Source organism: Nymphalis io, chromosome 20, assembly GCF_905147045.1.
Source record: "Nymphalis io chromosome 20, ilAglIoxx1.1, whole genome shotgun sequence".
In the NCBI taxonomy this organism is placed as follows: Eukaryota; Metazoa; Arthropoda; class Insecta; order Lepidoptera; family Nymphalidae; genus Nymphalis; species Nymphalis io.
This window is the reverse complement of record NC_065907.1, coordinates 4,456,585-4,743,953: the sequence shown is the minus strand read 5'-3', so window position 1 is coordinate 4,743,953 and position 287,369 is coordinate 4,456,585. Positions and strand designations below refer to the sequence as shown.

Sequence of the window (287,369 nt, the reverse complement as noted above, 5' to 3'; positions counted from 1 at the left end):
AGAGAGAACCAATTTAATACCTTTGCGTTACTGTTAGTCCAAAAGGTCGTATGTGAAAATTGTTCTAAATTCAAACTTTAAAAATGTATATAATGTTCCTTTTTTTAATTCTATAGAAGTAATATTATTCATTACTCACTAAATATATTTACTTGGTTATAGGGGTTTGTGCCGGTATGGGTGGATACAACCCACCCGTCGTATATTCTACCGCCAAACAACAATAAATAGTCTTGTTGTGTTGAGTAAGTCAATGAAATGACAGTCACAATAAACATTTATCGTGTAGGCTAATCTTGAGATACTGTGGCGTATATTATTCAGAGACGGATCCAGGTATGTGAGGCTAGCCAATACTCAAAGACCGAAAAAATGATATATTTTTTTTTAAGAAACGTCACAATTATTTGAGTACCCTGTACTGACTGATCAATACATTATAATAATCTAATAAAAAATTGTTATGATTTCGTCATCATGCCAAATATGTAATACAACTAAAAAGGCGATGTGTTGACGGCACAAACATAACTGAATTTCCACTTTTCAGGCTCAGTCAAGCTGAAACTAAAAAAAAAACATAAATAATACGTAACTAAATAAGCAGCTACTATATGACCTTTTGTACTAACAGTTACGTTTGTTGTATATGTAATAAGGTAAGGATATAAAAGGACAATTTGTTTTATAAATTTAATTTTCAGAAAAAATGTTTATCGTTATATCATTAATAATGATATATTTTTTTACACCTTAACATATTGAAAGTAGCTTATAATCATTAAAATGGGTTCGTAGTCTACATGAGAAATATTTAGGAAAATAAACATGATATATAAAATTATTTTCTTTCCCACAAATAAACTGGAGTATTATTAATATAGTATTTACAGCAGTAGTTTCAGGTAACAGTTCTCATAATCTTCATTTTTAGGTTTGATTTATATCCGTCATTTACAGGTCTTTGAACTCCTGAAGTTCAACATCGACCGAACCTTGGCCGTCTGCCAAACAAGTCATATAGAATAAAATAATACGCAAAGTTCATAGTTTTCAGTCTAGCTTAATTCCGCGCCGCCTTAAAATTATATTTAATTGTAGTTCCAAATATATTGTCCTAAAGTTCATTGTTCCTTTATGTGCCTCCATATATTTCACAAACACGTCTAAAATTTTGGGATAATACTATTATACTGCTGGCTATATTATAATGTATAATTATTATTATTTTTTACAATTACATAAATTATTTATTCTTTATTTTATTATAATAGCTGACTTGCAATGCTATGCTTCTTTTAATAAAATATCTTAGTATAATTTATTCAAGTAAACGCTTACGAGCACTTTTGAATCATTTTACAAGATAACGTTAAATTTAACATCGCTTCGGAATGTTGATTCTACCGAAAAGAACCGGTAAGAAAGTCATTAATTATCCAGAGATTAAATTAAATAGATATATGTTAATTGAATACAATGGAATTATTAATTATCTTGTTTATAATTAAACAAATTATATGATATGATTTGTGAGCCATCTTTGTCAGCAACTTTCATGCACATGTCAAAAACAACGGTACAAAATTTCAACTCAATGGGATAAAAGAATGCCGCTAACGCATAAAAAATCTGATCTTAATATTCGACGTAAAATACAAGCAAAAATAAATATTCATTTTTATAAATAAGATTAATCCAAATTCTTAGGAAATATACATGTAAAATTTTTAATATATACTTTAACATATAATTTCATATATTATATAATTGAATATATTGTTAAAGTTAACCGTGCATGAATCTAATTTCAAATTTGTGGCCACTATTTATCCGTTGTCGAATCTAACCGACCTTAAGTATCGTAAAACCGAACTGTTTTTTAAGTTTATAAAAATGTTAATAACTTTAGAATTAATAATATAAATTACTTTAAACTTGCATAGAAATAAAAACTTTCCGTAAAAAATAGAACAAAAACACTTATTTATCTATATTAAATAATCTTATATTTAATTTATCTATAAAACAATATTTATATAAAATATTACACGTTTTCGTATTCCCCTTTAATTTTTATTTTATCCATAAATATCTAATACAAATATAATAATATTCTACTTATGTAATGGTTGAGGCAAAATGTTCTAAGGAATCCAGGCATACAGGCACTTTGTATTTATTGCCTCATAGCGATATGTCTATTGAAACTAATCGTGCAGAAAGCCGATGTATTTCTTCCTGATGTAAATATCCTATATTATCAATAAAATGTCTGCTCTACATGAAAATAAGATCACGTGACCGAATTTATTACAGGGATTGTTTTTTTTTTATTGCTAGCTTATATTATTATATTCTTTATGAATATTTTCTCGTATTTTATAAATGGCTTAGAGTAATTTGATTATACATATGGATAGTAATGGTTGTATGTATATCTTCCAAACCCTAATATTATAAAAGCGAAAATGAGTTTGTTTGTTTGTTTCTAAGCGTAACAAACGATCTTACGTCTTAACTACTCTATCCAACATTTACCAGTTTTGCATACAATTGCCAGCTAAAAGCTCATCAGATACCTAATACCTGCAACCCCCCTTCACACGCGAAAAAGCTAAGCTAAAGCCAAAACTAGTTGCTTGATAAAGACAACAGAGTTTAACGATTCATCTACCATATTAACTGTTGGAAATTCAGTTGCTAAAGATAACTTTTTGAAATATTTTCTTTAAAACAAAAATTTCCTTATGTCGTTACAATTATTATAATTCTACACAAGTACACTCTCTATTCCCTAACTCTCATAATCCGATGGGAAGGCAATCTGACACGACCGGCAAGAGTTCAGGCGCAGGACCAACGGCTTTACGTGCTTTCCGAGGCACGGGAGTGAACACACTTCCAACTTCCAGAAAAACCCAATAACTTTTTATTGGCCCGACCTGGGAATTGAACCCACGACCTCCGGGTCGGCGGCCTTACATCAAGACACTAGACCAACGAGGCATTCATATTCTATAAAATAAAGGTACATTATCGTTACGAGCGAATTATTTAACTGGAAACGTATATAAACGCGATATTTCCTAATGCAGCATAACATCAGTCGAACGTAGCTATCCGTTGAATGCTTTTCCAATAAAATCATAATGGAACTGTGGTTTTGTATCGCATGCTAAGCGTTGTGCACTGACCATATACCGTTACTACGGTAATATGAATCAGAAGTAACTTTACCGAACGAGTACGATGCGAGGGATACTAGGCGCCTGTATATTATAGTGAACAAGTGTGTGCAAACATAAGTGTACTCTCTATTTCTTTCTCATAATCTCATAATAAAGTTAGGCCAGGCGCCTAGTGTGAGTATAGTCCGAGCTACGAGAGTGTAAACACTTCTAACTTCCAGAGCTGCTACAGGGACATTTTTTATGATAAGATTATTTCATAGCACAACACCACTGTCCTTCACTCTCATAATCCAATGGAACGGCAAGTCCGACACGACCGAAAAGAGTTAAGCCAGGGTATATGCGGTCCGAGACACGAGAGTGTACACACTTCTAATTCCCACAGCTGCTATAGGGACATTTTTGACGATAAGATTATTTCACAGCACAACACCACTGCGGCGTGGTAAACTAAATTATTATTCATGACTTATTGCTAATCGAACGCGGCAATCTGTGATAAATGTGGTTATAATAAATATTCAGTCATGCGTATAGCAAGCGTAGGCGGCATATATAAAAGGAGAATGGCGCATACGCTTTTTAGTTTATTCAAATATTGTGTTAGCTTTGCGGATTAGCCGTCGCCTCGTTTTAACCGCCTTAGACGTCTGTGGCGAAGCCAAGAAACGTAGAAAAATGGTAATGTATGTATTTTGTTATATGATATTTTGGTTGAAGTATGCGGAACTTTTAAGATGATTTCTTATAAAACCAGCATAGTAAATCTATTATTTGATAAAATTCTGGAAATACTAAAGATTAGACAATTGATAAATGTAAATCTAAACAAAGCGTTCATATGACGAGCCGGTTGGCGTGGTTGGTCGATACTTGCCTTTCACGCCGAAGGTTGTGGGTTCGATTCCCACCCAGGACAGACATTTGTGTGCATGAACATGTCTGTTTGTCTTGAGTCTAATTATTTATATAAGTATGTATTTACAAAAGAAAAGTAGTATGTGTAGTATATCAGTTGTCTGGTTTCCATAGCACAAGTTTTGTACAAGCTTAATTTGGGATCAGATGGCCGTGTGTGAAAAATGTCCCAGGATATTATTATAATTATTTCTATTTAACTTTTAAAGTTTCTCTTCTTTCGAAGGGTTTTAACCTAAAACGCGGGCTGCAGCCAAGCGTTAAGGAGTGTTGCTTAAATTAAAAACGTTGATGATAAAGTGGATGATGATATAAACTTTCGGGTGATACGGCAGGTGTTAAAGATTACGGCTTTTTGAATTATATGGAGGACATATGTTGGCATTTGTAAGGTGTTCAAACTTTGTGTCAAGGATTTTGGCACGATACCTGTGGATGATAGTACTATTGGGACTATGTGTACTGTTTGTGCTTTCCATTGCGTTTTAATTTCTATGGCGAGATTTTGATATTTATTTAACTTTTCAGATATTGTGGTTCGTATGTTATGTGAATTAGGAACGGCTATATCGATAAGATAAACGATTCTATTGATTTTATCATGAACGGTAATATCTGCTCTATTATAACAGATAGTTTTGTCAGTTATTATTGTTCTATCCCATTAGATTTTGTGGTTTCTGTTGTCTAATACACTTTCCGGTTTATATTTGTAATACGGATTCATTTCTGTTATAAGTTTATATTTGTATGCTAGATGTTGGTGTATGATTGCAGCCACTTGATCATGGCGATGCTTATAATCGGTCTGTGCGAGAGATTTGCAAGCCCCCGTTATGTGTTGAATAGTTTCAGAGGCTGCGTTACAGTGTCTACTTAAGTCAGTAGGTTGATTATGATCCTTCATTATGTACTTTCTATAGTTACGAGTTGCTATTATTTGGTCTTGAATGGGGAGCATAAAACCTTCGGTCTCAGGGAACAGTTCACCTCGTTTGAGCCATTCGTTCGACTTCTCTTTGTCGACGTGAGGTTGGTTCAAATAGGCTTGGTGCCTCCCATGCAGTGTTTTTTCAGCCCATGCCAACATTTGTTGTTGTGTACTGATGATATGTTCATTTACTTGAGTGTTTTTGTCATGTAGGTTTAATGGTGTAAGCTTTTTGTCTATTTCTGTTGCGTGTCTATATAGAGGTGAGTGTTCGGATTTATCATGGAAGTATACTCTGAGTGAGAGTATCTGCTTATTGTGTAAATTGTGTATGTCTATTAATCCCCTTCCTCCTTCTTTGCGTGGTAGTGTGAGCCTTTGAATACAAGATTTTGGATAACGTTTCCTATATTTAGTGAAGTGAGTGTTTATAGTACGCTGCAATTTTTTTATGTCACTTTTTGACCATTGTATTATTCCGAAAGAGTACGTAAGTAAGGGTATGGCAAATGTGTTAATAGCTTTTATTGTGTTTTTAGAGTTAAGGTGTGTCTTTAATACGAGATTTAATCGGTGCGAGAATTTTGTAAGCAGTTCTTGTTTTGTCGTAGTTTGTAGTATTTGCCTAGATTGTTTAAAACCAAGGTATTTATATGTGCTTTGTTCATCCATTGGTTCAATTTGTTCACCAGTTTCGAGTGTGTAGCTATTATTAAGGATTTTTCCTTTCGAGATTGACAGAATTTTGCACTTGTCAACACCGAATTTCATATGAATATCTTTGGAGAACTGTTCTGTAATGCTTGCTAACTCAAGCAGCGTGTTTTTGTCAGTGGAGTAAAGTTTTATATCGTCCATGTACATGAGGTGTGATAAGTTATATAGGGTGTTATTACCGTAAAGTGTGAATCCAGTATAGGTTTTATTTAACAAGAGTGAAAAAGGATTTAAGGCCAAGCAAAACCAGAGGGGGCTCAGAGCGTCTCCTTGAAAAATTCTTCGTTGGATACGGATTGGTTCAGTAGTTAGAGATTTCATGGACGATTGTTTTATTTTTAATACAGTTTGCCAGTTTTGCATCGAATTTTTAAGAAATGATATGAGGGTAGTGTTTATTTTATACAATTTTAAGACATACAATAACCAGCTATGCGGGACTGAATCAAAGGCTTTTTGATAATCAATAAACATAGTATGGATATCTGTTTTTGATTTTACCGCACTATTTAAAATGATTGCATCAAAAGTAAGCTGCTCCTTACAACCTTGGCTATTTTTTCTACACCCCTTTTGCTGTTCGGCTAATATATTATGTTTAGTTAAATGTTTGTATATTTCTTCACTTATGCAAGCTGATAAAATTTTATATATGGTTTGTAAGCAAGTTATTGGTCGGTATTTATCTGGATTTGTGTTATCCTGTTTATCTTTAGGTACTAAGTATGTGATTCCATGAGTTATATATTTCGGTAGTAAATGTGGTGATTGAATGAATGTATTTAAGTACTTATGTATGTATGAGTGTGTGCTACTAAATTTCTTGTACCAATAGTTGTGAATATTGTCTGAGCCTGTGGATTTCCAATTGTGCATTCGTTTGATGACATCTATAAATGTTTCTATTGGTATGAAGTTGAACTCCATCTCTGGAATATGTGTAGTTATTTCGTTAACCCAGTCTGCATGTTCATTATGTTCTATGGGGTTTTCCCATGTCTTAGCCCAGAATTGTCAAAATATTTCAGGGGGAGGTATTTCTAGATTCTGCTCATTATCTTTGCAGTTAGATAATAAATTTCTATAGAAGATTTTTTCATTGTTAGCAAATGTTTTGTTTTCTATTTTACGGGCAGTACACGTCAAATATCTCTTAACTCTATTAGCTGCTGCATTGAGTTTCTGTTTTAAGGTATCTAAGAAGTGTTCTATATGCGTGTTTGTATTTTCATATTGTGCGTGTGATTGATATTGTGTCTTTATGAGTTCTACTGCAGCTACTACTTTTCGGTTTCTATTTCCTCTAATAAATTGTGTTAACCTGCCTATATTGACTCGCAACTTCCTTATTTTATTTTCTAATCTTCTTTGCCAGCTAGGTTTTCTGTATGATTTGTTTTGGTGGTTGTTTTGTGTTAAGAATGTCATTCTTGCCCCATTACATTTAGCTGCTGTCCATGCTGCACAGTAAATTATTGTCTGTAGAGTGATAAAATCAGTATCAGTATTTACAAATTTTGTCAGTATCATCGTATCTATGTATTTCATTATTAATGAAAACTTTTTAGAAGTCCTTTGTTTAGGAATGTATGGTCTGCTAGTTGGTTCAGTATCACAAAAATGTTCTAGAGCATGAACGAATGTGTTCTCTATTTCAGTGTTTACTTCTAAGGTCATATCATGATCGCGGGTAATACTTTTTACGTTTTGTTCATCGATAGGGGTTGATGTAACGGAATCAGTGCATGTAACTGTAGTGTTTTGCATTTTCCTAGCTTGTGAGTTTGTTTCTGAATTAGATTTGAATGCATCGTAGTGTGTAATATTACTTTGTTCTGTTGTTTGTAAATGTTCATTATCTGTGTCTTCCGTTAGTGTGTGTGTATAATGTAATTCATCTGCTACTTGTTGTTTAATCAGTGTTAATCTATCTTGTTTAATATATTTATTATTTATTATTGCCCTTCGTTGATCCGCTAATCTTTGCTCTGTAATGTGTGTAAACTCTGGGTATAAGTTTATAAACTCTTCATACAAACGTTTTCTATAAGCGGTCTTATTAGTCTCTAATTGTGTTATTTTGAAATAAACCCTAATAATTGCTTCATTGCATTCATTTGTCCATTTCATACGTTTTCCTGTTAGTGTGTTAAGTGATGTTTTAAGATTTGTGGCGTTTTGTTATATCTGAGTTTGGATTACTTGCAATTCTGTTCTAACTTCATCATAAATCTGATCAATGGTTTCTTGTGATAATAATTTCTTTTGTATAATAGCTCTACGTTGGTCACCAATTCTCTGTCTGCTTACTTCCATATGTGGATATTTATCTATAAATTGTATATGTAATGAAGAAAGATATGAATTTGTGTCTGATTCTAAATTTGTAAGATATAGGTAGGTACGTAGGATGAACTTATTCATTTCCATACTCCATTTTTTACGTTTTTTTACACCACTGGTGGTGGGCACAGGTTCACTGACAAAATTTGTCTCCTGTGCAACATCCGCCAGTTGAGCACCGGTTGATGATGAATTTGTTGAAGATGCATACAATATTGGTGATGAAGAGGGTATTGATGGGAATAAAGATTTGGAGGATGAATTAGAAGTCTGCGTGGACTCTTCTTCTAACGATGGCACGTTCGCCTGTTTATATTTTTTAGTTTTAGACCTAGTTATCATATTATTCCCACGAGTAGCTAGGGACATAAAAGTCAATCACAGCAGAGCCCTGCATTCACTGTGATAAGGGTAACTTAAATTAGAGGTCCCCTTGTCTCTAAAGTTCGCATACTAACGACTAAGCACCCCCTTAGCCATGGAGCCCTCGGCGTACGCTGTTCCACCTTGGCTTGGGTTGTATCTCTCTTGGTCTGTCTTCTCATCTTAGGCCAATCCAACATTAGTAGCTCTATTGGCATAGCCCTAAGAATCATTGAAGCGCACAAGCCCCACTACGTCGGCAACGTAAAGATACGTCGGTGGGGTTATTATAATTATTATTATTATATGATGGGCCGGTTGGCGTGGTTGGTAGATACATGCCTTCCACGCCGAAGGTTGTGGATTCGATTCCCACCCAGGACAGATATTTGCGTGCATGAACATGTATGTTTGTCCTGAGTCTGGGTGTAATTATCTATATGAGTATGTATTTATAAAAGAAAAGTAGTATATTTAGTATATCAGTTGTCTGGTTTCCATAGTACAAGCTCTGTACAAGCTTGTACAGAGCTTGTACTATGTATGTAATATTGTAAAATTTGGGATCAGATGGTCGTGTGTGAATAATGTCTCAGGATATTTATATATTTATTTATTTATATTCGATACAACTTTATATAATAATAAAATAGCGTATACTAATTTTTTTTGTCGATTTTTAAATTTCCATTAGTGTACTTACGTTATAAAATTTGTAGAAAAGAATAACAACCATGTTTCTTACCGGTTCTTCTCGGTAGAATCGACGGTAGCCTAAAATTTACCATTAACTTGTGTTTTGATTTTGATTTTAAAATGGAAATATAAAATTTGTGCCACTCATATGATGGATATTAAAATCTGTTTGCGTCAGATTTGGCATACTGAGTATTAACGAAGCATTCAAAAATATTAATTAATTCATTCATTATACAATATTTATATTATAATATACAATATTTTATAAATGCACAATTAGTATAATCTATTTTAATGTATAAAACAAATGAAATAAAATTTAGCATCTTAATGATAACATAACAAAAGCTATCAAGAATGCACGTTTTTCCGTGATTAGTTTACTTTGAAACTTGTACTACCGCAGTGCAACTCATTACCAGAGACATTTATCTATGGTCGTGTCGTGGAAGTAATTAAACTTTTTAACATTTTATTTTACACTTAATAAGACTTGAGGAATTTGATGTGTCTTCTATTTTACCAGGTGGTAATGCTTTGTGAAAGCCACGTTGATATAGTGGCTAGATATAAAACCGCAGAACCCTAGGTCATAGATTCAAACCCCAAAATCGGGCCATTAAAAAAAAGTTAGTGGGTTTTTTCTATCGAAGATTCTCGTAATAGTTTTATATAATTTAATTTTTATAGTCTGACATAAAATTGATTAAATATTATTATTCAAAACAAACACAAATTGTACATGAGTAACTAGGATGCTTAGATTCAAGTGAGTTGGACGATGATACTGAGGAAAGGGTCGTCAAGCTCAAAGTGCATTACAGTGAGGTTGTCGTCGGTACAGCGGCTCCCAGCACACTTGTGCCGCTCTCAAGGGAGCATTCCTTGTAACAAGACTTGCGAGCTTGAGGGAGCACTTCTATGGAGCGTTCAATTCGGTCTCTTTAAAAATTTCACATTGAAAAGAATTTGTACCTCGGTAGAGACAATTCTTTCCAATTTACTTATAAGCAAAATTTTATCTTAATTAGGTGTATAGGTAATTTTATAGTAGTTAATAGCATTACATTAATTCGGTAATTTAATTTGAAGCTGTATTTCTAGATTTTGTCATTAAAATACGTGTTTATATATTCCTAACTAACGCTGACTCACTCAGTTTTATATATTGACTACTGCTGTTGCTAAGGCATCTTCTCCCTTTGAAAAGGTTTGAAGCTTATTCCACCACGTTACTTTTATCCGGGTTGGTGGATAGACGTGGTGCAGATTTACATACGACACATGCAGGCTTCCTCACAAAGTTTTCCATCGCCGCTAAAATCAAGATGAATTATAAAACACAACTCAAGTACATGAAAATTCAGTGGTGCTTGCCCGGGTTTGAACTCGCAAGCTTCGATTACGATTCCTGTGATTTAACCACTTGGCCATCGGCTCACAAATATTCACATATAATAACGTGTTTATTAATAATTATTACATAGAACTTTTTTATAAAAAAGTTGATACATTATAATTAAGATCTTCAAAAAGCAAGCGTTAGCTATTAAGCGAACTGTAAATTGTAATATTTAAACAAAGTAATGAAACATAAAAAAATCATGATTTCGTCAAAGGGAAATGCGGCACCAATTCCAGCGTTTAATAATTCTATTGTGAATTGGTGGAATATTGTGACTTCATTATTTTTCAGGTGCAAAACGTTTTAAAAATGAAAGTGAATTGGTACTTTCTAACAATTTGTTTTTACGTAAATAAAAAAGATAAATAAATAAACATTAAATCTTTCAAGAATTGTCCATCAAATGTGTTAATAAAAATAGTGAAGTTATATGCTATGCTCTACCTTTGTACAAGTTCTTCTAGCTCATTTAATCTACTGCCAAGCATCAATACTTTATAATTCCGTTTTGATTTATGGTGTTAGAAGTTGTTTATATTTCTTTGTATCAGTGTCAAAGGTCAAATGTTACTTACTTCCGAACCGGAAGAAACTTCTAATCAATTACTTATCATAATTCATACTACCAATTTAATTAACATTTTTTATTTTTATTTATAAGACAATACAATTTTTTTTTTTTTTTGGGAATGAATTTGAGTACTTTCGTCCTTCATAATAGAGGAAACGGAATAGAAACATTCCTATTGTTTAGACGCGCTACAACAGCGCCACATGCGTCGAACTATTCTCTTCTCATCGATATCCGAACTGACCGGTCGATATTTTACGCGCTCTCATAATTTTTTTTTTATCTGTGTTATCTGTGAGTGCTATCATGATATACAAAAGTGTGGACGACACTCCTTGGTTCCTTAAGCAATTGGAAACCTATGGAAGACGTATAAATAGGAGGACTGAAGACACGTACTGGGCCCAGTCTTGAAGGCAGGTCCGTACCCGTAAGAGCCTGTGACCCAGTGTCCACACTGTATTCGCGGTGACTAGGGCCTATGGCGGGCGTGAACGCGGGAGCGCGCGGTGGCCACAGTGACGAGCGAGCTACTATAGCGATAAGACTTATTTCAGGTGTTTAAACTATGGACGAGGTTTTGATATTTTTATATGATAGTCCGATCCTATCCTATTAGATATCCGATACGATAGCAGGCATATAATATTAACTTACATACAGTTTCCGGAAATGGTTCTTTTCTTTCGCGCAATAATTTTCTTGTTATACGCGATTACTGTGGTCTGGATGATTACTTTGCCTGTTGGTTTAGATTAAATCGTAATTATAAATATCTTACGTCATTTTACAAAAAAAGGTTAGCAAAAGCGCATACGCCGACAAGACCGACCTGGTTTGATACCACCGCCAACCGCGCGTTAGCTCGCTTTTTCCCTAGGCCCGTACTGTAGCCATAATGCGCCGATAGGAACGTTTGAAAACTACGCGCGCGAACTCGCTCGGACCCATCGCGCTAGGCGCCCGCCTTAGTTAGTAAAATATGGACGCAAACGGCGATTTCATAAGTTTGATAGGTGCTTATATATCTATATATAACTCATGTAATTATCTGCGTTCCTAAAACAAATTAATTAAAATGTAGGTACTCTTATATATTTTTAAAATATATTCGTTTAATAACTGTTTGACTTTAAAGTTGAGTATTGACTCTATATTAGCTACACTTTTATCAAACTTTAAATATTATTCATTGATTTGTACGATTATTTATATTGTCAAATGTTATATGTACTGTCTGTTCGAAAAAGTGTCATTTTTACAAACTTTCAGCTTCTGGGCCAATCAAGACATTCAAGTATCGGATTGAATGTCATGTATCCGATAAGCTGAACGTTGCTTATGGAAACATTCTTATAAATATCGATACTACGGTTACTTGGCTTTATAGCGCCTCGTCTAGACTGAGTAAACTTTCGCATTTATTGCCACTTATATATGTTAAACGTTTGTCGTATACCATTTGGAATAGTTTTATTTAATCTGCAATACTATTTTCATTATATTCAGCAATTCAATAAACTATAATAAGTTTGCTTAAAGTGATTGTAACTGCGTTTATGATAGAAGAAATTATAAAAATATGTATTACTTTAGTGTCGTCTCCGGCTTTCATTTATGTTTGTTTTAGAATAATATGTGTGTGTCTTTGGTTGTATACTTGTAGGCAAAACTTTTTTTAATAACTTATAGTGAAAATATTATAATTTTCATCCACTGAGCTTAAAAACAAACGAATGCATGAGCGAAAATTCTAATTGTGTTTCATAAATGTCTTAAAATAGCCATAGAAATGATGAAAAAACGAAAACAGTGTATACGATTTTCTTTCGCTGGTTTTCTTTTGTCCGGGTGTAGGAACTACCAGTAAGATAGTTTAATAAGTTCCTATTAGATATATTTTAATTTTGAAATACAATGAGAGAGCCGACTGAGACAATGACGTCAGATGGCTATATGTGTGTAGGATGTATGCAGATGTCATTGAACTTACTTACAAAACCGAGAACTTTTTTTTTTTTTTTATAGTATAGGAAGGCGGACGAGCATATGGGCCACCTGATGGTAAGTGGTCACCAACGCTCTTAGACATTAGCATTGTAAGAAATGTCAACCATCGCTTACATATCCAATGCGCCACCAACCTTGGGAACTAAGATTTTATGTCCCTTGTTTTTTTATTACAGGCGTAATTACACTGGCTCACTCACCCTTCAAACCGGAACACAACAATATCAAGTATTGCTGTTTTGCGGTAGAATATCTGATGAGTGGGTGGTACCTACCCAGACGAGCTTGCACAAAGCCCTACCATCAGTAAAACTTAGTGTGGTAATGATATGTGTACAAGAGATATAGTAGAGAGTGTTTGAGCAAACTGAGTTTTATAAACCAAATATCTTCAATAAAGAAACTAAGCTTCTGAAACGGAACCTTTCGCTATAAATGTTTTGAACTCGTAAACAATTTGAGTGGCCCCGTTTTAATCATCAAAGTTTAAATTTTGCGCATTATTATTTTGTGTCACCCGGTTAATTCATATTTCAAGGTTCACTGTGTCGAGATGATGGAAACGTCAAATTGCCTTTTAAATTATTATAAATTCAATCTCGACTCGTATTTTCCTGGATTAAATTTTGACTGAAGTTCTATAAAAACTAATAACATCGTGCTTAAATACGTTCTTTAAAGATCATCTATATTTAAAACAGGTTGCGTATTTACGCCCGTATTATTTATTTACTGTATTTGACTATATGACCGTATGACTGTTAAATACAATGATCACACTATTCAATTTCATTTGGGTACCTACACCTATATACATCTCATGCTTAAGATTATTGTATGAAGAAGATCTGTAGATTTAAGCTTATTGTAGCTTAAGCTCGTCTGGGTAGGTACCACCCACTCAGATATTCTACCGCAAAACAGCAGTGCTTGGTATTGTTGTGTTCCGGTTTGAAGGGTGAGTGAGCCAGTGTAATTACAGGCACAAGGGACATAACATCTTAGTTCCCAAGGTTGGTGGTGCATTGGTGATGTAAGCGATTGAGTTAACATTTCTTACAATGCCAATGTCTATGGGCGTTGGTGACCACTTACCATCAGATGGCCCATATCCATGTTATTTGTAGTCCGCCTTCCTGTTCTATAAAAAAAAACATATATATATATATATATATATATATATAAAGTATTCGTTCATCCGTAACAGCCTGTGAATGTCCCACTGCTGGGCTAAAGGCCTCCTCTCCTCTTTTTTTGAGGAGAAGGTTTGGAGCTTATTCCACCACGCTGCTCCAATGCGGGTTGGTAGAATTCACATGTGGCAGAACTTCAGTGAAATTAGACACATGCAGGTTTCCTCACGATGTTTTCCTTCACCGTAAAGCACGAGATGAATTATAATCACAAATTAAGCACATGAAAATTCAGTGGTGCTTGCCCGGGTTTGAACCCACGATCATCGGTTAAGATTCACGCATTCTTACCACTGGGCCATCATGGTCAGATTTTTTTTATTGATTAATAAAAATATTAAAAAAATACTTTCTCGTTTATAATATTATTGAGATTTTAATATTAATTTTCTCAACTACATTCAAACGATGTTAAAAGTAAAATGTAAAATACAATTATTATTTAAATAGATTTTTATAATATAATAAACAGCTTGTATACAATCCAATTAAGCGTTCTATTTTCAACATTAATAACGAAATACTATTCAATAAAATGAAATAAATTTACGTTGAAATATAAATTTCCCACCTCAAATAGAGTAAGATTAATTATAATAGAAATTAATAATTAAAACATTAATAAAGCCCTTTTTATATAACTAGCATACGCCGACGCGGCTGTGTCACCTGGTACGTAACCATATTTATTTAAGTACAGTACATTTACTTTATAGAATATCGCTTTTAAGAGGTCGATTATAAAGATAAGGATTGGAGGTAGCACCCCCACTGGCGGTTCGGATCTCCGCATAATCGGTTTTTGCGAATCTCAGATCAGTCTCAGAAAATTTAGTCTGTAAATGTAATAGTTATGAAGTCTCGAGATGATATCCGTGTTCCTCCTTATCACCCCTTGGAAGACGATTCCCGAGAAGCAATTATAAGACAGTGCTCCTAAATTTTAGCTTAATAGGTAAAATTAAACACGAGGTTTATTGTCTTGTCGTTTGGCCGGTATAGCTATGTACATAATAATATGTTACCAGATAAAAAAAGGGTAACGACCGTCAGTTTAAATTAAATCTAGCCATGTTAAAATTGCAAATCCTTAAAGATATAATATTAATATTATATTTACAATAAATAAACAATAATATAAATTTAAGATATGATACACCAAAATCGCGAATCTTTCAATATATATTTTTATTATATTTATATATTAATATTTTTATTTCAATATATTTCTATTGAATGTCAATCTATCGTCTGATCGGAAATAAACACCTAATTAAGCTAAGGACTGTTTGTCCGTCTGTGAAAATACAAATAAAAAAAAAGGTAACGGTCCTTACACTTTACGAAGATATATATATAAGCTGGCATACAGCGGCAGCTGTGACGCTGGTCTACAGTCAATATATTGTTTGACATCATTGAGTAAGTTGAGGCTGTTGATAATTCTATCAAGTATTGTCGGGGTGTGTATGGAGGGTTTTAAATAAAAAATATAATGTATGACAGTCTTTATTAAGTAGCTAGCTCATAACCGTGTACAGCGTCGTATAGCGTAGACCGAGAACAAAAACAATAAAGAAATTCATCGAAGTCTTAACAATCACAAGTATTTATCTTATGCTTAGAAAATTTAATCGGTGAGTTTTTGAGAGAAAGCCTCTTAGGAATTACGTAATAAGACAGAAATATAAATCCATTCAGAATATACATGATAAAGCTCTCGTCAGACTGGAGTCACATTCAGATATATTTTTATAATTTGACATGACCTTAAACATATTTTTTTCACGACTAACATAGACATAAAAAATTTAATATACAGATAAAAAAAATGTACACAGAGTATAAAATCGTCATTTCGTACAGTGATGTTAATTTTTAAGTTAAATTACAGTTTTGAATAATTACAAAAATATATTCATGAATAATAATAATACGAGTTATTTTTGAATGTTATTTAAGTATTATTTTTTTCCTAATAGTTAAAGAGAACACTTCAGATACGACGAGAGTATAATAATACTCACTAACGCCATTTTAGAAATGACAAAACATTGCATATAAAAACAATATAAAATTTATCGATGTTTTAGATACATTTATTATAAAAATATGGATTATAACTCCAGCAGAGCTCACCGGGTGCTTTTTTATCATTACCTTTCAAATATACTTCAGTCCAAACCATACACTCAATAACAATTTACCATAGCACAAATCCATTTAAAATATTTTTTAATTACAATTAACAATATAAAAATACAAAATATTTTAAATATACATTATAACAATTACGACTCAACATGAGTCAGGCGACATGTTGAAATTTATTCAACAATATAAAATATAAAATCATTGTATAATTTGTAAGATATTTTTATGTATTTATATAAATATTATGTATACCGCGAAGGCAGCTATTTGTACTGATATAATACATATAAATGATAGAAGCTCTATTTTCTATTCTTAATAATAAACGTGAACATAGTGTCGTCACTTTCTTACTTAAAAAACTTTATAAGTATCTTTCACGCGAGACAAGGACGAACATAGTTAACCTACATCTCGTTTATTATTAAGACGCTTAATAATAATCATTCATTACTTATACACATGGCACATACTTGGCTTTGAATAAAAATTGAATTAAACAATTTTATATTTCTACTTATGTATATAAAAAATTATAATAAAATACAGATATAACCTAACATTTACATTCGTTACCATGGCACTGGAATAATAAACTAATGTATAAATTGCGTTTACAAATCAGACGATTCTAGAATATAATTTCTAATTCGTCAAATCGATTGATAATTGATACGCATCTATCTAGATTCTAGAACATTCGATATTTAAATTCTCAAAACATACCGATCACATTATCACAAATTAAAATACTTTAAAAATAAAATTTATTTTAATATCTAAATAAAAATAAGTAATAGGATATTATAGAAGCTCATTATTTAAATTTTTTTTTTATTTAAATCGAAATAAAATAGAAGATACAAAAGCAATTAGGTCCAAGGAGTTCTTAAGGAGAAATGCACAAAGCATTCTCGCTTTGGTTCTATCGACTTTTTACTTTTTTTTCTAATTAGCAGAGCTGTTGAAAATTCATGAAACACGACTTTCTTGCCAACAAATTGAGAATGTTTGTCGCTTGAAATTGGTGCAATTGTATGGATTGAGATATAAAGGATTTAATAAATTTTACTTACAATGTTTGATTGTGAATCAATTTTCTTTAGTCATTTTTTTTTTCAATTTTCTGTTCAAAGAAATTAATATTATTGCTAAAGGAAACAAAACGATAACCAAATATTCAAGATCAGAAGTGTAGAAGTTATTAAGCTTTCATAATTTGTTTTTTTTTCTCTTGAACAAACGTCCAGTTATTGAAATTATATATAGTTTTTTACATAATATTGCAAATATGCATTTCGAGAAAAATGTACTCATAATTAATAGAAAATTTCCAAATTGACTGTATAAACTTGATTAATATTAAAAAATAGATATTTTCTGATACGGTAGACAAAATGCCATAAATTTAGAGCGTTTTTAAATATAATTATTAGAGTACAATTTCACTGTCTTAGCTTATTACAACAGTACGAATTATTATTTGGGAGTAAAAAACCAAAAAACGAAAAATTAGATACAAATTGATGGCCATGTTTTTGAGTTATTTATGTACATAAATATATATATAACAAGTTCCCATTAGATGTTAAATCTGATACAAAAGGTATATAAAAAAATGATCATGTAAATATTCTTAGTTTATATATAGCTTTGAAGTAATATCCGTAAACTTTATTCTTGTAAAAGTTCTCACTGTAATGTATCGCTATACAGGAATAAAGTAAATCTATTTCCTCAAAGGACCTCGCGGGATTTCTTTGAATACACAACAAAAGAAATTCAATTTTTTTTGTATAAATTTCCATACTATGAATAATATACCGATTATTATTAATAAATTATTTAAATATTGAATCATCCATAAAGTTTATTCAATTATGTTAAACCATTAATTATGTCATACGCCGTTGTATATTTTCTTACATAAATTTGTAAAACACTAATTTCCCGAATTTTTTTTTAAAATATCCAAATTAATTATTTAAATTATAATATGAATAACACGTAATATATTTTAAACGTGTTAAAAATTTACATAAAAAAGTTATTTTACTATTTAAAAAAAAAAAAAACAACCGTCCTTTTAATTGAACAAAGCAAGTTGAATTTTATTTGCACCTTTTGCTTTTAACTTTATCTACAAAACGATATCGTTAAGATAGAGTCTGCTTCGATAATTATGAGTCAAAAGCACATTTAAGCTGACTTCTACAAAAAAGTCTTTGTATAATGAAACTTTTAAGAGAAATTCGAAATGGAATTATCTTTGTCTTTCTCTTAAAATGCCCTTTTCAATGTCAACATATCTATAGAGCTTATATGAGATCCTGTGTTATATATTGTAAGCAACAGTGTTGTAATGTTCAATAGAACTTGTCCTCTTCAACATCAATGTTGGTCTTGTTGTTGGGCTGGTTTGAGTGTCTTCGTAATGTACCCATAGAGTCATATTCATTGGCTATGGCTTTTGGATACAGTTTGGGAGTCGTCATGGGATTGTTGTGGTTTGCGTTGGAAATGTTGTTACTCTTCGAAAGGAGAATACCGCTCGAGTTACCGATGCCCGTAAACGATGGTTGCCGTTTCGCTTTCCGTGGCTAAGAGAAGATTATTAATTACAAACATACGCTTTATGTCCTTATTTAAGTTAAAACTCGGGTCATAAATTTTTTACGCTCGAAAAACTTCGTTTAAGACTCGTTTATATTTTTCTAAGTTACGAGCTTTTTAAATTTGCTCTCACTGCGCACAGTTGGACTAAGAGATAATAAATTCAATAGAAAATGTTACCCCAAACTGTTTAATATTTATTATATCATTAAACAAAAATAGTTAATTTTACACTTATAATGCTACCAAATGAAATATCACTCACCACTTCCTTCAACGGCACAGTCACGTAGCTGTTCTGTTTAGCGGTGATGTAGTGAGGGCTGGAAGGCACTCGTGGTTGTCGGCTCCACGGCAGGCAGCCACGTCGGTGACAGAATACAACTCCAGCCAGGCAAACTAGGCAGCCTATGATTTGAACAATTAAACTATTAATTGACATGATATGATGCAACATTACGGTAACAAAAATTACGGTATGCCCAATGGTGACCATGTAACAACCAAATTGTTTGTTCGTTCCAAAAATCGAGTATTTTTTAGTAAATTGGGTTAATTCAATCTAATTAGTAATTAATTATTTCTTCTTTAATTAATAATCTTATTTTCTATTAGTTATTCATGAGCTATTTTTCTTTTTTAAGTAGAATAATAGCAATGCCCGTTTTAAGAAAATTACTAATATTCCTATTTACCTTTTCAAATAGGCATTAAGCTTGTGTTAGAAGTGGGGAGGACAAAATCACAAGAAGTCAGGATCGTACTGACATCGCTAGACACTCCGTAAAAAATTGCGCTACTAATGCTTCAAAAAAAATTTTTGGCAGCTAGCAGTTTTTACTATAATATAAATATTTTTTCCTTGTTTTTTTTTTAACATACGTGATTACAGGAAATTATCTAAAAATATAAGAATGCTGACGAATTTCAGTCTATATATGATACAAAGTTTTTATGATAGGTAAAGCGTCTGGACGGACCATTTTCCTTGCAACTACATTGTATATTAAGCTGTATCTCGAAAATAAGCAACATTCTAACATACTATGTAACTTATGTCTGTCCTTAAATTATAAACTAAAATAATATGTAAGTTCAATTTCAATCGGATCAGCAGTTTTTGCGTGAAATTGGAAAAATCAAACAAACAAAACTTTTCTCTTTATATTTATAATGAAATTAGAACTTGCCAATATTCCATTCGATGATTTGTACATATGTATGTATATATAATATATACATATTTCATAATTATTTATATTAACAGCCTGTGAATGTCCCATTGCTGGGCTAAGGCCTCCTCTCCCTTTTTGAGGAGAAGGTTTGGAGCTTGTTCCACCACGCTGCTCCAGTGCGGGTTGGTGGAATACACGTGGCAGAATTTCAGTGAAATTGGACACATGCAGGTTTCCTCACGATGTTTTCCTTCACCGTAAAGCACGAGATGAATTATAATCACTAACACACTTGCCCGGGTTTGAACCCACGATCATCGGTTAAGAGTCACGCGTTCTTACCACTGGGCCATCTCGGCTTTTCGGCATAATTATATAGATAAACTAAATATTTTATAGGAGCATACAGCAACCACTTTTTTTGTAAATATTTAAATATGAAAATAAACAGTCTAATTATATATTATATTTATACAAAAATCGTGGCAAAGTTCATAATCTCTGCCTTATTATGTGTTAGAGCCTCAAAGAGGGGAGCAATTAAATCTCTCTTATCAACAAACACAAGTATATATAAAACCATTTTCCTTATATACTTAAAAATTTGAAAATGTTCATAGCGCGATCTAAGATATTTTCACGAGTTTTCTTTTATACCATGAAAATAGTGACTTAATTATCAATTTATACTTATCAAAATTGAAATTTTAATGTAAAAATTATATTTTCGATGGAAATTATTTATTTAAAATGAATATGCACTAATAATTGATTAAAATATACGGAGTGTGGTTATATTATACTTACAACGCCATCTAGCTGACTCTTGTGAAAGCACGTTATAAAGTGTATTATTAGAATTCCATCAAATTCGTATAGATGGCATTGTGATCTAACTTTTAATAAATATTTGAATTAAGAGATAGTCTATTTTAACGACAAGAAAACTAAAGACAGATAAACAACTTTGTCATCGAATTAACGTAATATCATCGACTTGAATAAATTCTATGATTTTCACTACTGTTTCACTAAATGCCGTTTTGAATGTCGCCGAAGTTGTTATCGAATAGTGCGGTTCATAAATCTGTTTCTAATCCGTAATATGGCATAATGTAATCTCGTAGTAAATCGCAAGAACTTGTTGTAAGTCGACACTAGATGGCGCCGCACACAACTTTAATTTCATACAATGATCGCTGTAACAATTACTATATGAGTATATGTAACTCGATAGATGTAAGAACCGTAGTTCCAAACATTACTTTGGACCTCAAGGGCAAACCTATCAAGCGGTTCACATAATGCGATTTGGTTTTTTATTGTTTTAAAAATACCCTTAAATTTGTCAACATGCAAGTTTAAAGAGTGTAAATTATAAACCAATTTGTGTAATTAAATAAACTAGCATTGCATTATGCTAAAAATATTAAGCATTTAAAACATGATTAAATATTATTATAAAATAATTATTTATAGGATGAAATCTCAATATATATAACTTACCCATAACAAATGCAGCGACCACACATCCTATAATGCCGCCGATACTGAGGGACTCGTTGTCCGTCATCGTCACGAAAGATGCCATTTGCACGTTCTGACTGTATGCCGGCATTGCGTATAATTCTGTAATCAATCATTTAGTATTAATATATATTTTTTTGTATATGTAATGAAATTTGAAAAATCGTATGTTATAACAGGAATAGCACAGTAGCACTGACCGTTGCCGAGACGGCCTAGTAGTTAGAACGCGTGAATCTTAACCGACGATCGTGGGTTCAAACCCGGGCAAGCACCACTGAATTTTCATGTGCTTAATTTGTGATTATAATTCATTTCGTGCTTGACGGTGAAGGAAAACATCGTGAGGAAAACTGCATGCGTCTAATTTCATTGAAATTATGCCACATGTGTATTCTACCAACCCGCATTGGAGCAGCGTGGTGGAATAAACTCCACACCTTCTCCTCAAAAGGGAGAGGAGGCCTTAGCCCAGCAGGGGGACATTCACAGGCCGCTACTGTACTGTACCGTACTGACCGTTGTCCAGCTCGTCGCCGGCGCAGCGCGCCACCTGCAGCTGCGCGCCCACGCACGCGCCCGCGTCGCACGCGCGGCGCCGCACGCGCTCGCCGCCCGCGCACGCGCCCCACGCGCCCCACGCGCCCCACCCCGCCTCCGACTCTGCGGACGCCACTCGTGTTACATTCGAAGGTTCATAGCGACAACGGAACACTGACATATACCTATATGCTTGTAATTAATACACTGAAGATTTTGCTAACATTTATTGTAATCATATCATCGATCATTTAAAGAAATTTATAAAAATCTATTGATTTTTTTAATTTCATCCGTTCTATTCAGCACCAAAATGAATATGTGTGCTTACATCCATTTTTCTAATGAGACAGACGTGTGTGTATAAAGACTGGAATAAAGTGCGAGAGAGAGAGAGAGAGAGAGAGAGAGAGAGAGAGAGAGAGAGAGAGAGAGAGAGCGAGCAAGCCACAGGTTATGTTTCAAATATGTATTTTTATACAATCTTTGACATGTCGTTAATGTACATATATTAGCGTTTAGTTTAGACCAACCTGCACAGTTGTTTACGCAGATACGTCTTTCCAACGCAGCGCCCGCGTCTGCGCAACCTTCAGGGGACAAGCACATGCGAGTGCGAGTTCGATGACCTGTGGCACCGCTCTCACAGCCACCGTTACATTCGCTCCACTCGCTCCAGCATGACCATTCACCTAATTGAAACAAAGTAGTTATTTTTAATTGGTAAGCATTAGCATTGATTCAAATCAATATTATTTACCTTTAAAATTATAAAAACGACTGCCTTGAATAAATAAATGTAACGTAACGGTTCTAACGATAATTCAGGCATTTAAAAGTTATGGTATTATAAATAAAGTAAGTTTATGAATTTGAAAAAACGCGAACATTTCGATTGGTTCCATACCGACACACGCATGCGTATTGCAGGCTCGGAGCATGTCTTCCGCGCCAACGCAAGGTGGCTGTCGACAGCGCCTTGTGCGTGCCTGCTGGCCCCCACCGCACGCTGCCGAGCAGGCCCCCCAAGGAGCCCACGCCTCCCACGCCCCGTCCTCCGCGGGGGGACTGCTGCTACACGTGCCTCGCGAGTTGCAATAGCGTTCCTCCTCGCGGGCGAGCGATAACTGTTTAACAAAGGTGTATAAAAGTTTTATCGAAATTTATAAAAAAATGTATTTACACGTTTATAAGATAAATTACGCGTAGGTAAATGAAAGACTACTGTTTAACTCACCCTGATCTGTTCCGGCGTCGGCGCCTTGCACAGAAACTTGAATCTCTTCTCGGTGTAACTTCCGTCAGATGTATTACCTAAAACAAATTTTAACATCTATGGAGCTCAAATACATACTCAATATAAAGAAACAATGTTTATAAGCATTATAATCGACGGCTACTATGTCAAAGGACTTCACTCACTAGGTATCTGCACCCAGGGCGTCCAGGCGGTGGCCTTCCGCAGCTCGCACGGGCGCAGGTCGCAGGCCTGCCGCTCGGCGCGCGCGCCCTCGCAGTCGGCGCCGCCGTGGCGCGGCGCGGGGCTGTCGCACGCGCGCCGCCGCTCGCGCGCGCCCGCGCCCGCGCCGCAGCCCGCGCCCGCGCACGCCGACCACGCGCCCCACGCCGACCACGCGCCGTCCACGGGCGCCAGCGCCGGGTCTGCGGCGGAAGCATCTTTTTAATGTATGTTATGTAATGCAGCTTGTACTGAGCCGATACTCGGCTATGTAAATGATCATATTACGAGTAGGAGCTAACGAGCATCGTATGAAAGCCTGCGAGTCGACAAAAAAAGCATATCTGGAAACTCACCAGGACAGGGAGGTAAATTTGCGCAGTACATATCCTGGGTATCGAGACCGACGCACACCCGACCCCCAAAGCGAGGTTCCGGGGAAGTACAGGAGCGCCGGCGCGACTTCACGGCGATACCGCAGGACGTGGAGCACTCGGACCAGGCGGACCAGGCCGACCAGCCTCCGTGCACGGTGCAGTTGGTCACCTCTATACTAGCTCCTACAACAGAGACGTCGCGATAAAAAGTTATTCGTTTTATGGAAAGAAGGATATTTTCATCTCGGCGTAGATCGCGTGATATTATTAAAGTTCCAATGCTCCTCACCTCGACAGGCGTCCCCGCCGGCCGCGGGGCGCGGGTTGTCGCAGCGCCGCGTGCGGCACGCGCACGTGTCGGGCGCGCCGTCGTACAGCGCGGGCGCCGCGCCGTGCTGCACGCACGCCTCCCACGCCGACCACGCCGACCAGCCGCCGGCCACTGCGCACGAATATTATAAATATAAAATAGTCATATCATTCGAAGCCTCGATGAACCACCTGATGTTGAGGAGTAACCTCCATCTGAGGGCATTTAGCATTTTATAAAATATATTCTACTTATAACGCCGCCAATGCGCCACCGACCATGAAAAGTGAGATGGTAAATCTCTTAGGTGTATAATTATACTGGCTCGGGGAGTAGCATGAAACCGAAAACAGAAACTATTGCTGATCAGCGGTCCCATAACCAAACTCACCGGGCATACTGACGGAGGGGCAGCTGGCGGTGCTCTGCGAAAAGTACGCCTCGTGCAAGTGCGCGTGCGCACGCACGCACAGCTCGCGCGCGTCGTCCCAGCCGCAGTGCGGGTCGGCGGCGCCCACGCAACTCGACCGGGTCTTGTATCGAGAGCAGCGCTCACTAGATATGCGCAGAACGCCTTCGTCGCTTCCTATGTACAGGGACATCTGTGGCCAAAATTAAATACATCAAGTATAAAAGATAATGAAATATGCTATATAGAGAAAGAGATACCGACAAAGAAAATACTTACAGTATCTTTTACGAACTGCATTGACAATATGTCAAATCCACCCTTCTTATCTTTCATCTTCCAAATCTCCACCACACAGGCACCTTCATATTTCGGAAGAATTGCCAGTTTCAAAATATCATTGTTCTGTGTTGCCACAAATACAACTAATTGTTTTGCGACATTTTTCGTATTGGCAACATCAACGGTCACGTGCGTGAATCTCTCTAACGTCGCTTTGTATACTGGCTCGCCGGATATAGGCTGTATTGATTCGTGCATTAAGTGATATTTATGGTACTCAATGGATTGATGGGGTCTGAAAAAAAATATATAGTTGATTACAGATTACAACAAAAAATATACAATTAACATTATATTTTATATTCATCTTTATTTCAAAATAAGTATTTGTAATATCTCAAACGTTGGTCAAAGTCGATGTATTTTTTTTTGTGCTTGTGTGAAATGAAAACGAACCTAGTGTCTGGATTGCATCGGAAATGTTCCCTGGCTTGCCGAGACGGGGTCCGCGGTTCCCACGTGGACATTGGCGAATCCTTTACTTTGTAGGGCCCTTCGAAGGCCAAGTGGATGTCTGACATGTTATAAATACACACAGCACTGCCGGCTATGCTATTACTGTAAAATAAAAAATAAAAAACTAATAACAATAAAGCTTTTCAGAAAGTGTCTCTGATATATTAAAAGACAGACACTATTGAACACGACATTATATATTGATTATAAAATTATAATGGCATATATTTCTACTCGGTAGTAATAGATGGCGTTGATTGAATTTGTCACATTCCTGAATCGCGCTATCTAGATTCACTATTGAGTATACATAATGTGAAAATGATTATTATTATTTAAATTATAGTGTTAACAGAGGAAAGCTTTTCCTTACATTTACAGATTGATCCCCGATATTAGTTCGGCGTAAACAAAAATATTTATTCAAGGTAATGTAGATAACTAAAACTCACTCAGGTGTGGTGAAAACAGCGACGAGTATCTTCTCTTGTGACAAATATTCCACGCTCTGGACTTCATCATAGTAAAACGGTACATCTCCTGGCACAGCGCACTTGAGCCTGGCTTTTAGGAAGGTACTCCAATTATTTTTCATCATCAGGTGACCACCTGAATCGTTTTTGCACACACGAGCGATACGTGAGTATATAATCTGAAATATTACATCATTTTTATAACACTATATCGAGAAGAATGTGATTAAACAAACAAACCTTTCAATATATTTATTCTAATTAAAAAAACTTAAAACTTTTATTATTACTTGTTAAAAAATATTCACTTTAATAAGAGCAGAGGTGACTTTTATGGCGTTTATGCGTTTTCTGTTGGAAAAATTACCTTCCCACAGTTTAAGTATTCCACAGCAACTTCTCTGAAGACGAAGTACACGAATAAGTCATCTTCGAAACTACCCACAAATTGTGGTTCGTTAAGCCAATTGAGATCGTACTGCGTCGTCCGAAGCATAGTTGAGTCTCGTGGGGATGCTCCTTGACTCCTGAAATGTAAATGGATCTATACCATTCTTATTTTACTGTTACATAAATAAATTTTAAAATTGAAATATGGCTTTATCCATATTTAAAAACGTCAGAACCAAACCTAAATTAGGCTACAATATTTGTCTATACAATGAAATTTACATAAACAAATTGCTTTACAGCCTTTCTTGATAGTGTACAGGCGGTCTATTTACAGTAGATCCATAAACATAAGTTTATGAGAAGTTGCCATAAAAGGCAGTCTTCAATTATATCACCATTAACTCGTAACAAGGTTCAAATTCCATTTTCAAGTTCACAATTACCTGCAGATTGCTGTATCAGAGCTCGTGAAGTCTGTCGGTGTCCCGGCGTAGTACTCGCCGCTGCTAGCAAATATCGCGGTCACGTTGGAGTCAGGATTGTACGGGCAGTTCGCGACGCCCGATAGCCATTCTGATACCATGTTCAATGATTCAATCTGTTGAATAACATTTACTGTTTGTATTATGTTACTATGAAAATAAAGTTATTAATTTGCAATTGAGTTTAAAGAAACTTATCTCTCAATAAAAATATTAAATTTTCTTAAAAATGCGGGCACAGTGGTTAGAACGCGTGAATCTTAACCGATGATCATGGGTTCTAACTTGGGCATGTACTTAATTTTTGTTTATAATTCATAGTGAACTTGACGGTGAATGAAAATATCATGAAGAAACCAGCATGTCTAATTTCACAGATTTCTGCCACAAGTGTATTACACCAACCCGCATCGGCGCAGCGCGGTGGAATAAGCTCCAAGCCTTCTCCTCAAAAAAAGGAGAGCAAGTTAAGACTAAGGCTCAGCAGTGAGCCATTAACAGGCTATAACCGCTACCGCTTAAAATAAGGTACATAAGTGTTGTTGCCTGTTTAGCAATTGGCTTAGGCAAGTTATAATGTAATATACAGATGTGATAATTGAACACCTTTATGTTTTCCATATAAAATATCTGACTTCAGTATACTACATCGTTCAAGTGGTATATCAACTATTACCAAATACCAAATTTTCATTACACGTTTTTTTTGGCAATTACAACAAATTAAAAATATACCTTATCAATAAATTTAGCATGCGGTGGGAACCGCATAATTAGGGTTATTAATAATCGTCGGTAAGGCCCCCCTATCGCAGATGGTTGCACATGAATATGCCCGCATTTGTGATAATTTAACGAACGAATCTTTAGTTTTAGAAAGGGTCTAGTTATTTTAAGGATTGTTTTTGATTTTTCAGGCAACACTAATGTCCCAAGCAAGTTTAAAAATTTATAAGAATAAATTGTATAAAAGCCTATAGTACTTTCAAGATCCAACCAGAAAAAAATTACTTCTTCCGAGCCGGAAATTTTTCATTAAATTACCCTTACTAATGAATTTAAAACGAATGGAATAATAACACTACTTGTATATTTTTATATTTATCATAATATAGAACCAAGATTGGCCTGCAATTATTAATTTTGTTTAGGTCTAACAATTTCGGAATGTATTAATATTTTGAACAAAAATATCCATTATATAAAATTTTACAATAAACAAAAACGTTTTTAAAAATATATTTTTTATTGTTCTTTATCATTAAGTTGGAGGTTAATGAGTTAATTACGTTCAAAAATAAGTTGTTCGATTAAGGCTTAAGTGGGTAATGCCGAAACATTTGTCACGCACGATTAACGCACGAAAAGGTTCACGAGTAATTATTGACATCGAAGACCTTGTTCGGAGATAATTAGTCAAAATCTCTTTTTAAGATAAGATAACACATTATTCAAATCTTTGCGGTTATGCAGTTTTTTAAAGATATAAACATAAGTGATAGTGAGATGATCCTTGTTAAAAATAGTCATTAAAAAAACCAGCTTCATACAAATAGTTTTCACTTTTCATTTTGCCAAATTGTTAATAAATAATTCAAATTCCGAATGTCAATTTAAATTTAAAGAACAGGATCTACGTGGTTTCTTAATTGGTTTAATTGAAATACCTCTCTCCAACTGCAAACTGGACTGAACGCGTTGGTCCCACACGCGAACAGCTTGTGGCCGTATGAAAGGAGTACTTTGATGTAATTGTGGCAGTTCTCCTCGGTCTGGCCCTTGTCTTGACATTGCTTCACTTTGTCGCCAGCTGCCGGCCATTCCGCACGCTCCAGCGAACGAAGACCTCGAAGAGAGAGACGATAGAGCGTGTCCCTGGAATATAAATTATTTGATATAATACTTTATTGATATTAAACTACTCTTTATCATTAATTGTAGGCGTTCATTCATCTCTTTCTCTCTAGATTTCTCCCTTGGAAGATCTATGCAAATCGTGACAAAATTAATCTTAATTGTTCATATATCTGCTATCCCTGACCATCCCTATACTTAAACTCTTCTTGGAGTTGAACTAGTCTGGTGTTATAATATGCAAATTGATAAACGTTCTTAGGTCAATAAGAAACTTAATCTATTTGTAGAATAAGGTTGTATGTATATTGATTAACGGAATAATTTATATAATAAATCGTTGATAGTTGTAGAATACATTATACAATAACAGAACGGCAAATTAATCAAAGATCAATTGGTGAGCTCGTCACAAGTAACCAGTAAAATCATTCTCAAGGATTGGCGTAAGGCTGGCGACCTGCTGTAATATTTAATCTAGAACTTCAATATCACATGCAACATTCTAGTAAATTTGCATACAGCCCGTTAGAATATTGTATATCATTCACAAGCCGTAGTCGCCTGTTCTTATTGTAACATAGTAATAACCAGCGTAATAACGACATACTATAACACATAAACAAACACACGCGTACAATTGTCTACATTTGAAAACATAAACAGTCAGGCCACAGCTTATAAATACTAAACAGCTAAATCAGACAACGCGTCGTCAATCTTACTAATAATATAAACGTTTTGTTGTGTTGTTTTGTTTTGTTTCTTGCTAAACAGCGAAAATTGATTAATGAATTTTAAGCTTTTAATATAGATTAAGTATGGAATCACAGTAACAGTCTGTGAATATCCCACTGCTGGGTTAAGGCCTCCTCTCCCTTTTTGAGGAGAAGATATAGAGCTTATTCCACCACGCTGCTCCAATGCGGGTTGGTGGAATACACGTGTGGCAGAATTTCAGTGAAAATCGACATATGCAGGTTTCCTCACGATGTTGAGGAATTATATTAACTAATTAAGCACATGAAAATTCAGTGGTGCTTGCCCGTGTTTGAACCCACGATCATCGATTCACGCGTTCTTACCATTAAGCCATCTCGGCTTAATTCTTAAGTACAAAATATTAAATAATAAATTTGTGTTGTCGGTCATCTCGAAATGACATTTCGAAAGCATTTATTTTGACATAACAAGCTTGTAATATACGGTTTAAAAGTGTTTGGAAAGATCAAGGGATCACGAATATACCATATTTTGTGATATTAATTTCACCCTCGTTTCTTCGTAGCATGTTTTAAGACAAAGGAACGATTATTGCTTTCTCCTAGATTAGGAGTTATTTGTTTGACACGGCATTAACCGTCTGACCTTAACCGTTCATGGATGTTCCAATAACACAATAAATTACAATCTTTCCATTAGCTATGTATATATAGTCAAGTAATAAACTGTTAATGTCCCACTGCTGGACTAACGCCTTTTCTCTCTTTTGAGGAGAAGATTTGGATACACTTGGCAGAACCTCATCCACCATATTCCGGTTACCTTACGATATGTTTTTCTTCACAGCTGAGCACGGTGAAAATTCAGTGGTGATTGCCCTGATTCGAACTCGGAATAATCTGTTACGATTCCCGTTTTCTAACCACTAGGCCACCACGATATTTTTCTATACTAATGTTGAATTATATTGGATATTATATAACTTAGAATATACCTGATTATAACTGTATATTTTTATTCTAGATTATTTATTATTGTACGTGTCAATAACGATTTGTCTCATTTTTTTTCCTCTTGGGTGTGCAGGTAGAAATCTCTTCAATAAGCATGCCATTAATACGTTATAAGTTCTGTGTTAAACGAATTAAGGTCTCTTATTAAATTTAAGCATGTATTTTTTTTCTATTGCTTTTTTAATGTCTAATACGAGGGAAACCGTGCTAAGCAACTAGTTATCCCATAACCATTGACACAATAGGTAGCCTTTTGTGCAAGCCTGTCTAGGACTCCAGGTAGATATCACTTATTATATCAGTTATGCTACGATCAAATATCAGTACTTTGAATTATTGGGCTTCGGTTTGAAGGGTAAGTGGGAGGAACATGGCATCTAAGATGCAACGGTTGGCAGCGATGTTACTATGGAAAGGTAGGTTATTTTTCTTTAAGTACCAATATCTATGAGCATTGTGTTCAAGTGACATCCTTTAGCCCATTTGCCTATCTGTCTTTCATTTTTTTAAATATATATATAATTTAACAAGGCTGACCACGTGTTTATGTCGATGTTAGTGTGCTTATATGAATTTTATAAACAAACAGTGTCAGCTTACTAGCACCTACTAAGATTCGAATAAAACGCGTCTAAACACACAATATACAAGGCAACATTCTGAAACGTGATAATTCTCGTATTACATCCACGGATAGTGATACTGGCAACTTTATCTTATGTATTTTATGGGAGTACCGATAATTTAGTTCCTGCTCTACGTTTTACTTTGAAAATAAATATGGTATTGTAGCTTTCGTTTCAATGAAACACGTTTTGACTTTCTATAGGCAAGATTATTAATTCTCATATATAAGAACTTTCTTATTACAAGGATTGAAACTGTTAATTCTAATGAACTTTTAACCAATTCATACTATGCGCGCACAAATTCAAATTTTGACCGATGACTTAAGTTTACTACTAAAGTAAAGGAATATTTATATTTAATTAATGCGTTCGACAATTTATTTGAGTATTATTTTAATAATTATAGTAGCGACTTACATTTCTAATTAGTGCATATGTTGACTGGTAGGGAATACCTTCAGGTATTAAGTCCGTATAAGTACCAAATACCTACGCCAGTGTACAAGCTTCTTGAATACTCGATCCCTTTACACGTCCAAAAAAATCCAGATGGCCCCCAGGGCCTTGTAAAATTAAGTCAGTGATTTAAAAGATTAAAAATTAAATTGTGTGAACCACGTTTCATAAAATTATTAAAAAATTAAAAAGCATAATCTTATAACTGAACTGACTGACTGTTTTTTATTGTTCTGTAGATCCTACAAGCACTTGCTTTTATATTTGACCTGGAACTCCTCGGGTAAGGTTTAGGTGAACCACCTAGTGTCATCTATAGATAAACCAAAATAATTATATTTATTGGTGTATAATTGTATTATTTATTAAGTACAAGCATTGGTGTAAGTTTATGGCTGCACCGCCTACCCAGATTATGTTTTTAACATCTTTCTCAAATTGGGGTGCCTGGAAGAGAACGCGCCATGCGTTAGCTATAAATCCGCCCATTGTACAACACAAATTTGTAAACACTTTCTGTATTATACATTTGTGGTGTTCAATTAATGATATTAATTTTTTTTTTAAACAATTAATTTTAATTAAGGAAAGTAGAAGTGTCTCAATGATGTTTATATATTGTTTATTTAAAGACTGGTATATACGTGTGTCATCTCTATACATTAACCCTAAGAGTACTCTTCTTTATAAACGATAGTCTCATCTCAAGTATCATTCCCATAAAACTATTCATACAAACATCCTTTTACGTTTCTAACAAGGCACTAAGTACAGTTAGTCATAGTTATGAACTAGATATCCAGTATGGATTATACAAGAGTAAAGGTGTAATAGAAAACATAACCACGCAATGATTTCACATTTTGTGGCTAACCGCGAGCCCTAATGCTTGCAAAAGCCCCCGCTATTCACTAAACTAGCACAGTATGTAATATCATCGTATATCCAACGCCGAGTGATATCACATTTCAGTGCAATACGGAGTAACTGTATAGTCCTAGGAACCTATCAATCCGTAGGGTCACTATTTATCTGATATGCAGCGCTATGAATGGACGTTAATGTTTTGAACATCTATTTATGTGTAAAATTTGTTAAAATTAACTACTCTAAGCAATATACGGAAAGTAATAATTTACATGAAATAAGTTATGGATCATTGTCAACTATAATAAATTGAAAGTATTTTAGATTACTTTTTTAGAAACTTTTCGTTCGATATATGTTTATCGTGTTTGTTTAGTTTTATTTATTTTTCGTTCATAATTAAAGTCTTTTAATAAAAAATAAAGAGTATAGCATTAAATTGAATGTTGATAATTGCTTTACTATTAGTGATAAAAATACTTAAGTTGATTATGTTATATTTAAAAGCTTATTCTAATTATGTTACTTAATCCATACAAAGCCATACAAAACGATGCAGCATAAAGTTAAACAATCTCAAATCTGTGATTATTGTGACGTATGTATAACAACACAGCTTCGCGATAGATGCAGTGGAAAGTCAGCCTCGCTCTATAATCCTGGGAGACTATCAATCCGTTATACGTACGATTGCAAAGGGCCAGAAGGTCACTCTTTGTGTAACTAGTACTGTAAGGTTCATAATACAGGCAAAATTACAATTGTTCAATCGCAACAGTTTTATTAGTTTTAATAAAATTATAATGATATCCTTCAAAATAGATTACAAATATAATCGTAAATTCTGTTTATTCGTAATAATTTTCCCTATATAAGCAGTTTATGACGAAGATTTGTGGCCTATATACACTTACAGATAATAAATTTTTGATACATTCATAATTCACGTTGAAGAAAACTTTAAACAATATATAACTACATATATATAAGATTTAACTTGGACTTGTTTTGATTGTTCTCAAATTCAGTTAAATATATAACCGTTTTCTATTTATAAATTCTTTTTTTTTTTTATAGAATAGGCAGGTGGAGCATATGGGCCACCTGATGGTAAGTGGTCACCAAACGCCCTTAGACATCGGCATTGTAAGAATTGTCAACCATCGCTTATAGCCAATGCGCCACCAACCTTGGGAACTAAGATTTTATGTCTCTTGTGCCTGTTTGTATAATTACACTGGCTCACTCTCCCTACAAACCGGAACACAACAATATCAAGTATTGCTGTTTTGCGGTAAATTCATGTAAAATCTCACTTATAGCGGGAAGGTATATGGTTAGTGCAATAATTATGTATTTTCTATCTCTAATCAATAACGACAGAAATCAATGTTTAACTAAATATCCGCGAGCTAGTCTTTAATTATTTTTTTCTTACAGATAAATAACATTCAATGTTTTTTTTTTATTTGATCATTTATTAATTCATTTGATTGAACATTAAGATATACATAAACTAATTATATAGCTAACTTATAAGTCAAATCCGCAATCTACTCAACTTCGTATTAATGAGAATTATCTGTCACGTTTGCGACCTCGTCTAAGATGAATGCAGCCTAATTAGACGTTAGATTAGCGACATAATTAGCAAAGCAAGTATTATCATAAGGAAAGAATGATTAATGTGTGCACTCTATCAAATAAGTCATAAGCTTGAACTTAAACCGGCGTAACTGGCTTAAATATAACTCCTTATTAAGGTTACTTGATTATAAACTAGAAGATGCAACGTGAAATGTTAATTACTTATTTTATTAACATTAACATAAGTGTTCACGACTGGTTAAGATTTTTATTACGATTTATGTTTTTAATTTTTTTTTTTAGATCTAAAACGCCGTAATGTCAACGATTCGTTCTCTTCTGCTCATAAACATATCTTGGCATTTTAAGGTTTTAAAATAAAATGACTCAATATTCAAGTAGAATTTTACATGCACTTTTGAATCATCGTAACGAAACTAAAGAATAAATGACTGACTGACATATAAACGCACAGTCCAAACCACTGGGGCCAGCATTATGAAAATTTCCATACGGGTCCTCTTTAACACCTAAATAATAAAAGGGATGTTAGTTTGTATGAAAATACTTAATTTTTTAAGAAAGAGCTATGGAATTGGTATTTTTTTTTTATAGAATAGGAAGGTGGACGAGCATATGGGCCACCTGATGGTAAGTGGTCACCAAACGCCCTTAGACATTGGCATTGTAAGAAATGTCAACCATCGCTTACAGCCAATGCGCCACCAACCTTGGGAACTAAGATTTTATGTCCCTTGTGCCTGTAATTACACTGGCTCACTCACCCTTCAAACTGGAACACAACAATATCAAGTATTGCTGTTTTGCGGTAGAATATCTGATGAGTGGGTGGTACCTACCCAGACGAGCTTGCACAAAGCCCTACCACCAGTATTTAGCAATTCAGAATCATGACACGACCGAAGCTGCTGGTAAAGCGCTAGTTACAAATAAAGCTACAATCAGTTTCAAATGATGATTCTACCGAGAACTATCGACAAGAAACTTAGTTAATTTTCATCAATCATATTGATATAAATTTATATAGCCTGCATTTATATAATCGAATAATAATGCCCGTTATCGTGCTCAATCTTGTACAGAATAATATTCCTTATTTATTAAGTAATTTGACATGGGCCTTAACATATAAAATGGTATATGTAAATGAGCCTGTGGGTTTTATTATAAACTGAAGGTTTTCATATGTTTAATACATATTGTGACCGTTAAAGTTGCACGTTAACCCTTCACACCTTTTCATAGAAACTCAAAGCATTGCTATTTGCCATTAATTTGATGAATACTTAGGATAGATTACCGAGTAGTGTGTACAACATACGCCGTTATTGTCACCTCTTAATTACGAACTAAAAGTATATGACAGAGTATTATTCCCTTGGTGGCCGTGCTTTGTGCAAGCCCGTCTAGGTAGCTATGAAGGGTGAGTGAGCCAGTGTAACTACAGGCACAATACTTCCCAAGATTATATATACAATACAACCTATATATATATATATATATATATATATATATATATATATATATATATATATATATATATATATTGTATATATTTGATAAGCCGGTTGGCGTGGTTGGTATATACTTGCCTTTCACGCCGAAGGTTGTGGGTTCGATTCCCACCCAGGACAGACATTTGTGTGCTTGACAGACATGTATGTTTGTCCTGTGTCTGGGTGTAATTATCTATATAAGTACGTATTTACAAAAGAAAAAGTAGTTTATGTAGTATATCAGTTATCGGATTCCATAATACAAGCTCTGCTTAGTTTGGGATCAGATGGCCGTGAGTGAATAATGTCCCAAAATTATTATTATTATACGAATAGATTTAGAATCCATTGTTACGTTAAAGTACAAAATAGTTGAACCTTAAGCATTCAGATATACACGTATACTTACTATTCGTTACACTCTCTACGTAAATACAAAAGACAATTTCAGTGAAATCGACCATTATACCGAATGGCAACACAAAAAACTAAGCGGACTTTGATAACTTTCCTTATGGAACGAATAAAAACTCGCTTTAGACCATCTCCTACCAGCTTCCATGTTTTTGTATAACTTTACATAGAAGTCAATTGAACTTGTTTGAACGCATAAATGATACGACGATGACTTGTAAAACAACTCATTGCATTGATTTGCCGAGATAAAAATAGATCGAGAAACATTAGTTACCGACTTAAGCCGGGAATCGATCAGTTCTAGATTACAAAATTTAATGTCTGATAATAATTTCAGACATTTGCAGGTACAGCTGTATATAACTATATAAAAGGCTATTTATTAATAAAATATGACGTCATTTTCATGTACATCTCGAATAGTTTGCAAGATAGCTAAAATAAATGATTGCGAATAAACTTAAAAAAAAATACGCTTTTGTTATTGCAATGACAAATATAAGAAAAGAGCCAAAACTCAAATAGTTTTCTCTTGCGCTCAATCCTAGATGTATTGCCATCCCAATATACAAATACAATAATAATACGTAGTTTTTTAGACTTTTGCATTCATTCCATTCTCTATGGCAAGCACCAAATTTTGCTATCATGAGTCTATTTGTTAAAATTTTACGTAATAATATTAAAAACTTATAACAATTAATCAGACTTATGCTGCTCGAAAAGGTTAAACAGAATATACAAAGGTTAATAAACTAGTTTCTTTAATATGGAGACGAGAATCAGTTGAACAAACATTCTGTTTTAATAGCCGGTTACACGCAGTACAGGTTACACAGTAAATTGACATGATATAGCAAACACATTTGGTTCCTTTGTAGTACACCGACATTACACAGAGTTCATAAAATTTACACCAATTCGTTAAATCGCATTTTCTTAACTCAACTTTGCCCTTTAATTACATAACTTCTCTCCAAATATAGTCGTTTGATATAGAGTATGTAAATATATAAATAAACACGCTCACTCTAAATACTATGATCTAGGTGTTACACGAACTACAGTACAAACATGTACAGTACTAAAGAGAAAATACAAATATTTGGGATAATCAATGATATAAACACACGATAACATAAACCCACAACCATAATAAAGCCATAATATATTGTTTAATTTATAAACGATTGCACACCAAGCCGAGATGGCACAGTGGTAAGAACGCGTGAATCTTAACCGATGATCGTGGGTTCAAACACGGGAAACACCACTAAATTTTCATGTGCTTAATTTGTGATTATAATTCATCTCGTGCTTGACCGTGAAGGAAAACATCGTGAGGAAACCTGCATGTGTCTAATTTCATTGAAATTCTGCCACATGTGTATTCCACCAACCCGCATTGGAGGAGCGTGGTGGAATAAGCTCCAAAACCTTCTCCTCAAAAACGGGAGAGGAGGATTTAGCCCAGCAGTGGGACATTCACAGGCTGTTACTGGTACTTGTATAGCACACCACCGGGGAACGGTGATGTAGCGTGGCAGTGTTGTACAAGCACAAGGGACGTAACATCTTGCTCACGAGTTTGGTGGGGCAATGGTGATGTGAGAATTGATTAGTATTTCTAGTGGCGCCAATGTCTATATGCGGTGTTGTTACCATCAGATGGCATATGCCTGTCCACATACCTATGTTATAAAAAATAATAATATGTCAATAAAAATTATTACGATTGATATAAAAACAATATAACTAGACCACGTTTCTTATTGTAAAAATGAAACTAATTCCATAAGTGAAGACTAATTTAAATAACCATATAAGAAAAGAAGTGGGCTGAATTTTAACGTACACAATAAACTTTACCTTCACGCCTCCAACATACAACAAAAAAGGTAAAACCACAAATACTTTAAAAATATATAAATATTCAAATCCTAAACACATGGACACATATATTAAGTAAGTTTTCAAATTTTATTATATATTATGCAAACAAGATTATCATATAAAACGGGTTTATGTAATAAATTGTTTTAAACATTACGGTAGGTCAATTCCCATATGCATATGTGTTATTACGTTAATAAACTAAATCCAACATCGGCGTTATAATATCACATTACACGTAATGTTTTCATTAGTTAACCGATCCATTGAAAACAACAATAACAAAGTTTTTCCTCATCAAATATATCGATCAAGTTATAAAACGTATGGCAACATTTGAAAGAGACAAATTTTATTTAACGAACCGGTTTTCAATCAATGCATTACGACAGCGGCCTGTGAACGACTGTTTGGGAGATTCAACTCATAAAACCGAGAACACTGATTTGTTTAGCTATTGTACAGACAGAGACACATCAAACAAAACTAAATGACACTAATAGTAAGTAGTAATCAAACTGTACAGTAACAGTAACAGCCTGTTAATGTCCCACTGCTGGGCTAAGGCCTTCTCTCCCTTTTGAGAAGGTTTGGAGCTTATTCCACCACGCTGCTCCAATGCGGGCTGGTAGAATACACATGTGGCATAATTTCAATAAAATTAGACACATGCAGGTTTTCTCGTGGTGTTTTCCTTCACCGTCAAGCACGGTATGAATTATAAACACATAATAAGCACATGAAAATTCAGTGGCGCTTGCCCGGTTCATCCACGATTACCCACGATCGTCGGTTAAGATTCACGCGTTCTAACCACTAGGCTATCTCGACTCAAACCGACCATCATGAAATTTTGCATACACGTTTCGAGGGCCCAGAAAAGAGAAACAAACCCCCTATCACACGTGTGCAAAAAATACTAGTTTTATATATTATTGAACTTCTTTTAACGCGATGAATTTATCTGGTGGCAAGGTACAATCTGACTGCAACGTTTAACTACGTGAAACATTTCGACGATAACAGGTTTCACTTCTATAAAATACAAAGATAAGCATCGTTATGTAAGAAATTGATGCAGGTGATAAAATACATTGACATTAACAAGAGGTCACGGGTTCAAATTTATATAAGACACAAAAATTTATAAAATGCAACTCATTTAATCTCGTTGAAAATAAAGCATGTGTCAATAGCAATTTTAATTACGTACTATATTCAGTTCTGTATAACGTCACAACAGGAGAGATTTTGGCCCAGCGGTGGGAAATTGACGAGATGATTGAAATCATATTAAATTTGATGTTTACTTATTTGAATAATTAATACACAATTACATTACGATATTGATTAATAATACAGTTTCGAGGCGACTCCGTTCACGTCAATTTTTTTCCTGTAAATTATATAATGTATATATGTCTATATCTTACTCCGGGTCCTAGCGCTACCTCAATATTTAATTTCATTAGGATTGGTTCAGTGGCTGAACCCTGATAAGATAACAGACAGTGACATTTTGATTAATAATATGAACATAGTTTATTAGTTAAATAAATACTTACTCTAATTTATATTTAAATTTAATAAAAGTTTCTTTTTATTTTATGACCTTATTATTTATTATTATTTTTAAAACAAAATGCGATATATTTCATATATACATTATATAACTTACGACAGCAGCTGAGTTAAAGTTACTTTTATTTATTTATTTTTTTTAATAAAAAAGAATAAGAACAATATCTGTTTTTAATTAATTTCTATTATACCTATTTACACCCCTACGATTAAGCGTCAGTTTTCGGGTCAGGATCGAACCTGCGACTTTTTCATCGCTAGGCTATTGATGCTTTAACAATTTTCGCAGGCTGTTTTGCATCTAGTTGGATATAATGAATTATTTTTGTTATTAATTGTATTCATATACCGCGTATTTTATTTTATACTACAATAAACAAGTAAAGTTCACTAATCACTTGGTAATACGTCGTTTAAGATACACGAATATATGTATATGTAGTACACGAACTGCGCACTAATTAGCCAACATTCACACTAGTCTAAGAACACGATAGTAATCGCTGATTTCATTCTAGCAAGTGTTTAGCATGCATTAGCGCCTGATTGTACCGTTAGAGGTTTGTTCCGAACTGTCCCGATATATTAACTAACTTCACTACTTTTAGGTTTAACCAAACATTAATAAAGAGTATCTGAATTCTTGCTAGTAGTATCTTACTAGTAGTATACGAAAATCAAATATTATCTACTGTTTTTTTTGTATCGTGATTTGATAAACTAATCGAATATTTATTGATAAGTGGAAATATTTAGATTCAAATTTTTATATGATGAAGTATTCTTTTATAATTCTAACCAATTTCATTCATCTATATTTGATTTCATTCACGATTCTATGACAGAATCGAATGAGGCAAACCGAATCAGACCCGATCCGTTATGAACCTGTATCTGATAAGAGGTTACGTTTTTATCATTCACTCAACAAACAGGTGAATGACTCAAAAAATTAAATTTAAAATATAATCAGTTAGCGAGCGCAGCGGGACAAACATTATTATCAACATTAAAATAATATTAAGATAGCGTTTTATGAACCATAATTCATGTTTTTAATATATTTGCTTTAGCGTTTAATATATGGTGTATTAAATTTAACATAAAAAAATGTTTAATAACTATTCGCTGGACGTTTATTACAAACGTATGTTTATCGAAGTAAGGTCACGTACTGGTTTTATGTTTAAAGTCTAATAAGCTTTTAGACATTTACATTTGTAAATAAGTGTATAAGTTACGTTGAGTACTAATGAATAAGGAGACGTTTTTTTATTGTAATGCTTAATTGAAAAAACTACGAAATTAATATTCATAAAACTTAAAACGAACGATGCAGTGCGCTTCGGAGGATGTTATAGTATAAAATATAATTACATATTTGCGCTTCGTAGTTTCACCCGCTTTATATTTAGATAATAATTATATACTTTTAGAAATAAATAACAATATTTATAGACGTTTTTTTTAACAATAATTATCCTAAATTATTGTCTATGTTGTATATAACGTTATTTATCGAGGAATGGACGACATATTTCTAGAAAGAATACGATTCACATTCGTCAGCGACCTGATTTTATAAGTGAAAACGCAATAGCTGATCATGTTTTAAGCACTTATGGGTAACTAGTTTCAACCACCGGCTTTGACCACGTCTTGGGTACCCTATTACCTTTTCTGTAGCCCTAACAACATATATGCCAATTTCATGACGATCGGACGAATAGTTAAGACGTGTAATCGTAACAAACAAACCAATAAACAAACTCTCTTTCGCATTTATAATATTAGGATTCAGTAACGCAATTATTGATATATCGATAAATCTGTAAATTATATAGATCATTTCATTGCAAAAACAATATTTTGATTTCTAATTTATAACATACAAAATAAAAGAATTAAGCATTTAGATTTGTATGTCAGATAACACGACATTTTACAAAGCATAATAGAGCATTTTTTTTATCTGCAAAACAGGTTATTTACAATAATGCCGTGAGAATCATCACCGTTGCTCAATGACATGGATTTCAATCGAAATGTTTTCTGAATAATTTCCATATAAGTAAGTTACAGTAAAGAAGTTTACGACTATTTAAATGTGTAACGTAATGGTGAACCCGTGTGGGTTTTAGTTGATATGTTTAATATTTGATCCCACGCGTTATATGTAACATATTTAAGAATACATCAAATATATTATAACATAAATACTAGACATACATAATTGTTTGCTGCTACAAATATTTATAAAGAATAAATATGTATGTACATAACGTATAACATAATAATGTAATGTAATGTGTATGTGCTAAGGTAACATGCAGTTTTTATACATATTTCTATTTCAGTAATTTAGAAAAAGTTATATTAATATATATATATATATATATATATACATATATATATATATATTATTTTAGAACTATTATCATTATCATTAGTCATTTTATAATATATCTCATCATCATCATCATAAGACTCATTTTTGTTTATTTCAATAAATGGAATTAGAATGTCTCCATTGTCAAATAAGATTAAAAAAATAAAAATATTCAAAGTTCTGATTACTAACACATACATTAGAAAACCTATCTTTAATCAGTGTCCTCGTACACGAGGGTCCTGTATAATGTGGCATAAGTAATTGTAGAGATAGTAAATAATAAATATTTAATCGACACTCACCTCGCGCCCACTATCACCTGGTCCCTTGCCACATCGAAAAGCAGTTGCGAAAATGATTTGCCGTCCTTATCTTCAAAGATATCACTATCAGACGCCAGCAAGTCTGGAAATTTTATGATTTGTTCAAATAATGTATGTCGTATATATAATACTAATACTAAAATATAAACTAGAAATCAAGAATAATGCAAAGATATATCACAAACAGCCAACAAAAATTGGCGTCGCTATCTGTTTAAAGTGTTAATTTTATATGTCATCAGTACAGTAACAGTAACAGCCTCTTAATGTCCCACTGCTGGGCTAAGGCCTCCTCTCCCTTTTTGAGGAGAAGGTTTAGAGCTTATTCCACCACGCTGCTCCAATGCGGGTTGGTAGAATACACATGTGACATAATTTTAATGAAATTAGACACATGCAGGTTTCCTCACGATGTTTTCCTTCACCGTCAAGCACGAGATGAATTATAATCACAAATTAAGCACATGAAAATTCAGTGGTGCTTACCCGGGTTTGAAACCCACGATCATCGGTTAAGATTCACGCGTTCTAACCACTAGGCCATCTCGGCTTATATGTCATAAAAATAATTAAATTCATGATACGGAATCATAGAACATTAACTAAGAAATATATACTTGAACACCGACTTTTATCGAAATTTGAATACTTATTTTATAAATAGAATAACCTCGTTTATCTAAAACTTACTCTGCAATAAATGCGAAAAATTGTGCGAAACAAGCGCATGTTTTCTTCAACTAAAAACTATTTTTTTTAGAACTCAGCCGACTTCAGTTATTTCCAACAACTCCGTGTCATTTAAAATTATAAAAACAATTTTTAATTTTAGGGCTATCGTTCTTAATTTTTATTTTAGGGCTATCGTTCTTAATCTTTATTGTTTTTTGTATAGTTATTGTTTTTAGTACTTAATAGTTGGTTTTTTGGTAGTAAAGTCTATCTATTTTCGTTTCTAAATAATCTGTTTAATAAGATTAAGCATTTTTTTCATTTTCTTTTAAGTGGAGCATATATTATGTTGTTATTCTTTTTCTTTTTATATATAAGTTACATATTAAGCCGGTTGGCGTGGTTGGTAGAACACTTGCCTTTCACGCCGAAGGTTGTGGGTTCGATTCCCACCCAGGACAGACATTTGTGTGCATGAACATGTCTGTTTGTCCTGAGTCTGGGTGTAATTATCTATATAAGTATGCATTTACAAAAGAAAAGTAGTATATCAGTTGTCTGGTTTCCATAGCACAAGCTTTGTACAAGCTTAATTTGGGATCAGATGGCCGTGTGTGAAAAATATACCCGGATATTATTATTATTATTATATTATACTAAGTTAATATTGTAAGCAACGTACCAACCTCCTATTAAAAAAAATATTCATGTTATAATTTTTAAAAAATATCAAAATAAAATTTTAAACAACAAATTATCAGAATCATAGCCAATATTGGTTTATTTAATGGTCTTTAAAATAACATTTTTGAACAAATATATAAAAAGACGAAAACGGTGTTTAAAGTCAATATATTAAGAACCTAATGTATAGTAAACATAAGGCCTTTCTGATTTACAAACATTGCTCGGCGACAATTATTTATAATCTACTAAATGATGGAACGGCCTCGATAAAACTTGTAAAGCGTAGTTAGTGATTATGACAAGAATCTAAAGAGCTTTTGAGAAATCTATTGAGTCGTGAATATTATTGAAAATTACGTCTCCATCCCAAGGACCCGCTATGTGGTACCTCATGATGAGGCTATTGCGAAATTATTTCTAATAACATCGCATGTGTTCAAAATTCACCTTTTACTTTGGACCTTACTTATATGTAGTACCTATGGAATTACAAAATAGATATCTACTTATATAGATTAAAAAAACCATGTATTGGTAACAAACATACCAATTCATTCATACAGTATATATATTTTTTTTTATTCTTGAACTATACAGCGAAAAAATTTTAGAAAAATATTTTTGTGAAATGTTTTGATTACATTTATGTCTTATATTGAAAAGCATTTAGGTTAATATATAAATTTTTAATATAACATTCAAAGGTATATATTGAAACGATGCAACTAATTCTAGGCCCAGTATGTAATGTTATGCAATTCCTACAAACATCCTGCGATACATTCGCGAGGTCTGTCAACTTCCTCTCGCAGATATGAGGTCCGCTAATAGCTCTTGCGAATAGAAAATACCGTATCTTTATGTAACTATTTTTTACCAACTACATCCCCGCTAATGGTTATAATGCCTGATCATTTTGACGAATGAGGTGTTGCTAGCTACCTAGAAGCCAAAGGATTTATGACCTCACCATATATCTTTATAATACGGCTACGGTACAACATATTTAAAAACCAGGTCAATAACCCTGTTATATCCATTAGAAATTAAGTTCTCTGAAATCAGGTTTTTAGTTTTTTAAATAAATCTAGTACTAAATTAAAGTGTATTTGACTTATCAATTATTTTTATATTAATTAATAGAAATTGTGGTAAAGCACACATTACATGTCCGATAAAGTAGATAGGATCTACTATTATAATAGAATTATCACAAAAAAGTGCTGGAAACTATTGTTTACTTACTTCAAATGTATACACACCCTTAATTTCGTTTGAAATATATTTTTACTTCTTAAGCAAATTTTAACGTGTTGAAATAATCCTAAGAACTTCAATTACAACTTCAACGAACCGACCAAATCGTTTGGATACGCGATTTCATAATTCTATTTCGTCTGACAAACCTGACTATCTATGCATATTTCAAATTCTATAAATCATAACCGTTTAAAATGATACTGGTTTCAATCTGAACTTTGCAAGGGAATATTTTCAAAATTATTAATAATAATAATAATATCCTGGGACATTTTTCACGCACGGCCATCTGATCCCAAATTAAGCTTATACAGAGCTTGTTCTATGGAAACCAGACAACCGATATACTATTTTTCTTTTGTAAATACATACTTATATAGATAATTACACTCAGGACAAACAGATATGTTCATGCACACAAATATCTGTCCTGGGTGGGAATCGAACCGACAACCTTCGACGTGAAAGGCAAGCATCCACCAACCACGCCAACCGGCTCGAAAAATGTTACAAAATAACTCGTGTCAGATTCAAATTCATTTAATGGCTTTAAATTTGAATCCTGGTTAATTTTTTGTTTATTCTCTTTATTAGAAAAATAAATCCATGTGTTTTTTGATTAAATATATTAGATAAAGATAGAATATGCTTCCATTTTGACGGACTAGCTTTTTAATTTCTGAAGAGCGAATGACATATTAAACGATGTGATGTTACGTTTAAGAAAAAACCGGTTCCGAACTATACATTCGACGAAAAAACTGTTCTAGACGTGCTTCCTTTAAGACAGATTTTTTCTCTTAAGTCGTTCGCGGTTCCGCTTACAAAATAGATTATATATTTAAACGATTTCTTAGAAACGCATATAAAATATAGAACAAAAAGGCAACAACGTATATTTTAAATCTAAAATGGAGGTTGTGCTTTAATAAGCTACCTATAAATTTAGGTATAGTCATAATAAAATCGCAATAAAAGATCAAGCAATCTGTAAAGGGCCTATGAAATTTTTGTCTCGTTTAAAATTCGAACATTTTTTAAAATATAATGTTGGTAGGATAGCTTAGCGAGATTTAATTCAATAGTCGAGACAGAATAGATTATACTACTCTAATTACGAATGAAAAACAATCAATAAATTTAATTTGAATACCACAAGTGATTGTCTAAATACTGTAAAAGGTCTAGTTGATTTTAATTGAAATGCATCATCGTAAAACAAAACAAACATAATCGTAAACAGACAGTCCAAACAACGAAAATAATTTCTATGAATAACATATTTCGCAAAATTAAAACTTAAATGGAATGTAACTAATGTAGCTAATTCGTATTATTGACAGGTTTTTTGTCCCATGCGGATTTGTTGTAACATTTTATTTTACCTTGTCTATTGATTATCCTAAAATCATCTTCGGGAAGTTCGCCCTTACTGAGGGCACCGAAGAAAATTATTGCTGCAACTTTGTATATACCCCACATCTTGATAATATTCTTATTTGTTCTGAAACAAGAGAAATTGAATTGATAAAATGAAATTAAATTGATTAGCGGTAGAATATCTGATGAGCGGATAGTAGTATGAAAATGTCACCACTTACTACTTATTTAAAAAATAATAATGAATTGTACTGTATATAATTAAAATGCTTTCTTATAAATAATGTGTATTAATTAAAAGTTCTTAAATATATATCACAGAAGAAAAAATATTAATTACAGTGACAATTTTTACTAAAATTTTATTTTAAAGAACTATAGCAATGCACGTTATTTTTAAAAAATGATTAATATTACTATACACTCTTCTAATTAAGCGTGCAGCATAGGAGGGGACGACAATAGCCAAATGAAATAAGAATTCTTAAGTAATTATAAGAACGGCGTAGTTATATTAGCGAAAGGTGAACAAGACACGGACGTATTGAAGCACTTCTACTTTATTAAATTAGTGTTTAGTCAAATTGATATAGCTTACATCAGCCTAATTGGGAACAAAATGTGTCAATAAGTGTATTGTCGCTAGTTCATGGAAAAATAGAGCAATGGCAAACCTTATACAAAAAGGCTGATAAGACTAAAATTATTTTAAGATGCACTTCTAAATCTTTTCCGTAACCGTGCCGTAACAGCCTGTGAATGTCCCACTGCTGGGCTAAAGGCCTCCTCTCCCTTTTTGAGGAGAAGGTTTGGAGCTTATTCCACCACGCTGCTCCAGTGCGGATTGGTGGAATACACATGTGGCAGAATTTCAGTGAAATTGTACACATGCAGGTTTCCTCACGATGTTTTCCTTCACCGTAAAGCACGAGATGATTATAATCACAAATTAAGCACATGAAAATTCAGTGGTGCTTGCCCGGGTTGAACCAACGATCATCGGTTAAGATTTACGCGTTCTTACCACTGGGCCATCTCGGCTTTTCTACCTTTTAACGCCAAAGAATTTAAAGTTATCGACAAATGTAACATCATCGATTACGAAAATCAAGTTTGCTGGAACAATGATATTTTTATCATTTGGTATATATGGATTTACTTTAATTTCTCCTCATCTATTTTTATGTAAGAATCCTTGTTAACGAGCGAAAACAAGTTACAGATCATAAAGAGTGAGTAGTACAAAGAAGTTTTTGCGGAGAATAATATTATTAATAGATATTTAAAATAATAGTAGCCATAAAACGCCCCCTTGCGGTACTCCTATCTTAGGGACAAATTAATGTACAAAGTGAAACTTCGTAAAGATTTGATTTCACCGTTGTTTGAATGATATCGGGCTACTGTCAATCTTTACATCCATTCGCTTATCAGTCTGTCACTATTATCTGTGTTACAGCGAAAACGTTTTATTTTAACGCCGATAACATTTCTAACAGCTTTTATCCAGAGGGAACTGATTTCCTTTAATATCAGTATTAACTCGTTCGCGATATAATATTATATCGAACATTTTTTTATCATACTGGTCTAGAAAAGAGAACGTATTTAATAATAGCAAATAAGATATTAGATCAAAGGTGTGCATGATTTTTATTTTATTTTTATAGAATAGGTAGGCGGTTGAACACATGGTAGGGGGTCACCAGCGGCCATAGACATTAGCATTGTAAGAAATGTTGACCATCGCTTATAATTTCTTGACAAACAAAACACGATAACTTTTATTTTCTTAACCCTCGATTCGAACAAGACATAAAACACACAAACAGGATGTATAAGGAAAACTCCATTACATTATATGACAAAATGTATAAAATAATCTACTAACCCTGGTTACAAATTATCTATAACAAAAAATTAATTGCTTTTGCATTACAAAAAAAAACAACATTAAACTCAACATAACACGAGACTTGAAATATATATAATAATATTACCCGAGAAAACCAGTATCTATGAGGATGTATTTTTTGCAGGCTTGTTTCAGGCATCAGTGTGGTCTAATAATATATTTGCGCGTTATGACCGGAATCGCGTTATGGAGCAAAAAACCATACACCTGTTGGTTAGCGGAGCAATCGCAACTGAGGCAATCAGGGTGAATGATTGAATGTTATTACTACGACAAATTAATATGACTTAATCGGTATCTCGACGGAGAAATGTTTTCTTTATAATTTATAGCGTTTATCGCTTGTATCTTCAAGAGCGCTGAGTGCTATTAATTGGTGTTATCGCTTCCTAGCAGCATAGGGTGTTCCTTTATTGATACCACGTCTTATACAACAACGTTATTCAAATTCCTCGAATATTTGAAATCATTGGTAATATTTCTCCCCGTGTACATGATTCAATTGATATAAAATATATACCGACTCCGTGTGGGTAAATTTCGTACTAACTTACTTCTCCCATTTCATAAGCTTAAAATTCAAATTTTCAAAAATACGTTTTAGCAAATGCTTACATTACAAAATAAACCTAAGTATTCAAATTTCAGCTAAACTTTGCAGTTTCAGCTATGCGTTTATAGTCAGTCAGGACAAGCGGTTTTATAAGTATACAATTCAAGTTTGCTAGGTATTGCAATCTAAAATAGTTTCTCTTGTTAACTACTAAGTAAGTCAATAGTATGTTACATGTAACTATATATTGTAGTTAGTTCACTTTGCAATAAGTATTAAAACACTATCTTTTACCGGGTTAATAATGCCCTGAGAAACCTGTATGACTCTTAACGTGATATTATTTACTTAAACGTATTAGTTGCAATTTACAAACAGTTATTTTCACGCCAAGTAATACAAGGAGCCGTCGATAAAATGAAATAGTCATTTTTGCTTGTATTGATAGTAAACTTGGTATATAACGGAGACCTTCGACTGAGGCAAGTCGAGAATAAACGGTACAGTACTCGTACAAATACGCAATGTTATTAATAAAATATATTCTATAATCTAGTGTTATTCCTCTGAGAGTTTTGTTTTTTTTCTTAAAAGAGTATATTTTAAATAATTTTTTGAAGGTGTCTCGTGTCTTATATTTTAAGCAACAAGAATGTATCATATTGAAGAGCTTCTTAGTAAAAATTTAGCGTAGGACGGCTACATACATATGCAAATTGGTCTAATCAATAGCCCACCACCACAGTTATCGCTTAAAGTAAAAATATCCCACACGTCAACATCACAACTAAGTACTTTTTGAATAATTAAAATAAACAGATCATATTCCTGAATAAACATAATAGTCCTCCAGGCCGATTTCGGCCACGGCGGCCAATCTCAAGAGAGATTAGCCAACTGCACAGGACATATTATAGTGCACAAGTGTGTGCGCAAACAGGTGCACTCCCTATTCCCTAACTCTCATAATCCGATGGGACGGCAATCCGACACGACCGGAAAGAGTTTAGGCGCAGGACTGTGCTTTCCAAGGCACGGGAATGTACACACTTCCAACTTCCAGACTCCGGGCTGCTATTGAGAATTTTCGACAGAAAAACTTTTTTATTGGCCCGACCTGGGATTTGAACCCAGGGTCCGCGGGTCTGCGGCCTTGCATCTATCCACTAGACTAACGAGGCAGTTAAAAATATACATACACTTAAAGTGTAAACCAAATTATTCACTTTAATTCAAGTTTCACGTGATTTTCTCTCTCTTGGCCAATCAAATAAATAAGAATCAATTATATAAGAATCATTAAAATCGATTCACAATACGCGAAGATATACCTTTTTTTTAATTAAATTTGAAACATACTCTGTATATGTATACATTATACATAAATATGTATACAGATTAAATAAAATAATAATGATCAAAATTGGGTAACGATATCCAAAGCTATAGGGAAACATACACACAAAAAAGCAATCGCGTTGTAACCGGCCTCCGCGCTGACGACTTCAGTTAGATGGAAGTTCATGAGAAATATTTATAAAGATTAAACGTTTATTTACCGTTTATGTGTTGTATTGTTTTGGTTGTTTCCGGACAAGGCGCAATTAACCGCGAAGGTGGCTGTAGAGTATTTAACTATTACTAATTAATCTAACCTATTATATAAAACACAAGCTGTCCCGCACAACCAGGCCCACATCTGCGTAAAAAGTTCCTGCTCTGCCCCCGTGGGCCATAGCGTAAGGCTATCGTATAGCCCAAAACCTTACTCAAGAATTGGGCAATGCAATTGCAAAATGTAGTTCCATAGATTAACGCGTTCAAACATAAAAAGAAGAAACTCTTCAGCATTATTATATTAGTATTATAATTAAGTTATAATATACTATTTTACAAATTAAATAGAATTTTTGAAGCGTATATTCCACGAAATTATCTTTGTCTATTCCATCTGTTTGGGCGTGATGGTGTGAATCATCCAACTGTACAAACTTTCACATTTAAAACATTAGTAAGATTAGAAAACGCGACCAGATATGCCATCCTAGACTACAATTGTGATTTAGCTTTAGTCGAACGCTTCAAAGCACGTATTACAAAATAACAAGCGCCTTGAAACCGAACAAAAAACCTGTAACCATTCCATTATTATCGCAAAGGCCAAAGCCCTCTTGTACTAGGAAACGACACAAGGCGTGTAATTTACATTAAACTGTGTTATATAAAATCGTCAGTTACGTGCACAATGTTCTTATAAAGTTAATTTTATAAGAAATTAACGACACGCCCCGGATTTAGATTTTTTTAGTATTAAACAGAGTACCATATATACATAAAAGTATGGCTTCGTGTTGGTTAGACTTTCGGAAGCGCTTATACGGTTTCAATTAAACATTAAAGCGAAAATTAAAACCATATTATGAAACTGATAGGAGGTGGAAGCATACAGTCAAACCAGGTTTTATTTATTTTTCTTTTTCTTTCCACAAGACAATACAATCTTTTTTTGAGTTATTTTACTAAAAAGTTTTCACTTTAAATTTGCAACCAAAAGAATAATTATATATAATTTAAAAAAAAAATATTCACACCAATGTAATTACAAATACAATACAATTAGATACATTCGATACGTTCTAAATTTAAACATTGCAACGAAAAGTTAATAAACGAAATGATTGGTTATATAAATTCATCTGCGCATTATATTATGGTTCAAGTACTCTTAATAGTTTTGCCCTATATATTACGCACTCATTGATTATTCCGTCTACACTCTAAGTAATTCTCTAAGCACTGATCATTTAACCGATTTGAATAAAGTATAGGTAATATTAATACCAGAATAAATGTAAGCGTATGAGGTATAATCACAAAAATAAGTAGAAAATCTACTGCAAATTTAAAATTAGTAAAGCAGGCTGAATGTCCCACATGATGATAAGCGGCCACCGCCACCTAATTTAGCGGTAGAATATGAGTTCGGTGAGCTACCTACCTAGACGGATTTAGCACAAAGCTCTACCAAACATGTATGTTTTGTTTTTTTATCAGCATTTTCTTAGATGATAATAATTTATAACTCAGCCCGTAACATTAAACATGTTAATTTATTGTTATAATTAAAAGCAAATATTATATATCCAATTTACTAAAGTTTATAGGTAATTATAATGTGTCAATACTTAAAATCAATTATGTTAAAGGATTTACAGCGTTTAAGATTTACAGTGGATTTACAGTCCCCTAAGGCTGTATGTACTTCGATAATAACTCAATGTTTAGAATATCGTAATTACGTTAATTAAAGAAAACAAAATTCAGTACAGTCTCTATAAATATGTTTTCTTACTGACAAATATCTTATATATTTTCTGTTCTTATAAAAAGAATCTCATTTTCTACTTTTTGTTTATTCATTTGAATTATTTTCGTATGACATACTTATTCATTTTATTTATTTTGACAAGTATCGCATCTGATCAAAAATAACCGCATTTTTAATAGAACTTCGAACGATTAATTTATAACTTCAAAGTTTATTTTTAATTACTCTCCTCGGAAAATAAATACTATGGATATCCTCAAATTTGCCGCTAAGTGCCGCGCGATAGCCGCTGCTGTCGCTGGGTTCGAGCATCTTAGTGATGTATGTTCACTAGTCGATCGATGAACTGATGCGTATCCGCAGCGTGAGTATAGCGCCGCAGTCGCTTGTTTTTTATTTATATGGATTTACAAAGCAGCACGACCACAGCGCAGCAGCCATGGTGCCGCGGCACTGCGGTACATTTGAAGGAGCCCTAAGTGTGATATACATTTTTATTTTTTTCGTTGCGACTCTTGTTCTCGACTCGTTAACCTATGAAACTTGGGATACATAAAATCCACTAATATCTTTATTTAAAGCATCTCCAAATTTTAAGATATTACATACAGTTAGGGTTTACAAAACGAAGTGGTCGGTATTATATTGAAATTTGACTACGAAACCATTAAAAAAACCATAAGCTTGATAATGCAATTTCAACAAACGGTAGCGATGATAATATTGATGTAATATTAATAAGAACATCTTAATATATAGTTCAGGCAAAGACGAGTAGGCAGAAATATTATTTGAATACGCTTCCGCGATTCGATTCCAGTTCAAGTAGCAGGTGTGGCAGGTTCAGAAGCAAATTTATTGATATTACCGATTACCGATAAGGTGATCTATTTCGATACCACTCGTGGGCTGATTGCCTAAGATTATTTACCCATGTAACGATCGTCGAGTGTTTATTGAGATAGTAGTTTTTAACCTAATTGGCGTTTAAAAACCTTTGGAACGGACTACATCCGTGATTTCCTTCGGAGTTAGGGCTACCACATATGTCGCCTTATAATTACTTAATTATATCTACATCTATGTGTGTGTAATAAATATATATATGTATATAAATAATATGTATATAATATATTATAAATTAATATATATCTGTATGTGCGCCCTAATCTCAGGAACTATTGCGGGGATTAAAATATTTTTTTTTGATTTAGATATATGAATAAAATACGATAATTAGCTAAAATTACGATGATATTGTTCGATTAATAATCCATTTAGATGAACTTTCTTTTATAGACTAAAATACGTAGGATTGAATAATTTATCGAAGCCAGTTCTACAGAAACTTCGCGTTACTACTCCTGCGAAGCCGGGGCGGGTTACTAGTAATATTGCAAATTCGAAAGTTTGGTCGTAGGTTTCTCCTTACGCAGCTATGGGGCAACGAACCGAATTTAAAAACGAATTTTTAGCATAGAATTTAGAAGCGAGATATTGTCAAAAATTAAATATCGAATATTATTATAAACGCAGGAATATTATTAAAAAAATTGCGAATATAACCGCAAGATGCAAAAGATACGATATAAGATATAAATCTTCTATCACAAACATATACTTAAGGTGTTTAACGTAACCTTTTATATGTTTTGATTATGTGATAGTCGATAGCCCTGTTGGGTTAATCACGATGTCATTGTCGCCTCGGGAAATGTTACCTAATCGCTTAGATATATCTCGACTACATAAATTATGTGAGTTGCGGTATTTATATAAAACACGGTGTTGTATATTTATTATAATTTATGTACAATCATTTAGTTTCAATAAAAAACTACAACTCGGTGTTTTGATTAATAACAATTAGATATGTGTATTTATTTAAATCAGCTGAAATATAGGTACCAGTAGATGCTAATAAAATTTTCCTTATTTTATTTCTTTCCCTATTAAGTTAAAAACCTCTAAGTCTCTAAGGCTTTCTATGCTTAATAACTATATTTGAAGTGTTCATGTTTAAGAATATTTCACACATTATGTCAACGTAATAGGAGAAAATTGACGCACAAATAACATATTATTTTAAACGTTTTATGTAAATATATATTTCATTTTAGACTTTGCAGTTCGAACCAGTATTGAAGAAATATTACGAGATATTCAAATAAACGCTCACATACATACGAGGATCATGTTATACGATGCAAAGTCGGGACGGGAAACTAGTATATAATATATGTCTAGTTTATCATATATGACTAGTCTGAGCTTGAATGTGTAGACTTTAATATTTAAAGTAAAGATATCAAAATGTCCAGTTTAAAAAGAAATATCAACGAATTCAATCACTTTACATAACGTCAAAACATAAAAACACATCTTATTTGACCTTTATTGTTTGTAATGCGTATAAATTATGCCGTCTACAATAAAAATCGATGTTTTCGTGACTCGTTTTTAAACTCTACTGAAATTTTGTTATTATTATTCACATTAATGTATAGGTATTACAAACTTGCAGAAGATCATTGAATCGTTGAATTATACGGATAACAATAAATGAAATGCATAACATTGTTAGGAAAACCGATATGTCACATGCAAGAACACTCGTATTGTCCAGATGATCGTGAGTTTGAGCCCAAGCAAGTAACACTAAGTTTTCATGTGCTTATGTATAATGTAACCCGTGTTAGACGGGGAAGGTAAATATCGTGTGGCAATCTGCAACCTGCATTGGAAAAGCATGTTGGAAACATCTTCGAACTCAAAGAAGATTCTCTACTCTTAAATCTTATTCCTAGCCTAGCAGTAGAACATTTACCTGCTGATTAACATAACTTTTTCAGAAAAAAATCTTCTCATGACAGAAGGGAATCCTTTTACGTCAGAACTATTTGTTTTAAAAAATTACTTAAAAAACGTGGCTCTTTAAACTTGAAATTGAACTCTCCTCACCTCCGATAGTAGCTCCGATATTTTTTTAACTTTTCGGACGTTTATTGATAATTTTAAATACTTTAAGTATATCATCAATACGATTGACCCGTATTGATAATGACGTGTTTACTCATAAATGGTAGTAAAACACCTCAACAGATAAGCTGATAAATGATAAAGGCACTTATACGTAATTACGCACTACTGTCGAGCAAAAAAATTATTACGACAATTTTTTTATACATTAAAAAATATAGCATATAGAAAATTTAAGTCTTTAAATGTTCGTTGCTATACTTTAAAAACTCACTTCTTTACTCACCCGTGAACTTCTGACAACCGACTTATGGTGATATGCTATCTTGTTATTGAAATGTTATAATTATGCATATAATTATATTATTGTATTCTTGAAATGTTATAATTATTATCGCCTCAATGTCGCATGTCACATCTGACGCCTCCCAACCATTTTATGCGATGAGTTTCGAATTAGTTCTTACAGAATTAGCCCTACTGATGGTAAAATATTGAAAACCGACTGATAATAGCCCTTCAAAGTCAAAATTAAGCTTAAAAAAAATCTTTCTACGTATAACGTTAAAAAAAAACCATCGAAATACACTAGCCGTTATAACACTGAGCCCCACTCTGATAGCCTGTCTCGCTTTCAAAAAGTTAATTAACGAACTACCCACTTATGGCTGTGATCTCACTATTGGCACAATAAAACCGATAAATTATATCGCTTTACAGCCGAAGACCAGGCGATACATATCGTCTGATTGTTTACAAAGAAAAAAAAAAGTTTAATTAGTTGAGAGCGTTTTTGTGCCTAATATTATTTTAAGCATCTTTATTTTACGTTTAACATATACACATATGTATATGAGCCGAGATGGCCCAGTGGATAGAACGTGCGAATCTTAACCGATTGCGGGTTCAAGCCCGCAAAACTCGTCGGCACATATTTTATGATGGTTTTTATACTATCCCCTTTGTTGTAACTTGCCACTTGATGGTGCTGCAGCAAGAACTTCTATACCGTTAAATCAATCTCCATTACAATTGGTATATATTAGCAAGAGTAATAAGAATATTTGACCGCAAATCATTAAAGCAATAGACATTGTAACGCATGGTGGACATTAGTTTATGTGTTAATGATTAATTTATATACTTATGAATTGAATAGATTTATCAACCAATTAACACATTTAAACTATGTCTATATAATAATGGCAGCTTCATATTTTATATCTCTTATTAGAAAAAGTCCGCTACTGTACACTTTTTGTTCTATGTGGTTATAAATATTTTACTCATTTATTTAGATACAACTATATAACTTGCGTGCAATAAAGAGATTTCCAACATCAGCAACTAGCTACCAGCCATCCGTTGCAGGGTCACTTCAAATTTGTTTGTAAACAATTATCCGATACGAGTCGCGCTTGACCTATCATACATTGAAGGTACTGTGACAGAAAGTTACACACAAGTTCCAACAATAACGGTAAAAAGTTTTAACTCAATCCGATTTGTAGTATAGGAACACATACGGGACTAAGGGACACATACTATATTTATATATACGTGTGTATAGAAAGCTTTTCCAAAAAAATATGACATACCATTGAAGAAATGATAAAAAGAGTAACCGTTTTATTTCCGAAAAAAATGCGCAAACGCATACAGGGATGATTATTATAACTTAATATACAAAATAACTTAATAATAAGCAGCTTAATGAAATTGTTTGTATATGTAAATTATGTCTGTCATTTTAACGTTTGTTAAATGAATGATGACTTCTGAAAATAAATAAAGGAAACCCTAACTAACCCTAACCGTTATTGGAATACGTAACATTAATAAAGATCAATCGCTTATTTTTTTGCGTACTAAATACTTTCACACAATTTCTTAACATGTTATAAGGACATAAATAAAGAGAACGTGATGATACAATGCATTTTACTCAAACTAAGTTAGTCTCGTAAAACCTCTCGTAATTCGCTAAGCAAATAAAATTGGCAACTTAAACCAAACACTTCTTTCCTTGACAGTACAAAGCTACGTGCCTGCAAGCATGTCGGTCACAATGAACACATATCGCATAAGTTGGCATTGAGTACCTATAGTATAGAGAACAATAGTCTCTCACAAGAGAACCATCCAAAACAAGGAGCTACTGTTACTCGGAACATGTAGCTAACGATGAACCCTACGACCAAAGCTTGTCTGGTTAAGATCACGGACGCATTCAAGCTTTATTGGGCGGGTAATAAACTACCTTTATAGTACAGTCAGCGCCAGTCGCTCAATAAAAAAACTTCTATTCTCGTTTTACATGCTATAAAAAGTAGGAAACGGGAAAATTTACTTTATTTACTCATATAACAAATGGAAATATGTCCAATCTGTATTTAGAAAGCATTTAAAATTATGATAGACAAGAAGCATGATAGAGGACAGTTCCTTGTCAGTTAATGTAATGCGTAAAAGAAAAAAAATTAAACTGAACATACATCGGTAAACTCGTAGATGATAAATTGCGATAAAATTGATGAACATTAGATAAAATTTATGAAGAGATTATTACAATCACGGTGTAGTGATAAAGCTGAACACATGTCGCTTATATACTAAACTCCAGTAGCAAAAATAAGCCTTATACATTATTGATATGATAAATTACAATCCGAAGTATCGTTCTTCGAAATTTCTTACTTTAAAAAGTTAAAAATGGGTAAAGTAACAGCCTTTAACTGATCCACAGCTGGACTAAGACCTCCTCTCCTCGAGGCGTGAAGAGGCATCTTGCGGACCGGCAAGGCGGGGACGGCTAGTACAGAACATTCTTCCCGACTGTACTGGCCGTCGTCGCGTTTGGACTCTACTACCACTTACCATCAGGTGGAGTAGAGTCATTTGCCATCCCGGCGAATATAAAAAAAAAAGAAGAGAAAGTCTCGAGCTTCTACCACGCTGCTCCGGTGCTGGTTAGTAAACAGGTGACAGTAACAGATTATAACCAAAAATTAAGCACGTGAGAACTCAGCCCGGGTTTGCACCCGATAACTTCGGTTAGGATTCACAAGTTGTAACCACTAGGCCATTTCAATAAATTCGAATAAAACTAAATAGTCGTATGATAACGTGTCGTAGTTAAATAAGTTATTTTAGCTCTCGTCTCCATATGGAGCGTAGACCATAAATGATAGGGTTCCAAAGGTCAAGCTCTTAGCAGAACCGGTATTGGTTCAAGGTGGAGTTCAATGAAACTGGACTTAGGTTAGGAATTATTTATTGCTCGAAACCTAGCACTTAGGTCGTCCTATTTGTTATTACATGCGATGCAACACGGGTGGGATAAGTTGGAAATATTATGCGCTTAATTTATACTATTTGCTTATATAAAGAGTTTATTTTTGTGTTTATTTGTTATCTTTACTTTACACATAACATGAGCCAGTTGCGTATTTATCCTATACCAAGGGGACATGTGCCCGGAGCGGAATGTGTTTTAGGTGGGGGGGCCTCATAATCGTTATTAATTTTTGTTACTTCTTGATTTGAAATACTTACCAAATTGATACGTTTTTTCCTGAATTATTTCGAAATTTAAAATATATTAATATTTAAGAAATAACAGATTTTAAAAATCAATTAAAACCAACTTTTTTCATAGTTGTTATCAAGAAGAAAGTTGTTATCAAAACTATGACACACTTCATTGCAAGTTATTCAAAATGATAACATAAGAAGTTAAGTATTTGAGTTATTTTGATAATTCTATTGTTTGCAAGTTCAGAAAAAAAAGCTAATGAGATGTTTTATTGTTCCGTTATCCATTCGTTGTTTAAATACAGTAAAGGGAAACAAGTACACAGGAAGAAGAAAACATACTTATCAAACTATTTTGATATTATTTCATTACAGTATTTTTAAATAACTATTTTCATTATTAGAAAAGTAGGTATTTGACAATACCGATAATACAGACAAACATTCAGTTCATTATCAGTAAATAATATTATGCTATAAATAGAATAAAAGTATCTATTAATATATATTCCTCATATATTTGAAAAATTGTAAAAATATTCCAACTGAATTAAAATATATAAAACTTTTCTTTAAAACTCACATTGTAAATGTAAATATTATTTTTTTATGTCACCTCTCATTTCTTAATTTGTATTAATTAAAATTAATTAGTAAGATTTTTTAATAATATTAATTAACATATATTATGTTTTCAAAGTTACATAAGCACTCAAATAATTCTAGATAAACTATGTAGCAAGTTTAATACAACTCTAAATTTAAGTCAATTAGAAAGTTGTGAATTGAGTTCCTGGAAAAAGTTGATATTTTAAAACTACATCAAATATTTAATTTAGCAAATTATATTCTTACATTCCAAAGCCATGGTAGTTTTATGGTAGATTCAATTAATTTGTTAATTTAACCTCACAATTCAAGTGCTTTTAAAGAAATATAAAATTTGATTTTTTTAAACATTAGTTTTAATAGATAAAAGTAATATTTAAAAAAAAATTATAAGTCAGTGCTGCAAGTCTCAAGCAATTGAGAGTAATACTTATATACTTATTTAAAAAATGAATTAAGTACTTGACTTTCACACTGCCTATTTACAATCCAAATCATTAGTTTGGCCTCATCTAAATTGCAGCTCGGCCTGCTGTAATGATTTCGTATTGTATTCATTGCAAGCAATTTGCATGCGTTTGAACTGTCTACTTGAGAGATGTTCATAATCTTAACATACTATTGTATTGTTCCGTCAATGAAGACATTACTAATACTGAAGCATCACTTTTATTTTGTATCATTATTTATTTAAATGTGACCTTTTTCTTGTGAAATTTTGTTTGTAGCAACACATCTGTTTTATGTTGCCTCTAAGTATAAATCAATAAATCAAAATATTTTTTAATGTATCACACAAGCACAAAATAATAATTTAAAAAAAGAAAGAAAAATTGCTTACAAGAATAATTATACAAATAACATAAATAATTATATATTTACTATATTATATTTAAATATTAATACTAAAGCTTTAGTGATTATTAATTTAACTTATTATGTGATATAGGTTTTATTAGGTTAGGTTATTATTTTTGTCATAATTTGCTATTTAATTTTATTAAAAAAAAAAACCTATAAAGGGTATGGTAGATAACATTTTTATTTATTAGATTTGTTTGTATTTAAATCGAAAGCATAGAAAATGAAACAAGCATTCATTCTTTATATGTATGAGTAAGATGTCAAATCATGCATACACATACAGTATAGGCATACCCATATTAATATGAGTTTACTATGAGAAAATTTAATTTGTTAGTAAAACATTAATATGATTTTACAACAAGTGAATTTACTTTGTTAGTCAAACAGTTATATTATTGACAAAAGTTTGGATAGAAGTCAAGTCACAGTTGTATGGATAGAAGTCATAAAAATATATATGGTTACTCGAGAATAATTAAATTTTGAATTAAATATTACCTGAAATGTGTTAAAAATATATAAAATATATTCTATCAAATGAACATATACGTAGATACATCCCATTTGTTTTATTTTTACTACCATAATTATTAATGGAATTCTCTGTATTGTACTTGTGGTCGCAAATATTATGTTACTTAAATTTTAAAAGCTATAGAAAATAAAAACAGGAACAGAAAACAAAAATATATCGAGTAACCAAAGTCATAAACGCATGAAAACATGAAAATTTATATAATAGAATAACTAACTCTATTTCTTTTAAAATAATATCGTGTCATTACGTGAAACATAATTATTTAAACTATCACTCCCATAGAAAAGTTTAAGTAACATATTATTTGCGTGGGTTTCTTTTACCTACCGTCATTTCGCAAACTATCACGACCTGTTCGCACAACTTTTAATCGAGCCTATAATAAAATACATGATATAAAAACGGATGCATCTTAAAATAAAACAAAATAAAAAACATGTAACGTCTCGCGAAAAAGTTGGTTGTTACGAAACAAAACATGAAACTTTTTACTTACCATAAATGTTATGTGGGTGAAGCCGCCACTCTCGCTACGAAATTCACGTTCCAATAGCGATGAACGAAGTCCATTCTCGTCCTGGATTTCCAGTTTAGACCATTGTATAATTCATCACAATACTTTTTTGTTTCGAACGCAACTTGTCCCGATCACTGTTTATTTATTTGTTGACATTAAACGAGGCTATTGCCGTTGGTTACAACAGCTGGTCTTTCGGAGTTTTCACTTCGAGTTTTATAACTAAAAAACTTCTATATGCACTATTTAATCGCAACTATTACGTACAAAATGCCTAAAAGTTTACAAATTTTAAGCACACGCAGGTAAAAGACGTCCAAACAAGTGGTTGGCTTGTTGAGAAGTTGAAAAAAAAACAATAAAAGTTGCAGACCGCGCCACACGCTTAACAAACTACGTAGCAGTGTGCGTGAATGAATATGCGCGGCCTGCCTGGCTGCCTCGCAGCGTAATCTTGGACGACAAGATAATGTTGCTAGCATGTGCGCAAACGGATTCCATTCGATAATAAATTGATAATATGATAAAAGTACGAAACCACATTTTTTATTTGAGTCAAATATTAAATTAATATTTAAAATCGTATTTACTGTTGATGATAAGACGGACAGCTGGTTTCCTTAAATGCTAATAAACGGGTATTTTTTTTAAAAAATATGTACTTTCCGCATATTTACGCATGTTTATTACGCAATTATATGTTTAAATAACTATTACTTTTACGAAATTACCAAAATATAAAAAATATACATATATTTTTTATATTTTGGTAACATTACATTTTTATTACCAATAAAATTCTTCTAAATAGTAATAAATACTAATATTTTTTTAATTCAATACAACGTTTCATAATTAATAGAAGTAGGTATGACAGAGATACTGGGAATATAAATACATTTTGAATTCAACTATTATCCAAAATTTTACCACTAATTATGGGACATATTGCACTAATGGCAACATTAAATCACAATGTCTCTCCCCGCTTAACCTCCGAAGGCGTACCGGAGATGCACGCACACATGGTAAGACCGAACGCTCACCGCCCGCGCAGCGACGTCCTTGCGGCCACCGACCGCTATGCTTACCTCCGTCAACTCGTACACCACAAACCAAGCTTAAGAAAACAATATTTTGTGAAGAATACATCGAACATCTTGGTCAAAATTTAGTAACTTTTTAATATGGTAAGCGTCAATGGATTCTACAAAATGGGTTTATGTTTTTATTAGGTAACTTCGCATATGTCAATGTTATCAAACAAAATATTGTCACGTTATTAATTTTCTTAATAAATAAACCACATTGTTTTTTTTATTAAGTTAATACCAATATACCTACGGACTAAATATAAAATAATACCTTATTTTAGACTTATTGTAAGACCTCAAGTTCTCCCTAAAAGACTTAACATACTTAACGGCTAATCACTTTAAACATAGGTTGAATTATAAAAATATGCATGGAATCCACAAAATTATTTCCTGTTGCACATTTAAATTCCAGCAGTATCGATAAGAATGAACATTAGTCTAAATAACTTCTTTTTAGTCATTTTGGTTAATCAAAAAATATGATGAAACATGCAATATGTTTTTATAGCATGTAAAAGGATTAAAAGTTGCATATGCCTTTATAAGTTATTATTATAATATTATATAGTTATTGCATAATTATTTAAATTACAATAGCCTTGTGAATGACCCCTTATATGATATGAAATGAGGGCAAACGTGAAATCATGTGCCTTATTTGGACAAAATGCAAAAACTAGGGGATTTCGCGTTTTTGTTTAAGTACCTACCTATCTGTAGGAAATTAGTTTTTTCCTTGTTTTTTTTTTTTTTTTTATATTCGCCGGGAGGGCAAATGACTCTACTCCACCTGATGGTAAGTGGTAGTAGAGTCCAAACGCGACGACGGCCAGTACAGACGGGAAAAACGTTCTGCACTAGCTGCCTTCGCCTTGCCGGCCCGCAAGATGCCTCTTCACGCCTCGTTTGAAGGAACCCGGGTTGTAAGAGGAGGGGAACACGTGAGCTGGTAAGGAATTCCATTTTTTGGAAGTGCGACAAAGAAAGGAGTTGCCAAATTTCTTTGTTCGCGATGGAATTGATGTCACAGTTAGGCGGTGACATCGAGAACCAGCTCGCGTGGACTTAAGAAGGAAGGGGGAAGCAGGAATTAGAGAGAATAATTCCTCAGAGCACTCGCCGTGATACAGTCGATAGAAATTGTTTAACCGTTTTAAGCTATGCTATATATCATTATATTTCAGTAGCTATGTAGTTCGGTTCTATTATTAATTTTATTAAAACAAACATTACAGACATTTATAGGCTATTATATGTACCACGGCTGGGCCAAGAGCTCCTTTCCTCGTTCGACCACAGTGCTCAAATACGTGTTTGTATCTAAATACATATATACATACATATGATGATTTCATAATGCAGATTTTCACGATATTTTGTCTGGATTTGAATCCGCAATCTTTGGTTAAAATTCACGAGTTCTAGCCCCTGGCTATCTCGGCTCTCAAATTAAATAAAAATAATGTAATATTAATCGCCGAGATGGCCTAGTGGTTAGAACACGTGAATCTTAACCGACGATCGTGGGTTCAAACCCGGGCAAGCACCACTGAATTTTCATGTGCTTAATCTTAATTTGTGATTATAATTCATCTCGTGCTTGACGGTGAAGGAAAACATCGTGAGGAAACCTGCATGTATCTAATTTCATTGAAATTATGTCACATGTGTATTCTACCAACCCGCATTGGAGCAGCGTGGTGGAATAAGCTCCAAACCTTCTCCTCAAAAGGGAGAGAGGAGGCCTTAGCCTAGCAGTGGGACATTAACAGGCTGTTACCAGAATATTAATCGACGACTTTGATATTATCGATACCAATTAAAAGCACATTTTTGCAATCTATTAGTTACTAATTAAAATATTTTTACACAAAAGATCATGTTATAGCACCTACCTACGTAAAATATTGAATTATTAAAGATTAGGTAATCTCATATTTAAAATATATTGACCGTCGTGTTGTGTCAGAAATAAATGTTCTTGCGTTCACGACATATTTTTAAATATTTTAATTAAATCGAAGGACAGTTTCGTGCATATTTAGCAAACAAATTCATTTCATTTTATATGGTTACAATAATATGTTTTATGCAATATATATGGGTGTACGTCAAATATTTTATATATTTATTACTTAATGTAGGTACTTGTTATTTTCATATATTATTGTGGATATGCACCGAAAATAATGTACCAACTACCGTGTAAATCGTACCTACTCGATGCATCACGTATGTAGCAGTACGTCGTAATATAATAATTTATTTATTTATTTATTGACATAGTAACACAATCTACTTATCACTAAACACTTAAAATTAACAACTTAAACAGATCTTACGACGTGATACGTCAGTAAAGGCGTAAACAACATTCACCATTATAACAAAAAATATATATAAACCAAACTAACCTAAATAACAATTTAAAAATCCTAATAAATTTTTTAATTGGATGTCTTGGAATAATACGAGGAACTGCTAGGTCTGCTAGGATATGCTGGAGTAATTCAGGCAATGATATTTCATCGTGAAACAGTTTATATAAAATCAAAATACCATTCATTTTACGGCACTTTTCGAGCGATATTATTTTAAAGTCTGCAAGTCTCGTTTTATAGTCAGCACGATAAGGACAACTGGTATCTTTAGATGCTAAAAAACAAGTAATTTCTTTTAAATAATATACTTTCCGCACCTTTACAAATGTTTTTACGCAATTATATGTTTAAATAACAATAACTTTTACGAATTAATTACCATAATATAAAAAATATATGTATTTACATTTTTTTATGAAATGGATAAGCCCGTTGTATTGGCCCGTTTGCACGTAAGCAAACACCTGATGGTATGCGGTCATCACCGCTCATAGACATTAGAGCTGTAAGAAAACCATTCCTAACATTGCCAATGTGACCTATAAGAACTACGATGTTATGTCCCTTGTGCCTGTAGTTACACTGACTCACTCACCCTTCAAGGCGGAACACAACAATACTTAGTTTTGCTGTTTGGTAGAATAGCTGATGACCGGGTGGTACCTACCCAGACAGGCTTGCAAAAAGCCTTATACCTCATTATCACTGAAATATCGACCTACAAATGTGCAGTGGTATAAGACCTCTTCTCATTTTAAAGAGAACGTTTGTAGCTTCTTCCACCATGCTGCACACTACGGTTTGTATATCAACAACAAAATAATTTTATCCGGCATGTTTCCTCGTGTTGTTTTCCTACACCACAGAACAAATGCCGATTAAAAAACACAAATTAATTATATTAAAACTAACGTTGTGCTTAACCAGATATGAACCCGTGATATTAAAAATCCACACAATATTTCTTCTGAACTATCACTACTCTTGTTAATATCTACAGCGTCGAATATAATACGTCTTAAATTTCAAAGTAAAGCTTGGTAAATACACCGTTGTAAACAAACGCTTTCCAGGTGCAATGCAGTGTCACAGAAATATCATGTTACATAATGAGATACTAATAAGCAGTTGATGAATAATGAATACAATTCGATAATATGTACTCACCTTTATGCATTTATTTTTTTACATTTGTTAATTTTAAGCAATGAAAACATTATTTATTAAAGTAACGACTCTTTTCAATACAGTAGTGCCCTTTTATAAGAACAAACTCGAAAGTCACCGCAGAGTTATAACATTTCAAGAATACACGCAACAAAATAGGACCTAAGTATATTACCATAAGTCGGTTGTCAACATTTCACGGACCAGTAATGAAGTGAGTACTTAAAGAATCGCACTAAAGCGTTTACAACATTTTAAAGTATTCTATATCTCTTCTTCTATAGCATATTAATTTGAAGCTATCTAAATACAATAGATAAATATTTCCTTTTACAGTTTACACAGTAATTTTAATAATATTACGAGATTGTACAAAAAATCGCGGGGCGTGTTGTACGATTAATTAGCACTGTACAGGCAAATAGATCATTCAGCGAATGTTTTTATCTCATTTGATTTTAAATTACCACTTCTTAAAGCACGTGAATTTCAACTAAAGGTCACGAGTTGAAGTCAAAACACTAACAACGGAATTGTCGTGCTCAATTTGTGTTTATAATACATCTCGTGCTCAGCGGTCAAGAACGATATCGTGGGGAAACCTGTAGGCAGTTAAAATTCCGCCATTCACATGGAAAAACGTGGTATTTGCACAGCAACAAGCTTTAATTGAACGTCACTGTTGGTATCTATGGGTCAAATTTACAAATGAATTGTAAACCCGTTCTACTCTTCCGATTTAGAAGAAACTTTGCATACCTTTTAGTGCCGGTGACAAGCACTTATAAAAAAATCAATATTGTCAAATAAATAATATTTTTTATCACCTAACTTAACAGTAAGTATATTCATATATCTTATTCAAATCATTCCTATCATTTTTGAGTGCTCGCCTAATATAAATTGAGTTAAAAAACTAGCAGATAATTTTTATGTTGAACTGTAAGCACTTTGTTATTAATTATAATTTGATTGAAAAGTTAATGCGAAGCGGCTGCTGATAATAAAATACGATGACGTAACACCGTAACACAGTTCAAAATAATTGTGTGTTATTTGAGTGTTATTTTAGTAACTCGTGTAATACAATATATATACATGTGTTGTAGCTCAATTGACCAATAAATGATTAACTGGAAACTACAGTTTTTTAGTCTTTAAAATAATAAATGATAGCGATTGAAACTAATGAACTTGATAGTTGGATAACACAAACCCGAAATTAGGTCAAACGTGATACGATGTTACCAGCGACGTCTTGAAAAGGTTATCGGTATATTAAGCTCTGATTATAAATATTCAGACTAATGTTAATTTTAAATATACTAAAGATATATTAATGCTTATAATTAAATTAACATAATTCTACTACACATTATATATACTAATTTTCAACATTTTTTTTTAATATAAGTATCGTATTTCTTCAATAACTCTTTTGTTAATGTATACGTTTTTACAACAGGAATCCATAAAGCATTCAAAATGTTTTTAAATAAAAAAAAAATGTTACGAAATGTTTGTGTGCAACGGTCATTATACAATTAGTAATATCATGGATGATGCACACTTTGGAAATGAAACTTCCGTCTCCTAGCAATTTTATTGTTTTATTGAAAGTTTAAAAAAAAATACAATACTAGACAAAAAAATCTGCCATGTTTCTTCCGTCGGTTCTTCCCAGATATTTTCTCTTTCGTACCAGTGTTTTGTTTTTACTTTGACTATCAATGATGAATTTTGCATGAAATGCATTGCATCATACATTGAATAAATTAATTTTAATTGCCAAATGCTATCAAATCTTATAGTGGAAAATTCATGAATGTTTTGTTAGACATATTGATCGATAAAAGTAATCCAGTCATCGGTATTGCACAAAACTCTAACCAATCGTAAACGTCCGAATACTGGCGTGAACATAAATCTCCACGGGCGCCGGCTGGCCGAGTCTCACGTCTAGATTATAAATATTAATCAGAAATCGATCTATATGCGCACTGTCAGCTAACAAACCTATAATTATCGTGCCTAACAACACTTTACTTGTAATTGTATAAAATACATAAATACTACAAATATTTAAAATTATAAATAAACACTTCATGTTAGTATAAAAATAGTTTTTCTAGACATGACATTTCTTCTCGTTGTACAACCAACTTGTGTTTGAATAAGTAATGCGGCTATACCTGTCTTGTAAGATATAATTGTAGCAAGAAAATATTTTTTTTCTTGTTACATTATCTCTTACTTCTAACTCTTAGTAAATATTTGAATAAAGCCTAGAATAATGTACTAGAGTATGCCTAGAGTAATGTAGGGTTAATATAACCCTACTGTAAATGTAAAAGGTAATAAAAATTAAATTTGAATTGAAAACAGTAATAATGTTATGATACTTAATGGCAGTAGCGATAGTCATGAGCGCTTCTAGTAAGATTTCAATTTCACTCCCCGATACTTATTTTCTAGAAAGAGAAACGTCACTATTACTTAATTTAAGCTAAGTGTAATTAATTTAAGCATAAAGTACTTCTTACTTATCCTTCTTAAATGCTAGTTTATTTTATTTGTATATGTCTGTGTCCCAACGGACTACAGGTGGATCTGCGCCCCATGCGCCCCAGGTGGTGTGGCTTCAAGCAGCCGCCTGCCTGGCCAGCCTCTAGTTACTTATCAAACTTTTTACTAATTAATTGAATGCTTTAAAAGTAGCGTTGTATATATGTATATACATTTCTTACCGTGAAACCATATCTTGATATTATACTAACAAAACATAAAGACATAATCATTTTTATACTCTGTATATAAAGAACAAACTTGTACACGGGACCCTAATATAAGAAACTATATTTATGCTTTAATACATAGTACATTATTCCGTTTAAATAATTTCAAATTATATAATTTACTTATTGGTTTGAAGATCGTTTAAAATAACAGCTTATTACGTATGTTTGCTTAACCTGTTTACATTAAATTTATTCTAATTTAATTAAGCTAAACAATGATAAACTTACGACGCATGTGTTTGCAAAGAGATTTCGTACATTATTAATTAATACTATGTTTATAGTTTGAATATATTTCAAGATAGTTAAACAGTATTAAACTTTAATGAAGCAAAGGCTTTATCATCATATTGTGATGAACTTGCTACGGTTTTATGGTAATAGCTTTTATGTATGTGATAAACGAAGTACATGGGATGAATAAATACTTTAAACAATTTTCGCAGTCTATAATGCAAAAACTTAAAATTGTATTAAGCATTAAGCAACAGTGACTAGTTAGGTTAAATATTTGGCATACTTAACTGAAATAACACCATTTTAGATCTTTTTTTCCAAATATTAATTGAATTCTAAAATGTACGTCTTGGTCTTTATCGTTAATGTAAAAGACGCCATTAACCATTTAGTTACTTTAATCTATTATTTTAAAATGTTTTTTTTTTAAATATTTATATTTATATCTTGAATAAATGCCCTTTACGTGGAAGCAATACATCTCTTTTTCGTGTTTTCTCCATCTTTAATGAAATTCTTCAAGTAATATTTTCCATCTTGGCGATAAAACGAAATGAGCGCAAAATTAAATGAATAATCTAGACACATATGTAAAAAAATGTAATATACACGTAAGACGTGTGCAAAGTATGCAAAAAATACATTAAAATTTCAATTTAAAAAAATGGATAGACAATAAAGTAACTATTATTTTTTGATAAAATTGCGTAGTTAGTATTCGTTGATTTTCAATAGGATATTAAAATATCATTTGATTGCAACAACGAGGTTTCTTCTTAGTACAATTTACATTAGAATTATTAAAATTTCGTTTTATTTGTTCTTGTAGAATACTATTTAAAAGTGCTGCTTGAACGAATAAAGTATATTTTGACTTCGATTTATAATGGCACCCAAATAATAATACGACAAAATTCTATAATCCCGATATTGATGATATATCCCGAATTTATAAAATAATTTCTCACAAAGGTAGAAGTATTCCTGTTGTATTTTTATTACCTGTTTAGGGTGATTCTTGATGTATTTACGACATGTAACCGTAACGATACACAGCGGTAGATATTTCAACTAAGAGCATTTCTCGTCAATTAGACGAGAAACCTAAATGGTTCTCGTCGCTAACCGCAATTTTGTTTGACTTCATTCAATGTGTTTAACTTAATTAACGTCGCATTTATAAATAAACTTAATGCTTGTATCTGTTTTTCTAAGAGCAAACTCAAATAAAAAACTCCTTCGCATATAAACGCTGAATGCTAAACTTACCCAAGAATTTATGTAGCCTCATTATATAAGTAAATTCTACATTTTACAATAAACTATACCATTTAAAATTTATCTAGGCAGTATCCTTTGCTCCTTTCATAAGCGGTAACCACTTTTCGTTACCTTTTGATTTGACATTTCTAAAGGAACTTAAAGAAGTAGGTTCTAATGAACATCATACAAGGTACATAAAGCTCATTATTAGTTACCTTTCTACTCTTAATTAACCATAATATTGTACTTTTTTTTTATAATTTTATGAGGCGGATTTTTTTTTCTCTGTGCGCCATGTCTTAAAACACGGTATTAACCAAAAATATTTATCCTTTTATGTTTAATGAGTTACTTCTTCACAAAAATCTACGGAGACATGATCATTAATCAAAAGCAATTAACAAAGTAAGTAGAAACATTGCTACAAAATATATGATACCCAAATAATAAAAGTTGTTAAAAATGTAAAAAGCTACAAAGTGATTGCTTTGTTTCTGTCACATGTAATTTTGACAAAGCATTGTTCTGTTTTATTTATGGTTTACGTTAAGTAGAACAACGAGATGAATTTCGACAAATCGGCCAACATCCAACAACTTGTACAAAGTAGCATCCAACATATTTTTAGTTACGTTTATATTAAAATATAAAGATATATATATATATATTTAATCCTACTTAAACAAGTTACGCATAAATCACATTTGTTACTCTTATCATAATATAATTTCGATTACTTACTGGAAAAAGGTGTTAACACAATTTAAAAAAAAATTAATACAATCAGTGTTACTTAAAAATTTTATTTTCATATATAATGTTATATAATGATGTGAAAGTAATGGTGTTATACAATCGAAAACAAAATGCATTATTCCAATCAAATATTACAGTATTTTTACAAGCACCTATTTAACTTGCATCATTGGTTAGTTTATTTAGTTTTTCATTATAGAATAGGTAGGCGGAATGGTGAGTGGTCACCAACGCCCATAAACATTGGTATTGTAAGAAATGTTAACCATCGCTTACATCGCCAATGCATCACCAACCTTGTGAACTAAGATGTTATGTTCTATGTGCCTGTAATTACCTTCAAACCGAAACACAACAATACCAAGTATTGTTGTTTTGCGGTAGAATATCTGATGAGTGGTTTAGGTCATATTTATATTAATGAAAGATTATACTCAATTGTTATTGCTTATATTTTTTTATCTGAAAAAAAAACCACATAGATGCCTTTATCAATGAAACAGTTCCATTTTTTCAAAAAATGTTCCATTGTCATCCTATTCTGCCACGCATCTTCGCTGTACCGACCCGTAACTACACATGTGGGACAGTTCAGTCATATGAAACATGCAGATATCCTCGCGATGTTTTCATTAAATTAATTACGACGAAAACAACAACCTATATAATTTGTTAACAATTCTTCGAAGCGTTATATACTAAACTACTACACTAGAGTGCATGTAATCGCTCTATCTCGTTAGTTATCATACATCGCTTATCATTCTAATCAGTAAACTGACATGCCAGTAAACAACGGTGTTACAGAGTTAACAACTTTGACGTTGATCAACCTTGAGCCTTAAAGACCTAATTTGACATCACGAAGTAATGTACAGAGAATTAAGTGATTAATTTAGGGTGCAGTGTGATAATTTATAAAGTATCGATAGCTTTGTTATATTTTATTACATAACTTTGTCGTTGTACCGAACAAGGCTTTCCTTTCTTTGTTTTAAACAAGTTTGGTATGGTTTTTATTTTATTAAAAAATCCTTAGAAATACTTTCCGAGCTGTAGACGTGAGAAGAAACGCACATACTACCGAAAGTAGTATACCTACACGTCCCGAATTATATATAAGATATTGTTATAAACTTATTGTTTACTGAGCATTTGGAGTGTTATTTTTAATAAAATCATAAACAATACAAATAATAGTTACGAAAACTTTTCGTTTTATTTGTTCACTTTCTCTTTTAAGTAAATAATATAAATGGCAAGATGGTTTGCAGATGCACACGAAACATGACAAATTCACCTATATTTTAACTTTATCGTATACTTTTGAGCCATTATTTCCCTTATACGTCCTAAGTGGTATGTCAAAATGCTGTATAAAATTCAGTATACGTCTTTATTGAATATTACAAATAATGTTTATTATATAATAAGTATGTATAAATTTTTATCGCAGGGCCACACTGAGTGCTTGTGATAAAATATTGCACATAAGGTGTTATTAGATGTATAGTCCATAGGGTTGCCATCTTTTCGAATTTTCCATCTTTTCCAATTTTTTTAATAATATAACGTAAAAATAAAACGATATGATATAGAGATTATTTTAATTTGAAATAGAATATAATTTGATTCATGATGAGTTAATTTTCAACTCGACTTGGGAGTAAAATGAGAGGACACAATATTATTATAAGGAGATAAAATTTCCCTTCAAATTACCCCGATTTAAAAACAAACACTGGGATTTGATAAATTCTCTTTTAGGTTAATTTATTTGAAAATGACAGCCCTCGTGTAATGAGATAAGTGACAGTAAAGTAACGAACCCACGTATGGTTCTGTAATGTAGAACTATCCCGCACACAAACTGACTACTGCAATAAGAATAAATTAGTCACGGAAATATTCAAGAAAATCTATTAAGATTGAACATACTTATTAATGTTATCACCTAGCAACTTTTTATTTTATTTCATTTCAACAATTTACTATACGTTTTTGACAGGCAAAGGTTAGAAAAATAAGATTTGTGAAAAAATATTTATATTAATAAGTCATAACAATTAAACCTATTTTTTTTATTCATAAAGGCGTAATATTTTTTTATTACAAAACATACACAAATCATTTGAAATGAAATCCAGCTGTAATGTGCATAGCAATCTCCATAACAATACTATTTAATCCATGTACAAAATCAATCTACACTAAAATCAGGTTATATTAAATGTTTTTAAATATATGTCAGTTTATATTTTAGTTTATCTTAAGTAAAGTTTCATATATCCAGCCTTTGCTTATACGACATCCCACTGCAAATAAAAAAAAAACATCGCGAGCGCGATCGGAATACTGCATTTTACATTCAACCTTCAATGTAATGAAAGATTTTAATGCAATATTGTTTTTTAAGACATATGGAAAAGTAATTATAGGAAGCAAATGCTTGTCTTAAAAGTTATTGGACTTTTTCTCCTTTTCGGGATTACGTACTACTACGGTTATCTGCTCGATTAATTTACATATTGGAATAAAAATAATATAAAAACCATACTGTTGTCACCAAATAGAACAAAATATGTAACTTTTAAAATACGTTTGTTAATGAACTAAACAGATTAACGACTTAATTTCAGTAATTAGAACTTTCGCACTATGGTAATCCAACTGACCTATTTAAGAAATTCACGCTTTTAGTTGCACAAGTTTCATTCACAGTTTTGAAGTGTAAAGTTTTAATACAAATATAAACATAGCTTACTTCAAAAAATATTAGTAAGTAAACAAAGGTAAGACTAATCATTATTGTAAACTCTGCTTTATAAACAGATTCCTTACTATCATTATAAATGCGAAAGTGAATTTGCTTGTTACGCTTTCACATATTAACTTCTGAGCAGATCATCATGAAGTTTTACATACACAGTATCAAGGGTTGAAAAGGACAGACAAGCAAACCCTCCCCATACCAGTGGGCGAAAACAAAAACGTCCTAGTTTTAAATATTTAATTTTATATATGCGAGTATTGTGCAAATATTTATTCTTAATGTTCATTTCGATTCTCATATCAATTTGTCATTCTTGAAATTTATTCTAATTATTTTATTTATTTATGTGGAGATCAAGATATGAAAAAATATATTTTTTTATTATTAATAAGGTTCCTCCAAACCAGCCACGGCGGCCAATCTCAAGAGAGATTAGCCAACTGCGCAGGTCATATTATAGTCACTATTCCCTTGCTCTCATAAATATAATCCGATGGATGGTAATCCGGCACGATCCGAAAGGGTTTAAGCGCAGGACGTGCGTGACATGGACGTGCAAGGCTGGACGTGCTTTCCGAGGCATGGAAGTACACACACTTTCAACTTCCAGACCCCGGGCTGCTACTGAGAATTTTCTGACGGAAAACCCAATAACTTTTTATTGGCGTGACCTGGTAATTGAACCCAGGTCCTCCGGGTCAGCGGCCCTATATCTAGCCACTAGACCAAAGAGGCAGTCGATTATTATATATATATATAATAAGGGTAATATACAAATTCTAATTAAATTTACTGCGCCATAATCTATCAAACTGAAAACATCGTTTAATTTTTTCAATTACCTACTTATTTTGTTGTTGTTAATCACTTTATTTATTGCACAAAATCCACAGCCATGTTACTAATAAAAATATATGTGGATACATAAGCCAATAAGGATATGTATAATTTATGATTCATAAATTATATAGAGCCATAAATTGTATGTAAAGAACACTCAACGCTTTCGCGATTGATGTTCCAACTCGTATCTATGCAAAAAGCATCAACTGAACAAGTAAAAGTGTATAATGGCGGATTTTCCTAGTAAGATATCTTCTCCGGCCAACCTTAGGTAATGAGAAAAGAATTTACTGTAACAGGTAAGTTTTCTTACTTAGAATTATCCAATATATAACAAACTGTGATCATAGATTACAAGAGTTGTTTTCAATATAAGTTTTTGTTATTTTCTGCTCTTCTAAAATACTTCATATAATAATTAGATAATACACTAAAATAGATTGCTTATAAGGATAATGGCTTATAAGGATAATTATAAAATATTGATATTTAAATATGTACAATACCTATGTAATTGAAACATGTTTATACGTAAAATCGGTAGAATAAATATCTCGAAACACAAAAAAAACCTTCGTTTTTGGATTCGACTAAAAGTAAAGTGATATTCTAGACTCGTTAGAAAATATTTCTCAGAACCAACTTGCGAATATAAGGCATTTCAAACTCAAGTCTAAAGAGAAAAACAATAGTAAATACACCAACGTCCAACACACACTTATAAGAAAACACGTAAAAGGCAACAAGAAGAAAACAAGATAAAAAACATTCGTAATCAAGCTTAAGAAAGAAAATTCTTTCTTGAAATTAAATTTTATGGATAAAATTGTAGATTATTTTATTATAATAAAATTTTAGAATAATTGATCACTACACGATCAAATTACACGATAATATATTAACTACAATAAAATACCTACGTAATAATGAAATCATAAGGATATTGAAGTCATGCCTATAAGGCTATGTATACCATATTCACATATATAATGCTATATTATACCTTTATAGTCTACTAGTTTCCGAAGGCGGCTTTGCTCGTCTGTTGGAGGGAGTTGTTGTTGGTTTAAGATATGAAAATTGCCTATTGAATTAGCCTATGTGCTTTCTTTGGGTCCACTTAATTCATACAAAATTTCATCAAAATCAGTTCACTGGTTTAGCCGTGAAAGTTAAACAGACAGAAGTACTTTAGCAATTATAATATTAGTATTCTTCGGTTTCTCCCGCGTGTTATAGAAAAAGCCTAAAAACGATAAGTTAATCTTTAGTTTACCATGTACGCAGAAGAGTAAAAAATAATAATATTTTTTTTATATAAGTACAAAACATAAAGAAATAATTCGTTGTTTATGCGCTGCTGTAAGCCAGCGCTTAAAGCGCTTACTTTACTTATGACGTTTTGTTATAAAATTACGATGTATACAATAGACTATCACCGCCATTACTGACACAGTAGTCAAACATCAAAATAAATTATTGCCTGTGCGGAAACGAGCAAATAAAATTAAATAATGATTGATATTTAATTAAACGAGATAAGATTTATATCATAAAATGAAAACATTACTAGATTTTAGTAGGCTTTATCTTATGCAACGATATCAACCATATAACGATAATTCGTTACCAAGTTCCTTCATTAAATTGGGTATTCATCTCATATTAATTGATTAATCTTTAAAATTTCATTGTTTGTTTTTAAATTAATATTGAAATCGATTATTTATAGCGTACCTTTATTTTAGTTGATTTATTTGTTAAAACTATGTACAGACATATTCATATCATATCACATACATAATTTAAAAAAAACAATAAAAAAACACAAACTATTTTAGTTATAATATTTTCGGGCTTTCATATTTGTATCTAACACCATACATATAAACTGTATTAATATAACCTAATTTACGTTGTTTTATTTATAACGTAGTGATTTAAAACAAACTTTTATACCCTGGGATTATATTTAACTCTGACGTAAATTTGAGTGCGCAAATGACGTCAACTCACCTTATCAATTGCATGGATCTTTCTATAAATATATATATGCGAAATAAAAACCTATCTTATCTTTATATGAAACACAATATAACTGTTAAAAGTTATCCACATACGAGATATGATTTTCAAAAGGTAAATGGTATTAATTAACTTTTTAGAAATGTTATTACAGTAGAGCCGAATTTTGAGATAAACAATTTCAAAAATCATTCATAAAAAGTATATTACTCAAAACAATTTTTTTTTTTTATATTATAGGTGGACGGGCAAATGGGCCACCTGATGTGAAGTGGTCACCACCGCCCATAGACACAATGGTTAATACTAAATGAATGAAAGAAATGAATAAATATAATAAATATTTTTTTTAATTAAAGTATTGTATCACTTAAAAATACGATTACAAATTTTGTTCTTTAGAGAATTCGTAAGTAAATTTAGTTAAAATAATTCCTATCATTAGAAGCTTCCATGATTTAATTAATCAAAATTCGAATTTCTACAAATACTACATTAAATTTTTAATTATTTATCGTAATGTAAATAAATGATTGTTTCCTCATCGATACTTATAATACCTTTAGTATCTGCAGTCTATAAAATGGTAATCATGTAAATAGCATTAAAGCCGATATAAAGCCTTGGTAAGAACGTATAGATATTAGCTGTTACCGTTCTCGAAAGGTCAACACGATACTATGATACCGCATTTAATAATCCTACATTTAAATATTCCATTTATGTAAGTTAATCTTCACATACACAATAGATGATATATGAAGAATTGTTCATTAAATTAAAAAGCCCTTCGTTTAATTGTTAATTAAACGAAGGGCTTTTTAATTTGTACAACATAATTTAATTAAGAAAATATATTACACACCTCGATCGCAGAGCGTAGTGCTCTATTATCCGTTTGGATTGGATAATACCAATTAAAATTAACTAAAAACCTAAGCATTTTAAAAAATCATTCCAATATTATTGAAAAAACAAACCAAATTTGTATATTTATTAATAAAATACATTCGATAAACAAAATATATATTTAATGTGTTTATAATATGGTAATGAAAACAAAACAATTTCAACTTCGGACAGCTACCTTCTGGAAGTAAAACTCAATAACTTTTATCCCCCAATGAGATTAACCCCTCGGGAACTGTATCTGCATAAGTCTTAATTAAGTTTTTAAAATAGCAAATAAAGAATACTTCACAAAAATTGTAAGTAAAATAAACAAAACATAAAAGGGAGATTGCAGTTACTTCACTTTTAAGGCTTTGACCGCATTCCAAATGAACTTCAAAAACATTTTTTTATTGGTTTTGAGTACGGATGTTCTAATACAAGGCTGTAAAATTAGATTACCGCTGCACATGCTAATGACGAGACTTCGGTACGGTCGCCACACGTTTATAATTTTAGCAGAAATTGGAAGAATAATTTCAATTTCATTTTTTTTAATTTGTGTTAATACAACTTTTATCAAAGCTCTTACACAATATAAAAATCGGAAACATGATTTAGTATAATAAATATTTTTTACAACTACACCGAGAAATATACCGATAAATTATTTGAAAATAACGCATTTTTTTTTGTTGTTTTTAAAATATCATTGACGTTTTATAAAGCAAGCAGAGCTTTATACAACGTATATATTATGATATATATCAAGACTAAATGACCTAAGGTAGCACCGAATGTCTGCCGAGTCTAACATTATCCTGACGCATGGTAACCGTAGGTTCAACGTAACAAAGCCCTCAGTCACGCAAGCTACATATATTAACATAACTTCAATTTAATACGAGCTTGTATTCAAACACAACTAATTCAATATACTACTTAGTTTTTTTACACATCCAAGAGTTAATATTATTTATAGTATGGGTTATTCGAAATTCTTTATTTAAAATACTGGCAACTTATTTTTTTTTAAGTCCTTAAAGATATGTTAATTTGCTATAGTTTATCTGTATTAAGGTAAACAGAACAGAAGTAATAAATTAGATTTTTTATTTTTATGTCTTAATTAACTTCGTTGTTAGGTATATTTTATCAAAATTGCGTTAGTTAATTATGCAAATGTATAACATTTCAACAATCAAAGACAATCTCTATAAGGCTTTTGGCATTGATGTATTCTCTGTTTTAAATAATATCGATACAGAATCGAGAACATTGACCGTATATTGCTCAATGTAATTGCTGTTGTTTCCTGTTATTTTTTTTTAAGAATATTAAACTTAACACTACAAATGATTAATAGTTTTCTTATTATTTAAATTCCATTTCTTCTACTTAATAAATCAAAAGTATTTGTATGTATGTATTTAGATGATGATAATAATCTTATTTTTATAAACGGAAATATTAGGTATGTTCATAGTTAATACTTTTATTTGCCTAACAACCTTTGTGAATATGCATAAACTGAATGAACTTTGTGAATGTGCATGCATGATGCATAAACTTTATTGTATATATATGTACCTAATGTTAGCAATTTGTCTTCTTTCATCGATACAATTCACATATTAAAATTCTGTAATTTTTATTCTATGTTCGCTGCTTCTTTAGTATTTTGTCAACTAAATTGAAAAGTATATATTTTCTAATATTATAAATACCAAAAGTATCAAAACCATCTATATAGAGACATTGATTAATTTATATTTTTAGTTAAAGAGCATATAACTATCGGTCAAAGATAATACAATTGATTTCCGTCTTCTACTCTATTGTACGTGATATCCGGACAGGCAGACGTAAAAAGGTTTTATATTGTTTAAATTTCAACACTGTACTTCTATTGTTCATATTAAAAAAAATATTTGTTTTTTATTTTCTAAAAAAAGTAGACACAGTGTTATTACAACGTACTAATAGAATGCCGCTAACTGGCTACCTATTAGAGGATTTATTAAAATATTATATTCAGAAAGACCACAGTCTGGTCTTGCCTGCCCACTCGATATGGTAAGCTTGCGACTTTCTACACATCATGCCACTATAACTTGACCCGCGATCAATAGCCGAACTACAAAACAACAGTGACTTTAAATACATTTGTAAGCAACTAGCGCTAGCTTGATGGCTCTAATTACGTTGGGGACTCGTTTTCTCTTCACTTCTGTTAGCCGCAGGCGCAGATTTTATTACTCGTAGGTGCTTAACCGAATCGCTCTCTTTGTGCCGTGTCTAGGTGCTAACGTCTTTATTGACGTATGAATCAACACAACACAATAAACATTAGTTGGAATTAATTTACTTAGAGCTTTTATAAAGTTTTGTTCAATATTTTATTGATTAAAATCATAGCAAAATGCATCATATAGTCTTAATATTAAAATTCAAAATCCAACTATGTATGGTGCGCGCAGCTAATTATTTTACTTGATTACTTCTACTAGCACGTTTAACAATAATTATTTTTACTCGCATGCTGAATTCCGGTTTAACATAACAGCTGTTTATAAAAATTTTATGAGTGACCATAAAGCGGGCGCGTATACACGCCTGATAAAGAGAAAAATTTAACTAAAATGTAATAAAGGAAGACACAAATAACAATAATTAGTTTGTACGTGAAAGTTAAGTTGAAATCAAACGAGTTCATGACGTGCATGGTCATACAATTGCCTAATTAGTTGTTACAACGAATATTATAAAGATGGCTTCACTTATTGAGGAATAAAAAAACAAAAAAGATGATTAAAAATAATAAATACCATTTACAACGAATTTAGAATTTTCTATGATATCGACCGCCTTTAAAGCTATTTACCAATTTATTTACATCTAATTAACGAAACGGCGATGCCACTTACAATAGTTAGATGATTTTATTAAATTATAAACTAAAAGAATCACAAAAGAAAACAGATAATAAAAAAAAACAACATAAATGAACATTTTAACTATATGTATAGGAACTGACTGGCTTAAAATTAGATAAAACAACGTTCCGTAAAGTGTCCAGTTCTCTTTTTATTACGCAGAAAGCTTAGACTATAGAGCATATTCTATCACGCTGCTTTGGACTAGAGGCGGGTATATATGTAACAGAATTTCATCCCACACATGAAAGTTTCCTTCGCTGCCGAGTACGAGATGATTTAATCCATAATAAGGCAAGTGAAACTAATGTGGTGCTTTCGAATTAAAACTCCCAACCTTCGGATAGGATACACGATTTGTATCCACTGATTCTCATCATCATCTCGGTTTTATCACTTGCCTATTTACTTGACGGGGCAACTTTTATGATCATATATTTACGAGCGAAACATTATATGACGTGGTTATTTAATATTAACTATACAGCGTAAGAAAATGCTAATAAGTATAATCAACTAGCTAAACGACCCGGCTTCTCACGGTTAGAATAAGGGTCTGTACACAACAGTAGAGTACAATAGTGTTTATCGTAATATATATAAGTATTAGATTAGCGGCGCACGCTAGTAAAACTCCCAGCCGGTTTGATTTTTTCCATCTTTAACTACCATCGTAATACATCATATACTGGTGGTAAAGCTTTGTGCAAGCTCGTCTGGGTAGGTACCACCCACTCATCAGATATTCTACCGCAAAACAGCAGTACTTGGTATTGTTGTGTTCCGGTTTGAAGGTTGAGTGAGCCAGTATAATTACAAGCACAAGTGGCATAACATCTTAGTTCCCAAGGTTGGTGGCGCGTTGGTGATGTAAGCGATGGTAAACAATTCTTACAATGCCAATGTCTATGGGTATTGGTGACCACTTACAATCAGGTGGCCCATATGCTCGTCCTCCTTCCTATTCTATAAGAAAAAGACAATTTACCTACACAAAACCTTAATGTACAATACACCCAGAACTTCCTCATGATACACTATTCCGATCATTGCTGAAAACCGTATGGAAAACCGTTCGGTAGTTAATCGCGTTCTGACAGACAGACAGACGCGGCGGGGTGACTTTGTTTTGTAATATGTGGTGATAAAGCCCAAGCATAAAAGATAAGATAATGCCAAGAGTTACGAGAAGATAATTATTTTAATTAAATTAAATTTTAACCGGTATCCACTAAAGTAAAATCGACGACAGGAGAAAGGTCTACTTTGATGCTCAGCGTAATATGGTAATAACGATAACCTATTGGTTATTTACAAAACATCTGGCTTTTCACCCATCTCTACTTTAGTGGATACCGAACTTAATTGTAATAATCAAATATTTACGAAAACGTTCAGTCGTTAATATATTTAAAAAATAAACACGACTTCTTTTAAACAACGTATTTTTGTTCCAATAAACATAATTTAAAAATTAATGCACTTATACGAAATAAAGTTATAACAATTTAAATTAAAAAAGGGTATATTATAAGAAAACATTTCGTTCCGGGTTATTTTTAATTATTTTTTAACGATTATTTACTCAGCAATTATTGACTTTACGTAATAAATGAAGTTACTCGAATGAGGAAGTGAGGGGTAATGCGTTTGACCGTGATCGCTTACACGTCCGTGGGTTGATGTGTTAATTGCTTGAGGTATTTTAGGATTCCGCTGGTTACGAACCTTATTTGCTTAATTTATCTAATTGTAAGTTCCTTAAGTATATAGACAATACATTTTCTGTAATTGTATTGTATTTTTATAAAAAAATATACGGAAATAAAAATACAGGTTTATTATTCATCATAATTCCTTGTTCTGGCAAAATTTTGAAACGTTTTGATTGAACCAAAAATATAAAGAACTCTTGAAGAAAAACAACGAAGACAATATAAAAAATACTGAAGTAAATGCAATTATGGCCTTATCACATGCAGGAGGTGATTTTAAAAACAATAATTAATCTCTTATCTCAATAAGTAACACTTTTTATAAATCTTTTTATTTTAATTTTTACACATATATTTTGAAAGACACTTCAATTGTTAATAAGTAATAATCTGATCGTTTTCATTTATTATGGCATATATTATACTTGGTTATAGGGCTTTGTGGAAGACAGTCTGGTTAGATATAACCCACTCAATATTCTACCGCCACAAAGTAAGTATTGCTATTACTTAGTATTGATGTGTTTCGGTTTGAAAGGTGAGTGAGCTAGTGTAACTACAGGTACAAGGGACGTAACATGTTAGTTCCCAAGATTAGTGGTGTAATATTTCTTAAAGTGCCACTGTTTTTGTATGTATTGACCACTTATCATCGGCCACAAAATTGGATAATAAAAAAAAAACAGTCAAGTGAATAGATAAATTTTATTAAATATTAGCATGTGATGTTTTGATGGTAAAAGCGTATAGCACCTACAATTGTAAAGCAAATCAAACAATAATTTGACCCCATTGAACGCCAATGTAACTAAAGAAATTAATTGAGTTTTTTTAAACGGTTTATATACTTATGCTACAAACATTTCCGATATCCCATACCAATTATAATAAAAATGACTTTTCCCGAATTTATAAAATCCGTTATACTGTAACAGAAAAATATTATACATGCGACCACGGGTACCCATCACCCACTTAAAAAATAACCTGTATTTTTTAAAAGTTAACAATCACGGCTGATCAAACTATACACCTTAAATAAGCTATCAACGCGAAATACGATTATGCTAATATCGAGAATCCCGTATAAAAGAATCAAATATATCGTCCGACTTAGAATCTGGTTTGACAAGCAATAAATCTTAAGATTAACTCAGCGGCGCCTACATTGGTCATAGTTACATTAACGTGGAAAATAGTAATTAATGATCAACATTACTCACGCCCATAAAACTATAAATTTGTCACAGCTCCAAAACCTGATCACACAATTATTTACATTAAATCCTTAAATATATAAAAATAGATACTGTATGTACAAATAATAACCATGTGGAATGGTGATAATAATGCTATAAGCATTTCCCTGTTGAATCGCAATTCTGATCTTCTGGGCGAAAAATGAACCAGCCCTCCCGTCACCAGTAGAGACAGGATTTGTTATTGGAAAAAACACCTTTTAACACTTACACATTTTTTCTAGAAAAAAAGTACTATAGTACATAAATCATTAGTATATACGCTATATACTCGTACGAATAAGTATGTCTTGCGGCTTCCTTTGCACGGTAAGAGCTTTCCGCTGCGCTGGATATCATTTATACTCAACAACTAGACATACAATTTATTGGTTTAATTAACAATCTGTGTTAATAATATTAACTTATATCAACCCCACAAAATCATAAAGATGAGAAAATAAAAAATAGAGACATTTATCTAATAATAATAAATCTGTAGAAAATATAAACGATAATTAAATAAAAAATATATCGAATTGAGTCTGTATTTTTTTAAGTTTGGTAACGCATAAACTGTCTGCTTTATTTATAATAAATAGTATTATAAGTAATCGAATATTATATAATTAGTTTGTCCAGAGGGTGGATCTACCAGTTATCTGTCCGATAGCTGGTTGGAATCACTACGGGTACGCGACCCCGGACTGCTCTAGCTACTAGTGTCACATTCCTGTATCTTCCGTGATCACAGTATCCTCACCCCTCTCCTTGATACGCTGTTTCCCAAAATTATCCCAGCGTCACGCCAAAGAAGGAGGAAAACTAATATTAAACCCGGAGCGATGCCTCCATTTAGGCGTAAGCCAGTCACCTGCGGCCAAACCAGCACCAATACGTGTGTATTGACTCGTCATTCCTGCGGATCCTGCTGGATCCTGAGGAGAAGAGGGTGGCATGGGTACTGGGCAAGCCCGTGTTGCCATAAAGTCGCCTGGCCCAGGCGTAGCAGCATCCACGGAGAGGACACTTCGCTCACCTGTCTTGCAGGTGGAAAACAACACGGAGAGTGGCAGTAACCGGTTATAAGTCAGCACGAATAGGCGTAAGTGCGGACGCCAGGGGCCACTCTCGACAGTAGGAGGATCCATCGTAGATCCATTGATCAGCTACCGCCTGCTTTAAGTCGGGCAGCCCCCGATCAATAAGATACTGATCCGCCTCAGCGTTAACTTGTTCCGCCTGGGTGAACGGAACACAAGCCTTACAGCTAGACGTTGACGCTGTGACATTAACCACCTGCTCAAAGAAACAAAAATCTCAAAACTCACACCAACGCTGCTTACATGCGCTTTGCGACATGGAATGTCCGAACGATGAGGACAGACTTCCCGAACACCTACGGAAGCTCCGATTGCGCCCAAGAACTGCGCAAAACTTACAGTATCGACGTGGAGCTTAAAAGGCTTAATATCGATATTGTAGCCTTACAAGAGACCAGAACTGAAGACGAAGGGTCTTCGCGTGAAGCTAACTACACTTTTTACTGGAAGGGCAAGAGTTCCTTGGAAACACGAGAGCATGGTGTAGGTTTCTCGGTTCGAAACCATCTCATCAACGCCATAGAGACACCTGCAGGCGTTTCCGAGCGGATTATGGTCTTGCGTCTAAACACAAAAAGCGGCTTTGTCACGCTAATTTCAAGAGTGACGATCTCTTTATAAAGGCAAAGGCGATCGTGATGACTGCAACTGTTACCGCGGAATATCTCTTCTTAGCATCGTCGGTAAACGGTCGCCTTTGCCAGGGCCATTTTAGGCAAATTACAAAGGCTCGCCGACCGCGTATACCCTGAGGCACAATGTGGTTTTAGGTCCCAACGGTCAACTGTCGACATGATATTTTCACTCAGGCAGCTGCAAGAAAAGTGTAGGGAGCAACATACCCCCCTAGTCATTACATTTGTAGACCTAAACAAGGCTTTTGACTCTGTGAGAAGAGAGGGGTTGTACTCGGTTCTTGTCAGAATTGGATGCCCCCCAAAACTCCTAAGGATAGTGCAATCGTTCCACGAAGGTATGGAAGTCACCGTCCTGCACAATGGCAACACATCCACGCCATTCGACGTACGCCGTGGTGTTCGTCAAGGTTGTGCACTGGCCCCCACCTTGTTCGGAATATTCTTCTCGGTGCTTCTGAAGGTTGCTTTTGGAGATGAACAGCAAGGCGTCCACTTACACACGCGAACCGATGGTAGGCTGTACAACATCTCAATGCTCAAGTCCAAACGCCACAGGGAGGACCTATTTGTATATAGTCTCCTCTTCGCTGACGACGCTGCCTTCGTTGCTCATGACCAAGCTCAACTCTAGAGTCTAATGGACAAATTTGCCAGAGCGTGCGACCTCTTTTCAATGTCCATAAACTGCAAGAAGACCGTTATTTTAGCGCAAGGATGTTTAGAGCAACCAGTCATGTTGCTTAACGGCGCACCTTTACAGGTGGTTAACAAATTTTGCTACATTAGGTCGCATTTGTCGAGCAATCTCTCGCTTGATGCAGAGATCGACTTCCGCATCGGCAAAGCAGCCTCTACGTTCGGGAGGCTCTGTAAAAGGGCTTGGGATAACAGACACCTTACGGTAAAAACGAAAATGCTTGTTTACCAATCATGTGTCCTCAGCACATTCTTGTATGGAGCAGAAACGTGGTCAACGTACGCAAAACAAGAACGCCGACTAAACACATTTCACTTGCGCTGTCATCGGAATATTCTGGGCATCACATGGCAGGATCGCGTGACAAACGAGTCTGTTCTAGGCGAGGCACAGCTGCCTAGCATCATGGCCATTCTCAAAAAAAAAACGATTACCGTGGCTGGGACACGTGCATCGAATGGAGCAGACTCATCTTCCAAGGCAAATACTACTGGGAGAGGTTGTGGATGCAAAGAGGTCTGTTGGGCGGCCTATGCTCTGTTACAAAGATTGCGCTAAGCGTGATATGGTTGCGTTTAACATCCCTAGCAATCGATGGGAGGAACTGGCAGAGGACCGTGCCAAGTGGCGACGCCTTATTCACGAAGGTCAATCAAAGCATGACAATGACTGGTTTAAATTACTAAAAGAAAAACGCACTAGGCGTCATGAGCGGGCGTCAAACCCCCGCCCATCTGGGGGCGCATACACTTGTCGGAAGTGCGGCCGAAGGATCCTCTCTCGCATTGGTCTTTTCAGTCATGAACGCAAGTGCCTTCGCGATGCCGCTTAAATCATCTGTCAAAGATGCAGAGGCCTATATGATGATGAAGTAAACGACATAAATCCAACATGGAATGACTAAGTACAGTAACAGCCTGTGAATGTCCCATATTCATATTCCACCACGCTGCTCCATTGCGGATTGGTGGAATACACTCGTGGCAGAATTTCAGTGAAATTAGATACATGCAGGTTTCCTCACGATGTTTTCCTTCACCGTATAGCACGAGATGAATTATAATCACAAACTAAGCACATGAAAATTCAGTGGTGTTTGCCCGGGCTTGAACCCACTATCATCGGTTAAGATTCACATGTTCTTACCACTGGGCCATCTCGGCTCTAATGACTAAGTATGTGAAGTGAAGTTATAATTTTGATATTAATCGCATCGTTTATATTTTGTGGTATTATTTTAAAACTGCTGTAGACAATCGAAACAAAAAGTTGTTTTAAATTGAGTTGAATACAACAGATTATTCATTCATTAAGATATAATGACATAGACAAATATATTTATTTACCAAAAGCTTTTGCAAAATAAAATAAATCTAATCTTAGTTATTAGCGAATCAAATATTTTATTTCTTACATTTATGAATTAATGTCTAGCCGTTTACTATTAACCTAACTAAATATTAAGGTATCAACACACTTGAAATTCAAACCAGATTTACATAACACACTTTGGTTACAAAGACGAATAAATATGGAGGACGTGCTTAAAATTCTACAGTGTAAAAAAACAAAATCGAATTCGTGCAAAACAATAAAGAATCAAAAACAGAATAAATTGTCGGTTCAGTGATTTTTTTATGAATGAACCTCTAGTAGGGTTAATTCAACATTTATATTCAAACATCATTAGCAATTGAATAAACTGACGGAAGAATACAAAATCTTCTCTGATTGTAATCGTACGCCGTTCAAAAACTTGACGTAAAAAAAATTGCATTGAAATATATTGTTGGGGAATAAATCACTCAGACTAAACTTAAACAAAGTTTTTAAAACGTGCGATAGATATATAAGATACTTGTTAATACCGGTAGTAAAATTATATACAAAGTATTTTTAACATTAATGCAAATAAAAGAATATATTTCGACAATTCATAAAAACTAATTAATATATAATTAAAAAAACAATTAAAAAAACGAAGTTCGGGCAAATATGTCGGGATGTTCACTAATCCGTTCTTCGGCTTTTGAGAACAAAGCACTTTTCTTACCACAGATATACTATTTTATAAATTTGTAGGTACATATGTATGTTGATTTGTATATGTGTAAACGGATTTTTGTATTTTTGTATTATGCGAACTCACAAACGTTACATTTCGTAAGATTATATATTTTTTAAATTCTGCTATGAAGTGTTAAATAAACAAACAAATAAGAATTGCATTTTAAGCCAATAAAAAGAATATAAATGAAATTATGCAATTTATATGATTTGCAAAAGAAGTATACCTAAGTATTTGTTTGTACGGCCGGAACCAAACATTATTCGCGAACATTGCTCCCATTTCACATATCAACTATGTACTTTCCAATCTCAAATTGGTGGTGCATGTCTCTTAGCGAATGCGTACAAAAAAACCGAATAACTTGATATAACCCGTTCATTAATGATTTCTAGGCACATTAACGAGGTAAAACGGTGCTTGAATAGCGTCTTACGATCATTGTAAATCATTCTAAGCAATTTCAATAAGAATTTGACCGCAAAGCGAACGCAGAAACGCATGAAATTGCTTAAAGCTTTTATTATTAACATATTTCGTTAATTGATTGATTTCGACTGTTAGAATTGAAGTGCATAATGATATTTTGTGGTATTTCAATTGGATTCCGTATTAGAGAGTTCACGTTTGATATAATGAGATTTTCTCGAACATATTAATGGGTTGCATCCGCTATTCAAGAGACCCCGCATGGCGTCCTTTACGTGATCAAGCTCTCAATGAATTCGGCTGGACGTCGTTGAAGCGCTGAAAAAATACAACCGGTTTCGGGAACAAAGGTATTTAAGTTGCCATAATTGATCTTATAATAAAAAGTAGATGGAATAAAATAAAAGTAAGCTATCTCAAATATCTGAGATGGTCCAGTAGATAGGATGTGGATTAAATCGAATATCACTATACTATGTTCAAATCCGTGCAGCCACCATTGTCTTTTCGTATGGTTTATTTCTAATATTTAAGGGAAACTTTGAGAGGAACCTGAATTATATATATAAATATTATTAAAATGTACACTAACCTACAATAAGCCATATTTAGGATATTTACAGACTATACATATTAAAATAGGTATTTAATAATATATCTATTAACAGTTTTTAATAGACAGTCTAATAAAAAATATAATTTTAACCAAGTTTAAAGCAAACGATACTTTATATTAAAATTATTATAAAGCAGTAAAGCCTGACCTTATCTATGTACATATTTAATGACGTTTAGTTTCAGTGTGATCAATGGGAACAAACTAGAAAGCAGGCATTGACCGCGAGGCGGAACGTCAACGGCACAATATTGACGCATTCCTGTGACCGGGACGGGTCTCCTTAGAAGGAAGGCGCCCTGGACACATTAACTGTAAACCAGCTCTGTAAAAAGACGTCTAATTGCTAACAATCCTGAACCCTACCGCTACACGCTTATTCCGGCTACTTATGAGGTAAGCGAACTTATAAGCGGGCGCGCACAAAAAATTGGCTTCCATTTCGCCGCTCGATTCGAATCATAAAGGCAACGAGTTTTCGCCGCTGCTAGTTAACATGCATTAGAATAAATGATAATGACAGCTCTCGCGTCTGATGGATCGTGTAATACCCCTTTTCGAAGCTAAGCGTGTGTACATTTCTTATTGCCCTTTCATATTTACGTCAGTTTCTAATCTCCTCAATTGAGCACAAGAACGTGAACCTTGTTTTTAATAACAGACAATTTATCGCGTAATTATTTCCAACGTCTAATCAAGTCGGATCATTTGAAATAATTAAAAACATGATATCACTTAAAATAAATGACACGTAATAGCGATAAATATGGTATATTTCAAAGTTTTCATAATCTGTGCTCAGAATAATGCCGTAGAAACAATGGCAGCAGGAGCGTGGAGGTTGTCATCCAGTATTTTTTGCGCGATCGTGATTCGCACAATAATGTCCCATTAGAGGAAAAAACCAGTAGTGATATAAAGAATCAATGAGACGACGAGCAACTTGAGATTCGGGAATTTAAATGATCGAGACGCAAGACGCTTATATAAGGTTATTTTCGTTTTGAATGAAAGATGCAAGTGGTTTGTTATGGCACAAATATAAGTATAGGTATTTTTTTACCGCAACGAAATTATATTCATTACGATTTTCTTCAACTTCATTCCTTTTTATTCAAAATGTAAATTCAAAAAAAGTGAAACATTAAAAATCTTAAAAAAAATGAGGGAAAGTGTGTCAAATCACTTCGTTTACATATAAAATAATGTTATATATGCCTAATAATAATAGTTTCTCGATAATAAAAAATAAATAAAAGAAGATGATTTATAAAAATGAACGTTATGAGTGAAATTATGAATGATAATGATTGGACGCTAACGAGGCTAACGAGTAACAGAGTGGAAGAAAACAATGCACTTACCGCTGCTAACTAGGGCCAAGCTTGTTACTTACATAGCAGTCGAAGTATGTTTCTTTCGAAGTAAAAAAACACACAAATGTAAAAGTAGCGAAGTCAGTGTAGGTTATAATTTAAAACAGTAATCATCAATAATATGTGAAAATTAAACAATTTCACATTTCACATACGACGTCAAGTCAATAATATTATATGATTTAACACGAAATGCTATAACTAATAATGATAGCCAATAACTTAACTTTGGCCTGTTTAAATGTTTGTTTACTATGATATAGTAATATATACATAACTAATTAATTTTGATAATTTTGTCGAATGTGTTCATGTATTAATAGTTGTATGACGTCAGCAGAATTTAAAATGTGCTCTGTATAATACAAAAGTTCTAAAAGTAAATCCTTTATTTATTTTAAATATGCTATATGGGTAGTAGTTGGTATTGCAAGTATTAATTTATTTTAAATTTAAAAGACACGAACATTGTAAGCTTGTTCGGTGTCGATCTCTGTGTTAGCGTGTGAGCGAATGCAATCCGCAGGTAAATCTAGATTGTCTGGAGACTTAGGATCAGACTCAGGTCAAAGGCGTGGTCAGGCCATGATTGGACCTCATGTTCGTATTTATAAAACGTGATGAACTACATTTCCCTATGAGAAACCATTGTTTAAAATATTTATTAAATAGAATGATAACCATACAAGGCGCTGGTATTATGTTAATTATATTAATATCTTGTATTCGTGTATAAGATATATTTTAAGTTTATTTTAATAAATATTGAAATGTTTAATTCAAATATTTTACGGTTAGATATATTGTTTTTTTTCTATACATGAAACTATGACTATCAGTACGATAAGGATTCTACAACCGCCTATGTGTGATGTGACATATATATATATATATATACATACTCAAGGTCGATACGATATTTTTATAAATTATAAAATCTCATTTACAAATTATAAAGGGCCTTACTCAGTTTTGCATAAAAAAATTCAGTGTGTCATTTCACAACATCCAATACTTTAAAGTTAATTGACATATTATATATCATATTTTAGATTTTCATTTGGCACAGTATGTACCTACCATTTCTATAGCCTCGAACCTTAGATGAATTATAAACAAAAGAAATACTAATTTTGAAACCAAAATTTGTACCGTATCAGTAATTTAAACGTATTTTAGAGATAAGTATTATATAGAAATATATTCCTTTGACTTCGTTACCAATACGTAGGTATACTTTATATAGCAAAGACTAAAGACAATTTAAATATATATATATATAATTTGATATATAGTAGCCTAGACTATATTTTAATAGTATATTCACTTGTACTTGGTGGTAGGGCTTTGAGCAAGCTCGTCTGGAAAAGTACGACCCATTCTTCCATCAGATATTCTATCGCCAAACAGCAATCCTTATTATTATTTGTGATCCGGTTTGAAGGGTGAGTGAGCCAGATAACTACAGATTTAAGGAACACAACATTTTAGTTCCCATGTTTTGTGGCGCATTGGCTATGTTTAACAAAGCGCCAAAGTCTATGTGCGGTGATGACCGCTTATCATCACGTGCCTATTTGCAACCTATAACACGAAAAATAGGTTGATGTTTGATTATGTAGTTATATATTCTTATTGTTTTTACTTAAATGCATGTGAACTTGATGGTGGAAATCATTAACACTTAAGCTTAAGCTACTTTAAATACGATGAGATAACAGACTATTAATTTGTCCGTCATTAGTAAATATTACGACGAACTTTCGCGATTTCAAATTAAATCAATATACAATAAACAGGTACGACTTTTTATCGTGAGAAAATACATTGTAACACATCCCACAACGAATACGACCGGAATAACAATGTTTTGCTTTGCCATTATGTTGTTTAATCGCTTACATTAGGGAATACAATCGTTTAACAATAAAGAATTCGTAAATTTACTAGCTCCTTATATTCAATCATATTTGACGAATGATTCTACTATAACTATAATGTATCTTTATAGGCATCAGTAATTTCAATCCGAGCTACTAAATGTAATCGAAACGACTACCTACGCGTCCCCTTCACTAGTTATTAGGTACCTACGTTTGCTTACTGTTATATCGAAGGACGGGGACCAATTCTACTGATTAATTTGACGAGCCGGTTGGCGTGGTCGGTAGATACTTGCCTTTTCACGCAGAAGGTTGTGAGTTCGATTCCCACCCAGGACAGACATTTGTGTGCATGAACATGTCTGTTTGTCCTGAGTCTGGGTGTAATTATCTATATAAGTATGTATTTACAAAAGAAGAGTAGTATATGTAGTATATCAGTTGTCTGGTTTCCATAGCACAAGCTGTGTACAAGCTTAATTTGGGATCAGATGGCCGTGTGTGAAAAATATCCCAGGATATTATTATTATAACTACCGATTCAATTTTTCAATCCAACTTCGACTATGCATCTAAAGGATCGGAACCAAACCGATATGATGTAACCAATAACCGTAATATCATTGGCTGTTTCGGTAAGTACCTGCACGGAATAGCAAGGCATGGGATACCACTCCGGATGGAGTGTTCTGCGTGGGGGCCCCAAAAGCACTACCTGGCGGCGATGATTAAAGCCATGCTTGGCAGCGAAAATGCAGTTGGTCTCTTTCTACGAGAGTGACCTGTCGTGGAAAGAGGTCGCGAAGCGGGAGCGTGAGAAGCGCCTAAACGGTGATATACTCGGCGATATCAACGATTACGTTTCGATTCGATTACGATAAAGTGACAACTTGTTAGTAGAATTGGTACGCAGGTAGATACTTGCTGGTGATGAAAACTTGTAACAAATTTTAACTTTTTTAAAGTAAACACCGGCGATAAAAAAAAGTTGTAATATAATGATAATATAAAAAACTTAAAATATTTAATATGTATGTTATCACAAATGATTAATTAATTAGTTTAATTTAATTGATAGGTTTGCGTCAGTAAATATGTGACGGCAATTATCGTATTTATATGCATTAAGCTTCGTTTAAACGAGCGAGTAAAGTATCTTAAAAGGATGTTTATCATTCGGATTATTTAAGATTGATATTACGAAAAAAATATCTCAGCGATAAATATATAAATAATCGTGTAATCTGAAAAATACTTCGGATTCAAATGCATTCTAAATATCGACTATGAATGAAAATTATTTTTTATAGTTGATTATGTAAAAAATGTACATCTTCAAAATGGCAACATAACTTTGTTCTCGCATCTAACCAATTATAATAAAAAAATGGTTCTGTTTAGAATTATTTCTTCACAAGGTTACCTACAAGTAATTTTAGCTTTTTACCGGTGGATAGGTGTTCATGTACCCCACTAACTATTTATTATAGAGTTAAGAAGTGGTCCAGTGTGTAGGATAAGTCCCCAGGGTAATTATAGGCAGAAGTGAGACAGGAGAGACAAGTGACTTACACTAATTACAAAAAAATACAACTGATTTGATAATATTATTATGAATTATACAATCTTAAATATTAATATTATGGATTTGACACCATTAACAAGATATGAAGAAATATTTGATTTTGAATATTTTATACTTTTATAAAGTATTATGTACATAATCGGATGTTGTAACTTTAGGTAATAAGGTTCACATTAATATATATATATATATATATATATTTATTTTATACGACAAAGAAGTAAATACTTTATTGTTGCATTAATTTTTGTGAATTGTAAGAATAAATTGATAGAACTGATGTGGCAACACGCATTTTAACAGTATTAGAATGTGTCGCCTCAAAATTTTATTGCTTCATATTTAATAACAATTAACACAAGCATCCTAAACACTGATTGAAATGTCAATAGTTGAATTCATATTAATCGTAAAGTAAAGTAGATCCCAATGATTTAGATGACCTTCTTTATATGAGGATTTCACGATTTATGATGTTCATTTATTTAAAAAAAAGTAAAAAGTAACAGACTGTAAATATTCCACTGCTGGGCTAAGGATTCCTATCCTTGTGTAGAAGATTTTTGAAGCTTATTACATACACATGTGATAGGGTTTCTTACGATGTTTTCCTTCACAACAGAGTACGAGATGAATTATAAACAAAAATGAAATGAAAAGTTTGCACACGCTATCATCATTTGCTTACAAGCTCTTTTTAACCTGTTGACGTGTTAATTAAATCTTGCAAATAATTTTTACACCACCATCTCCCAATTGAATTTATCTGAATTTTGCACAGATATATGATATGTACAATACAATCTTGGAATGTAGTTTTTGTAAGTGGAATTAATATTTAGAGCTTTGTGCAAGCTCGTCTGGGTAGGTACCACCCACTCATCAGATATTCTACCGCAAAACAGTAGTACTTGGTATTGTTGTGTTCCGGTTTGAAGGGTGAGTGAGCCAGCATAATTACAGGCACAAGGGACATAAAATCTTAGTTCCCAAGGTTGGTGGCGTATTGGTGATGTAAGCGATGGTTAACATTTCTTACAATGCCAATGTCTATGGGCGTTTGTAACCACTTACCATCAGGTGGCCCATCCATATGCTCATCGGCCTTCCTATTCTATATAAAATATATATTTTAACTTCTTAGAGTTTAAAGACAGCACAGCTCAATCATTAGGCAAGGCGCAGTCTCCGCCCGCGCCGGCGCCCGAACTAGAATAATGTGACTTGTATTTTAATTGCAATTTAATCTAATACCTGCATTCTGTTACTGCAAGCAGACGTAAAGTATTTGCAAAACGATCACGTTTAATGATTTCCCCGATTGACGAAATATGCGTAAAGGTATAAGCCTACGCGGAGCAAAAATCAAAATATTTATTCAAAGCCTAAAAAATTAAAAGTGATCGTAAAGTGTAAAAAACAAAAACATACGATGACACCGAATTAATTCTGTTTCATAAAACATAATCTAATCTACTTTAATCTACACATCCACCCTACACATACACACACACACACACACACACACAAACACACAAGTAAAATTTATTTTGATATAATGTTAGTTTACCTACTGATTGTGAGTTTTAGTATATAGTAAGATATTGTTTATTCTTTTTAAGAACATGGACAGAATTGTATGTTATGGAAGAGCGGGTCCTTCTGTCACGAGTATTATATTATACTCACTAGAGGGTCCCAACCTTTATTTGCTATGTACAACTTGATAAAGAATAAACTATTTTTTCATTTTTCATTTTTTTTTTAAAGCCTTAAGAAGTAATCACGAAATATCAATTAATCATAATCTATATACATAGATTAATTAAAAATTAACACATAATATTGTCGATAAAATAATATTATTTTTGTTATAAAATATGTATAAAGATACACAATTGCATAAAAATAACGTGAGTGAGATTGATGAGATATAAATTTTGCCGAGATGGCCCAGTGGTAAGAACGCGTGAATCTTAACCGACGATCGTGGGTTCTAACCCGGACAAGCACCACTGAATTTTCATGTGCTTAATTTGTGATGATAAATTATCTCATGCTTTACGGTGAAGGAAAACATCGTGGGGAAACCTGCATGTGTCTAATTTCACTGAATTTCTGCCACATGTTCATTCCACCAACCCGCTCTGGAGCAGCTTGGTGGAGTAAGCTCCAAACCTTCTTCTCAAAAAGCGAGAGGAGGCCTTTAGCCGAGCAGTGGGATATTTACAGGCTATTACGGATAAATTTTGTCGTTCACATTATAATTTACAGCTTATATATGGAATATGTAAGTCTGAAGTATAAGAAAATTTATAATACACTTATGTAACAACGGAAACTAATGACTAGTCAGTATGTTTATGATTGATGTCATGAGAACAATTTATTATTATATATATTGGGCTCTTCCCTCTCGGACCGCTTACTGAGTGCATGTTATGGCTTGTTTGTGATTAAAATTTTTTGTTAAAGTTACAATTAAAAACAATAAATCCGATCTATAAAATAGGAGTGCATAACCAATAAGAAGGTATACGTTCATCGCGGCGCCTGGTACTTTGCGCCTAGTACAATCCGCTTCGTGGCTACGATTTATAAGGCCCCGCCTACCTCTTGCGAAATCCTGCTGCCCTGGTACTTTAAATACGATCACTTTTAATTATTTATTAAAAATAAAGTTGGGGTGACACTTTGTCAAGGGCATATATAGAAAAATGCCAATTGAACACTCCCCTCCGAAAACACCTACTCCTATGTTACAGCATTCTCAATCATCGCCGGATATAACCGGAGATTCCAATGTAACCATGAGGTCACAGAGACTAAAGCGTAAACAGGGAGATGACTTGGAATATTTTCTGAGTAAATTTGAAAATATGTTCACTACATGGACAGCCGCACAGGACGCGAAGTATGAATCACTACTAAGTACCGTCAACACAATCAGAGATCAGAACTCACAAATTTCATCGTCAATTGAGTTCATGAGTAACAAATACGGAGAGCTGAAAATTAAATACGACACACTTATGCAAGAAAATCTAGAAGACAAAGCACAAATTAGAAATTTGGTGGATAAAATAGAAAAACTAGAAAGAAGAAGTCGTGCTACTTGTATAGAAATTAGAAATATTCCGAGTGTGAAAACCGAAAAAACGCAGGAATTATAAGATATTGTTAAATCACTTGGTGATGTGTTCAAAGTCGAGGTTGACCCTTATGAAATACGAAACATCCACAGGGGATTTTCAAAAAATGAGAAATCTAAACCATTAATTGTGGAATTTTCGTCGGTAATCATTAAGGACAAAATATTGAGCTCGGCAAAACGTTTCACTAAGGACAATAATGGCGACAGACTGAACACCAAGCACCTGAGCCTCGATGGACCTCAAAAAACAGTTTACGTGTTGGACTTCCTTACACCAAGCATGAAAAGACTCTATTTCCTTGCAAGAGATTTTGCTGCGAAAAACAAATACAATTTCTGCTGGGCTACTCAAGGTAATATATTGTTACGTAAGAAAGAAAATGAGCCCTCAATTCGGTTAAAAAACGAACAAGACCTCAAGCGCTTGGAAACTACATAAGCGACTCGGGCTTATTATTACTGTATTCTTTTCTCTTAGTTATTAATTTATTGTTTGTATACACATTGCACACTCACACATATACATCACAAACTCAGTACTCATTTTTCTTTTTTAACTCAATTATAAGAAGCACTCAATCAATTATAAAACTTCATAGTATAATAAATGTTTATATAGCGAATTTACTAATGCTCATACCCACCTCACTTAATCTTATGCAACGAAAGCAAGAAAAGTATGAGACTAATTTAACATTTTTCATAAGTCCTCCATACTGCATTTCTAATATTCGATTTTAATATAATGGCAGAATTAAATAATATAAAAAACATTGATAACTTTGAATTAACAGACTTAAAATGTTGTGATCCGGAATATTGTAATACCATAATTTTGAACCCTAATGCTTATCTTAAAATATTGCAACAGAACATCAGAAGTGTAAATAAAAACTTTGACAGCTTAAATGTCTTATTATCGAGATTCAATTTCAACATTGACATAATTATTTTATCTGAATGCTGGCTTTCTAACGTCATTAATCTCCCCAACGTTCCGGGATACACGTGTTTTAGCACTTCAGTAAACTACAATCAAAACGATGGGGTCATTGTTATTTTGAATAATAATATAGATTTTAAAGTAGAAGAACCTAATATGCAGGAGGCTAATTGCCTCACAATAAAAATAAATAAAGACACGGTGATAATTGCCATATACAGACCTCCTAGTTTCCGCCTCTTAAATAATTTCATTGAATCTCTCCACAACTTGCTCGTGCAGCTCTCATCATACAAAAACATAATATTAATGGGAGACATCAATATTAATATTGCTGACTTAAATCAGGATACTTCGAATTATCTTGAAGTCCTGTCATTTTTTGGTTTAATCCCGGCATATTACACACCTACTAGAGGTTACCAATAGTTGCTTAGACCATATAATCTTTAAAACAAAACTGTCATCTTTTACCTTCATTTTAAAAACAGCAATAACAGATCACGAACCAATTCTTTTATGTATGAATAAAAATACCAATAGTATGTATAAAAAATTAAAATACTCATATAAATTAAATTTTGACAAATTAAAAGATGATGGTAAAAATTTAGATTTTAGTAAGATATATAATATAAATAACAATCCAGATCAGTGCATGAACATATTTATTAACCTTATACAAAACATTATTTTGAAAAACACAATTACCAATAGACTTCCTCGAAGTAAAATAATTAAAAAACCCTGGATCACCATAAGTTTGCTGAAATGCATAAGAACTAGGGATAGAATGCACTACAAATTAAAGAAAAAATAATGAGACTAAGAATCACATAAAACGTTACAGGAATTTTTGTAATCAAATTTTTAAAAAATGTAAGAGGGACTACGAAAGAAATGAAATTAAAGCCGCTGGAAATAATAACAAAAAAATATGGAACATAATAAAAAATATTAATAACTTAAGCAAAACTACAAAACAACTTTTTGAACTCCTTAATATAAATAAAACACCCCTGGAATCAGTAAACTCAGTAAACAAATACTTTGCAAGCATAGGTGCTGATCTGGCCTCAAAAATAACTTCAAACCTACCAACCACCTCCACTAATACCTTTAGAACATCATCTATACAAAACCCATTCGTTCTCTTAAGCACTACAAAAGATGAAATACTAAACTCTTGTAATCGACCTAAAATCAAACTGCAGTCCTGGCTGGGATGGCATAACGTCCAAGGTACTCAAGTGTCTAATTGAATTTATTGTGACTCCGCTCACCTACATTTTTAATAGATGTTTATCCGAAGGTATATTTTCTGTTTCTCTCAAGAAATCCATAGTTTTACCCATCTTTTAAGCCGGAGACAGAAACCTTGTATCAAATTGCCGTCCAATCTCGATATTACCATCCCTCTCTAAAATACTTGAAAAAATTATAAATAATAGACTTGTTAAATATTTGGAAGATAAAAATTTAATCGCAGATACACAATATGGCTTTAGGAAGGAAGGAAGGAAGGAAAATCAACCTCGGATGCAGTTCATTCTCTTGCGGATTTCATAGTAGACAAATTAGACAATAAAGAAAAATGCCTAACTATTTTTATTGATCTTCAAAAGGCCTTCGATCTTTCTTCAGTCTTTTTGAATAAAATGATCGAGAAGCTAGACAGTTTAAGCATTAGAGATAGACAACTACAACTTTTACAAAATTATTTGCTAGATTGCTCCCAGCAGGTTAAAATAGGTGACGTTATCAGCAATGAGAGATCTGTCACTTATGGAATTCCGCAAGGTAGCATTTTAGGCCTAACTTTATTTCTTTGCTATATAAATGAACTTTGTAACCTAAAGCTAAGAAATTGTAAAATAATATCATATGCAGATGATACCACTCTTACATTTCACGGTAAAACATGGAATGAAGTATTTGAATTTGCACAAGAAGGTTTTAATACGGTTAATCACTGGATGGCTTATAATACCCTCACTCTGAATCCAAGTAAAACTCAATACATAGTTTTTTCAATACGCAACACACCTAATAATACAATATCACATCAATTAGTAGCTCACTCATGTAATCTATCAGATCATACCAAATGTACCTGTCCCATTATTAATAAAATAGATCAAACTAAATACTTTGGTATAACAATTGATAAAAATCTTAATTTTAAAGGGCATCTAAAACAATTAAGTCAAAAACACAGAAAACTTACATATGTTTTCAAAAATATGAGACATATCGCTGACTGGACCCTCATCAGGACTGTTTATATATCATTATGTCAATCTTTAATAGCAAACTGTATAACTGTATGGGGTGGTTCTAACAAAACGCACATAATTGAAGTTGAAAGAGCTCAAAGAATGATACTTAAAGTAGTTCTCTCTAAGCCACGCATATTTCCTACTGTAGACCTATATAGGGAAGCAAATGTTCTAGCAGTCAGAAAACTTTACATTTTGAACATCATTTTAAAAAAACACTCCAGGATTAAGGCCTCACTGATTGATATAGCTGACTCTAGAAGATCTTATGAAGTATGTAAATCTGTAATGGTCAAAACATTTTTTGCCCAAAAATTCTTTGATTTTAAAGCAGCCAGGCTTTACAATAAATTAAATAAATTTCTCTCTATTTCAAATTTACTAAAATTCGCATGTAAGAGGAAATTAACTGACTGGCTTTTAAAACTGGACTATGAAGAGACAGAAAAATTATTAATTTAATACATTAATAATAAACAAGCAATTGTAGTAAAAAAAAATAATCTACACACCATATATACACATACATACAATAAACAGGCACAAACACACACACACACACACACACACCTATACACATGCACTCACACGCACATATTCACAAGCATACATTATCTTTTTATTTCTATTAGCAAAAGTATAACTTATTACTAGATAATATATTGTAAAAGCTTTAGTGTTTCTCCTGTTTTCTATAAAATTAAACAAATAAATAGTTCCTTACTCAAGTGGGGGAGCCAGGAGACCCTTAGCACAGGGCAACCTAGTTTGGGCTCCTGTATCCCACATATAACTGTATTTATATATATTATAAAAAAAGAAAATGTAAACATTATTGTATGTGGGAGAGAATAAAAAATAAATTTATTATTATTATATACAATCCTTATTTCTATTAATAATAAACATTCACTTATTATATAATATATGTATAACGATCCTAGTAGTATTAAAATATGTCTTTTTTAAAAATTTGTTTTGTATTCATTGTGTTATTTTTAAGGAAAACGCACGCGACCAGGATAGGCTTTATTAAACCATTAAACGAAAATTGACCACTAAGGAAATTGCTATAAAATGGGGTTAAAAAAATGAAAAAATCTATCGTCGTTTTAGGAAAAACTCTCATAAATAGACTTAATATTCAACAACCCTTAAGCCACAAGCTGTAAAAGTTTAAGGATCAATTCAAATCATTTTGAGCTATTGTTGTTTCCAGTCATAGCACAGGCTCTGCGCTTCTAGCGAGGTGTGCGGGGGGGGGGGGGGAGATTACCTTGGCCCCCTGAGGAGAGCTCCGCCGAGCCACGAGCTGAGCAAAGTACGCGGATGCGTTATATCAACACGATGCCGCAGCCTTTCCGATCCGTGCCAAGAACGCCCATCGCAGTGGTTTTAGTGGATAAGAATCCCACATAACCCAGTTTCCCCCCCCCCATGGGAGCTGGGTACCTTTCTGAAGGATTCCACTGCGTGAAAAAAAATTAAAAAAAAAAAGAGATATGAATAATTCGTTTAGCACAGGCACGTCTTAGTATTCTATATAAAAATATTTTGCAATTTTGTCTACATTTCTGAAGAGGCTAACGTAATGTAAGGCTATGCTTAGAATTCAAATCGCAGTTTATTAAGGACTAGCTGACCCGTGCCCACTTTGTTGGGTGGTAAACATTTTTACTTGTAATGAAATTATAATTGTATTTCGGTTAGTACTGAGTGCTATGATTTATTTACTTACTGCCAAAAGTCGAGTTGACCAAAACATCCGACTACCACGAAAAAGTCTTTTCATTTTTCGGGTTAATATATAGCCTATGACATACAAATAATGTAGCTTTTTATTGGTAAAAGTATATTCAAAATCGGTTCAATAGATCCAGATATTACCCCCTACAACCTCACAAACTTTACCTCTTTATAATATTAGTATAAATATAGATTTAGGAAATATCTTCTATCTTGGAACATACTTCTATCTAAATCACATCATTGTTAGTATATTCATGATTTTGTAGACAATTAAATATAAAAATCTTTCGTATTATGATAGAACACAAACGATGATTCGTAAGCTAGGCCATTTGTAGCTTCTTGTGTTTCGTAATCGGCCTCTTTTTCATCGACATTTTACTCATAGGTCTACAATTTATAGTCATTTATATACTTCCCATTTCCAATTTAATTAAAATTCTTTATCCGATTACATAACAGATTAATTTTGTAAATATGCCAAAATGATCTAGACTGTAGACGGGCCTAATCGCAAGTACATAGCGGTGATGTAATACGACCAATATTAGGAAACTATGGCACCTTGTGTTCTATTTATAGAATCTAGTTCGCCCTTAACTTAGCCAAGTTTATTCAAACAGCCTGTTATTAGACGAATCACACCACACTAGTCCTACAAAAGTGACATAATAACACAAGCAAATTTAAGCTTTGATTGATTTTAATTAAAGACTAAATTGATATGGCATTGTTTTATTGAAATATTTAACTTTGGTACACCATTCGAATGGGCGTTCAAATATTCAAATAATGCTGTACACCGTAGCCTAAACAATTGTCCTTAGGAATGTAACGTAATATTTTGTTTCGACACACTGTTATAAACAACTTTAGTTATTGGGTTGGTTATCCTTGGAGATTTTAATAATCGCTCAAATCCATACAATACTATAAGAAACTTACATTATTATACATATGTTTTAGTAAAGAACGACACGACCGCGTGTTCCTTAGATAATAAATATTTCAATTAATTTAAAAGGGGTGATAAAATTTGCCACAACAGGTCGCTTTCTTAGAACAACGGCAATAATTTTAAATGAAAGACAACCAAGCTTTACTGGTTAGATTTATCTTGATTAGTTATCTTGATTTTTATTAGGTATGTATAGGTATATAGGTTAGAGCTTAAGATTTTAAATTAAATAATACCTCGTATAAGAATATCATTTTTTTTTTGTTTAAATGATATTGTAAACATGCGTTGTCTAGCATACATATTTATACATAAAGACTGAAATTCATAGTATGGAATACTTTATATAACATAGGTAACTTTAAGATTCTTAATAACTTGGTCCTATTCCTAATAGCTTAAAACTCAAGGACGTTTATCATTAAAATACAACGCATTTGTTAAGTAGGAAGCCATAATACAATAATTTTAACAGAGTGGAAATGATAATAGTTAATAATTGCCAAACTACGTTACTGGCTCTCTGGTTAGATAACGTGAATATTAACAGTCAGTCGCCGGTTCTATACTGATAAGAAGCCTACATCACTGAATGTTTCATGTGCTGAATTTGTGTTCGGAAACCAATTAATGGAAAACATCGTCATACAACTTGAATATGTAAAACGACTTAAATCATCTTGCAAGAGTTCTCGAATAAATTGTATTTTGTCTAAGTCATTGTTTTACTGAAACTTTATACCAACCAAACTGCAGTTGGACAGTGTGACCGTATAAGCTCAAATATTTATTAATAAAGATGAGAGATGGCATAACAGTGGGAGATTTAATAATAAAAATATAAAAGAAGTTTAATATACTCCTGGACGAAAAGATATTATATTAAATAAATAAACGCAAGTAACTATGAGCTCACAATTTCCTTACACTTATAATCCGATAGGACGGCAATTTGATTCGACAACTAACTCGGGGCTCCAACTAAGAATTTTTTGACAATAAAAACCATTACATTTTATTGGCTCAACATGAGAATTGAAACCAAGATCTCGGATCAGCAGCTCTATGAGCTAGAGCGAGATGTTTATTTAATTAATAATAGATGGAGCAGAAACGCTTGTACAAACGTTAAATTGAATTATAGGACATTGTATAATATTTTGTGTCACAATTCTGTTACTCAGAAGTGAAGGTACGCTTTCGCAAAGCATCCGAAAACGACACTACATTAAGAAAGGGCTATTAATTAAAACAAATAATTGTTACGAACTCATTTGAGCCAACGTAATTTTGCAATAAAATATTTTTGTATGATATTAGCAATTTTGTGGTCAGTTAACGCTCCTATCAAGTTGGCATCCTGCGGATTATACTCTATAGTTATTATTATCATGTTATCAACATCCGACATGCCCTAAATGACCATATACATAAATAACGTTTAGTCGCAAGAGGACCCGCAGTCATGTGGCGTCTTTGCATATTAATTATCATTTTTGTTTTAAGTTCCGAGGGTAAATTAATTAACTGTAAGTATTGATTACTTTGAATTTGAAATAAAATACTTAAATGCTGATATCGCAGATTTTATTACAGTATATTTTTGTTTTAAATCTCATTTCATAAAAGAAACAATCGCAATTAAAAAAGTGGAAATGCAATATTCGATAATTATAATCATCGTAAATGTTTATCCATGGAAATGCAAAAGAAAAAACATTTGAAAAAAATGAAAACAGTCATCCGCAGGAAATGTCGTTTAACATAAAATCCCACATTTCCTTAAGCGATTCTTTCGCTAGAATATTTTTTCCAAACAGTAATTAATTATTTTTTGTTCAGCGGAACTGCTCGATCCGGAATGGCAGGATCTTGTCGCTGCGGGCGGAATGCACATCGGACACGGGCGGACTAAAAGATTTGTGGAGCTCAATGAAAACCAGGCGAGTAATTGACCTTTTTATCCAATTCAATAACTGCGTCTCCCGATATTCCACGTGTTTGAAATGAAATGTTTTATCGTTTAAGCATCAATCTTTGTTTCACATGAGCTTTTGAACATCAATTAAAATGTGGGAACGATGTTTCTGAAAACAATTAACAAAAACAGTTATTAGTTCTTCGTATTTAAACAATCGAAATTTAATCTTCAGTTAATTTTGGTGCTTCAATAAAATAAAACATCGAAATGCTTTTGCAACAATAATATTACTGCAACTGGTAACAAATTTCCATCGGTTAACCATAAATCGTGTTCGACGCAAATATACAACAGCTCTTCAGATATTTGAAATTTGAATGATTGTCGCATTCAAATAGGAGAGAGTTAAACAAATTCAATTATCTGTGGCCATTCGGCTTTAGCGAACGACGGCGCCTGCCTGTCGCGTCCACGTTACGTTGATACTTACATCTCGAGTGATACTTTATGAGAATATCATTTAAGAGGCTCACAGTATTTCATTGTTACATATTCTAATGTTTTGTAGGTCATCATTTATAATATGAATTGTTATTAAGTAAATACAGATTTAAATTATCATCTACGCCATAATAAATATTTAGAACCACAAGTAATTATACGAAATGAAGAATATTTACAAAAACCAGATAGATACCTAAAATGTGCTAAATGTAGATATACATTTTTAACCGTCTCTAATTGGGAAGTTGACTGATTCTCTCATATATATTTATTAAGGAACCGATTAGTATTTTTTTACCATGGCATATTATGTTAAGGTACGATTCTTGTAAACAGATTATATAATGTACTTTATTTACAGCCTAATCGACCGCATCAAGCTTGCCTTCTCCCAGATGGCAAAGCTGGACACTGTCGACACTTGCATTACTGTGTTCAGGAAGACTTCAAAAGGGATTTCATGAAGTTTATGGATTATCTGTGCATTATAAAACACTCGTAAGAAATAACAAAATTCTGGTTTTCTTTAATGAAATCTACAATTGAATTTAGTAAAACCGTACACAACTATATTGTATACTTTACAAGGGCTATCGGTGTCTGCTGTCCTGATGGTATGGTAGCCGGTGGTGCGGACGCTTTGGCTGGAGACCTGCCTGCAACGGCCCCTAGAGATGAAAATGAGATCGCTTTTAAGATTGATCGAGCTGAAAATAGAGGTGTGTAATATTTGCATTAAAGTCATTTATCCATAGCAACTTTGTTTTATTTTTTTCTACCCTTTTGTATTTAAAGAATATTTATCTGTCAAGTCAAATTTTATTAAAAAATATATATTTTTAATCAAATATGCCTTATATTATTATTTTCTATAGTAAAATTTGAATAAGAATTGTGAAATGTGAAACATTTGATTTGTTCGATATTTAATAGATCTTTACCTTGTTGATTCTGTACAGGAGCAGTTTCCTATTTAGAAATAATAAATGTCACACTTTCTCATTTTCAAATTATAACGAATATCTTTCGAGATAATAATAATGAACGTTTTGTTTTCGCAATATTGAAGACTAACCTCGGCCAATTTTTTAAGTAAATAAAAAAGCAATATTTTTCCATATAAAAATTTATATAAAATCTTGAATGAAACCATCTTCATTAGAATTCAACTTAACAATCGAAACATGTTTCATAAAACATGACTACATATTTCGGATTATATTAATTATTTCAGGTTGTGGACTAAGCACACGAGCTCAGAGTAGGGCAACGGGATCGCAGCCTGCCAAACCGCGTGAGTGGCCTTGGATGGCTTCTATCACCCCTGAGGGTTTCAAGCAATACTGTGGTGGTGCTCTCATTACCGACCGTCATGTGCTCACTGCGGCTCATTGTACTAGAAGGTAATATACAAGCTTGTTCGGTTTGCAAGACACATTTCTTCTACTTCTAGCTATAATCATATTATTGAGTTTAGTCTATTTGTTATGATGTTTCTCTTGTTACAACAAAAATGCTTGTTCACTTTTGTTATAATTATGTTTAAATTTATGTTTTGTGTCGATTTGCTTATTGTCGTTATAATTTCTTAATTCTGTGTTCAAGGGTTGATTATAAGAGTATGCCTTTTGGAATTATGTGTACCTTTGTAATTGTATAAACAAAAATACTCTAAAACTCGTGTATTTTAGTTTAAAATGTTTGATCTTAGTCTTGTATTCTATGTACAGAAAAGCTACTACAAAAATATTGTCAAAATTAATTAAATGTTATCCTACGTATATGTTAACTGTATATAACACATCTCACAGATGGAAGGCAGAAGAGCTGTTCGTACGTCTTGGGGAATACGACCTCGTTCGTACCAACGATTCTCGCACCTACAACTTCCGCGTTATCGAGATACGCCAACACGAACTATTCGACATAGCTAACTATCATAACGACGTGGCGATATTGAAGCTACATAGACCAGCCGTGTTCAACACATACGTATGGCCGATATGTCTCCCTCCTCGAGGATTGGCATTAGAAGATGAAATGGCCACTGTAATAGGTATATATACATAATAATAATATGAATAAAAAAACTTAAATTTTTAGCCATCACCTGCTAGATCCACACCCATACTTATGGAGAATAAACAATGATAATTTGAGCATTGATGCATAATACTTTTGATAACAAAATATATTTTTCGAAAGGATGGGGTACGTTATGGTATGGCGGTCCCAACAGCAACGTTCTTATGGAAGTATCGGTGCCAATATGGAATCACCAAGCCTGCGTGAACTTATTCAGTGATTCGGTCTTCAACGAGACTCTGTGTGCCGGTGGCAAAGACGGAGGAAGAGATGCTTGTCAGGTATATTTAAATTTACTATTATACCATCTTAGAATCTATAACAGTGGGCATACAAATTAAATGAGATAAAATCAAATGAATAAGAAATATTTCTTCACGAGTGTACAAGACTTTTTTATCTAAATCAAAGTTTTCTTAATAAAATAGGCTCATAAAAGCACTTTTGAATCGTTATGTTACAATATTGATGTAATGTAAAGCTACCATCGGTTTGCAATGTAGATTCTAATTTTAACTAAATCGCTCGCTTTGATAAAAGAAGGGACCGTAATCTTTTATTGTAAAATTCTTGACAACAGTCGCCACAATATAAATACATTTAATGTACTCGAAAACACATTTAATGACTCTGTGACTGATGGAATTCACAAAAGTAGGCGAAGATTATATATGCTTTGTAATTGAAAAAATCATATAATTGCACTATTCCCTTTGTCAACTATGCCAATACTTACTCTACATTAGGCAAGCACATAAAAATAAAAAATGGAAAATCTTAAAATAACGTGTAATGTAAGTAATTGGTAAACTGCAATATCAAAGATTACGTCTCCGAGTTTAATTTCTATTGACATTAAAGCAATTATGGATCGGGATGTTGCCTTTGAAAAAAAAATTTAATGACATTTAAATTTCGACAACTAGACAGCTAATTTCCTCTCCTGCCGTCGCCATACTAAAGACCAGTACTAAAAAATGTGAATTTTGAAACTCGTATCCGCAGGGTGACAGTGGTGGTCCTCTGATGTACCAGATGACGAGCGGGCGCTGGGCGGTGGTGGGGGTGGTGTCGTGGGGTGTGCGTTGCGGGGAACCTGCACATCCCGGACTCTACACGCGCATCGACCAGTACCTGGAGTGGATATTACAGAATGCTATCTTCTAGAACAACATCCTCGTCGATATCCATTCTGTATTTATTTATTCAATGTCCGGAATAAGAAATGGATAGTATCGTATAAATAAAGTGGTATATTACAAATGTTTTTTCCTTTCAATAAAAACATGCGCCGTACATGATTAAGGGCATTGACTGGAAGAATCATGCATGCAAGTATACATGCTGCTTCTATCTATACAAATAAATTAGGAGAAGGTTTTTACAAAAAAAATGTTATTAATACTATACGGATAAGTAGCTGCACTTCGCAGGCGTGACAAGCGTTAATTTCATGATCTTGTAGTATATTATACTCGTAATAATAATAATTAATAATAATTCTACAAGATCTTAAACAAATTAATCAAGGAAAACACACCTCTGGTACGAGACGAATCGTTTCGTTACCCAGTCTGGTTCAGCCATGGACTTAAGCGTTGTCTCACGGAAAAGCATAAATATCATAAAAAGTTTAAAAAATTTAATAATCCGCGAGACTATGACACTTTTCTTTGCTACGTAAAAGGAGTAAGAACCTTATAGACAAATGCTATAACGATTTCGTGTGTTCAGTGGAAGACTCAGACACAGTAATTCAAAAATTTTCTACCGATTCATAAATGATAAAAAAGGATCTAAAATTAACTCAATACCGGAAGTTGTTAAATATGCGAATAAAACTTCTAAAAACGCCCAGGACGCTTGCGAATTATTTTCAAATTATTTTAGTTCAGTATTTAGTTCCTCCAATCTAAAAGGCTTACATAATTTTCATGCGGTCGATTACAATAATAATACACTAAGTAACTTTTCTATTTCTAAAAATGAAATATGCAAAAAAATTAGGAATCTAGATCAAAATAAGGGTGCAGGCCCTGACGGGATTCCCCTTCTTTCATAAAATTATGTGTTCAAGAACTTAGCACTCCACTGTCTATTCTGTTCAACATGTCCCTGAACAATGGTATCTTCCCTAAATACTGGAAAACTGCCTATATTATACCAATTTATAAATCTGGAGACCGTTCACATTGCGAAAATTACCGTCCTATCAGTATTTTGTCATGTTTCTCCAAAATCTTAGAATCTATCGTATACGATAAAATTTATCATCACGTATATCCGGCACTGTGTAACAAACAGCATGGCTTTGTAAAAAATCGTTCCACTACATCAAATTTGGTAGAATATAAGAACTATATTTGCAACACTTTTGCGAAATGTGGACAAACGGACTCGATATATACTGACTTCTCAAAAGCGTTTGACAAGGTAAACCACATTTTGCTCTGTCGCAAACTAAAAGCATACGGAATCCATGGCTCCTTATTAAGATGGGTAGAATCATACCTAGACAGGAGAACACAATTAGTTGCAATCAAAGGGTACACTTCCTCCCCCGAAACAATTACATCTGGGGTACCACAGGGCCTTGGACCTTAATTTTTCATAATATTTATTAATGACCTAGCTAAAGAGTTGTCGTGTCAATTTTTACTATACGCCGATGATCTTAAAATGTATTCTTCGATTAATAACGTCAATGATGCTATATCTCTTCAAAAGGACTTAGATACTCTTTCCAGATGGTGCACTAATAATCATATGACGCTAAATATAGAAAAGTGCTTTGTAATAAGTTTTACACTGAAAAGATCGAAAAAAGTACTTTTTGATTACACTATAAACGAAAACATACTTTCACGCAAATCCACCGCAAAAGACCTGGGAGTAATATTTGACGAAAAACTCTCTTTTAGGGATCATTACGAGTACATAATTAACAAGAGTAACAGATTGTGTGGATTCATAAGCAGGTGCACTAAAAGTTTTAAAAGGCCTAAAACTACTATACATCTTTACTGTTCCATAGTTCGCAGTATTTTAGAATATAACTCGGTTATATGGTCACCTAACTATGCCACTCACTGTGAAAAGGTAGAAGCCGTACAGAAAAGGTTTTTACGATTGCTCAGTTTTCGCTATCAGTACGGACGTAAACTCGAATGCTACAATGACAGGCTTAGTCATTTTAAATTGCAAACACTAGAAATGCGTCGTGACTGCAATAACTTAGTATATTTGCATAAAATAATACACGGTGTTATTGATTCACCCTTGCTTTTAAGATCCATCAACATAAACACTAACTTTAAATACCGACACCCTAGAATATTTACCCTGGACGCATACAATAACAACATATCATATCATAATCCTATCGGTCGTATGTGTCGCGCATATAACAAAATTTTTCTCGAAAAAGACGCGAATGATGTTATTGACATTTTCAACAATAACCTAAATCTATTTAGAAAACAATTGGTTTCAATATTTTCAATTAACAACTAATAATAGTGATTAAATCTATTTTCTTATTCATTATTTAGTTCCTCATTTCAACATTTCATAATTTCATTTTATTTTTCATTGTCATAACTTGTTCATATTTTTCTGTATATTTTTTTCTTTTCATTTATTGTAAACGTTTTTTGTAAAGTGTACAATGTATTCTTAAGTGCTGATGTTATTTGATTTTTATAAGTGAAATATTTCGTCTACAATCTGTGTTCACATAGTTATTGGGTTATAACTTAGCTTGCTTATAATGTTTACTTATATATTAAATGTGTCTTTAGTTATAATCTGTTTTGTGGACCATAAATAAATAAATAAATAAATAATAGAAGAATACTACAATTAACAAATAACCTGCAAATGTAACACTTCTTGGCTAACCCCTTCTCTCCTTTTGAGGTGAAGCTTTATTTATATATACTTATTGAGTTTGAGTTTGATTTTGAATTGAGAAATTGAGTTTAGCTAGGTAATATAAAATAAATAATAATCAAAATTTTCATAAATAGCTCATTGAATGTATAAGTAAAGCATTGTCATAACGATTTAATTTCGACAGTTTTGACGGTATCCGGGCTCTTTTTTGTATAGGATTCTTACCCACAAAAACCACTGCGGTGGGTATTATCGGCACGGATCGGAGAGGCTGCGGGATTGTGTTGATATATCCGCGGCCAATTCCCTGTTATGCTCCATTTGTTGCTCGAAAGAGCTCTCCTCAGAGAGCGAAGGTAATCACGACCCCTATACTCCTGATAGTGCGTCTTAAATAGAACTAGCCCCCACCGCGTGCATCCAAGACCGCAGAATAAATTCAATACAAATATCGCTTACTGGCTATTTCTCCAGCGAATTTCTCCAGTTAGACACATATTAAAAAAAAAATTAAAATTATCAAACAATATGATCAACCGAGTGACTAGCAGACTTATATTATTCGAGGATATGTATGTCTATTTCTCTGGCATACTTTTTAGACAGTATAGTAATCGGATCGTTTGAGTTTATTATATTATGAGGAAGACTGAAGAGTCTTAGAAGAATTAAGAAGTTCATTGAGAATTCATGACAAAAAGTCTTGAATAGCTTTCACAGACGAGCCAATCGACAATTTTATCGTTGTAAAGTCGTCGATAAACATCAAAAAACATAGCAGAGTTAATCATTACACACACCGTCAATGAGCTCCAAAAGTTGTGTAGTTATGAGCTCCTTCGTGACAGCTATAATTAATTACATTGTACTAAACATCACGTACTATGAGTACATTTTTTAAAACGGCATTTATTTCGATGTGAGATATTAAACTCTGAAAAAATACGTATCAGTCAATTGGCGGCTCGCAGCAAGAAATCTTTTAGCGCTCAAAGATTCGGACGGGTAGCTTATGTCGCTAGTGTAAACGCATATTTCAACGTACTACGTATAATATGATTTATATTGTATGAATGGGATATGACCGCAATAAAAATTACAGACGAAATTGAAGAAAAGCAAGCAATTATTTCTTCTTCTTCGTCGTGACACTCTTGCCAGAGCTGTCGTGATCGCCATGAAGTATTATGAATTGTTCGTTGCAGATGTCATTCGCCTCACGAGCCTTCGCCATATGTCCCTATTAGTGGTGAGCCAGGTTCATTCATGCAAAGGACCGCCAACAATTGTTTTTATTTCGTCGATCCACCGCATGGGCGTCCTTCCACGTGTTCTTGTACCATCCACCTTACCTTGAATGACAAAGCTCTCTATGGAGTCATTTCCTTGCTGGGAGACGTGTTGAAAAAATGTTAGTATGCGCTTTCGAACTAGCGCCGAAACACCCTGATACAGAGTTCATGAAGAATGGAGATATTGGTGCGAATTTCGGTCCACGAAACTCTTAGCATTCGTCTCCAGCACCACATCTCCAGAGCATCGATCTTCTTTTTTTTGACTTGCCGCAAAGTCGACGTCTCCGCAGCATATAGAAATATGGGGAAAACAAGCGTTTGTACTAGTCTGATCTTAGTTGCTTTGATAATGTTTCTGTTCCTCAATTTTTTCTTCAGCCTCTCCATTGCAGTTCTCGTAATTGCCATACGTCGCTTGACCTCATCTACGCATCCGCCATTATTGGATATTAAAGCTCCCAGATATATATAGGATTGGACGACCTCACAGTTCGCAATCTGAGTGATCTCGGGCGAGTTGTTTTTCGCCCGGTCTATGATCATCATTTTCGTCTTACTGCGGTTAAGCTGTAATCCGAATTCTTGGCATACGCGCTCCATTTTAAGAAGCAATTCTTCCATATGAACCGCGTCGAACGCAAACAAGGTCGTGTCGTCGGCATAGTGTAAATTTGTAGTCTTGCTCCCACCAACTGCAACACCGTTACTCCAGTCCTTAAGCGCAATTATGTATCCTTTTCATCTCAGAAATTATGCATCCTTGGCGGACTCCAGCGCTGGAATGAAAGTTGTCAAATAGAACATCCGTCCGCACGGATGCAGTCCCGTCTTCGTAAAGGCGCCCAATAAGATGGATTAAGTGTTTCGGTGCCACGTCCAGCAACACCATCCATAGTTTGGGCCATTTTACTGAGTCAAATCCTTTTGAGAAGTCAACAAAGCAAATATAAGTAGGCTTGTTAAACTCTCGTGCCTTCTCTATTATCTGGCGAACAATGAAGATCTGCTCACGTGTAACCCTTCCTTTTACAAAACCGGCTTGTTCTGGTGCAATTTCCTTGGACAGAAAGTTCTTCAGTCGTTCATTGAGTATGTGTAGCAGGATTTTACTAGCATGAGATATGAGGGCTATAAGGCGGTAGTTGCTACACTTCTTAGTTGAACCCTTCTTGTGCAAAGGAATGAAAACCGTGTGAGATCATTCTGTTGGCCATGTTCCTGAATGCCAAATCTTGTTGCATATATTGTGGAAGATATTGACACCTATTTCGCCTAAGGCTCTTATAGTTTCGATCGGAATTGCATCTCTTCCTGTGGCTTTTCCCTTCTTTAGATGCATAATGGCGGCTTTTAATTCCGATCGATGAATGTCTGGCTCTTGGTTTTCATTTCCGGGTTCTGTATCAGGAAAGTTTTTCGACTGGTTGTCCTGAAACAAGGACTGGCAGTATCTCTTCCAAACGTCAGTTATGTGGTTTAGCTCATTGACTACTCTACCATCACTATCTTCAATGGCCCAAGTCTTGGAAGGAAATGTTTTTATGATGGATCGAATTTTATGGTAGAGATCTCTGGACTCATGTCTATTTGCATGAGCATCGATTTCCTCACATATTTTGCAAAGATATGCATTATAATCCTTCCTGCATCCTGCTTGAATTTGTGCTGCTAGTTTGTTCAAGTCACTAACGCCTGCACCTGTTGACTTTAGTGTACGTCTCCGTTCGACTAGTGCTAAGGCACTATTATCTGACATCCAATGTTGTCGCTTATATGTTGCAGTTGATGATACCGAGACCGAAGGAGACTCTATTATTAATTTTTTGGTTCGGTCCAACAACCTCTCAGGCGTATTCTCTGTAAAGTCTGCATTCGCCCATTCTACCCAGTTCCGTTTTGCAGCAGCGTAAACCTTTGAATTGTCCTGAACTTAAAATAGACTCGAGTACTACGAGTAATTGATTAGAATTAATTTGAGCCAATGTAATTTTGCAATAAAATATTTTTACTATCTATTTATACTAGCTTTTTTTTGGACAGTTAACGCTCATATCAAGTTGGCATCCTGCGGATTATACTCTTGATAGTTATTATTATTATATTATCAACATCCGACGTGTCCTAAATTACAATATTTTTATACAACGTTTAGTAGCAAGAGAAGCCGCAGACATGTGGCGTCTTTGCATATTAATTATCATTTTTGTTTTAAGTTCCGAGGGTAAATTAATTAACTGTAAGTATTAATTACTTTGAATTTGAAATAAAACTGATTAATTCTCAATTCGCAGTATTTATCAATAAAAAGAAAAACAGCGATCAACAGAATCTCTTATCTTCTTCTTATATATATATATTTTATTTTCCAAACAATAATAACTATTTTTTGTTCAGCGGAACTGCTCGATCCAGAATGGCAAGATCTTGTCACTGCTGGCGGAATGCACATCGGACACGGGCGGACTAAAAGATTTGTGGAGCTTAATGAAAACCAGGCGAGTAATTGATCTGTTATCCAATGCGATTCAATAACTGCGGCTTCCAATATTCCGAGTGATCAAAATAAAATACTTTCTCGTTTAAGTATCAATCTTTGTTTCATTAAAATGGGGAGTATAATTTAAAAAAAACGTGATATAATGTTTATTTAATTAAAACTATCGAGAAAATTTAATGCTTTTATGTTTTTCATCAGATTCAACCCTTGAAAATATAATATAGTTTACTTACAATATTTTATATTTTTAACTTTGAATTGGATTTACTTATACAAAATCCAATAAAAGATTATCACTTTTGCTTTAAACCCTCTCTTAATACATACATTAAATATTACCTACAGAAACACTTTACTCAAGAACAATTACATAATAAAAAAACAACTTACCTCGTACAATCATTTTGTTGATTCGGCTGATAGTATTAGAGTAGGTGTTCAGCTTCAAAAATCCTTTGAAAAAAGGCACTTGTATGTATATATATATTAGAACTACAAATAGTAGACGACGTATAAGGGTTTATTTGTGTATTATTTAGTCTTTAGCATTGTTTATTCAACTTATTTACGTTAGTCACTAAGTTAACTGACAGACCTTACACGTGGCCTTATGGCGGACTGTTAATTCTATCTCATGAAAGATATTGGGATGAGATTATAGACAATTTAGCACTTTTTATAGTTTTGAAATAATCCTAAGATTTTTTATGTACCTATTGCAACAATCCATCTTGCAGAAGTGTTTGCTCCTCCGAATGTTCCGTGCCGCTTTTAAAAGATTTATGAATAGACGTGGACACTGTGCTCATATATGGAGTGTATGGTATTTTATTACACCTCACGCTCCAATTTTGGTGGAATATGGCTGGTATAAAATCTACCAAATATCATCTCAAACGAGTAATCGTAAATTCTACGGTAACGTTTGAAGATTTATACCATAATTTTATTTTATAAATGCAATTAAATAATAAGCAAATTAATATTAGGTCCTTACATATGAAATTAGCATTTTGTCGTACTGACCACTTTGATCTGAAATATCTCATCTTTGGTTAAGAATTCCAAATTCAAATTTATAAATTCATTTAGTCGGTACATTTCAACCAGTCATTCATTTGTTTTTTCCTCATTATTGTTTTCTTTGGCGTCGCTTATTACCGCACAATGGAAAACATGAGTACGAGTTCTACCGTGGCACCAGTGCTGCAGAAACAGCTTGAAGTATTAATGATGTGTACGGCGCTGGTGTCGCAAAAGAAAGCACGGTACATTTTTGGTGTCAACGTTTTCAACCTCGTGGACGGCCGGAGACCGAAGTGGAAAATGAAGAATTAAAGGCTATTGTGGAAGCGGATCCATCACAAAGCACTTCAGAATTAGCTGCAGGCTTTGGGGTAAGTGATAAAACTGTATTAATCCACTTGAAGCAAATTGGGAAAGTAAAAATCGTGAACACCTCATGAATTGAGTAAATCGAACTTGCAAACACGCGTCGACTGCTGTGTTACTTTGCTCAACCGACCCAATAATGAAGGGATTTTAAATCGAATTATTACTTGTGATGAAAAGTGGATACTGTACGGTAATCGGAAGCGCTCGTCTCAATGACTGAATCCTGGAGACCCAGTTAAATCCTGCCCTAAACGAAAATTGACTCAGAAAAAGTTACTTGTGAGTGTTTGGTGTACTAGCGCCGGTGTCGTTCACTACAGCTTTCTAAAATCTGGCCAAACGATTACGGCAGATATCTATTGGCAGCAACTGAAACCATGAAGGAAGAACTAGCTACTAAACAACCAAGATTGGTCAATCGCTCTAGGCCACTGCTGCTTCACGACAACGCAAGACCACACACTGAACAACAAACAACCACTAAGTTAGATGAGCTACAATTGGAATGTATGAACAGATTATCATTTTTTCCGGAATTTGGACAATTTCTTACAAGGAAAAAAATTCAACTCCAATGCGGCGGTCCAAACCGGCTTCAAAGAGTTTATTGATTCTCGCCCCCATGGTTTTTTAGCAAAGGGATCAACGAACCGATGAGATGGCAAAAGTGCATAGATAACAACGGTGCATACTTTGATTAATATATTTTACAAAAAAAAAATTGCTTTATATTACTCCCGTACAAAACGCCAATTTCATATGTAAGGACCTAATATTACTTTATTGTGTCCAGCACTGCAATTAAATAGTTAAAGATCGAACACCGTAGTTAGAATGCTATTACCAAATTTCTTAATAACAATATAAATAAATAATAATACAAAATAACATAATAAAATTCGGAATTGGTTCACATAAGGTTGACATAATATACCATTATGAAAGTTTCTTGTAAACAGATTATACAATATACTATATTTCCAGCCTAATAAACCGCATCAAGCATGCCTTCTCCCAGATGGCAAAGCTGGACACTGTCGACACTTGCATTACTGCATTCAGGAAGACTTCAGGAGGGATTTCATGAAGTTTATGGATTACCTGTGCATTATAAAACACTCGTAAGAAATAATACATGTCTGGTTTGGTTGGAAATCTAGAATTGAATTTAGTAAAACCGTATACAACGATATTGTATATTTTACAAGGGCTATCGGTGTCTGCTGTCCTGACGGTATGGTAGCCGGTGGTGTGGACGCTTTGGCTGGAGACCTGCCTGCAACGGCCCCTAGAGATGAAAATGAAATCGCTTTTAAGATCGATCGAGCTGAAAATAGAGGTGTAATATTTTCATAAAAGTCAAATGACCTTTTTTTCATGCAATGGATACATGGATAACTAATTGATACTAAAAGCCGAGATGGCCTAGTGGTTAGAACGCGTGAATCTTAACCAATGATTGTGGTGCACCACTGAATTTTCATGTGCTTAATTTGTGATTATAATTCACCTCGTGCTTGGCTGTGAAGTAAAACATCGTGAGGAAACCTGCATGTGTCTACTTTCATTTAAATTATGTCACATGTAGAATACACATGTACGCCAACCCGCATTGGAGCAGCGTGGTGGAATAAGCTCTTAAAACCTTCTTCTCAAAAAGGGAGAGGAGGCCTTAGCCCAGCAGTGGGACATTAACAGGCTGTTACTGTACTAAAAGTTCAGTGGTTATGTGAGAAAGCCACAACGATGGCCGTCTTCGGCACGCATTGGAGAAGCTACTCCCGTGCTGTGTTTTTATAAACAATGTGTAACATTTGATTTGTTCGATATATAATGGAGCTTTAACTTATTTTTATTGTACACGAGCAGTCTCATTATTCCTATTCTTAATATAAATGGCTCATTTTCCCATTTCCAAAATATAACGAATATCTTTCACGATAAAAATAATGAAGTTTTGTTTTTCGTCTCGCATATCTTACATACAAATCAAATATCATCGGTTATTTGTTTAAAAAATAATGATATTTGACACAATATTGAAACAACTGTTTTTTTATGACTTTAAACTTTTCATTGAATTTAATTCAGCGGCTTAGAAAAACTCAAGTACGCGTATGACAGAAATATATTATCTCCGAGTACGTCAAATAGGAAGTTAATACTGAAGACAAACTTTAAGATTTTTTAAAAATAAAATATTTCAAAAAAAACATTTAAATATAAAGTCATATTTATTGAAGTACAAACTTAACTATCGAAATATTGTTCATGAAAAAAGACTATTTCAGGTATATAACCTGAAAGCTTTATTTCAGGTTGTGGACTGAGCACACGAGCTCAGAGTAGGGCAACGGGATCACAAGCTGCCAAACCTCGCGAGTGGCCCTGGATGGCTTTAGTCACCCCCGAGGGCTACGACCGTTACTGTGGCGGTTCTCTCATCACGGACCGACACGTGCTCACTGCGGCTCATTGTACCAGAGAGTAAAATTTAATTAGCTTTTTTCAGTTTGCAATTCACAATCGTTATAGTTATTCATTCATATTTACTCAGTGCCCCCCGCAGCTAAGGGCACCTCCTCAAGGTGTTAAGTACTCGATGTCCTTTTCTGTGCCCTTGACAACGTGAAACCAATTTTTCTGATGACCGGTTGAATTGTTAGGACGTTATTAACTATTCAACAATTAATTTCATGAGTGCCGAACGATGATAGTACTGGTGATTCCAGCGTGTAGTGTAAGAAAATTTGCTTAACTTACTGCATAATAATATTGTGACTGCTGATTAATAGGAATGTAATACTTATTGTTGTTTGATCATATGATTAAAATTTATTAAAGTGTGTAACTCTATATGACACATCTCACAGATGGAAGCCAGAAGAGCTGTTCGTACGTCTTGGGGAATACGACATCGAACGTACCAACGATTCTCGCTCCTACAACTTCCGCGTTATCGAGATACGCCGACACGAACTATTCGACAAGGCGAACTACCATAACGACGTGGCGATATTGAAGCTACATAGACCAGCCGTGTTCAACACATACGTATGGCCGATATGTCTCCCTCCTCGAGGATTGGCATTAGACGATGAAATGGCGACTGTAATAGGTATATATACCAAACCAGGTTATGTACGATATGCGATATGATTTCATTAACAGCTCGTTTAAATCTCACATCTGGATAAAACACTCCTCTCCTTCCTTTTTCATTTCAAATTATCTATTCTCTGAACCATCTCAACTTTCCGTTCCGGTTCCGATTTGAAGGGTAAGTGAGCCAGTGTAATTACAGGCACAAGGGACATAACATCTTAGTTCCCAAGGTTGGTGGCGCATTGGTGATGTAAGCGATGGTTAACATTTCTTACAAAGCCATTGTCTATGGGCGTTGGTGACCACTTACCATCAGGTGGCCCATATGCTCGTCCGCCTTCCTATTCTATAAAAAAAAAAATGCCTCAATTTTTTGCCATCACCTGCTAAATCCACACAGCGGATATTAATTTTAGATTCATAGAAGTTTTGATAACATATCGTATTTTTTGTAAGGTTGGGGTACATTGTGGTTCGGCGGCCCAGACAGCGACATTCTTATGGAAGCATCGATGCCAATATGGCATCACCAAAAATGTGTGGATTCATTCAGTGACACGATCTTCAATGAGACCCTGTGCGCTGGTGGAAATAAACGAGACGCCTGCCAGGTATCTTTTGTTTAATATATATATGTATATTTTTTTTTTTTTTTTTATAAAGCTATGTTATGCTCTACACAATTGTTTTATTCAAAAAAAGAAACTAATTCATATCTTAATATGAAATTGACAATCCACAGAAAGACAGTGGTGGTCCGCTGATGTACCAGATGGCGAGTGGGCGCTGGGCTGTGGTGGGGGTGGTGTCGTGGGGCATGCGCTGCGGGGAGCCCTCGCACCCCGGACTCTACGTGCACGTTGAACAGTACCTGGAGTGGATCCAACAGAATGCTATCTTCTAGAACGATATCCTCATTAATACCCATTTTTCATTTATCTTTTCAATTCTAGGAATAAGAAACCTGGGCAGTTAATGCACCCTGGGCATAAATAATGTCAATCTACAAATGTATTTTCTTTCAATAAAAACGAGTCATTCATATTTTAGCATCGTTGTAATAATCCCAATATTTCATTAATATTTCAGTATATGGTCTGACCACTAAAAAATTAAGGGCATTGTATAGTTCAGAGTGTCCCGGTAGCATGCGCAAGCGATCCCGTGACGCTCCTCGTTAAGACGGAAAGGGTACCACTGCTTTTTTAGTGGGTATTCCGATGTTCGGGGCGCACTCGGCGCCTCGGACACCGGCGAGCCCCACATAACCCCCCACTGTTCCTGTGGAGGAAATGCGTAATGCGTTTTTCCAGCGATAAAAAAACGGCATTGTATAGTTGCTACACTTGAAAACGAGGAGAAAAGATAGCGGACTTAATTTCACAATGTTTATTGTACCATGTTCAATAGAAACAAGCTTTTTAATTGATGACGACACACCGACACGTTTTTGACTCGAATATAATTATTAAGTATAAAATGTAAAATAACGCGCGATCGCACCTACCGCAGCTAGGTAGGGCTTTGTGCAAGCTCGTCTGGGTAGGTACCACCCACTCGTTTGAAGGGTGAGTGAGCCAGTGTAATAACAGGCACAAGGGACATAACATCTTAGTTCCCAAGGTTGATGGAGCATTAGCGACGTAAGCGATGGTTAACATTTCTTACAATGACAATGTTTATGGGCGTTGGTGACCACTTACCATCAGGTGGCTAATATGCTCGTCCGCTTATCTAAACTATAAAACAATGTAAAGGCATTATTCGGCATGTTCATGTTTTCTAAGACACAACATCTATATAAATGCGAAGTTGTTTTTGTAATGTCTAACTTAAAAAACTTCCAAACCAATGTACATAAAATTATACCAGAAGTTTCAGTGCCTTTCGGAAATGGCTTAAGTATATAATATTATATAAGTAGCTGTGCTTTTTTCATCCACTTTAGATTTTTAACATAACCGCAACCAGCCAAAAATATTTTATTTTTACTATCATCGCTACGGTATAGATGGGCCTCAAATGTCAAAGTGCCTAGGGTCCTTGGATCTATCAGTCCCGGCCTGACAGTATATCATCGTATTTTGTAGAGCAACCGCCAATATACTAACGTGGCTCATTGAATGGTTAACAAAGATGTTTTTAAACGTATAATTTATTATTAAGTACCTACTATAACTGTCATGGAAGAGAACTATGCTCGATGGCTAGTTTCTACGAGCAAGCCAAATTTTCAGAAGTATAAAATAACAACTTACAACTTTAGAACTTGAGAAGGCTATAATATAATTCGTATCTAGCCAAGTCAGACCTTAGGCTTCAATATATCCTAAGATATAAGAAGAAATGATATTTTAAGTTGTTATAAAATATTTTTATTGTTGTAAATACTTTTCAGGACTGACCATTGAACTTGGCACCCATTTAGATCTCACTTCTTTTGTCGTTGAAGTCAACAACGAAGGTATATATCATAATATGGAACTTGACTCTCATTTCACATTTATGTTTTTGATGGAATATCTATTTGTAAATAATTTATCTAATATTTTTTATCATTTTATTATAATTTTTCAATTAATTGATTTTGTTAAGAACACTTACTTATAGTGTCTGTAATGTAAGAATTAGCAATCAATTTTTTTTAATCCAAAATAAAAACACTTAATTTTTTTTAATCCAAAAATATCAGTTTTATCACTTATAACTAAGAGTACAGTCGACTTTCGTATTTATTACGTTAGTGTTCCTAATAGAATCAATTAATTAAAAAATTATAACAAAATGATAAAAAATTACTACTTTAAGATTTATTCCTTTGTTGAATACTAACTATCCGATGACAAATTCGAACTTTCTAGGTCATCTGGAACTGAGCTAGAGTTTTGATAGGTCAGTCAGTGATAAAAATGACGATTTTTGGACTTTAATATCTAAATAACCGCTTGAGGTGTGTTTATGAAACTCAGACCACATATGTATCTCGCAGGTTTCAATATATGAGCCAAATTTGACGTGATTATGTGAAATACTTTTTGAGTTGTGAGAGGTCAAAAATGGCTCCAAATGGTTCGTGTAATATTACACACGGTGCTGCTCGCCAGTTCTGATAGCTTGAACTTAGCTTGACGCTACCGCGGGTCTAGATTATTTATACGTAACGTTGCAATTTAAAAAAGAATATTTTAAGAGTTATTTTAATTCAATATATTAAACATAAAGTATTAATTCATATCAAAATAAACGTCTTAGAAAATTTAAACACTTTCGGTAAATAATTATTCTGTTAATATATAAGACTTAGTAAAATGTTCATTATCAGCAAGGCTGAATGGATTAATCATTTTACGAGTACTGCATGTTTTGTGTAATATACTGTTAAAAAAAAGAAATTACAGTTAAAACTTAAATATAAATCTCTCACTAGAAATCAAAGCATTGATAATGTCACCATTTCTCCGCAATCTTCAATAGATTGTAGCATATCCAGAACTTGTTTTTCTTCTAGTATCGGATGAAAAGTAAAGGCAAGTCTGAAGAAATTCTTGTGATGACGTAATGGGGAATAGGCCACCATCAAACGAGAATTTATCGTGAGAAGTTCCTTAATTTTCGGTGTGATCTGAAAAAAACAAAAGAAAAAGGAACATGATTATTTATTTTTATATTTACATTTTTTTATTGGTTTTGTTTTAAATAAATATTAATATTATTTTATTCATACCACCACCTACCTCATATCCTATCTGTAATTACTTACACCGTTGGTTGCCTGGATCGCTATGTAGCGATAAGGTCGCCATGATTGTACATTTATTTAGGCGGTATACATGTTTTGTATTTTTCTCTTTGTGGTGTGGTATACAATAAATTATTAAGATTATTTTAATGCCTTTTGATGTGTAAACAACTTAGGGTACACGGTAGGAACAAACTGACGATGAGACTTCGAGCGTCAGATGACGTCAGCGTAAGAGTTGTTATTTACACATCAATTCTAGTTGACACTCACACTAATTTAATTTAACTCTATTTTATTTGTATTATAAAAAAATCTAATTATAAATAACATAATACGTTTAGCCGTTCCTTATAAACGTTGTTAAGCGGGTAATTAGTTAAACAATGCTGTATCTTCTGCTTTCGAATGTTAAATCTATAATGACAGAAAATACGAAATTAATGTTTAACTAAACAAGTTAACATCTTAAGCTGTTGTTACTTTATATGAATTAAATGCTTTTAAAGTTTATGTTATGAAGCGTTTCTGAACGAACTTCGGCCCCGCGCGACAATCTTAATCATAAAAAAATTGACAACTGTGCTGTGTTATATTATAGAGCACAAGTGTGTGTACAAATACAAATACACTTCCATAAAAGAAGCAGACAGCTGTATGTCACAAACGGAGAGATATCTCAGCTTACGTTACTTTCCAAGACACAGGAGTAAAAAAACTTCCTAACTATGCGTTGTTACTGAGATTTTCTTGCCGGAAAAACTCATTAAATTTTATATTATGACCCCAGATTTGAACCCGGAATATCGGGATCTGCAGCCAATAAAGTTAACTATCAGACCACCGAGACTGTCATCACAGTATGTATAATTTAACACGGCAACAGCGGATAAACAAAAATGAATTGTTTCTGTCCAATTCTTCGTCCGCGTGTAAGGGGGCAAGTATTAGGTACCCTATAAACGCTGGAAAAAACGCTATACTTATTTCCCCCACAGGAACAGTGGAGGGGTATGTGGGGCTCGCCGGTGTTTTTTTTTATAGAATAGGAAGGCGGAATAGCATATGGGCCACCTGATGCTAAGTTTTTTTTTTTTTTTATAGAATAGGAAGGTGGACGAGCATATGGGCCACCTGATGGTAAGTGGTCACCAAACGCCCTTAGACATTGGCATTCTAAGAAATGTCAACCATCGCTTATAGCCAATGTGCCACCAACCTTGGGAACTAAGATTTTATGTCCCTTGTGCCTGTAATTACACTGGCTCACTCACCCTTCAAACCGGAACACAACAATACCAAGTACTGCTGTTTTGCGGTAGAATATCTGATGAGTGGGCGGTACCTACCCAGACGAGCTTGCACAAAGCTCTAGCAAGGCGCCGAGTGCCCCCTTAACATCGAAATATATAAAATTAATGACGTACGTTTGAGAAATTAAGACGTTAAAGTGTAACAAACAAACAAACTCACCTTCGTATGTATAATATTGGTCTCCTTATTAAACTAGTAATAAAACAACTAAATAAACGTGAATATTCAGTTTCTATGAACTCCTGTATAATATATAAGTACGTAACAATACACAACTCCACATACGACCTGTAGCAATTGCAATATGTATATGCGATATTAAATCATTTTATATTATAATTATTCCATAATATGTGAATATTCACAGAAAGTGTGACTCATTTTGTTATCTTATACTAATAGTTCAAAGGTTTTTGACATTAAACGTATATATATAATACTGGCTGGATGCAAATGAAATTACACATGACGATAATATATTGTTCCTGGGTCAACATATAAGGATTTACGGTATACTTCTATATATGCCTTATATATTGACTGATATTTTTATCCGTAAAAAAAAAACAAATTCAGAATTCACGAGTACAAAAGGAAGGAAGGAGTTAAACAATGATTTCGCTCTTTCTGTTATTAATGATTTTATATTTGAAAGAAGAAGACACAGCATTGTTTTACTTATCACTCCCGCACTAGCTCCATAAAATTTATAAGTAGAAAAATACTGAAAAAATATCTTAGAGGAGGAAACTAGAGTATGGTTATATGGAATCCTAGTTAGCAGTTAAAAATCGTTTAGAAAGCATACAAAGGCACACAATTTTATTCTACTGGACAAGATAAAAGATTGCCTAACATTAATCGACTTAAAAACCTTAAATTCAATATTTGAAAGACGTAAACCACAAGATATGATATTATTTACATACTTATTATATAAGCTCATAAGGCCCCGCTTATGAGCTTATATAATAAGTGAGTGAGTTTGTTTGTTACGCTATATATATGCACACACGTTGTAAGCAGTCAGAAAAAGAAATAAGCTACTTAATATCTGCCATCGCTCTTTCACTCGAGGATTTCGAAAATGTACTGTCGTTTGACTAACTAACCTATTAAGAAATCTTGAAGCTTAGTCAATATCATTTGTTCTCAATATGACCCACCCGACCAACATGGGTATAACCCACTCAAGTGTGACCGGTGAATTCTGGTTCTTGAATAGCGAATTTTTCAGTCTAATTAATGTTGTTACGTCACACAAGACATGGTTAGCAAGAGAATGATGGTGTAAAGAATCAGTGATATTTCTTAGACTTCTTGTCTATGGGCGCCGGTGACAAATTGCCATAGAGTACTTTTCATGTGCTCGAAAGCCTAAAATGAAATTATAAAATCTTTCAACTGACCTTATGCATTTTATCCCACCATTCATCGTCTTCGTCCCCATTCCTCATGAATGTGGGTATGTACCAGAAGCAGACATTTGGACATTGTAATGATGCGGTTACTAGTCTGAAGCCATCCTTACGAGCGACTGCGCCTAGGCAAAACTCAGCTATTTCCATGACACGATCAGCAAGATGGCTGAGACCAGTGTCGCTGCGAGCTTTCCATATCATCCAAAGCTTAAACGCGTCGATCTGTAAGTAATATAATAATAAATTTATTTATTATCTCCCACACAATGATCACAGACAATAATTTTTACATTTTTTTTAATAATATATAAAAAATAAAGTTATATCTGGGAGTCCAGTCAGCGATTTGTCTCATATTTTTGAAAATATATGTAAGTTTTCTGAGTTTTTGACTTAATTGTTTTAGATGCCCTTTAAAATTAAGATTTTTATCAATTGTTATACCTAAGTATTTAGTTTGATCTGTTTTATTAATAACGGGACAGGTACATTTGGTATAATCTGCTAGATTACATGAGTGAGCTACTAATTGATGTGATATTGTATTATTAGGTGTGTTGCGTATTGAAAAAAATATGTATTGAGTTTTACTTGGATACAAAGTGAGGGTATTAAAAGGCATCCAATGATTAACCGTATTAAAACCTTCTTGTGCAAATTCAAATACTTCATTCCATGTTTTACCGTGAAATGTAAGAGTGGTATCATCTGCATGTCATATTATTTTACAATTTCTTAGCTTTAGGTTACAAAGTTAATTTATATAGCAAAGAAATAAAGTTTGGCCTACAATGCTACCTTGCGGAATTCCATAAGTGACAGATCTCTCATTGCTGATAACGTCACCTATTTTAACCTGCTGGGAGCGATCTAGCAAATAATTTTGTAAAAGCTGTAGTTGTCTATCTCTAATGCTTAAACTGTCTAGCTTCTCGATCATTTTATTCAAAAAGACTGTATCGAAGGCCTTTTGAAGATCAATAAAAATAGTTAGGCATTTTTCTTTATTGTCTAATTTGTCTACTATGAAATCCGCAAGAGAATGAACTGCATCTGAGGTTGGTTATCTTTTCCTAAAGCCATATTGTATATCTGCGATTAAATTTTTATCTTCCAAATATGTAACAAGTCTATTATTTATAATTTTTTCAAGTATTTTAGAGAGGGATGGTAATATCGAGATTGGACGGCAATTTGATACAAGGTTTCTGTCTCCGGCTTAAAAGATGGGTAAAACTGTGGATTTCTTGAGAGAAATAGAAAATATACCTTCCGATAAACATCTATTAAAAATGTAGGTGAGCGGAGTCACAATAAATTCAATTAGACACTTGAGTACCTTGGACGTTATGCCATCCCAGCCAGGACTACAATTTGATTTTAGGTCGATTATAAGTCTACACATTTCATCTTTTGTAGTGCTTAAGAGAACGAATGAGTCTTGTATAGATGATGTTCTAAAGATATTAGTGAAGGTAGTTGTTAGGTTTGAGGTTATTTTTGAGGCCAGATCAGCACCTATGCTTGCAAAGTATTTGTTTACTGAGTTTACTGATTCCAGGGGTGTTTTATTTATATTAAGGAGTTCAAAAAGTTGGTTTGTAGTTTTATTTAAGTTATTAATATTTTTTATTATGTTCCATATTTTTTTGTTATTATTTCCAGCGGCTTTAATTTCATTTCTTTCGTAGTCCCTCTTACATTTTTTAAAAATTTGATTACAAAAATTCCTGTAACGTTTATATGTGATTCTTAGTCTCATTATTTACCGCTTTCTTTAATTTGTAGTGCATTCTATCCCTAGTTCTTGTGCATTTCAGCAAACCTATGGTGATCCAGGGTTTTTTAATTATTTTACTTCGAGGAAGTCTATTGGTAATTGTGTTTTTCAAAATAATGTTTTGTATAAGGTTAATAAATATGTTCATGCACTGATCTGGATTGTTATTTATATTATATATCTCACTAAAATCTAAATTTTTACAATCATCTTTTAATTTGTCAAAATTTAATTTATATGAGTATTTTAATTTTTTATACATACTATTGGTATTTTTATTCATACATAAATGAATTGGTTCGTGATCTGTTATTGCTGTTTTTAAGATGAAGGTAAAAGACGATAGTTTTGTTTTAAAGATTATATGGTCTAAGCAACTGTTGGCTCTAGTAGGTGTGTAATATGTGGATTAAACCAAAAAATGACAGGACTTCAAGATAATTCGAAGTACTTCAAGATAATCCTGATTTAAGTCAGCAATATTAATATTGATGTCTCCCATTAATATTATGTTTTTGTATGATGAAAGCTGCACGAGTAAGTTGTGGAGAAATGAAATTATTTAAGAGGCGGAAACTAGGAGGTCGATAAACGATAATATTAACGATAACAGCCTGTAAATGTAAAAAAACTGCTGGGTTAAGGCCTCTTCTCCCTTTTTGAGGAGAAGGTTTGGAGCTTATTCCAACACGCTGCTTCGATGCGAGTTGGTGGAATTCATATATGTAAATTTCAATGAAATTAGACACACGCATATTTCCTCACGATTTTTACCTTCACCGAGGCACCAGATGAATTATAATCACAAATTAAGCACATGAAAAACTTCAGTGGTGCTTGCCCTTGAACCCACGATCATCGGTTAAGATTCACGCGTTCTTACTTCACTTTCACTGGGCCATCGGCTGGGCTGGGTAAGTTATATTACGAGAAAAAATTAGATTAAATGTTCAACATATAATTTGTAATTTAAATGACGAACATCACATATGAATTATACAATGAAATGATTTATGGCATAATAATATGCAATAATTCCTACATCAGCTAAGTTTCCACTGATAATAATAATTACACAAACAATAAAATTTAACACAAAAGACTAAACATATGTAATCACATAAAAAACATAAAGGTCCTCAAGACCGATTTTGACCACGGCGGCCAATCTCAAGAGAGATTAGCCAACTACGCAGGAGATATTATAGTGTACAACTGTGTGCGCAAACACAGGTGCACTCTCTATTCCAACTCTCATTATCCGATGGGACGGCAATCCGACACGACCGGAAAGGCGCAGGACCAACGGCTTTACGTGCTTTCCGAGGCACGGGAGTGTACACACTTCCAACTTCCAGAACCCGGGCTGCTACTGAGAATTTTCTGACAGAAAAACCCAATAACTTTTTATCGGCCCGACCTGGGAATTGAACCCAGGACCCCCGGGTCAGCGGCCTATATCTAGCCACTAAACCAACAAGGTATTATTTTTAAAAAACATTACACATTAATAAATGTAAAATTTTTAATAAAATAAAATTAGTACTTAATGAAAACTACATTGATTTATGGCAAGCAAGAATATGGCTACAGTGACTGACTTATAACAGACCTAAAGATTAAATTTTTGGAAAGGTCGGTACATCTTTTTATAAAATACTACATTATATTTCCATCTCATTTATTTTATTATTAAAATATTTTATTTTTAATAAAATATCAATAAAAACATATTACTTGTGCATTTAAAGCAACTTTAATGATAACACGCTTTAGTATGAATTTCAATTGTCATTATTGATAGCAAATGAAAATAATTATTGTAAATTCGTTGCGTGGCACCATTTATTATCTGCGACACAATCGAATTAAAAACGCTACAACAACATTGTTCCATTTTCAAACATAAAATAAAATTTAAAAAAAAACGTATTAAACAAAAAAAAAGTATAACAATTCTCATCAATACGGTAAACAATTTTGCAATATAAATTAATGTTTATTTACAGATAGCAGATAATTACGACGAGTAATTAAATTATTATCGAGTGCTAATTAAGCATTTATAAATACATTTATCATTTAGAAAGTGTCTCTTTCCTGCTATCGTAATTATATGGCGATTTGAGCTGAAGCATCCCTACGCAGGATATTGCATTTAATTTTTTTTTAACCTTAAGAAAATAGTAATAATCTGTATTTTATTATGAAATGAATTACGTTACATTTGAGAAAGATTTTGAAATGTAACATTTTATTAAAACTAAATATGTAAATGTTTCGTTCCCCTATAAAATTTGTTTTTATGTTAATTAAATATCGAAGATATGAAATATTATATGGTTTAAAAATATATTTACTGGTGGTAGAACTTTGTGCAAGCTCGTCTGGGTACGTACCACCCACTCATCAGATATTCTACCGCAAAACAGCAGTACTTGGTATTGTTGTGTTCCGGTTTGAAGGGTGAGTGAGCCAGTGTAATTAACGACACAAGGGACATAACATCTTAGTTTCCAAGGTTGGTGGCGCATTGGTGATGTAAGCGATGGTTAACATTTCTTACAATGCCAATGTCTATGGGCGTCACTTACCATCAGGTGGCCTACATGCTCGTCCGCTTTCCTATTCTATAAAATAAAAATATTAAATTTTAGATTTCATTCGGTTTAACTTGAAGTTGTAATGCAGAATTTGTGTTGCCACTATTGTTAAATAAATAAAGCATATTATATTTAGTGTGTTGCTATGTACAAAAACAATAACGTGTAATAATTTAATATTTTATTACCTTTCTCCCACACTGCACGCTCTTGTCCCCTGTATCGTAACGTACGTCGTAGAACTTGTCCTGTTGAAAGAGATATTGCGCGGCTGCAGCATTCGCCTCATGCAACAACCCTCTCTCTCGGAGCAGAAACGCTGAACACTGCAATGGTACCCCCATCATTTTATGGGGATTCCATGATATTGAATTTGCACTGGAATCGAAATAAACCATAGGTAAATAATTAAATACAAGCCAATAGGTTATAATAATTCATAAAAATGTAACTATAAAAATATAGAAATAAATTTATTTCGATATAATAATAATAAGGTCCTCCAGACCGATTTCGGCCACCTCGGCCAATCTCAAGAGAGATTAGCCTGCACAGGGCCAGTTCAACAGTGATTGTTGCCGTTTTTCTGCTTTCCTATTCTTTAATTTAAGTATCGACTATTGCGATAAAAGTTAATAATTACGTTTAATTTTGACATAACGTTATACGTGAACATATTATCGGTTCGGTTCCGACTCGAATAAATACAGATGATTCAAAGTTGGATCGGAATTGAATCGGAAACGTTTCGTAATCGTTATAAATTATTAGAATTTGGCCCCAGGATATATTATAGTGCACGAGAGTGTGCGCAAGCACAGGTGGACTCTCTATTCCCTAGCTCTCATAATCCGATGGGATGAGATATCAAAGACAAATAATACAGAGATAATAAACTTTAAAAACTTTGAAAAACTTATTCTTATAAAAAATATACCACTTTTTTTTCTGAAGCTGAGCTATATTCAAAATTTCAGTCTCTAATTCATAATGACGCTCAATTAAAAATCAATTACAAATAGACAATTTCTGAAGCCGAGTTAATAAAAACTTGACAAAAATTTAATTCTAATTATATTAGAAATATAGTCCATAAACATTGACTGCTGAGTAAAGACCCCTGAAAGGGCTGGTTTGGAGTCAACCCCACCAGGCACCCAGTAAGAGTTGTTAAATACACGTGTATCAGAATATCCAAAGCATCCAGTTTTTGTTTCTCATATTTTTCTTCACCTCCAGCGAAAGATGAATTATAAGCGTATATTAACTATGAAAATTTAGTGGTGCTTGCCCGGATTTAAAACCGCGATCATCGGCTAAGGTCCACTTATTTTATTCACTGAGCCATGTTACATTTTAATATATTTAAATTATTAAAATTATCTTCAATAATAAAACTACTTAAACTTATACTTAACGATACCTACCGTTCAATTCCTTTCAGTTTGTTTCGTAATTTATTCGACAATATTAAAGTTCCACCCCAACATGCCTGGAATATTTAAAATACAGTTAAAAGACTTGATACGTATTATGATTAAACTGCTTGGATAAATACGAAAATTAACTTTAAAATAAATAAAAGTTAAATGTATACAGGGAGAAGTATATATTTAACAACACAACATACATCAACATGCATCCAAATCCCGTATTTCTGGCATATATCGGCAACGGCGTCTAAATCGTCAATAGCTCCGAGTACTGTCGTGCCAGCGGTCGCATTCACTAGTACGGGATATCTTCCCAGAGCCAACTCCTTCTGGATAGTCACTTCTAGTTCTTCTGCAACCAGCTGACCAAAATCATTGGTTCTTATTATTCTAACATTTTCTGTACCGAAACCGAGCCAATGAGCTGCTTTCATGATTGAATAATGACTCTGAAAGTAATATTCTATTTTTGAATTATGATGTTCGAACCTTAAAAAAAATACGTTGTGGTGAATAAACATTCAAAGATAGAACGGTCCGATTTCTTACATCTTCAGAAGAAAAAATGACCATTTCTGGAAGATTCCGCATGCCTTTAGCCTTTATTTCTGGAAAGGCTTTAAACCTAGCAGCAACCAATGCGTACAGCATTGAAATACTTCCTCCGGGACTGAATATGCCATCACCGTCAGGAATACCAAATAACTTCAGAATATGTTTGAGTACTTTCATTTCTACGAGTGTGAAAACTGGTGCTACTTCGAACGTGTACCTTTAGAATGATTAAAAATTACATCATCGATTGAATTATTTTGTCAATAAAAAAATCATTATATTGTCCTTTTGCATTTAGTATCTAACTAGTTGTAAATAGTCCGCTCCGATTTTAAGCAAGTTGTTTTATATACCACATATATATAATTGTTTTATTATGACTAGATATACAAAAAAACACACACAATCTCGCCAACTGGCAAATTCTGTGTTAATAATTTATACGTTTTTATATTTGCGAAAGTACTGAATTGAAATGGTAAAGTATGTACATGCCACAATTTTTAGTTACCGAAAATGTTGAGAGGTAAGTCAATTTATACTGACATACAAAGTCGACCAAAATTAATTTTTGCATAACTTTTACGAACGTTCGTCAGAAAAGTTCTATACGATTTTCGACTTTGACATAATAACGTAGATATAAAAAATATATACTTATACTCGTACATAGACATACTCTCAATTTAATATTAATAATCCTGAAATTGAAAACTATGTGTAGAAAATATTTTAATCGGTATTTTTATAAAGGCTTGATTCGGATATAAAAAAACAACCCGTAATAGAATGCCGCATAGTCAATATAGAATCGATACACTTGCTTATTGATTATCAAAAATCACCATATTATAGGCTATGTCATATTAAATGCTATATAGCGATCATGGGTTGCATAAAACACCAAAACAAAAAAATAAAAAATACAAATGAAGTGTTTTAGCTTACAGATAGGAAAATATATTATATGTTATATAGGGAATTATGTATATATTATATAGTATGGTCAATATGTACTCACTGACTCGTATTAAAAGCCTCGGAAATCCAAGATCCTGCAAGGCCATAAGGATCTGTTCCACCAAATAATTGGTTTCTGAAAGTAGCTTTGTTCGTTTTCACGCTATACTGTAGCATCTTCCGCACGGTCCTCTCGAGTTCGTAGTCACTTGCTGGTGTCGAGATATCCAAATCATCGCTCAATGTTTCCTTTGAAAATATTTTTTTTAAACACAAGTTAAATAATCTTTAAAAAAAAATTTCCGAGCTCAGTATTGAAAATACTTTATTTGAAATTATAACAGATAATATAAAAAAGACAAACGTGTGTCGTTTGGTACGTGGAGTAGGTATATATATATTTAGAGATGCATTAAGCTATTTTATACATTGACAAGTATGAACATTGCATTACAATAGAATATAAACATTATCTCATAGGCGTTTAATATATATACATTAGTATAATAGTAAATAAATAATTGTGAATGAACCTAATTATAATTCCTAAGGTCAACTTATTTAAAATGTAGTAACTACGTATAAATAGAGAAGAGTTTATGTTTAATAAGGATATCATTAATTATACTTAATAAACTCCATATTAAGTGTAATTAATGTTATCAGAATTACTGACTTTATAATTTGGTATACAAATAGGCGTTCATAAATGTTAAAAGCTATTTTTTATATTTAAATAGTTTAGTTTAAATGTAAATAGATTAGAGTCACGTTATTTCCTATGAAAATATTGTTAGGGTAAAGAATATTTAGGTCGAGAGAAGGCATGACTTAAAACTAGTTACGAAGTATGCATTGAATACAAAATAGAATCAAACGGTTTTATGTATTTGAATTTATTTAATTTTTTATATAAAATTTCTCACCTCTAACTCCTTCGGATGCTTAAAATTAATTAGCGGAACATGATCAGCAGTTTCTTCCTTTAGGATCCCAATAATTTTATCCAAAAATGAATGTCCATTAGTCGTCATATTGAGAGACAATTAAAAAAAACACAAGTTAAATAATCTTTGAAAACGCTGGAAAATATTTCCGAGCTTAATATTGAAAATACTTTATTTGAAATTATAACAGAAAACATAAAAAAGACAAACGTGTGTCGTTTGGTACGTGGAGTACGCGTGACTGTCTGATCGTCAACGGTAGTAGTACACTGCAACTTTAAGCAAACACACGAGCGAACATGAGCAAACAACGACTTCAGTAATTTAATGATTTTTACAAACGTTCTAGATGTGGTCGTTCATTCATAATTGATTAACATAACTTTATCATTTAAGTGAATGCCTACTGTTTTCTTGGCCGATTTTTCTCGTTACATCTACATTCCAAGCCAATGGCGGTTTTATATTTAAAATATTAGAATAAAAAAAACGATTCAAAAATACTTGTAAAAGTCTGCGTAAATAATATATATTTTAATTATGATTTTTTGATTCGTATTCGCCTGCACACTATTTAAAGTACTTAGTCTTATACGTAGTGAACGTACGTGTCCAATAATTATTATTTATTTGTTATTTACATATCGCCAAGTATAAACGAGTACTATATACTCCAACATGTAAACAATCTCTCTAATTTATTCGAGAAATAAATAATAATTGATTGATTTTAAATTGACACATTGGACTGTTGTACCCGTTCGGAAAATTTATCAACTTATTTTAATACACAATTTAATGTTTTTATCGCAATTTTTATACGATAATAGAGAACTACTGTTTTTTTTTTTTTTGATAAGAAGGCAAATCCTGTGAATGTTCCACTGCTAGGCTTCTGTCCCTCTTGAGGAAAAGATATAGAGCTTATTCCACCACGCAGCTCTAATTCGAGTTGGTTGATGTTAAACACGATTTATTATTAATTTCTATTGATGACTTAATGATCATATGAAGTCATTCGTCAGAAATTTATAACTGGACTAACGTAACTCATAACGTATTTATTTTTAATACAAAAAGTTATGATTAAGTGATGACATAACTAAGAATATAACAATTAACACCGCTAAACATAAAAGCAATATAGAGTATATTGCTGTTTATGTGAATGTATATCTTAGATACAATAATGTAAGGACTAAGGAAGTGGTTTATAGTTTATACTTCTTGCGTTGTCAATATCAGAAGGATACAGTGACATGCCAGCTCTTCCAACTTGTAGGACAATTATATGTTAAATACTAGGAACAAATTTCCATATACATAAGGTATTTTATTTCCAGAAAATTAAAATATATATATGCACAAAACAATATGAGTCCTATTGATAAAGTTATGTAGTACAAGTCAAGACCAAGTAGATTTTACTATATTTTAGGTTAAGCTTAATATGTAAATCTTTGGAGTTTGAAGCAAAATTTAAAGTGTAAAACAATAAATATGAATTTTCGGAGATCACGCACACGATCACGTCGCAATTCAATGAACATAATGGTAAGTACGGAGAAATGGCGATCGTATGGAAGAAAACTATCGCGAAAAGATAAAGAATATCTAGAAGAAGATTCTGTGGATGATTTACCACAAGCATGTGAGCTCAAGGATTGGTTTGAAGAATTCTTTATGCAAAATAATGCAGACAATGATTTATCCGATCAAGATGTTGAAGTAAATCTTACGAAAAAACAAACATTAGTTCTGTCCACTTTGGTACCTGACGAAATACTACTTATGAAAAAGTAATGTCTTATTATTTAATATCTATTGCAATAAATTAAGTAAGTTCATTTAATACTGATAATACGCTCGATTCGATTTACAGCTTCAGTACAGGAGACCCGAAAAAATTCGTCGGCGTATTAATGATGGCTGATGTTTCAGGATATACAGCACTATCTGAAAAATATAATAATACTGGAAAGGGTGGCACTTATAAGTTAACCGTAACATTAAACACCTATCTCGGCTCTCTCATAGAAGTCATATATAGTCATGGTGGAGATATAATCAAATTTGCTGGAGATGCATTTTTAGCTCTTTGGAAAACTGATAATCGAACATTCCTATGTCATACGATTCACACTGCAATTATGTGTGCCCTCATAATTCAGCATTCCTTTGGATCATATGAAACTGATGTCAAAGTAAATCTTAAAGTTAAGTTGGCTATATCAGCTGGAAATCTAATATTCGCTCCTATTGGGACTGGAATAGATATGAACTATATAATCATTGGCTTACCTGTTATCGAAGCCAAAGTCGCTGAAAGTCTATGTGCTTCAGGAGAAGTAAAGTTGACACCAACTGCATGGGGACACTGCTACTCAAGAAATTATGATCACTTCATCGACGGTGATGGCCATGTTACGATAAAATCCATTCTCTATGATCCACGTGAAAATGATGTAAATAAGCCTTTTTCTGGTTTTGGATCCATGATCAAACAAGCCAACAAATCATTTATTACAACCGAAAATCTTCCAGACTATCTTTTAGATCAAGCGCCTAAAGAAGGTACTACAATTTCAAAAGCGAATGAGTCATTGATCTTACGTAAAACTATATTAATGGCAAAAGAAAAAAATATAGGCTGTGAAATAAGAAAATTTATGATAAGACCAGTTCTAACACAAATCGATGCACATCAACCGTTGGAATATCTGACCGAAATGAGACAAGTTTCCGTTTTATTTGTAACCCTCAAACCTAGGGATTGTCCCTTCCCACAACTAATTACAATAGTTAATAATTCTTATCAAATAACTTGTGAAATCGTTTACAAATCTATGGGATGCGTGAATAAAATTATTTTATTTGACAAGGATATTATGATATTAGTAATTTTTGGCTTGCGAGGATTCAAGCACGAGTCAGAAGCACAGGCAGCTCTAAAATGCGGGTTTAGTATAAAAAAATCCGTTTCAGCTCTTGACGGTGTGACTGAAGTATCCATTGGTGTGACTACTGGTCAAGTATACTGTGGAGTAGTTGGACATCCGTTCCGTAGAGAATTTACCGTTATTGGTGCCACTGTAAATAAGGCCGCTCGTTTAATGTGTGGTTTCCGCAACAAAATTACATGCGATGAAGCCACATTTGTCAAAAGTAAAATGTCCAGTAATGGATTCACTCTTCAACCACCAACTGAACTCAAAGGTATAGTTCAACCAGGAAAAATTTACGAATACACCGAAGAAATTAGAGCAAAAGAGTTACATAACATACCCTTGACATCCCCATTACTAAATCGGTGCGATGAAATGGAGTATTTCGAAAACTGGATCAATGATTATCATTTATCATTTAGAGATTTTGATGCACTATTACTGATAGGGGAAAGTAGAATAGGGAAAACTAGACTTCTACAATGGATGGCTCGATATGCAAAAAACAAAGATCTTACTGTCTGTCATCTTAGTTTAACTTCAATACATTCTGCAACCCCGTATTTAGCATTAAATCAAATTATTGAACAAATGTTAGGGCTCGATAAACCTATTATTGGATTTGCAAAAGAAGAAAAAATTGTCAATCTCTTTAAACATTATAGTGACGACTTGTGCTATTTAAATAACATATTAAAGGTTCGGTTCGCTTACCATGAAGAATTTTCTTCTCAGAATGAGATTTTACGAAAAGAAAAAGAAAAATATTTTTTCAAAAAGTTAATATCTTGTTTATCAAACACATATGTGATATTTTTAGATGATTTACAAAATTTAGATGCACTCTCATGGGATTTTCTTGCAATTATGATTGAAACTATCAAAATATTTACCGTGCTAACTGTTACTAGAGGAAAATTTAGCACTGTACACAGTTGGCTATACAATGTCTTCATTAAAAGCAACATAAGAAAAATTGTTCTAGGTACAATCAGTTCTACTTGGATCATACCATTAGCTTGCCAAATACTAGACGTACAAGCTGTGTCAAAGGACCTATGTAATGCTCTTGAAGCAAAATGTTCTGGCATGCCTGGACTCGTGGAAAGTTTCATTGTTCACCTTTTTTCAAATGGTGCTTTGAATATTAAGAAAGTTAATGAAAATGAACTAGACCATTGGCAAGATGAGAACTTACAATTTCCAGATCCTACCTTGCTACGTCCTATAGCAATAAATGCAAACGATCAATCTACTTTGGATCAATTAATTGAAGAAAACACTACGGAAGAAATTTCGATATGCTTTGTGATACAAAAAGATCAACTTAATATAGACATAAATGTACAAAACATAGATGCTCTCATTATGATGCAGATAGATTCGTTAACCCCTTATCAACAACTACTTTTAAAAATAGCTTCTGTTATTGGAAATGTAATATCAAGACATCTCTTAGAAAACATAATGTATGAAAATAATCCTTTAACTACAGCAAAAGCTATAAAAAGACTATTTGCAATGCGTATTTTGTACTGTGCAAATAGTAGATATAACAAAATGGCTTCAACGGGAACAGTAATATCTAATTACTCGATTAGTACAGATTTGTCCTGTGAATGCAATTTTGATTATGACTCTGATGTAAGTGATGGTCTACCTAAGTACGCTTTTTGTAAAGTAATGAAATTCAGAAATAAAAATTCGAGAAAAACTTTTTACGATTTATTGCCTCTTAATCAGAAAAAAGAGTTTCATTTACGCATTGTAAACTTTTTAGAAAACAATAACCAAAAATGTCCTGATTGCGGCGGTACAGTTATGATAGTACAATCTTTATTTAACATACAACCAGAAATAATGCCATGTATTGATAAACAAAATACAAATGAACAATACCTTGAAGGTAGTAGTAAAAGCGACTCTTACATTGAATGCCAAACTGATAAAGGAAACAAAATGCCATATAACAGTCATTCACTTCGTGATACGAAATCTGAATCATTAATTAATATGTTAAATAATAAAATAGAATCCAAAAAAGAAAGTGCCATAATTTTCGGTGAAAAATCTACTAAGAGTGAAAAAACATTCATAAATGTCTCACAGTGTGCTCCAATTTTAAAAGTGAAGTCAAGTTATGATAATAATACTGACACCCATAGAAGATCTACAAAAAGAGTTACAATGTCAAATATGTTTTACAAGAGCGTCAGCTCAGAAGCATTAAATAGGAATTATATATTTGACAATTTAAGAGGTGTAACAGAAGCCAAAACAACAAAAGATTGGCATAATTTGGGAGTTATTGATAGTGAAGATAAATTAAGAATAACTAAAAATGAAAAACAAAAAGTGTCATTTTGTATAAATTTAGAAAAAGGAGTTTCAAAAACTGACTACAGCAAATGCACATGTACTGACATAAATATAATCATACTTGAACAACTTATTCAACATGCCAAAGAAGCTGAGGTGAAATTCAAAGTGATTGATTTTCTTATAAAATACAGCTATTTCAATGTTTTAGGGAATAATTTTGAAAATGCACTACCAAAACTTGACGAAGTAGAAAGTATTTGCCTCGATAAAACAATTGCAGACATCTCAAATTTTGATAGGAAAAGATTTCTAGGTAAAATATATTCTTTGAAAGCTGCTTCGTATTTAATAAGTGGTCGACCTATTATTGCGAAATTAAATATTGAAAAAGCTGCTAAGATATACCACGTGAACTTAGCAAAAATAACCAATTTCTTACAAATTAGAAATTTATTTAACGCGATTAAGTTAAATCGCAAAAAAAAACGTTTGCATAACGCACTCATGCAGGCAGATTCAATTTTTTTCTTAAACGTTGCAACTGTGCTGTATTCCACTCTGGAAGATGAAGATACCTCTAGAATAGCAGCACTTCGCTCTTTATACCTTGTACAAAGAATTGAATGTAGCGTAATAGATTTATGTGATACATTAGCCAATATGATCCAAATGGAGCTCGATCGTGGAATGCCGGAAGTAACAGTTGATCTGGAAAAAATATCATATAATTGCTTCGAAAGCTTAAAGCGATCTATTAAGGCCGATGAAATGTTTGCTATAGGAAAACTATTATTCGCGATTTTTCGTGCACGTACGGCACGAGGCCATATTGTATCTGCAATCCGATCTGGGTTTCGAGCTCTGGTGATTAGCCTTTTTTTACATGCAGACAAAATATCAATAGATATCATCCCAGATTTATTCTACCTGTTACTATCAAGGTGCAGAATTGAAGAAGCAGTGGAAATTGTGAAATTATTTTTAAAAATAGGCGAAAATCAAACAACTCTTGAATGTGAGACGTGGTATTACGCACTTTCTCTTGACATGATATTAGATGCAGGTTTTCAGTTAGAATCACCATACGAAATTAGCCGTTTTGCTGAGTTTTCACTTCATAAAGGTAAAGCAGTAGGTGAAAGCCGTCGTCGTCTTGTAATAGGTTTATGGACATATTGGTTACGGACAGATTCTGAGAAAAAAGCCAAACGATATGAAACTGAAGCTTTAAATTGGTCAAGCGGTGACGATGAAGATGGATCATTAAAAACCATTATAAGTGGAATGAGGCTAGCAGAAGCAATGTTAGAGAGCTTAGCCAGCAAAGTGGATGACTTAAAAAAGGTATATTATTAATTTAATTATAATATTATAAATACATATTTTTACTCATTCGTCGAATTGTTAAAGGTGGTTGATGTAATGGAATTACGTTCGTTAGCTGACCGAGAACTAACAGAATTAGAAAAAGATGCACGTAATTTACGAACAATTTATCCAAGATGGCTTTTGTTAAAAGCAAGTTCTCTAAGACTTTCAGGACGACTGTCAGCAGCCACTGTTCTTTTTAATCAGGTATGTTCTTCGCATTAATAATGGCCTAAGTAAAATTTTATTATTATCTAGACGAATGTAAAAATGTTGTAAAGATTTTCGTTAAAAACATTTATTTTATCTATATAATAATCATTCCATCGCGCTGATCCTTTTGGTTTATGCACATTTGCTTACAGCGATTGTATGCAATAATATTAAATATACTTCACGTCGTATTAACTTAAATGTATTGTATTGGTTTGAATCTTAGATATTTAATTGACAATCTTAGACCTGATTATACTTTTAAAATATAGGCAATTGAGGAGGCAAAGCGAATTAACAATCGTTTAGAACAAGCTATGGCCCTTGCAGCTACCTCAAATTCAAGATCCTGGATCCTAAATGCGCGATCCGGCAAATTTTTACATTGGAATATTGCAAATGAAATAGCAAAAACATCCTGGCATCATTTACTTTATAAAATAGTAACTAATCGCAATGTTTAAAAGTACCACTATCATTTTATTTATTCCAATTTTATTAACAAAGCAAAACTATATTTGTAACTTGACTATTAATAAATAAATTATAACAGAGATCCATATTATAACCTGATCAAAATTATAGTATTTTACTGTTTCACTGTGTTACAAAAAACTAAGAATACAATTATTATTATACTTTACTCACTTTACTTTATACTTTATTGTACACCACACAGAGAAAAAAAATACAAAACAGGGATACAGAGTAAATAAACGTAGCCTACAATTTTGGCAACCTTATCGCTACATAGCGATCTCTTCCAGGCAACCAACGGTTTAAGTAATAACTCATAGGATATGAGGTAGGTTGTGCTGTAATAATGACTAAAATAACAGCAACAGCCTGTGAATGTCCCACTGCTGGGCTAAGGCCTCCTCTCATTTTCGAGGAGAAGGTATTAGCCGAGATGGCCCAGTGGTAAGAACGCGTGAATCTTAACCGATGATCGTGGGTTCAAACGTGGGCAAGCACTACTGAATTTTCATGTGCTTAATTTGTGATTATAATTCATCTCGTGCTATACGGTGACGGCAAACATCGTGAGGAAACCTGCATGTGTCTAATTTCACTGAAATTCTGCCACATGTGTATTCCACCAACCCGCAATGGAGCAGCGTGGTGGAATAAGCTCCATACTTTCTCCTCAAAATAAAATAACATTAATCTGTGATTAAAACAAACTAATAAATAAGTGTAAATATAAAATACACATATATAGTTACTAAATAGTTCCATGTTGAATTGACTATCTTAATGTCTAATAATAACTATTTATTTACTTTAAAATTTAAAGAATTTTAATGTTAATTCTGTAAAGGTTTAGTCAGTAATATTCTTTCTTTTTTAATATGGTCACCTCATCGTAGCAAATTAGCGGTCTTTCCTTCATTTTATTTGATTTTTATGAAACCATTATTTTAAAATAAATATTATTGATGTATCTTTTGAAACAAATACACACAACGAAACCCTTAAAATCGTAAACGAAGACACATTTTACATGTTAATATTAAATGTGGCGCCTGGAATGTTCACCCTTTAACTCATAGCCTAAGGTCGGTATTACAAAGTAAATAAAATATACTATACCTATTTTATATATCAGCTCACTATGCACACACACCGTCTTCACTTCGCGCCAATTCCAACTTCCAATACCTATACATTTTATTTTCCCGCGCACCGTAATGTGTGTCACCCGAGATGACAGATACACAGATAATATATTTTTAAAACTTTTATTGTTGTACATTTGTTTTTACCACAGCGCCGCTACTATTTTATCTCAAATTAAAGGTAAAAACCATGACACCCATCATCATCATGTATCGTGTCCAGGAGATATATATATCCCAATCTTTCAACACCTATTATATAATTTGTATTTAAAAGCTTGTTTAAAAAACATTTACATTTTTTTTACCTAAAACTTACCAAGGTTTTTATTATCAATGAATTTTTGTGTTCTACTTATTAAATATATTTATAGCTAATATTAACATTCTTAAAGAATAAATATTAAATATTTTGGTTAATTGACAATTTGAAATAGATAAAAATAAACAGTCAACGTCAAATATGTCGACAGCGCTGACATGTGACAACTGACATTATCATATCATTCGTGTAAAATGTAAATAAAATAACAGTAACCAGACAGTGTTAAAGGCGGTTAGTCGTTTGAACGGATTAAAATAAGATATTTTTTTTATAGACAGTGACTATACAAGATTTTAACTAAAATGTCTAATAAATTGATTTTCGTTGGAGATATAATATTGCCAAGTTTATCAAACCTAAAATGCATAAGTGCATATTTAATAGTCGAGAATGGAGTGGTAAGTTTATCGTTAAATCCATTTGGAATCTTAACAAACGTGTAAGATAAGATTTAGTATTATTTTAATAATACTTTTGATTTAATATTTTATTACATTACCTAAGGCACCTTGTTTTAAATACATTATTTTTTTAAATTACATTACTCTTGTGCTCTTATTCTTTTTTCCTTAAAATAAAATCCAATATAATAAATAAAATTTATTATATTTCAGATAACTGAAAGAGGTCCGAAGGATTATTTCTTTAAAAACCAGGAAAATTTTATTAAAAGGGGCTATACAATTAAAATACTAGAACCTCATCAATTTTTAATGCCAGGATTTGTAGACTGCCACACACACGCACCACAGTTTCCTAATATTGGTCTCGGTCTTGATCGCCCTTTACTTGAATGGCTCGATAAATGTACATTCCCTCTAGAATGTGAATATCGTAATGAGGAATTTGCTGCCAATGTTTATTCTAAAGTTGTAGTAAGTCTATAGCAATAAACGTTTAAAAAATTCATAATGCTTTCCATCTTACAATGGTGATATTACTACATTTTAAACAAACACCGCTTAGAAACACTACAAAATACCATTAAAGATTAATAAAGGGCACTTAAACTTTTTATGTTTTTAACAAAAAACTATTTCATTGCTGCTTTATAAAACCAGGTCAGATTTTAAGTAATACTACTGGTGGAGGTGGTGGTGTCGCTGGCTTAACTAATGCAAATTAAATAAAGGGACTGCAGCATCCAGATTTTTATGACTTGAAAGAGAAGTATGTAAAGAGCCTAAGGCTTACTTCATCTTAATTGCTCGTTATCCTTAAAAAATATGACATATGTAATCAATATCAGTTGCAATTTGAAAACCCTTTTTTTATACAATATTCTTACTATTTTTTTTTATTTATATACTACCGAGTAAACCCAGTGGCTACATGCATCTTAACCAATGATTGCAGGTTCAAAACCAGGCGAGCACTACTGAATTTTTATCTGCTTGTGTCTATTGTACATCTCGTGACAGCTTGGTGGTGAAGAAAAACATTGCGAGCAAATATGCATGTGGTGGATTAAAATATTCTACATGTGTAATGAGTCCACAAATCCACTTTGAAAAAGAAGTAGAGGGCCCAGCAGTGGGATAGACTGTTACTTTACATTATGTACTTTTTATTTACCACCATTTTTTACATAGCTTAGTGTATTTTCTATAGCTTCCATTTTAAGTTTCTTAATATTCCACAACAATAGCAATAAACAAGTCCCATATTTAAAAGCATACAAGTCATTCATATCATTACTTTGCCAAAGTCCACGGTCAGAGGTGAACTTATTGTTACGTTGAGTATCAAATTGTTGAAAAATTAAATATCTTATAGAAAAGGTTGATCAACAATGGCACCACAACTGCCTGCTACTTTGGAACTCTCCACTTAGAAGGCACATTGGAACTTGTAAAGTGTGCAGTGAAACAGAACCAGAGAGCCTTCATAGGCAAAGTTAGTATGAACACCAAGAATGATGCAGGATATTACAATGACACTAAAACAGAGTTGAGAGAAGTCAAAACATTTGTTGAAAAAGTATTAGAGTATAAGGTAAGTTGTAACTTTTACATTTGTTGTTATAATGATGTCCTTCTGACTGATTTTGACCACGGCGGCCAATCTCAAGAGAGATTTGCCAACTACGCAGGAGATATTATACTGCACAAGTGTGTGCGCAAACACAGGTGCACTCTCTCTTCCCTAACTCATACTCTGATGGGACGGCAAACCGACACGACTGGTGAGAGTTCAGGCGTAGCACCAGTTTTATATAAAGATAGATATAGACTATGATCATATATTATCCTATATAAATGTGGTGTCTATATATTCTTGCCATACTTTTATAATCGCCTCTGTATAATTAATCAAAATAATTAAAATTCTTTGATTACTGGTTTTTGCCGAGAGAACACAGATTATTTATATAAATGTAATGTTATTTCTATGTTTATTCTTGTATTATTAAACTGAATAAGTTATAAATAATTCATAGTATGTATAAGATAATTTGTAATACCTGCATAATAAAATAAGGTAATAACATAACTGCCATAGATATATGAAATATTTTTATGCAGAAAATATGCCAAGGTTTTTTGCTATTAGTCTATAGATATAGATATTTTTGTTAAAAGTTGCTCAAATACTTCATTCTCACAACCGGTATTTATTTTATCAGTCATTATTTATTATCTAACTTCATCCGAATTTCGGTCGTCACCCTATTTTACTTTTTTTTTAACGCTGGAAAATCTCATTACGCTTTTCTCCCACGGGAACAGTGGGGGAGTATGTGGGGCTCGCCGGTGTCCAAGGCGCCGAGAATCTGAATACCCACTAAGAAACCAGCGGTACCCTTTCCGTCGCTTCGCGTCGATCGCTTACGCATACTACCGTGACGCTCAGACGGCCCAGGAATCGAGGCCCGCCTATGCGGGCCTCGATTCCCTAATCGGTCATTACCCTGGGCCAATACGATAAACTAAGAGAGCTGTCCAAATCATATCAGTTTTTTTTATTAATTCATTGACCTCAGTAATAAATATAATAAATGTAAGTAATGTCCTCCTGACTGATTACGGCCAGGGCGGCCATTTTTAAAAGACTATCAGGTGGCTACCGTGAGACAACTTCTCGAGCTCAAGTGTTTGCCCAAACACAAGTACACTTTTTATTTCGTTATGCATCTAATCCGATGGGACGCCAAATCTAACGTGATCAGGATCCAACGTGAGGCGCCGGAGTAGCGGCATTTCGTGCTTACCAAAGCACGGGAAATAGGTAGCATTACTCATGCTACCTATTTCCAAACGCTGCACTGAAAATTTCTCGAAAGAATATCCCGAATATATTCCAATTTTAAAATATTTCAGAATGATTTAGTTAATCCAGTAATCACTCCAAGATTTGCAATCAGCTGTGATAATGATCTAATGAAGAAACTATCAGTAATAGCAAAAGAAAATTCATGTCTAATGCAGGTAAAAAAATATATAAACAACTAAATTATTACTTATATCTGCATGAAATGATTAAATACTTATTAATTGTTATATTAAAACGTCATTGAAGCAATATATTTTTTTCCATTGCAGAGTCACATATCAGAGAATAAAAAGGAGATAAAGTATGTGCTGAATAATAATCCAGAATGTAAGACATATTCTGAAGTTTATGAACGTTGCGGCCTTTTTGACAATAAGGTGATAAAGATAAATTCTAGTTAAGAAATGTAACGAGTATTTTGACAATTCTTTTCGGTACACGGTCCAATACTACTCAGCCGAATATCATATTATCGAATGAAATAAAAAAAATCTCATGTCTATTTTAAATATTTATTAAATTATATATTTAAAATCTACTGTTAAATATCACAATTAAATCGCATAAATTCAATAAATTAAATAGGAATGTTTTTATATAATATAGTTGTTATCGCTCAGCGAGCAATGGAACGCGCGATGCTTGGGGTTTTGGCAGATAGAATCCGAAATGAGGACATTCGCCAGAGAACTAAAGTCACCGCCATCGCGCGTAGAATTAGCTCGCTAAAGTGGAAGTGGGCTGGTCATGTCTCCAGGCGCATTGATGGCCGATGGAGCCGACACGAGAGTGGTGACCACTAGGCAAACGTAGTGTAGGACGCCCTGTGACAAGATGGGCCGATGATTTAAAAAAGGTGGCAGGTTCGGGATGGATGCGGACTGCCCAAGATCGGGATGGTTGGCGTTCTATGGGGGAGGCTTTCGTCCAGCAGTGGACGGCAAAAGGCTAAAAAATAAAATAAAATAGTTTTTTAAAAATACATCTAAGTTGACTGCCAAAGGCATCGTTTAAAATAGTTTCCTTAATTTCTTGTGTTTAAAAATAAATCATATAAATTCTCTTTATCTCAAGTGCATCATGGCTCACGGGGTGCATCTGAGCGAGGAGGAGATTGATATGTTCGCACGTGAGGGTGCATCTATTGCGCACTGTCCGGCCTCCAACACCAGACTCAAGTCGGGCCTCTGTCCCGTAAGGAAGTTAATCAATCGCGAGGTCAAAGTTGGTCTCGGAACTGGTATATAAACGTTTATCTTATTTTGTTTTTATTCTAAGAAAAAATAATAAATTGCATCTAATAGCCTAAATAGAAACTAAGTTTAACTTACTCAAGTTTAACTTACTCAAGTTTAAACTTAGTACTGATATATTATCATGTTGAAAAACAAAATTAATAACAACTGAGAATAAATAAGAAAATTTCACAGAATAAACATGACTTATTTACAAAAATATATCTTAATTTGTTATGCTGGCAACATTTTTTTCGTGTAAATAAATTTGCTTATTTTCAAAATTTGGCGACAATAAGGCAAAGCTAAATATATCCATAAATAATTATTAAAAATCAGACAATTCTATTATGATACAAAAAAGTCGAGATGGCCCAGTGCTTAGAACGCGTGAATCTTAACCGATGATCGTGGGTTCAAACCCGCGCAAGCACCACTGAATTTTCATGTGCTTAATTTGTGGTTATAATTCATCTCGTGCTTGACGGTGTAGGAAAACATCTTGAGGAAACCTGCATGTGTCTAATTTTCTGAAATTCTACTACATGTTTATTCCATCAACCCGCATTGGAGCAGTTGGTGGAATAAGCTCCAAACCTCCTCAAAAAGGGAGAAGAGGCCTTAGCCCAGCAGTGGGACATTCACAGGCTGTTACTGTACTGTGCAAAAAATATATATTTCTTATTCCTGTTTCTCATATGTTATATTACTCATATTTATCGGGAATCGGCGTATATTGGGGATTGATTCAGGGCCTTCATCATCTTGAATAACAATCTTTGTTATATTTTTATTTTAATCTTTATATTAAAAATTAATAGAAAATGAATTAATATGTTTGTGATAATTTTTGTAGATGTATCAGGAGGTGATAATGCGAGCATATTAGACGCGTTGCGACGCGCTATGGACGTATCCGAACATCTGAACCTGATGGGCGGCAAGGAGTCCGCCCTAAATTGGAGGGAGGCCCTATATCTTGCCACGCTCGGTGGAGCTAGGGGTAAGTTAATTTCTATATTACATAAAACCTTACATTTAACGGTTTTTGAAATATTAGTAAAAAAAGTACTTTTTAAAAAAATATTACAAGTAAATATTTCTGGATGTTGTTTAAGTTGGCAACTTCGTGAAGAAAGTGATTTTAAATTAACTACTTTTTCGATATATTTTTATATATATTGCTGATAGGGGAATGAAATATTTTTTTCTGAAAAGTCTAGCCATTAAATTTCCAAGAGTCAAGCTATTGATTGACATAACGTCTGCCCTCAAATGGTGTTGGTTTACGAACTAACCTAACCAAATGTAGTTTCATTTGAGACACCATAAATGTCTAGTATTCGCCCGTGGCTTCGCCCGCGTATTACAGAGCGAGGGGCGAGTCCTTAGGGTTCAAATGCTACACACCAAATGTTATCAAAATCGGTTTAGTGGTTTAGCCTTAAAAGCGTAACAGAGATAGTTACTTTCGCATTTATAATTTATAATATTAATACAGTAGTGGTATCTATACGTGCGTTTATTTCATATTGTAATACTGAATGCAGTACCATCATCGGGATCGATTGCTGACTTTTGTTTTCATCATAATCGGGCCCGAGACTGTTTTGAGTATTTTTCACTATCCCTCTGTTGGAGCGCCTTTGATTATTATTCGAAGCAACAAAGTAAACCTGTGTACCGTCAACTTAATTTTGCATATAATTGCCGCTCACCGTCACCGTTTGGTGATTAGCGTTCTTACCGGCAACGAGTTAATACACGTTTTCTAAGTTATCCAAATTCGCCTGTTTTATTTCGTCAGCCAGTTGTTCCCGTATACCCTCATATTTTTTTCGGATTTGGCGAAACCCCACTTGAAAAAGTCAACCTAAAATGAAAATATAAAAAAAGTCTTTATGTATATACACACACACCTATTTATTTCGTATTTTACTCGGAAACGGCTTAAAATTTTTACGGATTTGGCTCAAAATGTAAAATAAGTTTTCACGTTTTACACTTTAAAATCTCTTAGCTTTTACATTTTTTTTTTTCAGCTCTATTCATAGATGATAAAATCGGACGTCTCGAAGTTAATCAGGAATTTGACGCGTTACTCATAGATTTGTACTCGAAGGAGAGCCCTATTGATAAATATGCATACTCTGTGGCACACGGCGAGGAAGAAGAAATTCTAGAACGAGTCGAGAGGTTTGTCTACTTGGGCGACGATAGAAACATTGTACAAGTTTATGTTAAGGGTAGAAAAGTTAAAGATATTTTATAAATAATTAAATATTATATTTACAATAATAAAATACAATAAAATGTTATTATATAATAATAGAGCGCAGCCTATCGGCGGATTTTTTTAAAAATATTTTCTTATTATTAATTGTAACATTTTTGATATACAATAAATGAATATTTACAATTATAATTAAAAACAAATGATAATGACAACAATATGGCAAGAAAAGGAATGTTTGAGTAATAAAGTATATTATAGTTTTGTAATGGTGTGATCGTTTATTATTGAATGCAGTGTTCCCAGTGAGTTTTTTTACTTATTCGATAGCGTTGACGTTTACTGCTATTTCTATTTTTCTCACTAGATGGCGCTGTTTTCAATCCATAAAATCAATAAAAAACCTGGCACTGGGCACACAACTCGAATATCTATCGAACTGATACTAAAATTGGACCATTTTTAATTAACTCATCAAGTGATAGTTTTATATTTGAACGTTTAATTATTACTCTAAATAGATTTAATTTATCATTGTATTGTTACATTAAGAAGAAGTCACGAGCTCCTTGAACTAGTGTTATACAAAAGAGTTACTGACTCTGCAGTCGAGTAAGGGTCCGTTCACACAGACCGGCTCGGAGAGGAGAGCAGATTTTTATCACGTTGGAAACAGTGTTTTGAGTGATTGTAGTAAAGTTTATTTTTGCATTTGCACCTTTTTTGTCATTAAAAATGCCTGAACGCGCTTCGTGTGAAGTAATAAAAGGAGCCGACCGGCTCCGCTTGCGTGCTCTTTCTCGCTCGCACCCGCTTTCAGATCTCTTCCAGCCGGTCGATGTGAAATAGTTGGCGGCTCCGCTCCGGCCAATTCCAAGCGTATACGACCCGGTCTGTGTGAAAAGAAAAAAGCAGGCCGATGCTCTCCGAGCCGGTCTGTGTGAACGGACCCTAACGGGAGTGAATAAGTTGTTGTTTTTATGAGTATCATATCATCACATTTTCTCACAAAATCATTAATATTTCACACTTCATCTGTCCACTCGTAATGTTATAAATGATATATGTTGTATGGTTTATAAATGTGTATATGTATCTTTGTGTATGTATTGTTTACATTTATATATATGTATGTACAATGCACTCGCCTGTTAGGTCCTGCACGCATCTTAATGCAGGGTTGTCTGGAAGAGGTCACTACTTGAGTGATAAGACCGCCCTTGCACGCATCATGTTGAGGTTCACAATTTTATTTATATAACATGGCTTCTCTTGAACTTTTGGTTTTCTTTTTTTTTTTCATTGTGAGTACAATAAAGTTCTTTAATATTAATAATAATATTTTTCCGTACATACATAAGATTCCATAATATGTATTGAGAAGCAACAGTTAATAATTAAATTTCTGTCTTAGAGATTCTTTACCTCCTAGGTGATAGATTGCGCGAATAGCCCTCTTTTGCAGCACAAATATCGTATTGATTGCGGCAGCAATGTAGCAAATACTGTGAAAATAACTAAAATAATATATCGTGTATTTGTCCAACAGACATTATGATTACTTAAAATGCATTGTAGTTTCATTTTTTACTATGTTTACTTAATGTTATGTTAATAATAAATATTTTTTAAATCGTTTTATTTTATTTTCTTAAATTGTCACATTGGAAAATTGGAAAACAAAATTAGATTAGACAGGAAAATAATATAAACCCAAAAATTTATTCATATACTTTTATTTTCGTGTTATTCTTTATAATTTGTATAGAAAAATGTGCAAATATAATGTGAAAATCTATAAAAACTTAATGCACATAAGCAATACCATATTACAAATATTCTAAAATAAATTAAAACTATACATACTTGCTATTCATGTACAATTTTAAAAGAAAATAGACATAAAAATTTTCACATCTCCTCTAATCATCAATTGCACTAACAAAATAACTCAAATTAGAAATAATATAACATGTCAGTTCGAGTACCGTTAACAAAACAAAAAAAAAAAACGTTCTAATGAAAAACTAAAATAATAACATTGTTCGTGACATTGTTAAAGCTCCGAGATCTATGCTAACTTAATATTTTACGACAGTAATACCCAAAGCAACGTTTTGATCAATACTTAAGTCGGTGGAATGATTGGGTATTTTAAATATTCGAGTGTTTATATTATAATAAAATACAAATTCAATTGGAACAGTCTTATACAAATTATATGTACCCAATAATATTCAAAAACTTACGATAGTACAAAATTTCTATACTATAAAAATTGATTTTAATAATCAAAGGTGTAGTTTGAAACATAATAGGATGCATTTTATTAAATACTATAATATGTTTAACATATACATACATTGTTGCTATTGTCACGATTTTTATATATTTTAAATGACAATAGCACCAAATTATTTAATCTACGTACTAAATAATCTATAGTTTAATTATATTAATTATAAGAAATTAAACTATTATAACCTAGAACTAATCAATGAACACAGGATCTTGGCCAATGAAAATCCAAGAAATGTTTTTTTACTATCTATCGAATATTACTTTAAAGATTATTCTACGGAATAAATCATGTAGGTCTCATGATCTTATTCATAGATAATACTTCAACGTATAAAAATGCTAATAGAATGATAAGGTACCTTAAATATGGCCACAGAAAGCCTTACACGTAGCCGCTACACCACAACCACTAGGAATTTATAAATATATTGAGCTGCCTTTCGCATGACTATTAGCGAACTAAACTAAAGCGTTATAACGTAAAAATCATATCATTCACAATAAAATATTTATGTTTGTATAATTTTAAATCAAAACAATACTCTTTTTATACAAACAAGCTGACTGTACCCATATAACAGCCTTTTGCCTTATTAACACAATTGATACGCAATTAAAAGTTACACAAACATAAACGTGTTACGAACACACACTGCTGCTCGCATAAAAAGAATCGGACAGAATAAAAAATATATTTTTATTTACCTATTATTCTAATCAATTATATGTGCTTAACACGTGCTCAATATATGTCATGAATGATGAATAAATATAAACATGGTGATGACTTAGAAGCCTTTTTAGCACTCCTTATTAAATATAGTTATTCAAAGAATTGTTCTAATGTCAACTTAACAAAAAAAAAAACACTTGAGTGCTGAACAAATGTATACAACCCATTCCAAATTAAATTAGGAAAAAATATTATATCTTAATTTCAATTTTATAAAAGTCAAATTTTATCGCTTTTATTTGCCAAAAACATATTATTTATATATATACTATACTTAATTAAAATATATTTTAATAAGAAATATTAGGAATAATTTAAGGTCATCGATATTTGTTGCAAATTTGTTGTGTAACCGAAACATTTATTATAATTAATTTCTAAACGTGTATCATAAAGCGATAAAACAGGCTGTATAAAGAATTTACTTCAATAAGTTTATCAAAAACGCAAATATACAACTAACATAATAAATATATTTCGATACATCACAAAAATGTATCAATATTAATTGATATTATAATACTATTATTTAATAATAGGAGATTTCACAATTAACTAGCACCTACAATTTATGTTAGAAGCATTTTCGCTTCCATAATTATAGAATTATAGACAATTCATTTGTACTACACATAATAGACAACAAATCTCAAATCCTTTAATTTAAAACCATAATATGGTTTGGTATTTTAGAAATTATGTTGAATTTTGTAGAGCTATCGGATAAATTTAAAATTCGTCAGTCTTTTTCGTCACATTTTCTTTCAAAAACAATATATTTCCGAAAAACGTTGAAATTTTAACACTTTCATTAATTCCAATACTTGTCTATAATATTGAAAAATTCAACAAAAATTTTTATAATCTTACATGGTACGATAGTTATATACTAAACAATAACATTAGAAAAAATACTGTTCGTGTTGTGTCGAGATTTAAAAAAAAAAAATAGTTTTTAAATTATTACATATATTTGAATGAATAGAAATTTTGGCATTACGGAATATGTTGACATTAAAAATAAGCAAAAATAAGACATATATACGAGGTAGAGAAAAATGCAGTAGTATAGGTAGGTTAATAAATAATTAATTTTTCATTATTACAACGCATTTATGTGCATTATCCATAATAATAACCTAGATATATTTGCAGGAATGTTTAAAGGTTGTCAATGATCCATTCTTATTAAGAACACATTCCAAGTTTCCTTTCTAACCGAAATCGTCACTTTTTCAAAATAAAGTTAAGTTTCGATATAAAAAAAAAAAATTCTTTTTAAATTACATTGACTAAAATTTGGTAAATTAAATGCATAAATTTTATTTATACGAAATATAAAGCAAGTCATTCAATTGCTCTATTGAATCCGACACATTTCATAAAAGAAGAATTTTACCTTATCGACTATTTCTCATTTATTTTGTAAAGATTTCTGAACTTCACAGCTAATTTACGAAAGACAATTTATATATATATTAATTGAAACTACTATAACATTTTTACAGAGAGCACATAAATTATTTACAAATTTTTTTATATTCGTTGCTAATTAGTAACTTGTTGCACGGTATATATGAAATTTGTCACAGAATGTATTAGAAATTCTGTATTGTAAGCTCAATTTCAATATTAATAATGGATCGTCGATATAATTTAAGTAATGTTGATTCATACTATCACTCTTAGTTAAGATACGAGATAATACTATACGAATGATAAAATTAATTATTAATTTTCGATTGAAACTCTTATTATGTATGTAATCGGAAGTTTGGTAAGATATAACGTTCAATAGGTTTATTATTTCATGCTCACATAAACAGATAGATTATTCCTTATAATTGATGACATTTTCATACGCTGGCGTGCTGGTCACATATATGAAATTAGAAATATCGAGTCGTTGGTTAAGTTTAAAATTTCGTTACGTGTGTTATGTTTAACTGCTATTTTTAAAAGTGGATGTTTTTATATTTATTTAAATAAATGTGAACCAAAACGATCAATTCTTTAAATTGAAAATTATTTACATAAAAAATATTACGAAACATACGGATTGGCACGAATATCTCAAAAATAGCAGTCGATAGTGTGCGCAAATGTATGTATATGAGAGTAGCGCACGAGATGACGTAGTGCAGCCCAGGGTGAGCGGTGTGCGGGGGGCGGCGGCGGGGTCAGGGCGCGGGCGGGAGGCGTCAGGCGGTCACTTGACGAGGTTGGAGAGCGAGCGGGACCTCAGTGTCGGAGTGCGTGAGGGCGCGACACACGCGCGCGCGCCGCGAGCGCCGCCGCGACCCGCCTGCGCGCACACACGGCCGACGTTACGTCACCGACACGCCACTACGTACTATACAGCCGTCTCACGGTTGGGGACTTGGGTCATTAAGTTTAGGCTTTCGAGGGCGTTTCGACGAAATAATATTTCTCATGTGAAATTATTTGTCATTGTAATCGATTGCTTAGATTGATTATGTCGCATATCGACACTATTGTTTTTATTTACAAAGGTAGTCAGAATGAATACGAAACGCGATAAAAATGTTTGCGATGTCATAAATGTAACGATGAAACACCTGCCGGTCACAGGCACATTTTACATCGCGATGCATACGATTTGTATATTTTTCATTCAAATTAACAAATATGGACATGTTTATTAATCACTAAGACGTCTGTATAATACGGATGTGGGACGTATGTGTCATTATAGAAAACAACAATCGTGCTCATTGAACACACGAACACATACACATAAAAACAATTCGCAATACAACGGTGCGTTCAGATTAAATAAAATATCACTTTATAAACAAAACATCGTTCTAACTTAATAAACGAGGATGAACTCGAGGCTTACGTTTCATAATAATTTTTAATTAAAAATTAAACACGGTCGTTGCCACCGCTATTAAGACTCCTCGGCTCATACAGTACCTCTAACGTCGACCGTGATCTGACCTACTTCCACATATATATATTTTTTAAAACAACACAGTAATATTATTATAGTTACATTGTAATTTTGTACTGCGTAGTCTACGTCACAATGTGGACGTGATGTACGATACACGTGTTATACGTTACATAATCTGAACGCACCTTAATAAACTCATGCCAAACTCAATGACATTCTTCATTTATATCAAGCTGCTTATAAAATCGCGATAAATATTCTTATATAATATATAAATAATCATAAACTTATCAATCCATTTGAAATTAACGAATTGATCTTTAATTTCAAAATTTTAAATATAAAAATCGGTATTAATGAAGAGAATGCATTTAGGATAAAAAAATTCAATGTTTTATTTCTATTAAATAATCTCATTAATATTATATATATATATATATAAATTATATATATATATATATATATATATATATATAATTTTTATTTTTATTTATATATATAACTAAAAGATATATAAGTATCTAATCAAAAATATTATCTATCAACCGTAACAGCCTGTGAATGTCCCACTGCTGGGCTAAAGGCCTCCTCTCCTCTTTTTGAGGAGAAGGTTTGGAGCTTATTCCACCACGCTGCTCCAATGCGGGTTGGTGGAATACACATGTGGCAGAATTTCAGTGAAATTAGACACATGCAGGTTTCCTCACGATGTTTTCCTTCACCGTAAAGCACGAGATGAATTATAATCACAAATTAAGTACATGAAAATTCAGTGGTGCTTGCCCGGGTTTGAACCCACGATCATCGGTTAAGATTCACATGTTCTTACCACTGGGCCATCTCGGCTTATTATTATCTATCAAGTAAATAATAAATATATAAATTGGGTTCAATTTTCGCAAAAGCTAAAGATCTGTAGCTTTTGATTGAAACTATCTTTGTATAGTATATAATCAAGCTTAATAAAAATGCTAATGAGATAAAAAAAAACTGCTAAAAACACAACTGATATTGACATTTTATATACGAGTCTAAATAATTTACTATATAATTTTACCTTCCCTTTTTGACCCTCTATCATTCGTCCATTTAATGATATCTAATTATTATTATATTAAAATAATAATAATACGTTTATTGTTTTGTACATAAAGCAAAAAGAAGTATAACAATGATAACACAAGTTTCCAAACGTGCAGTACATGCAATGACAAAAATTGATAGTGTGAAATATCATGCGTAAGCTGAAGTAAGAGAAGCGTCCCCCTTTGCCCGTTCACTGTGTTATGGAAGCTGCGAAGGCATTTCCTTTTCGGCTCATACTTAATTCGATTGCTCTATAATACATCGCCCAATGAAACTTATAAATGTGCAGACGAAGCGTTTTTCAGCCTTTTGCCGTCCACTGCTGGACGAAAGCCTCCCCCATAGAACGGCAACCATCCCGATCTTGGGATCAGTATGTGAACGTTTAAAATTCGTCGTCGTAGAATCGCATGGGATGGTGGGATGTTGTCCCATTCGCTAAAACGCTCAGTCTGGAAGGAGTGGTATGTACAAGAACGTAATTGAACATAATTTCTCAACTCGTACCGACACTACGACATGTAAACGTGCAAACGAAACCCAACGAAGCCGACGGCCGAAACGGAAACGCCACCCGAGACCTCCCGCAAGCGTAACACAGAATCACAGTACCGGTGAGCGATTCCAATTCAAAATAAAAATTCTAGGCAGGCGACGAGCACGTAGAGAGCGGTGCTCTCGGTGGGCTGCGCGCAGCGTGCGTGCGAGGGCGGGGGCGGGCGCGGGGGCGGAGGCGAGGGCGGGGGCGTACTTGCGCGCGGGCGGGCCGCGTCCAGCGAGGCGGCGGGCTGCAGGAACCACTCGGAGCGCGTCCGCATCCGCGCCCGCTGCCGCTCGTGCACCTACGCACCGGTCGCCCGGACACCGCCCTACCGTTACCCTCACCGTGACCGCGCTCGACTTCATATAAACAACTGTATGGGCTGTGATATCACACCGAGTGCTATTGCGTCTCTAGTTGTATTTCTAACATTAACTATATACTGGCCGTATACATAAAAGGCAAACGTAAAGCAATATATATTTATCATTACTTATTTTGCTACAGAGTAAGCGTTATCGTTGATCTTAAATTTAAAATAATAAGTCACGAGCAAGAACATTTGAACATTGATCATTAGTCGCTCCGTTTCGCCTGCGGCGGAGGTTCAATTGCATAAACACATTCAGTGTCAATGAAACTTTGAGAACTTATTAGTTCATACAAAATCAGCCAGAAAACAGTGTATAAAACTTCAAAGAACTATCAAAACCCTAAACACAAACCTTGATAATTCTTAACATTTTAAATTTAATCAAATGTATCTTATATTGTTATTATATTATGTATTTTAATTAATTTATCTATTAATAATTATACATATTATGTTCACAAAATCATAATATTTCACCTCTGTCCATACCCAGTTGTTTATATAATCAGACGAGCTTATGTACAGATCTATTTAATATATACCAATGTTCATAGTGTTATTTACAAAGTGTTATTTATTACAGTTTTAATATTTCACCTAAAAAAAACCCTACCACTATAATATCCATTATTTAAACATTATGACTGCTTCGCATTGACCTACCAAACATTTTTTAACTGTTCACATATTCCCACTTTACAAATATGATACCTGCATTACCTTCGATAAGCGTTATCACATTAAAATGAAAAATAAATATTAGGAACATTAGTAAGATAATCAATTACAATTAGTCATTTTAAAAATTTAGGTTAAACACCCCTAATTAAAAAAATATATATAAAAAACCACTACCCTTCGAAAAATATATACCAAAATATACTAATATTTTTTAAAATTAAAATACACAATCGCAAATTGACAATGTCTTCTGACCAATACGATAAAAAAATTGTTCTAAAAGAATAATTTTCAATTTCCTTTCGGCTTATCACACAAAACCTTACAATGTCGCATATAATCTATTTAGCTATTAATTTCACACTCTTTAAATATTAGGTGATTAAAACGTACTAACACACATTTTTTTACCTAAACACCATCAACTGTAAAACATATTTAATGCATGCAATCATAAGAATGAACCACTGAAAATAAATCACTAACCTTCAAACCTAAGTAATATTATTTTTAATTCAACATAAAATATAAATAATGAAGAATAACATATTAAATGTCTAAAATGCTAGAATCGAAATTGAAAATAAAGAAATTCATTAATTTCAAGTCATATATCACAACACAATTTCGATTACTTACTTACAAACATTATTTAGTATGTATTTAGTTAAACATTGATTTTCTCTTTGTGTCATTATTGATTTGACATTTGGAAGAAGAAGACACAGCATTGTTTAATTAAATCACCCTCCAAACATCATTTATGTGTAAAGCTGTTACTTTCTTAATTTGTTAATAGTAATGTTGTTTTAAGTAGTAATATTTTTCCAAAATACAATTTCTTGTTTTTTTTAATTTCTAATTTAATTATAAATTAAATATTAACTTTATCAGTGGTTCATACTCAGTAATAAGAATTACAAGAAATAGACATGATATGCTTTATTCGGTGTTTCTGACTACCCTAGTCTAAGATCAAAACCTCATCACCATCGTTTTAAGAACAACCAATCCTTTAGTGTGCGCTAGAATTCAAACATTTCATTTTATACCCTATGTATATAATAATAAGTAAGAATAATAAATAATTATATACGAAGATTTTAAAAAGAATTGAAGTAATAATATAATTAATCATATATATGTACATACAATTATATTTTTTAAATGTAGAAACGAAATAGTTTTTTTTCGTCAAACTTCTGATATTAGTATAAAATATTTAATATAACCTAAATACCAGATTTGTATGAAGTAAAAGAAAACCTCATCCACGAGAAAAAATATTGATAATTTTGGACGATAATATTTCAATAGTTTAAGTGAGAAATTTCGAAGAATATTTTCGTACCTGCGGTAAATAGGAGAGACTTTTAGTGCTCTCTGCGTACTTGTTGATGGCCCGTAGTTCCTCCAGTGTCATGTGCGGGCTGGAGTTGCTGCGCGACGACTGGGATGATGAACTGACGGAGACCTGGAACCCGTCATTAGAATCTTGTTAATCTTATAATATCTTATTGTGAGGTTAGCGGCATACTGTAGCCCGGGGATTATTCACACCCCATGCCCTCCAGAACTGTGACCACCGCCATGAAATAACAGGGCAGCCAGGAACTGAAGGTCTCATTACTGGAAAGAAGAACTGAAGATCGAGCTCGGTGGCATGATTGTGTCATGGGCTGATAATGATGATGTATGCATTAGTTATGTAGCAGTAGTAACAGCACGTACATAAATGGCCCACTGCTAGGTTTCTTGTTATGATAAATTCGAAGCTTATTTTCTAAATTACAGCGAGTTTCGTATACATAATTTTTTTTAAATAATATGCAGGATTCAAAACGATGTTCTCCTTCAAATAATTTTCCAATCGTCAATCGTAGATCACGATATAAATAGAATATAATAACATATGTTATATCCAAACATTTTGATTTTTTGACATAACCGAAATCGTCAATCGCTATGAGACTATGTCTACGTTCGCAGATGTATATCCGTCGAGGACTTCGTTTTATCATTAATTTCAATTATTAAAAAAGAAAGGCATACCTTAAATATACTCTCTTCGAGCGAGATAGAGAGACGTGTGCAGGAGTCGAGAAGACTATGTTCCGGAATGATGCCCAGTCCCGTACCCGCGCCCGTTCCCCCCACCGCTCCCATCAGAGCTGGCATCGACTGGCACTCCTCAGATTTTGATAGACCTAATCAACGATCAATGTACTTTTTTAATTTTTCATTATGAAATTATTTTAAAGATTACTTTCCATCCTTTCTAAAATAATAAAAGAAATCTAAATAGATAGAATTATATAAATATAAGACGTTATAATTAAACGGTATTTTGGAAATTATAAATCATAAAAATAAAATTTTCAAACACAATAATTATTTTTGTAATTATTTCGAAAAACAATAAAAAACATCATTGTTAAGCTATTTTCTGTTATAGAGAAACAGTTCAACGTACCTGACCTAACTTTTTACACAAAAACCAATGAACAATGGTGTGAAAATCCTCCCAATTGAGTTCAATGTAAAACGATCAAATAAATAGACAGGATGTAATAATAAATTTAATGCTCGGTTACAATGAATATAATTCAAGTATATATATTTGTATCGTTTGTGTACAAAAACTATTGTGCTTTATATACTTTATTAGTAAGTACATTACGGTACTATATACTAAAAAAAAATCATGGCTTTATTTGTAAATTATTTGCCTAAGTTATGAGTTACAATGTGCAACCGATTTTCAACCTTATTAATAATAGAACTAAGTGATAAACGCACTACAAACAATATGTGATGTTATTCATATACCCAAAATTTATCGACTCACCAAAAAAATTATTAAATTATATCGAATACTTAACAAACTTGATTTGTTTACGAACTTAAACGATTGTTGCGACCTGCGGAAGATTAGCGTCCATAAAATTACTATTAAATTGACGATGTAGGCAGGTGAACAAACCTTACCATCGAATAGAATGGTCATAAGGCAAAAAGAAAGAATTCCTTGCGAAACAAACTATCTTATCGTGATTGCAATTAAAGACTTCAATCTATCTGAAATAATTTGATCTTCGTTATACTGTGAAACTCTCGTAAAACAAAATTAATTGCTTTTCATTTTAATTAGCTAAATATTTATGGGAACGTTCAGATCTGAGATGCATTTTAAATTATTGTTAGGAATGACATATTTTGATGATAATTTAGAAATAACTTAGTTATTTGGAAGACCTGTAAATTTACCTTCCATGAAATCAAGAATAAATACTATTTCTAATATTTTATCATTAATAGCTAAAAAAGTTGTGTTCCAGTATTAAATATCAGAAAGTTCATAAAAAGCGAACTTGACGAAGTAAGCACATCTCTTCAAGTCTTAAAACGTCTTTAGGCAGATTATTGCACACCTTGACGTGGTTATACGATTTCCTTACCTTCTAAATTGAACTTGTTACCCCAACGGTCGCATTCACATTGAAGCCACGTCTTTTCTGCTTCTAAAGACAGCTGCCCTGTAAACATTATGATTTGTTGATTGAATATCATGTTTCTATGGATATCGTTTTTCGTAACATTCATCGAAAACAAATACCGTTTTAACTTTTTTTCAAGAATAAAGCGCATAATAGGAACGGCGAAAAAAATTTATTAGCGACTCCGCGCGACTTCGCCGTGGGTCATAGAGTAATGTCATATAGTCTTAATCCTTTCTCTATACATATAATATATTTAACACAATAGTTTATTTCTAATATAATTAATATAATAATAATATATCCTGGGTCATTTTTCACACACGGCCATCTGATCCCAAATTAAGCTTGTACAAAGCTTGTGCTATGGAACCCAGACAACTGATTTACTACATATACTACTTTTTTTTGTAAAAACATACTTACATAGATAATTACACCCAGACTCAGGACAAACATACATGTTCATGCACACAAATGTCTGTCCTGGGTGGGAATCGAACCCACAACCTTCGGCGTGAAAGGCAAGTATCTACCAACCACGCCAACCGGCTCGTCAACGTATAATATAATTGAGATTAGCGCGATCAAACATACAAACCTCTTCAGCTTTATATGATAATTGATTTAACTAATATGACAATCTTATTGACAGATTGATCTCCTTTTAATGCGATGTTAAATATCTTTAAAAAATAATAATAAGACCATTCTTGCAAGTGAAAAAAATCTATCATTTGCCTTTTATATGGCAATCTCGTTTACTTCAGAAATAAACAATTTTATGTATTTATCATGAGAGATTTAATTACTAATTAAAACCGACCAATTAATGCAAGAATAGTATATTTAAAGAAGCAATAAACGCTTCACGAGAAAATTGCACCAAGTGTCCGGTTCAATTAATCCACTACAATTGCCACAACTGGATTTGATCTCGGGGTTATTAACTCATTAATTGTGATGTCCCAGAATGTTTTAATACGAGTTTTATTAATTGTAAGCCAATGTTACGCGTATTCTCACAACAACCTCGCCAGTTTCACTTCGGGTAGATTTTTTTGTGAACCGCCATAATTTCTCTCATGATTTCGTTCGAAAGCAAAAGTGGACCAATAACTGGTTTTATTATTAATCATTTCAATAAAACTTTTCAATATTCACTTAAATTTAGCTTTTAAAGTTATAAATACTATAAAAACTTTCATAGATAACATTTTTATACATATATAATAGCGAACGGCCTGATGGTAAGTGATCACCACCGCCCATAGAGAATAACATTTTTAAGAAATATTAAACCCCCTTACGTTGCTAATGCGCCACAACCTTGGAAACTAAGATGTTATGTATCTCGTACCTGTAGTTTTACTGGGTCACTCACCCTTCAAACCGTTATACAACAATACTAAATCTTGCTGTTTAGCGGTAGAATATCTGATGAGTGGGTGGTACCTATCCAGACGAGCTTGCACAAAGCCCTATCACCAAGACAACAAACTGACAACGTGCACATGATAACTGTATATATAAAATTTTTATATTGTTTATAATAATACAGATTTTAAATCTGGTTGGGCAATTATGTTATTTATATAACCCGACTTTTCGACGATCTGTCTTCGTCAGCTCTGCGGAACTTCACAAAGCGGCGTCACGGGTTTTATTTACCATTTTATTTACTGTTTTACTTATTTATTCTACAAGAAAATCATCTGTGAGCATTCTACATTAGCATCCTATGAGATGACGCTTTCGAAACATGACAAAACATTACATTAATATGACCGCAGTACATATGTGTGCAAATCACATCATCTTCATAGTGGAATTAGTATATATATTTTAGTAATAATTTATAAATATCCCACTGCTGGCCTTTTCTCTTGAGGAGACGGTTTGGAGCTATTCTCAGCACGCTGCTCCAATGCGGGTTGGTGTATATAAAAGTGGCTGTGCTGTGTGGGTGGTTTTACTTCGATGAATTAAAAAAATTACAGCAACATAATAATATAATCTAGCAACGTACTGGCATAAGCCTCCTGGTCGCGATGGTGTCGAGGTGGCGGCGGGTCCCGGAACGAGCAGATCCACTCGTCCCTCACACGTAATATTCGACCCGTTACACGAGCGTAGTACTCGTAATTCTCCCTCCCGAACAGATCGCCCGCGCTGAACTGTTCTATCAGTTGTCGCATAATGCGGGTTGCCACCTGTCGCAATTACATTTCATATAGAATTCATTACATTACTACATAATATACGAAAAAAATATTTAAATACTATTTCATAGAAGCGTTAACATGCATACGAATGATATATAAATGGTGTTTGTATAAATAGATTTATATAAAAAATAAAAAGCATAAATGATACATTGATAAAAAAATAATTAATTTAAACAATTAATTATTTTTTTATCAATATACTCCTATATGATACATCCGACGCATTAGGTCGCGCCTTCAAATTACGTTATCAACTTTTGACAAATCTAAAGTTATTTATTGATATAATATTTTTTTAAAGTGGTTCTATATATATTTATAAAAATTTCTTTTGACAAATCGTTCTAGATAAGTGTTTCTTGTATAAAATTAATCACAACAGTAATGTGATCGTTTCTTCCATACAAACAACGGGCAAGACAAATGCGCAGATTATATACAGTACAAGCGATACATCTGGCTTAAGGCAAATCTAAATATAATAAAAAAAATACTAAATAAACCAATGTCAAAATGGATATTGATGATACTATTATAATTTAATTCCTTGATTTGATGGGACGGTTTTAAGCCATGCATGATGCAACGCGATAATTCAATGATAAGCAGAATTCCGACGCATATGATATAAAACGAAATCACGTGAAACTCGTATTATATTTTATTTAAGTTAATACGTTTTTTGAACGAAGGCACTTACACTTCAGACAATGAGCTAGGCCGGTATAAATTTAAGAATTGAACCGCCATGACATTTTTGCTATTGTATGTGTATAAACAATCATTTTGGTCATTATTTTGCTGTGAGCGATAGATTTTGATGGAATTGAAAAGTACTTCTTGTGTACATGTTAATATTCTATATCATCATCATCATAATATATAAGAAAGGAACAGCGTTCTAACCAGGTGTTATAAAAACTCATCTCATTTTTTTAATTAAATGTGCAAGTGAAGCTGACCTTCAAGCATAAATATAGTGAAATCATTCTTTAAGTCAATATGGGATCGCCTATTATGGAATCTAAATATTTTATGTCTTCTGTTTCACTAATATTTTGGCCAGGTTACCTATCAAACCGTAACAATACAAATTATTAACATAAATTATATGACTTTATCAAGTATCGTTTAGTCGCTTTCTATCCAGTAGGGAGAGATGAGTCAAAGCGCTTGGGATATGAGTAACTAATTCAATTTGTGAATCAAGTACTTATCTACGGAATGTCGGGAGTCGGATGACGTGGCAAATAAAAAAATACATAGAAATACGATCGTGAAACATGACATACAACACGTACAAGGATTGTATACAAATACAAATTCTAATTTGCTTAAGTGTAATTATTTACGAAGGAATTGTGATATTTTATTAAAAAGTAATATTAATGTGCTGTGTTCATACTTACTGAGACTTCAGCCTTTCGCAGCATAATTTAAATATGTTAGTAAGCGTGTATGAAAAGCTATTTACAAATATATAATATATATATTTTTTAAATTACATAGGTCATTAATATCATATTTTATACGCATATCTTAAATACATAATAATATTATTATTAAAATAATGTAAGTACTGAATAGTACAAAGAAAAATAAATGCATATATTTTTATTTAGTCTCCTCTCAAAAGGGTTTGAAAAGGGATTCAACGCTACGAGAAAATAATCAGCAACATTTTTGCAGTTTATAAAATTCCTAGAAAAAATTCTAGGGTAATAGCAGCCATAAAAGAATACAATATGCTTTAGATGAAATACATCTAAATGAATGTCTCATTGTTATAAAATTATGTAGAAACAAAGAAAGTCTCAGGAACATTTTATGCAGTTTTTTTTTTCTAGGGTAATATAGCAGCCCTAAAATAAAAGAATACAATATGCTTTAGATGAAATAGAATCAATTATGTCGAATGAATGTCTTATTGTTATAAAATTATGTAGAAACATAGAAAGTCTCACAAACATTTTATGCAGTTTTTTTTTCTAGGGTAATATAGCAGCCCTAAAATAAAAGAATACAATATGCTTTAGATGAAATAGATTTCAATTCTGTCGAATGAATGTCTCATTGTTATAAAATTATGTAGAAACATAGAAAGTCTCACGAAAACACAAACATATATATATCCTATAATCAATATGGATCAATACCAAAATATGGTATCAATTTATTAAGTAGATAAATACTTACAATAAGTAACGGACATGGTATGCAATATGTATATATAATCGTATAACATATATATATATATATATATATATATATATATATATATATATATATATATAGTGTTAAACTCAACGCAAATTTAGAATAACCTAATATTTATTTAAGTTGATTATAAATTTTGTTTCAATGTTTTTTAATTTAATTTAATTTAATTTCATGATGATGTCTTTATTTAATTTCATGATATTATTTTTTTTACAACTACCAACATTAAAAATGATTAGACTTCGGTATAAATATCGATGTATTTCAATGAACAATTATAATTATTGTTGAACTTGAGCAGGGTGGTTACTCTGCCTGTTTAAATAAATATTGTTATTATAAATAATAAAGGTTATCCGTTATCAGATTATTTCATCCATTGCCATTAACTTCAACATTGTAAATTGAATTGTATACCGTCTGATAAGCGTGCGTTATGATCTCGGCTCGTTGATAACAATGCCGGGAGATTAGCACTGCGTTGCAGTGACACACTAAGAATAAACACGAATCTTTTATAATGAACTATTTGAACAATACAATACATTGTGCCAATATATAAACACGCAATGCTTAAACACTTTGGTTCACTATCATATATGTTTTTCATCAATGAATACACATATTATATTAAAGTTTGATTTGTTTTTATTGCTTTAATTAAACGTACATGTTTTCAGTAGTTTTATAATCAAACAATTATTTCTCTTTTACAATTATGTAGCTTTGTTACGATATCGTTTTTTATCGTGTTGTTTAAAATTCATTTTGTAAGATTATTACTTGTTTGGTTTGGCTTATAAATAAATAAATATAAAAAATATATTTAGTGTTAATTTTGCATATACATATAATAAGTTACCCATTACTCACAATCAAATGCAAATCCAAAATACAATACATAATTTTATAAAACTCTCACACTTTAGTAAAACTATATATATAATTCTAAATAAAACATTGAAGTGGTATTACCCGATCAAGTCTCGAGGTCTTAAACTTGAAAAAGAGAGCCGATCAACGAGAACATCTCAAATTATACACGTAATATTTTAGCAGCTTTAAATTATACTACAATACGCGTAATATCAAAGTCACGTGGTAATGCATTATCCACTTAAGTCGATAACTGCATATAACGCTATCAAAGCGCTATTCAATTGCAGCGGAACAGAGTTAATATTACTGACCTTGAATCTTTGTACATCCTCCATTGTAGCTGTCTTCCCATCGGACACGCACGAGTGGAAGAACGATGGAGCCACCGACACGCCCAGGGCTTCTGATGTCATTCCTGTGCCTATAGAACACGGGAAATGGGTTCGCTTAAATCAGTATCGTGCAACTGTGATGCTATTAAAGAAAGTATAAACATATAACTTATGCGGGTATGTTGCAAACATGGTATATTCGTTTGTTAAATGTTTATATTATCTTATAGTATAGTAACAGCCTGTGAATGTCCCACTGCTGGGCTAAAGCCTCCTCTACCTTTTTTTTGAGGAGAACGTATGGAGCTTATTCCACCACGCTGCTCCAATGCGGGTTGATAGAATACACATGACATAATTACAATGAAATTAGACACATGCAGGTTTCCTCACGATGTTTTCCTTAACCGTTAAGTACCAGATTAATTATGATCACAAATTAAGCACATAAAAACTAAGTGCTTGCCCGGGTTTTAACCCACGATCATCGGTTAAGATTCACGCGTTCTTACCACTGGGCCATCTCGGCTATTATCTTACTGGCATTGAATTAATAAATGTAGTATTCTAAACGCTGGATAATTTCAAAGATTATTTTTTTAAATTATCATCTGCTTTTTTCTCTGTTTTTAGGTAAAAACTATCAATTAAGACTTAATACTCATACCAAGATGGCTCACGGTTAGTTCGAATTAAGACAAGCACCTATTTTATTTACATTAAGCATGTTATATCTTACACTATGTTTTTTTTCGTAAGACGCTCCCTTTGATACATTTGCAAAAACGTTTTAATCGTTCATGTTCTGACGTCACGAAAATTTAATTTACATTTAGGGACTACCTCCTACCATAAACTAATTTAAAAAAAAAAGAATATACGTCTAGCGACTTCTCTTAACCGATCTTACAATAAAAAAAAGGTAAGCAATAAAATAATTTACGGATAACGTTCTAAAACCGAAAGTTTTCTTTCTTTGTTCGAGAAATTTCTTTTATTCTCAACAGAACTGTAGCATTGTGTCTATTCATTGTGAAACGATAATCGTTTCGGAATGTGTGTGCTAAAAAAAAACACAAAAACCTCTGATAAGGAAACTTATATTATTTATTATTTAAATTTTAGTGCGAATGGTATACGTTTTTTGTTAACAGCTTGAGTAATTGTTGTTTTTGTAACAAACGATTGCTAGCATATAATATTTCTCATAATTTTGTTTTATTTAACGATAAATAAATTTTATTTTCATAATTTCGGCTACACTTTTGATATTTTATTTTTTAGTGGGTTGGCGAATTGCCTTTGGACTGATAACTGATCAACATCACCCATAAATATTGACGCTTTTGAACGCGCTAATATAACGATCTACAAACCCGATTAGAAAAAATTATTTGAGAGAAGCTATATATAAGGCAAATATAACTATGTTTATCTGTTTTAATATTATAAATGGAGAATTGAGTTTGTTTGTTTATTCGTTCGTTACGCTTTCACGTGTTAACTATATTCAGGGATATAGAAAACGACATAAGGTACCTAACACCTCCCCCCCGCCTTTAAAACAGGCAAAGCTGCGGGCGCAAACCAGTACAGTTATAACACAGTAACTATTGATTTCTTGTCGGTTCTTTCTATAGAATCTATATAAATAAACGGTGATATTGTGTTATGATGATGATTAACGAAACAGTCTTCTAAAATAACTATTCAAAAATGATTATCAAAATGTCAACTTGTATCCAGAATATTTAGATTCGATTAATCAGTCGAACACTGTGTGTGTTCGAAGCGATTCGAAATCAATGAACTAAGTAATACCGCCTTTATGTAACCATCACCGACATTTTAAACAAAATGCCACCCAATGCTCTAAGCGAGTTAAAAGGGGGGTAGAATGACATAGCTAATCGAGCGTTGAACACAACGTTGCGTTTGCTTGTGTGAAAATTCAATGTACTTTTATAACTAAGTAAGTTAGACGTTAACTTTACTGCTATTATCACTTACATATATTTTATTTTGTTGTAAGTAAAATCAAGAGAAGTATTATTGTATTCAATAGTAAATTTAACAACATTTTACTAATTAAAAAAAAAAAAAACTCAATCTATTGCGTTTAATTTTTAATCTCGCTCTTTCCCGTAGGTTCATGTGAACAATTAATTTTTTAGTCACGACTTAGGAATGTCCAAAGAATATGACAATGTTTCGTTAAATCAAGTTTTAGATATTTGAGAGATGTTTTAGAAATTGAAAAAATAATATCCTCAAGTCATGTAATAAACCTCATACTATTACGGATATAATTTTATAAACAAGTTTAGACACATGAGACTTATTAGCAGTTCCATCCTTATGAATATTGTTCCAAAACTGACCGCATACATACACATATTTACTTTATTTAATCTGTGAACAAGTCATGGAACCCAATAATTTCCCAATTAAGAAATGAAAGTAATTCTCCTTAATTGTTTAAAATATAATAAAAAATAACTTTCAATAATGTGTAATCGATAAAACAAAAAAAAATTCTTAAAATCGGGCATTGTTACTAATCTTTACAAAACTAAGCTCTTTCTGTATACAATAACAAAAAAAAAACCTGGGCTAAGAAAAAACTTTTTAAATTTTCAAATTCCACCATTTACAGAGCTAATCTCTGAAAGAGACAATTTCTGCTGTATTTATAAGGAATTTCTTTGATCATTATTACCTACTTTTACAAAATATCTATTGAATACAATACGCGATAATTACAACTACGAGAGAACAAGTCGTTTGGTAACAAAACAAAAACCATTTTAAAATGAAATTGTAAATTTAAAAACAATAGGGCTAAGAAAAAACTTTTTAAATGTTCAAATTCCACCTTTACAAAGCTAATCTCTGAAAGAGACAATTTCTGCTGCATTTATAAGGAATTCCTTTGATCATTATTACCTACTTTTACAAAAGATCTATTAAATACAATACACGATAATTATAACTACAAAGAACAAGTCGTTTGGTAACAAAACAATTCATTTTAAAATGAAATTGTAAATTTAAAAACAATAGGGCTAAGAAAAAACTTTGCAAATTTTCAAATGCTACCTTTACAGAGCTTATCTCTGAAAGAGACAATTTCTGCTGCCGTTATAAGGAATTCCTTTAAACATCATTACCTACTTTTACAAAAGATCTATTGAATACAATACACTATATATTATAAATACCAGAGAACAAGTCGTTTGGTAACAAAACAAAACTCATTTTAAAATAAAATTGTTAATTTAAATGCAATCAAGTTTAGGTACAAATATATAAACATTCCAGCTAAATATCTAATTGAAAAAGATAATTACATAGTGCGTCGAACATGTTTGCGGACGCTAATTAATTCGCGGTTTATTTAACACGCTTAAAACACGCTTAAATCATGATCTACCAGTTGAATAAAAAAAATACTTTATAGAGTATTTGGAGAGGTTATCAGCTGTAGTAATAAACGCGTTTGTCCTGACTAACTGGAAACGTAAACAATGAGTAGAATATTAAAATTTTGAACAAAGGTTTACTTTATAACGTAAGCATCCTCTAAAAAAATATTTATAATATTTCACCTTTAAGAGTGGAGGGTGTTTATTGTGTGAATTTTACCCGAACCAAGTCGGAACGAAGTGACGCGGGTGAAACCGCGCGGAGCGGCTAGTTATAATTTAAAATCATAATCGAACCAAGCATTCTATCTGCTCGTAATGTAATACGTCTCACGGCACAACCGACATCTTTCATTCATGCGTTTATACAAATACCTTGTAATAAATCTTAAAAAAACCTTTCTAGGTCTAAAAATCAAACGTACTTATGAAGGATGCTTAACAGCGATTTAATGAAACACTGATCCTCCCTTTCTATCAATATTGATTTCACAAGTGAAAGAAGAAGAAAGCATTCTTTAACTAATCACCCGCTAAACAACGTTTATAAATAAGGTCATGAGTTTTAATTTTTAATTAACTGAAAACGCTTAAAATTTATAAGCTTTTAACAAATAAATTAATTTATTATGAACATATAAAAGATTACAGTGCTTTTATAATATGCTTTATCTGTATTTTACACATTTAAAACTCTAAAAATCTAAAAGTGAGAAGAAAGCACCAAGACCGACTTTCTCTCCAAATACAATGACATAAGATTTATTTTAAAAAATATATATAATTGAGATCCATCATAAAAATATAACCTATTTATCATGTAAGCAGTTATTGCATGAATCTAAAAAAAACTTATTTATAATATCATATTATGATTTATCGAGATTTATTGGAAATAACGAAAATATTGAATTTACAATAAAAAGCATCTAATTTCTTTACTCGACAATCTTATTTAAATGCAGACTAAATTTAAATAATAAGTAAATAATAATCCATTTGGTCTATGATATTTTATATGTAGAATAAAAACATGCCAGAAAAGGGAAAAAAACAAACTGATATTTTATATGATTACGACGAGCATGTATACTTTGATAATAGATTGATAATACATATAGAGATACAGTACAAGATTTTTTGATGCATTAAAATCAACCAAAACATATACAATTATTAATTTATCTTCGAAATAGACATAGATCTAAAGATATTATTCCTGGCATTTTGAACGGCCGTGACATAGTATTTTTTTTAAAATAAAACGAGAATAGTTTTTTTTCCGAGAGCTACTTCACAGTATCCGCTTTTGTTAATAATGTTCCATTAAATATAACAACATCCTTTACATAGAGGACGCAGATATGAAAAAAGTATTTTAAGAAATATTACATTTTCTTTACACGAAAAATGAATTTAGGTGGACTATAATCGTCGCAAATCGAATGTTTTCGAGCGGAAATTCACGACGAAATTAAAAATTATTCGATGAAGAAAAAATAAAATAAAATCCACTGAGATTATTCGTCACTGGAGGCTCTGAGCTTTCTCCGATCTTATTAAGGTAAACTTCGACAATAATTCATGATATAATACTTCAAACACTATATAATTACCTAACAAATTTGAAACAGTCTGCGATAATAAATGACGTCAACATATAAAACAATAGGAACTGAATTAAGTTATAACATAAATAAGGAATCGTCCACATTCGCAGCGAGTACGTGGGGAGCGGGTGAAATAACAATTGTAGTCTTTCAGTACGCGCACGCAATAGATGAACTAATTAGAATATTTGATTTGGCAACGGTATATATTCAAGTGCTTGACCCATAAAAATGTAAGAACATCCGGATTTTGTCGGATGTCGGTACTTCTGAACTTGCATATCGTAAATTTAGCACCTGTTCGTATTTTAAAGAACTGTTTTAAAACAGTTATTTCAATCAAAGAATAATATACATTTATGACGTTTAAGGGTATTACTACTGAAATAAAAAAAAAGTTGAAAAACATCCAACCGCGCAGTCTCAGCTACGTGATTGCTTAGCAGAAAGAGCTATCTAGATTTCTAAGTAGGTCAACCACGGCCTCAAGAGGGCTGGGCAACTCGGACGTCTCGGTTAGATATTAAATAATCGCACAATGCCCGCTTAGCTTGTAGCTGTAGCTGTTGCATCAATAAACGGAGCGCCCACGCCGACACGGATAATTGGCAAAATTAAACTAATTATTTTCAGTTCCAATGAACCAGTGGAATGCATCCTTTTTTTATCTGACAAACCGTGTTATAAATGAAAGCACGCTATCGACGAGGTATCTATACTTATATTATAAATGCGAAAGTAACTCCTTTTAATCTGTCTGTATGACTGTCTGTTACGCTTCACAGTTGAACCGCCGAACCGAATTTTATGAAATTTGGTTGCAAACTTGGAAACAAGTTGTTTTTATTTTTATTATTTAAATGTATAGGCTAGCGCTTGACTGTTATCACACCTGATGGAAAGTGAGATACAGTCTAAGATGGAGCGCGCTTGCCTAGAAAATGCCTATTCACTCTAGACTTGAAGGTCCCACATTGTAGGTGGTGGGGAAAACGGAGGTCAGGAGGGTATTCCAGACCTTGGCGGTGCGTATCAGAAACGAGGAAGCAAATCGTTTCGTACGTGTCTTAGCCTTTTAGGTTAGCCTTTTCTGTTGCCGTAAAGGCCAGGGTCCGACAGTCCGGCTTCAGCAGTGGAGGAAGCGACGGACGACAGAAGTTCGTCTCAACCGACTCGGACAGGGACCAGAATGCTTTACTACCACGGGGATAGGAAGCTAATTTGGCTCCAAGACGTCTAGTTCGGTTGAAACGAACCTTCTTTAGAACCTTCTTGTAGGACTTGGCAGCAGAGTTAAAGGCTCTCTTCTTAGTTGCAATGTCCGGAGTTTTGGTGGTGCGGGCTACTGCCCACGCTACAAACGCTGTGTTTTTATGGGCCTCAGCTTCGGCGCACTCAGCGTTGTACCACCTAGGGATCTTGCCATCTAATAATACGACAGCATTTGGAATAAAGAACTCCATAGCCTGACGTTCCCCCCCCCCCCTCCTAACAAGCGGGGGAAAACTAGTTTATTATAAATCTTTCCTGTCTTTACTTTCGAAATATTAACGAATTGAGCATCTAATTATTATTTCTTCGCACTTTGATTTATCTTTCATGATATGTAGAGAGTAAATAAATAATTTACACATGTCAAGTAACTCACCAGCTTTGTCAGCGTTAGATGCCATCACCCGAAACGTGCCGAAGAGTAGCACCAACAATCTCTGCGTGCAAACAGGCAATGACAATAGCAACCTGTTGACAACAAACGATAACTTTATACACAACTATTATACATAATATGTAATTGAGATGGCCCAATGGGTACAAAACGTGGTTAGCAGCTTGCGAGAACTCCAGACAAGCACCACTGAAGCCCAGCTATTTAAAAAAAAAACGGCCGTTTTGTTTATGGATAGTTACTTGCCTAATTGACGTGACATCTTATTATTAATTTCTGATATACAACTCGTAGACAATTTTACTACCCGTAAGCATAACGGATCGTGTCTTCAAAATAGTAACCGGGCCTTAGTTTAGTGGAAACATTGTACGACAGGAATTCTGACATATAAGCCTTACTAATATTAAAAATGAGAAGGTGAATTTATTTGTTTGTTACGCTTTTACTACTCAACCAATCATCGTGAAATTTTGCATACATGATGTCAGGGGTACAGAAAACGACATTGGTTACCTAACACTTCCTCCCCACACACACACACGAGCGAAATAATACTAATATATATTATATACGTATTTCCACAATACCAGTGGAGCAGCATAGTATAAATCATTTTCCATAACAGAAAAGATTGCCATCGACTACTGAGATTTATAAGAAAATCGCATAATAAATTACGAAAATGCATTAAAGTTAAACTTTACATTTACTTATAAAATTTTAATGATTGTATACTATTTTGTTATTAAAAACATTAAAAAACACAGACTAATTATATCATAATTCGACGTCTGACGACTAGAATATGATCGTAGTGACCCCATTTTAAAAGGAAAATTAAAACACAAACAAGAGGTCAACGACCGACGGTCTCTATCAATGTAATCCCACACAATAATTCGCTACACAAGAAGAAACAGGGATAATAATTGAATAATAACGATGAATTATTAAACGAATGTAACGTAACATAATGGTTGTAACTGTTCCTATTTTAAAAAAACATAATTACTTAGCTACCTAGTATCATTTTTAAACGAAAACTATTTTACTTATAATTCTGTGATTTGGCCACTAAGGTATTAGTAGGTATCGATATTTTTAAAAATGGAAAAAGAAAGTTACTATAAGAAAAATCAATGTGACTTTTAAAATCTCGTCCGCTTTGAAAAGTAAATTTAATTGACTTATTGAAATGATAAGTATTTTTTTAAAAAAACGTAATTTCGAATATTTTATTCGAATAAAGAATTAATGATGCACTTTTACTTTTATTGAAATGGATGAAAATTAACATAAATATATTCATAAGAATGAGTTACATTCGTTGCGTGATTGCAAAATATTTGCTTCCGTATATCTTTGTTTTCCCTTTTAATTTAACGCACATTACACGATCAATAACATTATTCATATTATTTAAAAATAACCGGTAAAGTTTTAAAAATAACATTTAAATGGTTAAGATTCTCCGATCCAAGTTGTTCTTAAAGGAAAATTTAGAGTTTAAGTATAGGGAGATGTAAGCATTTAAATCGACTAGAGTTTTTGTAAATAAAAATCAAATGAACTTATATTCAAATCGACTCTCTATGTCCTGAATTATTCGTTTTTCGACTTAAATAGAAAACTATTTAAAAGTGGACATTAATTTTTACATCTGGTTATAATAAAGCAATGATTTTGAGTGAAAAGAGAATCCATTTTTTTAAAGCATGTTCTTTTTTTCAATATATGTCTTAAGGAGTGTAATTAAGGTTTATATTAAAAGATAACTCAAAGAAGAAATAAAAACAACTCCATGTTTTAATGTTCTATTAAATGCACAAAGAAAACCGCAAGTTTTGCATCGACTATACAAGAGACTTGTTACATGGATTGATGAAAATTACGCGAAAACACGACGAAAGTAATCCGTATTTCAGTTTTATTAATTTGAGGAACAAACCATCCTCAATAAAAATAGAACTACTACAATTCAGAGATTGATTAGACAGTTCGCAGAAGTAATTCGCTTATCATTACTATCAAAGTTTACGTTCCACAAATACGAACTTGCATCATCATATAGAAAGAACCAAGCTCACTCAATACAATGCCATCTTTATGTAGTTTATTAAGGCTTAAATAGGATGTTTGATTAAGCGGTGCCTGACATGGCAATTTTTTTTTTTTTGCTTTTCGGTATAGTTTTCCTCAGTATCGATTTATTGTTCCAATAAAATAAAATATAATTTTAAATACCCATCGTGTCTTGAATTAACTTGACAAATCTTAAAGTTTATTTGAAAGTGTGCGGGTGAGTGTTTTGACGATATTTTGTTCGGGTAGGTACGTCTAACGATATTTGAGTAAATATATGATGATAACTGAATTTTAAATTAAATTAAATTAACTGCAGTGATATAATTAAATGCTTCATTAATCTAGCAATCTGGCCGCAAGATTCAGAGGGTTTAGGTTCAAATTACTCGCTGCGTGGGGGCCCCAGAAGCTTACCCTAACGGCGATAGTTGGCGGAAACATCTCGCTGCCGAGCGTGATTAACAATGCTTGGCAGTGAGAGGTGTTGGATGGAGATGGTCTCTTTTTGCGAGAGTGTCATGTTGCAGAAGGAGGTCGCGGAGCGAGAGCGAGAGGCGAGGTCAGCCGCCGCTGATTCGCTTCGCCGAAGAAGACCCGAGAGGAGGCGCCGACGCTATGCGCACCTTCTTCCCCCACCGTAAGCGCCGCTGGGGTTAGGGGGGTACTCCGTACCCCGAGAACGCCCTAGGAATGGAGGCCCGCTTGAGCGGGCCAACCGTCGGTGCGTCACGGTAGGATGCGCAAGCGATCCCGTGAGGCCCCTTCGACAAGACGGAGTGGGTACCGCTGGTTTTTTAGTGGGTATTCCGGCGCCTTCAGTGCCGGCTAGTCCCACATACCCCCCCACCTAGACCTTACGGTCATTAATTTTTACATTAATTTAAATTTTACATTAAAAACATACATATATTCTTACAAGAAATTCTATCTGCCTTTATTATAAGAAACATTAGACAATACATAAATATCTAAATATGTCACATGACAAGTCTGAGCAAGTAACACAATCAACGCGAAATAATGAGCCGCATCAAAATTCTTATAAGTAAACAGGCATTGTTTTGCCATACTGTCTAATGGATGTGACGTCCAATACCATCTCCCATTGTGGTGAACAATGAAGTTGGCTCCATTGACAATGTCCTTTAAATAAGTACGAGATATATGTCCACTTGATTTTTATATCAGTAACTTAATATGTCTTAGAAATAAAGAGAAAAATACCATTCTAAGATGGATATAACGCTTTATTATTCTGTACGAGATTAGAGGTAGTTTATCGAAAGTCGTTTATTTACGAACGAAAATAACAAAGATATATGACATATAAACACAAACAGTCACTTTGGATATTTATATTAATTTTGTCAACAAGTCGGCAAAAATACACATGCCAGCTACTAACATGTGCCGGTTACTTCCATATGTGTGGAAGCGCCTTGCATGCCTATGCAAGAATGCAAATGGCATGTAAAAACTTACATGCCATTTGCATATGTATCCAGAGCGTTAAAGTTACTTGCTCATGCGGTCAAATAGCACGAAATCTACTGCTCCGTTTTACTGGCATGTGTATAAAGTTTTAGCCAAGAATTCACATACCAAGAAAACAAAAGTACAAGTTATTGACATGCCATTGGGCAGGCTACTGGCATGAGTATTAACACATTTTTATGTAGGGATTATTCTTCATTGTTGATATATTTCTATCATACGTGTAGTGGAACTATAGTTAAATTAACTAAATATACACTAAGCATTCTTATCTTCATAAAATGATTGATACAGCTTATACAGATATTTCTACTAGATTTTTTAAACATAGTGTCGTAACTAAGTCCAAAAAAAAACACATTTTGATCACATACTAATATTAAGAACACAAGATAAAAACATACTTGGTCTTATTGTAAAATATCTGTTATGTCTTGTTTGTCTATTTGATATATGTATAACTTACACATTAATTGGAACAATAACATATATTTACAAGGTCCTCAAATGTAAATAAACTCACCGTCTTATAGCATCAACTTGTTGGTCTGCCGGTAGCTCCACTGCTGTAAATAGATGCATTTCCCCTTCACGACCGAACACTCCTCCGGGTATTTTTCTAAAATAAAAGTAATGTTAAAAAAAAAGCTTCTAAATAAAGAAACTTTTAAGTATTAATATAATATTCATTAGACCATTTCACATTAACGAAAAAATATTTTTTTTATAAATTATATTGTAAAAAAATTATATATAAATATAGTTTATACAAGAACTTGGAGGCAGTATTTATTGATTTTCATAATGGATACATATATTTAATAAAATGTTATTGATGACAAAGAGTAACTATTAAGTTACTTGACGGTTATTCGGTAGAATCTATATTGAAAACTGGTGGTGGTTTTTCAATAAATTTGACATTGTAAAATAACTATTCAAATGTGAAATTGCAAAATGTAAAATATTTTTTAATATGGATGGATGGATGCATGGAAATAGTAAATTTTATTGCATATTTCATATGAAAGTAAGTATCCTTTTTAGGGCTCAAGCTATTCACATAGGAAAAAATTGTTTTAGAATGCTATAAATGTCTTATTTTATACAGTGAGTAATACTTTCAATTTATATATAAGAAACGCCAAAAGGTCATTTTGGCGTTTTTTATATAGAAATTGATCTCATGCTTGACGGTGAAGGAAAACATTGTGAGGAAACATGCATGTGTCTAATTTCACTGAAATTTTGCCCTATGTGTATACACCATCCCGCATTGGAGCAGCATAGTGGAATAAGCTCCAAACCTTCTCCTCAAAAAAGGAGAGATGGCCTCAGCCCAGCAGTGGGACATTCACAGGCTATTACTGGTATATATGATTATTCCCCTTTTTTTTAAATGTCTTTTTGAGTTTGTGAGTAGCCAATATTAACACAGGGACAGAAGTTTATGAATAAGGTGATCTCATTTCATTATGCATTCATCCTTCATTTTGCTCATCTGTAATGTTTTTTTTTTTTGAGGGAAACTGTTTAACTGCTCAGGACTGACTGAATAGATGCAAGCCCAGGGGTGCTACAAAAATATTTATAGCAGGAACACTCAATCATTTCCTTTTGAACAAACTCAGAGTGTAAGCCCATTATCTGAGGATCAGTACTTATAATTTAGCTACTATATCTACAGACAGTCAAATGTTTTACTAAGTAATGAAAGTAGAAACTTATCCTAATCAAAAAATTATTTGATCAGACTTAGTAAGAGTTTATTGAATTTCAATATTTGATTATTGAAATATGAACATACCTTAGAAACTTCTTGAGTACACTTGCAATAGTATAAACAGAGTAATTATCCACATTAACTAGACGCCCAGTCTGCAAGAAATGTATAAGCTTTTTCATGGCTCCTTGATGTCCAGGGGCGCGAAATACATCGCGCCGTAATGGTGCTTCTTTATTCAGCTTTAATATCAGTACCTATTAAAAGTATATTTCATGTTTATTCTTTAATACATTATTCAGAATCGAAAAGAGAGGACGAGGAGGAGAAGAAGAGGACAACAAAATTGTTGGACAATCGTTGGATTTCTATTCATCTTCCGTTTTATAAGGTTTTTAACTCACTCATTTATGGAAGAATATGTATTGTTATAACACCTTAATTAAAAAATATTGAAGGATATATAATTTTATTATTTAGATACTAACAAGTAAGGGCCCCGGTATGTCATCCTTGCAAACTTCGTGCAAGGGAACACCGAACTTCACTTTTTCAAGTCTCCTCGGATATGGCAGAGAATTGGGATGACCACAAGACGTAACCACATTGCTTAATGTAGCAGCCCGCCGGTGCATTCGCCTCGCCCAGTTGCTCATTTTGTACTTTTAGAAGAACTATTCAACCAACCCAAACCATGAAACTGTTTAACGGGTTAATTTGTGGCTAGCATTTTGCGAACAATTAATTCCACTAATTATCCTTTAATCCAAGAGCCTAATTCTTTAAGCTTTTAATCGTTACTTAAAATGAATCTGTTTTTCATTTTTGTTTTAACCCCACCTCCATTTTTACGTGATGGAATACAATTTCTGTAATTTACGAAGATTGACTCGCTCGATACACAAGCAAATGAACAATGTCGTAGGCATGGGCGATACAAATCGTATATAGATACAATATATATATTTTAGTTAAAAATCAGATATCTAGATGTCGGAGCGCACAGTATCTATATATTCGGAAATCCACTAATACCGGTTCTGTATAATCTGTACGCCCGAACGCGAAAACTATAGTTGATAAAATAATACGAGTATTTTTAAAATCTCTCATTAAAAAATATTGGTACACATAATTAAGCAGTAATTACTAAGTACTATAGTTATAATTAAATTTGTTTAATAAATATACAAGATTAAAATTTGTTAAATAACAGTTTTTATGAATAAAGCGGATATATCGATATTTTAAAAAATATCAACAGATATAACGTGAGTCGTATTCATGAATCTAATATCTACATTGATATTTCAATATTGATACTTCAATACAGAGAGATTATATTTTTACTCTTACTGGTATTGGTTGTTTGGCCTTGGGTGTCATTTTAGAAATTGCTTTTATTTTTATGATCTATTTATAGTTTCATTGTTTTATGTTTTCGCGGCCGCGTTTGTTAGTGACATAATTTAAGTACTCGCTTTCTTTTTCTAAATTTTAGGTTTTACTTTTGAGAAAATTAAGTGTTTAGGGCAAGTGTTAATATTCATTAAAAGTAATTTTAAGGAATGATTTTTAATTAGGTTAATGTTTGTGTTAAATAAAATGAAGAATTATGTCTCGTCCCAATACGAGCGTAATTTGGATTTATTTCGATAAATTCAACTTTGTAGGCAAAAAACCTAAATGTCATATTTGTTGCGAGATTTACACTTAAAAGGGCTCTTTAGGCATTTTACAAATATTTTTAAAAGTCAATTTAGATCAAAAGAGATACGAGCTATTGCTCTTTCGAGAACAGTTAAAAGATATGTATATACGAAGAAATGAACTTTTAAATACGCCTACATTACTCACATTGTGTTCTATAAAAGTAATAAATATAATAACAAATAGAAAACATCGCTATTATACAGTTTATTTCACTGATTTTCAAAATCAGAATAGCAACATATCTATTAATAAATAAATATTGACTCATTTAATAATCTTATTATCAATACAAAACTAAAAACTAACCAATACATTATATGCGATAAACACAAATATTTTTTTATATTGGATAAAACCAAGGTAAAAAACCAGTAAAAATCTAATATCATCTGGTACTGATTCGGTTTCCGAGTATCATAAACTCGATCCAATATCTAGATATTGAAATAGATAGATACGATATCCGATATTCAAAACCGATATCTAGATACGATACAATATGGCTTCAAAGCGATATTACCCATGCCTACAATGAGGAGATAAATAATTTTAAGGATTTCATTAAAACAAAATAAGATTATTAAATTTTACTTTTAAATATTTATTATACATTTTTTAAATTAAATTATTTTTTGTCTTCCAACTACACCCAAAAACCATTGCTTTGTTTGTTTTTGTTTCCCCTATCAATAGCACTTCAGCATCTTTATATGGTACTGGATTAGCATTCTCCTCAGATGTTGAAATCTACAACACACAATTAAATTATTAATAAAGAATGGGTGCCACGTATATTTCTATGTTAACCTCTTGACTCGGAATCTAATATTATTATATATTCATGAAGAATGTTAATAATATTGTCGTTAGGAAATTATAAATAGGAGAACGAATAAATTCAAATAATATATTTACATATAACGAAGCACTTTAGGTTATTATTGGACTCCGTATTTATTTGTTTAATATGTCGACAACTCGATATTTTTTATCGAAAATTGGAAAAATTTTTTTAGCTGACGCTGGCAGCACTTACATGATAAATAATTATAGGTTATGAATGATAAAAAACTGGAAAATCCTATTATATTTAGAATTTTAATGCAAAATACGGTTCCGTCATGCTACGGCATAAATAAACATCCCTGAGAAACTATATTTAGGGACAAAATAGTCGTACTTACGCGTGAAAACACACGCCGGAAATTTTATTTTTGATATCGCTTTAACATGAAATAATACGACAATGCACCATTGTTTAACCTTCGATATTATATAAGGATTGTTTCTCGGCCTTTTCACTGAATTAGAATCGTTTTATAACATAAAAATAAGCGAAAAATGAACAAAAAAACACAAGGAACGCTCCAACTGTCAAGTTTGTTTCGCAACTTAAGTAGCGAAACAATCACCAAAACTGGTTACGCGATAAGGGACAAAAGATTTGATAATTCTATCTGTATCTAAGCCATTTGTAACGTAATTTTCGTTCTCTTTCTAGAGTAAGTGAGAAGGAAATCGTCATTGCGTCTATTAGTTTCTCTTTCTACGTATTTTATCAATTATACTCTATGGTTTTTCTAAGTTTTGACTAGCGGTAGCGTCTACGGCTACTCGACCACAACATTTAAGTTTAACATTTTAGAATGCTTATAATAATTTTTATATTAAATTAATATATTAAACAATATCCTTTCTAATATTTCAAAACAACTGATAGTGTAAATTTATATTGCAACAATATAAATATAACAATATACTTTTTAAAATAATTTATAGTGTATAATTTATTTTAGAAGCGTTAATTTGCTGTTAGGAGTTTGTTATAAAACCGAATACAATTAAGACGTATCTAAGCCGAATACAATTAAATCTATTGATTGATAAAAATTTGAATCAAACCTAAACATAAATTTAACTTATTTAATTTACTTAACTTAGTATGACCACGTACTGTATAATGTATAATGGAAATTTAATTTATTTTTCAATATTAAAAATAGGTACAAAAAAATACAATATTATTATATTAACTAAATAGACATATTTCTTACGACTTGGGGTTGATTTTATGATAATAAATGATAATGATGTTTAATTTTTGCAACTGGTATGGATAGTTTGTAATCGCCCTTATATCATAAGTTATCTGTGGAAAAAGCTTACAATTATGCTTTAAGTTGTAGAAATGCTCAGTAGCTACCAGTACTTTGTCCGATTGACAGTGTTTATGGTTGTGCATCCGTTACCTAATTATATAGTTTCAAATTATTTTGACTAAATTGAAAACCAATCTCCTCTAAATAGGAATTCGGTCATTGATAAATATATACTAAAGTCTTTGTAATTTGATTACCTTCATTTGCAATAAAATGTCGGACTGGGAAGAATCGGAGCCTAATGCTGCAGTATGTGCACCAATTACTTACAATGCAAGAGTATTTAGCTCAAGCACAGGCCGAGGGAGAGCTAGAGGTGCTTACAGAGGTCAAAGGAATAATGATGCTAATTGGAGAGCACGTGGTGGAGACTCTTCAGACAACCGAGACAACCGGCGTAATTATCGTCAAGAGAGTGGTAATAAAAAGGTTATTATTATTCCATCCAATAAAGTAGGACGTGTTATTGGTAAAGGCGGTTCTAAAATACGTGATCTCGAATATGAGTCTGAAGCCAAAATTAAAATCGGTGACTCCCGCGGAAATGATACTAACATTACACTTTTTGGTACGGACGAAGCCATATTAAAAGTGGAAAACTTAATAAACGACTTAATGGAAGAACGTAAGCCGAAGGAAATTGTTACCCACACTAATGAAAGTAATGTTGCTACCAATGAATTTTTAAAAAAAAATAGTCATGGTGAAGAGGTTATTGATTGGGATAAACTTAATGCATTTTATGATAATCAGCAAAAGGAGAGATATGAAAAATTAGCACCAATTGTTAAAGATTTTTATAAAGAAGATCCAGTGGTGAGTAATATGATCCCAGCAGAGGTTACCCGCTGGCGCTTGACTAATAATGATATCCAGGTTAGGAGAACTTTTGATGATAAACCTGGCTTACTACCTGTGCCAAACCCAATATTAACATTTGAACAAGCATTTCATAATTATCCTGAGATATTGGGAGAAATTTATAAACAAGGTTTTACACAACCATCACCAATTCAATGTCAAGCTTGGCCAATATTGCTTAGAGGTGAGGATATGATTGGTATTGCCCAAACTGGTACTGGCAAAACTTTGGCGTTCCTATTACCAGCCTTAATTCACATTGAAGGTCAACCCACCCCAAGAGAAAAAAGAGAGGGCCCAACTGTTCTCATTTTGGCTCCAACAAGAGAACTTGCATTGCAAATTGAGAAGGAAGCTTCTAAATATCAATATAGGGGAATCAAATCTGTCTGTCTTTATGGAGGTGGAGATAGAAAAGAACAAATAAAAACTGTTACCAAAGGAGTAGATATAGTAATTGCAACTCCTGGGAGGTTAAATGATCTTGTATTGGCAAGACATTTAAATGTTATCAATTTTTCATATATTGTATTAGATGAAGCTGATAGAATGTTAGATATGGGCTTTGAACCACAAATTAGAAAATCTCTGTTTGATGTAAGACCTGATCGTCAAACTGTGATGACTTCTGCCACGTGGCCGTCAGGCGTACGCCGCCTTGCTGAGTCCTACATGAAGGATCCCATTCAAGTCAATGTTGGCTCATTAGATCTAGCCGCAGTACATACAGTAACTCAACAAATTATGTTTGTGGATGAAGAGGACAAGGAAGCTGCATTGTTTGAATTTATTAAAAATATGGATAAAAATGACAAAATCATAATATTTTGTGGTAAAAAGGCCACGGCTACACATATATCAACAGAATTTTGTATGAAAGGAATAGAATGTCAATCGCTTCATGGTGACAGAGACCAGACTGATCGCGAAGCTGCTCTAGAGGAAATGATTGATGGAACAGTTAATATTTTAGTAGCAACTGATGTTGCATCAAGGGGTATAGATATTAAAGACTTGACTCATGTTATAAATTTGGATTTTCCACGTCATATTGAGGAATATGTCCACAGAGTGGGAAGAACGGGCAGAGCAGGAAAAACTGGAATTGCTTTGTCCTTTGTCACAAGAAATGACTGGGCCCATGCTCGTGATTTGATTAAAATATTGGAGGAAGCAAATCAAGAAGTACCTGATGAACTGTTTTCAATGGCTGAGAGATTTGAAGCAATGAAATTACGTAAAGAACGAAACGGAGGGGAGAGGCGGGGAAGAGGTGGCAGGGGAAGAAGAGATAGTTTTTACTAGTAATCATGATTGATGAACAAAAGTAATGCTTTATGTTTTGATAATGGTTCCTTTTTGTTGTACAAAGTAGTTACTGTGTGTGATTTAATTATATGCATGCACCAACATTTTGAATCATTTTATAAGTTTGTAACATTCCAAACACCTATGTGATCAAAATGTTCACAAGATATAGTTTATCTGTGATTGCATTTAATTATTGTGATCTGTGATCTAATAATAAATGATATTATTTATAAATCTGTTAAAGAATTGAAACCAAAGACTTTTAAAAAAAAAAGTTATATTGTCTACATGTAGATCGATCAAACATCATTTCGATCAACAGATTGAAAAGTTTTGCAATTTTGTACTATTTCATAATATTTGTACCCTATAGAATCTCAACTAGTTAACTTATAGGAAGAAAGTTATGAAATTATTTTCATGTGTAATTTTTTTGTATTTCTAAACAGCAGCAGCTATATATTTTTAAGTTTTTAGAGATTGTTACTCTTATATTCAGTATTTCGTATGTTCTAAAATAGTTACTTGTATTAGCTACTAAGATAAGTGACAAGACTTTTAAATATATAACCTTATAGTTTAGTTTTGCATAGTTTTAGTTTCTTCAATAAAACCCTCCAATCTATACTTTTGTTTATTATTTCACAATAATAAAATTGAAACAGGTCTTTAAAGGTATTAATTACGCAATAATAATATATTAATTATACAACACCAAGCGCCACATAAAACAATCCATATTAAAACATCTTAGATTAGGAAGTTGATGTTTGATCAGATTATCAATATCACTTGAGTTAAACATACATGGACATGCTTAAAACTATGGCTGAGTGCATCTTTTTTCTATATGCATTTCACATCGAGATTAATGTTTAATTAGTTAATATCGAGAATTAGGAATCGATCAAGTGTCACAAATGTCTATTCGACCACATAACATGCCAATTTCGTCGACTGAAACAACGGTAACAAATAAATAATTTCAGTATAATTACTCAAAGTCTATACAAAGTAAATGGACCAGTTGATTAATAGCGCTTTTTAACTTATACAATTTCTAATCGTTTCATCTCTTTGAGAAGTTCGACACCCATTTTGGCGGGAGAACGAGTGACAATGACGTTTGCTTTTTCCAAAGCTTTGATTTTGTCCATAGCACCACCTTTTCCGCCAGAGATGATTGCTCCAGCGTGACCCATACGCCTTCCAGGTGGTGCCGTAAGACCAGCGATGAATGACACAACGGGTTTCGCCTTTTGTCCCTGAAATAAACAAAAATAAAGATAAATCGTTGCTAATATTAAAATGCCGGACAAAATGGACTACAGAAATGAGAAAGTTAAGTTCAGTTACGAAATGAACTTACAATAGTACCAAATTAATTGTTGATATTATTTCTATATTTGAAATAATTTCGAAATTTTTGTAGCTTAAAATCGAATAGACTAAATAATAACAATTAATTTTTAAAAAAAATGTACATTTAACTGGATATTATTAAGGTCTTCAAAATACTATAATTAGGTATCTCTAATTTCTATTTTCAAAATTTGTCAAGAATTCATATTTATAAGCAAAATAACCATAGATATATGTACAGGCATATAAACTATAAAGTTATAGATCTTGAATTCAGCTAATTTCCTAGTAAACAACTAAATTTCTTTTGCAAATACACTATTTCACACAAAACAATGTGCATGAAAATCGGACCTCTCGATTCTTAAGGTACGAGGTAAGCCCATCCCACTTTTTATTTTGGGCGTTAATTTTGATAACTGCATGGATATGAGAATCGCAACGATATGAAATGATAACTTCATACTAGTCACTAGATTATCGAAGTACTTCAAATTTATCTACATAATGATATATGCAGAAGTAAGATATATAAAATGATTTCCAATGTAATATGGTCATTTTTATATTCCATATTACGTAGGTATCTACTTGAATGATATAATAATACCTGGTAACGGTTAACTAATGTATGTATCTATCGAAAGAACAGTTACCTCTATCTTTTTTATACTTAAATATTAAAGAAACCTCTTTGTCATTGTCATGTGATTTTTATTTACCTTTGGCTGTTTAAGAAAAAAATAAATTGATTAAATACAGAATATTATAACTTTTTATAAGAAAATAAATATCATAGATATTTCTGTGCTGATCAATATACTTGTTAAGACATAGATTATGTATAGTCATTCAGTATCAAAGCAAAAGAAGTAAACAAGTATGAACGTTATATTTTTCGAATTAAAGTAACGGCCTGTATATGTCCCACTGGTGGGCCTACTGTTCTCTCGAGAAGAGGGCTTGGAGGTTATTCCACTACGTTGCTCCAATGTGGCTTGGTGAAAACACGCCTGGCAAAATTTCAACAGATTTCATCAAGATGTTTTCCTTCACCTTTGAAAACGAGATGAATTATAAAAACAAATTAAGCATATGAGAATTCGGTGGCGCTTGTCGGGATTTTAACCTGCAATCTTTACATGTATAACCACTGAGCCATCACGGCCCAAAAATAATACGCATATTATTTTCTAATTTATAATAATGCATGTTTTTTATTATTATACAAACGCAACTTACAGTGTTGTTCTGAATCAAGTAATCGGATGCCAATTCCTCAGCATTGCCTCCGATTTCACCGATGAGGATAATGCCCTTCGTATCGGGATCCTTCAGGAACACTTCCAAGCAATCGATAAAGTCGGTGCCGTTGAACGGATCTCCTCCAATACCAACGCAGAGAGTTTGTCCCAAGCCAGCCTATAAAATTAAAAACTCTGAATTTTATTGTTAAACACCATGAAGCAAATCGATGAAATAATCCCCATGTACATGTAAATGTACATGTATATTTTTGATTACTTTCATTGGCGTATCCAGGTTATTTTCCGAAGAGAACCTTACGGCCCCGAAAGAAACTGTTAATAAATTATTTTGAATATTTATTTATATTCGCCCTATAATATTTAGAATGAGATTAATTATCGTTTAATTAATTAAGTGGCGAACGTTCTAACTTCCTATGGATAAAAAAAGTTTTTTTATAAATTTAATAAAGTCCCGGAAACCAATCGCAGAGCCACCTACCTATAATATGACCTACAATATAAAAAAAAATACGATACGACGTATCATCTAAACTATCTAGTAACCCACTCAACACAGAAAAAAAACCCATCAAAATCAATCTAGCCGTTTAGGAGGTGAGTGACTTGCATTATAGAATAATTTTATGTATACATATAGAGAAAATATAAACGCTCCAATCTTTCTACATTTACCTGAATACTAGCTTTTTTACGTTAGATTGTGTTTGACATTATTAATAGTATTGTGGCATGAAATGAATTCTTAAGCGGCACGGTAATTTACACTCGGGGTCGATATATTAATGATACTGTTTATCGCGAAAACAAACTCAAAATATTGATTGCATTTAAACGTAAGCAATACTCGAGTGTCGATACATATTTATTTATTTTAATTTTATATCTAATCATAACAATCTTTGTGAGCTATTTAAGATGTTTTAACAAAGTTATTTCACGTCTTTTCGACAATAGTTGACGTAACTTTACGTAATATCAAGGTCAGCTTTGCACTGTTGAGTTTGGTTACCAAAAATTTTTTTATTATATAACATTTACTTGTTAAGGCACGTTTGGCTATTACCATGGCATATTACAGTAATAAATAAAACTACTGAATGTTACATAAGCCTACACTTAAAATATTATATCCGTATGTCTTTTAAAGTAAAGTAACAGCCAAAAATATTACCATTTTTAAGAACGTTTGGAGCTTACTTACGCACTGCACCAGTGCTAGTTTAGGGTATTATCAAAAATGTCAGGCCTTATTTAATGTCTAGAAATAATGTAAGATGCTCCGCAGAATTAGGTCACATCAGTTGGTAACATTGTACTTGTAAACAAAATGTATCTTAAAACGATTCTTCGTCTTTGCTGCGTAATGCATGATATTTTACTTTATTTAAATTCAATGACACCAATTACGTTAGATAATAGTGAAATCTCTTTTACACAGGGCTGGATCAATTGTTCCCTGGATAAGCAATGAGTATATACTGGTAGCATTCATGCCACCAATGTTATTTGTGCAGGAATTATTTTTACTTTTGATATATCCATTGACGAGCCGGTTGGCGTGGTTGGTAGATACTTGCCTTCCACGCCGAAGGTTGTAAGTTCGATTCCCACCCAGGACAGACATTTGTGTGCATGAACATGTCTGTTTGTCCTGAGTCTGGATGTAATTATCTATATAAGTATGTATTAACAAAAGAAAAGTAGTATATGTAGTATATCAGTTGTGTGGTTTCCATAGCACAAGCTTTGTACAAGCTTAATTTGGGATCAGATGGCCGTGTGTGAAAAATGTCCCAGGATATTATTATTATTATACATTTTACATATTAAGCATTAACAATAATCAATAATTTATTATCAACAACTTTCTAAATTGATTAAAGCAACAGAAACTATTGAACTTACCTCAGTAGTTTGATGACAAGCTTCATAGGTCAAGGTACCAGACCGAGATACTACTCCAATGCAACCTTTTTTATGAACAGCGGCTGGCATGATACCAATTTTACACTTCTCTGGAGCAATAATACCAGGGCAGTTTGGTCCAACAAGCCGTGACTTGTTCTGACGTAGCAGTGCATGTTTTACACGGACCATGTCCTATAAATATATTTGAGATATTTTACTTGATAATCTGTTTAAATATACTTAACACACAATTGATGAACAACGTCTTTCCAAGTGCTAATAATAAAACAAAGCAATGTCCTTAACTGACCAAAAAGATCAAGCTGCGGCAACTTTTGTTTTTTATTCATATTTGCTAATAAATTATAGTTTGACAAGTATGTAAGTCATGTTTTGAAATGTATGTACCAATGTTGTAATGAAAATGATTAGGAGGTAATTAAGGATAGCAATTGGTTCAATTGAGAATCATTTATCTACAATGAAAGGCACATACACACATATACTAATTAATTACTGGTGGTAGGGCTTTGTGCAAGCTCGTCTGGGTAGGTACCACCCACTCATCAGATATTCTACCGCAAAACAGCAATACTTGATATTGTTGTGTTCCGGTTTGAAGGGTGAGTGAGCCAGTGTAATTACAGGCACAAGGGACATAAAATCTTAGTTCCCAAGGTTGGTGGCGCATTGGATATGTAAGCGATGGTTGACATTTCTTACAATGCCAATGTCTAAGAGCGTTGGTGACCACTTACCATCAGGTGGCCCATATGCTCGTCCGCCTTCCTTTACTATAAAAAAAAAAAAAAAAAAAAATTACATATGAAATTAAATTTCTATTTGTTTTTTTTATTCTTCAAGTGTAATGCATAAGCTATAACTCTTATGATTCAACCAGAAACATTAGCATTATGTGTTGGCATTTACACCTACAAATTAAACCATACTTATTTTGTAAATGTTAAATTGGGTGCATAAGTGTATTTATGTAAGATTTAATTAAAGTGATCAAAGAAATTACATGCTGAGGAACTCCTTCAGTGATGCACACAATAAGTGGTATCTCAGCTTCAATGGCCTCTAAAATAGCCGCAGCTGCTCCTGGAGGTGGAACATAGATTACAGAGGCCTCTGCCCCTGTCTTTTCCTTGGCTTCTTTTACTGTACCAAATACTGGCTTTCCAAGATGCTCTGTGCCAGCTTTTTTGGGTGATACCCCACCCACAATTTTGGTTCCATAGTCAAGAGCCTGCTGGCTATGAAAAGTTCCCTGTTTTCCAGTGAATCCTTGCACAATAACTTTGGTATCACTTGTTAAAACCAAGTTTTTTCGTGTCTGAGCATAAGGTGTGCTGCTTGAATATCTAATGTTGCCAAACTTTAAGCCATCTGAGGATATAGAAAAACATGTTAAGTTTCAATAAAATAACACACATCATATGAAAGTTTTAGTAATATATGTGAACTTAACACTTTTAAAACCTTTGATGGCTGAACCTGATTTACATTTCTTCAATTTTGAGGAAAAATGCCACACCCATTTAATATAAGCCCTGTAAGGTGTTTTATAAAGAACTCAAGAAAAAAAATATTTTTTAATGTACAGCAAGTACAACTATTTTTTAAACTTATTAAAACATTCAAGATAAGTTTGTCATCTGTCATTGTTCAAAGGTCAATAATATATTGATCCAGTATACATGCAATTAGTGAAATTTCAAGGAAGAATCGTAAGGCTTAATTATATATATATATAACTTTAATCATATTATCAATATAACTTTAAAATAAAAAATATTATCTTATTGTATTGTCTAAAAATAATATATTTATAGACGAAGGTTAAACATATTTAGAATGACATTGGTAGTATATGAAATTTTGTTCTAAGCTAGTTTAATAGAAATTTAATCAATAGGGCTTTAATTTAACATAAGTATTATAAGTGTATAAATATGGATTAATCATTAAACAAGGTTAATATCAGTGTCACGGTTACGAAAAATATCTAAACGTTGGCAAGTGTACTTAAATTGAAATAGTCAGTTTTACCTCTTAACATTTTTATAGCTACATTCATTTTTAATATATTTACCTTTGCAACGAGATAAAATCCGAACCGGTACAGCCATTGTATAACAAGTTAGGGAGATTTTAAAGAGATTTTAGTGACACTGACAAACTATCAGCCATTACGTAATTGCAGCCACTGTCAAGTGACAGATATAAGTGAGCGTGAACAATTGTTAGTGAAAAGTCAAATGTTAAATGTGACATAATTCTTACATGCAGCGCTTTTGTAAATAGTTATATTTGTTAAATTGCATCACGCGTGATACCACATATTTTCACTTTGTCAATTAAGGTGCAAATTTAAGACAAAATAATTATTAATCAGTATTTTATTATACTCAAATACATTTTAATTTATTTTTCACAAATAGTCTCTATATTCAGTGGTGCTTGTCCGGATTTGACCCTACGATCATCGGTTAAGATTCACGCGTTCTAAACACTGGGGCATCTCGGCTTCGGCTTCGGCCATCTAGGCTCTATAAAAGCCTAGATGACCTAGTGGTTGGAATGCGTGAAATTTAACCGATGATCGTGGGTTCAACCCTGGGCAAACATCACTGAACCTTCACGTGCTTAATTTGTGTTTATAATTTATCTCGTGCTTGACGGTGAAGGAAAACATCGTGAGGAAACCTGCATGTGTCTACATTGAAACTCTGCCACATGTGTATTCTACCAACCCGCACTGGAGCAGAGTGGTGGAATAAGCTCCAAACCATCTCCTCAAAAAGGGAGAGGAGGCCTTAGCCCAGCAGTGAAACATTAACAGGCTGTTACTGTACTGTAGTCTCTATATATGTTTTAAGAAGTTTTAAGAAGGTTTGGAGCTTACTTCTCCACACTGCACCAGTGCACCTTTTCAACTTTTATTTTTAATTTAATATTACATTGTATTTATGGTTTTTCTTGAAGTTTTGTACTTTTGTTATATTTTAATTAATTATCTGTTCATCATTAAATACACTTCAATTTTCAACTTTACGTCAATCATGAATTGATAAACTTACTATTGTCGAATTGACGTTTCTTTATCTGTGAACTCGAACTGTGAAGTTAAGCTTTGTATTTTGTATTTATTTAATACGGTATTAAAAATAATTAATAAAGACGCGCCACGTATGAAGTGATGATATAGTCAATAATAATATATTTTATTATATTTGTAACAGTGTTTTAATTTTTAAACAAGTTAAGCAAAGCATTTACAACAATAAAATAAAATGTGTAGTTCTGATAAGAAATTGGGTGAGATACGTGCACTAATACTCGTTGGAGGCTATGGGACCCGTCTTAGACCATTGACTTTAAGTAGACCTAAGCCGCTAGTTGAATTTGCCAATAAGCCAATTTTAATGCATCAAATTGAAGCATTGGTAGATGCAGGAGTGACGCAAGTAATTTTTATTTTTATTTACATGATTTGTATTCGTTCGTTAGAAATCATAATATCGTATCGGTGCTTTATACTATGACCTTGACTATTTTTTCGTAACTAAAAGTAAATTACCTTCTGTATCTAGGGAAATTAATGATGAATATATATTCCAAGCATATTTTCAGGTCATTCTTGCTGTTTCATACAGAGCTGAGGATATGGAAAAAGAGCTTACAGAACAAGTATCGAAACTGGGTGTATCACTTACTTTTTCTCATGAAACAGAACCACTTGGCACAGCAGGACCTCTTGCACTTGCTCGAGAGCTGCTTAGTGCCAGTCCTGAGCCATTCTTTGTATTAAACTCTGATGTGATATGTGATTTTCCATTTAAAGAGCTGGCCAAATTTCATAGGAGCCATGGAAAGGTGTTTATAATACTTGAATTTAAGAATGATTTTCATTAAATTCTCATAAGAATAATTTACTATCTCATAATTTAAATGATTCTTAACTATATAAAAAAAAAACTGAATTATAGTATGTATATCTTTTCTTTGTTAATTATGTAATAAGCATATATTTTATAATATGTATTTTATCTATAAACTGATTTTGTCTTGGACTTTATAAATCAAGTCAATAATCTAAATTTAAAGCAGGTCAAACTGTGAAACTTTTTTCGTAGATTTTTTATTTAGGCTTTACAAGTAGTCACATCCTCTATGTAATCTTCTATAGATCTAGATCTATGGCAGCCAAGACATCAATTCCATCCCTGTTCTTGATATTCCGTATTTAACATTCAATTGTAGCTGCTTGCTCCTCCACAGATAGAAACACATACCAGTTTTTCAAAAATATCTTCTGTAGTATTGTAAATATATTTTCATTTTTAGGAGGGAACTATAGTCGTAACAAAAGTAAAAGAGCCTTCAAAGTATGGTGTAGTTGTGTACAATGATGGTGGGGTAATTGAAAGCTTTGTTGAAAAACCGCAGGAATTCATTTCTAATAAAATCAATGCAGGTAAACTGAACAGATATAACAATAAATTTGTATTAAGACACATTCTTGCCTTATGAGAATAGATCTTTAAAGCTTTAAAGCTCATTTCATAAATACATTTTGTCTTAGACCAGCAGTGGGATATTCACAGGCTGTTACTTACATTTAGATTAAGTAAATGTTAAGGGAAATATTAATAGTCATTACAGAAATTGTAAGCAAGACATTATTTTACTACAATAACCAGAATTAATGCAATGTATTAATTTAAAAATTATTTTGATTTCATAAAATCGTTTTTGTCACATACATAATTGCATTTGAATATTTATTTCAGGAATGTATATTCTCAATCCATCAGTTCTGGATAGAATTGAGTTACGTCCAACATCTATAGAGAAAGAGGTATTCCCTTTCATGGCGAAAGATGGACAGCTTTATGCTATGGAATTAGAAGGATTTTGGATGGATGTTGGACAACCAAAGGATTTCTTAACTGGTAAGTAGGTTAGCAGTATGTTTTGTTATCTATCAATTGAACCTAGATTTATAATTTATGATTATATATGCTGAAAAAATGTTTACTGTGGAGGAAGTTAGAGCATATTCCACCACACACTTCCAATATTTTTATTCATTGCACATAATGAATTTTAAATATGAATACTGAAAACATATTAATATTCAATGATGCATGAATTTGAACCCACATTATTCACTTAAGAGTCACATTTATCATTTTTACTGGTGGTGGTGCTTTGTGAAAGCTCGTCTGGGTATGTACCACCCACTCATCAGATATTCTACCGCAAAACAGCAATACTTGGTATTGTTGTGTTCCGGTTTGAAGGGTGAGTGAGCCAGTGTAATTACAGGAACAAGCGACATAACATCTTAGTTCCCAAGGTTGGTGGCGCATTGGTGCTGTAAGCAATGGTTAACATTTCTTACAATGCCAATGTCTATGAGCATTGGTGACCATTTACCATCAGCTGGCCTATATACTCGTCCACTTTCCTATTCTATAAAAAAAAACATGGTCTATATACTGAGGCAATGGCAATTGTATTACTGCTAATATACATATTTTTTTTCTATTTTCTTTTAGGTATGTGCCTTTACTTGACCAGCTTACGCCAGAAGAACTCAAGCATGTTATATGAAGGCGATGCAGTTGTTGGCAACGTAATCATTGATCCAACGGCAACCATTGGGAAAGGTTGTCGGATAGGGCCGAATGTTACAATTGGACCGAATGTCGTCATTGAGGATGGTAAGAATATTAACATTGCTTAAACACAACACTGCTTAAAGATTCATTATTGATATATCTGACTACCTCGTTGGTCTAGTGGCTAGATATTAGGCCGTATATCTCGTAGTACTGGGTTCAAACCCAGGCAGGGCCAATAAAAAGTTATTAGGTTTTTTCTGTCAAAGAATCTCAGTGGCAGCCGGATCCTAATTCTCCGGTCTTCTTTCCTTTCTTTTACTCCGTTTTATTCTGGCCTGAATACTTATTTTAAGTTATCTTTTGTCACTAATAGTTGTGGGTTCAGTTCTCACTCTAGACATATTTATTTTAATCGTTGTTTTATTTATATATTGAGAAATTATAAATACAATTTTCACTTCGATTCTAATTATGTCGTCTCGTAATTATAAATAATAGAATAACTGACTAACTGATATCAATGTACAGCCCAAACTACTGGGGCTAGCACCATGAAATTTTGCATATTGGGTTCCTTTTAAATAGATAAAATTTAAAATTTTTAAAAATGTAAATTTAGTGATAAAGGGGACGAAAGTTTGTATGACAATCCCCCATTTTTGAAGAAGACGCAAGTAAAGCCGCGGCTAAAGAGCGAGGGTATTCATATAAAATGTGGAAAAGTAACTGATCATTTTAAATATTTTAATCTTAATTTTATATGTAGTGGGTAAATCACACATGCTTAATTAAAGTTTAGTAAAAAAGTACAGAAATTTTTTTCTAACTCAACTTATTGATTATCTTTAAATGGTCGTGGAAGTTGAAGATATAAAATGGCTTAGTGAAAACGAGAAATATGGATTACCTAAATCGTTAAAGATATACTTCACAGAAACTTATCTTTAATCGTTTAAGTTATTACAAATGAATAACATTATAAAGGATTTGATACAGGGCTTAATTAAACCTGAAGCGAAAAACTAGATGATAAATAAATTGTACTTATTATCGGCGATCGGGATGGTTGGCGTTCTATGAGGGAGGCTTTCGTCCAGCAGTGGACGGCAAAAGGCTGAAAAAAAAAAATCTAGTTTTAGGCGTTTGCTAACTTTTGTTTTAGTTGTAACAACGATTAACTATATCATATCATTTCTATGAAATAGTCTGATAAAATCGTGAACTTGTTGTAGCATTGATAAAATAATTTGAGATAAGTATGTTGTAGTATATTTTTGCATCGATATCATTTTGATTTTAACGTAAATAATTAATTAGTATACTAATAGTAATGTTAATAATAAGAATATGTGTAACATTGACGTACATACATTTAGATATTTTAATGACATTAGTGTTAGATATAAAAAAGTAGTCTATGAGATTACTTGGATTTTATCAAAATAGGAACAGTGGTTTAACCGTAAAAGCGTAAAATTATTTTATTGTGTAATGAACGTTAAAAAGTAATGTCATATCCATTTTTACTTTCAGGTCCGAATGAAACATACTCGTGATAATTAGAACATTAACGTCGATTGATATTTTTTCTTTTTTTTTTTAATTTAGCTGGTTTCAATGAAATCAAATATCCTTAAAAAGTATTTATTGCTTTTTTTATTCAGGTGCATGTATAAAGCGTAGTACTATTCTCCGCGGCGCATGCGTCCGCCAGCACGCTTGGCTCGACGGTTGCATCGTCGGCTGGAAGTCGGTCGTCGGCCGATGGGTTAGGATGGAGAACACCACAGTCCTCGGTGAAGACGTCATAGTCAAGGATGAACTTTACATAAACGGCGGTCAGGTCCTTCCTCACAAATCGATTGCTTTATCTGTTCCCGAGCCACAGATAATAATGTGAATAGGCAATAATGTCTTTTTATTTTTTTTAATATCATAATAATTATTATAATTTTAATAATTTGTAATAATTATAATAATTTGTAATATCCGATTGTAAAAAATGTATGAAATATCATCATTTAAGGCTATATATATCTAACAATTTAGATATCCGTTGTATTTGTTATTTAGCATTTTTATAAATCCAGATAAAAGATATAATATCAGTGCAATAGTAATTTTTAAAATAGACTTTAATAGTCAGTAAAAATGATTTCATTACAAAAAATAATAACATTATGGATTTTAATTATTTATTTTTTTGCAAAATTGTATTGCATTATTGATTTTAGGATTTATTTTATTAAATTTAAATAAAATTTAAGTTTTGAGTTTAAACATTTTAACTTATTGTTTATTGACGGAAAATATTATACTGCATATTTTTTTATTTCTCATATTATATGATCCGAGGGAGCCCAGGAGTAAGGACGTGTAAATTTTAAATGATGTAGGCAGGTCCAAACACCACTACAAGCACCACTGAATTTTCATGTGCTCAACTTCTGTCGTGCTCGGCGGTGAAGGAAAACATCGTGAGGAAACATGCATGTGTTCAATTTCGCTGAAATTCTGCCACGTGTTTATTCACCAACTCGCATTGGGGCAACATTGTGGCATAAGCTCCAAACCTTCTCATTGGGTGGGACATTCACAGGCTGTTATTTAATTTTTCCATTTTTTCATATTACATGTGAGTTTTTATTACATGGTTGTACTTAAAAACTATCCAATCTAATAATCTTGAAATGTCATTTGTTAAGTTCGCACAAAGTAATTCCTCTCTTTATGTTCTTGTAATATTCTTTCATTGGAAAGAAATATATGTCATATATTATTACTTTTAAAATAAATAATACTTATAATTAATATAAACATTATCTAGATTTAGTATAGTATCTTTTAATTTACAAAAAATAAATAAAAAATGCATCAAAGATCACATTTTATATTATTAGTTAAAAGAATATTATTACATTATTAATTATATTTTGTATTATTTTGATAATAGAGCTGGTTCTTGTGTAACTCACTAAAGTAATTTGATAGATTAAAAATATTGATGTCTCTTTCTTATGTATTAAGATAGCAATAAAAATGTCTTTTCTCCTGTCGATTTACTCCAGTTTGGAAATTGTGTATATAAAAGACACAACAAATGAGACCTTTGATGACAGAAACATTTTAAATTCAATTTATTTTATTTTTTGTTTTTAATAAGTGACTAAATAAATTTTAACATTCCAGGCTAGTGGTATACTGCCATTATACACCAAAATTGTAATTTTATATTGTAGTGATAAGCTTTTGTACTATATCAACACAAATTAGTCATGTAATAAAAAAAAATAAAGGATATTTTTAATACAAGTGTTTTGAACTCTTATAACGTTTCATGTTATTTTTGTTTCTAATAAAATCTAAACTCGGAAATAAAAGTTTTAATACAATTAGAAATAAAAATAGGTACTGTCATAAAACAAAAAGTTACAATAAGGCCACATAAATTCTTTGAGATAAATTATTTCAAAATGTTCTGAATATAAGTGTCACTTTTTTAACCTTTCATTATAGTTATAACATAGACTATTATTACTATAGATTGTAGTCAGACTTGAGAAAATGTAATCAGATTAACAATTACAATATGTAACCATCAATAATGATTGCAAAGTAATCAAAAAAGTATAATGAGTAAATCATCTTCAGAATCATTCAAAGTTAATCTGTCTCATGATACATCGTAATCATTATTCTGATTACTCTTGCCCAGTCTGGTTATAGTTATGCTAGATTAAGGAATGTTTGATTTCCTGATTGAGAGACCTTTCTTTCTTTATATTCTGCTTTAAGATGAAAAAAGCATTTTAAGAACACTGCTTTGCAACTAAAATTCAAATGCAATGGAATAAGTACATTGTTAACAAACAAAAATTAACAATTTGTACGTTTTAAGCATGATTATTCCATGAACGTCGTTAACCATGACATTGACATACGTCAGATAAAACATGTTATCTTCGTATTTGTGATTTTGCGCCAAAAACCGGCGAAGTATTGGAAACTGTAAAATATCATTAATCAATAACAAATTGTAGTTTTTTAAAATAAAATCTGTTTTTTTAATGACCTTTAACTGACGAAATATGTCTAAACGCAATAGTTCTGCAGCTTCGAATACATTGTTCAATTACTTTGCTAAAACACCGCCGAGTTCCAAAAAACCTAAACAGAACAGCGATGAAGGCAGTAATAACAAACTAAATTCTTCATTCAGTTGTAAAGATGGTGTTAAATTTGAAAGTAAGTATTTATAATTAAATAATTTTAAATATTACCCAAAACTAATGTGTTTGCCTGTATTAATGGTCTCTGATGCCACTAGTACTTTCGCACTAAATTTTATGTAATAAATCATTCCTAAATATGTAGAAACTTTTAAAATCTTTGTACAAAAGAGGTTATGAGTTTTCAAGAGAATATGCATTTGATCCCCGAAACAGCCTGTGAATGACCCACTGCTGGGCTAAAGGCCTCCTCTCCTCATTTTGAGGAGAAGGTTTGGAGCTTATTCCACCATGCTGCTCCAATGCGGGTGGAATACACATGTGGCAGAATTTCAGTGAAATTAGACACATGCAGGTTTCCTCACGATGTTTTCCTTCACCGTAAAGCCGAGATGGCCCAGTGGTAAGAACGCGTGAATCTTAACCGATTGTGGGTTCAAACCGGGGCAAGCACCACTGAATTTTCATGTGCTTAATTTGTGATTATAATTCATTTCGTGCTTTACGGTAAAGGAAATGCATTTGATAATGCATGAAATTACATCCCAATCTATAACTACAAATTAGATCTATTTTCTGAGTTTTATTTTACCTATATTTACAGATAAAAAACGAGAGAGAATACCAACTCCATCCCCAGAACCAAACAAAGAAGATAGTGATGAAGAAATAGCCATTACCAACAAAAAACGGAAGAGGATTAGATTAAATCCTATAGATTCTGATGATTCAGATATTGAAAATAAAGGTAAAGATTATATACTAATGTTTTTTTAAAATATTTATTACATTTAACTGGAAGTATGTATTTGATTACAAACATAGTTTTTTTTCTTATATATATTATTACATATTAATTAAAATAAGCTTATTTCATATATGTTTCACAAAATATTCAAACTTAAAATACATTCAGCAGATAACAAAGTTAAAAGCTGCAAAGAAGAAGTGTCTATGAAGATAAGATTACAAGAAAGTTTCAAATATGAACCCAGTGAATCCCCTAAAAACGATAAAACTACAAGAATCATACCAAATACGTAAGCCAAAATATTTATTTTATTTAAATTAATATGAGTTTTCTGTTATAAATTTCTTACAATTTCTATTTTTAGTTCACAATCAAAAATAGAATCTCAAGATAGTCCATTAATAGCAGATGAAGATAACTGGACTCATTGTAAGCTGGATTGGTTGAAACCAGATAATATACGAGATGCTCAGAAGCGTAGGCCAGATCATCCAGACTATGATCCAAGTACTGTTTACGTACCAATGGAATTTATTAAGAAACAAACGCCTGTGTGTATTGTATTTATATAAATTAAAAGAATTTTCAATGCATGGTATTCTCTATAATTAACCATATGAGATCATGAAATTTAAGGGCAAAAGTTTTTGCATCTGTTTTTACATTAAAATAAAATACTAGATTCTGCTACTTAGCTATGAGTATTTTGTTAAATATCTGTAATTAAAAACCTAATTAAATGTTTAAGTCAAAACACACCTAACATATTTTTTTATGAACAATATAGAACTAAAAAATATTAGCATAATAAGTGTTAAAATACATAAGTAGTTATTTCATACTGAATGTTATTTCATACTGAATTTTGTATGTATTGTACTAAGGTTACAAATATCTTTCTTTACAGGCTCATAAACAGTGGTGGGAAATAAAATCAAAACATTTTGATAGTGTTTTGTTTTTCAAAGTTGGTAAATTCTATGAGCTTTATCATATGGATGCAGCTGTAGGTGTGAATGAACTTGGCTTTTCCTATATGAAGGTATATTTTTGATTTCTTACAGTACAGTACAGTACAGTAACAGCCTGTAAATGTCCCACTGCTGGGCTAAGGCCTCCTCTCCCTTTTTGAGGAGAAGGCTTGGAGCTTATTCCACCACGCTGCTCCAATGCGGGTTGGTGGAATACACATGTGGCAGAATTTCGATGAAATTAGACACATGCAGGTTTCCTCACGATGTTTTCCTTCACCGAAAAGCACGAGATGAATTATAACAGAAATTAAGCACATGAAAATTCAGAGGTGCTTGCCCGGGTTTGAACCCACGTTCATCGGTTAAGATTCACGCGTTCTTGCCACTGGGCCTTACTTACTAATATTTTTTAAATTCTTAGTATGTGTGTAAAGGTTTTAAAGGGGCTTATTATAAGAATGCTGAATTTATATTTTAGGGTGAATTCGCACATTCAGGTTTCCCTGAGAGTGCATACTCACGCATGGCTTCTACGTTGGTGTCTAAAGGGTACAAAGTAGTACGTGTCGAACAAACTGAAACTCCTGATATGATGCAGGAGAGATGTAAAAGTAAGTAATACTATTGTTTTGTTTAAATAAATTATCTAAAGAAAAATTTAAATTACTCAAAATATAAGTGTCTCAATTTTCAATAAAAATGTGAAATGTTAAGAATAGCAAGCTAATTTTTTCAATTAATTTCAATCTTAGTAATTTCTTATAATGGTGTATGTGTTATGATTAATAATGACATCTTTAAGTTTTAGTATAAGAGGCTTAAGATAGCAAATATATTTTTAGATAGCGGTCTATCAAGTAAAAGCGACAAAGTTGTCAGACGTGAGGTGTGCCAAGTGAGCGTGCGTGGTGCGCGAGCGCTCGGCCTGCAGGACGCCACGCCCGTGCAGTCCGCCTCGGAGTACATGCTGGCCATAGCCGAGGAGGTACTGTGTTGGGTGGAATGGTGATGTGGTGGTACAGATGACGGGGACACACACAGTATGTTTAGTATTTCATATCATATGTTGTTTTAGGAGAACAATGGTTGCAGCGCGTATGGAGTCTGCTTTATAGACACTACAATAGGGCTGTTCCACATGGGACAATTTACAGACGATAAGCATTCATCAAGGTTACTAACTACACTCGCGCATTATCCGCCAGCTTTGGTAAGACTTGATACTAAAAGTATTAATTTTAGTCATTTTAAAGGACGTCGTTACTTAACTGTTGTAGTTTTTTTTTCCTTGTACATAAATTACGATTATATATTTAAATACGGCGTTTAATAATTGATTATTCTGCCAAAATAATCAATAAATGTTCTATTTAATGTAAATTATAAGTTAATTGCTAAAAATATGAAGTAATTTCAGTCAATTATTTATAGCTTATCAGACTTAATCAATTATTAACTTATAATTCAATTTTTTTTAAATAAATACTTATAAATAAAAAAAAATCGACCTGCGAGGTCAGGGAATAGATAAAATAAATATGGGAAAATTAAAAAAAAAACAACAAAAACACATAACACATACTGTTCAAAAATATTAAATATAAAATAATTTAATTAATAAATATTACAAAAGAAAATAAAATAGTTTAAAAAAAAATGTGTAAATATTTTGTAGGTAATCTACGATCGAAAAGCAACTACTTTGCGTACAACTAGACTGTTAGCCACGCATTGTCACGCTGCGAGACGTGAGCCCACTGCTATATGGACACCAGAAAAAACATTAAAAATACTAGCTGAGAAGTATTACAGGAGCAACGTCGATGGTGACTGGCCAGAGGGTATCAAGCCATTCTTACATGAAGGTGAGACATTCTTTTGACTAAGTTAAAGTCAACTAAAAAAGGTCAGATTATTGTAAAAACCTGAATATAATGTATGAAAAATATATATAGTTTAACTGTAATTCAATGAATTAGTTATAGTTAACTAAAAAAAAATAGCATGCTAGTATATTATTTTGCTAGAACAAATATATTAATAAAATAGATCATACTTATTTAAATAGTTCATTTTAAGGATCACACCTTAAGGATATGAATATTCAGTAGGCTGCTTTACTGTTCAATATTGATATAAAAATGGTAGCTTCTGAAAAAAACTAGGCTATTTGATTATTTTTTTCATAATGAACTTGAACATTATTAAAATAAAATTTAATTAAACAACAAACATTTTTATCTTAAGTTTTTATACAAATAGCGAAAGTAACCCTATACATATGTTTGTCAGTTAAGCTTCCACTAAACCACTATACCGATTTTGATAACATTTGGTATGAAGCGAGCTTGAACCCCAAGAAAACGGGAAAAAACAGGGTACTTTTTAAAACCTGACACCGCTATACCTCGCTAGCAACACCGAGTTCTAAAACTAGTTATAAAATATATAAATAAACAATTTTAGGTGATGCCCTCGGCCTAACACCAGCTGCTCACTGTTACTTGGCCGTCAAAGCATTAGGTGGCTGCGTAGCTTATCTTACTGAATGTCTACTCGACATACAGATCCTCGGTATGTCACAGTTTGAAGAATACGCTCCTCCCGACGTTCTGAATAGCACCATATTGCCCAACGATAAGGTCGAAAATGAATGGACAGGAGGCAATACGATGGTATTGGATGCAATCACATTGAGAAATTTGAGAATAGTTCAAGATGAAGGCTGCTTGTATGATAAATTAAACTTTTGTTGCACTCCTATGGGGAAAAGGTTAGTGTTCGTCGGAAAATATATTTTAGGAAAGTATAAGATACAAAAAAAAAATACTATCAATCTAAAGGAGATATATTTTAATATACTTTGTTTTGTAAATGTCATAATATTGTTAATTAATAGTGTAGACATGTAGGTTTCATCACAATGTTTCACTATGACCCTCTCGTAATTTATAATTATAATTTTGGCTACTATGCCATTTTGAAGTACATCTTCATTTTGGCTACTAAGACTTGTGTACTTGGTGGCTCAGTGAAAGACTATATGTATACAGCCAAACAGCAATATTCATTATTGTTGTGACTTAGAACAAGGGACAACAACTTAGTTTCCAAGATTGATGGCGCATTGGTGATGTAAGGGACGAATAATTTCTTATAGCGTCAGTGTCAATGGATGGACGGTGGTGACCACTTAATATCAGGTGGCTCATATGGCAGTCTGACAATCTGTACATTTTGATCCTTTGACCATTACATAGTTTCGTCTGGAACCTTTCCGAGGTGTATACTCAGGCCATGCATACCACATAAGCATTCATAGGAACTGAACCAATATGCAAACTTTCAACTCCGTAGCATAATATTTAAGCATTATAAGAGCAAGTGGTTTTTATATAGCTTGCAAGATTCGACATAAACAAACTAACAAACATTGCTATTATTATATTATTGTTTGAAAAGCTTGTAAAGATTAAAAAAAAAAACTTTATTTCTGTAAGTCCTGAAATTTGTTTTCAGTGTAGTGTGGGGTGTTAATCATTTTTCGTCAAGCTCATTACTCATCTCGCGTAAAGTTAGTACTAAGGTTTTCAAAGTTGCATCTACATATTTAAAAATATTATGTTACACTAATGTATTATCAGGTTACTTTATCAATGGGTTTGTTCTCCGAGCTGCAACCTAACAGTGATCAAGGAGAGACAGGAGGCAGTTAAGGCTTTGTTTGAAAACCAGGAACTGTGCCAGGATGCAAAGAATATATTGACCGCTCTGCCTGATTTGGAACGTCTCTTAGCAAAGTAAGTTATCATTTTTACCATAACATAAAAAAGTAATGATTCAATAGATTTATATAAGTAACATTTTACACATAGTTAACACATAAAATTTATGTCATTTTTTTTTATTAAACTCTTATGAAAATAAATATGATTTATGACTGAAATTGAACTTGAAGAGTATTGGTTTTTTACCTCTTTTTTATGAAAGATAGATAAATGCTTAAGACTTTTCTGTAGACATTTTTAAAAACAATGAGTCAGTAGTAATTCATTTTATGTGAATCTTATAATTTAGTCAGTATAAACCATTACATATAAACATTCTATAAAAAAACTCTAAATAACAATAAAACCCGTATCAAATTCCTGCGAGTAGTTCAGGAGAACTAAGCGGATATACAGACAATTATCTCGAATAGTTTTTGCTATTTATAGATAAATATATTTTTTGTCTTCTTTTTATTTGGCATTATATAAACCGTATTTACAGATACCTACAATCTTTATTTTTATATCATTATTAAAAATTTTACATTGCTAATTACTAGAAAAATTTAAATTATTTATATTTTAATACAATTAATTGTCAATAATTTATATTATAGAATTCATGCTTTGGGTAACCTAAAGAAATCACAGGATCATCCAGACTCTCGAGCTATATTCTATGAAGAAAAAATCTATTCAAAAAGAAAAGTATTGGATTTTATATCAGTCTTGAATGGTTTTACTGCTGTTCTTAAATTGACAGAATTATTCTCTGATACGGAACCTGTTTTGTTGAAGCATATTACACAATTCAGCCCGCAAGGCAAATTTCCCGACTATCGAGACACATTAAAGTTCTTTAAGGTATTTTATTTTTAAATTAACATTAGTAGATATGGAATTTAATTTATTAATCTTTAAAATATTTTTACAAATATTATAATGTATTTGTTTTTATCCCTAGGGAGCATTTAATCAGCAAGATGCAGAGAAAGAAGGTCGTATATTACCCGGAGCGGGTGTTGATAAGGAATATGACCATATACTACAAGTTATTGAGGAATTAGAAGACGAACTTAAACAATATTTGACGCAACAGGAAAAATATTTTAAATGCAGAGTAAGTAATAAGAGTAGTATATAATGGGAGCTAATATATAATCATTAATATTTCAAAAACAAAAAAATAATGAAATTGGAATATTATTTGTCGAATTAAAAAACAAAATATAGTTTGTGTTACCCCTGGTGGGACTCGAACCCACAATCCCCGGCTTAGGAGGCCGATGCCTTATCCATTAGGCCACAGGGGCTGTTGTCGGGAACTGTCAAATGTTCTATCATAAGTCGTGTTAGAATGTTCAAGAATCCGCTTACAGCGGGTCGAATTTTCTACGAGTCGATTCAGAAACATCCCATTAAGAAAAATTTCGTAAAATTTTAGTATAGGAACGAATTTAGTAGCTTGTGTGTGACAATAAATGATATTATTAACTAACAGCATCAATTCTAAAACTTGATTTTTTTTAAAATATAGAGTATGAAATTTAAATAATAAAATACTTCATTACTTTTATTGGCATGGATCGTAATTATATTAAAAAAATGTATTTGTAGGAAATTGATTCGTGCGGAGATATAAATAAAGAACACAATCGCGTTTACTGAAATAGTTTCAAACTATGGAATTCAAGATATTTGCATAGGATTTTGATCCGTGTCCTATTAAAACATAAGCAGAACAATCGCATTTAAGAACTAATCAGCGCGGTCTTTTTACTTGCAAAATAAATACTTGACTTTAAAACCTTGTCAAATACATTTTACATAATTTGCTCCATGAGATGGTCATTACTCAGATTGCATTTACTGCGAGAATATAGTAGATACGTAGCTTTGCGTTTATATATCTAAACCGCTAAACCGATTTTGATAAAATTTAATATTTATTATTAATATCTTAAAACCGCTTAAAGGCTTCTTTTAGTCGTCTTGTTTCTAATATGTTAGATAATATAATATACCTTGTTGAAAAAAAAAATTTTCAAATATATATTTGGTTTCCAGGTAACATATGTAGGCGTGGACAAGAAACGTTACCAGTTAGAAGTGCCACAGGGGGCCGCAGCTAAAGCCGGACCAGAGTATCACCTAGAAAGTACAAGAAAGGGGTTCAAAAAATTTTCCACTGCGGAGACAAAGGTAATTATTTATTTATTTTTTTTAAATTTTTAATATTAATTATAAAAAGGTGAAGTTCTTTTCTATTTATATAACTGTCTATCATCATTACGTGCTCTTATTAGCAGTAACAGCCTGTAAATGTCCCAGTTCTGGGCTAAGGCCTCCTCTCTTCCATTTTTAAGGAGAAGGTTCGGAGCTTATTCCACCAAGCTGCTCCAATGCGGGTTGGTGGAATACACATGTGGCAGAATTTCAGTGAATTTAGACGCATGTTCACGATGTTTTTCTTCACCGAAAAGCACGAGATGAATTATAAACAGAAATTAAGCACATGAAAATTCAGTGGTGCTTGCCCGGGTTTGAACCCACGTTCATCGGTTAAGATTCACGCGTTCTTACCACTGGGCCACCTCGACTTTTCCGGGGGTCCTTCTCTCCTCGGTAAGTAGTAAATACGTGTAATGACGTAGGTACGTCATGACGTGAATTCGACTTTGACCAAATCTTATTAGCTCAGTGCCGTAAATTAGTTTCGTTCCTATTTTGATTTGATTCGCAAAAGGGCGTTTTGTATCCAATCTAATATCCTTTCGTTGTATTTTTCATCGTGGGTTTAAGCAGGGTTACGATTTTGTTTTTCTTTTAATAGATATAATATTAGCAAATCCCGTTGCTTTTAAATAACTAACATTCCTATTAACCCCTCCACATATACGTAAAACTTAAGCGACATTGCTATGTGGCCCGTAAACCATGGGACTATTCAATATACTTTATGCAAATAAATTGGAATTTGATATCTTTATTGACTCTGTTTCACCAGTTCTTTTAAAAAATCTTTACGTTCGTCTACAATGGTATTTATTTCTTACAACACCACTTTCAGTGGGTTTTGTCACCAGTTAGCCCATTTGTTCGTCTTCCTTCCCAAAATAAATTAAAAAAGGCTAATTATTTGCTACAAAATATCCAAAAACCAAAACCATTTGTGTCTTTCCTGGTCGTTTGTAGGTAATGTTTATATTTTCAAATAACAGTTTAAACAAACATTTACAGGAATTCCTTTCGCGAATGATTGCTGCAGAGGAACAGAAAAGAAACATATTAAAAGATCTAAGTCGTCGAATCTTCGAGAAGTTCTCGTCGAGTTACAATCAATGGGAGCAGGCTACCAAATGCTTAGCGATGTTGGATATTTTGCTAGCATTCGCAGAGTTTGCGAGACAGCAGCACGGGGAAATATGCTTACCAGAAATTACATTTGATCGAAATCAAGAGGTTTAGTTTTCCAATTATTATAATATACTATCTGCTTCGTACGGTTTTAATTGCCTTAAAAGTTGATATAAAGCATAATTGGTAATCTTTTACTGGATTTGGGATTTTCTTGGGTAAATCCAGTTTAAAGTTAAAATAAAATAATGTAGCTACACAATATTTTCTAGGATTCAAAAATATTAATGAATAAAATCCTATTAAAAAATCACGAAATATACGAATCTCTTAATTTTTTTTATTTATACTCATAATGGTGTCGCTTATTGAGACAAAAACTGGGTAGTTAAATATATTTACAAATGATCTAGGGCTGCCATTATTATTTTTTTGTAAAATCCTTTTGTTTTCTTATTATAACGATAAAAAGCTTTTGGCATTCCTGTCGCATGTCACCCATAATTCAAACATACATTTTTTACTTCAACAAGGCGCGGTTGCGGCGAGAGTACTACGTAAAAAACGATTCAAAAGTTTTCTTTGAAGCCTACTAGAGTAAAGATTAATTTCAATTTTTATTTGATTTACGCGTAACACTGTTATTTCCTTATAGCCCTACGTCAATATAAAGGAGGGTCGGCACCCGTGCATCCCCGTCGCTCACGAGTTCATCCCCAACGACACGTTGCTGCAGACGGCCAGACTGCTGCTGCTGACGGGGCCCAACATGGGCGGCAAGTCTACGCTCATGCGGCAGCTGGGTCTGCTGGCAGTGCTGGCGCATCTGGTGAGATTAATATACAGTTAGAATTTGCTATAAAATGACGACAATATATAAATATAACATAGCGATTTATTATCCCATCATTAAATTTAAGTCGTGTGTATATCGACTGCATTTTATTTTCAATTCCATCTCAATTAAGTAGATTTTTATCCATTAGCATTTTTTTCAATCCAAACTAAGCGAATGTCCCGATCAATAGACGCACAGGATCAAAAATGCTGCATAGAAGTAAAGTATTATTTTTCTTCAAGGGTTGTTACGTGCCAGCTCAAGAATGCAGCATGAGTCTAATAGACCGGATCTTCACCCGCTTGGGCGCCTCCGACGACATTCTCTCGGGGCAGTCCACTTTCCTGGTGGAGATGAACGAAACGGCGGCCATAGTGAAGCACGCGACGATACACTCCCTCGTACTGCTGGATGAGTTAGGTGAGCATGACCCGAGTGAATCTAACGAAAAATAAATATATGGGTATAATTTGGGCATCCACGTAATCGTTTTTCTGCTTTTATGACATTCGAGACATTTCCCTCAGCTGGTTTTTCCTATCTAAAACTGCTGTTATATCTTGTTTTTAAGATATTCAGGACTAAAAATAAGGCTTTTAAGATATAAAGTTCGAGGAGCGAGGGAACCCATGCCACTTGACTTAACTTTTAAACCGGGCAGGTCGAGGGACGTCGACGTACGACGGGACGGCCATCGCGTCGGCGGTGTGCGCCGAGCTGGCGGCGCGCGGCTGCCGCACCGTGTTCTCCACGCACTACCACGCGCTCGTGCAGCACCTCGCGCACCACCCCGCGCTGCAGCTGGGGCACATGGTCCGTGCGCGACACTCGCTCTTATGTTGCGTTTGACGACGGCCGCTCGATTGACGAAGCGCCCTTTATCATAAGGGGCTGATACCCAAGCGACTACTAGAGCATTTGCTCGTATTCTTAATTTTTTTTTGTTGGTTTTACCATCGAATCGATAATTAGACTTTCTGGAAGCCCGTTTAAGGAACGCCCACTCATTAGGTATTATACCGCCAAAAAGCCATACTTAGTACTGTTATGTCCTGGTTTGAAAGGCGAGTGAGTCAGTGTAATTACAGGCACAAGGTACATAACATCTTAGTTCACACGGTTGGTGGCGCATTGGCAATGTAAGGAATGGTTAGTATTACATACACGTTTATGGTGGTGACCACCTACCGTCAGGTGGCCCGTTTGCCCGCCCGCTTACTTATATTACTACCCACATTATACCTTAAAAAAAATGATGTGAAATCGGGCGCTCAGTCGGTGATGTCAATCGAAGACGTACGGTTTATGCATTGACATTAGTATTTATTTTTTAATTTATTGGACCGCCAGGCGTGCATGGTGGAAACGGAGGAGTCGCCGGCGGACAGCCCGGACGACATCCCGGAGGAGACGATAACGTTCCTGTACAAGCTGACGGCGGGCGCGTGCCCCAAGTCGTACGGGTTCAACGCGGCGCGGCTGGCGGGCGTGCCGCGTGACGTCACGGCGCGAGCGCAGCGCGTGGCGCGCGCCGTGCGGGCCGACGCCGAGCGCGCGCGCGCCGCGCGGGCCGTGCTGCGCGCCGGCGACGCGGGGCTCGTGCGCGCGCTGCTGGCGGCTCTCCATATATGATGTCGGAGTAAATTACGTTGCCCGTCCTCGGATTCGATGATCTAATGCCTTTTCATTTTTATGTGCATGTGCCTTGGCACGTAAACGAGAATGTTGCCATAAATTGGATACTCTGTAATATTGTTTTTGTAACACTCACCTCAGTGAGTTTTGTTATATATTCATTGTTTAGATTACAGTCCAATAACTAATCACTTTAAATTACTTAATAATGATTCGCCGATGTTTTTTTAGGGATATATGTATTTAGCATATAGGACAAAACAATAAACCCACCTGCTTAGTACTTTGATGAAACCGAAGCTGTGATTGTAGTCCTTAATTCTTTTAATGTTCATACTAAGGGCCTGGCAGTAGCTATCGCTGGAGGAATGTATAATAAACAATTTTGACAGTCGATTATAATTAAAGCAATTAAATCTTTATGGTTTCTGCTTATATCGGTAGTTGAATTTTAAAGTATTTCATTATTAATCTAATGTTAATATAAAAACTGTTTTAAATTTCTTTGAATGTTTACAATACAATAAGAAAAAGTAGGCAGTCATAAAGCTTCAGAGCAGTCCCTCGATTTCTGGTTAACTGTGCAGATATGGAGCACCTTTGTAACTACTATAGTATTGCATTTATTGTTTATGATGTATGAGGAATCCTATGAAAAAGGTGTTTTAAGGATAATGTTAATTCTGCAATAAGCATAATTAAAATAATTCTGAAACATCCCCTAACCTTCCTCTGCTACGCCTATGATTGTACTAATTTTAAGGGAATAAAATTAATTGTTATTCTTCACTCAAATACCTGTGATGATTATGTAATTAAGGTTAATAAATGTCCACCATTTTATTCAATAAATATTTTTTACAAAATGTATTAAATTTTTTGTACGATACAAATTTGTTAAATAACACACTTTTATGTTTTAAATTCATTTATTATTTCTAAATCACAAAAATTTATACATTTGTTCATTCGAAACCCTATCCTTCATCATTATCAAAACTATTATATAAATATAGAAAATCAAACGAAGGTTACCTGATTATTCATTATAATTAATTCTTAAGTCGCATTTCATACTTAACTTAATACAAGTAACAAAACATACTCAATTCAGATAAAAAAGAACAACAAAAAAAAAAAAACATTTAAAATGCGTTGATATATTATATAAAACTTATCTAAAATACTTAAGTAATGTGTAAAATTTATGTATTTTGTATCAAATATTGACTAGGTTAAGAGTTACATTGATAAATTCTATAGATTATCATTATTTAAACTTTAAAGTATCAATTTAATAGATACTGATTAAAAATCTTCATTGAGTTCATCGGGGAGTAATAAAAAAAAAGGATTTTAATAAAAATAAATTTTCGACTCAAAGATGTAAACATTAAGAATAAACAAATTACATGAAAACAGATTAAAATAAGCGTAGAATTTCTTTCAAGAGAGTCACATAAATATCAATTGTCGAAATTAAATGGCGAATATTTCTCCTCGAAAATGCAGGTGGTTTTTTTTTAAATTAAATTTCTAACATTCTATCATAACAAATAATTAAATTAAACTTAAAACAATAATATTTTAATTTTTATTGCACCTACTTCATTATAGCAAAATACAAATTTGTAAGGCACCAAATATCAATTGGACTTTTACTATTTAACAAAATGACATGAAAGAAAGAAATAATATGAAATACTACTACATTAATAAATACAATTTTTATTTTTGCAACATTTTTACTCACTGGGGACACGAACTATAATATTTAAAATGACTAATAATATACTCAAACTATTAAAACTTCACTCATTTCCATAATTACGTCTTTAGCATGTATGAAAAAAAATACTTCATTTATTGATCGAGATAGCATTTGTATTAACTTCTATAACTATTTATTAAAAAGTACGTAGTCTTTAAGTCAAAATAGCTAAAACAGGCACACTTGAAAGGTACTTGATGTCCTCCGGACCGATTTCGGCCACGGCCAATCTCAAGAGAGCCAACTGCTCAGGACATATTATAGTGCACATGTGTGTGCTCAAACACAGGTACACTCTCTATTCCTTAACTTTCCGACACGACAAGAAAGAGTTCAGGCGCAGGAGCAACGATATTACGTGCTTTCCGAGGCACGGGAGTGTACACACTTCCAACTTCCAAACTCCGAGATGCTACTGAGAAACATTCAATTTTCCACAGAAAACCCAATAACTTTCTATTGGCCCGACCTAGGGCTTGAACCCTCGGGATCTGTGGCCTTAAACCTAGCCACTAGACCAACGAGGAAGTGCAAGGTATTTACTGGCAATATAACTGTTTGTCATAAAATACTTCTGGTACCAACATTGAAAACATAAATATACACACTACATTATCATTTTCCCTCTAACACATATCGTTAGCAGTCTTATTACAAAGTCGTAAGCAATTTGTATTTACATGCAAAAATAAACAAGTAAAATCATCATTTTATCATAATTTTTGATGATTTCCTTATAATTATTAAAATGTTTATTTTTTTCTACGTCGAGGTACGTGAAATCGATTTCTTTGTTTTAATAATTTCTTAAATTTCGTCTTAGATTTTTTTATTATCTAGATTAAAATAAAACGAATTTAAGCTGCTTTCTTAATTCGGAATCATTATCGTGATATTACAACTGTGTCTAATTACATAAAATTAATATTTTCCTATTTGTATTCAGTAATCTTGTCGCTAATTAACCTATCACCTAAACAATTATATCCTGTACAAATACTACAGCACCAATTAACGTAATATTTCTATGCATTATTCTGCAGACGACTTTCACTAATGGCCACATATTTCCAATGCAGGCTTGTTATTTTTAATCTACAAATTACTCGTCAAGTGGAATTCTATTAGCTATTTTTAATATAAACATAGTTAAAAGCTATAGATCTGCATAGACAATTAATTTATAAATACATAGATACCTTAATACATACACTCAAATACACAATATTTATGTACCGAAACACATTAAAATACAGATTATAAATTATACCGTTATGTCGAGTCCTTATAATAACACTTTCAAGTTAATTTTACTTTAAATAATATAAAGTTCAGTTGTCTATAACTGTTCAGCCGTAATAGGAATCAGGGTGTACAATATAAACGGGATAAATTGTATACAACACACATATCTCTACATTAGTAAATTGATTTGTAAACATAATCCTAAACTGTTATTTTAATTACTCTGAGCAATTCGTACAATACGTAAGAGCCTTATAAATATTCTTTATTACAAATTCCTTTATCATAAATGTCAAAATAACAATCAACAGAATTAAGGTATCTAGGGGTAATTTAGGTCAGACGGTTAGAGGTCAAAGAGAACCCAAAAGCCTGCATCAACACGTGGCCACCTACACTCATAGTTCGTCTAGCGATGAACTCTCCCGTTCGTCGAAGGGCCGAGCTCTCTCTCCCCAGCGATCCCACCTCTCCGAACTGAGTAACGACTCCGTGTCTTCGTCTTGCTGAGGCAGCGGGTACACGATGCCATCACCGAAGCTACACGTTTCATATTGTTATAAAAATGTATAAAAATATACTTATTCATATAACACTGTCTACACACCAATGCTAATAAGTTTAAAAAAAAAACTATTTATTTATGACAAAACACGTAAAATACAATGAATATAATGATTACAATTTTATTACGATTTTCAATATATTTGTACCTTTATAAAGTTTCCAATGTTATTAAATAAAAAATTATAAGACACTGGCTATATTTAATCCCTTAGAGTACTTGAAAATCGACCTTATCTTATATTAATTCACCAAATTTGATCTTATGTGAAATCGATTTATGTATATATAAAAATAAATAAGTAAGAACACTGTCTTTAATTACTACGATAAAGTAATTACTTTTTTCATTGAAATTTGTTTAACATAAAATATTGTATCAGATTGATTATAAATTTTAAATGAAGCTACATCACACTGCAATGGGTGTTCTTGAAATGAACAAATGAATGCAATCACTTCTACATGTGTGAATACTTTAAGCGGGTGTCTACTTTATCTAAATTACACTACGGTCAATGCGTGCAAATCGAATTATAATAGAATATTATGTAACAACTGGAATAGGTATTGAAACGACCATTAATTTGATCACTTCAAACCGCTTAACTTGTACGCATTTATAGTCTAAAACAAGCTATCTGCTATGAACGCAACGCTAAACAAAATTAGCATGCAAAAGGACACAAATCTTAATTTTTAAACGATTCTCAACTGAGTACGATAAAAGAAGTGAATGACGTCATCAAAACTTTGTCTTGGGCTCGGTGTTGCCATGAATGAAAAGCATGTTATCGTTCGAATGGTTTTATTTTAAATATACTGTAATAAAAATATTGTGAATTAGAAGATTAATAATAATTATGAAATGCGTTTTCCTTATACTATTTGCGGGACGGTCCGGCCCCTTCTGGGGCAAAGTCTCCATCTCTCAGTCTCGTGTGCCATCTCCACGCTAAAATATTAAAAAGCTCATTCGATATTGGTCTTTATTGTTTATGTGCATAGAGTATTAGTTGAGTTATAGAGAAATTTTGAAAATAAGTTTGTCTCACGGTGCTTTGTAGGATATTAAATTATTTTCACTTATAATATTATTTCAAGAAAACAGTTCATTGTACATGATAAATATCATATAATATGAACGTATATAGAAAAAACTTATTTATTTAAATAATACAAATGAAAAGCACCGTTAGATGATTATAAGAGAAGAAAAAGACTGAGAGAGAATGAAGAAGAGAAATATAGACAATATTGATATAGTTATTAAAAAAAAAATATAGTGCTCTTAATCGGCCGCAATACAAAGCAAAAGAAAATTGTTAGCAATTGCTGAATGGCGTAACTTATAAATATTATTAAGCTTCGAAATAAAAGCCCTAAAACCTGTAAACAAACAAAAATCCTTACAAGGGAACACAAACCTAAATTAAATGTAGTTTAGTTCCATAAATATATAAAATCATTTATCTGCCAATACATCACACAGACGTTAAAAAAATTAAAAAAAAAAAAATGTATCCATTTGCTTGCTAATTCGTGTGCGTTGTCTATTAAATGTTATCTACTTGACCTTGGATAATGAAAATTAAAAAAAAAAAACAAATAAAAGAAACAAAATTTAACAATGGAATTAGTTTATTGTGCACAAAACATACTTAAAAATACGAACAGAATTCACTATAGCTTTATCAGTCTTGTGTGTTGTATGTAGCTCGCAAAATATAAATGCATTAAAAATCTAACTGCATTATTATATATATTATAATGTAATATTAATTATAAATTCATCCATTCTTAGTTGTTGATGTCAACCCACCTCGCGCACATATCTTGAGCACTATTTTTATAATATTTATAAATAAAATGTTGCTAATTCTGTTGTCACACAATCTCTAGACTAAACTATATTAACGGGACTAAAATAGTGCTATCTCTTTCTCATTTATGCGCTTAATAAAGGCTATATGTATATGTACATCTGTTCTAATTACGTCTTTAGTCCCGTTTCAAATTCGTTTAGTTTAGAAATCTTGAACAACAGAATGAACACATCTAACGTATAATTTGAAAACCTTTTGAGGTTTATCCAACTGGACGTAATAATTTTTTCATTTCTTAAATTAGTTTAGTGGAAGAAAATTTGTTACAAATTTATAACAAATATTTTTAGGCACATTAATTATAGCAATATTTATTAAATATAAAATACATCTACAAAATTATATAACGTAAAAATTTACCAAAAAACAATAAAATATAATCGACGGAAATTAATTTGGCACATTTCTGGCAAGATCGAAAAGTCTATTACAGCTAACGTTTGGCAGAAGTATAATCTTCTGGGTAGAACTTAAGTCACGGCACAGTGCGTTAGTGACCATTAATTATAATGGTTGTCATGTAAAAAATATAAACATAAATAAACGTTCATTAATAATGTAAACTTTATTAAAGCTATATTTCGTTCAATTTTATTACACAATTTCAATATCTGTTTAAAAACTAATATTCGATAGAAAATTAAATTTAATTAAATACATGCACCAGAGTCGCCACTACCGACACAGAAATTTTATGACTTCGTAAAAGAGAATGATTAATGTGCCTTGTGCAATTTTGTTTACTTATTTCTTACTTGTCGGCGTTAGCTGCGATTCGTATGGAATTCCGATTATAGTCACTAGATGGCGCTGTTTTTATACCATACCAATCATGTATAACGTCAACGATATCAAATAAGTAAAAAAACTCGCACCGGCAACATCAGAGCACATTTCAATTCGGAAGCACGAACTCCCATTGGATATATAATGAAGAAGTAAAGACTTAAGATTCGGTATGTGTCAAGGTATGTGCGCTGAGACGGGCGAGTCTCCACCGTGCTCTGACCTGGAGCGCGTGATGCCCATAGAGTCGTAGCCGAGCGCGTCTTGCGGCGCGCTGAACGTCTGCAGCTGGTGCTCGCGCCGCACCGGGTACTCACAGCCGTCCCCGAGGCTGACAACACGAGGACTGGTGAGAGGGGGCCGAGTGGCGCGGAATCTAGCTCTCCCGACGTGGCCACTGGCCAGCCTTTACACGTATTTACCACACACGAATGGGATTCAAGTATTTATTTTTTTAAATCCTTGCCAAAATTCTCAACGAAAATTTAACGTGCAGACGACAAAATACCAAAATTAACTTTGTGTTTAAAAAAAAATGTTACTTTAATTCCGCGCCACCCTTAGTGCGTAATTTAAAAAAAAAAAAAAAAAACAGGAGTTCTATATTCGAAACACGAATGACATAAACGTTACATATATAAATATACTTGCATATAACATTATGAAATGATAATCAAGATGTAATAACAGTGATGAGGTGCGAGTGCGGTTAATCCGTTACGTGACGTTATTCAATGATAAAATGAATGCATGGTTATGATCTAATGAGACATGAGGTAGTAACAAAACACTCAGATTTATCTACTAGCGTATTTACAATTATAAAACATTACACACTTCAGACATAATACTTAGTAACTAAATATTTTTATTTCGAAAGACACGTTCAATGTTAGTACCGTTGATTTATGTAAATCGTATAAAAATAATTTCTAAAACTACACACTGTTAGGATGTCATTCACTTCTTTTTTAAGACATTAAACATGCACATGTTAACCACACATCGAGTAACACACACATAGTTACGGTTAAAACACATGCATGTCACGCATTCCGGTTTAAACTAGTTTGTTGTTAGGCTTATTAAGAATTTCAGCGGTATGTGTAACCATTGATAAAATATTTCACATAACTCCCAAAGATTACGAGAACGATATGTTATCTGTATGAATTAACCGATTTAAGAAAAATCACAATATTTTTTCACAATAAAATAATACATTGATTACGTTTTGAATGACAAACATTAAATAAATGGCGATCACAATGTTGAACTATTTTAATAAATAAACTTTATCGTAGATATGCGCTGTGCAGTAAATATAGATAAAAGCTTTACCTTGTGAAGACCGGTACTATCCACTTGTTCGGACTGTTGCCGAACACCTCCTTAAAGTTATTGTAAGCTCCTATGGAGAAACCGTTCTTGTCAGCGCCCCCTCGGAACATCGGTGCTCGGAACGCTTCTGTTTAATGAAAAAAAAAAAAAACACTTAATACATACAAAATTAAGTTTATCTATTACAATCGATACTGATGTTGTATTCGTCAAAAATATTTTTGTAAATAAAAGTCATAGGATACTTCGGGGATATCTCGTGATTTATGTAAGGTCTTTGATTGCGTGCATCGTGAAGCAGTTCTGCAACCATTCAATTATGGATAAATCATTCGCAATCTTCCACTTCCGTACCGAAACCTTTGCATTCGTGTTAACGTTAATATTTAACTACAATGATGCCTAATAAATATTTAAAGAAACAGACTCTAAACAGATATATTGAATAATAAAAACTAAACCAACAACAAATCCATTTGTTAAACACGTGGGTTACTTAGACGTATAATAGAAAATATGTGATATTATAATTTAAATTGGACCTTAAGGGCGCATGTATTGTTCAGATTATTATATATATATATATATTATTTGATTTTCTATCTACAAATAATGAAATCACTCAGTATAAATATCCTTGGACCTCAAACGATAATCTATTAAAAATTGTTATGATATAATGTTACTAAAAATATTATGTACAGTAACAGTAACAGCCTGTGAATGTCCCACTGCTGGGCTAAGGCCTCCTCTCCCTTTTTGAGGAGAAGGTTCGGAGCTTATACCACCACGATGCTCCAGTGCGGGTTGGTAGAATACACATGTGGCAGACACACGCAGGTTTCCTCACGATGTTTTCCTTCGCCGTCAAGCACGAGATGAATTATAAACACAAATTAAGCACATGAAAATTCAGAGGTGCTTGCCCGGGTTTGAACCCACGATCATCGGTTAAGATTATGTAAAACACGTAAATCGATTCATATCTGGCGTTGGCACGGGACAAATCAAAAAACAAAAATTCGCAACTTTCTACCAATAATTGAGCACACATCTTCTTTGGAGACTTTCACTTCATATGGATCCCATATGACGTAACTAAATATATAATTTATCAAATGTCAATGTTAACTATTAACAATTAAAACAATATCCTACACGATACTGCAATACCGATATAATATATTTAAAATTTAACTAATACTACACTATTTTCGTATTTATATGCGTTAACTCTACTTTAAAGAGACTGCAGTACCATTGATTATGTTTTTAAGCATAGCGTTTATTATCTGACCGGTCGGAGAGCCGAAGCGGCGGTACGTAACAAGCATATCTGAAAAACATTGTTATATAAACTATTATTATTTATATAAGAAAAAATATATATAAGTATGGTCATTGCAGTCACTTTAAATAGATGAAATGTACATCACGTTATAATCCCTAGGAGCAGAAATGGTATAAACATGTTTTTTTTTACGCTAATTTAGATTATAAGAAAATGATAGTATTAACAATATATATCCATTCGTTTTTTTTTTAAATTAGTTGGTACATTCTCAAAAATTAAAGTCCAGCCACTATGCTGTTACTGGTGGTAGGGCTTTGTGCAAACCCGTCTGGGTAGGTACCACCCACTCATCAGATATTCTACCGCAAAACAGCAGTACTTGACGAGCCGGTTGGCGTGGTTGGTAGATACTTGCCTTTTCACGACGAAGGTTGTGGGTTCGATTCCCACCCAGGACAGACATTTGTGTGCATGAACATGTCTGTTTGTCCTGAGTCTGGGTGTAATTTTCTATATAATTATGTATTTACAAAAGAAAAGTAGTATATGTAGTATATCAGTTGTATGGTTCCCATAGCACAAGCTTTATACGAGCTTAATTTGGGATCAGATTGCCGTGTGTGAAAAATGTCCCAGGATATATATATATATATCCCAGGATATACTTGTTATTGTTGTGTTCCGGTTTGAAGGGTGAGCGAGCCAGTGTAAAGGGACATAACATCTTAGTTTCCATTGTTGGTGGCGTATTGGCATTGTAAGCGATGGTTAACATTTCTCACAATGCCAATGTCTATGGGCGTTGGTGACCACTTACCACCAGGTGGCCCATATGATCGTCCGCCAACCTATACTATAAAAAAAAATTGATACACTACAAAGTAAAAATGTTTACATAACATTCAAACAGCGCAGTTTGAATTAAAAATTGCATTTTTTTATTTTATTTGATAGGCAAGTGCCTTAATCAAATTTGGAAAATAAGATGTTATGTCCCTTGTACCAGTTACACTGGCTCACTCACACTTCAAAACGGAACTATTTAGCGGTAGAAGTACACCACAGAGTTGGCTAAATTATACAATTTGTAATTATATTATTCGTTTGTATTTAATTTTCTTTTACTACGAGCTGTAACGACAGCGGTCCTTCTGGTAGCTTTTGAGTAGTTTTCTATTATTTTATGACACATGAAAATTTAAAAAAAAAAATGCTTATTTCATAGCGTAGCGTTGAACTAAATACTGGAAGTAAGTATATATATATATATTTTTTTTTTTTTTATAGAATAGGAAGGCGGACGAGCATATGGGCCACCTGATGGTAAGTGGTCACCAACGCTCTTAGACATTGGCATTGTAAGAAATGTCAACCATCGCTTACATATCCAATGCGCCAATAACCTTGGGAACTAAGATTTTATGTCCCTTGTGCCTGTAATTACGCTGGCTCACTCACCCTTCAAACCGGAACACAACAATATCAAGTATTGCTGTTTTGCGGTAGAATATCTGATGAGTGGGTGGTACCTACCCAGACGAGCTTGCACAAAGCCCTACCACCAGTAAAATATATTATAATATTATAATAAAATCCATACCTAAAGTAGTTCTGTTGTGTGCGACGAGATAGCAGTGGTATCCGAATAAAGATCCAAGTGAGATAGCGAACATAAGTGCCACAAAAAACGCAAACACTATATGGTACCGTCCAGCGCTGCCCGACATCCCGAAATCACCCTGTATAACAAAAAACGTAATTTATACGTAAGTTTTAATAGTAAATACAACATATATGTAGCTTTGCAAACTACATATATAACGCTCAAATAGTATTTAGAACATACTCTTTTTGCTATTTCAATATGTCATTTAATATTACACAAGAAATTATTATTATCATTTTTTTTTAGGTAACAACGATCCATAAACATTTTATTAATTATAATAAGTATGTCAGTATTAGTAGAAAATAGTTTCAATTCTTAATAATATGATTCGGCAATATTTTAAATTAAAAGGGGATGTTTGTCAACAATACATACTATTGAAAAAAAAAAAAATTAATTAGTAAGAAATAATTCTATAGCGCTTATATAGTAACATAAGGCTGTCTATTTCTCTTACACGTCAAATTACTGATGACAGAAAGAGAAAGCAGTAACTTCTATCCTGCTTTACAATGTTTACTTTACTGTGAAACTACTTGGATAAGCTTTGTATAGCACTCATATATTCACATAGTGATGTCTTCATCTTTCAAATGTAAATTTACTGATGCCAAAAAGCGAAATCAATAAATTCTCATTCACTTAGCAATGCTTATTAACAAATGTACATTATACATGGATTACATCTATATAATGCTAGTTAATGAAATCTTTAAATATGTAAAAAATTATATACGTTCCACAATGTTTGAATTTTACAATCAATTGTACCGAAGAAAACATTCCCACTGCGATAATGACAATATTTCAAACAGTGTGGAATATATGACTGTTTAAAAATGCCAAACTATTGAATCATGTTACTACTAAGCATGAAGAATCCACTGTATACATAGCCTTATCAATTTGTTTGATAAAGTTTATATAGCTATGTATGAAAGGTAATGCATCTTTATTAACTATGAGTCAATCTTCTGAACGTTCATTGATCTAAAAATATATGTATAATGTTAAAAACATGGAGGTTTTCAAAATTTTAAAATGAAACACAGATTGAGAAACAATGAACTAGAAATATGGCTTCGTACTTTGAACTACAATAATCTAATCAATCAAACTGCATTATAAACTATCGTGTGAAATGATCACTAAGTGTGAATATAAACAAATAGTTCAGAAAAGGTGTTTACATTCAAAATATCCATGCACTTTTTAGAAAATGTGCCGGTGTTGAACAAATTATCGCAGTGGGCATGCTTGTATTCTTGATACATCTGCAAGGACAGTGTGACCATTTCAATAAATAAAAGAAACTCTCAATATTAACCGTCCGAAAATTCCTTAAAATACATTCGGTGATCCATTGCAAATGTGCATATACAAAGCAGAAATTAATAAATAAATTAAAACGAAATATAATATAGATATGTAGTGAAATATGTGAATAACATTCAACAACTGAATATAATAAAATCATATAGTCAACCTTTTTATCTGATCATCCTAAGCAATAATGATTTAAAAAAAATATTTTAATAACATTTAATAAACTATCAATGTAATATATATATTTTTATTAATAGATAAACTATTGACATTTATGTATATGTATATATTGGTGTGACAATTTGACTTCATTGAAAAGCAGACTGAGTCATTTTATCGATTGATCAATTTAAATCCCAGATCATAATTATAATATTAATTTCAGCTAATAGACTCTTTCTCCTGAACATACAATAATTTCCGGAGATCTCAAAACATGTATATTGTAATGGGAAGTTAGTAATTAATCCTATGGGAAGTAAATAATTATACTAAATGAATTTAAATTCAGTGCCATAAACATTTAACCAACTTTATAATAAAATCTTTGTATTATAAATCATGCGATATTTATGGCATTCAAAGAAATAAACATGGTGATGTCTAAAAAGTATAAATATTCACTATTCCAACAAACTAGTCAAGACGAGATGCACATGCATGGATAAAATTAACCGACTAAAATATATTTAGATAAACGAATAGAATCTACCTTCCAAAATCTAATGAAGTAAGGTAGACACGTCGACATGACGAACAGACAGTACAAGAGTGCATAGCCGAGAAAAAGCATGAAGAACTTGTAGTTGTGGAAGCAGACACAATTGTTGACCCAAGGGCAGTGGTGGTCCATCTTGAGCACGCATCTCGAACAGATACTGCAGTGGTGAGCTCGGTCTGGCTTTACAAGCACACAGCGATTGCAGTACCGGACAGAACCCGACATTGTTCTAAAAATAAAAGAATATAGCGAATTATAATAATCATACCAACCCAAATACAATACAAACCCAAAGAAGATTCATCAAAATTAAAATAATTTAATAGTATTTTAATCAACAAATCGGAGGATTCTTGAAAGTATTAATTTAAGCTATCATTAAACAAAGAAATTATGATAAACATAACAAACGCTAAGCATCGAAGCTAAGTTGCCCTCTTTGTACCATCAAGTAAAAATGATTGGTCTAGTAATAAGTTATAGACATGATTATTAATAATTACTATCAAAATTATTATAAATTTAAATATTTATAAGATTGGAATGGTAGAATTAGTATATATATATATAGAGTATGTAGTGAGTAAATTAAACTTATATCTTTTTTAATTACATCTCATTTTAAATATTAATTCATATTTTTATCCAACCTACCTAATTTTACATACAAAAAAAAAATAGATTATACATCAATAATTTTCTCAATTCTAAAAACCTTCAAAATTTGCAAACCTTGTCAAAACTGGAATAGTATTAGCAAATTTTTCTAAAATTTCTTTTTTGCTGTCCATCTTAAAGAAACGCTGACTGTATTTTCTAATTGTTAATTTAAGTCTAGGATTGAGAAATTTAAATATAAATTAAAAACAATAAAGTGTGTTAAAATAAATAAAATATAACAAGTCAGAAAATATAAATATAAGTTGATTAAAATTATTTTTCAGAATGTCTATTTTGAAGGAAGATGAATGCAGAGCTGACAAAAAGTTTAGTAGGTTTAAAAAACAAGATATAATTTTGTATAAATTATAAACACTATTCATTTCTATATAAATACAGTTATCAATAATTCCATGCAAATTCGTCAGATGTACATGCTGATACTGAGTAATCAGTTTTACTTATTAGATTATTTTTATTGATAGGTAGAAAATTGTTTAAGTGGTTGTAAAAGGCTGAAGTATTAGTAAGATTGTAAATTTTATGATATAATAAAAAATCCAAAAAAATATTTCAGGATAATGCCAACCTTTTCCTTATATTGTACAATACATAAAACAAAACAATAAAAACATTAAAATATATTAATATTAGAATATTTCGTTTTTCTAAGAATAACTCATAACTTAATGGCTTGCTTTGGTTAGAACAATTATAAATTATATTCAGATACAATGGTTAACATAAATATAAGAATACCTAGTGACTATTGGGAGATCTTTAGCAAAGTTCTCTAAAATTGTCCTCTGTGCATCTTCTGTTTCTGCACTAAGCAACTTTTCCAATTCCGCTTCTGGTAATTTATACTGAAAATTAAAAAAAAAACTGTATTTCAATTACCTTAACACAAAATAAAATAAATGAAAATTAAATATTATCTATCTTACTTATATTATATGTATAACTATAACTTATATAATATGTATAACTTTATGATGATAATGAATTGAGAAAATTTCAGCCAACACTTACAATGATATAAAAATGTGTCATCATTTAAATAATTTTAAAATTTAGAACATTTGACCTCTTTAAAGATAGGCGGCTAGTGCAGAACGTTTTTTCCGTCTGTACTGGCCGTCGTCGCGTTTGGACTCTACTACCACTTACCATCAGGTGGAGTAGAGTCATTTGCCCTCCCGGCGAATATAAAAAAAAAAAAAAAAGATATTAAACTTTCTCAATAGAGGTCACCAATTGTGTTCACACAAGTTGTAAGACTTTCTATTTCTTATATGGGAAGCACATCCTTTATTACTTAGGTGAAGTCATACATATATTAAAGATTTAATCCTTAACTACACTACTTAGCAATAAAAAAATATATTCCATAAACAGTTTATTTCTTTTTTTAAATTTACACAATATTAAAAAAAAAAAAACTAATTGTTGATATGGTTTGTTTGTGAAGACAGTAAACTTCAGACAATATACTTTATATTTTGGCATATTTGTATGTATGGAGTATTATTGCATACAGTAATTAAAAGCATAATATAGAGCTCATAAAAAAGAGGGTATCACAAAGTCTATATTTTAGACTTTCTGCCAGTAAATTTTAATATATTGACAAATTTAAATCATAATAATAAGAATGTCAGGTACAAGCAGTTTTACTCTACTTATAGTTCTCTTCAATTATCTCAAAAATAATGTAACCAATAAGACTAATAGTTAAATAGGGCTGAAGCAATCAATCCTATATATAATTAATGTTAACTTCAACCCATTACACGAGTATTGGAGTTTAGCATACCTTTTCTGGAATTGGTTTAATATCAGCAAAAATTGTCCGCCAATAGGACCACGCAAACATTATCAGCAAAATATGATAAAGTACGAGGTATATACATTGTTGCACTGTACTTTCAATAGTAACTGAAAAATTAGGTGATTAATTTATTTTATGAGGTAATTAACGTTATTGACTTAAGTCCATGGTTTAGTTACTTACAAATGCACAACTGTATAACGTAGGCATAATAAGACCATGTCACGATAGACACTATTAACAACACGGGAAGCCATTTAAAAGCTCTCCAGCACCACATGTTGCACGTTCTGCAACATACGCAGTAACCCGGAGGCGAAACTCTATTATTTTGCATCGACGAAGCCATTAATGACAATATAATAAGAAAATATCCATCCTCAACTTGAAATAAAATGACAGCCTAAAATGAAAGTTTGAATTCGATTTGCTATATCAAAAAAATATTCAGTGTTGCTAGACGAAATGCAGTTGATTGTATAGAATATAAAAGAATATGCATAAAGGTGAAGTTTATTTATTTTTAAGCACGTTAATTATGTTGTATTGTTATATTAAAACATTTTATGTATAAAAATCTATTTTTTTTATTACATGATTATGTAATATGATGATGATTTATGAACAACTTATCATTGACGTCACGGTGAGCAAAAGAGGATGAGATTACGTTCAAGAAGTCAGTGTTTTTAAACAAAATAATGAAATTCATATTCAAAAATAATAAATAATATTGTTTACAATCTGAATATTTGTCTATCATGTTAAATAGCCTTTGGTTTAACTTCTCTTCGTGAAAAATGTCAACTCGTTCGATGGAGCAAATTAAAAAGTATTTATTGTATTTTGTATTACGTCAATTGTTAAAGTCTAAAACAAAATACATTTAAATACATATTAAGTTGTTATTTTTCATCCAAATATAGGTAATAAATTATATTTTATAGATACTCCCCATTCGCGAATGGTTTACTACACTCTATGACTAACTATTGACTTTTCTAACTGTCATTTAATTTGCAAGTTTGAGATCTTACTGTAGCGTCAAATTTTATTGTTTTGATATTTTCTGTAATCCTAAAAAAACTCTAAGGCTGTTTTATTTTTAATCATGGAAGTTAAAGAATGCAACGATTTGTCTGAAGAAGTAAGTTGTTACTTTTAGAGATATGTTCAATAAGAAGTTGTTATTGATTGCTATTTCATTTAACTAACATGACGTGTTTCAGAATCAATTTATTGTAGACGATGTGAGTAAAATTATAAAAGAAGCAATTGAAAACTCTATTGGAGGCACGGCTTATCAACATAACAAAGTTAATCAGTGGACTTCTGCTGTTGTGGAGTCCTGCTTAAGTCAACTTACAAAACTACAAAAACCTTATAAATATATAGGTAATTTATAACAATCAATTATTTTGAATTACAAACAAACCGTTACTTATAAAAAGCCTTAAAACATATCAAATTAAAAGTAAATGTAAAAAATTATTGACCTTTCTAGAACTGTCAAGTTTTAATTGGTAAACTTGTTTTTTAATTTAACAAATGAATAAAGGATAATGTCTTTTACTACTTTTTTTTACTACTCATATATTATGAAAATAATATTTTTTTACAGTTACTTGCACAATTATGCAGAAGAATGGAGCTGGTTTACACACAGCATCATCATGCTTTTGGGACAACAACACCGATGGCTCATGCACAGTGCGTTGGGAGAACAAGACTATGTATTGCATTGTATCAGTTTTCGGCCTTGGAATATAATATTTTAAAAACAAAAACATTTATGTTGATCTGTTAACACACTGTCTAAGCACATGTATTATGCAAATTTCTAAAGTTTAAAATAAAGTCTTGCTTTAAAATAGAATATTATGTTACTTTTTCTATATTAAAAGATATATTAGTTTTTGCACTCAAGTAAATAACTTATATAGATTATATAAGGTTTTTTCACTTTGGCTCAATGTTACTTTTAACTCTTCTTGAAAAAACTTGAATAAATATTGAGAAATCATAAAAATATTGCTCTACTGCTTATAAAATACTTAAAAAAAATATTTAAATCTTGCATCACCATTGGAAATTAAGTATAATAGTCATTACTTAATTTTAAGTAAGTAGGATATATTTTCGTACACAATAAATATAATTGGAAAAATGGGTTAGTTTGATTAAAAAAAAAACAATTATAAAACTTCATGAATGTCTAGATAAATATAAAAATGTATCATCTATATTAAATTTAGTGCAACAATGTATTATCGATAGGTTAGTACTTAGTACTTAGAGGTAATATGTTTCTGCTCTTAGAAAAACAAGTCTTTCAATATGTTTTGTGATTAGCCTCAACTTCTCTGACATATTAAAATAAAGTTAATAACAACACTTATCATTGTTTTGTTTTAATAATCCAATTTAATACATCATTATCATTGGTGCATCCGAGAAGCTTAACAGCCTTGTTTGTCTCCTTTATACAGCGGTAGATTTTGTGATTTCAGCTCAGAATCCTGTAGATTTAAAGAGAGTTAGGAAATTGGCAATGTTACACTCCTGAGCCTTGTAACCATGTAATCTGTGGTTATGTGACATAGCCGACCCATAGGCCAACAAGAATGGAGAAAATGAAAGTGGATATTTGCGCTAGCACTTGTGCACTATTTCTTGTTCAGGTGGCAGCGTTTGAAATTGGTCACCATAGTCAATATTCGGTCACAAAAGCATTACTCTATTTATTACCAAGAAACTCAATATGCAAAATTGCGAGACAGTTTTATCAAATAAATTTTCAAGGTCACATAAAAATAAAACAAATAAAAAAAAAATCTCTAAAAATAAATATGAAACCATATTTCATAGCAGAAAATAGGGAAATATGGAAAGAAAGTACCTCTCTACTTTTATGCCCGACAGTGGGACACACCAGGCTGACAATAATATAAATAAATATCAACAAAAATCTCCACGATTTTTGTTAACACTAGTAAGAACTATACAACTTACATTTAGTATATAAACATATGTTCAGAAGACAGCAAATTCATTACATTTATAGTTGAATATTATATATTTTTTTCTATTCCTTAAAATTGAATAACATACTAACAACAATATATTATTAATGTTAGCAAATTAAACAACTACAAATTTAACTTCGAGCGTAAAAACCATATCTGCACATTTTTATAAAAAACATACTTAAAGCATTTAAAAGCACAGCTGCAATTACATTCGGAACAAAAATAATGTAACCATTGTGTAAAATTATACATGTTATTAAATGTTTAAAACTCCCATGACAAAATAATAAATTTATACCTTTAATAAATCTTAAGACAGCCTATCCCTTTCTCGAACGGCTACCTCAAATTCACTCCTTGAATTCTTCACAGTTGCTATTGTCCATATTAATAATAAGGAGGGATAATTTTCAAAGTTTCGCGGGCGTATAAGTGCCGCGAGATATATTTGTATCACGTGATCGTCATCGATCCAATGGTTGAGCGCGTCTCGGGTCCATTCAACTCGGTTTCGGGCAGCGCCGGGGAGGGACACTTCACAACACCGATTCTATTCATACATAGGAAATATTTATATATTTCTATCCCTTTCACTCGTATTGAGAAATAATTAAATGAATGGTGAACGAGCGAAATGGGAATATGTTCGAGTGGAAATTATTATGGGCCAGGCCAGGCCAGTCGTCATGTAGAATTTTTTGGTGTGGGTGTTTTGTCTCGGTTTGTCAAACGCTTCAATGATTATTATTTTCAAGTGGACTTAAAAATTTGTGCAAATCTCTATTTATCAATCTAAAACGTGGTGTTTGCGTGTATAAGTGAACATATTTCTTTGTGATTATGAACAATATTTGTGCAGTGAAGGCAGATAATAAATTGGTGGGGGGCTGCTAAAATACTACGATAGGATAGTAACAACGTTTTACAACTGGTGTCGTTCGGGCGCTCATAAAATTTCTCATCTCAGTGTGGACGAGTCGGACATCCATTTTGTTTTATTATGTGGTTTGGTTGTTTACACTGTGCGTCGTGCTCTCGACAATGGAAAGCGACGGTGAGTTGAGCAGTCGGTGGGAGCATAGCACATAACGAAACGTTGTCTGCGCATGTAGGCCGCACACGACAATAATCTTGCATCAGTGAATAAGTAATGGTATTCGATTTTGTGCATCGTGTGGCGCAGCCGTGGTGTCGGTTCCGTATACACGACACGTTCATCATTAGTCATAATAGCCAAAGCGAGTTTCACGCGCCGTGTAATATAAGTGCGGGCTAATTGATTTCGGTTCAAATCTAAGCATGCGCCTGCCGTATGCAACCTGCCTACGTACGTCGCTCGCGTCTATATCGCGCTTATCAGCTGATTACACTATTTAAATGCACTAGCAGCTTTGCACCATGTATGTTTATAAATAATCATAAACTACCATGGAGTAGACTGACATTTCTATACTGAATTCTGTAAGTTTTGCACATTTTTTACATTATATGTTTCAATATTAATGTTGATGTATCATTACTAAATGCAATAACTACTGTTATTTGAAGTTATAGATGTACAAACAGGGTATATTCCTTTACATATTTTGTAAACACCCATTTAAAATACAATACCAATAAAAAATAAGAATCTAACTTAAATTGTTAAATCCAAACCTGCCAATTACTATAATGAGTGATAAATCTAAATTGTTTACAAAATATGTAATTATACTGATATTCATTTTATTAAAATATTAATCATATACCCCACCTACTTATTTAATCAATACTACATACAATAAATACATATGGCATAATACATTCTAAAGCAAATTACATATTATTTAGCCATTGTTTAATATCAAAGATTTTTAATTAAATATTTTGTTTAGTTAAATTCCACCCTCGTAGTATAGACAAAGGGATTCTGGCCTTTGTTAACAATTATATCATTAAAATTAAAATAAAAGATTCCATTGACATTTCATATATTCATAATATTGATTAAAAATTAAAAATCTAATTTTATCATGTTTTTAATTATATTTATTTAGTACATTACAGTTATAGTGTTTATATTTATCTTAAATATTAATCAATATTTTTACTGATTTACTTTTGTTTAACAATTTGTCATAGTTTTTTAAAACTTCTTTATGTGACTCCTAATGTGATATTGTAAATATTGTAATGACTGCCTCGTAGGTCTAGTGGCTCGATGTAAAGCCGCAGACCTGGAGGATCTGGGTTTAATTCCCAGGTCGGGCCAGTAAAAAGTTATTGGGTTTTTCTGTCAGAAAATTCTCAGTATCAGCCTGGAGTCTGGAAGTTGGAAGTGTGTACACTCCCATGCCTCAGAAAGCACGTAAAGCCGTTGGTCCTGTGCCTGAACTCTTTCTGGTCATGTTGGATTGCCATCCCATCAGATTATGAGCGTTAGGGAATAGAGGGTGCACCTGAGTTTGCCCACACACTTGTGCACTATAATATCTCCTGCGTAGTGGCTAATCTCTCTTGAGATTGGCAATGCATAACACATTTTGGTTGTAATATAAAACAGAATAAGTGGAACCATCGGACACCATACTTATTATAATTGCTTATTTTGAATTTGGTTTGCATTTAAAATTATATATAATTATAAAATATATTATATATTCCATATAAAAATATTATACTTACTTATTGATTTTAAAATCTAAAATTTAAATCTAAAATTATACCATGAAGAAACACCGCAGACCTGAGAAAAACCGGTGAAAGAAACTCACCGGGATTTTACTTTTAATTTTCAACAATTGTAATTACAAAGCAATTTTTCATATTTCCATTTAAATGGCCTGGAGGTGATAATTTCATTCTCAAGGTGTGTTATCATCTAAGAATACATTGAAGTCATACAAAATTACAAATTACATGGTATAATTTTGTCCAAAATAATGACAATGAATTACATAATAATTTAGTTAATTACCAAATCAAAATAAATAATATAAAAAACAAAAATGTATATGTATGGATGTATAGCGTTGTATATGGACATTTCATATGTATGGAATTTTTTTTCATTGTTGTCCGCAGTACTATGACTCCTCTGTTATTATTGTAAATTTGATAAGAAAGCATTGATAATTATACTTATATAAATAGTTGTAATATAATATTCAATAAAAGTTTATTGTATTCTAACTAAAACAGACTATGGCATTGTTTTTACTACAATGAAGATTAGAGTTTACGATTTACGGCAGTTTTAAAGCTAAGACTAGATTTTACGACGTGCGTTCTAAACGGTGCATCGAAATTGGCATTCGCATTTAATACGAATCAATGACGGAAATGGGTTACTATTAAAATTTTTAATTATGTTGTTTATAATGGAACGTTATATTACTCACCTGTAAATAAGCATCACTTAATACGGAATTGTGATCAGTGAATCAGTGTAGGGACGCCAACTGGCTGTAGGGTCATGTTTCCCGGATTTCTGCTTAATACTAAGTCACCTGCAGCCGTTGACGTACATATTTTTTTTTAGATATCGATGTCCATAAAATATGTAAATAACTTACTAGCTGCGCCCAGCAGTTTTTTTTTAAATATATAAGCTAGCGCTTGACTGTTATCACACCTGATGGAAAGTGATGGTACAGTCTAAGATGGAGCGCGTTTGCCTAGTACTTTCGTAATATATATTATTTTCCTTAAGACTTATAGATATTTATAAAAATATGCTTAGATGTTTTAGATTACGATTAATATTATTACTCCCTATTAAGTACCTAATAATAAGATAATTATAAAACTAATAATAATGTTGAATGATCTTCGTACATAGATAAAGATTCAATTAGTTATAATAATGAAGTCATGATTTCTAATAGTAATCCAGTAGGGTCGTCGTTTTTATAAAATAATCGATCGAAGTTTTAAATTAATGTTGATTTCTCGTAAATAAAAATATTATCCAGATCGTTTACCGTATTTGCGTTAAAATAATTTCATAATCATGTAATTATCATAATTATAATTCAATTAAAATTAACAAAATGACAAAATAAAATGCCTACCTTACAGTATTCAGTTTAGTTAATTTTAATTTTTGGATTATTTACGTAAAATAGTTTTATTTGTATTTAGTATTTCGAGAGGCCTGAAATGTACAACCATGGTTTAGTTATCTTTCAAATTACAATATGTTCAATTATTCAATAAAGCTTAGTCAGAAGTCATAACTATAATACGCTTCCACATTACCAAGGTCGTTCCAACGTTATAATGGACATGTCGCAACTTGCTTTAGTCCATTTTGTAAATAAAAAATGTATATAGGTAGGTGCTTACATAGGTTAATTTTTACAGACAAAATTATAATCATTTTAGTTTTTTTTTAACATAACACAAGCAAAAGGTTCTGACTCATAACGAAGGTATTGCAAGAATTTCCGTTTTGAATTTTCAGTTGAAATTAAGAGGGAGAAGAGTTGAAATCGATATGTCAATATTTTCTATTTTATATGTCATAAAAAACTATTTTGTATCAAAAATGTCATTTTTCGGATAGCAACACTGGCCTCGTTGGCTTCATCGACTAATCTTTGCTCGTTTGAAGTATTTGACTTTGGTCGAAGTTAAAAAATACTATGGCAAAATTACTTATTCGATATTTAAAATATATATATCAAATATAATATTTGGATGCTGCCGCTTTTGGTATTGTCGACATCTCTGTTAGGACTGAGTTGAGAACGTCTTTTGTCTAAGCAACCGTTCGTACGGGAGTTAAAATAAGCGTTGCGTAAAAAGAGCTCGGAGCCTTTTTCACCGCTATAATCCCACGCTGTTCAAACGAGCGCTTAAATAATCACTTCGTGCCATTACATCGCTCGATGGAGACGCTATGTAGTCAGCTTAACTTGCAGCAGGTATTTCCGTTGTTGGAATAGTAAAAGAGAAAATCAAAGCTCTGGTGTCACCCAATATTTAAGAGACCAATTTGCCGTTGCTCATTTGTGAATAATTTAGGAAAAATCCTTTAATGGCTAAGTTATTTAAGGATGACATTGAAAAAAAAGTTAGACAAATTAGTAGCCATAAAATGAAATAAGATATGTAACTTTTTAAACACTCATACACCTCGGTCTACATTGTAGTCGAAGCTGTTGGACTCCGAGCTTTTAAAAGCTCCCGTCGGAACGTTTTTGTATTCTTATGATGTGCATATTTGGAGGCTTTGCACTCTAGGTTTAAAATAGACCGTTGACCAATACAAAAAATCCCGGACACCAAAAACGTCTGTCCAAAAGGTTAAAATTAACGCACATTAAAACGGCAAAAGCGCTCGTCCGATAGACTTCATTAAGCTTGTTTGTCAAGCAATATCGCTTTGGCCGAACCAAGTGCGAACGGTCAAAACAAATGTTTGACATAATTGTCTCCTTTGATGTTTTATTAAAAACCGACAAGTAGATGAAAACACATAATATATTAGCTATTTGCGCAATTTGCTATATTTGTAAAAAATGAAACAAATATAACCTAATAAGTTTTACAATTGTCGTGTTCAGGTCATTAATGTTAATGCGCAAACACGTTAATCAAATGAAGTGTAATATTGAATATGATAAAAAAAGTGTTTCAAACATAATGGTACCATCTTGATTGACCACTGCGAAGCAGAAATGCTTAGTATTGTTGTGTTTTGGTTTGAAGGGTGAGTGAGCCACAAGCACAAGAGACAACAAAGTAAGTGACGTGTTCGCAAGATTGGTAAATAAGGGATTTCTATGGAAATGGTGACCACCGACAGAAGTACCCATAACCTATATGTAGATAATTTATCCAAACATATAAAAGTATTTCTATGTCTACAATTGGTTAAAATTGTGAAAATGGATTCTTCATTGTTGCCTCGTCTTTATTTTAACCACAATTCACGATATTATTAAATCAGAACTAAAAAAGTTTAAAGGCGTTTAACTCAACAACACATCCTGTATCTCGTTTCGATTGCAAAAAAAGCTTTACTTTTTCTAAGAGGTTTATTGAATGCATAAAAAATCTGAAACTCACTGAACTAATAAACTCGTTTTTTAATATTAAGGCTAATACTATAAGGCTTAAAATACATATATGTATAAGTATGCACTTGAAACTTTAATTTGATTCACTTAGATATTCTTAACTGGTTAATTGTTTATAGTTTTATTTTCTACCAGTTTTCGTCAGTACATAAATATAATCCTACAAGATAAATAAAACTTTTATTAGTAAAATAAACTTTTAAAATTTAATACGTTTAAAAGATTGGTATGTTAAAAATGTCGCAAGATATTTATCGCTATTGCTGGTAGTTAAGAGTCGTCTACTAGACGGTAGACCTGTTGGTCGCAGAAGTCGAGGCAGGCCTAAGCTTAGATGGCTTAGGCGTGAATGACTGTTAAAAAAAAAGCCAGAAAAAACAGCTGTACTGGATATTTGATCAGGATAAAACAATAGATGATATATAAATAGATGATAATGAGCTTTACTTGACACAGAGTTATCTATGTTTTTATCCAAGAATACTCCAATAATAATGAATCCATTCAAAGATATGTAGGGCATATTTTCACTTCTCGTTACAGTTTATCGATGTATGTAATAAATCTGCAAGGAATTTATTATGTATACAGTATTGTAAGTGACTTAGAATTAGATCCTTCTGTTAAAGCGACATCCGCTTAAACCCGGGTTATTGATCCAAGCTAAATCTATTTCGAATTTAACTGTAATAGCGAACAGTTACTGTGACTATATTTACCGTCTATTGTAAGAGTATTTAATTTTAGAATTTATAGATTATATAAAACAATTCATGAACTATGAACAAACACTCGAAACCGCATTTAGAGTTATAGTTCAGTTTTTTTCATACAGATTTTTAAATAGTTTTTATTTAGATATAAGATTTAACTTATACATACGTTATTTTTATAAAATATATTTTTTAATATAAAATAATTTAACGTTATCTTTACTTTGAAAGCTTTGATTTTGGCTAATACTGGTCTTGTGGTTCCGTCCGAGTAAAATAGTGCCACTGCATCATAACCCGTCCACGCGCTTGGTTCTCGTAAGAGCTTAAGATCATTTTTTGTTTGAATTTTGATCTTTGGCACTTCGTAATGAAACGTGAATATAAATAAATAAAAGAGTATTTATTATAATACAACTACTCACATATATATTTTTTATTAATATAAAAATAATTATTGCAAATCGAGTCTGCAACCTGTAACGCAGAAATCAGGCTTAGTAGCGACTATGTCAGTTTGCATTTAATACTTGTTTAAAAGAGGTGTAATTTACTCGGTCTATTGTTTTTTTGTAGTATTGAGTCATATTTATCTATATATTCATGTAAGTTGTCTAAATAATATTACACATTGGTTTTTTTTATTACATCTAGGCCGTACAATGAGTAAAGTTATCATGATTGCTGTGTGTGAGAGAGATGAAGCATTATTTATTAAAATAATAAACGGTTTATTATTGTCAATATGCAAACATAACTCATGTACTTTGATTGGGTTTGGCGTATAATATAATCTTTATATTATAATTTATTAATATATACTTTATGGTACAAAACCACTGGTGGTACAGCTTTGTGAAAGCTCGCCTGGGTAGGTACCACCCACTCCTCAGATATTCTACCGCAAAACAGCAGTACTTGGTATTGTTGTGTTCCGGTTTGAAGGGTGAGTGAGCCAGTGTAATAACAGGCATATGGGAGATAACATCTTAGTTTCCAAGGTTGGTGGCGCATTGGTGATGTAATCGGTGGTTAACATTTCTTACAATGCCAATGTCTATGGGCGACCACTTACCATCAGGTGGCCCATATGCTCGTCCGCCTTCCTATTCTATAAAAAAAAGACATATAATACACACAGAAAATTGCTTAGGACTAAAAAAAAGAAATTTTTGTTATACTTTGGTTAACGCATAATTTTTTGTTATGAAATTTTCCATGTCGATTTTTTCTTTACTCCTTTAATTTAAAACCATCGATTTATCGGAAGGTTTATATTAACACTGTCAAGTGATATTAAACTACATTTCTGGATTATTCTAGAACTTATACACGTAAGACTGACGTTAGAACATAGTCTGGTCTATAGCTTATTTCATTAGAAGAAGAAGTAACGATATAGAAACCTTAGATATATACATATTTCATAAGTACAGTAGTACAGTAACAGCCTGTTAATGTCCCACTGCTGGGCTAAGGTCTCCTCTCCATTTTTTGAGGAGGTTTAGAGCTTATTCAAACACGCTGCTCCAATGCGGGTTGGTAGAATACACATGTGCCATAATTGCAATGAAATTACACACATGCCGGTTTCCTCACGATGTTTTCCTTCACCGTCAAGCACGAGATGAATTATAATCACAAATTAAGCACATGGGAATTCAGTGGTGCTTGCCCGGGTTTGAACCCACGATCATCGGTTAAGATTCACGCGTTCTAACCACTAGGCCATCTCGGCTTTTTGATTTCATAATATTTGCTAATAATTCTGTTATAAATATATCTTTATAATGTAACAGTAACTAGTTATATACGCTTGATTTTACGTAAAAAGTTCCGACCAATGATATCGTGTCAATTCAATTTCAAAGTCTTTACTCTTCTAGTAGATCGAATAGGTTATAATCTGAAAATTGTATTATTCACTATCATAATTTAAAAAAAGAACATTGTTTTATTATTTATATCTAAATAGTCCTACTACATATTTCGGTTTTACAATTTAAGCTTTTTTTAAAAAAGAAAATATGTTGTATATTTATTTTATTCGTTTATATCAGCAAAGATAGAGTAGCGTGTCAGCCGAGACAAGGAGTGAGTGGCAAAAAGGGCAAAAAACGAAGATTTATTATATCGTCGAAAATGTTCAAACTTGTTTCAAACAAGGTACAGCTTTGTTAAATTGAATTAGTAGGCCAATTTGTGATATTATTTAAAGTATACGGTCGATTGAATTTTATTTTCGAAGGTTAGATAAATATTTTTCATTTAGTATCATTGATAATTTAACATTTTATTTATTATTTTACAGGCGTACGGTGGCAATGAGTGATCCGTGGTAGCGGCAGGCGGTGATGCAGCGGGCCCACGCGGGCGGCGCCTCGCAGCCGCAGCCCTACGCCCCGCGGCCGCACTACCGCTCGCAGTCCCACATCTACCCGGACATAGATGATCAGGTAACCCGTCATTATTTTAATGTTTTCCGCAGCTCGGCAAAGGTTTTGAGCTTATTCCACCACGCTACTCCTAATTGGCATTTCAGCTAATGTATGCAGTTTTTCAACAAATAATTTTTTCACCGTGCGAGTTGAACTAAAATAAAAAATTAAGCAAATCAATAACAGTGATGTTTTTCGGATTTGAGTAAGTGTTCTTCTGATAAGATCCGCGTGTTCTAATCGTTGATTCACCTCGGATCTACCACACTAAAATATTAAGTAGCAACTTATGCGATAAATATCACACTAATTGTAATTAAATAATTTCGTAGTTTAACTGAACGAACTATGAATAAATAAATTCGTAAAATTATAACGAGATAATAAATATGATAATTTACTGATGGTAAGGCTTTGTGCAAGCTCGTCTGGGTAGGTACCACCCACTCATCAGATATTCTACCGCAAAACAGCAGTACTTGTTATTGTTGTGTTCCGGTTTGAAGGATGAGTGAGCCAGTGTAATTACAGTCACAAGGGACATAAAATCTTAGTTCCCAAGGTTGGTGGCGCATTGGCTATGTAAGCGATGGTTGACATTTCTTACAACGCCAATGTCTAAGGGCGTTTGGGGACCACTTACCATCAGGTGGCCCATATGCTCGTCCGCCTTCCTATTCTATATAAAAAAAATATATTATAACGAGATATTTATAACATAATACTTTTTTTTATCAATGTTCGAAATAATACGTAAATAAATTTTGTTAAATATGTATAGACAAACCATTTGATTAGGTATACGCAGTAAGTGTAAGCGAAAAAACCACATTCAGCTATATTTAACATATTCCATGATATAAATAAGGTAAATACGACCGCAGCCATTTCGATTTTCCTTTAAATATTTGGCGAAATATTTAAAGGAAAATAAACGGTAGTATTGTTAATAGTGCGGCAACATCAATGGCAAGTTGTGCATCGATTTTGATTAATTATTAACGATAAACCTTGCGGAGGACTCTTTTCTTATCGATTTCGCGGACGAGCAAGTGTTCTCGATACGTTTGTGTTGCATTTATTAGTCGTTTGGCAGGGCTCAATAAACGTATATATTATTTTACTAACTGGGGGCGCATACACTTGTCGGGAGTGCGGCCGAAGGATCCTCTCTCGCATTGGTCTACAGTCATGAACGCAAGTGCCTTCGCGATGCCGCTTAAATCATCTGTCAAAGATGCAGAGGCCTATATGATACAGATTTAAAAATATTGTTCAAGACGTTTTCAGATTCTATAAGGATGGGTGTGTTAATGTATGTGCATGTAGTTGTTAGTTATACTCGCGTAACAATGATGACAAATCGTTTTAATTGAACGTGTTATTGTGTAATGAACACCAACGGGGCTAGACAAAGCCACATGGCGATTGACGATCTTGTATGTAAAAAAGGCCTAAATATTTGGATATGAGTATGATATATGTATTCGATCTATCACGTGATCAACAATTGGCGTATTGAATTGAATAATTTAATAGGAAACGAAGTTCGAAATCGTTTCGATGATAATTTGTGCACTTTGTATAGCCCCTTTGATTAAGTTTTCATTTGTTATTCGATTTCGCAGTTCATCTAAAAAAACTCATATGAAATTTACCTCTAACTTTACCTCTAACTTTACCTCTTTATAATATTACTAATATTATAAAGAGGTAAAGTTTGTGACGTTGTACGGGGTAATCTCTGGATCTACTTAACCGATTTTGAAAATACTTTTACCAACAGAAAGCCAAATCATTTGTGAGTGCCATAGGCTATATATTAACCCGAAAAATGAAAATACTTTTTCGTCGTAGTGGGATTTGCGAAGTAAGTCAGAGATAAAACGGTCGTACGAAAACGTTTCTTACGAACGCTGTCTTAATGATGAGAGATATAGATTGAGTTCTATAGAAAAGTTGTAGAGCTTGATAATGCCTAAAAAAAAGTTAGCGACAGCATATGTCTTACTTTTATAATTAAGTCACAAAAAGTAGTTTTTTATGTTAAAAAAAATAATTGAAATCGTTAGGTTGTTGTTTGCATGTTTATTGGTCATATTATCAACAATTATGAATTATTTTCAATTTAAGTAAATTTATCGTTTCAAGTGTTTAAAACAAAAGACTTTTTATTTTTACTGCATATAATTTGGACCAGTGGTTAAAAAGATAATACGACCATACCTATGCATGGGAACCGCGACCGTCTCATAATCTTTTAAGTGATATTTGTATACTATATCTATAGACACGTCAACCTATTTAACAATAAATTGTTTTATTACTAAGAACATTTCATTTTAATAAAATTCGTTCTTAACAGTTTGTTTTTGGTTGCAAAGTTTAAGAGATAGTTTGAAATATAAAATACGCGAGACAATTTTATTAATGTACGGCCGATCGATCACAAGTAAAAATGTGTACCGACCAACGAAGTGGGCACGGGTCAGCTAGTGCATCTATATAAATATTAGTTTAGGCCGTGAAATGGGATATTGGTAAATGTAATTGTTATTAATTTGAAAATTCTTGTGTCGCCAGATTCCAGCATCCGTAATCAGCAGTGTCGGGACTGTCAGTTTATCTCAATCAACGACTAATCCAACACCGAATATAACAATGGCAAATCCAACGAATCTAGGAACTGCGAGCAGTAATACCCAAGCGCCTGCGCAACAAACGCCCACGCAGGCACCCGTAAGAAATCTGCCGAAAAAACGTAAATTTGACCCATCCGAATTGGAGGAAATTGAGCGGAATTGCATGAACAGTATACAGGAAAGAAACTGTATCAACGTTTCCGTCTCCGCTCCTCTTCCGGTCGAATACACGCCGCCAACATACCAACCACCAGTGCTGCAGCCGTCTCCGATCGTCCAGCGTTCGTCGCCGCACGATCTGAAACCGTTCAATATCCACTACCCCAATATTGATTTGTCGGAATGGCGGGGTCATAGAGTGCTGGCCAAGCAGCGCGGACTGTACATACCAGGGGTGATACGTCAAGCGGACGGGTGCAAAGTGATAGTGGAGTTAGATGGACAGGAAAATGAACCTATAGAGTACAGTGATATATTTGGTGTTAACAAGTACGATGTGATTAGTGATGCGAGTCCTCAACTCAGTCATTTGTTGATTGAATCAGCGTGCGTTGTCAGGACTACTGACCCGAGCCGGGAGAGTGTGCAAAATGTGTTCGTCGAAGGGCTCGTTTTCGAAGTGCTAAATTCGCCAATTAGAATTCGCGTTAAGGTAAGGGTTATGTTTAAATATTTAGTTGCTTAATTTATGCAAAGATAATATAATATCTATTCATTACAAATTTATATTTAGTTCTCAAAGAAATATATATTTTGTATTATAATACATAATGCTTAAGTCTGGAAACGTATTGTTAACGTATATAATTCCCGCTTCTTAGGTGACAGACGGCGAGAATATTTGCAAGGAGATGGTGGAAGTGAAGCGCGCAGACATCCGTCTGCTGCAGCCTCCCTGGGCGGACGAGCTGGAGGACGCGGGGTCGCACGCGTCGCCCGCGCTGTTGCCGCAGCACATGCGCGTGCACCACGTCTCCTCCGTACCCGTGAGCCACACACACTTATATTATAAACGTGCCAGTTAATCCGACCGTTTGTCGGTACGATATTGCGACAAAACTTCTGAACCGATCGTAATAAAACATTGGGTTTAATATTTTTATACCCATATCACTTAACGCTTAGTGGTTGAAGGTAAAAATAAAATTTATAGAAGCGTCTTCCAAACAGAAATAAATTATATATATAATTACCAAAATAAAAGCAAGTGAACGTTGTAGGTCGTTTATGCTTTTTATTATCTTATCAATATACATAATATTATTAAACTCTCAATAGAGTTGTTTATGTAATGACTGTACAAAAGTTTTGAAACGATATTAAGTAGGTTTTGTTATCGATACATATTCCAAATATGTTTTTTTTTTGGCCTTTCGTTCTAGTTAATTTTAATGAAAGACAATACGTTGAGAGTATTACTCGTGAGCTTTCAAGAGACATTGAAAATTTACATTTTCATATCGAGACCGTTAAACCGTTATTATATTTTAATAGAATGAAGCGTCAATTATATGTATATAAAATAAATTATCTATTGTAACGTATGTTGGTGTAATTATCTTAAACTAGCTACCCGTTCTTCGCATGGGTGGAATAATGGTCTCCATAACAATTATATCGTATACATATAATTCTATTGATTTACGTGGCGCACACCAGTAAAGCTGTGTCGGTATGATTTTTCCGACATCTTCAACGGTCATCATGATATTTCAGCCAATTCACACTAAACACTTCCTCATGAATCGCCCCGTCCATTGGTGAAAACCGTATGAAAATGCGTTCGGTAGTTTTTGAGTTTATCTCTGACAAACAGACGCGACGGGGGTACTTTGTTTTATAATATGTAGTGATTATTTTTATAGAATCTGTGTTAATCACTATATATACACGAAAAGTAACGATGAGCTTATAATCATGTATTTTTAACTTTGGCAATCATTAAAATTACATCTTTAAAAAAAGATAATATATGAGACATATTACTTAAGACAAGATTATATACGTTTAGTATTTCAGAAATAAAATAATGAGCTCAATGTATATCGCTTTATTACTCTCACACGAATGGACTGTCAAATACACAATTTTAAATAATTCTTTCTAAAATCAAAATATACTTTTAAATAAAGACCCCGTTACAAATACCATAATATGATAATTGATAATTAATTGTATAGGCCGGATATATTACATAAATTTAAATGTATTTAATCAACAAACTTATGTAATTGAATTGGTTTAAAAGTGTTAAATAATGAATTTTTTCTCGGTTGAATGTACATTTTGAACCGTAGCTTACATTAAATATGTATAACAATATATTCCGGCGATGATATGATGAACCAAAAGCGCTTGTTAAAGTCTTTATGAATAAATTAATTTTGTTTGTGTGTTTCTTGAAAATCAATAATTGATATCATCTGAACTCAACGTACACTTTGCAGTACATGGGCGGCGATCACTTTGTGACATCATCTCCGATGCCCGGAGCTGGTCAAGTGGTGACCGTCGGCGCTCTGTCCAACGGATCTAGACCGTTCGATGATTACGGCGAGAGCGACGACGACCTTCCCAGTGAAAACATCATGTTTCCAACGGACGCATCTCATATGGGTTAGATAATTTATTAACAACCGTTACTTAATTTTACCCTGTTATAAACAATTAAGAAGTTAGCAAAATTAAGCTAGATCAGGCACTTGATGGTAAGTGGTCATCACCGGCCATAGACATTGGGACTATAAGAAATATTAACCATTCCTTACAACGTAAATGCACCACCGAAACTGGGAACTAAGATTTTATCCCTGTGCCTGTAGTTACACTAGTTCACTTGCCTTTCAAACTGAAACTCAAAACTACTATATAATAAATATTGCTGATTGGCTGTAGATTAAGTGATATCGACCCGACCGTACGAGCTTGCTCAAAGCCCTACCAACTAGTAGATTTTGATTCATATATAAATTTCCAATGAAAAATATCCATACAATTGTTTGTAAGATAAATAAATAAATTAAGTAAAGTTAACATTTTATTTTTAATGTAATTGTTATTTAGATTGCAACAACAGCAAACGTAGCAGTCTTCAGAGTCGAGGCAGCACGTCCAGCCTCATCGAAGGCAGTCTCACACCAAGATCTCAAGCCCCTACTCCCAGGTTCGTAATTGGTCGGAACTGATATAAAATTACCAGTTTCATTGGGTTATAAGGAAATTACAACTGAGATGGAGTTATGTAAAGTAGCTTTAATTGTTTTTCCCATTAGGTTTAATTTTGCGTAAATAAATAGTGTAGTAGTAATATGTAAACAGTTCCTTATTTGCTTGCTTGATTCACAACTATATATATGTATACACGGTATCATTAATGTGTACTAGGTATCACTAATATACGCTTGGGTTTTTACGCAGCTTTTAACGGCCGTCTCAATAATACGGCTCTGGGCTGATAATGTCTAGTCTCTTAAAAAGTCTACTATGCTTAAGTGACCAATGTTTTTTTAAGTCCAGTCCCATAATATCCTGGAGTCCAAATATGTCAAGAGTACCATAACGTGAAATGAGCTTTAAGGTATATTGTCCTAGTTCAACACATAAATAATACTCTCTTTGGAAATGCTTTTGTTATTGGGTTTTGCATCCCCGCCACCAAAATGGTTGTTGAGGTGTTTGACAAAAAAACCTTTCTTTGACACTCAATTTCACACGGCTAATTTATAAGAGTTTGAGTATGATTTTTTTTCCTTAATCGAAACTGAACGAACTTTCTAGATCTCAAGCGGCAACACCGCACAAATACAAGAAAGGTGACGTAGTGTCGACGCCTACCGGTATAAGGAAGAAGTTCAACGGTAAACAGTGGAGACGACTATGTTCCAAGGACGGCTGTACCAAAGAGAGCCAGAGGCGCGGCTTCTGTTCGAGGCATCTCTCGTTAAGAGGAGTCACGAGGTCTTCCAACACGCCTCTGGCACAAGGGTCCGCCCATACGCCTCAGCAGAGGTGAGTTATATTTATTGAGATTCATAAATAAACCCAGCTATAACGTCAATATGGTTTATATTAGATGGACTGCAAATGTATCGGCATGTCCCATTTGGTCCAAAGTGTGATATGAAAAAGATAAATATGTATCGAAACGTCACAAACTCCACGTTATGCCGCCTGTCCATTATACATGCTTAACAAGTGCCTTGGTAAATAGCGACGTTGTTTAATTAATAATGTTTTCAACTACCTATTATTGCAGATAATATACACAGGTAGTATACGTAAGAAGTTTACATAAATAAAGTACTATTAGAATGTTTTGTTAACCTTTTTTAAAATTTTGATTGTATAATACTCTTTCTCTTTCGGAAGTTTTTATACCGCGACTTTTTTTTTTTTTAAATATTTCTATGAAATGCAAATATCTGTTTTAAGGAATTCCTTCCAGTTAAGCGTAAAGCTTGTGTTAGGACTGGTTACGATAATAGCCAATGGGGTCAGGGTTGAACCTGCGACTTGCAAACTGTTAAGCGGTAATAATACTCTGGCACTGATTTTTCGAGATTGAAACGATACCGGTTCTTTCCAGGAGCAGCAGCAAATCGCTGTCGTCGAGCGGCACGGGCGTGGAGGGGGACGAGACCTCGCGCGAGTCGGACACCACGCCGCCCAACTACCGCGTCACGGGCCGCTTCGACCCCGACGAGACCGAGGCCGCCAACATGCTGGGTGAGTTCCTTCTTAGCGAGAGAGCAGGCGAAACAAATCATATATTTACCCTCTTTATCCATTAGCACTGTTGTAAATACAAATTAAACTAGCATCCGCTCGCGGCTTCGTCCACGTGTGAGAAAGGAGTTAGGTAGCTTACGTGTTGTCAAGGTATAAGCTATCTCTTATTTCAAATTCCATCCAAATCTAAACAAACAAACGTTCACGTTTATAATATTATTACTATATGCTTAAACAATACATCAATATATGGCCAGCTATGGAAAGTCAGATATTGTCTTTCGTACCAGGTATTATCCTGGCTCACCTGCTTAAACTGAAACAGTCTTAGCTTCATGATCGCCTTTAACTAGTTTTTCGGGCAAAGTCCGACTACTCAGCGTTTCATCGCCGATCTTTAATCATATGTTTTTATATTGCTCATCTCCGTGAAGGGTTACGTGTGCCTTGTTTGCTATGTAAGTGCACAGTACGCGTGACCGCCCCCCCCCCCACGAGCGTGGGTTCCGCTCGGACGTGCGGTAGGAAATCCTACACTGTGAAAATAAAGATGCACTTTGCATTAAAATATTTCCAATAGTTTAGAAAGTCATCACAATTACACAAGTTGTAATAATAAAATATACAGTCAATAACATATACATCTTATTAATTGTGATGGCAATGTATAAAGTGTGGTCACTTTATACATTGCCATCGACGACGAATCATCGGTCGACGGTAAATGTGGTCGGTAAAGATGATTACAGACACCAACGTCCTATTAGAACGCAGAGTTAATTTATGTTATAAGACGTAGGTCCCGGTGAGTAACCATATCTATCGCCGCTGCCCGCAGTGTCGCTGGGCAGCTCCCGGTCCGGCAGCCCCGGCGCGTCCCCGGTGGGCGGCTCGCCGGTGCTGCGCGGGAACGTGTTCGTGCCCATCTCGTCGCCGCAGCCGCCGCACGCGCCCGTCTACCACCACCATCTCATCAGGTACCACACAGTCTTCGTTTTCGTTAAAGTAATAAAAAAAACTGAATATAATATCGGTAACAATTTTTGTTGGCTCTGAAAGATTGGTTACATAAGTGGTAATAAAAGTTGCAATGTCATTTAAAATATTTCTCGTTACAATAAAATTGTTAAAACTTTCCTAATAGACCCGAGTTAGTACGACCGGGTAGAGTCAGCTCACCAGTGGGCGGAGTCGCCACTAGCGTTATAAGAGTATCTCCAGCGCCTACCTATCATTATCAGGTATTTATTTAAACAAACACTATCTAATTATACAATATAAAGTACAGAGTAACAGTCAGAAGAAATTTTTCAATTTACAGGTTGACAATCGGAACGGTCCATCCAGCCTTCAATCAAGTCAATCCAACGTCATTGGACTCCAATCCTCAAGTCTCAATATACAAAGCAATATCCAATCGAACATGAACACGGCTACAACAATGCAATCGTCACTAAACTTGCCCTCAAGCATTTCCATAATAAACAACATGAATAACCAAGGCCTACAAACGAGTATCGCTAATTCGATCCGTAGTTCCAAAGCCGATGAAGTGCCCCATAATTTGGTCGTACACCGCATTCCGCCAAACGGTAACGACCTGGATCACATCTATAGAAGTCAACCATTACGCAGGAATGGAATACAGGAACAGTACAGACGAGAAACGGAAGTTTCGCCGCCATTGAATAATCATGAAAATTTTGGCAATAGAAGGGTCTCGGAGTATGAGGATGAGGACCATTCGGTACCTCAGACTGACCACATGAGTCGCGGCAACATCGACCCGCGACCTTTAGAGCTCTCCGAGGCTCGCTTAATAGAAGACAACAAAAGGATTTTGAAACCCGCTCCTTTGCAAGCTCGATTGGTTTCGTTGGTTGACACGGATATGAAGGAAGCTGTGAAACGGTTCTACGTTATACCGCAGAATACGTTGGAGAAGAAAATCGTTTTGATAAAAAACGAACCGTCTGATGCTGTTCAAGTAAGTTTAAATTATTAAAAGCAATAATGGTGTTTTCAAGAAGTAAATATTTTAAAACTTTTTCTTTTATGTTGCAGTTAGAGCATAAACAGCATCAGATGACGCACCAGATAAATAATAATAATAATGAATCGGAATCTGAACATCGTATAATGGACAATGGTGACCATGTAAGTTCTGATAGATTTATTTTAGTACAAAAGTTGTAGTCATTTAAAAAAATATAGACAGTTTAAAATTAACTTATATAGACAGCTTCGATGCATTGGAATTAATGTTTTTTAAACCAAATACTTGTATCGCAAAATCCAAGCTAACGACCAAAATCTAAAGCTATCAATTGACCATCAAATTTTTATTTTTAAACTCACTCTAAAAACGCTGTTTCATTTTAGATAAATAACATTAACAACAGCGCAGTGATAGTTCATCCTAATCAATTGCTACCTGTGCTGCCTCCGCCGACTTCGCACACTATAATAGGTAAGATTATATTTTTTCCTTTCGCACGTGAAGCATAATATATAAAAAACTCCCATAATAAATGACCTATAAATGAACCCAGTGTCGACGAGCGGCGGCCCCAACGCGGTGTTCCCGTGGCAGTCGCTGGTGCCGCTGCTGCGCGCCGCGTCCCCGCCCGGCGCCGCGCCGCCCGCGCCGCCCTCCCCGCGCACGCCGCGCACGCCGCACACGCCGCACACCCCCCACACCCCCCACACGCCCCACACGCCGCACATCAAGACCGAGGAGCAGATCAAGACTGAGGGCACCGGTGAGTTCACAGCAGCGGCCCTCTAAAAAGCTTAATGATGATAGAGTGTAGAAGGCATTTAAAATATGTCCCGGGTTACAATTTAATTATATTATTTTTCCACAAACTTCTGATTTGTTTATTCATTTAGTGTTTTCGGAAATGCGTATATTTTGAGTTGTTTACACGTCAAAGTTGCTCAAAGATGGTGTTCAAACATTATTTACTTTAATTTCAAACTAAATTAAGTTATCTTCAAACAAAACCATGTTAAACATAATAAGTAATATTATGTTGTCTAGATGGAGTTACATCGATGTGCACGGACGAAGATGACGAGGTGTTCGAATGTGAGGATAGCAGCACAGGGGACGGTAACAATCGACGGTCGCAGAGCCTCTCATCATTGAACCAGCCTTTCACGGGACAGGAGAAAGTAAGTTATCCAAGTTTCTTTAGGCTTAACCAAAATATTTTAGAATTGACATTAAGAAGATTGATTTCTAATAATAAAATATAGTTGATATGTTTAATGTTGACATCAAATATATAATACCAAATATTGCAACACATTTAACACAAAACTGAATATTTTTCAGAAGGAACGTCGCATTAGACGTCCAATGAACGCGTTCATGATATTCTCGAAGCGTCACCGGCAGATGGTCCACCAGCTACATCCGAACCAAGACAACCGTACTGTCAGCAAAATTTTGGGGGAGTGGTGGTATTCGCTCAAACCTGAACAGAAACAGAAGTACAACGAGCTAGCCAGTGAGGTGAGATATTACCGTACCGTAACAGCCTGTTAATGTCCCACTGCCGGGACATGCATTTTGAGGGAAGGTTTGGAGCTTATTCCACCACGCTGCTCCGATGCGAGTTGGTAGAATACACATGTGGCAGAATTTCAATGAAATTAGACACATTCAGTTTTCCTCACGATGTTTTCCTTCACCGTCAAGCACGAGATGAATTATAATCACAAATTAAGCATATGAAAATTCAGTGGTGCTTGCCCGGGTTTGAACCCACGATCATCGGTTAAGATTCACGCGTTCTTACCACTGGGCCATCTCGGTAGGTATTACCATGGTGTACAATTTTTTATGTTGAATATTAACATGAATCAATGCAGATATACCATTGTATTAGCATTCAGGTCATTATAAGATATCAAACTAAACTTAAAATTGTTATATGATTCTGCAGTTTATCTGCAGGTACCCTGTACCTTGGGGGTAAAATGAGGTATTAACAATACAAGTACATGCTGACTTTTATATTTGGTTGTTATGTTGTACTTACTTCGATTTTTTACTAGATAGAGGAACTAATAAACCTATAATTAAATTAACCATATTCTGGTATTCTATTGAAATAATAACTCAATAAAACCATATAAAATAGTAAGCTGTACCAACTTGTGAGTATCCCAATTCCAGGCGATTATATTTTCTCCTATTAACTAATCAAAATTATAATTATTATTTAAAGGTTAAGGAAGCACATTTCAAGGCTCACCCGGAATGGAAATGGTGTAATAAAGATCGGCGTAAGTCGTCCAGTAGTCGAGATCCAACAGGATCTATGCCACAGGTAAAATAAATATTTTCGAATTTTTAGACTATTTTTTTTACCGAATTATAAAAAAAAATTATAAGTACTTTTATAATTGCTACATATATATAAACCTGTGTATCATATTACAGAGTCCTCGAACTCCCTCCGAGGGACCGAATCCCGGCGTTCCTAGTAGTGGAACAGAAATGTCTATCAACGCTCAACCTTACAATCACGTGGGATCGCCGCAGCTCAGCGACGATGAACCGATGGTATTTATTATTTAAATGAATACTAGCTTAGTGTTCATTTATTATTGTACTCGACTTTGATGATAACATTTAAGATATTATTTTTAAAATTATATTAAAATAATACACTTGGTCCTCAATAGATTATATAACGATCATTCAAATTTGACTATACATTAGTTTTTATATTTTAAACATATGTAAGAATATTTTATATTTATTTTTATACATTTGATGGCAAAATATAACTATAAATAATAAAAATAAATATTAAATCAGCAGATTAGTCAAGCAATTGAAGAGCCCCCGGTACCGCCGCAGAGCATCGAGATAGACCTAAAGTGCGGCGAGAAAGTAACAGATTCAGACTCGGAAGGCATCGATACGCGGGACTACTTGCCTCATCACGACCACACAAGGCGACCTAAAGCTATCAAAGCGAGGTAAAATATTTTTTTTTTTTTTTTTGTAGAATAGGAAGGTGGACGAGCATATGGGCCACCTGATGGTAAGTGGTCACCAAACGCCCTTAGACATTGGCATTGTAAGAAATGTCAACCATCGCTTATAGCCAATGCGCCACCAACCTTGGGAACTAAGATTTTATGTCCCTTGTGCCTGTAATTACACTGGCTCACTCACCCTTATAGACATCATAAAATAATTCGATGAGACGAAAGTTGAATAAGTGCATTTCTAATGTCAAAGATGTTAATGTCATTTGATCATTGAAATTTGTTTTTTTTTATCACAGAGCTGGGTCATCTGATAACCTGTTGGGTGGTATAACTGCTTCGAGTCCGGGTGGTTCTAAAGTCTTTCAACCTACTGGTGGTGCCTTCAAATCTACGCACGCAGACACAGGTAAGGAAATATTATTCAGAATGTTGTGTGGACCAACATTATAAAAACTGTCTCTTCTAGACACAGTGCGGGTCATTTAAATCTAAACTTTAAAATTTAGTCTTATCGTCCCCTTTAACATTATATTTGTTTCCGTTCCAGGTGAAAGCCATAGACAATGGACGGCATTTACGTCAATAAACAAACCTATGAGCACCCCGACGTCAAGTCCGCACCAGTCGCTCACCAACACGCAGAGCCTCACTAGCAGCGTGCAGGGCATCTCGCTGAGCGCGCCCAACCTCACCACGCAGGCGGCGCTAGACAATGCCATCGCCTCCATCATCAGCCCCACGCCGGCTGCCGGCGTGCAGGTCATCTCCAGCGGGATCGCCATGCCGCAGGTGCAGCAGCAGCCGACTACCACGTCGTCCTTGTTGAAGAGCGTGACGCTGGTGAAGAGGAACATTGGGGATACTGCTACAGGTGATTTTTTAAGATTAACATATATTAATAATTTAATTAATTTGATATTGTGTTTTTTTTTAACTAAAACTATATTTTTTATTTTCTGTTTCTAGGTCCTATAACTCTTTCCTTGGACGCGTCAGGTAACCTGGTGATAAAGGCGAGCCAGGCGAACGACAACCCTGCTAACGACGCTTCTCTCCATTATGTCCAGCTGCAAAGACTTTACGTTCCTTTTAGCGCCGGTGAGTTTTTAATTATTATGTGTATTTTATAATTTAGCAACATATGTTCTGCTTATATTGTGTCGATTTTTATGAACATGAAAAGCTATAGCCGATTCCAATACCAGGAAAAATAGATAAATAAACATTTGACCATGAATGGATGAATGAATGAATGAAAACGACATCATTGGCTGAGATCTAAAATAAAGGCGGTATTCAGCGTAGACTCGAAAAAAAATGGCATTTTGAATGTCGACGAAGGAACCTTAGAAATAAAGATACATTTATCAAGAACTGTTTATAGTGCATAACATGGTAGAGTTATTAGCGAACCGCATATAATATGTAAACCTAAGGTTTGATAATATTTACTTCTTCTGCCACTGGAATATCGAATACAATTAATGTCTTTCTCTACAATAAACATTTTTTTTTTTTTAATAAAAATTCAATTATTATTACTTTTTTTGATTAATAATCAATTGTATAGTCATTATATAATTATTTTCAGAGACAGATGTTAACAAGAATCAGAATCAAAACCAAAACCAAGGTCAGAACATACAAAGCGGTCAATCGGTGATCGTGTCTCAGAGTAACACCAGCACTGTGCCTAAGCCTAGTCCGTAAGTACAACTGAAAATGATAAATGGTATTCAAGTCATTTGTTCTGTACATATGTACATATATATAACTTAACGAGTTATTGAACATAATTGTACTAATAAGTGGTAAAGGCCAATTTGAGCAAAAGAAATAAGGTCATTGGTTTTTCTGTTTGTCGCGTCGGATAGTAATGTATTGTGCACTCGCACTTGTGTTTGCCCAAACATTTGTGCTCTATAATATCTTCTGGGAAGTTTTACTATCCAAAGAGAATAAGGCCAGAGGTCGGATTCGGTTAAAGTTATACATCTTTATTCAAAATAGAAGCGTTACACTTACTTATTGATTGTCATAAATCTACCACCGCTTCCAAAAAATAAACAACCTCAGACCTGAGAAGAACCGGACCAAAAAAACTGGCCTGGAGTCGATCGTTTCATTCCCAAGGTATGCAATCATCTACAAAGTCATTGATTTTATAATGTCTTTAAGCACATACGCGTTACTTAACGATTCTTATAATTTACACAATTGAACATTTTTGAATGTCATAAGGACGGTAACAGTAACAGGCTGTAAATGTCCCACTGCTGGGCTAAGGCCTCCTCTCTCTTTTTGAGTAGAAGGTTTGGAGCTTATTCCACCACGCTGCTCCAATGCGGGTTGGTAGAATACACATGTGACATAATTGCAATGAAATTACATACATGCAGGTTTCCTCACGATGTTTTCCTTCACCGTCAAGCACGAGATGAATTATAATCACAAATTAAGCACATGGAAATTCAGTGGTGCTTGTCCGGGTTTGAATCCACGTTCATCGGTTAAGATTCACGCGTTCATACCACTGGGCCATCTCGACATGGGATTCATTTATGATTTCATTTAGATTTAAATGATACGTCGGTATCATTTTTTTATTAATCTTTCTATTTGCGTGTCAATGTTTTATATAAATGTGTTCTCTGCAGACAATGGGAGGCCCCGATAGAAGAGACTCGTCCATTCCCCCTCGCTCCCACACCCGCGCAACTCGGTCGAGCGCCTTTGCAGAAGAGATTGAGTCGAGGTATCCTATTCAATATATTTCTTTTTCTCAAAGTAATAATAAACTTATTATGCACAAGTTATTTTAAGCGTTTGTCAGAAATATCTATTTCATAGTGTTACTAATATGGATTAAGCCATGGGTACACGAGTAAGTAACTGGTAGATTCAACTACTTCATTCCATACAGTATTATCACTGTCTGATTAAATTTTATTCAAAGCAAGAACAGTATTTTTAAATCTACCAGTGTCTTGAACTTTTAACTTAAACAAACTGCATGAAGACCAAATAACAAAGAAGATCTTATAGGATCTTAAAAGAGCGCCAATATTCTTAAAATTATAAAAAAAATTGCCTGAGTTTAACGCTACTAGGCTTTCTATCGTTGGATACCGAGTATTGATTATATATAACCTTAAATATGGGAATATAAATGTACATATTTATGTATTTAAAATGTGTAGTAATAAATGAAAAGACTTTTAATTCTGTAATGCCTAACTTGAAAAACTACTCAATCAATATTAATAATCCTTATAGCAGAAGAAGCAGCGCGTTTCGGAGAAGGTTTTAGTCAAAAATTTATTTAAGTAGTTTTGCAGTTTTACCCGCTTTTTTTTAGTTAAATTGTAATTTGGTAAATAACATTTAATAAAAACATGATGTTCACTTTTGCATTATATTTACTATCAGGTACCTCGACGGGCTCTACCGGCAGTAACGAGCCGGTCGTGCCTCGCTCGGAGAGCGGGCCAACCACTCCGCACGAGAACACCGAAGCTCTCCATTCGCCAAAGAAAATGGAGAACTTACCCAGTCCTTCGCTGAAAAAGAGTCTCTTCAAAAAGGGCAACGAGGACGGAAGGGACAAGTAAGATAATATTTAAATTGAAAACAATTTGCTCAAGTAAAGTCAAAAGGTTCCTGAACGAGTTCCTGAACTGATCCCAAGTTTTTGTTACTATGAAATGTCTCTGAATTTAAGTAAAGTGTAATAAACACTGTGTCGTGTTAGGGTGCTGGAGACGGTGAACTTCGAGCAGAAGTTCAGCACGTTGCCGAAGTTCAAGCCGGAGGCGTGCAGCCCCGGCGCCATGGTGGTCCCGCGTAGCCCGCAGCTCTACCTGCGCAAGAAGCAGCACAAAATGCCCATGGGTACGTATTGTGTATGATTGCATGGCTTACAAAACTACTTTAAAGTTTTCTTTTTTGGGGGTATGTTTATACGTGTGTAGACACACTGCAATAAAATTATTTAGTAAACTTTTATAGTTGCTTGCTTTGCTGTGTACGCTGAACTCAAAACCATGAGAAGGGTCTTACGCTACTTTACATGTTGAAATAGAGTCACTTTATTTTACTCTTACCATGGATTAATATCGCAGATATCATAATATTAATTTAAAAACATTATATGGAAACATTGGATAAATAAAAGATTTTTTGGTCGTCTAGCCGACAGCTTATATCGTATCAGTTCTACACCAAAATTATTAAGTTTTTTTATTGAGTTGTAAATTTATGTGAGGTGAAAAATACAACGCAACATATTATGTACATGTAAAATGCGTCATTTCATTATTATTTTTTTACCTAGACGAAGAACCAACAGTAGTAACGCCACAGCTCGAAGCTGAAGTTATAAACGGAAATGGAATGCCAACACCACACTCGTACGGGACGCCGCACACCACCACCAAGCTCGTGGGCAACACGTTCTTCGGACCCGATTTTAATATTGATACTTTTAGAGGTAATTTGGTAATATTAAATTTATCTATATATATATTAACGGTACCGTCAGCTACTGCACGATGATATATATAAACTTATTAATTTTAATAAACGAAGAGATGAAGTAGGTACTGTCACTAAGACAAGTCTGTATTCGGTGTGAGCAGCGAGCGAGAGCGCCGAGGACATGTCGCCGCGCACGCCGTGCTCGGTGGGCGGCGCGGGCGGCGCGGGCGCGCGGGGGGAGGCGGGCCACCGCCGCGTGCTCGAGCAGCGCCGCCATCTCGTCATGAAGCTGTTCCACGACCACGGCATGTTCCCCACCACGCAGGCCACCACGCACTTTCAGGTCTGTAGACGATGGATCTACTTACTATCACTATGTTTATATGACTTACGAATATTTAGTTTTTCTAATATATTTGTTAGTTTTTATATTTCCGTGCATTTTATTACTGATATTGGAAATAAGGAAACGTCGCATTTCACGGTGATTTGCTAGTGCGGAGTATCTAAGAAAAATTTTGTATCTTCAGGCGGCCCACACTGATATATTCCCGACGAAGATGTCGTTGCAGCTGAAAATTCGCGAAGTGCGCCAGAAGTTAATGGCTCAGTCCAACCTCACGCCGCATTCGGAGGTCAACACGCCTACTAGTAAGTTTTACTAAAAGTATTAAAAAGTACTTCATCATATTATATTTTATTGAAATTTGATAGTATATTTTTAATGTTATGATCAAAGAAAAATTCCGTAAATAGTTCATATACATGCGCAAATATTACAATATATAATAATATTACAAATTCGATGGATGACCTACGACTTTCTCTCTATTTCATACTAATATTTTTTTATTATATTCTAACTGACATTGCTAGCAAAAGCCATTATTGTATGTTGACTAGAAGTCAACTTTCTATACTACAGTCTTGTAATAGAAACCATCAAAAACAACGAAACAAAAGTTCCATTCAATTGGATGAATGGTATAGGAAAACATGACAAAGAATCATTGATTTATACAATTATACATTTATATTGATTATATATATTTGAAAATTTCCGTTTACTATACATATTTTAACATTTTCAAAAATAAAACTGAATAAAAAATAATCAATTAAAAGAATCAAGAATTTAATTATTGCCAATATCATTCGATAGAATTAAATATGAATAAATTGGTTTTCAGATGTGAACTCGCCCATCGTGTCAGCGGCCTTGCAGCCAACATCAACGGCCAGTTAGCGATGCGGATACACAATCTCCATTGTGGTACGAGAGTAGACAACGCACGGACATACATAAAAGTGACAATTATTAATGTTACGTAATGAACTTAATAATACTATGATATATGATTCGAATATTGTTTTCCAACGAAACAAAATTAAGTTCACATCATGACACAAGGTCACATATTGATATTTTGACCGCAATAACATATACAATAAAACTTAGTAATGAATATTGGCAATCAGAATTCTATATTCTATGGATGTTTTGTATTTTCACACCTATACTGCCAATTGTTGTTGTCTACTCAATAAATACGCAATGTTGTAAAATGTACGAATTCTAAACGTCTAAAGTACCTAAGTTGATATCGTTATTGTTATTATGTGATGGAGATTGTTAGAAATGCCTCGTTGCATTTATAAATAACGTGTTCGATAATACGACAAATCGGTTATAATATTAACGAAAAATAATATTTTAAGGATATAAAAACGAGAAAAAAAAAACAAATAAAAATTGTTTCGACTGTGGACGAATGCATGGGTGCGAGTTAGTCGAGTATGACTTTTAAAAATATGCACTTACGTATCTTCTAATTACAGACACATTTTTTTAAGTATCATTGTTATACTCTGAACTTATTAATGCTTCAGAAATGTCATTTTGTAGATCTTAGAATAATCAATAGACTTTTTTTTTAATTGAGTATAATAATCAGGAGAAAAATAAAAATAGTGTTTTAATCAGGTCCTGAAAATTAGGTCTTTATCAATGACAATATAAGGCATATAGATTTAATTTTTTAAATTATGATTCATCCAACTTTGAAAGGAATAGTAGTGTGTCAATATCAGCATTTTTATCATGTATTTGTTTATTGTCATAATTTTATAATCGTAGAAAATTATTCTTAATTCGATTGTATCGAATGTTATGCGTTTTTTTATAAATTATCCGATAACACAATGTTTTAAAACTGTATTCAATTTTAACAACTGTTTTATATTCACAAAAACAAATATATATATAGAGTTGAACATGTATACATATGTATGGTACATATAGTTGATTTCAAATTCGAAAAATGTCCAAAATACAGATATTAATAAAATGAAGTAGTACTCGTATAAATCGTAAAAATTAGTAAATCATTGTTACTTCAGTATAGCTAGCACATTACTCATATGAGCACGATCTCAATACATTTAAATGTATGTAATTTTATAGTTTACTGTTTAGTATTTATGGGTATGAACGTTTCTAAAAGTATGAAATTTTTTATTTCAATAAATCTCGGATTTTTTTGTTTTTGATTTAACAGAATATATTGTTTGAAAAAAAAAAATATAAACTTCTGTAGATGAATCAAGCTTAAATATTTGCATTTACAGTTTGATATTGTTATATTTTTAAGACGGGGATTGCAATAACTTATTGTAAAGCAATACAATGTCGAGATTTGAAATGAAAATCACGGGGGTGAAATAATTTTTTTTTGGTGCGAACATATTAATTATTCTTAAGTGATTAAATTGTATCGTTTTCTATTTATGTTGTGATGTTGGTCTTCCATGTGTTTTAAATTTTTTGTTTTTCATTTTATAAAAGGATATCTACTTATTTAAATATGTACACTGTACAGTGATTTAAGTTAAGTGAACGAGTGGTTTGTTTTTTAATTTTGGATGCCATGTTTGTTCGGTTAACGTAACACAACCGTAGAAGGATATACGTTGTAGTAGTTTGTTAGTAAATTCAATGCCTTAAAACGTCTTTCTAACTGTTGTGTAGTAACCTTCGTATTTTGAAAATATCGATCGATGTGGTCTACATGAATCAGCTCAAATCATTAACAACACTAGATAAATGAATCAATATTTATACATTAAAAATCTCAATGTAAATAGTAGAGTTATTTCAATTTAGATGTAAGAATTCCTGGCTCTCAAAGTAATTAGAGTTTTTATTTAGAAAATGCTAAGTAATTATTTTAGACGAAAAAAATAATGTAATTTATTCTTGAAAAATTTTCGGCCAACGCAAATGTTTATATATCAAAATTTATATTTTTTAAAATGATCTCTTTGGATGTATCGTGTTAGGTAATTGCTTTAGGAGTCCGGAAGTAAAGAGAATTTATTAAAAAAATTATAATGTAAGAGATATTTTCGCACTGTTAACACTATCTTCGATAGCGTAGTTTGGTATTAATGAAACGATCGTGTCATGAATGATTCAGATTTGAATTTTATAGTCTGATTTTTAACGTTAAAACTCATGTCATCAGTGTAGCAAATTGGTCGTTGTTGTCACTTAATACATAAATCAATACCGTTGTTACCAGTTAGACATTACAAATGCACTATAAGAACTACCGTACATTGTAGACGAAACTAACACTTCAGTTATTTAAATAAAAATTAGCGTGTACGTTTATATTGTTTCTCGTAGATAAAGCGATCCGTTGACCGACCTTACGATCGAACTTAATATTGTACATCGAACGAATTTCGTAGTGAGAGCAAAACCGATATAAATTTCATAATAATAAGTTTGCTAAAATGTTGTGTTGCAAGCTCACAATAATAATACTTTTGTGAATTGTTTTATCTATCTGTTATCACAATTTTGAACATTTGGATAAACAATTTTATTGTTTATATAATATAATCGATACACCTTACTCAGTTATGGCGAAATGAAACAAAACCGAATATATTACAACGTGGCTATTTTAGCCGATTTTTATTACAAAAAAAAAAAATATCTGCCGTTGTTTTTCTACTAAGTTAAATCACTTGCAAACAAGATAAAAAAAAAGTTAACTGAAAAAAAACCTAAATATATTATTATTTAAAAACGCATTTTGAAATATGTTCTTTCAATTTATTAGGGACTTGGTACATTTTTCCATAACTGATTAAATTGTAACTTCCATAACATTTTTTTTTTAATTCCTATTTTCATGTCTATGTAGGTAATATTAAATTGTAACAATAATAAAACCTATTTTTTTTATATTCAGAGCCATTTTAACCTTTGTAGATAATAATTTGTGTTTTAATTCATTTTAAGAAAACTACACATACATAAATACATATTTTAGCTCAAATAAATTATATAACAAGATTTTATCATACAATATATATAACAGCCAACAAAATAATGTCCTATTATTTTTTATACATATTTACTTAGTTTTTGTTGCAATATTTCACAATATAATATAACATATTAAAATGTTCATTTCGCTTTTGATCGTTTGTAGATATGTTTCAATTTGCTTTAATTTTGTCCATATTTTTAAGTTATCCTTCAATGGAATGTTCTAGCATTGATGATGTTGAATGAATGACAGTCAGTGTGTTAGAGTAATAACAAATATGAAAACCTTAATGCTGCATATTACTTGTGCCTTATTGACTCTCAGGACTTAGTGTGAATCTAATGAATTTACTCTCCATAGTAACACTCATTTTGAATACCCTGGCCTTGTTAGTCAATAAACATATTGTAATAGGCATATTTTAGACTGAATTAACTTTGTTGCATATAACGACTTATAATGTTATATCTTTTAAGAATATTAGCAATTATTTCAAAAGGACATTTTAAATGAAGCATTTCATATTCGTTATTTATTTCTTTTAAATAAGGCATTAGTCTAATTGTTTAGTCAAAATGGCATACGTGTAAATAATCTTGTTTAGACGTTTTATTTAGATTTAAGTGTTCAATTTTAATGTATACTAGATTGAATTAGACAAAATGACCTTAAGAGAAATAACTGAAGTAGTAATCACTTGACATAAGAAGTTTTTTTAAATGTTTATGAATCCAACTAAAGGACCAATAAATAGCAATTTAGTTATTGTAATCAAAACTAAAATTGTCAAAATTAATTGTGTGCAGGTAGATAAACAAACTCATAACAATGTGGACAGATTGTTCAAGCATATTGGATCATTGTACGAACTTATGTTAAAACATAAAAACCACGGAAACATTTGCGTCTTTTATTTCTTGCTAAAAGAATTGACCCAGATTTAACAACCATAATTAAATGTTACTAGTATGAGAATTAACATATATTTTTTTTATTAATTTTTATAATTATGTGTAATGCCATCTCTGTTTTATTTATTACAGTATTATAATTATTTATTTTAAGTATTTTTTTACAGTGGTATTAAATATTCTTATGTAAAATACTAGAAACCATACTTTTTTACAAGACGGGCACGCGCGTGTTTTGGTGACTAGTACCAAGTGTTCATGATCTTTTTTGTCTATATTAGTTAAAGAATTACATTATAAAGTATGTTTTTTTAGATATAGAAGAAAAAAAGTATAACATTGCATAATTTTTACTAATCCATACAATAAATTAAAAATTCCTATTTTTTTATTTTATTATCTACATCACTCTCTGTATCATCTTGTATACTTATTAATAGATCAGGTCTTTCTTCTTCAAGCATGGAGAGTGCAGCTTGAAGTTCCATATTGTCTCCAGGATCATTAATAACAAGAAACTTAAGTGCTGGCATCCGAGCAAGTGCATATACACAACCTGTGCATAACTTGCAACCCATCAAGTTTAAGAATTCTAGTGTTTGACCGTTCTGACCTGCTATTCTATCAATACACCACACATCTACATGTTTGTTATTTCTTAAAGATAGCCATTTGAGATAATTTAAGGCATTCAAATTTTGAAGGCCCTCATATCTGATTCCATTGTGGTGGAAGTTTGAACAATCGATTGCTTCAACGAAATAACCATCTTTATATGTGTCTGGTAGTTTCAGCGTAATTATATCACCAACAATCCATTCTTTTTTATCCTTTAACCTGAAATTGAAATATTTATATCAATTAAGTACATGCTCTGATTACTTTTTACATGCATTGAATTGAATTCTTTATGTCCTGTCTTTACATTTACTAATAATACATCAATAAATGGGATATCTAATGCATTATTTTTTTTTTAATACTGGTATATCCTATTCGCTATCCACTTAATTCACGATCCACTTTTAAATATAATCACTCCTTACCAATAGTATTGTTTTGAAACTATTTATAAAAGAATGGTATTACTATTTCTTATAGCAGCAATGTCAATGGCAGTTGTGATCACTTGCTATCAGGTGGCCCATTTGCCAGTCTGCTTATCTATTGCAAATTTATAAAATTACAATAATATAAATCTGAATATAAAGGTTCTCCAAAGTGATTTCAGCAACAGCAGCCAATCTTAAGCCACTTGCCAACTGCGCATGAGATATCATAGTGCACAAGTGTGTGCGCAAACACAGGTGCACTCTCTATAAGGTACGGCAATCCGACACAACCAGATAGAGTTTAGGCGCAAGAGGCTTTATGGGCTTTCCGAGGCACGGGAGTGTACAAACTTCCAACTTCCAGACTCCGGGCTGCTACTGAGAATTTTCTGACAGAAAAATCCAAAAACTTTATATATGGCCTGACTTGAGAATCTAGCCATTAGACCAATGAGGTAGTTAAATATGAATATACTTACAATAGTAAAATGAGCTTAAAACAAATGTAGAGTACAGTTATAGAAAGTTTCAATTTTGCCTTCAGATTTTAGATTCCATACAGGTTAATTGATGAATTGTTAGTCTATATTTAGTATTAAAATTTTGCCTTGTATCACCAAATTAATTAATTAAATATTACATATTAAAATTAGCCAACATACCTCACAGCTGATTGGCGATACACAAAAAAGTGTAATGCTGCTAAATTAGCTCCAAGGGCAACTACTCGTTCCGGTAAGTATTTTTGATTCTGTATTTCTTGTATTACTCTCATTTCGGCCCACCATTCTTTTATATCTTTAAAGGTTAAACTAGGAATTTTCTGCATAGCATTTAGAATATGCATGCTAGGGCTTTTTTCAATGAAAATAGATAATTTGCTTGTAAATTCTCCATCACGTTGGGACCAAGGTTTTCTCCATTCGGGATATTCTTTACCGTGCACTTTACGCGGCTGACGACCAGCTTCATCTCGTTCATAGATGGATTTGTATTCGCAATAATTTCGAGAGGTTATACATAAAGTACGTAATAAGCTGGTATGTTTTAACTTTTGCGCCATCACATTTGATATTAATATTATTACTGATTATGTGTTGAAATTATTTTTATTCTTTTATCATATAGCTTGTTATATTTTATCTGAAAATATTAAATTTATATAGTCAAAAAATCAAAACACTATTCACTTTGACAAATGCCAAGTGCCATCTGATTTTGACAGCACATTGTAATGAGCGAAAACATAAATGATGATAAATTAAAAGATTAAACAAATAATATAGTAATGTCTAAAAATACTTTTTTCCTTGGTCTATATTTAAAAAAATATTTTTTTAGTGCTCTTATTTTTTTTTATTTGATATTAGTTATATACTATATGTATATAAGTGATATTTGAAAATTTGTTTAATTATATTTCTGATCTTAAAAACGAGTAAACCTTAGAACACTGTATTTGATATTTCTTAGGTAATAACTTTGTACTTAAAATTGTTATGATGTAATGTAAGTAACACTACCGTAATGAACAAGTAGTAAAGTAGCAAAATCACCACCTAATTCTGACACTAACCGCAATAGCGCTGGACAGTTTCTCGTTAATCTTGTTCTTAAAACGAGCTAGGAATAGCATTACAGGCGACGGACGCGATCCAAACAACGTTAAATCAAGATTGGATTGTGAATGTGGGAGCTTAATTGAGATGTTAATTTGATTGAGCCTGAGAGAACAAGGAGACTATCGTTTGGAATAATATCTTAAGCAGTCTATTTGCTTTATCCCATGTGAGGATGGGGTAAATTTGATTGTGCCGATTGCATTGTCGAATTATAGTTTATGTGTTTAGTTACTTAAATAAAATCAAAGCTGAAAATATCTTGGAGAATACTTAGAAAATATAGCGATTAATTCTCAAATTAATACATATATCAGATGTATGATGTTTAAAGACAAAAGGTATACACAATATATTGAAATCCATTAATTTGAGTGACACTTTACATATCGTTTTCAGTAACAGCTCATTAAGACGGTAAAACCCTACTGGAAAATGCCTTTTCTGTATTTTAAGCTATATCGATAGAGCTTTCGCCACCACGCTGCTTCTATGCGCTTGCACTTACGACGTTTTCCTTCAAAACCGAGCGCGAGATGAGTTATATAATTATAGGACATAAATTAAGCATGTTAAGCCGTTGTGGAGCTAGTCCAGATTAGAATTCAGATTTTCAGATTCAAAACCTAATTTTAAGCATCGCTTACAATATTATGACTATGAATTAAAATGTTTTTTAAAAAAATAAATTCTATAATTAAATGATTTTTCATTATAAGCTTTCATACTTTTTTTTATTAATTTTAATCAGTTCGTGTTATGCCAGCAAAAATAAGTATATTAACTTTGAAAAGGAAATATTTTTTTTGGGTGGCGGCCAGCACCATGATCCATTTTTTGCGCTTTCTTCTGGCCAATTAATCTTAATTCAATGACTGTGCTCATTTTTTCGATTCTATTTGAGTTATTACATAAAATGTAGTACTACTTATTTTTTAATAAAATATATCTACTGTTAAAAATGCAAATTATTTATTTTTGAATTGCTCTAAACATAAATCTAAACATACAGCTAAGTATTTATAAAACTTTCTTAAGTAATTTAATTAATAGCTATCATATATATGTAAAAAAATTGACGTTGAACAGTTTTGTAGTACGTTTGAAAGCATTGAATTAAAATCCTTAATACATAAGTAATTTTTCAGATTTTGCGCTTTCTATTATGAATTTATATATATGTATATAAACAGACGTCACAATAATATGTATGTATGTATATATTTTCATTCTAATGTAATCTATTAGAAATTTGTTTTATCTGAAATATTATCAATATATATATGTAATATAACCAAAGACTATGTTAGCAATTGGTAATTTTATTACACTAAGTTGGTATATATTTGCTTTGTTGGCAATTGTATGCTGCTTTTAGTAGAATGGAATTACTATACGATATTGTAACTTATTATTTAAAACCAAATAAATTACTTAGAAAACGATGTATCCGACTCTACCTACTGTGCCTTAATGTAGGGCTCACGCGTCTTTTAATATTTTGTAATATTACAAGATACTGGTTTATATATTTTAACCTATAAAACAAATAATCTATGGGATAAGTATATTTTAAAATAATCAATTTCAACAAAATAAGTGATCCGGCCTTAATCTTTGCAATTACATATATACATACATATTACCTACGCCCTACGTATGTTTTATTAGGTAGGCTGACGAGCAAATGGGCCAACTGTTGTTGTCAAAGCTGCCTATAGATTTGTAAGCAATATTAACCATTCCTTACATCGCCAATGCATCACCAATCTTGGGAATTAAGATGTTATGTTATGTTATGTATGTCCCTTGTGCCTGTAGTTACACTCGCCTTCACCCTTCAAACCGGAAAACTACAATATTAAGTAAAGCTGCTTAACAGTAGAATATGTGATGAGTAGGTGGTTCCTACTTAGACAAGTTTACACAAAGCCAATAAGTAAAATATAATGTCTATAAGGATTTATACATTAATTATTTAATAATAATGCCGTTCTACATACACACATCAAGGCTCCGGAATATCTTTCTAGGATAGATTACATAATGTTCACTGCCTCTATACCTCAATATATAATCGTGTTCAATACGTACATAAAGAATAATAAATTATTTTATTTTAATTTTATTATTATAATTTTGTAAACAAAAAGGTCGATATCATAATGAAATAAGTTAAAATGACGCACTACATTAGCACATAGTTGTTCTATAGTTCTACTATAATAGTTGATTAATTCTTGTTGTAGCGTTAATTCAGAAGTTTGCTCCACACCAGGCCGCGGCCGGGTAAATCTACGGTGACATCAACTTCGTCATTTTCTGCCTTCCGATTCACAAATTTTGGTAACTTCATAGTTCACTAGGTTTTATATTCAACTTCGTCAGCTTGAAAATGAATTATATATATTCAGTGTTTTATAATAATATATGTATATTTTTCATCGTTTCATTTGTAAGCTATATTTTTACAGAAAATAGGTAAATATCACGTTCAATTCATCGACTATTAATGATTATTATCATATGAAGCCGAGATGGCCCAGTGGTAAGATCGCATGAATCAACAAAATGAAACACTGAATTTTCATGTGCTTAATTTGTTATTATAATTCATTTCGTGCTCTACGGTGAAGGAAAACATCGTGAGGAAACCTGTATGTGTCTAATGTCACTTAAATTCTGCCATATGTGTATTTCACCAAGCCGCATTGGAGCAGTGTGGTAGAATAAGGCCAAACCTTCTCCTCAAAAAGGGAGAGGAGGCCTTAGTCCAGCTGTGGGACATTCACAGGCTGTCTGACTGACTAATCATATAAATGTTGCATAACCTTAAACAATATGGTTCATTTTATCTCAAGCAATGTAATTAGTCTGTATTATTATGTTTAAATGAAAATATATAGTTTGGTTTTAGATAGTTAGTGATATTTTGAACAGTTTTGCAGTAGGTCAGGTAACAGTCTGTCTGCGGTTCTGGGAAATAGTGTGCAGACTTGGAGTTTGTTTATTTATTGGAAACGGTTTCATTTTATGATTTATTAGAATGAAATGATATTTTATTACTTCTTAAAACTAGAAACAATAACGACATCAGTAATTAAAGGTTTATTTTACACTTTCAACTTTTGAGTCAATATTTTATAATTTTCGGATCGGCAAGTGCTGCGAAAATAGTACTTTAGGTATGCTAATTGCCATATACTGCAAAAAGTAGAAAATTCTAGTTAACTAAATACCTTTTTCATTTGTGAAATTGTATCTATTTCTCATCTGAAATAGCTGAGGACAAACATATACATTTTTTCCAATTTAAATAGATGTTAATTGTATTAATTGTTGCCATATGCAGTGTTTTCGTAATTTTTTATCGTGTTTAAATACATAAAATTGCAGAATTTGTTTTTAATCAAATAGCCAAACAATAACAGTATAATATATAATAATAAATCGTCAAAGGTACTGTTTGAGCATTACATTAATTCCTTCTCTAGAGGACAGTCAAGTTCGAGCGGGCAATTTCAAAACAATTTCTGTTAAAGATTTCCCAGCAGACACACAAAGCCGTTCACGAAAATAGCTCATATAACGTATGAAAATTCAATTCTGAAAGTATTGTATGTAGTTTTAAAATGCTATATTCATAAGATCAAAGTTTGGAGCAAAAATTTTCAAGGGGCATAAATTAAACGCATACTTCGAGTTAAAAAAGAAAAAGTTAACCAAGTTTCAGTTCAGACGTGCATTTCGTTCATCAGATAATACATTTTACAGTAAATAAAAAATACCAAGCTTATCCTCAGAAGGTACACATTTTTCTTCTAAAAACATATTTGTCAAAGTCGATGGTAGGCGATGTGTTGGTATGCTTCGAATATAGGTGAAACAGGATATACTTTGCTTTGCTTATTGCAAAGCCAAAAGCCAGATAATTCACTGCAGTTATTGTTACAATAGATAAATGTGAGCAAGATAGGCAATAATAGGAAGTAGTCTTTACTTCCCTAACATATTCATGACAATTACTGCTTTTAAAATTTATGTATGGTTTTTTTTATTTTCGCTGAAAAAACGCATTTACGCGTTTCCCCCACATGAAGTGGGAACTCGCCGGCACTGAAGGCGCCGCAATACCCACTACCCACCCGCTGGTTTTTACCAGCGGTACCCACTCCGTCTTGTCGAAGGGGCGTCGCGGGATCGCTTGCGCATCCTACCGTGACGCACCGACGGTTGGCCCGCTCAAGCGGGCCTCCATTCCTAGGGGGTTCTCGGGGTACGGAGTACCCCCCTAACCCCAGCGGCGCTTACGGTGGGGGAAGAAGGTGAACATAGCGTCGGCGCCTCCTCCCGGGTCTTCTTCGGCGGAGCGAATCAGCGGCGTCTGAACTCGCCTCTCGCTCTCGCTCCGCGACCTCCTTCTGCAACATAACACTCTCGCAAAAAGAGACCATCTCCATCCAACACCTCTCGCTGCCAAGCATAGCGTTAATCACGCTCGGCAGCGAGATGTCTCCGCCAACTATCGCAGCACACTCCGTCAAAGTGTGATGTGCCGTGTCCAGTGGCGCACCACACTCATGGCAGGAGGGTGATATCTCCCGCCTCGCTATCCAGGTGCAGGTACTTACCGAAGCAGCCGTGTCCGGTAAGCACCTGCGTCAGTTTAAACGTAAGTGTTCTTGTTACCCAGCGATTCAAGTGTGGGCGGATCGCGTCCATATCTTTAATGTTTGGTAAAAGAGAAATTTACAAAGACTTATTATTGAAATACACTCATCCAAAAAAATTCTAAGCAACATACATTATGTTAGAAAGTCTACAAGTTATATCAATCAATTGTTATACATTTTCTTACCAAAGGTAGGTAGGTATGTGACTCTTTTTGTTTTGTTATGATTTGTTTTAAAAAAAAAAATTAAAAGCGTATGCATTTTTTCGAATTACATTTAAATTGTTTGTCAAATGTTCAATCAGGTGCCCATACACGTCACGGAAATTGTGCTTGTCGAAATGAATGGTGTAGGGAACACATGACATGGGTCCAAGAGCAATGGGATAAAAAAAATTGTGATTTGACTTGATGAGTCTCGATTTAGGCCTGATACAAGAAGGTTAACAGTGTACTGGCGTCCCGAAACACTGAAAGGCTGAGGTGCGTCCAGGAAATTCATCCATACATCGGTACAGTAACGTATGGGCGGGTATTATGAAGAACAGACGAACTGCGCTCGTATTTGTAAATAGAAATATGAATGCGGAAAATTACGATGATAATGTTCTCTGCCTTTTGTCTGTCCATTTGTACAAGCTCTTGACACCGATTTTACGTTGACAGTGCGCGTTCGAATAAAGCTTTGTGGTCCAGTGACTGATTTGACAATGGAAAATATCCGGGTTTTGTCCTGGCCTGCACAATCGCCAGTTCACAACCTCATCCAGCACGCATGGAACATGCTCTAACATGCCGAAGAAATAGCTAAAATTCCTTTAGGAGCGTTTGCCGCTGGATAATAGACACATTGATTTTATGAATAATCAGTGCCGACAAGTTTTGAACAACGCTTTATATTAAATTACTTCATTCTATTACAATAAATTAAATTTGTTTAGCAAATTAATTTTATTTTTAAAAAGTTTAGTTGCTTAGGTATCTTAGTTTGTACTACGTACACATAGTACACATAATATTGTTAATTTATGTTATTAAAATAAAAATTGAAAAAAAGCAATTGTTTTTTTACATCAATAAGACACTAAATTTATTATTTAATTAATAAAATACAAAGGTTATTATAATATTCACCTTTTAACCGTGCTTTAACTTAAGTCGTAAGATCGCTGTTATAAATTAAATAATACATATTATATTTTATATATCAGCTCTGGTGGTAGGGCTTACTGCAAGCTCGTCTGGGTAGGTACCACCCACTCATCAGATATTCTACCGCAAAACAGCAATACTTGATATTGTTGTGTTACGGTTTGAAGGGTGAGTGAGCCAGTGTAATTACAGGCATAAGGGACATAAAATCATAGTTCCCAAGGTTGGTGGCGCATTGGCTATAAGCGATGGTTGACATTTCTTAGAATGCCAATGTCTAAGGGCGTTTGGTGACCACTTACCATCAGGTGGCCCATATGCTCGTCCACCTTCCAATTCTCTAAAAAAAAAAAAAAGCTCGCTATGCACACAAAAAAATAATTATAAAAATCAAATTAGTACATCTTGCTTAGACTTTTTGATGTGTGTACTTGAATATTAAAAAACAATAAAATAAAAATGCATATAATTGTTTAAGTCATTATCATAATAATTGTACATTAGCTATTCCGTGTCATTATTTATTAAAATTTAAAATGATCAATCTTATTTGATATGTATATTTGTGTATCTTAGTAATATGTAACGATAAGGGTTTTGAGTTACATAATAATAGCTTATAGTTTTAAAGACATGATGGACAAAGGCAATATATATAACATGTCAAAATAAATTCAACATATAATAAAGCATGTTTATGTGTTAATATTTTATTATGGTTACAATTTAAAGATTGTGATAGTGCACAAATATGTGCGCAAACACAAGTGCACTCTCTTTTGTCTCTAGAATCCGATGGGACGGCAATTCGACACGATTAGAAAGACCAGCACGACCACCGGCTTTCTGCGTCACGATAATAACTTCGATCGACTACTCGACGAATATAATTTATAATTATATATTCAAAAAACACAATATGAAACAGTTCATTTAATTTTAAACATACGCTCATATGAATATTGTATGTGTTTATATTTTTTTACAAAACGCGTATGGTTGAGTGAAGCAATGTTGAATTTTCAATTGTTTCTTGAATTACATAATTTTTGATATATATATTTAATATTCCTATGTGTATATTTACATGATATCTGTACCGTACCGAAATGAAGTTGAAAATCCGTAACTAGTACAAAATACATATTATATTCGACCTAACATAATTATCCCTTTAAAATTAATATTTGCGTAACGAGCCTAGTTTAGATACTACCCCTTGCGGATTGAAAACCAATTGTCTGAAATTTGAATTAGGATCCTACCTCAAAAGACTAATTAAATGCGTTAATATCAAAACTATTATATTTGTTTAATGTATAAAACCTTTTTGCATAGTAACCTTCTATTAAATTCTTGACATTTAAACCAAATTATTAGTTCGTACTTTAGAATATTATTAAATTAAATAGAAAAACGTCTTTTTGTTTTTAAATAAATTTATAAAAAGTAACATAAATATATTATTTCACGAATTTTATATTTATTTTATTTTTAAAGTGTATGATTTAAGTATAAATATTATTCAATACGTAATCATAATTGGTGCCTTATTTATAAAAGATAAATATATACTGACATAAACTTGAGCAATCAAGCGATCAATAAATCTTAATATAAAGTTACACCAATATGGCTATATAAAGCTGTTATATTTTGATCCTTAAAATGGCATAGCATCTACTTTCTAATATCGGGAACATATATAAACACTGCCTTTGATAGTTCATTTTGTATTATAAATGCGTTTTTAAATAAATAAAATAAAATTTTCGAACAATGTAATAGCGGTTAGAACACCTGAATCTTTACTGAAAAAGTGAAACTTGGGTGGCATCGCTAGATTTTCTTTGAGCTGAAAACTCATCTTGTACAGAGATGAAGGATCCTCCCAATCAGTGAAGTGGTGAAGAAACGAAATATCGTTACAAACATCTGCGGATAAAAATTAGTGTCCATCAACCCGCGTTGGAGTAAGGTGAACAAAGCTTCGAGTCATCTTCTAAAAAAAATGTAGTGGAGGACTTAGGCCAGCAGTGAGAAATTAACAATCATGGTATGACCTCATTTTAATAATAAAAAGACGTTTCGATGTTTTGTATAAATATTGTCATCCGATAATAATCGGTTAAGGCCCGTATTCGTCGGCAGTACCTACGTAGATCGGAAGGGTCATTATTTTCATTGCAATTGTTGCAATAACGCTCAATGGGTGCCAATAAACCTGTTTAAGCGTGCATTCCCTATTACGAGCGCCATTTTATTGAAAAAGTTCGCGTGCTATAATGCTGTATTCACACCGGGGAAGATGTCGAACTAAAGAAATATGTTCGAAGTTTGTTTCGTAGCGATATTCAGGGAAAGGTGGCATGTCGATAAATAATGAAGAATCAATAAATACATATTTTTTGAAATCGTTAAAAGATACAGTTCAATAAAAAATTTAGTCATGAAAGTTCTTGAAGCTTTAGATTGTATGATTCGTAAAATATTTTATAATTATATACATTTTAAACATCCATGGATTTTGTATTGAACATATTGCAACTGTTTGTAATCCCAACTTTATTTTAATGTAACAACATCGAGTAAGTGGATAAATAAAGACATTTGCTTTAAACTTTATGTGTATAGTGCAGGTTGAATTGCTGAAACTTTTTCAACTGATAATAAAGCCGTGTTTATAGTTGGCCTAAAGCGGAAAGCGTAGCTAATCGCCTGAGGCTTATTTATTCGTTAGCGCTGTAAGCAAATTTTTATACTGAATCGTGAAAGTAAATTTAAATTGGTATCCTAGAAAATCAAAATATATTATTGATGTGTGTGATTTTTCTTAAGCTTTCGCTTCATGTCCTGTTTTTAAAAAAAAGAGTAATAATATTGATTTCTATCCGAACCCTCCTGACCGATTTGGTCACGACGGCTATTCTTAAAGAAAAATGCTGAACCGCGCAAGGGATATAGAGATCAATTTTGAGTACAAATGCTTCTGCACTCTCATAATCCAATGGGACAGTAATCCCGTACAACCAGAGAGAATTCAGGCGCAGGACTAACGGCTTTACGTACTTTCCGAGGCAGTTAGTGTTAACACTGGCCACTTTCAAACTTTGAGATGTTACTGAGAGTTTCTCGGCTTTAAAATCCCAATAATTTTTAATGGCTCGACATGCGGTTCGAACCCAGGCCGTCGAGATCATGCCTTATAAGTTAATCTCTAGAACAAGGATGCAGATTATGACATTGATACAAGTAACAAACAGACAAAGCAATTCCGATGACCGTAATATCCACATTCGGTGACAAACATAATCGTTTGTTATTGTTAATTATTAATCCCCAAATGAATAATAGTCAAATCGTGCCGTTTGTAATTGGCGAATTATTCAGATGATTTATGGACGGGTCCCGGCTTGTTGTAAATCTGAATGTTATTACGACTGTCAAATAAATAACCTGTGATGGTTCTTATTCATAACTACCCTTGTGTAGAGCCGCCCTAAGTACAGGAGCCGTTCACCTGCGAAAGGTAAATAAAAGGTTTTTTTAACGTAATTGTATTTTTTACTTACTTATTTAGTCTTTCTGGATTGAATTCTAATAGGACTAAGCGTCTTGTGTACTTACTCAAATTAAAATTAATTGTTAGATTGTTATAAATCGTAAATAACGCAAAATTGACTTGTTTATTTAAGAAATGTCTCTGCTTTATAGTAACAACATGTCTAAGATTTAATAGACAAATATTTAACTACTAGTGTTCCTCCAATGGTCGAAATTAGACCACAAAAATAGACAAGAATAAGAAATAACACAATAACATGTGAAAACACACATAAACACAATATTAATTTGCATGTATCGAACCAATATAATTTTTATTATATAATATATACACTAAACTTGTAAATATAAAATTGACTATACACTTTAATAATATCATATTTGTTTATTCATATGAATTTCAAATTACAAAATTCTATCGGAAAATTTACAAAACAAACATACGAGAACATTTTTGGTACAGTTTGACAAGCTATCATAGGGTTTTATAATTATATAAAACTTATGAGCTAGCGAACAGGCAGTCAACTTACTTATATAAAATAGTATATAACACGTGTAGTCATGATGACTAACTTAGGAAACGGCGGCCAGTATCAAGTTAGATATTATTGTGCACTAGTGTGTGTGCAAATATATTCGGAATAGCTGCTCTACAATAGTATATATTGACATTCAGTTATTGCATTTAAACTTTTAAACATATAATTGAAAAAGTTAAATTTAATATATTATTGAAGGTTGTTACTTTGAATATTTAAATTTCTATAATGTAGACTACATCTCGAAGTATCAATAATACATTTAGATTTAGCTTAAAAGCGTATTTTTTTTATTTTTTGTAAGTGAATCGTGAATTTATAGACGTCTTAAGAGTGAAAAGTTGTGAAAAGTTAAAAAGGTTAAGTGTAAAGGTAGACGTTTTCAATAAAAATTGAAGCCATTGAAATAAAACACGTATCTTTTTAAGTGCCAATAATAATTATCTATAATTTATAAATAAATTACTACGAAAAACTTTTTATTATTTATATTTGAACAAAGTAAATAAACAGTCCAATTATATCCTACAGCTGGGTAAAAAGAACATTCACAGAAGGCTTGGAGATTATTACACCACATGTGTAAGATTTTCATATGACTCACAAAGAATTCCTTAACAAATTCGGAAAAAAATGTTTCCACTACTACTGAGAATAAAATTGATTATAACTAAAATAAAGCACATGAAATCTCAGTGTTGCTTGTATTGAACCCGTAATAACAACAAAGACATCTCGACTCATATGATTAGTTGTATATAGTTACAGTACTGGAAAATTGGAAATATTCGTAATCAATATTTAGTAGCTATATACAGACATTTATTACATGTAGACTATGGTGTCAATGTATGGATGTAGCTTGATGTATGTGTAGAAGTAAAACTCTTTTGACGTGACAAACTTATATGTATTTAAACAATATTACATTTAAATCTTGAATAGCGAACAATATAGAAAATAATATAGAGTAATAAAAATTGTGAAAAAATAATAAATAATATATATATGTGTATAGTAAGAATCAATATTTTCGTTTACTAGAAACGGAATTTTTCCATTGAAATATTTTCTGATCCTAATGCTAAGATCATAGTTACGTCATATGCAATTGGCAATATTTGTTGCAAAATGATTATTATGGTGGGAACATTTTCATGCAATAATTTGTTGATTTTATTAAAATAATAAAATAAACGCATATATTGCGATGGCTTAAAAATTGAGTTCAATCCATGTACCATCACTTTCTGATTTTACTATGTGTGAAATAATATGTAAAACTTTCTCATCTCGGCTCAAAGTTCTTATATACGTCGAGCACAAAATTCGAAAATGTTGAACTTTGATATAGTTGTAATATAAGTTAAAAGAAGTAAAACAGATACACAGGCTTTTAGCTCGCATCAGATACTTTTCAACTATCAACTCGTTTAACTTTAGTAGCGTGATAGATTTGTGAAAATTGCAATTTATGCAAATTTCGAAAATGCTTCCTGTTTGTAATTTTATAACTGCATAACTAGATGGTAAGTACTACGGGTGTATAAATAGGTTTGGTGTGGATATATTATATATTTGAAATGAAAATGATAGCTGGCTGTTTTGAAAGTTAAATTTCTCTCGCAATTGTCATTGCGTCAAGAATAACGTTGTTTTTAAAGGTGTTATTTAGTTTGACCCCAAATATTTGTTTGTTTCAAACCTTGTCAAAGTTTTTCATTTTCAACCTCTGCTACTGAACCGATCTATATGAAAATTTGCCCATATGTACATTGAGTTCCCGTGACAATATAACATAGTGGTTACATCTTCGTTACGAGGGACTGATGATGGAATCATGAGGTGGACAGTCAAGCTTTTTAGCCGATATTGAGCTCATTTGGTTGGTTTTCAAGATTTTAGTGTCAGTCAAGCATATATCAATGAGCCGCGTAAGGTCTTAGGATAAGAAGTATTGAAGAGTTACAGGAAGGAAATTGACAACTTAGAAACTATGCAACAAAGTTATAATTAAAGAGATAGAAAGTATTAAGAGTTTGCGTAATGATGAGAGTTAAAGATCGAAATAAAAACTCGAAATTAAAAATAATTAAAGAAATATTTTAAGTTAAGCACCGGCACAAAGTGATTCTTGGTATCCTCCTTGAAAAGATAGCATTACTAGTATTGCACGAACTCTTACCAGACGTCAGAATCTCAAGAAGGTTCACCTGAACCATACATACCTATGTATCCTTAATATTTTCGGATCTTTGATGTTTGTGTCTATAAATCCTGAATACTATAATATAGAATAGTATGGAAGTTTTTGGTTATCAACCCATAAATTAGTTTCATATTTTAACATTATTATGAACAGAATTTTGAAAAATTTAAAAATATATGTAACTAGGTTTTCAGATCGAGTTTTTTGTCGTGAATCGAATGTCATAGCTCGTTGCATCCGTATTTTGTGGTAACACCAAAAATCTAACACGGTTTTGTTCGTTACAATGTACAACGGCTGTGTAGATTACATTGCGTGACACGGATTGCAGCGGGAATTGCGGACTGCGGGTCACCTAGCGCGACCATTCGGTTTTTTGATCTGACAGCTGACGCCCTGTGATGTTATATTCACGTGTAATAACGACTAATCCAACACTGACCTCAGACGGGGTAAGTTGTTAATGTGAGCGCTTTCGTGTTGTCATTTGCAATGATTATGTAATTATCGTTGTCATATAAAGTAACTACTAGAAATTGATTGTTTTATTTAAGTGCATTTTAAGAGTGAATCGTACCTAAGCGCGGAACTATGAAAAATTCTGACCTCTGCTTAATCGTTTGCAGCGTACTTCAGAACGGTAGACTTACACAAAGTTTTTTCCTACGTCACAACCCATTATGCATAAAAAACGATCCGTGTGTTTAGTACTTATAAGAAATCCAATATAAAGTATATTTTGCACATAAAAGTTAGTAAAGAAAATAAAAAATGGTATACTAACTAACACTTTAACGGATAGGAGAGTTAATACAAATTAATAAAAACTGAAACATGTACGTATTTTATTTGCAACTATGATATCACTCGCTAGTAGTAGGACCATGCGTTTAGGGAATTACTCGCTTTTGTCGGTGACGAGAGATTTCAGAGCGATGTCTATGAATGTATTATAAGCTTTATGCATAATGCATCGTTACGTAAAGAGTAATAACACATTTAGTACGTAATTACTTGCGAGGTCAATAACCGGATGATCAGATATGTATGTTCAAAAATACATTTTTAATTCACAAGCTTACTTTGAGCAGCGATGGCCCAGTGGTTAGGTGACCAGCACTACAGAATTTTCCTATGTTTAATATTTGTTTATATTTTTGTCACATGCTCGACGGAAAAGGAAAACATCGAGAGGATGGCTGCACGTGTCGCATGAAAATCTTCTACATATGTTAAGCTGTATTGGAGCAGCGTGGAGTAAGCTCTAAACCTTGTTCGCAAAATGAAAGAAGGCCTCAGCCCTGCAGTGGGAAATTTACATTTTGCTACTTTATTTCATTATTTTAACTTTTACTTGTTTTATATGTATAATAAAATTCTACTACACTAAATGAAAACAAAATTAAAAAAAAATAGGTTATTATTCAAAATTTTATAGGTGTTTGTGTTATATTAATTATATTCGTGCTTTCTTGCTTTCATGCTGAACCGGCTGTTTCCTGACAGAAAAACTCAATATCACATTATTTGACAGACTTTAAAACATAGAATTTGTGCCTAAGAGCCCACCATTAAACTAACATAGAACTACAAACTAAACTTACACTATACGGGAAAATGTTAACAGAAGTATGAATTAAAACACCCTGCGACATATGTATAACTGAGGAAATTATTTGTAAGTTTCAGGCGTTTCCTCATACTTGTGGATTTAAACAATTACTGTTCGTTAGAGCGCGCCGAGCGCTGCTTTTGTAAAGGAAAACCATTGTTTTTGTGCTACCATGCACTTGTTACATAATGATTGTGTGTTTATTCAAATTGCGCTCAAGTCCTAACGTATTTTATACGTTCAAACTAATAACATTTCATATAAAATATAACATTAATTCTAAAAAAATAAAATTTCTTTAAAATATTCGACATAACCAAACTTAAGAAATTATTTTACTTTAAATTAAGCCGAAAATAATTTCGTAATATGACGGTAATATTTTAATTTCATAGAGCATATTACGCAGAAGAGTTTTAAAACCGTTATAAAGCTTATTGGACCGTATAAAATTATATTTCACGAAAGAAACCTCTCAAGTAAAATGTATAAAGTAAAATTTTATCCGTATAAAACTTTGCAGCGGATCCACGACCGTCCTTGTAGTCAAGTGTAATATGCGAAGTCTAGTCAAAATCACAAATGAAAAGCAATATCGTAAATGGGACGTGGCGGAAGTCATACTAATGTCCCTCCAACTTTATATAAAATTCAATATTTTGCGACCGAAGTCAAACAGTCTAGAGATCGGAGTGCGGAATTTAAAGAAATCCGCGGTAAAATAGTAAACACGATTTCTGGATGTGAAAAGATGAATCTCGGTCTTGCAAACACGGCAGTATCTCGAGGGGCGGAATTGCCGCGGAAGTTTGATTTGATTCGGAATTCGGCGCCGGCATAGAAAATATTGCAAATTCAGTTTCGCGGGAGTAGTGCGGACTCAGACGCCGCGATGTAACAATATTGAGACTATAGGGATAGTGCAGATCGCAATTCCTATTGAGAGTAATATATACCGTATTAGAATAGGATAGGATATCGTTGGAGTTCTCTCATGCTTTGTTCGTATTGTCTTTGTATTTTAAATTTATTTATCGAAGTTTTTTTACTTTGACTGGCTATTAATAAGTATAATGCTTTTACATTGAATAAATGAATTCAAATTAAAACGATTATTTTTACAGAAATTAATAAGATTCCGATCGGCTTCGATTTCGGGGATGGTAGTTGTTAGGTGGCGTATAGTATAGTTTCCGTGTATCTCTATTCCGAATATAATTCGAAAGCTTTCGACCGTTTTCTGAAATTGAATAACATTTAAAATTAAAATATTTTATTAAAACTAAGAGACCGCAGAAACATAAGGTAAATTTGTAGCAACTGTGTTTTTTTAATTTATTAACAGCCTCTTTTTTTAAATTAATACTTTTTCTCATTATTATATATTCCCCATATGAAGTGGGGTTTATGTGGGGCTCTCCAGCGCTGAAGGTGCTGCGATACCTACTATAAAACCAGCGGTATCCTCTTCGTCTGTACGGAGGGCACCCGGGATCGTTTGCGCATGCTACCGTGACGCCCCGGTCAGCACGCCTATGCGGCCATTTCTAGTGGGGTTCCCGGATACAGGGAAGCCACCTAGCCCTGCCGGTTATTACGGCGGGGGGATAAAGTGCGCATAGCGCTGACGTATCCTCTCCGGTCGTCTGCGGCGGATCGAATCAGCGGAGGCACTTGGTGTGGTGCGCCGTATCCAATGGCGCACCACACTCGTGGCAGGGGGTAATACGTTTCGCCTCGCTATCCCATGTAGATAATAACCGAAACAGCCATGTCTGGTAAGCACTTGCATCAGCCTATACATATGTGTGCCGCTTTTGCCTGCTTATGGGGACCTCAAGTCCTCTTCCTATCTGCATAGGCCAATTTATAGAGAAACTATACTATACTAAACAAAAAACCAAACCGCATTGGAGCAGCGTGGTGGAATAAGCTCCAAACCTTCTCCTCAAAAGGGAGAGAAGACCTTAGCCCAGCAGTGGGACATTAACAGGCTGTAACTAATATAAATACAAAATAGTTTCTCTATAAATTGGCCTGTTTATAAAGCGGAACGTTTAATATAAATATATAATCAATCATTTCATTCGCTTCGTTTTTATAGATATCATCGATAAAATATGTATTATTTGAATTGCTAAAAAGTTTCAAGCGTTAAGTTAATCTAAATTCCATTTTAGGTACTCGTTCGGAAACGTTCTATATCAAAGAACGGTTTAATTAAATTTATAAAAGTAAGTGTAAAATAACCAGTTTTTTCCGGGTGTTACTACATCGTATAACAAGAAAGCACTGTTTGTCAGACTCGGAATTTAGTGCTGGATTCTTTGCATTCGAAATTCATGAGGCGGAATAATATAAACTGTAAAAGAACTCTTAATAATCTAGGAACATTCTAGAGTATTCTTGGTACAATATTTTAAATAATTAATTTAAGTAAAGAAGAGATTTATAAATATGATAATCTGTTTTTTTGCACTTTAGTAATATAGCTCATGAGTTTTACAGTTTAATTTCAAATTATACATAAAATAAAAATGAATAGTATAAAAGTAATGCAAAACGCTTCTGCAGTGCGGATACCATCTGACAGAATACCTGTATACCTATACACACGTGATTTCTTTCATTGTGAATGGAGATGAATTATAGACACGAATCAAGCCAAGAGAACTTAGTTGAACTTTCCTGTGTTAAGATTCACGTGTATTCAAAAATTCAAATTCCGTATTTAAAAGTAGATGCTTCTCACAGAACTTACAAGAGACCGAAGGTAATGAAATTAACTTGAGCAGGTATTATCTGCTACAAGCGTTGCTGTCGAGAGGTAATACTTGGTACTTTTGGTTATGGTATGGTAGGGCTTTATGCAAATCCGCCTGGTTAGGTACCATCCACTCATCAGATATTCTACCGTTAAACAGTAATACTTGGTACTTTTGCTTTGCGGTTTGAAGAGCGAATGAGTCAGTGTAACTACAGGCACAAACGATATAGCATCTTAATATCCAAGGTTAATATTAATAATCTTAATATTTCGCATTGTCAATGTAAGGAATATTTAATATTTCTTACATCGAAAAAGTCTTTGGGTGACCACTTACCATCAGGTGGCCCATCTGTCCACCACTATAAAAAAATATATCACATCAAAATTTTATGCGTGTTAATATATAAATGGCTGTGTTTATACAAATAGTATTCAGACTATGAAATAGATATTAAAGCATCAATAATATCTCCGACATGATAACTCGATCATTCAGTCCAGTGCTTTTAGTTATTATATCGGCCAATTCCACTGAATTGTAAGTTCGATAAACTGCGATTGTTGGCTGCATCTATTCGCTATGTTTGCGCATATTGAATTTTGATTGCAAATTTAATTCGCTTTTCATGAGCCTTTTGATACGAAATATTTGAGTGAAATTATTTCGCATTGGGTTATGTTAGTTATGTTATCGTATAACAATGTTGTCTGATTCTGTTGATTAAGTACACTGCATGGAGGTTCGTTTTAAATGTAAATATATTTATTTGCATGATAAAAGTACATAGCAGCTACTTAAAAATGTATATATTTTTTATAATGACTCGAATTTCCGTAACTGTTTTTGTTCTTTATATTTTACCATTGTTATTTAATTGAGGTCTTCGTCTTTCGGCTTAAGCTAAGACAATTTTGTTGGAAAAGATGGCGTGCGGTAATTGTATTCTATTTTGTTTTATAATATGAGCCGGTGCAACTACAACTTCTATAGGCTGGTAACAAATTCGGAGACAAAATTTATAAAATAGTCTTTTGTTACTTAAAGCGACGTAGTTAATTTGGTTAGGAACGATGGAGGTGACGTGGTCACTGTGTGACAAAACATCCTGTTTAATTTGATAAAGAAATAAAAATAAAATATCGGAGGCCGCAGATGGCCATAGCGGTGAGTTATATCATACGTGGTTACCGTACGGTATCGTGAACGGTAGCGACATTTCTCGCGAGCGCTTCGCCTTGGGAACTCCAGGTGGATGTGCTCGCAGAAGTGTACCGGTTTCGCTTGGAAGCCTGGGCAAGCGGTGACCGTCCTGGATCCGCGGAGGTGGGGCGAATCAGGGTTCTAGCCTAACGAGCTGATTCGCAAATAGGAAGAGGACCTGAGGTCCCCATCAGCAGGCCTGCCGACTGTGAAAGCGATCCGCCCCTACTTGAGTAGCTTCGTAACTAGGAAAAGCGGCATGAAAAAAAATAATATTTTGTATGTATAAAAAGTAGCCGAGATGGTCTAGTGGTTAAAATGCGTGAATCTTAACCGATGATCGTGGGTTCAAGCCCGGGCAAGCACCACTGAATTTTCATGTGCTTAATTTTTGCTTATTCATCTCGTGCTTGACGGTGAAGAAAAACATCGTAAGGAAACCTGCATGTGTCTAGTTTCATTGAAATTATGCCACATGTTTATTCTACTAATCCGCATTGGAGCAGCGTGGTGGAATAAGCTCCAAACCTTCTCCTCAAAAGTGAGAGGAAGCCTTAGCCCAGCTGTGGGACATTAACAGGCTGTTACTGTATGTATAAAAAAACGAAAACATATTACTTACAAATTCACTGACAAAAATACCGATTAAAAAATAATCTGTTTTTTTAAAATAAATAACAAATTCTCACTTCAAGTAAAACAGATGTTTAGTACCACAAAATTACCGTTTATTTAAAAGTTCACAGATTATCATAGCAATATATTTAAAGAAGAAACAACACTTAACATCAGCTATCACTGAGATTGGACCCAAAACCGTCATCTCAGACAATTTAGTGTAATGGATTCTCTTCTACGATTTTAAATGGATTAAACCCCTGGTAACGCTTATGTTAAATGCTTGTATATATAATGTTACTCCCTTGTTTATATAATACAGATGTAAATAATAGAAAGCATAGCTATTTGAATTAATAATTATATAGTGGACATGGCTAATGTTTTTTGATTTTTATTTTAAGTTTTTTCGTAATATTTAAAAATTTACGGATTCGTTTTAATATGAATAGTGATTAAGTAATTTTATTGATATATATATATATATATATAACAAACGAAATGTTGGTATGAGATTGATTTATTATTTATTGTAAAAACATATTTATTTGTAAACATAACATCATAATATATATATATATATATAAAAATAATAAATAATAAATCAATCTCATACCAACATTTCGTTTGTATCTATCGTTTATATTTAAAATCTTAAAACGATCTTTACGAGGTCAAAGAAAAGCTATATGACAGAAAGAATGAATAAAAAGTTCACAAGAGGCGAAGATATCGGACAACAAACACAGACACAAAACACATAATTAGGGTATCATTTAAATTGTTTTTGCTAAAAATAATTATTTTTATACGAGTACTATCAATGTAAAGCCGGGACAGGAGCTAGTTTAAAGCTAGACACGTAGCTAGCAACTTGAAAGTAGATCGAATCTAGAAACTAGCTACTTGATTCGGCTACATGGGCCCTTAAAACGTTTATACTGAAGGACAAACAAGCAATTTACCAAAGTTTTATCACAATCGGATGAATCTTTATTTATAGATATTATTGAGATATTTTATTATTCAATACAATTAACCGTTCTTGTTATTATTTATGACATTATTAATGGATATGAAAATATTAAAAAGTATAATATTTACAAAGATGTTTAATGTTTCAAATGAACATCAAAATCAAAGCCGCCCGAGGGAAATCAGATGAGATAAAGCATTGTCGCATTTATCTGAAACCAACTTACATTTATTAAAAAAAAAAAAAAACTTGTAAATATTATTTTCATAGTATCTTTGTTCTTTTTTTTATTATAAAGCAATAAACCTTTTTAGTTTATGTTGTAGTTCAACTAAAAAGATTATTGACGTTTTGTTTTTTTATATTATTTATTTATAATATATAATACATAATATCCTAAATATTATGTTTGTATTCCTGTATATAAGCCTTCTCGTATAGTTTTGAGAACTAACGTTAGTAATGAATCATGTGTATAAACTTAAACACAAATCGTAATTGCTAACAATCGGAATTTAATGTAGAAAATAAAATATAAAAAAAATGTGAATCATATGCTATGGGCTTTACCTGTTCAAATCCGGGCAAGGACAACTGAATTTTCATATTTTTAATTTGTGTATATAATTCATCTTGTGTTTGGCGACGAAGGATAACATCTTGAGGAAACCTGCATATGTCAGATGATATATTGAAATGTGTATCCACCAAGCTGATAGGTACCCAATCATTAGATATTCTATCGCCAAATAGCAATATTTAGTATTGTTTTGAGCCGGTTTGAAGGGTGAGTGAGCTAGTTTAATTATAGGCGATGTTAGGAATGCTTTATATCTCCTACATTGCCAAAGTCTATGGATGGTGATCACCACTACAGTCAGGTGGCCCATTTGCCAAAACCCCTAACTATTTCATAAAAAAATCGATAATTATGCATAAGAAAATTATTGTTATTATTTGTATATTAACTATTAACTAGCTACTGTTGAATACTAATTTGATTTATTTAAATAAGTAGGAAGCGTTAGAAACTTAATAGTGTCGCAATTGATAGTGTAAATCTGCATATAGATTGCAGCGAGTGTCACAGAGAAGATTAGACAGGTTCAAATTGAGAGTGGATTGGCAGCAGATGTGGAGCAATTCATTGATGGCCGTCGACCGAGCGGTCTTGATAGATGCAAATCACTTATTAAGGTGGTATGTGTTTGCTACGTTCAGACTCGTGACTGGACTAAGTGAAGTATGTATTTAATGTATACATAAACTATTGATTATCTTACTCATAATGTGGATTAGTAAATTAAAATGTGGAAATTTCAGTACGTTATATAAGTCATCGTGCTTTATATATATAAATATATATATATATATATATATATATATATATTAATAAAACTTAAATCAAAGTGCATAAACATTTGAATAAGGTATATTAATGTATGTGTGTATGTTATAACAATAATAATCATTTATCGTTGCGACACATACAAAGCTATCACTTTAATGTGAATAAATGATCAAATTACTTTCGTAATTTTCATCTTAAACTAAATTAAATAAATATACACAACATTCAAAATTCCTAACAGATTTAACAAGTATCAGATAAATTGTTTTTTGACCTAGAATATTGAATAAAAATAACTTCTATCCTATTTTTTCAATAGTTTTAACTACTAATTTCAATAACAGAATTACGACAATTTAAATAGTTTTTAAGGATAACATTCAATCAGTATGTGATCAGTGTCTCTGAGCAATAGTATTTGATGGTTTAAGAATTTATTTCTCAAAAAAAAATACAATTCATTTTAAAATGTTTGGAATTTTTTTTGGTTAAAAGAACTTACGACCTGTTAGTTTAACTTTAACATATAAACTTATAAGAAACAAGCACTTATAATATTTTTTCACTTTTACGATCGCTATAAAATTCACTCAATATGTTGTTCATTTATTCAAGTTTAAAGACGTAATTAGCTAACTTTATTCATTTAGTCGAAAGGGTCGTAAGCTTCATTATTTTCTCAGAGAGTAAAGTTAAATATCATAAGTTTATTCCTTTAAGTTGTCTCAACGTTCTAAGAAGGCAAGTAAAATATTAACATTATCGGATACTAAGTGCTGATGTCGAAAGTTATTGACTACTTCGAGGCTAGCTCGAAGTCTAAGAACAAGCGCTTTTGACTGTTTGCCTTTAAGCCTCAGTGTGCTTAACGATTCAGACCGTGATGTTTTCTGCAAACAACTCCGTTGCAACTTAAAATGTTGTTATGTAAAGTAAAGTTTTACGTCGGATTAATAATTATTTTATTTAGTTGGTGTTGCCATATAATTAATTGCTGGTTCATCTTCCATTCAGATTTACATTCTTTTAAATCTAGTCACATTTAAATTGCTTAAGTTTACTTAAAGAATATCTAATCGGTTTTTAAGTTAGTCTTTTTGTATCCCTATTAATAACCGTTTTAAGGAATTTATTAATATTTTAATATTATTTTAATAATTTACCCCTCCAATTAAACAAACTTTATGGTGGGATTTGTGACCATAGCTCAAGGTTCGAACCTGGGACTTGCGTGCGGCTAAGCAGTAGCGCTATTGGTCCTTATATGGTTTTGTATTACCTATACATTTTTGTATTTTTAAGAACTTAAATACGGTCAGTATTTAAGTTCTTAAAATTTAAAATAAAGCTTTTGATTGTTTTTGCTTATATTTAAGTATTTAACGTAGTAGGCGCACTATACAGTTCACGTTCTATCGTTTGGCGTGGTTTGTCGCTCAAAAATTCGGCATAAATCCTACCTTCAAAAGCGCTCGCGAAGTACTGAATTCGAACACCCAGTCGCCCAACGTCTACAACGTTGTTTAGCACGGTATGAACGCTATTTCGTTATGTGATATGACCTCGAGCCACTGCCATTTCATTCTACTGTAAGCCGCATAAAAGAAATTCGTTCCAAATAAATATTACAATTTTGCTATTCTTAAACTAATATATACAAGTTATACTTTATATACGTACAATAATTTAATCTAAATACATATATAACCCAATTTTTATTTGAAACGATAATCAGCATAAGTTTTAACAAAAAAATTTAGTTCAATTAGACTGCATTGGATTTAGCAACAACTAAATGCCGGATTTAAATAAAAGCATGATAATATTTATATTCTGAGTCTGATTAAAATCGAATTTATATTTTTCAGTATTTGCATGATTGTAACAATTCCGCTTGCATTTTTATATATTTTGAAAGCAGTTCATCAAGCACGTACCATGATTTCCCACTGGTATATGTAACATTGTTTTAATGACTCTCGTATTTTAGCTGAATGGCTGGCAATTTTTCCACATGTGTTTAAATGACTTTATAAGATTCGAAGACAAAAAGTTATATGCCATAAAGTTTTAAGTGTTAAAGGTGTTAAGAATTTTTATAAAAATAGTAAAAAATATATTTGCTTGTGTCCTTTCTTAGTATATATATAATGTTTTGTTATAAATTATACTTATTACGTGTTTATACAATATAAATTATAATTATTCTCTTAATAACAATTTGGAATTATCTTATTTTAAACGCATGGCTCCAGCAGAGTAATTTAGAGCTTTATCTACATATATATATTTTTATATTATATATTCGTATCTTAGCCCGTGAGAGTTAATACCATAGAGAACAAATGCCCCTCAAGCTTTAAATTGGCGGGAAACCAAGTCACAATCAAAGCATTTCCAAGGATGTTTCGCGTCAATGGCAGCGTTCGTATCCTTATAGCAATAAGTCTGACAAATTAAAATGAAAAAAAAACTTACAAACTTAGGTAAGACTAAGAAGTTATATTTTTACTGAATAATTTATTAATAAATTAACATATTCAATATGTCATTTTTACGAATAGCAATCGATGATAAAACAAATACATAATCATTGTTACTCAAATAATTATATTATATTAATAAAAAAAATTAACATAAATATTTTATGATTAGTTGAAATAGAACGTACATTAGTTTGCGAGTGCATACATTTAATAAAACTCCATTCAAACATGTTATGTGAGTATAAAACTGAAATTTGTTTGTGAGACAAAGGCTGTTTATGGAGCGAGTGTACACTTGGGAACATAATTGCTTACGCGCTTGGCAAGGCCTGTAGGCGAGCCGCATCCCTGTGGGCTTACCACGCTTTACTAGCAAAACTATTGTGTTTTAATTTATTTATAACAATTTAAGTTTTGTAAGCATTTTCATTATTCAACAATTTACGTTCTATTTTTGAAAAATAAATTTAATTATACGATTAAACATATTATGAGCATATAAAAAATTGAATTGTAAAATTATTCTTGTGAAACATCTATTTGGCGCCTTTGGGGTCAAACCGCAATGATTTTCTCTATACAGTCTACTCCCATAACCCTACGTGCTATATTCTATCCTTTCTTGCTTCTCCGTGTGTATGTGCAGCAATGTATATATTTAAATTTTTCTTAGTTTGCAAGTGCATCATGGTTACCCTATTCACCCTACCGCGCATCCACATGCGACAATAGTGAACACGCATGGTGTTTTCAAACAAGCCGTCCCGTCCGAATGGTCTGCTTTAGATGACAAAGAT

The 287,369-nt window shown here is 32.9% G+C and overlaps 15 protein-coding genes and 1 non-coding gene across 27 annotated transcripts; 9 read left to right on the top strand and 7 right to left on the bottom strand.

Annotated features, from left to right (window-relative positions):
- Nucleotides 1-15,837: 15,837 nt before the first annotated feature.
- On the bottom strand, nt 15,838-61,558 carry LOC126776564 (semaphorin-5B). Of its 3 annotated transcripts, none has more exons than XM_050499185.1 (20): nt 61,114-61,558; nt 46,311-46,419; nt 42,286-42,388; nt 28,722-28,929; nt 27,016-27,170; nt 26,547-26,706; nt 26,159-26,358; nt 25,647-25,808; nt 25,188-25,485; nt 24,891-25,101; nt 24,479-24,631; nt 24,169-24,372; nt 23,776-24,015; nt 23,591-23,667; nt 23,261-23,480; nt 22,887-23,045; nt 22,333-22,476; nt 21,793-21,915; nt 19,377-19,519; nt 15,838-19,098 (listed from the first exon to the last, which is right to left on the bottom strand). In XM_050499185.1, exons 2-20 carry the CDS (start codon nt 46,405-46,407, stop codon nt 18,865-18,867), a joined length of 3,291 nt encoding a protein of 1,096 aa, XP_050355142.1. In that variant the 5' UTR covers nt 46,408-46,419; nt 61,114-61,558; the 3' UTR covers nt 15,838-18,864. The 3 variants fall into 3 exon arrangements, with proteins under 3 accessions (XP_050355142.1, XP_050355140.1, XP_050355141.1); XM_050499183.1 differs by having other exon boundaries at nt 46,311-46,429; nt 61,125-61,558; XM_050499184.1 differs by lacking the exon at nt 61,114-61,558 and adding an exon at nt 48,306-48,445 and having other exon boundaries at nt 46,311-46,429.
- A 42,578-nt stretch (nt 61,559-104,136) lies between these two features.
- LOC126776580 (venom protease-like) lies at nt 104,137-108,516 on the top strand. The gene is made up of 8 exons (XM_050499214.1): nt 104,137-104,272; nt 104,586-104,686; nt 105,530-105,666; nt 105,757-105,887; nt 106,403-106,571; nt 106,980-107,224; nt 107,374-107,534; nt 108,259-108,516. The coding sequence occupies exons 1-8, from the start codon at nt 104,209-104,211 to the stop codon at nt 108,418-108,420; spliced, it is 1,170 nt and encodes a 389-aa protein (XP_050355171.1). The 5' UTR covers nt 104,137-104,208; the 3' UTR covers nt 108,421-108,516.
- Nucleotides 108,517-114,595: 6,079 nt separating this feature from the next.
- On the top strand, nt 114,596-120,358 carry LOC126776592 (venom protease-like). The gene is made up of 8 exons (XM_050499238.1): nt 114,596-114,678; nt 114,837-114,937; nt 117,319-117,455; nt 117,543-117,673; nt 118,653-118,821; nt 119,208-119,452; nt 119,896-120,050; nt 120,182-120,358. The coding sequence occupies exons 1-8, from the start codon at nt 114,615-114,617 to the stop codon at nt 120,341-120,343; spliced, it is 1,164 nt and encodes a 387-aa protein (XP_050355195.1). The 5' UTR covers nt 114,596-114,614; the 3' UTR covers nt 120,344-120,358.
- A 2,479-nt stretch (nt 120,359-122,837) lies between these two features.
- LOC126776575 (glutamate decarboxylase 1) lies at nt 122,838-142,706 on the bottom strand. Of its 2 annotated transcripts, none has more exons than XM_050499206.1 (8): nt 142,633-142,706; nt 133,306-133,493; nt 132,279-132,501; nt 131,927-132,178; nt 131,724-131,788; nt 130,485-130,674; nt 125,902-126,135; nt 122,838-123,061 (listed from the first exon to the last, which is right to left on the bottom strand). In XM_050499206.1, exons 2-8 carry the CDS (start codon nt 133,419-133,421, stop codon nt 122,870-122,872), a joined length of 1,272 nt encoding a protein of 423 aa, XP_050355163.1. In that variant the 5' UTR covers nt 133,422-133,493; nt 142,633-142,706; the 3' UTR covers nt 122,838-122,869. The 2 variants fall into 2 exon arrangements, with proteins under 2 accessions (XP_050355163.1, XP_050355162.1); XM_050499205.1 differs by lacking the exon at nt 142,633-142,706 and adding an exon at nt 134,171-134,852.
- Nucleotides 135,692-141,503, top strand: LOC126776608 (adenylate cyclase type 10-like). Its single transcript, XM_050499257.1, has 4 exons — nt 135,692-135,990; nt 136,074-140,802; nt 140,869-141,033; nt 141,312-141,503. The coding sequence occupies exons 1-4, from the start codon at nt 135,692-135,694 to the stop codon at nt 141,501-141,503; spliced, it is 5,385 nt and encodes a 1,794-aa protein (XP_050355214.1).
- Nucleotides 142,707-143,195: 489 nt separating the features above from the next.
- Nucleotides 143,196-151,360, top strand: LOC126776577 (guanine deaminase). The gene is made up of 9 exons (XM_050499212.1): nt 143,196-143,381; nt 143,598-143,858; nt 144,760-144,978; nt 146,304-146,411; nt 146,526-146,633; nt 147,331-147,496; nt 148,348-148,494; nt 149,534-150,346; nt 150,686-151,360. Exons 1-8 carry the CDS (start codon nt 143,286-143,288, stop codon nt 149,761-149,763), a joined length of 1,335 nt encoding a protein of 444 aa, XP_050355169.1. The 5' UTR covers nt 143,196-143,285; the 3' UTR covers nt 149,764-150,346; nt 150,686-151,360.
- A 93-nt stretch (nt 151,361-151,453) lies between these two features.
- LOC126776576 (uncharacterized) lies at nt 151,454-180,447 on the bottom strand. Of its 5 annotated transcripts, XM_050499209.1 has the most exons (12): nt 180,010-180,447; nt 179,606-179,778; nt 178,322-178,417; nt 174,199-174,290; nt 167,495-167,604; nt 165,494-165,505; nt 163,886-164,069; nt 161,818-161,895; nt 160,412-160,566; nt 159,711-159,833; nt 157,516-157,606; nt 151,454-155,063 (listed from the first exon to the last, which is right to left on the bottom strand). In XM_050499209.1, the coding sequence occupies exons 1-12, from the start codon at nt 180,175-180,177 to the stop codon at nt 154,960-154,962; spliced, it is 1,386 nt and encodes a 461-aa protein (XP_050355166.1). In that variant the 5' UTR covers nt 180,178-180,447; the 3' UTR covers nt 151,454-154,959. The 5 variants fall into 5 exon arrangements, with proteins under 5 accessions (XP_050355166.1, XP_050355167.1, XP_050355164.1 ...); XM_050499210.1 differs by lacking the exon at nt 157,516-157,606; XM_050499207.1 differs by lacking the exon at nt 151,454-155,063 and having other exon boundaries at nt 156,196-157,606.
- A 3,001-nt stretch (nt 180,448-183,448) lies between these two features.
- Nucleotides 183,449-186,041, top strand: LOC126776569 (probable ATP-dependent RNA helicase DDX43). Its single transcript, XM_050499195.1, has one exon. The coding sequence runs from the start codon at nt 183,607-183,609 to the stop codon at nt 185,557-185,559; it is 1,953 nt and encodes a 650-aa protein (XP_050355152.1). The 5' UTR covers nt 183,449-183,606; the 3' UTR covers nt 185,560-186,041.
- Nucleotides 186,042-186,536: 495 nt separating this feature from the next.
- Nucleotides 186,537-192,349, bottom strand: LOC126776584 (succinate--CoA ligase [ADP/GDP-forming] subunit alpha, mitochondrial-like). Its single transcript, XM_050499227.1, has 5 exons — nt 192,205-192,349; nt 191,131-191,498; nt 190,104-190,298; nt 188,170-188,349; nt 186,537-186,830 (listed from the first exon to the last, which is right to left on the bottom strand). The coding sequence occupies exons 1-5, from the start codon at nt 192,239-192,241 to the stop codon at nt 186,615-186,617; spliced, it is 996 nt and encodes a 331-aa protein (XP_050355184.1). The 5' UTR covers nt 192,242-192,349; the 3' UTR covers nt 186,537-186,614.
- An 875-nt stretch (nt 192,350-193,224) lies between these two features.
- On the top strand, nt 193,225-199,061 carry LOC126776583 (mannose-1-phosphate guanyltransferase beta). The gene is made up of 6 exons (XM_050499225.1): nt 193,225-193,579; nt 193,746-193,988; nt 194,460-194,589; nt 194,906-195,067; nt 195,677-195,841; nt 197,407-199,061. The coding sequence occupies exons 1-6, from the start codon at nt 193,406-193,408 to the stop codon at nt 197,640-197,642; spliced, it is 1,110 nt and encodes a 369-aa protein (XP_050355182.1). The 5' UTR covers nt 193,225-193,405; the 3' UTR covers nt 197,643-199,061.
- A 662-nt stretch (nt 199,062-199,723) lies between these two features.
- Nucleotides 199,724-212,111, top strand: LOC126776563 (probable DNA mismatch repair protein Msh6). Its single transcript, XM_050499182.1, has 19 exons — nt 199,724-199,987; nt 200,576-200,719; nt 200,888-201,011; nt 201,087-201,273; nt 201,630-201,764; nt 202,175-202,307; nt 202,539-202,681; nt 202,772-202,906; nt 203,372-203,561; nt 204,163-204,469; nt 205,341-205,496; nt 206,084-206,330; nt 206,431-206,586; nt 207,534-207,668; nt 208,707-208,928; nt 209,479-209,652; nt 209,904-210,081; nt 210,323-210,474; nt 211,012-212,111. The coding sequence occupies exons 1-19, from the start codon at nt 199,831-199,833 to the stop codon at nt 211,291-211,293; spliced, it is 3,357 nt and encodes a 1,118-aa protein (XP_050355139.1). The 5' UTR covers nt 199,724-199,830; the 3' UTR covers nt 211,294-212,111.
- On the bottom strand, nt 206,707-206,779 carry Trnar-ccu (transfer RNA arginine (anticodon CCU)). Its single transcript has one exon. It is a non-coding gene; the product is annotated as a tRNA-Arg (tRNA).
- Nucleotides 212,112-212,656: 545 nt separating the features above from the next.
- Nucleotides 212,657-226,799, bottom strand: LOC126776581 (palmitoyltransferase ZDHHC2). 4 transcript variants are annotated; one of them, XM_050499215.1, is made up of 8 exons: nt 226,574-226,799; nt 226,376-226,497; nt 225,319-225,425; nt 223,891-224,128; nt 221,784-221,922; nt 218,890-219,016; nt 217,772-217,879; nt 212,658-214,852 (listed from the first exon to the last, which is right to left on the bottom strand). In XM_050499215.1, the coding sequence occupies exons 1-8, from the start codon at nt 226,737-226,739 to the stop codon at nt 214,711-214,713; spliced, it is 1,149 nt and encodes a 382-aa protein (XP_050355172.1). In that variant the 5' UTR covers nt 226,740-226,799; the 3' UTR covers nt 212,658-214,710. The 4 variants fall into 4 exon arrangements, with proteins under 4 accessions (XP_050355175.1, XP_050355172.1, XP_050355176.1 ...); XM_050499217.1 differs by lacking the exon at nt 212,658-214,852 and adding an exon at nt 215,518-215,831; XM_050499218.1 differs by lacking the exon at nt 217,772-217,879 and having other exon boundaries at nt 212,657-214,852.
- Nucleotides 226,800-227,343: 544 nt separating this feature from the next.
- LOC126776591 (dynein light chain Tctex-type 1) lies at nt 227,344-228,786 on the top strand. The gene is made up of 3 exons (XM_050499237.1): nt 227,344-227,537; nt 227,620-227,785; nt 228,012-228,786. The coding sequence occupies exons 1-3, from the start codon at nt 227,502-227,504 to the stop codon at nt 228,158-228,160; spliced, it is 351 nt and encodes a 116-aa protein (XP_050355194.1). The 5' UTR covers nt 227,344-227,501; the 3' UTR covers nt 228,161-228,786.
- A 1,012-nt stretch (nt 228,787-229,798) lies between these two features.
- On the top strand, nt 229,799-260,737 carry LOC126776557 (protein capicua homolog). Of its 2 annotated transcripts, none has more exons than XM_050499161.1 (30): nt 229,799-230,473; nt 238,509-238,653; nt 241,219-241,929; nt 242,099-242,263; nt 243,725-243,893; nt 244,341-244,440; nt 245,055-245,285; nt 245,863-246,002; nt 246,844-246,982; nt 247,150-247,246; nt 247,327-247,992; nt 248,070-248,162; nt 248,388-248,475; nt 248,558-248,767; nt 249,049-249,182; nt 249,346-249,525; nt 250,244-250,345; nt 250,459-250,581; nt 250,843-251,003; nt 251,315-251,424; nt 251,566-251,889; nt 251,985-252,116; nt 252,610-252,724; nt 253,676-253,773; nt 254,448-254,625; nt 254,770-254,909; nt 255,352-255,507; nt 255,656-255,837; nt 256,025-256,145; nt 256,685-260,737. In XM_050499161.1, the coding sequence occupies exons 2-30, from the start codon at nt 238,552-238,554 to the stop codon at nt 256,738-256,740; spliced, it is 5,223 nt and encodes a 1,740-aa protein (XP_050355118.1). In that variant the 5' UTR covers nt 229,799-230,473; nt 238,509-238,551; the 3' UTR covers nt 256,741-260,737. The 2 variants fall into 2 exon arrangements, with proteins under 2 accessions (XP_050355118.1, XP_050355117.1); XM_050499160.1 differs by having other exon boundaries at nt 250,840-251,003.
- A 345-nt stretch (nt 260,738-261,082) lies between these two features.
- LOC126776585 (distal membrane-arm assembly complex protein 2) lies at nt 261,083-262,986 on the bottom strand. The gene is made up of 2 exons (XM_050499228.1): nt 262,463-262,986; nt 261,083-261,585 (listed from the first exon to the last, which is right to left on the bottom strand). Exons 1-2 carry the CDS (start codon nt 262,861-262,863, stop codon nt 261,129-261,131), a joined length of 858 nt encoding a protein of 285 aa, XP_050355185.1. The 5' UTR covers nt 262,864-262,986; the 3' UTR covers nt 261,083-261,128.
- Nucleotides 262,987-287,369: the final 24,383 nt, after the last annotated feature.

What these genes read in the sequence shown, in the direction of transcription:
- LOC126776564 (XM_050499185.1), bottom strand. Translation starts at nt 46,407, where the DNA reads ATGTGGGGTATATACAAAGTTGCAGCAATAATTTTCTTCGGTGCCCTC. An exon ending in TCTGATACAGCAATCTGCAG is followed by an intron (nt 26,707 to 27,015) that starts GTAATTGTGAAC and finishes TTTACATTTCAG; the next exon opens with GAGTCAAGGAGCATCCCCAC. An exon ending in CTGCGTAAACAACTGTGCAG is followed by an intron (nt 22,477 to 22,886) that starts GTTGGTCTAAAC and finishes TGGCGTCCGCAG; the next exon opens with AGTCGGAGGCGGGGTGGGGC.
- LOC126776580 (XM_050499214.1), top strand. Translation starts at nt 104,209, where the DNA reads ATGTGGCGTCTTTGCATATTAATTATCATTTTTGTTTTAAGTTCCGAG. An exon ending in CGAGGGTAAATTAATTAACT is followed by an intron (nt 104,273 to 104,585) that starts GTAAGTATTGAT and finishes TTTTTTGTTCAG; the next exon opens with CGGAACTGCTCGATCCGGAA. An exon ending in TGATCGAGCTGAAAATAGAG is followed by an intron (nt 105,888 to 106,402) that starts GTGTGTAATATT and finishes TAATTATTTCAG; the next exon opens with GTTGTGGACTAAGCACACGA.
- LOC126776592 (XM_050499238.1), top strand. Translation starts at nt 114,615, where the DNA reads ATGTGGCGTCTTTGCATATTAATTATCATTTTTGTTTTAAGTTCCGAG. An exon ending in TGGAGCTTAATGAAAACCAG is followed by an intron (nt 114,938 to 117,318) that starts GCGAGTAATTGA and finishes CTATATTTCCAG; the next exon opens with CCTAATAAACCGCATCAAGC. An exon ending in TGAAATGGCGACTGTAATAG is followed by an intron (nt 119,453 to 119,895) that starts GTATATATACCA and finishes ATTTTTTGTAAG; the next exon opens with GTTGGGGTACATTGTGGTTC.
- LOC126776575 (XM_050499205.1), bottom strand. Translation starts at nt 134,278, where the DNA reads ATGACGACTAATGGACATTCATTTTTGGATAAAATTATTGGGATCCTA. An exon ending in AGCATCCGAAGGAGTTAGAG is followed by an intron (nt 133,494 to 134,170) that starts GTGAGAAATTTT and finishes ATATTTTCAAAG; the next exon opens with GAAACATTGAGCGATGATTT. An exon ending in GGATTTGGATGCATGTTGAT is followed by an intron (nt 131,789 to 131,926) that starts GTATGTTGTGTT and finishes TAAATATTCCAG; the next exon opens with GCATGTTGGGGTGGAACTTT.
- LOC126776608 (XM_050499257.1), top strand. Translation starts at nt 135,692, where the DNA reads ATGAATTTTCGGAGATCACGCACACGATCACGTCGCAATTCAATGAAC. An exon ending in GAAATACTACTTATGAAAAA is followed by an intron (nt 135,991 to 136,073) that starts GTAATGTCTTAT and finishes TTCGATTTACAG; the next exon opens with CTTCAGTACAGGAGACCCGA. An exon ending in AAGTGGATGACTTAAAAAAG is followed by an intron (nt 140,803 to 140,868) that starts GTATATTATTAA and finishes GAATTGTTAAAG; the next exon opens with GTGGTTGATGTAATGGAATT.
- LOC126776577 (XM_050499212.1), top strand. Translation starts at nt 143,286, where the DNA reads ATGTCTAATAAATTGATTTTCGTTGGAGATATAATATTGCCAAGTTTA. An exon ending in AAAAAGTATTAGAGTATAAG is followed by an intron (nt 144,979 to 146,303) that starts GTAAGTTGTAAC and finishes AAAATATTTCAG; the next exon opens with AATGATTTAGTTAATCCAGT. An exon ending in CAAAGTTGGTCTCGGAACTG is followed by an intron (nt 147,497 to 148,347) that starts GTATATAAACGT and finishes TAATTTTTGTAG; the next exon opens with ATGTATCAGGAGGTGATAAT.
- LOC126776576 (XM_050499207.1), bottom strand. Translation starts at nt 180,177, where the DNA reads ATGAGCAACTGGGCGAGGCGAATGCACCGGCGGGCTGCTACATTAAGC. An exon ending in GTACTCAAGAAGTTTCTAAG is followed by an intron (nt 178,418 to 179,605) that starts GTATGTTCATAT and finishes CTTTTATTTTAG; the next exon opens with AAAAATACCCGGAGGAGTGT. An exon ending in TAACAAGTTCAATTTAGAAG is followed by an intron (nt 160,567 to 161,817) that starts GTAAGGAAATCG and finishes ATCGTTGATTAG; the next exon opens with GTCTATCAAAATCTGAGGAG.
- LOC126776569 (XM_050499195.1), top strand. Translation starts at nt 183,607, where the DNA reads ATGTCGGACTGGGAAGAATCGGAGCCTAATGCTGCAGTATGTGCACCA.
- LOC126776584 (XM_050499227.1), bottom strand. Translation starts at nt 192,241, where the DNA reads ATGGCTGTACCGGTTCGGATTTTATCTCGTTGCAAAG. An exon ending in GATTTTATCTCGTTGCAAAG is followed by an intron (nt 191,499 to 192,204) that starts GTAAATATATTA and finishes CTATATCCTCAG; the next exon opens with ATGGCTTAAAGTTTGGCAAC. An exon ending in ACTTGATTCAGAACAACACT is followed by an intron (nt 186,831 to 188,169) that starts GTAAGTTGCGTT and finishes TGTTTATTTCAG; the next exon opens with GGACAAAAGGCGAAACCCGT.
- LOC126776583 (XM_050499225.1), top strand. Translation starts at nt 193,406, where the DNA reads ATGTGTAGTTCTGATAAGAAATTGGGTGAGATACGTGCACTAATACTC. An exon ending in ACCAAAGGATTTCTTAACTG is followed by an intron (nt 195,068 to 195,676) that starts GTAAGTAGGTTA and finishes ATTTTCTTTTAG; the next exon opens with GTATGTGCCTTTACTTGACC. An exon ending in GAATGTCGTCATTGAGGATG is followed by an intron (nt 195,842 to 197,406) that starts GTAAGAATATTA and finishes TTTTTTATTCAG; the next exon opens with GTGCATGTATAAAGCGTAGT.
- LOC126776563 (XM_050499182.1), top strand. Translation starts at nt 199,831, where the DNA reads ATGTCTAAACGCAATAGTTCTGCAGCTTCGAATACATTGTTCAATTAC. An exon ending in TGCTGGCCATAGCCGAGGAG is followed by an intron (nt 202,682 to 202,771) that starts GTACTGTGTTGG and finishes ATGTTGTTTTAG; the next exon opens with GAGAACAATGGTTGCAGCGC. An exon ending in CGTACTGCTGGATGAGTTAG is followed by an intron (nt 210,082 to 210,322) that starts GTGAGCATGACC and finishes TAAACCGGGCAG; the next exon opens with GTCGAGGGACGTCGACGTAC.
- LOC126776581 (XM_050499215.1), bottom strand. Translation starts at nt 226,739, where the DNA reads ATGGCTTCGTCGATGCAAAATAATAGAGTTTCGCCTCCGGGTTACTGC. An exon ending in ACTTCATTAGATTTTGGAAG is followed by an intron (nt 221,923 to 223,890) that starts GTAGATTCTATT and finishes TTTGTTATACAG; the next exon opens with GGTGATTTCGGGATGTCGGG. An exon ending in ACACAACAGAACTACTTTAG is followed by an intron (nt 219,017 to 221,783) that starts GTATGGATTTTA and finishes TTCATTAAACAG; the next exon opens with AAGCGTTCCGAGCACCGATG.
- LOC126776591 (XM_050499237.1), top strand. Translation starts at nt 227,502, where the DNA reads ATGGAAGTTAAAGAATGCAACGATTTGTCTGAAGAA. An exon ending in GCAACGATTTGTCTGAAGAA is followed by an intron (nt 227,538 to 227,619) that starts GTAAGTTGTTAC and finishes GACGTGTTTCAG; the next exon opens with AATCAATTTATTGTAGACGA. An exon ending in AAAACCTTATAAATATATAG is followed by an intron (nt 227,786 to 228,011) that starts GTAATTTATAAC and finishes ATTTTTTTACAG; the next exon opens with TTACTTGCACAATTATGCAG.
- LOC126776557 (XM_050499160.1), top strand. Translation starts at nt 238,552, where the DNA reads ATGCAGCGGGCCCACGCGGGCGGCGCCTCGCAGCCGCAGCCCTACGCC. An exon ending in TCTCAAGCCCCTACTCCCAG is followed by an intron (nt 244,441 to 245,054) that starts GTTCGTAATTGG and finishes CGAACTTTCTAG; the next exon opens with ATCTCAAGCGGCAACACCGC. An exon ending in AACGAGGACGGAAGGGACAA is followed by an intron (nt 254,626 to 254,769) that starts GTAAGATAATAT and finishes GTGTCGTGTTAG; the next exon opens with GGTGCTGGAGACGGTGAACT.
- LOC126776585 (XM_050499228.1), bottom strand. Translation starts at nt 262,863, where the DNA reads ATGGCGCAAAAGTTAAAACATACCAGCTTATTACGTACTTTATGTATA. An exon ending in TATCGCCAATCAGCTGTGAG is followed by an intron (nt 261,586 to 262,462) that starts GTATGTTGGCTA and finishes TTTCAATTTCAG; the next exon opens with GTTAAAGGATAAAAAAGAAT.